Here is a 279,738-nt window from a genome sequence, read left to right as displayed (position 1 = left end):
CTGGGACAAGCGCGGCCGCTCAAGGGCCATGCAAGATGGCAGCATACACTTGAGTCTATACACAGCATGCAACACGGGGCCAGCATCACGGCACAGCTGGCTAAGCTACCACCTGCAGCACCAGAATCCAATATGAGCACCGGTCCGAGTCCTAGCTGCTCCACTTCTGACCCAGAGCCGTGCACATGGTCTGGGAAAGAAGCAGAAGACGGTAGCCATGTGGGAGACCTGGAAGGAGCTCCTGGCTCCTGGCTTCAGCCTGGCCTGGCCCTGGCAGTTGCAGTCATCTAGGGAGTGAACCAACACATGAAGATGTGTGTGCGTGTCTTCCTCTCTCTGCAGCACTCTGTCTTTCAAATATATCATATATGTATATAGCATGTGTGTTTGCATGTATATATGTGTATATGTAGTGCATGTGTGTGTGTTATATATATAACTCGTTGTCCCGTGTCAGTTTTAGATGGAGGAAGCGGTTCTATGCTGTGAGACCTGCGTCTGATTTTGTCTGCTCAGGTCACATTGCTGAAATGCAGGGTGATGCCCACGGATGTTTCGTCTCTTTCGACATCTCTGTGGTTTTATGTGTATGAATGCTGACATTTCTTGTGATTGCAAAATGCACATGAATATGTTTCCACCAGTATCCCTTTGTGCTTTTCTGGTTTTTTGTTTATTGTTTATTTTAATTTTTAATTCAGCTTTAACAGATTCAATGTGCCTTGCAGCTGTGATTCTAACAACATGACATTCACTCGCTCCCTCCCCATCTTCCTCCCTCCCCCATCTTCCTCCCTCCCCCTCCCTCTCTAGTCTCTCTCCCTGTCTCTCCTCCCTCCCCCATCTCCCACCCTACCCCCCGTCCCATGTTCCTCCCTCTCTCCCTCCCCCTCCCTCCCACCCTCCCCCCTCTCCCACCTTCCTCCATCTCCCACCCTACCCCCCGTCCCATGTTCCTCCCTCTCTCCCTCCCCCTGCCTCCCACCCTCCTCCATCTCCCACTCTCCCCCATCTCCCACCCTCCCCCATCTCCCACTCTCCCCCATCTCCCACTCTCCCCCACCTCCCACGCTCCCCCATCTCCCACCCTCCTCCATCTCCCACCCTCCCCCATCTCCCACCCTCTCTTGCTTCTCCCTTTCTTTCTGTCTTATTTTTTTTAAGGGGAGTTGAGATAGCAGGCTTAAAATTTATACCACAATCCTTCATTGGACTTAATCCTTCATTGAATAAGAAGTTTAACAAGGAAAAAAACAGAAAGATTCTAGTTCAGCCAGGAAATAGACAATGGGAATTGAAGAGCAAACAATAAAGGTCACTTCACCCACATACAGTAAGTTATAAAGTGATCACAGACGCTTGAAGCTGCAGTAGTGTAACCATTTTAACCACTGGTTTGACCAAGGGATAAACCACGGTCTTACAAAGTTCTATTTGCAGCAGTGCTGATCCGCAGAGCCCTGTTCAAAGTTTGGAGGCCTCGTCGGAGGGCGACCACATGGGGCTTGTCTTCCTCAGCGAGGTATCGTGTCATTGTGTCCACTTTGCTGCAGGTGGCAGCAGTCCGCCCTTCTTCACAGCCGAATAGTATTCCTCTGCGTGTGTGTGCACCAGTTTCTCCATTCGCCATCCGGCGAGAGACGCCCTGGGGGAGGCAGATGCTGGCCCACGGGCAGCGTTGCCGTGGGCGAGGTGCCATGGGCGAGGTGCCGTGGGCGAGGCGCCGTGGGCGAGGCACCGTGGGCAGCGCTGCCGTGGGCGAGGTGCCGTGGGCGAGGTGCCGTGGGCGAGGTGCCGTGAGCGAGGTGCTGTGGGCGAGGCGCCATGGGCAGCGCTGCCGTGGGCGAGGTGCCGTGGGCGAGGCGCCGTGGGCAGCGCTGCCATGGGCGAGGTGCCGTGGGCGAGGTGCCACAGCCTCTGGACACGCACACCTCGCAGTGGGTCACCGCGTCACTGGGTGTGCTTTCCTTCTTCTCTTTCTGTTTGTTTGAGTTTGTTTTTGCTGTCGTTGTTGTTTGAAGGAAGGAGTGCTTTATTTTCTTTATCCCTTCTATTTCATCAAACCATGCGGGGGATATTGTTTTTCTTCAGTCTCCTAAATGCGTGCTTGATCAACTTAAACTATGAGGACATCTGAACTCCATGAAGATCCTCCGCTGTTTCCCCTCATTGTTTTTCTAGAATTTCAGCTTACTTCTTTTACCTCAAATGGTAATTTTTTTGAAGATTTTATTCTTTGAAAGCCAGAGTTACAGAGAAAGACCAAGGTTTCCCAAATGCTGACCATTCCAGAGCTGGATAGCTGCGCAGCCAGGAGCCCGGAGGTTCTTCCAGTCCCACACGTGGGTGCAGGGTCCCCAGCACTCGGGCCGTCCTCCACTGCTTTCCCGGGCCCGTTCGTAGGAAGCTGGATGGGAAGCAGAGTAGCAAGACTGCAGGTGGGGACTTAGCCAGCTACGCCAAAATGTGATCTTTCAAACCCCGTTTCCAGTGTGGCTGTTCGGGATCTGCGTTGCTCAGCCTCCCCTGCCCTGCACCTGTGTGCTCTGTGCTCCGTGTCCTCCTGGAGCAGCATACTTCGGTCATCAGAGTGGCAGCTTTGCTCGCTCACTGTGCGTTTTTATTGTTCTCACCTCTGAGCAGCAGCTGAGTTGGGGTGCCTGCCTGGCGTGTGCGCTGTGACCCTCAGCACTTCGGAGGTGCCAGCAGTGTTGCTGACGTGACGTCTGAACGCTGCCCAGGTGGCCTGGCCCACGCCTCTTCTGCTTGCATTTGGAAACTTTTCTGGTTTGTATTTGAAGAAAGTTATTCAAACAGTGTAGAGAATATTCGTCTACCTTTTGCAAGTTCGTGTAATTCACCATTTGCACAGTTTGTTCTTGCTACAGAGACACACGCCTTTTTTGAAGTTACCATAGCCTGCTCTTTCTCCCCAAATATTTTGATGTACATGTGTGAGTGGAGACGTCTTCTAAAACTGAGTAGCGTTACTGGAGTCAGTAAACCCAACAACGACACATCGTTATTTGCGCTTCACTCTTACTCAGACTTTGAAATTGAGTTGGCTGTGTCCTTTGCTGTACCCTGTTCCCACAGCCCGGGCCACCGCCCAGCCTGGCTCTGGCATTGCACTGCCTGCTGAGTGTCCATCCATAGCAGTCACGCCCCCGAATCCTCCACCTGCCCCTCTGCGCCGCTGGCAGCTCTGGCACGGCCTGCCCGGTTGTGCATATGCGTCGTGTTCCCATGATGGGTGTGTCTGGGTCTCTGTTAGACCAGGTGCTGCGTTCCTGCTGTGCCAGTGCCTCCTGGTGTGAGCGCATGGCAGGCACACTTGGCAGGAGGAGCCAGTGTTCCCGGTCTCAGTGGATGCGTTAAACAGGAGTCCACTGTGTCTTTGTTTTGGTCTAGGTCTTGTTAGATTCTTGCCTCGTACTTAAAAGCATTGTGAGCACAGACACCAAGGCAGCATAAATAAGTGGTAATGTTTGTTTATTCGGAAGGTCAGAAACAGAAATTAACCATGTAACACAGAGTAAAAACGGGTGGGAGAGAGACTGATGCTTTGTGTCCTGAGGGAAGGAAATTGCTACCTTTTTCTGAGTCTGCCCTAGGAAGAGTGGGAGAAAGACATACCCAACCAAGTAGCCGAATGCCACAACCCAAAGGGCCAAACAGGAGAAGCCCTCTTCCCATGGGCTTGAGAGTGGAGTGACCAGTCAGTGCAGCCCTGCCCTTGCCCAGTCCTGTGGGTGAGTGAAAAATCTTACGGGGGAGGGGAGGGCAGCGTGACTTCCAGACTCATGGCCCTAAACTGCACACCTGCCTAGACCATATCATCTTCAACATCAAGTGTGTGGTTCAGATTTTGTTTCCCATAAGCTAAGGCGTGCCGGAAAAAGCAAGCTTAGTGTTTACCCTGGCTCCTTACAGGCCCTCAGAAGTCCCTTCCGCCCCCAGACTCCAGCTCAGACCGTCACCTGGTTCTTGTGTCACTTGGGTCTAGGCCGATGCCGTGGGATAGTAGGCCACGCCTCTGCCTGCCGGTTCCTGTCCCAGCTGCTCCACTTCCCATCCAGCTCCCTGCTTGTGGCCTGGGAAAGCAGTCGAGGACGGCCTGGGACCTTGGGCTCCTGCACCTGCGTGGGAGGCCCAGAAGCGGCTCCTGACCTCTGGTTTCAGACCAGCCCACCAGCTCCAGCCATTGTGCCATCTGGAGAGTGACCCAGTGGACGGAAACTCTCTTTGCCTCTTTCTCTCTGTAACTGTGATTTCCAAATACAAATAAAAATGTTTTTTTTTTTTTTAACTCAGACATTTGTTCACTCTTAAATTTCCTCCTCAACAGTTCAGAAAGTGGGTAACTGCCCAGCAGGGAGTTCACTTCCTGCCAGGGCCCCACCCACTGTTGCCCCCCGACAGGCGCTTTCATGCGCACCTCGCCGGAGCGCTGAGGTTCATTCTGTCTCCAACTACTTGGCCATCCAGCGATGTGTGTTGAAACCAACTCCATGTTACTTGCAATGTCCCAGTTGCTTTTTATGGAGACTTCAAATTCATATCATACTTAACTGACAAAAAAGCCAAGCCTTTAACTCACGCCGAGTTCCCAGGCAACAGGCTGGGAAAATGTGTCATCGACATTGTCCTGTTGTACAAATGAGAGGCTGCGAAACGAAGGTGGAAGTCGCCTGACCTCTGGAACCCCAGCTTTCTCAGCAATATGGTCATTTATTATAAAGATGGAGAGGAAGGGCCACTGGGGCCTGCCAGGACCATGGCATCCCTGCCCACTGCAGGTGAGCGCCCTGGCCCAGATGATCCCCAGGATGATCCAGCCTCAGGGCGCCACCTTCAGGAGACACGAGAGCATACAGGTGCATTTGCTTAAACCCACACTGCACTGGCCCAGTGTGGGATGCCTCTTACCCACGCTGCACGGGGCCCAGCGTGGGGTGTCTCTCAGAGCGTGTAGCTTCCAAGCATCCTTGCCGTGGTGGTAACTTAGTTTCAAGCCGAGGACCTTGGGACAGTGGACACTGGCGCCCCATTGTCTCCTCCGTGTTCACAGAAGTCACATGAGCCTGTATTCATCACAGCGTTGCTCTCGTCTGGAGAATCAACAAACTGTGCAACACCACACAGCAGCCACATTCAACACGTTCCAGTTTTTAACTTAAAAACTTATATCACAAAAATAACATGATACCATTTATATAAAGACAAAAACATGTCAAAATGCTGATTCAGACTCATCCTAAAGCTACATCCAAATGTGCTCAGAAGCATCAAGCGTGGTGGAAATGATGCCAGCTGATCTCAGGCTAAGTGACTGCCTGAGAAGAGGTAGCCCACAAGCCAGGGGGAGTGGACACTCGTGGAGACACCCAGCAGGCCAGGGGGAGTGGACACTCGTGGAGACACCCAGCAGGCCAGGGGGAGTGGACACTCCTGGGGACACCCAGCAGGCCAGGGGGAGTGGACACTCCTGGGGACACCCAGCAGGCCAGGGGGAGTGGACACTCCTGGGGACACCCAGCAGGCCAGGGGGAGTGGACACTCCTGAGGACACCCAGCAGGCCAGGGGGAGTGGACACTCCTGGGGACACCCAGCAGGCGAGGGGGAGTGGACACTCGTGGAGACACCCAGCAGGCCAGGGGGAGTGGACACTCCTGGGGACACCCAGCAGGCCAGGGGGAGTGGACACTCCTGGGGACACCCAGCAGGCCAGGGGGAGTGGACACTCCTGGGGACACCCAGCAGGCCAGGGGGAGTGGACACTCCTGGGGACACCCAGCAGGCCAGGGGGAGTGGACACTCCTGGGGACACCCAGCAGGCCAGGGGGAGTGGACACTCGTGGAGACACCCAGCAGGCCAGGGGGAGTGGACACTCCTGGGGACACCCAGCAGGCCAGGGGGAGTGGACACTCCTGAGGACACCCAGCAGGCCAGGGGGAGTGGACGCGCCTGTGTCTTCCACCCAGTCCTTCTCTCTTCTCCCTCTGGAGTCCCACTGCACACATATTCAACCATTTGATATTGTTTTTGGAGTTGTTTTGGTGCCCTGGAGTTTTCCCTCTCATTTGGTTCCCCCTCGTATTTTGCTTTGCATAACTTCTATCCATCTGTCTCGGCTGCATTTGTTGTCCGTCAGCAATATGAAGTGTCTCTGAATGCCCATCAACAGAATTCTTAGTCTCTGCTGTCCTGGTTTTGTGTGTTGCTATTTCTAGGGGTGCCACTCAACTATGTTACATTTTCCAGGTTGCCACTGAAATTCTCATGACTTCCACCTGCTGTGAGTATGCTCCGTGGGAGGTTGGAGCAGACAGAGGGTAGCTATTTCACATTTTCTGATACAATCCAGGGCTGTGGTGCCATCATCCCGTATGGACAACAGTTCATGTCCTGACTGCTCCACTTCTGAGCCAACTCCCTGCCTATGCCATGGGAAAGTAGCGGAAGATGGTCCAGGTCCTTGAGCCCTGCTCCCGTACGGAGACCCATAAGGAGCTCCTGGCTACTGACTTCAGACCTGCTCAGCTCCAATTGTTGGAGCCATCTGGGGAGTGAAGCAATGGATGGGAAATTTCTCTCTCTCTCCTTTCTATAACTCTGCCTTTCAAATAAAAATAAAATGAATCTTTTCGCTCATGTTTTGTGTTCCTTCTCCTTGTACACACCTCTTGTAATTTTTGTTTGGAGACTAGACCATGTGCACAGGAAGGTGAAGGTCGGGACCTTGTGCTGAGACCGAAGGTGCCCCCTCTCGGGGTCCTTGCGGGGAGGACTGAGTCAGTCTGGCCAGGCGCTGAGTTCTGTGGCTGCCATGGCCACCTTCAGTGAAACAGTAGCTCTAAAACCTCTGGGCGAGCCTGTGGTTGGCGTGGAGGTGAGCACGGAAGGGCTTTACTCAGCTGTCTGACCCACCGCACCCCTGGCACAGGCGGACGTGGCACTCGTGTTCTTGTTCCTCCCCCGCTGGCTTTCCTGCTGCTCAGCACTGCCGGGCTGGGGGAGGGAAAGGAAATCCAGAGGGACTGTCACAGTCCTAGAAGGCCCGAGTGCCCGTGGCTCAGTGTCATTGCCGAGGCAAAGGCTCACCTTCTATAGTCACCAAACCTGGCACAAACGGCTAATCTTGGGGGCAAAAGTTATTTTCTGTTCGTTTCAATTATTTTTTTTTTACAAACCATAATTTAAACAGAGGGAAATTTCATATAGAACAAAAATATCAATAATATGAAAACATGCATTGAAGAAGAGAGACATTTAGAGATGGCAGCCTGGGTTTCAAGGCGGGGGTGGGTTCTGTGTCCACGCCTGTTCCAAGGTCCTCACACTCAGCATTGCTCACTGCGGTGTGGCTTCTCCCAACTGCTGACCTCATGCAGACCTCTGTGGCATCTGCTACTCCGAAAGAGAGAGAGAGACACAGAGAGAGATCTTCCATCTGCAAGTCCACCCCCAACTGATTGGAACTGAGCTTAGCTGAGCCAGGAACTCCGTTTGAGTCTCCCGTGCGGGAGCAGGGCCCGAACACCCTCCTCCGCTGCCCCAGGCATGTTAGCAGGGAATGGACCAGAAGCCGAACAGCTGGGACTTTAACCAGCACCCCTAGAAGATGCCAGCACCAGAGGCTTACCCCACTGGGCCGCAATGCCAGCCTGGCGGTATTCATCTTGCTCTGTGGTTCCCCCCTGAGTACGTATAGACCCAATCCAAGAGCAGAATTGTTGATCAACAGAGACCTGACCCTGCATGTCTCCTCTCCCGGCAGCTTCTTGCTCACATTAGCCAGGGTAGAAACTCCCGCCCACCTGGGTTCCTTTCCGTGGGTCCGTGGGTCCGTGGGTCGGCGCTGCCCTCCCCGCAGAGGGCTGAAGGTGAGCCCTGGTGGCCACAGGCACAGCAGCCGTGGCTCTCAGAGGCCCAGCTGTCTGCTTGCACCCTGCAGTCTGCAGCACTCTTCATCTCCCTCTTAGGACGGTGAAGTTCACTGGCCTGGGCGTTAGTGACCGGACACTCAGCCAGCTAACAGTTTGCTGGAATCCAGACGTCATCCAGCAGGGTGCAGTGGGCCGGAGGACAGCCGCTGCAGTCAGCCGCTCCTCACAGACTCACACTGAGCCGGTCACACGCCACCCTCAGGTCTTTGCTGGGGAGAGGGCTGAGTGCGCTCTCCACAGCGGCTGCTCCCTCAAAGCACACAGGCCAGAAGGTGAGAGAGCTGTTCCCAGCAAGGCTGAACCACAGCCTCGTCAGCCAGCCAGGACCTGGCATCCCGTTAGCCTGGTCACGGTGACTCACGACAAGACCGTCACTAGGTCTGGGAGAGGAGCTTACACAAGAGGGTACATGCTAGGAGCCGGGAAGAACTGGAATCTTCCAGAAGGCTGCCTACACAGCGATGCCATGAGGTCGCCCTTCAGGACTGCATCTGGAAGTCGTCTTCGGCGTTTCCCAGGAGGCCTCAGAGGACCGCGGGCAAGCTGGACTCCTCCAGGCGGCCCCCTCTGCTTGCCCTGGCTCTGAAGGCGGCCGCCCAGACACATCGAGGCCTGTCTCCCTCAGCAGTTGTGTCCTCTGCTTGTCAGGCAGTCGGCGCAGCTTGGGTTTTCAGAGGAGAAAAATGCACAGCGGATGAAAAGACCGATGTGAAGTGGCAGACAGTCAGGGCACAGCCAACTGTCGGAAGAAAAGTCTGCCTGGAGAGCAATCAAACCTTCGCTCTGAGAGTCCAGTGCGCTGGACCCAGGGCCCCCCAGGATGCTCCTTCCTGGGCCCCAGAGCCTGAACAGCCAGCAACAGGCCTTGGTTCTTTATTAGAGACCAGTGAGTCATAGCAGTCTGGGTTTCCCACCAGTGCAAGCAGTTCCATGAATCGCCTCCATAAAACCCTGCCCTTCTGGCCTGCGCTGTGTTCTCAATGCCAGAACCTTCCATTCAAGAGCTTTACGGCCCAGCCTTGCACTCAGAAATGTCGCTGCGCATAAGAGGGCCTTTGATCTCCAGCCATCGGGCTGCAGCCGAGCGTGGTTTGATAACCATCTGAAGAGCAAAGCGCTTGGGTTTCCTCCCATCTATTTCTACTCCACTTTTAATAAGCTGATTAGCTGCAGGCACCTGCCCTTCGCCCTCCCAGCCCCCCTCCAGCCAGCGGCTGGACAGACCCGGGCTGTGTGTGCTGGGACAGCTTGCTGCATGACCCTGCAGCCAGCCCAGCCCATCCGGAGCCCACGCCCTGCAGAGTGAGGTTTCCATAGACAGAGTGCAGTGGTCGAGGGCAGGCCCAGAGCTGGCAGCAGGTGGTGTGTCCTACCTCACACCCTGGCACATGCCAGCAGGGAACGCTGCCCGCCAGGAAGGGAGCTGGGTCAGCGGGCAGAGTGGGGTACCTCAGAAACCAAAGAACTCTTTGTCTCCTCAAGCACAAGCTGGCAATGGAAAAGGGACCAGGCAAGCTTGTGACGCAAACCGAACACACCGGGAGCTGGCGCTGGCAGGTGCAATTGGTCCGAAGGTCCTTGGGAGCAGGCGGGAGCCCCGGACGCTTGGGACATGTGTCCCTGCACACAGCGGAAACATGGAGGGATGACACTGTCCCCACCACGCTGGAGGAGCTTTCCCTAACTCATCTGAGTTGCAAACTCTACGCTTTCAAACTCTAGGTTTTTATTAGCGTGGAAATTTATAAAATTAGTTATGTAAAAGACACAGTTTCTAAATTCAACTTTGGAGTCTATCATTTCAAACACCATTGCTTTCAAAAACTTGTTATTCAAAACAAGCCTTTTTTATAAAAGCAATAGACAGCTTGGTTACCTAGCCAATCTTTTTCAATACTTAGTTATTTATTTGAAAGGCAGACAGCAATGGGATGAAAAAGAGGCCTCTTCCGACTGCTGGTCCACTCTCCAATGGCCACAAAGCTGGAGCTGCGCCAACGCAAAGCTGGAGCCAGGAGCTTCTTAGGGGTCTCCCACACGAGTGCAGGGCCCCAGGGACTCAGCCCAACGTGCGCCTTCCCAAATGTATTAGCAGGGAACTGGATCAGAAGTGGGGTAACCAGAACTCAAATCAACACCCACATGGGATGCTGGTGCTCAGACGGTAGCTTCACGTGCTATGCCACGGCCCATCTAGATAAGCTGTTATATGCAAATGGCATGATAATCTTCCCTGCCCAGCTCACATGGTAGACCCCAACCCTCACTGCAGAAACGGGGGGTGGACGTGTATGTCTGGGGGGCAGGTTGAGGACCCTTGATCACCACAGGGGTGCTCACACAGCACCAGCCCCCTGCTTTTGCCAGAATTATGTAAGAAAAGCTTCTTTTTCTAATAGTGTTACTAGCAAGGCCAGGAAGGAGCCTGTAGTTGCTGCAGGCCACAAGCAGCTGTCAAGGACAAAGCCGAAGGGGCACCGCTGGGGCTCTGCGGGGTGCTGGACCCAGCTGTGCCTGAAGCCCTCCAGCACCTCTGAGACTTCCATGTGCAGTGTGTGGCCGCGGCTGCTGAGCTATTCAGAAGAGTAAGCCAGCCCTGGGGCAGGTGCAGACACCGCAGACGGCAGGGGGCAGTGTGAGGTGACCCCAAGAGCTGCTGTCGGGGCCACACCTACACGCAGCTCTGCACACAGGCGAAGCTGACGAGCCTCAGGAAGGCCGAGCCTGTGGCTAACAGTCACAGAATGCATGCCTGTGCGTGCAAACCCACACGCGCCACTAGAAAGCCATGCCTCATGCATTCTTCCACAACACGTGGGGTCTGTACGGCGGGCAAACCCAGCGTGAGTCAGTAACCAACTAGGACCAGGGGCTTTCCTCGGTTACGACTGGCCAGAGACAGCGAGCACAGAGCAGCTGGCAGCAGGCCAAGAGCAGGCCCCCTCGCCATGACTCAGCCCACAGGACAGGCTCCGGCAGGTCAGGAAAGAGCTGCTGGGAGGACTTGGGAAGTTCCAGCCCTTATAGACCAAAACCACCTTGCTGGGGCCTGCCCGCAGAGCATGGTACCCACACCGCGACGGTGGCTCCTACCCAGCCCCTGTAGCCCAGAACCACGTCTCTGGGGTAGGCCTACGGAGCATGGCACCTCCGCCCCAGGGGGAACCCCTACCTGCCCAGCAGCTGCAGTGTACCCCGCCCCAGCATTTCAAACACTGTGTGTAACGAAGAAGAGTGTGTGAAACACACACACAGGTCAAGGAGGTCACTGGGGTTCAAAAAAGCTTCGAAGCCTAGTGTCTGTGTTGTATTGAAAACTGCGACAACTTGGGGTGGGCATTAGCTTGGGGTAAAGATGTCATTTGGGATGCCCCCACTTGAGTCTCTGCTCCACTCCTGAGCCTGGCTTCCCGCCAGCGCACACCTCAGGAGGCAGAAAGTGGAGGCCCGAGTCTGGGAGACCCAGGTGGAGTCCTGGCCGCAGCCTGGCCCAGCCCTGGCAGCTAAGTGGAAGAGGTCTTCCTCTCTGCTCTGCATCACTCCAGTGCAATTTAGGGGCTGCTACTGTGGCATCGTAAAGCTGGACCTTTGCCTGCCTGTGGGGCCAGCATCCCACGAAGCACTCGCTTGAGTCCCAGTGGCTCCACTTCCAATCCAGCTAATGGCCTATGAAAGCAGGGGAGGATGGTCCAAGTCCTTGGGAGACCTGGAGGAGGCTCCTGGCTTCTGGCTTCGGATTGGCCCAGGTTTGGCCCTTGGGGTCATTTAGAGAGGGAACCAAGAAATGAAAGATCTTTCTCTCTCTTCCTCCACTCTTGTGGCTCTGTCTTTAAAAATAAATAAATCTTTTTTAAAATGCTTTTTTAAAAAATGTCTCAACATTCATGAAAACTGAGTGTAATGAAAACCTATGCATACACTTAAAAATATTTTGTGCACAAAAGCTTATCTTTAGATATTATATAATTGGATATCCCCATGAACCTTTTGAAATAGCCTAATGTAGGAACACTTTAAAACCAGTGGCTGTGCAACCACAATGTGCCCCACCTCACCTGAGAAGGTGCAAGGCCACCTCAGAGTCCCACAGGGCCCCGTGTCACCAACACGTGTGCCCCACGTCATGGAGAAATGACTGACCACCATCCTGATGCCTTTGGAGATGTGTGCCTTGACTTGAAAGGCAGAGCGACAGCGGGAGGGGGAGACCTGTATCTGCGGGGCTGCCCCTGGCCTGCAGCCGGGCGGCCGCGATGAAGCTGCATCTGGCCCCCACCCCAGCGACCCCCTCGGGGCCTGGGCAGGCAGCACTCTCCTTAGCGGATGGCCCCTCCCCGAGCACCCGCTCGGGTCATCTCCTCCTTCCCGGCCCCCGTGGATACCTCACTCTGAGATGCCACTCCTACAAGCATCCCCCGGAAATGGGACAAGCAGGGAGGGGCCACTAAAGCCAGACGCCCAGTTGAACCCACACATCGCCTGCCCCCCACCTGCTGCAGCCGGGGCTCCTGGGAAAACGCTGCACAAGACCAAGCTGGAGTTTTCTTGTGCCTGATGACACAGGCAACAGTGACACGTGGGACAGAGATTTCTGGGATACAAACTGCTCTGCTGTGGAGACCTCGCTCTGCGACCTTCTCTCCATCCCTGTGCCTCTGGAAATGCCCAAACCAGCGTGTTCCCAGTGTGTTCCCAGTGTGTTCCCAGCGTGTTCCCAGTGTGTTCCCAGTGTTCCCAGTATGTTCCCAGGGTGTTTGTTCCCAGCGTGTTCCCAGTGTGTTTCCAGTGTTGTCCCAGTGTTCCCAGCGTGTTCCCAGTATGTTCTTAGGGTGTTCCCAGTGTGTTCCCAGGGTGTTTGTTCCCAGCGTGTTCCCAGTGTGTTCCCAGTGTTTCCAGTGTTGTCCCAGTGTTCCCAGTGTGTTCCCAGCGTGTTCCCAGTGTTTCCAGTTTTGTCCCAGTGTTCCCAGCGTGTTCCAAGGGTTTTCCTAGTGTGTTCCCAGTTGTAGGCGTTGATCTCCACGTCCCGCTGGGGAGCATTTCCTTTATTCTGTAGCAAGTGCCCTCCTGGGAGTCAGCCTTTGCCCCAGGCAGGGGGTCACCGTGGACCCCGCCCCAGTGACACCTGCCCTGCTGCTCAGGGAAATCTGTGACTCACCCTGGGCCTGCCTCCTGCATGCAGCTCTCTGCAAACTCGAACGTCCCAGCACTGGACCTCAGGACCGAGCCCATCACTTTGGTGTTCCTAGCTCGACTTCCATGTCTGCATTTTCTGATCTCCATTCTGAGTGCTCCCTGTTTCCTCTGCGGAGCCCTGAGCCTGCAGATACACAGCTTGGTCCTCTGAGCCTGTGGTCATCACAGCAGCGTGTACCCTCCTCGGGGAAATGTCCTGTCCCTCCCTCTGGGGACGCTCACAGCGGGCTCCTTCCTGTCTCACTCTGCCTTCTCTTGGCTGTTAGACTTGTCTCGGCTGTGTCCTGCCAGCACAGGTCAAGGACAGCGGGAAGGGACAGGGTGAGTGGGGGAAGGAGTGGGGCTCACTCAGCTGTGGCCTGGCTGGGTTTCTTCACAAGCCCAGGTTCTTCTGTTGTCCGGCACAGCCGCACACTACCAACCCTTTCTCCTGCTGGACTCCAGCACGTCCTAGCTGAGCTGTGGGCAGTCCTGGGAGTGTGCCGTGCCGCCTGCAGTGGCTGTGTGCAGGGGCAGAAGGGCGGCCACTCAGGGTGGGGCCAGGTGTTCATACACGTGTGTTCCCTCCCGAGCCCGGGAGCCAGGACAGGCGGATGCCGTAGCATCATTGTGATCCTATCACAGAAGGGGAGCAAGGGATGGGAGATGGGATCCCACATGACAAGGCCGGTCCAAGACCCCAATCCTTGGGCCCACCTCAAGGCCATCTTCCCTTAGGAGGCACCCATTTCACAGGCCAGACGGCAAGAGAAGCCCCATCCTCATGGCAGGCACAAATGGGGTGGCAGCTGAGTCCTGAGTCCTGTGTTCTATCCCCCCTCCACTTCTGATGCAGCAAGGACGGCTCAAGGGCTTGGCTCCCTACAGCCCATGTGGGAGACCTAGCACCCACCTTTGGCCTGATAGGTGCTGCAGGCTTGTAGAGAAATGGCCTAGAGGGTGGGAAATACCCTCCACCAGCCCCTACCGCTGGCCTTTCTAATAACATGCACGCATGGGGCATTCCCCATAGGGAGACATTCCTGTGCTTGTCTAAATGACTAAATGATGACATCCTGAGGCTGCTCACACGGGTCTGCGGACGGAGCAGGCGGTTCCATCACCACCTCAGGCTGCTAATTCTGAGCACTTGGGCTGCTCCTGCAGCGAGACTCCATGCTGACGCGTGAAGCAGCCACAGGCCACCAGGCCTCTCCCGTGTGCAGCTCTGCCAGCCCCTCGGTCTGCAGGGGCGCCCTCCAGACAGGCATTAAGGACGCCAGTCATGGGAGTGCTGCCAGAGGCCCAGGTGCGTGGCTCCCACACAGGTAGCATCAGCCTCTACAGTGTTCTAAACCTGTAACAGCTCGCTTCCCTGTGTGGCAGAGGGTGAGACGGACCAGGGCAGGGTCCGGGTGGCACTGACGTTGCTGGGCCGGGGACCACATTTAGAAAGCTCAGTGCGGCTCCCTCCTAAGTCATCGCCACAGAGAGCCAGGCCCTGGTGGCAGGACTTTCCTGGGAGTTTAAAGGCTGGAGTGCCCTTAGCACCCCATCATCCCAGACTACGACCAGTACCTAGAGGGAGCTGTAGGCGAATTCTGCACTACAGGGAGACACTACGGTGCAGAATCAGGTGAGCCAGCGAGGCTGCCCTAGCCACACGGCTTTCACCTTCTCCAAAGAAGAAAAGACAGCAGGGCTGGGGCGGCGTGGTAGCACATCCGGTTAAGCCACCACCGCAGAACTGGCCTTGCCCCAGAGAAGGGGGCACAACCTGGGGTGCTTACAACCGACACCCTCAGCCCCAGGCTTAGGGCTAGTGTGTTCCTACAGCCCCATGGGGTGAGTACAGACACCCACGCCTGCCTGGATGCATGTGTTGGACCTGTGAGATGTGGCAGAGGGACAAGGTGGCATGGTGCTGGCTCTACATGGTGACCGCTCCCAAGCTCAGGAAGGAGCACAGCCAAGCGACTGCCTCCCAGGGACCCCCACGTTCCTCAGCCCTGCCTCCCGTCCCTGGCCACCCACACGAGGAATGCTCACCTCTCTCACTGCACAGCTGTAGCATTTTTCTGTGCGTGCCCACACACACTCCCGCCCTTTGCACACGAAGCACAGTTCACACCAGACGGGCACTCGTTGGGCCGGGCTGGCCTCCTTCACACCTCTCCACACGTGGCCGATGAGTGCTTCCTCGCGTTCTCCCTTTCCCGGCCTTTGGTTGGACGCCGGTGACCTGCTCCAGCTGAGACCCGTCGGTGGCTGTGGGGCATTTCCCACCCACGGCACCCACGGCACTATTCCAGCACTCTGGGAGGATGAGCTGGATGGACAAAGTGGGGGTTTCCACACTGCCTGCACCCTGAGCTCTCCTGCCCCTGGTCTGGCCCCACTCCCCTGGGCAGCCGCAGGGCGACACTGTGCCAGCACTGGCAGATACGTCCCCTCTCTCTCAGCCCCGCACACCCCTGTCTGCCACGGCGCCACAGGTTCTGGAACCCAGTCCTTCCACTTTTATCTCTTCCTGGGGTTGCTGCTCCTCGTTCTTCACATAGCAGGCCTGGAACTGGCTGGTGGAGCTGGATCCGCAGCTGCCGGTCAGCTGCCAGCAGGGCGCATAGCTTCACCCTGCTCCGCACCCCTCCAAGTGCCAAGGGAGCTCGAAGCCTGCCCTCCCCCAGCAGCCTGCTGCAGGCCTGGCACAGACAAGGCTGAGCCGAGGCAGCCCCAAGGGAAGCCCACCTCACCGAACCCTCCCCTCTTGCCATCAGAGGCTCTCCTGTCCGTTTTCAATGTTCAGACTCGCTTCCAAAGCAGGACTGGACAACTAGAGAAAATGAAGAGGGAAGAAGGGCAGTGGCTTGTGGGCGTGTGTCCCTGGCTGTCCCGTGGGGCTGAGTCCCGGCTGTCTTAGCCTGGGAGTGTGTTGCACGAGTCCTTTTGGCCGTTTGCTGTGCAGACAAAAGGTGCTGTGGCTCTTGGGTAACAAAGCATGCCCAGGACTGCCTCAGCTTGAAGGGGCTGGAGGCATGAGAGGGGCTGGCGCTTCAGGGGGCATTCTCCCGGGATGCAGAAGTGAGTCAGCTCTGGGAGTGAGCAGAGGGTGCTCGCACAGCAAAGGCCCAGGCAGGGAGACTGCATGGAAGCCACGACCCAGGTGTCACTCAGTCCAGCAGCCAGCCTGCCACACAGCTGCCTGGGGAGATGGAGATGAATCTGGATCCAGTTCCACTGCCCTCAGGCACTGCCCGTCCCTCTGAGCACACCTTCAGGAAGAGCCTCCATCCAGCATTGCAGAGCCAGGGTCCCAGCAGCCCTTGCCCTTGTCTCTGGCCCGGCTGGGTCTCCACAGGTCATGCCACAGCCTGGGCCACGCTAACTGGTACAGCTCCCAGCTGCTGAAGGCGAAAGAGCAAGCGTGCACCTTCTGAGCACCCTTGACGAGCTGGACAGCAAACACGTGTGAGGACTTGGACGTGACAGTGGCAGGCCAGGGTCACCTGAGTGATGGCTGCCATGGTATCCTGGGCACTGGCCAATGCGGCTGGCATGCTGGGGTAATTAGTGGCAGCTACCTGCGGTCTTCCTGCCGCATCACCTGCCATGGACTGGACACCCCCTACACCCCAACACTGCAGCCACCTCCTCTGATCTCCAGTTTTTTCTGAAAGTCTGCCATTTTGGCTAGTTGAGATTCCAGTGTCCTGGGGGCCAAATCCAGCTGTGCCCCTTGACCATGGGACAAGCCCAACCAGGCCTGATGCCAACGGAAGCATCAGAAGCATCATGGGACACAGCAGTTCACAAGCAGTTGGAGCTACCACCCCCCAGGCGGCTGACACTTCTATTCTAATTCTATTATCAAGTTACTTAAGACGGAAGCAAGTGGGTGACACCATTCCTCCCCCTAACAGGGAAATCTACAGCTGCTCTCTGCTCTGGTCTCTGCTCCTCAAGTAGGCTCTGACTGTGTTCCCAAGTACCCAGGGAAGGGGGTGCTTGCTAACCTGGCTCACTCAGAGCTCCATGCCCTCCCCCCACCCTGCTGAACTCATCTGGAAAGAAGGGAGGCGCCCTGAGCTGCGTCCAATTTTAGCTGCAGGTGCGAGGTCATGTGGAAGTGGAGGATGTGTGAGGCACATGGCCAGGTCCTGTTATAGCTCAGAAGAGAGCAGATGAAACACTTGGCCCGGGTGAGAGCTCAGCGATGAAGCCAGCCCTGCCAAGGGTGGGAGGGCCTCACACTGGGGGCTGAGCATGACCCCGGGGTGCCCTGTGCTGGGACTGCACACACCTCTACTCTGCCAGCCTGTGAAACAAAGGGGTCACAGCTTCACAACCTCCTCTGGGCCCAGAAGCCCCCAGTTCAGCCCAGCCACCCAGGCACTCCTCACTCCTCCCACCTACCCCCAGCCCTGGCCGACCCCCCACACCCCCTCCCACTGCCCACGTACCCCCCCCCCCAGCTCATCCCAGCCCTCATGGTGCCCTCAGAGCACATCCTGGTAAAATGCTAAACAACCAACATGTCAACACTGCTTTGTGCTATTAAAAAAAAAAAGATGTATTTGTTTTTATTGGAAAGGCAAATTTACAAAGAGAAGGAGAGACACAGATTTTCCATCTGCTGATTCACTCTCCAAATTGCTGCAACAACCAGAGCTGGGCTGGTCCAAAGGCAGGAGCCAGGAGCTTCTTCTAGGTCTCCTATGTGGGTGCAGGGTCCAAGGACTTGAGCCATTGTCCGCTGCTTTCCCAGGGGACAAGCAGGGAGCTGGATCAGGAGCAACCAGGACACAAACCAGTGCCCATAGGAGATGGGAGGCTTAGCCTACTGCATCATGGCACCAGCCCCATATTAGCCCATTTTGTACTCACACATAACACATGTCAGTCTAGCCATTGGTCAGGAAACGTCTAGAATAGTCTTCTCTCAGTGTCAGTCCTGACCACTTTCCTCTCCCTGTTCCTTATGTAAGCTTTCCACCCAGTTGCCAAAGTCAAGGCCAGGCTACCTCTAAAGGAATGAGGGTCCAGCAGGAAGCAGGACAGAAACTGGGAGTCCCAAGTCCAGGATGCGGAGGCCAGAGCCAGCCCCAGGAGGGTTGAGCAGCTTCGGCCCCGAGGAACTGGGCTCTGTCCCTTGAGTCCGGTGGGGCTGGCCCCGGGGGTTGGCCTGGACTGTCCTGGTGGCCAGACTTGACCCTGCCCCTCCACAGTCTGAGGGGTGCTGAATGAGGAGGCCTCGCCCTTGCTGACCGGTCCTCCCTGCCCCAGGGCGGAGGCTCCCTGGCCAGCCGAGGAATCCTGCAGCGTGTGGACAGGCCAGGAGATGAGCGCAGGCAGGGTGGGCGCTTCCCGTGGGCCTGCCGGGGCCACCCCCAGCTGGCCGGCTCCACTGCCAGCTTTGCCCTGTCACGGGGTGCACCCTGCCCACCGCCTGCCAGGGCCGTGTGCTCACACCCTTCTCTACGGCGCTGCCGCACGCTCGGCTCCCCTTCACACTGCCCTCTTCCCCCTCTGCAGCCCTTGCTTCCGGTCCCACCTTGCACTAACACGCCTGTGGCCAGCTGCTGTGGCTAAATCCATCCAGAGAGTCCTGAGCTTGTGCTCTCCTGGCCCGCTGGACCATGCAGTGGTTACTCATGTTCTTCGCACCCCATGCCCCGGCCTGCGTAGACACTTGCGCCAGGCAGGCCCCCACAGGGTGGATGGCTCCAGCTCTGGCGAGGCTCTCCCAGCTGCTGTCACCCCTGTCTCGGGCCCCCGTCTGGCGAGGCTCTCCCAGCTGTTGGGCTGAGGGCTGGGTTCCAGGGACTCCAGCAGTGAGAGGACAGGGTCCCTGCCAGGTGACGGGGTTTACCAGGGGCCCTTCCTTGGGTCCAGGCAAGCAGGCCCACACAGCACAGCAGAGAGGTCTGGGCACTGGTTAGAGCCAGGGGAGAAGTTTTGTGTGTCAGGGGTCAGTCACGGGCTAGCAGGCTGCAGGTGCATGGCTTGTGTCAGCATCACTGGTGCCAGGCAGAGCCCCAGGCTGTGCGCTTGGAACACACTGAGGACATGGCAGAGCAGCTGGGGTACACAGGGAACACGCCCATTGTTCACCCCACCCTCCTTCCCACGTGGGTCTGTTAGCCCTCCACTGCAGGCTATAAAGTGGCCACTCCCTCTCTGTGGCCAGGGGGCCTGGCTTCCATTCCTGCCTCTGCCGCTCACCAGCTTGTGGCCTCCCGGCAGCCGTTAGACCCCTCTGGCCGTGGTCTCACTGTCCTCAACAGTGTCTTCACATGGCTTCCTGCGGTGCTCAGTCTGTCCTGAGATGGGGAGGTGGTCTAGTGGTGATGAAGGAGCAGTAGATCTCATCAGTGCTTCACGATGGCTCCGCCTGCCCTGGCTCCGCCTGCCCTGGGCACTGCCTGCCCTGGCTCCGCCTGCCCTGGCTCCGCCTGCCCTGGGCACTGCCTGCCCTGGCTATGCCTGCCCTGGGCTCTGCCTGCCCTGGCTCCGCCTGCCCTGGCTCCGCCTGCCCTGGGCACTGCCTGCCCTGGCTCCGCCTGCCCTGGCTCCGCCTGCCCTGGGCACTGCCTGCCCTGGCTCTGCCTGCCCTGGGCACTGCCTGCCCTGGGCACTGCTGGTGGTGCAGCTCACAGCAGCTGGGGCTTCGGCCTCGCAGCTGGGGACGGGCAGGGCCTTGGTGGGGCGCTCTCCCACCGCCTTCACCTGCTTTCACTTGGAGCAGAAAAACAAAAAGCAAACAAAACAACAAAACTCGGGCTCCTCTGGGACGCCGACGTCAGAGCTGCCGAGCCTCTTATCTGTCTGATTTCGGTCCCAGCAGCCAGGGGTGTCAGGAAAATGACTAAACCACCATAAAAATGATACTGGCAAACAGTCCCGGCCCATGAGTCATGAGAGCCACGACCAGGAGCGAGTCACACAGCTCCTCCTGCCTGTGGGGGTGTGGGTTGCATCTAGCTTCCGGTGCTGTGGTATCAATGCTGAGAGCAGTGGACTTGGGGTCAAGGTCCCAGGCTCACTCTCTCTATGCTACGTGACTTCAGGCAAAATTTCGTCTGCCTGGACTTCACTTTCCTCCTCTGTCGAGTGGGCAGCTCGGGGAGCTGCTGCAAGGCCAGCCTGGTCCGTGGCCGAGCAGGGGGATGCCTGGTCACGCTCCGCAGGGCTTCTCTGAGAAGTGACCTTCCACGTGCGCCCCCTCCCAGCAGCAGTCCGTGGGGAGTTTCAGACGCAGCTGCATTTGGGGAGTTTGGCCAAGGGGGTAAGCTTTGTTCCAGAGAGAGTGGCCCTAGGGGGACCTGAACGAGGTACACTGGTGAGATCTCATGCCTTCGTCATGACGTGCCTGGCCAGCAGTGGTGGGAGGGCGAGGACCGCCTGGGAGCAGGGTGGAGTGAAGGGCAGGGCGGGGAGGAGGCAGTGGCCGCCCGGACCAGGCTTGGTAGAGCCCGCCCTGCCTTCCAGAGAGCCAGAAGAACTCAGCGGTCAATGAGGGGACGCATTCCAGCCTGGCTCTGTGAAGACACCCAGATGCCGGAGCTTGGAGAGGGTTTAGAGAGATCCTGGCGACCCCACGGGAAGCGGAGACCCGGAGGTGAGGTCACTGCTTGTGGGCTGCAGTGGGCGGGGCTGGCACCCAGGCATCTCCCTGCCAGCCCGACTCTGCCCCACCCCTCTCAAGCAGCAGACCTGGAGAGTCTGCATGGCTCCTTTATCAGCCTGCAGGTAGGAAGCAGGCAGCTGCAAGGCGGAAGCCACCTGTTTAGAAACCTCCTATCCTGACAGGTGCACAGCAGGTGTCACCTGCCCACAGTCAGGTTGACTCATGTTGACTGCAGCTGCATCCGGAAATAAAAGTGTTTGCCCAGCCAGGTCCCTTCCCATCGAGGTCTCCCCCATCAGCAGCCTTTTTCATAACCTCGAATTGTTTCCAGACTTCCTCAGAAAGCAAGAGCTGGACCTGAACCCACTGTGAGCCAGCACGATCCGCTCAGCACCTGTGCAGGTGTCACACAAACCTCAGGCCCCTGTGGAGGCTTTTGGTTCCCAGTGGCATCTGCTCTGGCATGCTGAAAGTGAACATGGATGCCAGGGTGCATCAGTATGGGTCAGCTGCCCGCAGGGCAGGTGCATGGGTGGCTCATTGCTAAGCCATACCTGGGCAGGAATGGCAGCATGAATACCATTTTCCAGTCAGCACACACTGGCCTTCATCTTACCATGTCCTTCCTAGCAGTGCGCTTCCAAGCGTTCCAAAGCCCTGGAAGGTAGACCAGGTGGACAATTCCTCGGCCCACCAGCCTGGAATCGCACAGGGCTGTAGTCTGAGCTCTGTTCCTTGCTGGACCACGGCAGTCAACCCTTCGTACAGCAGACTTCAAACTGACTGGGGAACTGAAAGCCACGTTCCACAGTGACTGCCAGACGCTCTGCCGAGCCCTCATGTTAGCTGCCTTACAGCAACTGTGAGTCCATGATGGTGATTCGAAGTGTCCCCAGCTGAGGCCAGATGAGTTCCACAGGGCAAGTAAGATGTCAAGCCAGGCCATAGCCACCAGGCCCTCAAGTCAGCCAGCTGCACACAGAGTTCCTGACCCCAAGGCAGCCTGGGCATGAACAGCCACGGACCGGAGTCCAGACACAGGGCCATGATCCTTGGCACCCTCGGCCTTGGGGGCAGAGGTGGCAGAGTGGAGGTGAGGGGACTGGAACCCCACGAGAGGTGACTTCCTCAGTGCTGAGCCAGGGCACCCAGCAATGTCAGCCTTACTGTGATCAAGGGCTGGTCCCACCTTGTGGGGGTGACTGGGGTGGTTGTGTCACCAAGTGCTAGCCATAGCTTGCACTACACCACACTCAATTGTTCCAAAGCTTCCTGTCCACTTCTCTCACTGTCCACACGCTATGCCTTGGTGGTGTGTACACGGCTGCCTGCTGCAGCCCTGGGCCTCCGAGGGGCCTTCCTCTCCCTCCGTAGCCCCTCCGGCCACTCCTGCAGGTCCAGCTCGGAGGCTTCTGCAGGAACAGGGCTCATCTCTGCCTTGGTGCCCTCCCCCTCCACAGCCAGCAGGTGCACACCGACATCAGTGCGCCTGTGCGTCCACAACCCAGGGTAGGCACAGCGAGCCAGGCGGGAGGAGGCAGAGCCTGCCTTCTGCCCTTGAGGAGAAGACGTGATTCTCTCCGCGCCTCCAGAACGTGTCCCTCAGTCACTGGAGAGCCTCCTGACAAGTCACTGTGTGCTCACAGGGCACACAGTGGGACTGCTCTCACACTGAGGTTGGAAGCACTCCGGACATTAGGAGCCAGTCCCAGGCACTTCCCTCCAGCTCAGCTGGCAGGGCCTGGACTCAGGGGCCAGCCCAGTTCCTGGCTGCCTCTCGGCTCCCTGGCCCTTCCCTGTCATTGCCTCTCCTTTCATCTGACGGGTTTATCTGCAAGTTGCATAACTGGGACTCCAGGGAAGCCTGATAGTGGCCTCCTGGAACAAAGGAGCTGGGAAGGAGGCGGGCAAGCCGGAGTCTCAGGGCTCCAGCCGCTGGGCGCGTGCCAGGCTGACTGGCTCCTTTAAGAGCCCTCACTGACCTCACTGTGCTAACCAGCACCCCCACGCCCCAAGCAGTGAGGTAATGGCATCTAAAGCCTTCACCCAACGCACACTGTCCTAAGACTAGAAAGAGGCCGGAGTTTGGGACTGAGTGCCCAGGATGTGGCCGGGAGGAAGCAAGACTCACGCTGTGAACTTCCGGCCCCGGGCAGCAGGCACCTGCTCTGATGTGGCTCTCGGAAGCACGAGGTCAAATCACATAGCCAGCCTTCCTCGAGGGCCTGGGGGGCCAAGTGGGAGCCGCTCACGTGTCCTCAGGGTGAGGAAGACCCCCAAAACCTCCAGCCTGTAGTTCCAGGAAAGCTCTGTGCGGGACAGTCTTGAGCGCAGAGCACACTGGGCCATGCTGTGCCCTACCCAAGATGGATTTGAGATCAGAGATGTTGGGGCACTCGCCACCCTCCCTGCCGCTGCTCTCAGGCTTTCCCTGTCTCACGGCCCCGCCCACTGGCGCCCTCTCCAGGGTCAGCAGGTGACTGGAGCAGGACAGTCAGAGCAGTGTGTTTCCCATGGGATGTCGGCCTGCGTGGCTGCTGCAGCGTAGATCTCCACAGGGACCAGTGGAGGCACCACGTGAGGCGGACCTCATCTCAGTAAACTCAAGTTGATCTGGACTTGCCAATTCCCTGACTCTACTGGTGAGGGAACTGCTTAGGAAGAAAGCAGGCTGATTGTCGCGTAGTCCCTTGCTGTGGGCCCTCCCAAACTTCACAGCATCCCCACTGTAACACTGGGGTCGAACCCACAGCACACAGCACCCGGGGGACACCTGTGACCCGTGAGGCAACAGGGCCTAAGGTGCTCCTGCCTTTTGCTAACACCAAATTGACTCTGTGTGTGTGTGTGTGTGTGAAAAGATTTATTTACTTGAAAGGCAGAGTTACAGAGAGACAGGGAGAGACAAGAAGAGGATATATCTCTCTGCTGATTCATTCCCAAGACACCTACAGTGGCCTGTGCCAGGCCCTGCACCGTGGGAGCCCGGAGCTTCATCCAGGTCTCCCCCAGTGCAGGGCCCCCAGCACTGTCCCAGGTACGTTAGCAGGGAGCTGGATCCTAAGTGGAGCAGCTGGGAGCGCAGCCGGTACTCATGGGCAATGCAGGTGTTGCAGGCGGCTTAGCCTGCATTACCTCGGTGTCCCCGCTTCTGGATCGCTTGCTCAGACCCAGCACCTGGAGACAGTAGCTTCCAGGGGTTTTGCCCGGAGCCTGGGAATGAGCTGGGAGTGAATAAACACTGGAACAGCAGCACAGGAGAAGGCACCAGGGGTATCTAGCCTCCCCAGAACCTTTGCCTTCAGGGTGGCCCCTCTGCCGCTTGCCTGCATGCCACTTAGTCTTGCCTCTTCGCTCCATTGCCTGAACGCAGGGTGTCTCCTGCAGAGTTACTGGAAGACAGGGTGAGATTGTATCAGCATGCAGACTTGGCCTGATCACAGACAGTGACTAACCAGGGCAACACCAGGAAGGCCTGCTGCTCTCCAGTGGCCTGGGAATAGCCCAGGGGGAAGGTGCAGCTGTGGGCGAGGGGTGGGGTCTCCAATCTCTGGCTAGCAGACTCCCGAGACGAAGATGTTTGCTTGCTGGCAGGGAGTGGCTGGCCAGCCACCTGTCCCTCTAAGCTCTGCCCCTCTCGTTCACATGTTGGTGTGATGGTGTTTGGAAGTGGTTAGGGCTGGATGAGATCATAGGGCAGCAAAGTCACATGGGGTCCCTGAAGGGCACCACCTCCAAACATCAGCCATCTTCAGGTCAGGGGACAACCCCTTTTCGTCTGAACCCAACCTCGGGCTTCCAACTCCTGCTGTTAAGCCACTCCACAACAGTGTTTCACCCTGGTAACCCAAGCCAAGTAAGACTGCTAGGAAGGCGAGACTGCATCGTGAACCAGCTGATTGTCAGAGGTGTGGAGAGCAGGAAGAGCAAGGGGTCCCCGGGGAGCTCAGTGTCCCAGGGTGGCTGGAGCTGAGAATTCAGCTGCCAGGTACCAGCTGGCAGAAAGAGCAAGAGAGAGAAACAGAGAGAGAGAGGGATTGATTACAGGTCAGCAAAGACAGACGGTCATTGGCGCCACGTTTAGGAGCTGAGAAACTCCTGGGGTTCAGCACCACACAGCTGTGACTCTCCGACTGCCTCAGTGTGTGACTGGCAGCTTAGTGAAGGAGCCCAGGTACTTGGTGCGGGTACTGTGCATCCAGCGACCCGGAGCTGTCAGCTGGCCTCCTCGTGCTACGGGCAGCTTCGTTACCATGGAACCATGTCGCAGCCCGAGAGAGAGGTCCTGTAAGTGGGGTGCCCTGTGAACTACACCTCCACTGGGCCCTGAGACTTGGAGTCACTCACTCGTAGGCTCCCAGCACCCAGCAGCCTGCGTCCTTCCCATTGCATACCTGCAGGCGCAGAGCCCAGGTTGGCCCAGAGGAAAGGGCAACCCCACTGAAGGAGGAGGGGAAGGGCTTCCCCTCTGAGAGGGCAGGGTCAGTGAAGTCCTGTGGAATCCGGCAGGACAGCAGCAGGTGGCAGAGCCCGTCACAGCTGCACCCTCGGTGCCACAGCTAACATAAGGGTTTGCCTTCTGCAGGTCATCAGCACGAGAGATCTGGGGCTCATGCTGTGCCTGCCAGAGGCCCTCATGAGGGCAGGACCTTCCCTGGCTGTCCTTGGGCCTCGAGCCACAGCCTGCTGCAGGGTCTTGCTGGGTGCAACCCAGGTGACTGTAGTTGCAGCAGGTCTGCCCTATGTGGAACTTCTCCGAGGAAGCTGGCCTGGAATGGAGCTTTCACACTGCATTCTGGCACCAGCCCTGGGAGCTAGACCCCACAGCCTTCCACTGGTCTCCTGGTTGATGGTGGATGGCACCCAGCATGCCTAATCCTTGTTTCCACTGGGGTTGACAAACACTGGCACCTCACCACCTGCAGATAATCTGAAACCAAAAGGAAGGTCGCAGCCTACCCGGTGTCACCCTTCTGGAAACTTCGGCTGTTTACTGTTTGCATGGTGCCCTGGCCCAGAGTCCCGGCTTGGGTCTGCACCGTCATGGCTGCATCTGCTGCTTCTGTTGCAGCTCCGCCTCGCTGCTGATCCCTGTAACAAATGTTTCTATGGCGCCGGCCATATGACAGGCGGTGTGTGGATGCTTTCTGTGCGTCATCTCGCGTTTGCTGCTCCTAACATGTGTGTGGCAGGTGCAGATAAAGAAGCTCTTGTTACAGAGTTTTCACAGAAGACAAAGCAAGGCAGCCAGCGGCGAGGTTCTGCAGGAAAGCTGTCGAGCTCCAGAACCTTCTTCACACTATACTTGAGTCTGACAGATTTCTGCTTGTCTCTCTTAACATCTGCAAGCTTTTTCTCTTTTTAAATATTTATTTATTGGGCCCGGCGCGGTGGCGCAAGTGGTTAAGGTCCTCGCTTTGCACGCCCGGGATCCCATATGGGCGCCGGTTCTAATCCCCGCAGCCCTGCTTCCCTTCCAGCTCCCTGCCTGTGGCCTGGGAAAGCAGTCGAGGACGGCCCAAAGCTTTGGGACCCTGCACCTGCGCGGGAGACCCGGAAGAGGCTCCTGGCTTCGGATCAGCATAGCATCGACCGTTGCGCTCACTTGGGGAGTGAATCATCGGATGAAGATCTTCCTCTCTGTCTCTCCTCTCTGTATATCCGCCTTTCCAATGAAAAAATAATAAAAATAAATCTTTAAATATTTATTTATTTATTTAAATTTTTATTTGAAAGGCAGAGTTACAGAGAGAAGGAGAGAGAAGCTAGGAGCCAGGAGCTTCTTCAGGGTCTTCCACATGGGTACAGGATCCCAGGGGCTTGGGGCCGTTCCTTGCTGCTTTCCCAGGCCATTGGCAGGGAGCTGGATTGGAAGTAGAGCAGCTGGGACTTGAAGGAGTGACCCTTTGGGACGCCACTGCCACAGTGGAGGCCTTAGCCCACTGTGACATGACACTGGCCCCAAGACTTCTTCTTTTTGCCTAAGCCCTAGCTGTACTTGCACCACACACTTGCACGTGTGCTCTCTACCCCTGGAAGACCTGGAGAAACAGGTGTGAGAACAAGGCCAGTGACCCGTGTGAGTAAGCAGCAGGGCTGCCGGCCACCAGGCTAAGGTGAGTGACAGGCACAGAGGAGAGCTCCCCTGCTCGGTCCCCTCCCTACATGCCTGCAGCAGCTTGCGCTAGCCCAGATCAGAGCAGGGCAAAGGCTCTCTCCTTGAGCCAGTCTCCCCAGCGGGAAGCTGAGTCGAGAGCCTGGTGTGGGCTGCTGGCATCTTTCCCACCAGGCCCACCGCCAGCCAATCACAACGAGCCTCTCTCTCCTTTCCTCAGGATGTGACTTCTGCTCCTTGCCTGGTTGCCACCTGTGCCGGGTGCCTTGCTCCCAGCTGTGCTGGGCACACTAGGTATTGTCACAGCCTGAGGCAGTCCCTGCACCCAACACTATTCCCCACTTAACAGGGCGAACGGGACAGTCTGCCAGAAGGTGGGGGATGCGATGCAAGCCTGTAGTCTCCCTGTCGCAAAAGGCCTCCTGATAGCACTTGCTCCCACAGTCATACCGGCTCCAGTGCACCAGGCGCCTGCTCTGTGCTATTCTCAAGTCTGCAAGGTGCATAGGGACTGCTGTTTGCACACACAGCAAGGCTCGTGATCCACCCTTCAGAACCACACCCAGCTTCTTCCCACGGGGCAGCACACAGCGGGTGGGGAAGGGCGGGCTCCGGCAGGAAGCACAGAAAGTTCCTTCTTTGTCCTTTCCTCTCTGCCTGCCTCCTCGTCATCAATGTAGGGAAACGCCACAGTTAACAAGGCTGGCAGAAGCCCTGGACTTGGCCTGCTGTCAGTTAAAAGCTCTGGTCCCAGCCCTACACGGTGAACACTGTTGACCATGAAATCCCAGCCTAGCGTGAATCAGCACAGAGCAAAAGCGGGAGAGGCTGGGGCTGGGTGCTCAGTGAGCTCAGAGAGGTCCCAGCTCGGCCTTGCAGTGCAGCTCACCCCAGGCCAGCCCCCGCCGGAGCAGCCGCTTTCACAGACAGCAATGGACGGGAGTGGGCTGCCTGAGGAAGTCGGGGATCACACCCCATGGGTGTCACCATAGCAAAGAGGCCCCGTCCCCCGTGGAAGGGTATCTGTGATCCTGCTCTTCGCTGTGCTCAGGGATTCAGGAAAGGTGTGGGCAGGGCACCCACAGGGGCCGTGCACCTCTACTCCAATGACTCAGGGAGACCTGCTTTATGAGCCAGCCAAAAATAAAACACCAGTAAAGTATTTAGTGCATGCTGTTCTAAAAACAGCGACAGAAGTTGGGGGGTAGAGGCATAAACAGGAAGAAAGGGTTTGTCCCAAGTTCGTGCTTGGCCCAGGCCCTTCCCATCACCCACGAGAGCACAAGAGAATGTCTTTCTCTGAATCTGAACGTCAGGAGGCCGTTTGGGGCCAGGGGTGTGGGTCCCCCTGTGTTCCTGTGGGTTTCCGGCATCTGCAGGGCATTTGGGGATCCCATGTTCCAGAATGAAAAAAAATAATTTGATTAGTTTTTATTTGGTTAAAAAAAGAAGAAGAAAAATTTTTTGAAGATTTACTTATTTATTTGAATATCAAAATTACAGAGAGAGGAAGAGGGAGGGATAGCCACCATGGCCAGCACTGGGCCACATTGAAGTCAGGAGCCAGGAGCTTGCTCCATGTCTCACGCATGGGTGACAGTGGTCCAAGCGGTGGACCTGTTATGGCCAGCATCAGCCTGGGAGAAGTTATCAAGCACTTACTCTGTGATGCAGAGTGTGCGAGGAGCTGAGGGTTAAAGCCTAGGCACCACAGGAGCTTGTCAGCGTGAGCAGGTGCTGAGCATGGCCTGGAAGTGCAGGGTCATGGGACTCGGGATGCTCAAGGAGGGTGTGCATGTGTGTGTGTTTATGCATGCTGGCCCCAGGGTCATGGGGTCACAGCAGGTAGACAGGAAGTGAGGGAGCTGCAGGTGCTGAGCCTGGAGAGTGACTTCCCCAGGTCACAGGGTGTTCACGCATGAAGAGACCTGGCAGCACTTCAAGCACAAAGAGGGTGCAAGATCAGACCTGTTTTTACATGAAGTTGCTACGTGTGTGTGTGTGTCTCTGTAACTGACTTTCAAAATAAATAAATCTTAAAGAAAGAAAGAAAGAAAGAAAGAAAGAAAGAAAGAAAGAAAGAAAGAAAGAAAGGAAGGAAGGAAGGAAGGTTGCCATGTTTCCTCTCGTGCTGTATGAGATTTGGGTTTTGTCTTTGGTAGAGATGGGGTGCTGGGGAAACTGGACTTGAACAGGAATGCTGGGTCTGAGGTTGAGTCACATGAACTTGCGTGCCTGCAGGGCCAACACTACAATTCCCATAACTGAGCACCAATCCTGGTGTGAGAGAGATCTTCCATCTGTGGACTCACTCTCCAAATGGCCACAACAGCCAGGGCTGGGCCAGGCAGAAGCCAGGGGCTTCGTCTGGGTTTCCCATGTGGGTGGCCAGGGCCCAAGTTCACATTCTCTTTCCTGAATATATTCACAGGGACCTAGACATGAAGTGGAGCAGCAGGGACTTGAACCTTTGCCCTCAGAGAATGCTGGTGTAGACAATGAATTATGCCACTACACTACAACATCAGCCCCAAATCTTGAGATTCCTGCCAAGTCTACAGACTGCGATCATCAAGTATCTTTCTTTGCACTGTTTTGTGTCCTGGTAGTTCCACTTCCTGCCCTGCTCCTTGCATATGACAATGGGAAAGCAGCAGAGAATGGCTCAAGTGCTTGGGTCCCTGCACCAATGTGGGAGACCCAGAAGAAGTTCCTGGCTTCAACCTGGTCCAGCACTGGCCACTGTGGTCATTTGGGGAGTTAAATAGAGGATCTCTCTCTTTATCTGTTTCCCTCTATGTCTGTAACTCTGGCTTCCAAATGAATAAATATTTTTAAAAATAATATATCCCCCTTAATTAAAAAGAAAAATGCCATGATAGAAATCCACAGCCACACCTGGAAGCCTCAGGAATGTGGCTTTGGTAGCTGGACTACATCTGTAAATATTTTAATCAGTGTCTTTCTTTGAATCAAATGTGCTGTCAGGGTCTGCACTTCCAGGGCAGCTTGTCCTGTGTGGGAGGATCAGTTCCGTGAACAGCACACCACATACCCGCCTAGAGGAACCCACCCACCGCTGGCGACAGGCAGGCTTGAGAGGCGTCACGCGGTAGCAGCTCAAGGGCGAAGCCCTAGCTTCACTGCCCTGTTGCTGTTGTTCACGGGAGGCTTTTCTAGCGGGACATTTGTCTTGGCAGAAAAAGTGTCGCATTCTGAGCAGGCGATAAGTGGCATAACTCTGAGGACACAGCTGGGGCGGCCAGCCAGCAACACCGACGGCCACAGGTTGGAACGCAGATCCCTGAGTCTGGGAGGGACAAGTCCAGCGACTTCCTGCTGCTGACCTCGGGCCAGTGTGGCTCCTGCTGACATCCGTCTCGCTGTCAGTATGTGTGTGCGCCTCTGCAGGTGTGTTTCTCAGGGCTTTTTTTTTTTGCCTCTGAAGACTTAAAGCAGAAATCAGGAGGCAAACGACAGAAACCTTCAGGGGGAAAACGAAGGGAAGGTATGTGGGTTTTCCCAGGTGTACCCGCTCTTCCCATTAAGAGAACTGCTGAGCTTGCCCTAGCAGCAGGGTCTGTCACGGGCTTGGCCCTACTGTGGGCAGCGCCGTGTCCTCCCCGCCCCGCGTCACGGCACCCGAGTGTGCGCAGGTCAGCACTGATGCACATTGACAGCTGACACCAAGTCATGTGGAAAGAGCAGAACCATTCAGCTCTCCCGGTGTCGGTGTCCTTTCACGAGCCAAGATACAGACTTGAGCATCGTAGAATGTTCTCTTGATGCCTTCCTCCTGCTGGAGCAGGCTCTGCATTCAGGCCGTGGAGGCGTCCGCCAGGTGTTTGCTTCACGGGCAGGGAAACGGATGAATCAGAGTGGAGCCTAGCAGAATCTGCCTGGGGGACGGTGATAAACTTGGTCTCTCCTAATAAATCGACAGTGGCCTTCAGGGAGGTGGAGTGCCAGGGTTGCGCTGTAAGGAGTAAGGACTCAACCAGGCACAGGTGCAGCAGGAGACCACCATGTCAACAGGGGCCTTGTAAGACAAAACCAGACTGTGCGTTCTGGGTGTGCAAGGCTGCCGAGTCAGAGCAGAGGAAGGTGTTGGAAGGACGGGCTACGGGAAGAGAGGTGAAATGGGAGGGGCAGGTGATTACGGTGGACGTCTGCTGGCTTTGCCTTTGGAGTGTCCCCCACCTGTAGCCACACTACATCACCTTTCTCGGGCAGTTGGCCCTCCTCACACTCCCTGTTCACCTGGTAGAGGTGTGGCTGATGTTTTGGTCTCCGTGGGTGGACACTGACCAAGCTGACTAATCACTTCCCAGGCCGACAGGACCAACTCCAAGATTTGCACATACGGAGGGAAGAAGCTATGCTGGCATGAGATTTGTGTAAAATCAGGAATCATTTGGAAGGATCGGAGGATGAGATGCATCGTGTGGAGGCTGGAACACCTTCAGCGACCTCCCCAGCATGCTGTGACGCCACCACACGGGATCAAAGCCCAGCCGATGGGAGAAGAAGCTGAGGCTTTTGATCAAAGCATTGGGTTTCAGAAGCTCCGGTTCCCCCTTGGGATGCAATGGGGGCCTGTGCTTTGGGGAGTCGCCTGTGTGGGACAGCGTGCGAGGGACAGAGGGTGCCAGAGATGAGTTCCTAACAGCATCACTGGTTCACTGGAAAACCGGATGTGCTTCACCTCAAGTTTTCCTTTTCTCTGGGATCGTGAACCAAGAGTCTGATGAAACAGAGGTACTGACTCTGACATAAAAAGCTCCCAGGAGTCACTGGGGCAGCTGGACAAAAAATAGAACATTCTAAAACCCTATCAAGTATCCCGAGCACGGGGAGAAAGGTCTGGGTGTCACTCATGGTCCTGACAGCTGCTGTGCTTTGTCCGTGTGCCGGATTCTATTCTGAGGGGTTCGCCATGTTCTCTTGGCACACCTCCCAGCCGTCATGTGAGGTCAAAGCTATCATTGTTGGTACTTGACAGGTGGACACGGCAGAGGGTTAGCACAGCGCCTAGCTCCAGGCCGAGCCCAGTGAAACCTACTCCCTGGTATTCATGCTCACGTTTTGTCCACTTCCCCGGGTGTGAGCTGGACCGGCAGCTTCCTTGAGATGGGCACAAGGGCAGAGACATTCGTGTGGGATTTGCAGGCTCTGTCACAGGTGCCGCGTGGCTTCTGTTTGTCACCCTCTCTACTCATTCTGGGGAAACCTTGCTGTCACCAGCCGGAATGCAAAGACAGCGAGCTCCGGTCAATGGCCACAGGAGATGATGACTTCTGCCAAGGGTTTCCTTGGAAGCTCATCAGAGAGATTCAGAGCCTGCCAAGCCACTGTGACTTCCAGTCTCAGAAACTGTGAGATGTAAGGCTTGGTAAACTTGCCGGCAGCTACTACACAGCAGTAGATAACTTATACAGAGTGTGGGGCCGGCGGTGGGAGGTTGATGCAATAAAGCGCTAAAATGTTGTGATTTCCTTGGAAGCAAGAGGTGAGTGGGAGCTGGAGAAGCTGTCAGGCTTTTCTAGAATGTTTGTGAAAGCTGAACGTGATTTGAACACACTGTTAGAACAATTTCGGACTTGAAGGAAGCTGCCAGGGAGGGCTGAGAGCAAGGGAAGGAACACTGGGAGCTGGCTAAAAGAGGATTTCGGTTATGCAATGGAGAGTTCGGTAACACCGCTGCTGTGGGTGGTAGGAATGCACCTGCTGACCTGCTGATCAGATTACAGAAGTTTCTGTCTTCCCCTGGGCTTTGCTGTCCTTCCTTGATCCTTTCTCAGAAACCCCTTCCCTCTTAGTGGCAAGGTGACCTCTTCAAGCCTTGGGTCCCCTCTCCACTGGCGATGAGTGTCCAGGGCATCAGTTTCCCATGTCCAAAGGTATCCCAAGTCTCAGGGCTGCCATGGACTCAGCTTTGCTCAGCGTTCATTTCTGAGGGGGCTGCCTGCTTGGTTTTGGCTGCTTGTGGCACAGGCTGAAGAAGAGGGGTGAACTAACGCCATGATTGTTGAACTGAGCTTTTCTATTCATTAGAACTTAGGGAAGACTTCTGAGAACAAATCAAGTGCAGGGTATGGCCACGAAAACCTGGTCCAATGATAAAACTAAAATCTTTGTAAAATCTTTGGAAAGTTTGCAGATGGTGCCTTGCTGTATTAATCAGTAAAGCAAAAAGCCCTGTAAAGACAAGGCAGGCTGGTAAGTGGATCCTCTTTGAGGATGCTGTGTCTTCGAAGCACAAAGCAAGAAAAGTACTTCCGCCCAAGAGACAAGCACATGTGGCTTCAATCAAATGGAGCACTATGAGATTCACAGGAGACCCACAAAAGACGGAAATAATTCAGCAACGGCATCTCCATTGTGGGCTGAAAGACAGAGGTGAATCAAAGCTCTAGGATGCATGAGGAGACACCCTGTTTCAAACATGAGCAGAGGGACTCAGCATGAGAACTGAGTCCCAACCAAAGGACCCACAGTGTCCCTCACCATGGATGGGGGACCCTGAGGGCCAGCGACGCCTCCGTCCTCTCCTCTTCCTTCCTGAACAGGGACGTCTGCAGCCTGTTCCCACGTTGTGCCCTGACAAGGTGCTGTGTGAGGCAGTAATCTGTCTTTGAAGAAGGGCCTTGCCTGACCAGCCATGAGAACACTCACCCCAATCCCTTCTAGACCGTGAGGGTTGGCAGAGGTTTAGAGGGCCTTGAGAGAGGTTTCCATGCAGGAAGGACATGGACGGATGGGGGACAGAGAATGGGACGTTACAGCACGCCTCCAGAACAGAGGCTCCTGTGCTCCTGCCCATGAACTCAGTTCTGTGTCCATTTCCTCTTCTCCACGGTGCCCTGGACTGAGTGGCTTGTGCCCAACGGCAGGAGTAAGTCACAAGTGTTGGCCAGTGGCTCGCAAGCTATGCCAGAAATGCAGACCGCTCCTGCTCTCACTCTGTCCGTCTCAGTTCCTTACGTCACTCATGCTGTGAGAATCGAAACTCCGTCCTCCCAGCCCCAGACCAGAGACGTGGTCCCTAAGCTTCCCCTTAGGCCTCCTGGGGGACAGGAAGCACACGTCCACGAGGGAGGTTCACAGATTCCTAACTCTCGGAAACTCTGGATGAGAATAACATGTGCTGTCCTAGAGTTGGGAGCAGTCTGCCACCAGCAGCAAACAACACCTTGACCGAGGCATACCCCAGAGCTTCTGAGAAAGCGCTGGTAGGACAAGTCTTAGGTGCGGTGATGGGAAAAGAGGAGTGGCCAGCTGGGAGCTGACTGCGCAGGGAGCATGGCCCTTCTGGAGGCGACACTGGAGATGCTCCATGGTTCAGCTGCGTGGAGGCCGTCGTTGCATTGCACCTTCAAATCACTGCCTCTACTGACTGTGCGCTCCCATCTTGGGAAGAAGGTGGGTGGTGTGCAGATGCAGACATGCTAAAACAGGCACTGGTGAGGCCAGAGGGGTATGCGGCTGTGTGCTCAGAATGCGCTGTGGTCACGCGTTTTTATCTCATTTCTTAGGACAGACTTGAAAACTTGTAGGCAGAGGATAAAGACTAGAGGCATGCAGCAGAAAGCAGCATTAGAAGATAAAATTCTAGTAGAGTCTGCAATAAATTTCATCTACTGGGAGGACCAAGCAGTGAAGTCCTTCTTGGAGAACAGTCTGGAGGAGATTTTAGGCACCCGAGTTCTCTGTCCTCCGTAAGGGGGGCGGGATATTCACAGGCCCGGGTCGGCCTCTGAACAGGGGCGTGGGCTTGCGGGAGATGCTTGCAGCTTTGGGAGGGTTGACACTGCACGGCAGTTACTGTGGGATTCTCTGCTAAGGTGTTTCCCAAGATCCGTGAGCCACGGGAGCCACAGAGAGTACTTGGGCTGGGGGGCTAAGTCCCCTTGCTGCAGAGACAAGGGCTAGCTGGTGGGATCAGAGGCCAGGCCAGCAGGAAGGCTATCGCACGTGGTTCACAGAGGGCGGAGGGAGCCAGGAGGCCTGTGGCGGGAGGAAAGGCAGAGGGTTGGACCCGAGAAAAGAGGGAGGGAGAAGGCTTGGGAGAAGCACCTTGCTGGGAGCTGAGCTGAGGCCCGGGAACTCTCCAGGTGAAGAGGTGGGCATGCAGTGGGGGCAGGGGGCAGTTGGTGCCATTATGGGACTGACCTGCCCACTCATCCCAAGGCTCCGGCTCTCAACACTGTGCCCCGGAGCTTTGGCCTTCCTGCCTCCTAGGAGGCACAGGCCCCACAGTGGGTGATGTGTGAATGATGCTTCGGATCCAGGTGCATGCTCTTCCTGGGGACGGGTGGGGCGGGGGCTTCTCAGAATGTGTCTTAATATGAGACGATAAACTAATGGGCTTTCCCAGCATGGTTCATTTCATGGTCTGCTAACTGAAAAAAAAACAGAATTAAACAAAGAAGCACTTTAGAAAGCTGGGTGAAGCTATGCAGAAACTGCAGTTGCTGCTGATAGTCGCAGGCAAGCATGTATTCCTTTAACAGGGCTAACTCCAACTAGTTATAAAAAAAAAAAAAAAAGGAAACAAATTTGAAAGGAATTTTGCCTAAGAAACCCTGAGTGCAGGCCTCACACGAGCTCCTGGAGCCCGCATTCATGAAGCAGAGTTTCTCTAAACGCAGCCTCAGAAACCGGCCATCCCGCATAACTGGGACTAATTACGGGAGCAGCTGATCCCCTGGGGAAGGCTGGGCACGCGAGAACAGTACCACGCGAGAACAGCACCAGCGGCACGCGAGAACAGCACCAGCAGCACGTGAGAACAACACCAGCGGCACGCGAGAACAGCACCAGTACCACGCGAGAACAGCACCAGCACGCGAGAACAGCACCAGCACCACGCGAGAACAGCACCAGTACCACGCGAGAACAGCACCACGCGAGAACAGCACCAGCAGCACGTGAGAACAGCACACGAGAACAGCACTAGCAGCATGCAAGAACAGCACGGGAGAACAGCACCACGCGAGAACAGCACCAGTACCACGCAAGAACAGCACGGGAGAACAGCACACGAGAACAGCACCACGTGAGAACAGCACCAGTATCAACGCGAGAACAGCACCACGCAAGAACAGCACCAGCACCACGCGAGAACAGCACCAGTACCACGCGAGAACAGCACCAGCACCACGCGAGAACAGCACCAGTACCACGCGAGAACAGCACCAGCACCACGGGAGAACAGCACGGGAGAACAGCACCAGCACACGAGAACAGCACCAGCACCACGCGAGAACAGCACGGGAGAACAGCACCAGCATGCGGGAACAGCAGCACGCGAGAACAGCACCAGTACCACGCGAGAACAGCACCAGTACCACGCGAGAACAGTACCAGCATGCGAGAACAGCACCAGCACGCGAGAACAGCACCAGGGGGCTCCCTGAGCAGAGTCCCCTTCCCCGTGGAACTTGCACTTAGAGCCATACTGAGCCAACCCTCCCCGAATCAAAACAGTGATTCCCCAAAATGTGACTGCTCACTTACACCCCAGTTTTTAGGAGTTAATCTTGCTTATGTCCTTGCAACTAACTTTAAGTCCCATTGACCCCAGGCTGAGAATTCTGGCAATAACCTGGAGGCGAGGCTAGGGCAGTGTCAGTCCTGAGGCATTCCTGCCCACCCAGCAGCCCCCACGCCTGCCACCATTGCAGATTCAATGACTTTCCAAGCTTGCATTGACCCCAAGGTCAGCCTGCAGGCAAACCTGGTGCTGGAAGAGTCACTGGAGGGAATGGAAAAGGGGCAGGAGCCCGGGGGCCACCTCACCTCCTGGGTCAGTAAGTCAGTAAGTGACCATCCACACTCTCTGTTCTAGTTGTGGCACTGCATGTTTCCAAGCATTTCCCTAATTCCACACTCCAGGGGTTTTGTCATCTTGTCTCTAAAGGGGAAGAGGGAGTCACCTGGCCACGCAGCCCACGGGGGTCAGGACAGAATCACCATATGGCTGGCACGTGGGAAGTGAGCCTTTCACAGACACTCCGCCCAGCCCTGACTGCTTCCGAGCCCTGGCTTTCCAACTCGTACAAGAAGAACTTGGAGGAGAGAGGGTGGGCACGGCACGCCTTCCCGGCGGGCAGTGGGTGTGCCTCAGTGATTTTAACCTGTCTCAGGCAGCCATGATGTAACCACCACTCGTTACACACTGACTGCAACTAGCATTAGACTCTTTTTTGGTTTGTGTTTTTGTCTGCAGATTTCTGACGCGTATTTAGGAATGTATGCTGAACAGTGGTCTTTTGCTTAGACTGCTTCCCAGGGCCCTGGGCATTCACAGTTCCAAGTGGAACACAGGTGAGCTTGGAAGAAGGCAGCCTGGGTGAGGGGGCCCACTCAAGGCACTAGTCTAATGGAATCTAGCAACTTTCCCCTGGTTTTCAATTCTTGGAAGATAAACCGTGCCAATCAGTAGCTGTGGGATTTGGAGCATGTTACTTAATCTCACCAAGCCTGCATTGCCTTAGATTAAGGGAAAAGAGTGAGCTGGCGTTGCCACAAAGACTAAACAAGACGGTGCCAACTGAAGCAGCGTAGCGCTGGAGGCACCACTGACAGCAGTCAGCTGACCCGAGTGCCCAGCACGCGGGCCCTCCACCCCACAGGGCTCTGGACTGTCTGCCCTGTGGCTGGCACTGCAGCATTTAAAGATCCAGTGCAATGCACAGAATGTAAAAGACCACGCTAATGTTTTCATGTGGATTATTTTTTGAAAATTTTGCCAAGTATTATTAAAAAACTAATTTCACACGTTTCTTTTTTCCCTCTCAAGAATGTTCTATTTATATATTCATTTATTTATTTAAAAGAGAGAGAGAGAGGCATCTTCCAGCAACTGGCTCACCCCCAGCTGGGAAGTGCAGCAGCCAGGACTCAAGCCAGCTCCCCGCAGCCCTGACACCTGCCCGGGAGATCCACCTGGAGCTTTGAGCTGCTGGCTTCAGACTGGGCCAGCCCTGGATGTTGCAAGCATTTGGGGAGTGAACCAGTGGATGGAAGAGTTCTTCCTGTCAAGTAAGTGAAAGATAAGCACTTAATAGTTAAAAAATAAGGAAGAAATGTTGACATCTGTATGTGTCATGTGTAACAAACAGGGTTGGCTTTGGCATTGAGGAAGGATGGTGCCCCTCGCCCTAGAGAAGGGACCACTCAGCTCTGGACTGCAGGACTGCCCCCTGGACCTGGGTTTCTCCTAGCGTCCTCCCTGCCCCTCCCTCCCCACCCTCCTCCCACTGAGACCCCCTCAGTGCACAGCTGGAAGCTCCTCTTCCCTAGAGGAAAGTCTGCACCTGTGGTTGTGGTGTTGCTTAAAGTCTTCTGAGGGTTCCTACTGGCTTCCCCTGCACCCCGACCCCAGCCTCTACTGCCCCCCTTGCCCCTTCCCCCTCCAGGCTCCTCTCTGTGCTGTTCCCAACACCTCTCTGCGACCCTGCTGGCAGCTTTTCTGGGAAGGCTTGCCTGCTGCTCCGCACCACCCCTGCCAGCCCCACACTGCTCACGTACCGCCCTCTTCCAGGGCCTGGCTCACCTGCCTCACTGCTTCAGCGCCTTCTGGGGACTTTCACCTTGCCTCTGGCCCTTCAAAGGCAAGCTTGCTTCCTGCAGCTCTGCCTGTACCCAGGACCCCAGGCCTCCCCACGCTCTCCACTACTCACAGAGCTGCCTGCTGGTGGAGCTAACAGGGCCAGGCAGCTGGTCAGGGGTCCCCGGCTCTCAGGTGGCAGACCCAGGCCCCTGTGATGGCAAGGGGCAGGACCTCCCCTGTGCCTGGCTGCACGGTTTAAGGGCAGGAGGGCTGACACGGTACTTAGCTTCAGTATCGCTAGGTTCAGCAGTCCAGCTGGCAACCCCAAGACTCGGCTTTTCTTCACCTCACTGACCTCACCAAGGTGCCAGATGGCAGAGAAACGAGTCCTCCCGGGCTCACCACGGAGATGCCACTCCTCCGTTCCCCTCAAGGGGCTCTTTTGGGGCTACATGTCCATCCCCGCAGCAACACTGCCTGCTATCTGGGGGTAGGGTGCAGTGCTTGGCTCAGGTCTGGGCTGCACAACAGCTCACAGCTGTGAGGCTGTGCAGGCGTGGCATTACACTGACAAGAGGGTAAAACTGGCAGTTTCCTCAAAGCCACGTCAGAGTGCCACAAAACACTCCCAGGGTATCACGAAACACCCCCAGGGCGCCACAAAACACCACCAGGGTACCACAAAATGCCAACCAGGGCACCACAAAACACCAACCGAGGTGCCACAAAATGCCAACCAGGGTACCACAAAACACCAACCGAGGTGCCACAAAATGCCTACCAGGGTGCCACAAAACACCCTCAGCGTGCCACAAAACGCCCACCAGGGTGCCACAAAACGCCCATCAGGCTACTGTGAAGTCTTAAAAATTCCACTGTTGTAGAAGCTGAGCCCAGGGCAGAGTTCATTCCTGTGCTTCTTTACACAAAAATCGAATTTTAAAAGTTTGAAAGGTAGGGCCCGACATGCTGGCTAAATCCTTGCCTTGCATTCACAAGACTCCCATATGGGTGCTGCTTGATGTCCTGCCTGCTCCACTTCCCATCCAGCTCCCTGCTTGTGGCCTGGCAGGAGAGTGGTGGACAGTCCAAAGCCTTGGGACCCTGCAGCCACGTGGGAGACCCAGAAGCAGCATCTGGCTCCTGGTTTTAGATCGGCTTAGCTCTGATCATTGCAGCCACTTGGAGAGTGAATCAGTAGGTGGAAGCTCTTTCTTTCTGTATCTCCACTCTGTAAATCTGTCTTTCCAATAAAAATAAATGAAAATTAAAATAACAATGGAAAGGCAGAGTTACAAAGGAGAGGGAGAGAGAGAGAATCTTCCTTTTGTTGGTTCACTCCTCAAACGGCTCAATGGCCAGGGCTGGGAGCTTCTTCCATGTCTCCTGCCTGTGCACAGGGGCCCAAGCATTTGGGACATCCTCCACTGTTTTCCCAAGCGCATTAGCAAGGAGCTAGATCAGAAATGGAGCAGTTGGGACTTGATCCAGTGCCCATATGGGACACCAGTACTGCAGGTGCTGACTTTACCTGCTATGCCAAATGCCAGCCCCGAAAGTGGAAGTTTCAGGAACTTAACAGACATTCATGTTCATTGTATCAGTTGCTTTTTCTTTGGTCTCGAATGCCAGGGACTCTCCATAAAATGAGGCTTATTCTTGTTATAGCTTAGGTAGAATGAACTGTGCAGATCAGTTACAGAGATATGTATCAACTGGAAAGACACAGAAGGCTACTGTTGCTGGAGGGGAGTTGGGCTGTCTGCTGGCTCCAGAACCTCCTGGGGGAAGGTTAGGCCCGACCTTTCTGTGCCCTGAGACGCACCATCCGCACCAGGGGTCACCATCTCAGAGCTGCTCTTTCTGTACAAATTCATTCATGCAAAAAACTTGCACTGCCAGGCACTATCTCGGTACAGGAGAGGGGGTGGGCCCGACCAGCTGTGGGGAGCACGTGTTCTGGTGGGGGACACAGTGCACATGCGTGCACGGTCGGGGGTGCTGCCTGGCCGAGGCAGCTTCTCTGGGGAACAGCTCCTGAGCTGGCGTGCCTGATGACTAGCTCAGCAGGGAAGGGCTCAGGACTGCCCAGGGGGGCTGGAGGCAAGGCTGCTCCTCCAAGTAGGGTCCCCTATCAGTGTCGGTGGCTGGCCGACTTAGGACCCACATTTACCTAAGTCTCTTTGGAGCCTTGCCAACAGCACACCAGGGACAGTTATTTGCATTTTTGCTTTTTGTTTTTGATTGCCAAATCCTGTATCAGAATTTTTTTTTTTTTTGGAAGATTTATTTACTCGCAAGGCAGAGTTGCAGAGAAAGTAGGAGAGATGCGGAACCTTCCATCTGCCGATTCACCCCACAAATGGCTGGAACCGCCAGGGCCACGCATGAGCGAAGTCAGGAGCCTCGTTTGGTTTCCTCCACGGGTGGCACGGGCTCAGCCATTTGGTCATTTTCTGCTTTCCAAGGCATGCTAGCAAGGAGGTGAACTGGAAGTGGAGAGCTGGGACTCAAACTGACTGATGTCACAGGCAGCGACTTAAGATGCTGCCCCACAACGCTGGCCCCTATATGAACACTTTTTAACTTTGCATTAAAAAATGTCAAGTGTTCAGATTTTAAACGAGCAAGGTGCACAGCTGGGGAATTCTCATGGGTGTGGCTCAGCCCTTGTTACTCACAACCCAGACTTTCCCACCTCCTCCTGCCCAGTTAATCACCACCCTGGGAGACTGTGGCTCCAACTTTAGTCACCATCAACCCATCTGAAAGTTCTGGAACTCCACCCCCATCCAACATTCTGCTTCCAGCCGTTGTATACATATATTTTTAACAACTTTCACTCTAACAGGGGTTTGATGTGACCAGCATTCCTCACATGGAAATAAACCTGCAACTATCCAAGTAGATAGGATTCTTCATGTCCAGGCCAATGCCGGCCGCTGGGCCACGGCTGGTCCCGTCCAGGCCAATGCAGGCCGCTGGGCCACGGCTGGTCCCGTCCAGGCCAATGCCGGCCGCTGGGCCACGGCTGGTCCCGTCCAGGCCAATGCAGGCCGCTGGGCCACGGCTGGTCCCGTCCAGGCCAATGCCGGCCGCTGGGCCACGGCTGGTCCCGTCCAGGCCAATGCCAGCCGCTGGGCCACGGCTGGTCCCGTCCAGGCCCACACCGGTTGCTGGTCCAAGACCAGACTTAGATCAGCTGCTGGATACATCTGGTTCACGGCCACCTGCTGCTTCTCGGAGGCCATGGACCATGTCTGCGGTGACCACGGAGCCAAAGTCACAATCTGCCCGGTTTCCATCTGGACACCTTACAGCGCCACCCCACCCACTTGCTGTCCTCTTCCCCCGCCCCCATTCACCTGTCCACCTGCCCAGCCAACACTCGCCGGACAGCCAACACTCGCCGGACAGCCAACACTTGCCAGCAACAGTTGTCCGGCACACTGGGCGCAGCGCACCCTCACTCCCCGGTGTGAACGTGTGTGGCCAGTGCCGGGGTTCAGGTAATGACGGGGCCGGGCGGAGGCGAGGAGGCCGTCTGGCCACCTGGCTCCCATCGCGCCAGCGCAGCCCAGGAACCAGGTCCACCTCCTCCTCTGCCCCAGCAACCGGAGCGCCCCGCCCCGGGGCCTCGCCATTGGCCCGCGGCGGCTGACGGACGGCTCGGCCGTGCAGTCGCGGCCCGCGCTGCCTCCCGGGCGGGCTCGGCGCGCGGCCTGGGGGCGGGGCGCCGGGCGGCGCATGCGCGGCGGGGGCCGGAGCGGGGCCGCGCGCGCTGAGGAGCCCGAGCCGCCGCGGGAAGCGCCCTGACCGCCGCGCCCTCGCCCGCCCGCCCGGCCGCCCGCCGCGCGTCCTCTCGGCCCAGGTGCGGAGCTGCTCCGGCTCGGCCCGCGGGGGAGCCCCGGGAGCCGCACGGTGAGAGCCCAACTTAGTTGGGAAGTTGTGGGTTTTGTTTTTGGAGGCGAGTCGGGCGCGGCGCGCGTGAGGGGCGGGGGGCCGGTCCGGCGCCGCCCCCTGCCCGCGCATTGTCCGCCGGGCCGCGGCCCGCTCCCCTGACCTGGGCCCCGGGCCGGCCTGGACCCCGGGCAGGCCGAGGTCGGGTCCCGCCGGGGGCCCTGGCGCCGGGGCAGTTTGGAGAAGGCCCCGGGAGGGCCGCCGGCGAGCACCTGGGGGTCCGCACGAGCGCGGGCAGGCGGGCCTTGCTGTCCCTGGACAGGCCGTGTCCTCATTGTGCGTGTCCCACCGAGCTCCGGGGCTCACGTGGGCCGGGGTGGGCACCCCCCGCCCGGCCGTGTCTGGGGTTTGGAACCCACGAAGTGGCTCAGGGGCGCTCTCTGCACCCCACCGACCCCTGGCCCCCCAGCGCTTGGATTGCCCGGGTCAGCAGGGATGCTGCCATGCTGGACAAAGTCCTCCCCTTCCCGCTGCGCTCCGTGGAGCTGGTCGTGCTGCCCTGCGTGGTCCCTGGCCGTGTGGTCCAGTTGCAGGGTACTTGGGGCGGGGCCACCTCCTTGGGCTCTCTGGGCCTCTGCCCACATTCCCCAGATGCCGCGCACTGCAGTGTGACATCGGAGTAGCCCCGTGGCCAGCGGACCACTCAGCGCTGGTGTCAGCCGCGTCCCGTGGCCAGCACAGCAGTGTGTGGCCTGGGTTGGTGCCACGCCCCCACGGGTGGACGGGCGAGGTGGACAAGCCTTCCTGGGTTTCTCTAGGAGCCGAGACAGTTTCCTAAGGTGAGGTGGTGGTCCTGGGCAGATGGGGACAGGAGGTTGGGAGGAACCACTTCAGCTCCTTCTCTTGGGAACCGGCGGCTCCTTGCGAGCTCTCGGGGCGCAGCGCGGGCGGCCGGGCTAATTGCAGTGTAGGCGGCTGGGTGCCGGGAGGTGCTGCGACTGGTTAGTGGGACTGCCTTCCGACACCCACAGACTCCGGGCACTTGTCCAGAACAATTGGCTTGCGTGTCTGTCATGAAGTGCAGTTTATCTTGAAAGAATTTCTAACCCTTCTGTTGATCTGTGGATTGCTGTGAAAAAGGGGTATGGCTTCAGTCTGCAGTGGATTTCAAAACCGTGTGATGGATGCCTGCCCCCTCTGGTGATGCTCTCCGTCCCCACGTGGGCGGCGGGGCGCAGCTGTCTGAGCCCACAGCTGCTGTCCCCGAGGGCCGCACTGGGTGTTAGCGAGGCCCACCCGTGGAAGTAACACAGTTGGAACTGCCTACAGTGACCTCAGATCCTCCTGTGCATCCGCCACGCGTGGAGGCGCTGGGCCGCACCGTTTCAGGCTTTGTGGCACGCCCTGTAGGACTTGGTGACTGAGGGACGCAGCACAGGCCCCGATGGCTGAAGACATACTGTCCATGCATTTTTACCTGACTTAAAGACTCGGGCGGGAGTTGTGGGGGAGCAGGCTGAGCTGTCACCTGCATCCCACGCATCCCGTGTCAGGCTGGTGGGAGTCCTGGCTGCCCTGCTTCGGATCCGGCTTCCTGCTGGTGTGCCTGGGGAAGTGCAGAGGGCGCAGTGCTGGGCCCCTGCGCCCGTTAGAGACCTCCGTGAAGTTCCTGGCTGTTGTGACTGGGGAGTGAACCAGAGGGTGGGAGCTCTTGTCTCTCCCACTTCTCTGCTGGTAACTGCCTTCAGGTGGACTCTTTCTTTTTTTTTAAGATGTATTTATTTTTATTGGACAAGCAGATATACAGAGAGGAGAAGAGACAGAGAGGAAGATCTTCTGCAGCAATGGCTGTAGTTGAGCCGATCCGAAGCCAGGAGCCAGGAGCTTCTTTTTGGTCTCCCACGTGGGTGCAGGGTCCTAAGGGCCCGGGCCATCCTCTGCTGCTTTCCCAGGCCACAAGCAAGGAGCTGGATGGGAAGTGGGGCTGCCGGGATTAGAACTGGTGCCCATAGGGGATCCCAATGCGTGTAAGGTGAGGACTTTAGCCACTAGGCTATTGTGCCAGGCCCACAGAATCTTTTTTTCTTTTAAAGTGTTCTTAACTGGGGTGTTTCCAAATACAGAGGAGGGAATCCTGAGATTCCCAGTGTGGTGTGTTTTACAAGTGTGGCTTGCGGAGGGGGGGGGCTGATGGACAGCTGGTCTCCTGCTGGGCCTCCCTGCAGTGGGCCCCGGGCTGGGTGGGGTGGACGCCACGCGTGGTCAGCATGGCAGTTGTTGTGGTGGACCTTCTGATCCCCTCATTTCATTGCAGACTTGCGCTAAGGTAGGTGTGGGTTGCTGGGCCGGGTGTCAGCGCAGTGCCTGTGCCGTGTGGGCGCCCGAGGGTCACACTTGGCAAGGTGTCGCCTTGGACAGTAGTCACAACAGCTCGGTCCACGGTGCTTGTAGTACCAGATACAGAAGGTAAATTCTGGAGCTTCTGCTGAGAGGATGCTTCTGTGTGACGTGCTACCTTTCTGTGGAGTTTTCTTGCAAAGACAACAGAGTGAAGCTCAGAACCCCTAGCCGACCTGTGAAAAACTTGGTCTTTGGCTGTTTTTTTTTTTTTTTTTTTTTTAGTTTTATTTATTCAAAAGGTGGAGTGAGAGAGAGAGCCAGCTCTTTTGCGTGTTGGGTCACTCACTAGCCGGGCCAGGCTGAGCCAGGAGTCTGGAATTCCGTCCGGGTTTCCCTCGTGGGTGGTGAGGACCTGGGTGTGTCGAGTGTGTTTGTGGAAGCCAAGCTGAGCTGGGGCTGGGCTCTCGGCCACTGGGTGTGCCCAGCAGGTCCCACACTCCCTTTGGAAGTTGACCTTGAGGTACCCTTGTGCTTACCTGCTGGTCTGCCTTTGTGGATGTGGGGACGGGCTCCTCTCCTGCTGAGCCGTGTTGACAGTGGGGGCTGGCAGCTGTCCGTTCTGCTGCCCAAGGCAAGTTGCTTTCCCACTGTCCTCTGGAAGAGAAGGAAGTGGCTCATTCTGTCCGTGCTTGCTGGGCTGAACCTCAGATCTGGCACTGAAATGCTGATTGCATGAAGATGCAGGGCCAAGACGTGTTTCCCGTGTGCGCGTAGGGAGAGTGTCTGTGTCAGGGTGTGGACACTGGAGTGGGAGGGGAGCACAGGTGCAGGTCCTTGGGGGTTCCTCTCATGGGAGTCAGCGCCCGAGAACTTTCCTTGGCATTGACACCGTCAGCCTGTGGATGGCTGTGCAGTTCGCGACTGCTGACTGCTGAGGCCTAGGAGTGAATTAACTCCACACTACGGGTACGTTTGATCCTGTTACGTTTTGATCCGAAGTTGGTAAGGTAGGGAGAGGTCCCCCAGGCGGAGTTCAGAGTTGATTTGCTAATGGTGGTCACTAATGCCAGTGTACGATCCCACCTTATGCCGTGTTGCCGTTTGTTGGCTCTGTGAGGGTGGGCAAGCAAGCTGGCTCAGACCCAATACCCTGGCTGAAGAAACAGCACCCTTTGTGTTCCTCTCACCCTGTCTGTGCCATACTGTCGTTAAGCCACAGTTGTGCAGAGGTGTAATTTCAATGGTTGGCTAAACTTCAAACTTCAGATCTAAACATTTAACTGTGCTAATTTGGTTTTCTTCATGGCTTGGGGAAACTGGTGTTTTTGTTTTACTTTGGCTCTTCTGATATTCCATTTACATCAGGTTTGCCGCAGAGCATCTTCTGCTCTGAAGGAATTTCAGTGTTTGGTGCTTGCCGTGTGCTACGGATTGCTGTGAGCTCCCGGGGCTGACGTGGGTGTGTCAGGTCGGGTGGACACACAGGAGCCGGGACAGAGACCATCAGAGGACGTCAGGACGATGGGCCAGCGGGGACAGAGACCATCAGAGGACGTCAGGACGACGGGCCAGCAGGGATAGAGACTGGCTAGTGGGGACAGAAACCATCAGGGGACTTCAGGGACGACTGTCCAGCGGGGACAGAGACCATCAGAGGACTTCAGGGACTACCGGTCAACAGGATCGCTGCTGCATTTACTATTATCTGCTTATGGAAAAATTGGTTTACTCAGATCTTAGAGTGTGCTTCTTACATAACGGATGTAGAGTTGTGTCTTATGTGCCTATTCCACCTAAGAGACACTTGTGAGGTAGAAATGAGTAAGCTGCTTTGGGATTAGAAAAGTGAGCTCCACAGATGGCTTGGTGGTGGCCCGGATGAGCCAGGTGCCGGCTTCAGACGCGTGCTGGTTGGAACATGGCTGCCAACACTTGACAGGAGCAGGTTGTCTGAGCTGTGTGTGTCCCACAGTGTAGCGCTGTGGGGGAGCTCGACGTGCTTGGGCCGAGTGTCTGCAGGTTGCTCAGCAGCACCGTCAGGGCGTAGAAGGGTTCAGGTTCCTGAGTCAGGTGCTTCCCAGTGCCCTGCAACCTTTGCCCATGGCCTCCCGACAGTGGGTGAGCCACGGGGCCCTTTGCTTGTTGCCCTAGTTCAGCTTTGTCTTGCAGGAAGTAGATTGCTGTCTGTGTTGTCTGTGTTGTCTGCCTGGCTTTGTGGGGAAGTGTCTGTACCCCATGGTCTGGCTGCTTTGCCAGGCTGTGGTGGGGGGGTGGCACAGTTTCCGCCCAGAGTTTCCACTCGTTGGCATCTCCCAGGAAGTTTGTTGACCCTTGTTCTGTGTAACCAGGTGCAGTCTTCTGCAGTGTCCCTCAGAGGTGATGTTTTCAATGCCGGGCCAGGGCAAAATCAAGGCTCACTCGCTACATTGTCATGTTTCTTTTCCTTAGCCTCTTGTTTTGTTTTCTACATTTGTGAGTGGGTAGTTCATTCATTGTCGCTCACATTTTTTTAAAAATAATTTTTCAAAAATTATTATTTTGTTTTCATTAGGAAGGCAGATCTACAGAGAGAGACAAAGATTTTTCCATCCACTGGTTCGCTCCCAAAGTGGCCACAACAGCTGGAGATGAGCTGATAGGAAGCCAAGAGCCAGGAGCTTCCTCTGGGTCTCCCACGCGGGTGCAGGGTCCCAAGGCTTTGGGCTGTCTTCTGCTGCTTTCCCAGGCCACAAGCAGGGAGCTGGACGGGAAGTGGAGCAGCCAGGATGTGCACAGGCACCCTTATGGGATCCTGGAGTGTGGAAGGTGAGGATTTAGCTACTGAGCCATCGCACCAGGCACACATCTTGTGTTTTGACAGATAGGTGTGTGCTTACAACCACAGCCTCCCTAGAACAGGTTCTTCCTCCCTCAGGTGCTCCAGGCTCTTGGCAGCCTGGGAGGGTGCTGGTGTGTTCTGTCTCGCTGGCTTGCACGTGTTCAGCAGTCTGTGTAAGAAATTACATAACCTGCCCTTTGCGGAGTTTACCTCTTGGCTCGCGTGGTCACTGGCCACCTTGGTGATGTGTCTGACAATGTCACAATGTCTTTTTTTTTTTTTTTTTAAAGATTTAGTTTATTTTCATTGGAAAGTCAGATATATAGAAAGGAGAGACAGGGAGGAGGATATTCTGTTCGTTGAATTGCTCCCCAAGAAGCTGCGCCAATTTGAAGCCAGGAGCCAGGAACTTCCTCCAGGTCTCCCACACGGGTGCAGGGTCCCAAGGCTTTGGGCTGTTCTCGACTCTTTCCCAGGCCACAGGCAGGGAGCTGGATGGGAAGCAGGGCTGCAAGGACACGAAGTGGCGCCCTGTGGGATCCTGGTGTGTGTGAAGTGAGGACATCAGCCGCCAGGCCATGCCGCCGTGTTCCCGACAACATCTTTCCAAGTTGGATATGTGGTTATGACTTAAATGTCCTCTCCCAGTCTCTTCATTTTCCTTTGACGTTAAAGATTGTGGCTTTGATGACACCCTTTTTGTTTAGTGAGTTGTGCTTTTGGTGTAATAGCTCAAAGACTCCCCTGTGTTTTCTCCTGAAGGTTTGCAGTTTTACAAGCTGTTAGGTTCATGTCCTCCTTGGAGTTCACTGTCCTGAGTGATGGGAGGTGTGGCCTGAGGTCAGGCTGAAGGTTAATGGTTTGGTTGTGGGTGTCCAGTTGCCGCCCAGAGCTGGATTTCTCTCTAGAGTTAGCACGACACCTTTGCTGGAAGTTGACTGATGATATATGCAGGAGCCTCAAAAATTCATGGAAAATGGAATGAAAAGATAACTTTTGATGTTAACATTTTTGAAAAGTGTGCTGCATTTTAAAAAGCCCTCTAAGCTCAGCTTGTGTGAGGGTCTGTCTGGGGGCCCCCTCCTCTTTCTGTCTTTTTTCACTACTACACTCTTGGGTTCTGCAGCTTTATAGTGAGTTTGAAACCTAGAACTACGAGATACTTAGCAGAACGTACTCACCTGTTAGAATTGTCCTGTTCTCTTGCTACGCTTAGGAAGACACAGTCTCTGTAGAGTCAGGACTGCTCGCTGTTGCAGGTGTCCCCTGGGGACCCACCCTGTCAGGGTTAGTTAGGGGTTCTCCTGTGAGCCCGAGGGACGATGCTGTCGGTGAATCGTGTGTGTACCTGGTCTGGGCATGCAGCCCTGCTCTGTGCCGCGCTGGCTTTCACACACAGGTGCCAGCCGGGGGCAGCTGGCAGAAGCCACTGCAGAGGATGCAGTCGTAGGGTACGACGTGTTTTCAGGCTGATTTTTTTGGTATGTACACATGTGTATTTGCTGTTATTTTTAGAATGGGAGGTATTTTTGGAGGGCTTACTCTGCCGTGAGATTTTAAGGGGCTCAGCTGCTTGATTTGTGGTTGCTCGTGCTACTTGTTCCCATAGGCTGGACCTCTGATGGAGTGCGGCGTCCTGGATGGAAATCAGATGAACGAGCGCCTGGCTGGTTTGTAGGGTCGCTGCCAGCCCCCGTTGGCTCTCTGCCCACCAGGCTCCTGGGACAGCATTCAGCTCAGAGGGATTCTGGGTGGTGCTGTGGAGGGCAGCTCTCAGAGCAGTGGAACTAAGCATCAAGTTCTTGTTTTCAGTTCTTAATTAACACCATCAGTATTAACTCTGGTTTTGGAAGTATTTATTTCCCAGATGGCAGGGTGCCATAGGCAGAGGGTGCGATGGGCTGTTTTCACATTTGACAGTTTCTTGTAATTTTTTTTAAAAAATTTATTTATTTATTTATTTATTTATTTATTTATTTTATTGGAAAGGCAGATATACAGAGAGGAGGAGAGACAGAGAGGAAGAGCTTCCGTTCGATGATTCACTCTCCAAGTGGCCACAATGGCTGGAGCTGAGCTGATCTGAAGCCAGGAGCCTAGAACTTTTTCTGGGTCTCCCATGTGGATGCAGGGTCCCAAAGCCTTGGGCCGTCCTCAACTGCTTTCCCAGGCCACAAGCAGGGAGCTGGATGGGAAGTGGAGCTACCGGGATTAGAACTGGCGCCCATATGGGATCCTGGTGCGTTCAAGGCGAGGACTTTAGCCGCTAGGCCACCACGCTGGGAGTTTCTGTAATTCTTAAAGCGTTTCTGCACATGCGCTCTTTGTGATGTGTGTGGTGTCTGTAAACCAACACCCTGCCTCCTGTCTTCGCTAGCTGAGCTGTGAGCAGTCTGCAGCTGCCTCTGCATTGCTGCCTTTGACAAGCTGTGGAGGAGTGGCTGAGCTCAGAGGAGAGGAACCCAACACGAGACAAGAGGTGGAAGCAGAGTTGGGGTGCTCTTGGGGTCCTGTGAAGCCTCAGGCCTGGCTGAGGTGCATGGCAGGAAGGGCCAAAGCTTTTCCCTGAGCCCTCCTGCCAAGATCCATGGGTGTGCTGGGAGCTGTGGGCGTTCCCAGTCCGGACGCTGAGAGCCTGGGCCTGCCTGTGCTGGGTGTTCACCCTGCGCTGATGGGGTAAAGTCTTGCTGCTGTCCTCCCCTCCTGTTTGATGAAAACCAAGTTTCAGAGACTTTAGTTTGCTGCTTCGCGCCAGTGAGCCAGGCCTTCTTCGGGGACTTTGTAACACACACTGTGTCGTATGTGCCATTTAGGTCACGTTGCTTTTTCACTGTGATATAATTATATCTCAAACTTGTTCCCCACGGACAGTCGTTGTGGTCTGCTCTTCAGGGTTTCCTAGAATTCTTAAAAACATGCTTGGCTTGTATGTTCATGCCTTGAGAGGGCCAGCGGCTCACACTGGAGCTGTGTTTTCTGTCTTTGCAGGGGTTTTGGCGGTGGAAATTAATCATTAACGTTACACACCCATTCACATCTCCAAAGTGTTTTACAAACACTTCATTAGTTCATGTTTAACCAATATTGGAGGTTGAAAAGCCAGTTTTATAGGTTCATTTTAGCAGAACTGAAATATTAGGGAGGAAGTGGATTCTGGAGTGAGACAAGTGCAGGGCATTCAGTGCAAGCTTGGTGGTCCCCTCGGCCCCGGCTCTCAGGCCTGGTGGTCTCCTCGGCCCCGGCTCTCAGGCCTGGTGGTCTCCTCGGCCCCAGCTCTCAGGGCTGGTGGTCTCCTCGGCCCCGGCTCTCAGGCCTGGTGGTCCCCTTGCCCCCGGCTCTCAGGCCTGGTGGTCCCCTTGCCCCCGGCTCTCCGGCCTGGTGGTCCCCTCGGCCCCGGCTCTCAGGGCCTGGTGGTCCCCTCGGCCCCGGCTCTCAGGCCTGGTGGTCCCCTTGCCTCCGGCTCTCCGGCCTGGTGGTCCCCTCGGCCCTGGCTCTCAGGCCTGGTGGTCCCCTCGCCCCTGGCTCTCCGGCCTGGTGGTCTCCTTGGCCCCAGCTCTCAGGGCTGGTGGTCCCCTCGGCCCCGGCTCTCAGGCCTGGTGGTCCCCTTACCCCTGGCTCTCCGGCCTGGTGGTCTCCTCGCCCCCGGCTCTCAGGGCTGGTGGTCCCCTCGGCCCTGGCTTTCAGGCTTGGTGGTCTCCTCGGCCCCGGCTCTCAGGCCTGGTGGTCCCCTTGGCCCTGGCTCTCCGACTTGAAGTTGCCCTTGGGCCCCAGACTGCCCGGCTCAGCTCTGTGTTGGGTGTGTCCCTGGTGCCATGCGAGGCAGAGGATTGAGTAGACTGCATACAGCGGAGTGAGTGGGATGCGGGGAAGTGCCTGAGGAGTCACAGAGCGGTGAGACTGTCTCCTGCGCCTGCGTGAGTCACAGAGCAGCGAGACCATCTCCAGCCATTGCTCCCCAGGTGCACTGTCCCTCTGCATTCCTGGGAGCAGAGACTGTGACACGTGCTGAATGCTGGGAATGTGTTTCATTCCTGGTTCTGTAATTGGATACTCTGCTAGTGTGTACTGCTGCCTGTCACCTGATCCCCTCTGCTCCCCTGGCAACCCCAGGAAAATGGGTTTGGCTTGGCAGGGTTGTGGTGGGAGGCCGTGTGCCCTTGAGAGGCCAGGGGAGTCCTGTTGTGACTGCCCTGTGCCTGGTCCTCCTGGGGACCTCGCTCCTGGGGCTGAGTTGCAGCGGGCACGCTCACTCAGGGTTTCCCAGGGTCACTGGCTTCTTTTCTGCTTTGCTCTCAGTATTTAACTCTTTTTCTGACCCTTTTCTTTAAAAAATTAAGATTTATTTTTATTGGAAAGTCAGATATACAGACAGGAGGAGAGACAGTGAGAAAGATCTTCTGTCCGATGATTCACTCCCCAAGTGAGCACAACGGCCGATGCTATGCCGATCCGAAGCCAGGATCCAGGAGCTTCCTCTGGGTCTCACATGTGGGTGCAGGGTCCCAAGGCTTTGGGCTGTCCTCGACTGCCTTCCCAGGCCACAAGCAGGGAGCTGGATGGGAAGTGGAGCTGCCGGGATTAGAACCGGCGCCCATATGGGATCCTGGTGCTTTCAAGGCGAGGACTTTAGCCGCTAGGCCACACCACCAGACCCATTTTCTGACCATTGTTAAACTTCTTTTACTGTGTGTTACAATGGAACCACTTGATAAATGTGTCTGGGCAGTTTCCTAAGGTGGTTTTGGCCCGCAGCCTCAGCTTGCTGACTGTGGACGACTGCCTGTGGTGGTGCAAAGGAGAGAAATTCCGAGTCTGCACATAGGATTAGTTACATTTTCATTATGAACAGAAATCTCTTGAAATGGGGCCGGGTAAGATGGCCCTGAACTTCTCCCTGGACAGGCAGTGATGTTTCTGTCTTTTTTATTCTACTGAAACATGAAAATTGAGTGAGATGAGCCGGCAGTCTGTTGGAGCAGTGACATTAAGCTCCCTGGGGTCCAGCTGCCCGTGCTTCCACGGGGGCCTAGGTGGAGCTGTGGGCAGCGGAGATCACCTTGTTAAACGCTTGAGAGCAGCGTGGGCCTTTGGACCAGGGTAGGTTACACATAGGAGTAGTTAAGTTCATGGAAAACGGGTTTCAAATGAGAAGTGTATCTTGGTGCGTAACATTTTTGAAATGTGTAGGTTATGTTCATGAACTTTCTGAAGAACCTATATATTCCTGGACTTCAAATTTTCTTTTTTCCCAAAATAAAACATCTGTAAAGTCCATTTCTGGGAACTTTCTGGACTTTACTTCTGCACCCTGACAGGCCGACGCGTGGGGACTGCCGCTGGCAGAGCAGTACCGTGAGCAACAGAGCTGAGTGCAATTCCTTTGAGTCCGAGCAGCTAGGGTCAGTAATTGTTTCTCCTGTTTAGGTTAGGACTTGCACTGTACTCTTTCTTAATTTTTTTTTTTTTTTTAAAGAAGAAGTCAGGGAAGAAGACAGACCGACTGAGTGTGCCCGGGCTCCTGACTGCCCGCCGGCCATTGCCCGCCTGGTGGCAGGCAGTCAGTCATGTGAGTTGTCAGTGACCCTGTGCGTCTTTGCTTCCTTTTCCATTTGAGCTCATCGAACTGCGCGCTGATGTGACTTACCTGACGTGGTCCTGTGACCTGATTTCCCGCCCTCTCCCCCTCCTGCTTCTCTTTCTCCTTTTAAAGTTTCCTGCCACCTAGAAAGAGAGGCCCGAGGCCACCTGTCCCGGGGCTTGCTGTCCTGGCTGCAGTTCCTGTGCTGCTGTCCTTGCCCCTGACCCCGAGCCACTGTCCTGCCCTCCTGCCTGCTGTCCTCTCTAAGCGGACACTGCCCAGCACTGGCTCTGATGCGGTGCTGTCACTGCCTGCCGGAATCTGCGTTAGCAGGAACCAGAGCCGAGGCTTGAACCCAGGCACCCTGATAAGGCATGTTGTCTTAACCTCTAGGCCGAAGGCCTGCCCCGTTCTCCTCTGTGACTTTTCCTGTATTGTCTTTGGTACTACTTGCTTCTTCTGGTTGAGGTGGTGGGATTCGTTTGCCAAGTGCTCACAGAGTGGAGCGGGAGATGGGGGCAAGTATTTGTCCTGCCTGGGGTGTAGATGTTTCCTGCTTTGTCCATTGCTGTGGACTCAGCACCTGCGGTGTGCTTGCTGTCCATGGCATCTTGTATTGATGTAATGAATTGAGTTTTAACAAAGTTGTATGTCTTAGTATCTCTATTATTATTATTATTATTTAAAAATATACTTATCTTATTGGAAAGGCAGATTTACAACAAGGAGGAGAGACAGAAATGTCTTCCATCTGCTGAATCACTCCCCAAATGGCCTCAGTGGTCGGAGCTGAGCCGATCGGCGAAGCCAGGAGCCAGGAGCCCCCTCCTCCAGGTCTCCCACGTGAGTGCAGGTTTCCAAGGCTTTGGACCATTCTCTACTGCTTTCCCAGGCCACAGGCAGGAAGAAGGATGCAAAGTGGACTGCTCATGGGGCATCTTGGTGTGTGTGAGCTGAAGGCTTAGCCACTGAGCTATCGGCCAGGCCCAGTATCTGTATACTGTTAAACTCAACCAAAATCTGTGCTGAATGTATTAAGGTTTTCATTGCTCACATCAGGTTGTAGTTTTATTTTGTGAATTCTAAACACCCCCTGCAAGAAGAGCAGATACCATGTTACATGGAAGTTAATCGATGTTAGCCAAGCCCACTGGTAAAATTTCTGCAACTATACTCAGCTGTGGGCAACTGCTTAGATTGCGTTGCACCCAGGTAAGTTTTAAACTGCTGGGAGAAAAGCAGCTAATAGCTGGAGGGCATCCTGGGCTTGGTTAATGCCAAATTTGTGTTAACTGTACCAGTGTGCTAGCATAGTTGCCTATTCTATTTTTTTTTTTTTTAAGATATATCGGGAGCAGATGCCAGGATGCTAGTAGACAGGGCTTGGGGACCCGTGTGCAAGCATATGTGGGTCCTGGGTAGGCAGGCAGGGCCCCAGGCTGGCATGGCACACCACTGTCAGAGAACTGGGCTTGAGAATCTGTGGCCGTGGGGGCTGTGGGTTGCCCTGGGAAGCGGGTTTGGTGTGGGGGGCTGTGGGTTGCCCTGGGAAGCGGGTTTGGTGTGGGGGGCTGTGGGTTGCCCTGGGAAGCGGGTTTGGTGTGGGGGGCTGTGGGTTGCCCTGGGAAGCGGGTTTGATGTGGGGGGCTGTGGGTTGCCCTGGGAAGCGGGTTTGATGTGGGGGGCTGTGGGTTGCCCTGGGAAGCTGGTTTGATGTGTGAAGGGAGGACTGCTGAGGGAGAATGTGACAGGCAAGGAGTGACTTCTGGGGACTTTGGCCAATCAGGCTGCTGCACTGGCAGGTGAGTGAGGGGGCTGAGACCGGGATATTGGGAGGAGGACCTTTTGGGGCCAAACCAATACACCTACCCGTATGGGAGACCTGAGCTACCCATATGGGAGACCACTGCCTACATTGCAGGCTGTAGCACCTGCAGGCACACCTAAGAATTGAGTGTCGGTGGGCCAGGCCAAAGCATCCACCAGCACACACAAAGGCCAACACTGGGGGGTCAGACTGTGACAGGTAAGGGGCTAGCACCTGCTGGCACACACGAGATCTGGGTCTGCAGTGGGCTTGGTAGGGGAACTGGAGCTCCCCTGGCTGGCTGTCACCGCTGCTGGTGAGCATCTGAGTCAGACTGGGTGTTGGTCAGGCCGGGTGGGACTGCTTCACTTGTCAGCAGGTGTGTGAGTTGGCTCTGTGGGACGGTAGTGGCGGGGTGAACTGTGCAGGGTTGGGCCAAACTTTAGCACACTGGCGTGTGCTGGAGCCAAGATGGGATATGGGCCATGACAGGCTAGGCAAGGCTCTCATACCTATCCGTTTGCATGAAAGCCAGGAATGGGGTCAGGCTGGGTAGGGCTAGCTGTAGCACCCGCTAATGGGAGTTGGGACTGTGGGTGGGCCAGGCCAGGCCAGGCTGTGGCATCTGATGGGAAAAGCCAAGCTGGGTGATAGTTTATGCTGGCTGGGTCCACTGTCATGCTGAGGATCTGTGGCTGGGAGCGAGCCTGGTCAGGGAGCTAAAGGGGCATTCCTCCTGGGCTGAGGTTCCACTGGTGAATGCAAGAGCTGGAATGGGGGTGGTGAACTGGTTGGACATGGTTTCCATATCCCTGCTCATGAGTGTGGACTGGGTCTGAGGAGACTGGGTTAGGCTGCAGTAACCGTGGTGCTCACAAGAGCCAGAGTGGGTGTAGGACAGGCTGGGCTAGGGCTCTGTACGTGCTGAACCATGTGAACTGGGTCTGGGGAAGGACCAGGTGTGGCTGGGTTATAACACTCAACAGAAGAGCCAGAATGGGTGTGGGCTGGTTAACAAGGCTGCTGTACCTGCCAGGATTGGAGGTGGGCCATGTCAGGCTGGTGTGTGTGCGATCTGTGACTGGGAGGTGACCTGATATAGGAGCTTGAGGAACTCCTGTTGGGGTGCAGACCCTCAGGTGAGTGCAAGAACCAAGGCTGGAGCAGCCCAGAACAAATCAATTTACAATACCTGCTGGCATACATGTGGGTCAAGTCTGGGGGTGTGCTGGGCTGGGCAAGTTCATAGCGCCCACTGGCAGATGCGAAAACCAGGACGGGATGCATGACAAGCCAGGTTGGACTGCAGCACCAGCCAGTTCTCATTAGGGCCAAGATTAGGGGTAGTCCAGGCTGAGCTAGGCTGCAGCACTGCTTGTGAATGCCTTGGGTGAGGCGGGCATACCAGTCTGGGCCACAAGGCCCACCAACACACGTACGTAAGACTTGCAGCGGGGGGTGAACCCAGTGGGCGAGTTGCAGGGGCTCCCCTCTGGGTCATTGCTCTGGCTAGTGAGCGTGAGCATGAGAGCTGGGACTGGGATAAGACCAGGCTGGGCAGGGCTACAAAGCCCATTGGCCTGCATGAGTGGGGTAGGGAGAAAGCCAAGCTAGGCTAAGTGACCGTATCTACTGGTTCATGCATCAGTCAGTAAGTTAGGCTAGTTGGGTTTTGTTGCAGCATCAGCTTGTAGGTGCTGGGACTGGGGCAAAACCTGTCAGGCTAGACCATAGAACCACCTTGAAAGTGCAAGATCCAGGGCTGAGTGTGGGCCTGGTAGGGAAATTGTGGGCACCTCTAGTGCACTGCAGCGCCCCCTGGTGAGCATGAGAACCAGGGCTGGGGCAGGCTTGGCTGGACAGATGGTAGCACCTGCCAGCACTGAGTATGGGCTGGGTATTGAGGTTGATTGGGCTGAGCTAGGCTTCAGCAACCATTTGTGTGTATGAAAGCTGAATAGGATGTGGGGTGGACTGGAGCAGTCAGCTGCACATACTGGAATGTGCAGGAACTGTGACTGGGGCCTGTGTGGGTTTGCATATGAGATGGGCCTGGGGACGGAATTGACCTGGTGACTGGATCACCATTGTGTGCAGACTGATGTGGATGGTGGCCTGAGCTGGAGCCCACACTGGCTGCACCCACAGGAAGGAGTCGGGTCTGCGGTGGCTTCTGTTGGAAGGTTTATTTGGAGACATTCCAAGTGGATCATTGGACTCAGAACTCCAGCCACAGTGAAAATCACAAGATCTGGGGTCTGGCTGCAGTACATGTGCCTGGACTGGATCTCCATGGTTACTGAGGTCTGTGCAGTGGATGGCATGCCCAGCTGCTCACAGGGGGCAGGACAGCAGTTGGTTGAGGCCTGCAGAGAACATCTAGTGCCATGAAGGATAGAGCAAATTGGACAGCTCTCCTGGACAAGCTTTGACAGCAAGTATCTGGGCGAATGAAGAGTCTAAAGTAGGCTGTGTTAGCAGATGGACCTTGGAAGCCATGAGGTCAGTAGCATCCCGGAGCTGTCGAAACCTCTTAAGCAGTGCCCTCAGAACATGCTCCATATTGGAGGGCTTGGGATGACATCGGGTGGTCTTCCCCCATCCCTGGGCACTGCTGCGGTTGGGCTGCTGGGTGCGGCCCTCTCCCATTCTAATTTCCCAGAAACCAGAAGAAAAAGGGAGATTGAGGCAGTTTTCCTATCTCCTTTTGTCCATTCCTCGACCCTCCCCATCCTTATTGGTGGTCCACATGTGCGTGCATCCCTCTCAACTATGTAAACATCATCAAAAATAAAATGGATTTATTACTAACAAAATATTTTTGCAAATCTTGCTCATTTCTTTTGCGTGTGTGTGCCTGGTTAGGGAAGTGCTCTTTACGTTGTAACGTGTCCCGTTCATTATTGAAATGGGTATTCTGCTGGGGATGAGGTGTAGGCTTCCTGTCTAATTAAAACAAATAATTTAAAACATATTTACAATAGAACAGTAGGGTATGCATGATGGCTCAGTAACTAAATTCTTGCCTTGCAAGCACTGGGATCCCATATAGATATTGGTTCGTGTTCCAGCTGCTCCACTTCCCATCCAGCTCCCTGCTTGTGGCCTGGCAGGAGAGCGGTGGACAGTCCAAAGCTTTGGGACCCTGCACTTGCAGGGGAGACCTGGGAGAGGCTCCTGGCTCCTGACTTTGAATTGGCGCAGCTCTGGTTGGGGGGGAACCAGTGAATGGAAGATCTCTCTCAGTCTCGCCTTCTTGTTGTAGATATGCCTTTCCAGTGAGAAAAGTGTCTGTTTTTTAAAAGACAGTAGAATTGAGCCCTGAGTATTCACTGTTTGGATTCTAGACAGCTGGTGAGGTGTTGCTCTTTGCATGTTTTTTTTTTTTCAAAGATGAATTTATTTTTTGGAAGGCAGAGCTGCAGAGAGAGGGGTCTTCCAGCAGCTGGTTCGCTCTGAATGACCACAGCAACGAGGGCCAAGCAAACGCAACCCAGGAGCGTCATCCGAGTCTTATAAGTGTGTGGGGCTGAGCCCCGGGGCCATGCTCTGCTGCTTTCCCAGGTGTGAGAGCTGGAGCTGAGTGGAAGTGGAGCAGCTGTGAGGTGAACACACACTTGGCCTCGTGCATCACTTCTAGCGTTCCAGGAAGTGAAGGTAAATTGTAGTATGCGTCTCTACTTCTGAGTAAGAGATGAACTTCCAATGAAACTTACATATATCTCGACAATAGATGCTGGACTTCCTTCCTCTGTCTGTACCTACAGTGTCAGGATACACTTAAATAGCAGAATGATGGACACTGTTGGAAGTGAGTGGAGGAGGGAACGTGGAGAGGGTGGGTGGGGAAGTTTCCTAAGCCTGTGGAACTGTATCATACAAAAGAAAAATGAAAAACAAAGGATCTGGAAAAATCTGCAGGTAGTGTATATAAGCCTTGTGCCATAAAGTTCACCATCTCTCATTTTCGTGCATTCATTCTTGTCTTCCAAGTCACTGCCGTCTGTTCCCGGCTTGGTGACTTTGAAGGCTGGCTTGCCTTAGCGTCTGTCGGAAGCAGCAGTGTGCACTCAGGGCCCACGGGCGGGCCCACAGCCCTGCTGGTGAGCGCTGTGCTAGAGCAGGCTGTTAAACCCGCAGCACTTGCTCATCTGTGCGGTGCTTGAGTTGTCTGGATTTTTCTTTTCCCCTTTCAGGTGATTGTTTGCTCTTAGACCGAGCACAAAAATGTTAAGATTTATATGAAGTTATTTTTGGTTTTTTTGTCATTGTTTTTATCTTTCCAAAGAATTTATGATTTTTCCCCTGCAGGACCTGCTTTTCTTTCCTTTTTTTCCTGTATTAGAAGTTACTTACTTAAAAGAGCCACAGAGGTCTTTCATCTGCTGGTTACTCCTCAGCTGGCCACAGTGGCCATCTCGGGTGGGCCGACGCCAGGAGCCGAGAGCTTGGTTCGGGTGTCGCTTGAGGTGGCAGGGCCCCAAGCATTCGAGCTGCATCCGCTGCCGTGTTTCCCCTGAGCATTAGCAGCGAACTGAATCTGAAGTGGAGCAGCTGGGCTTGAACTGGCACCCTGTGGGATGGTGGCATTGCAGGCACTGGCTTTACCCACTGTGCCCTGACAATGACGAACTTCTTCCTAAGATGCAGTTCCCCTTTTGTTTTTGTAAAGGCGGTACTCCTTAGGTCATTGGACATCTTAAAGCACTCTGTACCTTCGGAGTGATTGTGTTGGCAGTGTTTGTGTAGTACTGGTTTTCCTCCTTTCCTTGTTCCGACTGTCATCTTGCGGTCTCTGACTTGGTGAAGCTGTCTGAACAGTGACACACTGCTGCTTCTCCCCGACTTTGTGTGTGTCATGTCCTAGGCTCCTGGGTTCTGCAAAATCCCACACTTTCCTCTGTATGGCTGCTTTGCCAGAAGTGCTGTGGCAAAGCCTTCGTAGTAAGCTCTGCAGGGTGGAGAGCTTAAATGGAGAATTTTGTTGTCTGAGTCCACATAAAAGTGTTGGCTCATCTGTAAGGTAGCTCAGGACTCAGACACCATTTCAGAAGGACCATGTCTGCTGTCCCTCCACGCTGGCCTGCCTGAGGAGACCCCGGTGGCCACGGCTGCTCCTCCCAGGGAAGACCCCTTCTCGCCTCTTGGCAGAGAATGTCACTGAGGCCTGACCAGGCTTGTCTCTTTAGCTGCCCCTTGTTAGATCGGGTGCCTGCTGTATGCCAGTGCCTAGGCGTAAGCAGGAGAGGCCACCCTGCAGGTGTTCCTGCCTTTTCCCTTGATTGGCACTTGTGAAGAACAGCGGTAATATGATCAGTGGCTCCTGCTGAGTGCTCAGAGCCTTGGTGCTCTGGAGAGCTGGGGCTGTTCTCCCTCCTGTAGATGGGTGTGCTCCCATCTGGGCCTGGGGCTCCAGAGCCCAAAGTCTTCCTGTGTGCCTTGGCCCAGCCAGCGTGTAAGTGCGCAAGAGACCCCATCATGAGCTGTGGCTTTGGTAGAACTTTATAGTTTGGGTCGGTAGAATTGTGCTATGGTTAACTTTCAGCAGAAGTCTTGTTTTTATTATAGCAATAATGTGGACTCTGGGAATTCAAGGATTGTGTGTACTTCCCTGCCCCACACAGGCACATGCGTATATGGACACGTGGTGCTACCTCAGCGAAGGCTCGAGCTTGGAAATTTGTAGAGCGTATTACATATGAATATGCCGGAGCCCTCTGGGAGGTACTTGATACACTCTGATAGCTAACACCCTTCCGTGACCACGGCTTCCTGTGACACCAAGTAACGTGCAGTCACCGTAGAGGCCGTGTTCCCTTCGGCTTCCCGGCGCCCCTGCCGTCCCCCCGTTGAGCTGGGCTCTTCCCTGTCTGTCGGGCAGCTGTGATGAACCACAGTCTGTGTCTCCTTCCAGCAGGGAGACACTGCCAGGGAAGGGCCTGCCTGAGCACGGGCTCTGTCAGCGACCCTCCCACTCTGTAACCTGCAGAGGCTTCCCGGGGCCCCAGCAGAGTTCCTGAGTTGCTGGCCGTCAGCAGGAATTGAAAGAATGAAAAGAGACTCCCGAAGTAGTCAGCGCTGTCACAGGAAGAAGCCTAGGTCAGTTATCAGCATTCGCAGAAACAACTGGAGCTTGGGAATATAGTGGGTCACTTGTCAGCTGAGGGGCCTGCAGCAGGGGCTCTGGGACAGCGCCGTGATGGGCACAGGGCCACGCACAGCCCGGCCCAGCCGCGTTACACTGTAGCTTGCTCCTGTGATGTCCTGGACCACGGGATGAATGGCACGCTGCCCGAGCGGAGCATCAAACTGTGCGTTAACTTTAACATTGCAGACCTGTCTGTGCACAAAAGGTGAGTTTCCCGGCTGCGCTGGCAGTGTCTCCATCAGATGATGCGTCAGGATTTTCTGTGTGTCTGTGGGCAGCCGTTGCATCAGAGGTTGGGACAGGAGGCTGCCTGCCCGAGGCTGTCTGCCACTGGTGATGGGCCAGTGTCTGGCGGTCCTGTTGGGCATCGGAGGGGTGTGATTTGGCTGGTCTCCAGTCTGGTTCTGATTATAAAGAAAGAACTGATCAAATTCAATGTAGTGAATAAATATTATGACTAGAAGTAAATTGACTTTTGATAGTTGTATAATGTGCTGGGATATGTAAATTGGTTATTCAGTTATGGTTTTCCTGGAGCCTTGTTATTATTAATATTTTTTGAAGATTTAGTTATTTAAGGGCAGAGTGACATACACACTCAGCAGTTTCCATCTGAGCATTCGTTCCCCAAAAGACGCAGTAGGCAGCGTAGCAGGAGCCAGGCACTGCTCTCGGGCCTGCCACAGGCTGCCAGCCGCTCGGGCCTGCCACAGGCTGCCAGCCGCTTGGGCCGCCTGCTGCTTCGCTGGGTCAGAAATGGGCCAGCGCTACACTGTGGGCTCCCGGCTGCACGAGGGCATGCTGGGCGCTGTGCCGCAGGGCCGTTCTTGGAAGTGGCCCTGGTTTTAATGTGATAATGACCGGTGCATGTGTTGGGCATTCTTGAGTTCTGAACTGTTTACCACAGAGGCTGGTCATTGTGTTGGCGTTTCTCTTGACAAACTGCCCTTTGGGTGTGAAGGAAGTGGAGTCATGACATTGAGCGGGTCAGCGAGTGACAGGGCCTTGACGGTGACATTTCCCGGTTCCTTGGTGTCCAGTGACGTTGTTTCTTCCTTTTGGGTCCGGGATAAACATGGTAGGCTTCGCAGACTGTTGCTGGAAGTTTAGTGTTTCTCTGTAGTTCTGGACCGTTTATCAGCGTGGAACAGAATAATACATAGTGTGAGTGGTAAGAGGATAGAGTAACAGGAAACCAAGCGTGCCACATTAAACACGGGAGGGTCACGCTCGCCAACATGACAAAAAGGATGAATTCTGGAAGGCGGTAGCTGAGGAGCCAAGGAACGTGGTCTTGTTAGTGGAGAGTTTGATTCTTGTTTGTCCCTCAAAAAGTGATCCTTGGAGTTACCCCAGGAGCTGGGATGGGACGGGGGACGGCAGAGGAAGAGGAAGGTGTGCCACTAGGTGCTTACGGACACCTGTCCGGGGTGTCCTCTGTCCTTGGCATCATTCTGTCGGGTTAGGGGACAGAGCAGGCAGTTGGGAGGTTTGGCTGGCTGCTAGACCCTCATGTGAAGTGCATGTGAGGTATACCGCAACTAAAAGGTTAGGGGCTAAAGCAGTTTTAATCACCTGTTAGAAATAGCCTGATAAAAATGATAGCAGATGTTATTCCTTTCTTAGGAAAAATGCGTCTGTACTAGCAGTCAGTTTTGGGGTGTTTTCCTATAAGAAGCTAGCTCCTTCCAGCTGTGAGCTGCCAGGGCTCTGAGCTGGGTGGAGTGGAAGAGTGGGCCCAGCCAGGCAGTGTGGTCCTAAAACACGTGCCTTCTTGTCCTGCCTAACTCTCCTAACCTTGTAGCTCACATAAACTAGTAATAGCAAGACCGTTAGATTCCTTGTTAATACAGTGTGCTAACACAAGGATTTGCAGCCACCTATTTTGCAGCAATTTTTATGCCAGGAACTCTGAACAGGGCAGAAATGATTTGATCAGACTGTATATATTACTCCTTAGAAAACAATGGGACAGAAAGAGAAACAACAAAAAGGAAAACCCAGTGATGTCTGAAGCAGATGTTGCTGAATTTGTTACTGAACTTGTAGAGAATAGATTGGCTCCTGGTCGGTGCGAGATGCCTGATGTTTAAGACTACACAGGGAATTTGGTGGGCGCTCTGATGTCCTAACAAGTGTACTAGGATAGTGGCTAATGCAGAGACTGTTGCTGGATGTGGTGAAGCCCAAGCCTGGGCGGGGATTTCTGGCTCTCGTTTTCGGGGTGTGTCTCATTTTTGGGGGTGTGGAAGTTGGCATTTCCCAGTCTGTCAAGCTGGTGCTTGGCTGACTTCTCCGCAATAATGCAGGAATTTCCTGTTTTAAAGTGTCTGGTGTGAAGGGACTGGCACCGAGGTTCTCTCGCTTTGTATGGTTTCTGCATTGGGGTTCAGGTGTTTTGACAACGAGCTTTTTTGGGCTGCAGCTGCTGGTGTGTGAGCTGCAAAGAATACCTGTGTTCTGCACGCTTGCTGCTGTGGGGCACTTGGCACACATATGTTTTTCATCTGCAGTGGTGGCTGTAGTTGCGATGATATTTTTTCCTGTGGTGTAGATGATCACAGGGTCAGACCCTGCACGGGTGGGAGGACAGGCGCTGGCCTGAGGTCTTGGCTGAGTTGGGATGTTTGTGTGTTCCTATTTGAGGAGATGCAATACGGATTCATAGATAACTCGGGAGGAAAAGCTTGTGTGAGTGGTTACTTGGGGCAGGCTTGTCTTGGAATTGTTTCCAGCAGGCTTCTGAAATAGCGTGCTTGGACTGGACTCTGAAGGAACTGGAGGAGAGTCCTGTTCAGTCCTGAGGGCAGAGTGATTCTAAGGGACTGACTCACGCGTCAGAACCACATGTGTGCAAATGTAAGAAAGGGGGGCTGAGCCCACCGGAGAGGGTGAGAGCCTGGGCACCAGCCGCTGGGGCGCAGGATGAGGTGCGGGTGTTGGGAGAGGTGGAAATGAGCGGTGTGACAGGTGGAAAGCCACTTGGGGTGCAGAGCGAGGGGAAGGGGAGTGATGCTTGTATGGATCTTAAAGTGTGACTAGTAGGTTGCCAGGCAGGGGCTGGGAAGACAAGGGACTTTGGACATGAAGAACCTGTGTGACTGCCCTGTACAGTGAGGGGTTGTTGGTTTATTTGTTGTGGGTCACATGTGGCCACAGGGTTGGACTAGAAGTTGGGGTGGATTGGACAGACATGGTGGTGGCGTGCTAGGGAATTTAGTGCCAAAGAGAAGTAGTGTTTCGGGGAGTTTATCTGGGGAGCTGTATGGATGATGACGAGACAGGGAGTGGGGACCCTGTTTTTGAGACATCTGAGAGGAGTCTTTTAGGGAGGTTTAGGATGGAGTTCATGGGGCCCAGCGTGGTGAGGAGTCACCAAAGCTGCTGAGCACGTGGGAGGGCCGCTGCATGAAATGTGGGGAGTAGGTGGTGGGGAGGAAGGGTGTTCATTGCCTGGGCTTACCGCAGGTTTCCGGCACACATTGCTGGGTGGGAGACTGCTCTGAGAGCATGGTTATCCTGGTGGGCATGGGCCAGCTCCCTGGAGCGGCTAGCATTGGAGTTCAGGTTACACTGTCTGTTGCAGAATAATTCTTTTTCTTGTCTGTAATCTGTTTTACTGTTTTTAGGTTCCATTTGGTTTACCTTTTGTTGACCGCACTAGAAGGCATTAGCTGTGTGGTGTTCCATTCGTCAGTGTTGTAGAGGTCTTAGTTGTGAGGACACAGTGCAATGGTTGTAAGTACACTCACGTTGTCCTGCGGCCTTCACCTGTCCTCCCTGTTGGCTTCCGCTGGCAAGCTGCTGCTGTCCCCATCCGTAAGAGCGTGCTCTGCTCACAGCTCCGGCCAACACTGTCCTGCTGCTGTCCCCGTCCGTAAGAGCGTGCTCTGCTCACAGCTCCGGCCAGCGCTGTCCTGCTGCTGTTCCTCTGAATCTGGCTAGCACGCCCCTGCTCTCCTTGGAATGGGTCATTCAGGTTTGTGATTGGCTTATTTCACTTCAGCCTGTTGTTCTCAAGAGTTCATCCAAGTTGTGGCACGTGTTAGTTTCTTTTCTTTTCTTCTTCTTCTTTTTTTTTTTTTTTTTTTTTAAGGATTTAGTTATTTTTATTGCAAAGTAAGATATACAAAGAGGAAGATCTTCTGTCCAATGGTTCACTCCCCAAATGACCACAATGGTGGGAGCTGTGCTGATCTGAAGTCAGGAGCCAGGAGCATCCTCTGGGTCTCCCAAGCAGGTGCAGGGTCCCAAGGCTTTGGGGTCTTCCTCAACTGCTTTCCCAGGCCACAAGCAGGGAGCTGGATGGGAAGTGGGGCTGCTGGGGTTAGAACCAGTGCCCATATGGGATCTTGGTGCGTTTAAGGCAAGGACTTTAGCTGCTAGGCCACGCCACCAGGCCCTAGAGTTTCTTTATTAATGCAGAAATAAAATTCAGATGTGTGGCTAGACTGTATTTATCCACCCATGATTGATGGATATTAGTGTTTCTTCCACTTGCTGGCTGTTGTAACATAAACGTGAGGGTTCAAATACTGCCGAGTCCCTGCTCCCAGTTCTCGGTAGGCACGGCAGTCACTCCAGGCATGTGCCTTGCAGTGGAAGAGGGGTACCAGTTTTGCTGAATGCTCTTGATGAAGTAGTAGCTATTGTTTTCATGAAATCTCAGCCTTTACTATATATACAAATCCTTAAAAACTATTAATTTGAAAGGCAGGGAGGAGAGAAGGAATTGCTCTTTCATCTCCTGGGTCCCTGCATGCCCACAGCAGCGGGGCTCAGCAGAAGCCAGGAGCCTGAAATGTGTCCAGACCTTCCGCCTTGGAGTCGGGGACACAGGCCCGTGAGCCGTCTCCGGCTGCGGACGGGATGCGCGCTGGCAGCACGCCGGAATGGGAAATGGCGGTGGCTGAGAGCCCGGCAGGCGTTCCGATGGGGTGACTAACTGCTGTCCTGGCTGCACCCCCAGGTACGTGCTTTTAGTGTCTGATGAAAAAGAGGGGCTCACAGGGCTTCTGCATGTGGAAATGTTATCCCTGGGGAAAACGAATTGCTTTTTGTGATTCCCATTAAAAAAAATATTTGCAAAGCAGAGAGAGATGCAGACTTTCCATTTACTAATTGTCCAAAAGCTGGGGGCCCAGGAATTCAACCCTGGCTTCCTTGGGTGCAGGAAGCCCACTGCTCGGACCATTGCCTGCCGCCATTCTGTTTGTTAGTAGGGAGTAGAAATTGGGGGCAGGCCTAGGATTCGATCCCAGATACTCCAGGGTGGGATGTGGCTCTCCTGGAACACTCACCCTCTTTTTTTTTTTTTTTTTTTTTTTTTTAATGAACTCAGTCTGTGCTTGGCGGGAACACTGATAAAGTGTAGTTATTTAAAAGTTGAGAATTTGGCATTTATATTCCTGAAAATAAAGCAGGCCTGTTATTTAAAGGTCAGTAAAGGGCAGTGTGTACCAGCGGGAAAAATCTGAGTTTTCAAGTGAAAAAAAAAAAAAGAATTTTGGAATACTTGTATATCTCATCACGAGCTTGATAACTTTTAGAGTCTTTTCATGAGTTTTGTTGTAACAGACAGCTGTGGGCGTTTGATTTGAGATGCCGTGGTATGTATTGGTAAGATTGACACTCATTCACAGTGGACCCAGCGACTGCTGAGGAGGGATGTGCTGGCTGCACAGTTCACAGCGTAGCTTACCCTGAAAACATTAATGCTTGTCATGTTTTAGTGTAATATTAAACACGACTATTAATAATTACCTGAAAAGACTGTGCAGCTGTGTATGTAGAATAGACGGATTTTTTTTTCATATACTTCAAAAACGGGAGCAGTTTCAGTTGAGAGGCTACATACAGTCTTCTGTGAAGCCGGACCGTAAGGAAGTTTGCAGAACTGTAAAGAATGCCACTTGGTTACATTTCTGCTGTATCTTGGAAAATATTATTTTACATGTGAAGTAAGATATAGTTTTTAAATTATTTTAATTTGTAATGGGTTCCCTGTTATTTTAAAATGAGTTAATAAAATTTTTATGATTTTTAATTCCTGATTACGTGTTAGTAAATACAACCCACATAATAGATTTTTGTTGGGATCTTTAATTTTTAAAAGTGAAATGGTGTGTCAGAAGGCGGAGATGTTTGAAAGCACTGGTTATAGCGTGTAGTGAGTCGAGAGATGGGAATAAGCACCTGAGGAAATACTCTCCTGTTTGGCTCACGTGAAAGCCTTTTAGAAACAGCAGAGTCAAGGGCGGCAGTGTGCGTCTAGCTGTTGGTGGGACACTGAGCTGTCGGGTGCTTACTGTGAGCCCGACGTTGCCGTAAATGAGCCACCGGGCCGTTTTCCCCACCTGCCTTCAGCATCGGTGTGTGTGACGTGTGTATGCATTCCGTGGCCACATGGATCCTCTACCGTTTCCCGTGAGGTGGGAGTGAAGGCACAGAGGTCCAGAGGTGGACAGTGGCACCGGGCCTAGGCCACAGCCCCACCCCAAGCGGGCCCATCGGAGGGCCGTTGGAAGCAGTGGCTGGGGGTCCTGCCTTGGCCAGAGTCTGGGCCCATTTTGTAGAACTGCTGCTCAAGAAGGCAGACCTCAGGTGGTGTGTGAGTGGCTCCTCGTGGACTCCCTGTGGCCGGGCGTGGGCCTGCCTGGGACGCTGACCACAGTGACCGTGGCTGCAGCTCTGAGCACGCTGCTCCAGTGTTATTTGGAACTGGCAAGGAATTTTCCCAGTGGGAGCAAGGAAGTGGGGGTGGAGGTGAGGTCAGGTGCTGAGGAGGAGCATTGCCCGTGACCCGAGCAGGAGGGAGCAGGGGACTCCCCCGAGGACCCCTGGCCTGCAGCGGGCATTGCCCTGGCTTCCTTGGCCATTCCACTTGGTGGACTTGGGGTGCTGCATGTCGGGGTGGCTGAGCGGCTCCCCTGCGGCTGCTTGCGGCCTTGTGGGTTAGGTTCCTGACGTGCTTCTGTCCTTGTCACCAGCTCGGTCGGTGGAAGCGGGGCAGGAGTTCTGTGTTTTGTCTTGATGCTGAAGAGCCCTGCCTGTCTTCCTCTGCTTCGTGCTGGGTCCTGCATCCGGTACCTCCGTTGCCCAGTGCTGCTGTGGCCAAGCCTAACTGTGAGATTTATGTTATGCAGCTGCAGGAGTTAAGCCTTGTCACTTCAACTGTGTTTTGTGATAGAATTGAATTGCTAATTGTGTAAGGAGTTAAAAAGTACCTCAGGAGTACTCTCCCTGGAGCGGAAGGGCTGTGAGGAGTTGACAGGGAAGGTTCTGGTCAGAGCACTGGGCGCATAGCAGTGGATGTGGGTAACACTGAGTGAAGGGGGCGAGCCCTGTTAGACAAATGGCTTGCGCACGCAGGGTTCCTTGACGTGTGTAATCGGAGAGGAGGCAGGGAAGCAAGTTGGCAGACCGTGTTTTGGCAGTTCTTATGTCAGAATGCCTTCTTTTGGTGTGGATGCATTCTAGGATGAATGGCTAATTTGTTCTCATTTCTTTTTCAAAGTTCCTTTGAGCAGATGAAAATTTGAGAAAATATTCTAGCCTCCCAGGCGCCGGGGGCCTGTTCTTGCCTTTGGCTTCTGCTTGTGCTTGAGAGTCCCCTTCCCCGGCCCCTTTCCATTTGATTTGGGAGGCAGAGAGGTGGAGAGGAATCTCCCCTTCAAAAGTGGGGTGACAGGGGCTGGGCCAGGCTGAAGCTGGGAGCCACAGTGAGTCCAGGGGCCTGGCGTGGCCAGCAGGGAAGCAGCTGGTGATGTGAGTCGAATGGTCTGGAAAGGGGCCGAGGGGATTGCTGCTTGCAGGCACGAATGTCCTCGGATGGGGCTTCCTGTGTGCGGGAGTGCTTGTGGAACTTTGCTGGCTGTCCTCTCTTGTTCCTCAGGCTTGAGAGTTCGGTGAAGTTGCCCTAGAGATGGGGAATTGTCCTCCGGTGAAGAGGAGGAATTTCAGAGAACACAGACTTGTGCTGTGAGACATGCCACATTGCTGGCTTCACAAGGTGCCAAGAGGGGGGCCGTGAGTGAGGGCTGCGCTGAAAGCTGGACAGGTCAGTGTGTCTGGCCCTTTCCCTGAGCTTTGAAGGTGTGGGGTGTGTCATCAGAACAAGTTGAACCCAAAGGGACAGAAGAGTTGGGGTGCCAGGGAGGAAGCAGGGTGTTCCTAAGCCCTGGAGAACAGGGAGGAGTGGGGGTGTGGACACACTGCTGAGTTCATCGCACCGCGCTCTGAGTGGACCCTGGAGAATCAGCGTCACTGTGCGTCGCTGCGTGGGGCTGTGTAAGGTCTGGGCCTACTTTTCTTGGACAATTCGGAACTGACCTGTGGCAGGGAGGTTCAGACAGCGTGTGTGCTTCGGTCAAGTTGCTTTCTTTACTGACTCCTGCTGCTAACCACTTAGCATGTCTTCCACCATTGGTGTCCAGTCAGCCCTGTAACTCCTCCAGGAGCATTGATGACACTGCTGGGAGCTCCAGTGATGCTGGGACCACAGTTGTCAATGAATGTGTCTGAGGGGAGAGGAAGAAGGAAATTTGAGAAAAGTTGAGTCATTTATCCTGGATTTGTGGGATGTGTGTCAATCCTCAAATATCAGGTGATGGGAATTTTGTTGTGTGCTTGAAAAACAGAGATAGTATCCAAGTTGTGTTGCTGGAAATTGACCGTATGGATGCTTGTGTGTGTACCATGCTCACTGCCGTCCGTGTGGGCGCCATGTACCGTGTTCACTCCTGGCTGGGTTCCCGTGTGCCTTGCTCACTGCCGACTCAGCTGGGTGCCCATGTGCCGTGCTCACTGCCGACTCAGCTGGGTGCCCGTGTGCTGTGCTCACTCCTGACCGTGTGGGCACCGTGTGCCGTGTGCCATGTTCACTCCTGGCTGGGTGCCCGTGTGCCGTGCTCACTGCCAACCGTGTGGACGCCGTGTGCTGTGCTCACTCTTGCACAGTGCAGGGCAAGTTTTCCTGTGTTCTTTTTCACTCCTCTTGTTCCTCATCCCTTAGGAGATGGTAAATTTTTTTTTAAACATTTATTTATTTATTGGAAAGACAGATATACAGAGAGGAGGAGAGACAGTGAGAAAGATCTTCTGTCCGATGATTCACTCCCCAAGTGAGCACAATAGCCGATGCTATGACGGTCCGAAGCCAGGATCCAGGAACTTCCTCTGGGTCTCACATGTGGGTGCAGAGTCCCAAGGCTTTGGGCCGTCCTCCACTGCTTTCCCAGGCCACAAACAGGGAGCTGGATGGGAAGTGGAACTGCTGGGATTAGAACTGGCGCCCATATGGGATCCTGGTGCGTTCAAAGTGAGGACTTTAGCTGCTAGGCCATGCCGCTGGGCCCAGGAGATGGTAATTTTTCCTACGTCCTTCACCTTTGATCCCTTACAAACTGCGCTATTTCACCTAAGAAGGTCTGAGCACAAGCGGCCTATGGAACGGAGGTGTATTGTTGGGGTAAGTTGGTTATGTCAGAATCAGTAGAAACCCGTTATGTTTCAAAATGAAGTGTGGAATTTTATTCAGTACTTTGTCTTTGTCCATTTTCCTTAAATGAAATAGTTAACAAATAAGTTAATGCTTAATTTGAGCAAACAGTTTTTGCAGTAAATTTCCTTATAAGCATGTCAATCTAAGGAATGAAAAGGTCACTTTTTCCTTTGTGTTGTTTGCTGATTGTTCTAGAATGATGTTGGCCACGTTAGCCTGTTTTTCCTACACAAGGGCCAGGTGAGCTTCCAGCAGCTGTTTTGTTTTGGGATTTTGGAGCTGGGTCGGTTTCTGACTTGAGTGTAAGATTACTGTGTATGGACAGGTGCTTGGTGCCTAGTTCAAGTCCAGTGCTTCTGCTGCCTGCTGCTGCACACCAGAGTTCACGGCAGATGCTGGTGGTTCAGGCACCTGCTGCCCACGTCACAGACCCTGATGGAGTTTCAGCCCTGGCTGGAGCAGGTGGATATTCAGGGACTAAACCACTAGGTTGGATGTTACTGTCTGTCTGCCTCTCCCTGCCTTTCAAGTAAAGAGAAAAATTAGTAAATGAAAATGAAAAGTGTCTTATAAAATTACTGTATATGAATGATGAAAGGAATCCTTCTGATATTCATTAATCCTTTTTGGTGGAATTAAACAATTTGGGAACAGGCCTTTGAATTAGAAAATTTCAATTTGTGTACAAGTCAGAATGTGGTATTGGTATGTTGGCCAAGGTTGTTGAGTCTAGCCAATCAGTATGCACAGTGTTACAGCATAAAGGTGCACTGCTGAGGGACTGGTCCACAGCCATTTGAGGGACCCCGTCCTTGAGAGACCCTCTCCTTGAGGGACCCCGTCCTTGAGAGACCCTCTCCTTGAGGGACCCTGTCCTTGAGGGACCCCGTCCTTGAGAGACTCTCTCCTTGAGGGACCCTGTCCTTGAGGGACCCTGTCCTTGAGGGACCCTGTCCTTGAGAGACCCTCTCCTTGAGGGACCCTGTCCTTGAGAGACTCTCTCCTTGAGGGACCCCGTCCTTGAGGGACCCTCTCCTTGAGGGACCCCGTCCTTGAGGGACCCTCTCCTTGAGGGACCCTCTCCTTGAGGGACCCTCTCCTTGAGAGACCCTCTCCCTGAGGGACCCCGTCCTTGAGGGACCCTGTCCTTGAGAGACCCTCTCCTTGAGGGACCCTGTCCTTGAGGGACCCCGTCCTTGAGGGACCCTGTCCTTGAGGGACCCTCTCCTTGAGGGACCCTCTCCTTGAGGGACCCTGTCCTTGAGGGACCCTCTCCTTGAGGGACCCCGTCCTTGAGAGACCCTCTCCCTGAGGGACCCTCTCCTTGAGAGACCCTCTCCCTGAGGGACCCCGTCCTTGAGGGACCCTGTCCTTGAGAGACCCTCTCCTTGAGGGACCCTGTCCTTGAGGGACCCCGTCCTTGAGAGACCCTCTCCTTGAGGGACCCCGTCCTTGAGAGACCCCGTCCTTGAGGGACCCCGTCCTTGAGAGACCCCGTCCTTGAGGGACCCTGTCCTTGAGGGACCCTGTCCTTGAGGGACCCTGTCCTTGAGAGACCCTCTCCTTGAGGGACCCCGTCCTTGAGAGACTCTCTCCTTGAGGGACCCTGTCCTTGAGAGACCCTCTCCCTGAGGGACCCTCTCCTTGAGGGACCCTCTCCTTGAGGGTCCCTCTCCTTGAGAGACCCTCTCCTTGAGGGACCCCGTCCTTGAGGGACCCTCTCCTTGAGGGACCCTGTCCTTGAGAGACTCTCTCCTTGAGGGACCCCGTCCTTGAGGGACCCTCTCCTTGAGGGACCCTGTCCTTGAGGGACCCTCTCCTTGAGGGACCCCGTCCTTGAGAGACTCTCTCCTTGAGGGACCCTGTCCTTGAGAGACCCTCTCCCTGAGGGACCCTGTCCTTGAGGGACCCTGTCCTTGAGGGACCCTGTCCTTGAGAGACCCTCTCCTTGAGGGACCCCGTCCTTGAGGGACCCTCTCCTTGAGGGACCCCGTCCTTGAGGGACCCTCTCCTTGAGGGACCCCGTCCTTGAGGGACCCTCTCCTTGAGGGACCCTGTCCTTGAGGGACCCTCTCCTTGAGGGACCCTGTCCTTGAGGGACCCTCTCCCTGAGGGACCCTGTCCTTGAGGGACCCTGTCCTTGAGGGACCCTGTCCTTGAGAGACTCTCTCCTTGAGGGACCCCGTCCTTGAGGGACCCTGTCCTTGAGGGACCCTGTCCTTGAGAGACCCTGTCCTTGAGGGACCCTGTCCTTGAGGGACCCCGTCCTTGAGAGACCCTCTCCCTGAGGGACCCTCTCCTTGAGGGACCCTGTCCTTGAGGGACCCTGTCCTTGAGGGACCCTGTCCTTGAGGGACCCCGTCCTTGAGGGACCCTGTCCTTGAGGGACCCCGTCCTTGAGAGACCCTCTCCCTGAGGGACCCTCTCCTTGAGGGTTGCTGTTGGAGAGCAGTGGCATCCTTGGCGGAGTCTGGCATGGCTGCCGTGCATGGAGTTTACTAGATTCTCTCATGGTGTCCTCACGGTGACCCAGTGAAGACAGTGAGGTGACTGTGGTTTTATTCATGGAGAAATGGAGGCCAAATGTTATGTAGCTGTTCAAGTGGCACAAAGCCAGGCAAGTTACTGCTACTGGGAATTGAACCCAAGTTTGTCTGTCTAATCCAGTGCTGGTAGAAATATAGTATGAATGACACAGGTATATTAAACATTTTTGCAGTAGCCACATTAGCAAAGTAAAAAGAAGCAAAGTAAACTTTGTGCTTTGTGCTTTCTTTAATTTGTGTGTGTCTAAGAAGACCACTTCAACAACCCATGCGTGCATGGGTTTAAGGTAGATAATTGGACAATCTTCGGTTCTTCTCTTCCGCTTTTTCTTTTGAAGAGACATGTGTTTGACAGAAGGAAGAGTTCTTTCTTCCCTAGTTCATTCTTGCAGTGACAGACAGGGCAGAGCCAGCCCTACACCGGGACCCAGCAACGTCCCCCAGGCTGTCCTATGGTGTGCTGCTGACCCAGGCCATCTGCACAGTGCTGGGTGGGAAGTGGAGCAGCCGGGACTTGAACCGGCATCGGCGTAGCAGGTGACAGCCTGATCTGCTCTGCCATGCGCTGGCTCCCGCAGTTTCCTTCCCATGCCCTGGGGTGTCTGGCATTGTTTGTCCGTTAAACAAGTGGTGGAAGCTGTGCTCAGGAATCTTACCCTCACGGGTGTAATTAGAAAAATCAGTGCCAGAATGTTTTGAGTTTTGGTTTGATATGGTTGGTGGGAAGATGATAATTTTGTGTGTGTTTTTGACAATGAAGACAGTGTCTGCCTTGGAGCTTTTGCCCCCTAGTGTCTGTCCTGGGATCGGCAAAGAAGTTGAGTATTCTTTGCAAGTGCTTTGTCAATATCTCTGTGTTTTGAAAACACATAACATGGCACTGATAGAATTGGGTTTGCACAGCCCCCAGGGCCGCTCTGTAAAGTCTTATTTTGACAATCTTGTGGCTGGCCAGTTCATTGGCACATTAAAATTGCATAATATTTGAAGACAGACAGAGATGTTTCATTTGCTGATTCATTCTCTGTAGTCCACACACGGCAGGGGCTCAGTCTGGCCGCACCCAGGAACCAGGAATTCAGAGACCCTGGAGGTAGGAATGCCACCACTCCGGGAGCGCTGTGTGGGATGAGGGTATCTGACAGCGTCTGTAGACACTGCACCGAGCAGCCGCCCCGTGCCCCTGGTCTCTTCCTGAGGAAGACTGGTTACTCACCCGGATGAATGTGATCTGTGTTTCTGACAAGCTTTTGAAACAAGTCGTGTGATTCTGAGTGCACCCCAGCATTTCAGTCTGGGGGTGTGAAAGCATGGCTGTGTTGTAAGATGGATAGAAGTGTAATTGCCTAGTCATGTTAGAGGGTAAAAAGACTGACAGGGTGGTTTATTTGCATTGGGAGGGGAGAGTGAAATTTTTGCTAGTTTAGTGATTATTTTGTTGGGGAGAAGTGATTAATTAACCAGTGTTTATTTTTCTGTTGTAAAAGTTGAAAGTGCCTGCAGGTGGCGTTTGAATTGAGCATCTGTTTTGTTAGTTGTTGCTGCCCAAGGGTGATCTGGATCCCCAGACGATTCATGGTGCACCTCACTTTGTCTGTGGGGTGTGGTCACGAGGCTGAGAGACAGGGCTCAGCTTTCACACTCCTGTTGTTTGTGGATGGTGGAGTGTGTCTGACCCTTGAAAGCAGATCCCAGAAGCTTTGGGATGCAGGCTTGTCACTTGGTTTTCCTGATGCTATGCACAGCTTCTTGGACAGTTGGCCCAGGCCTCGGCCTGCCCCTGGTTCCCTCCCGGCTGTTCTCATCCTGGGCTTGAGGGATCCATTCCTGCTTGAATGGCCGGTTAAGGCCCCTGAGAGACCCTGTGAGGAGACTGTGGCCCTGAGAGACCCTGTGAGGAGACTGTGGGCCCTGAGAGATGCTGTGAGGAGACTGGTCCCTGAGAGACCCTGTGAGGAGACTGTGGGCCCTGAGAGACCCTGTGAGGAGACTGCAAGCCGTTAGGTCCTCTCCTTCCTTGCTGTATTATGGAGGTGGCTTCCCAGTTATTTGTAAAGCAGTTAGTCAGCTCCAGCTTGAGAGAGTCACATTCCTGAGCACTTTCAACTAATTGAGCTTTGGGTGAGAAGTACGTTGTGTGATTTGCTGGAAAGCAGTGATGCCAGAAGTTTTGAGATAGACATTTTGTGTTAACTTGTGATACTTGTTTATTTTTGTGAGGTCTGCTGAAATATCTTTTAAAGGAGGTCAGGAGCTAGCTATTTATGTGAGAAATTTTCTGAATGGCGGGGAAGTGTAAAGAAAGAATAGTTAATATATATAAAAATTGCTTCTACTCTTTTCTTCAATGGGAGGTTATTTATTTGCCTATTTTATTTGTGGGGTCAAGGGGAATGGTAAGTCTCTCACACTGGTTTGTTTCCCGGCTGCCTGCGACAGCATGGGATGGGGCAGGCTGGAGGCGGAAGGCAGGAATGCAGTCTGGGTTTTGCATGTGGCTAGACAGGCCCATCACTTGGGCCGTTACTGTGCCACCTGGTGTCGCCATTCCCAGGAAGCTGGAGTGATTGGTCACGTGCCTGTGCAGATAGTACTTCTTCATTGGAAAACAAAAATTGGAAAGAACTAGGCTTAAACTAGGTAGAATACTAAGTGCAAAGAAGCTGTGGCCTACTCCTGCTGCTGTAGTTCAGGAAACCTGAGTTATGCAAGTTTGAGAACTGTTTCCAGGCCGTCATATGCTGCAGAGTGGAAGCACAGAAGGGTGGTAGCTTGGAAGCTCAGGCAGTGGCTTAATTTAAAAGTGATTTTTTGTTTTAAAAATGATGGCAGGGAGTCCAGGTAAATCTGTTCAGAGGTGCAGGTGTTAATTTCCCAGCTGTGTGGCTGTGGCTGGGGGAACCTTGCTGAGTCAGGCTTTCTGCTGGGGATCTTAGCTGCCAGGTGGTGGGTGAATCCTGGGCTTATGGGCAGCCGGAGTGACAACAGAGCTGGGCTTCACTTGCTGGCCTCCCCGTGGCAAGCTCTGGGTTTTGGGGGTCTGGAATTACTTTCTAAGGACATCCATGGATAAGGTGTGTGGGCCTTTAAGGGTGTGGGGTGGGCTGGGCCACAACATTCACCAGCTTGTACTAGGCCAGTATGGAGGAGTGCTATGCTGGCAAGGGTCTAGCACTTGGTGGCATGTGTGAAGTATCATTCTGGGAGTGGGCTGAGTGGGCAAACTTGGGAAACTCCCCTAGTGATTCATAGCTCCCACTGGTGAGCACATGGTCCAGGCCTGGGAGTCAGGCAGGGTGGGCAGGGTAGCTCCAACTGTTAGCAAATATGTGGGTTGGTTTTGGAAGGGGTGGACCGGGTAGGGCCAAGCAAACCTTAGCTCATTGGCAAGTGCAGAAACCAGGCTGGAGCACCAGTCATGCTGGGCTAGGCTGTCATACCTACCGGTTTGCATGATCCAGGGATGGGAGCAGACTGAGCAGGGCCAGGTTCCAGCACCCACCAGTGAGAGTTGGAACTGGTGGCAGGCCAGGTCAGGCCAGGCTACAGCATCCAAGGCAAAGGCCAAGACAGGTGAGGGGCTATACTAAGCTGGGTCAGAGCAACCACTGGCACATGTGAGATTTGTGGCTGGGAACATATCTGGCTGGGGAGCAAAGGGGAGCCCTGGCTGGGCTGCGGTTCCCACTGGTGAATGAGAAGACCAGAGTGGGGGCTGCTGTCTAGTCTGGGCATGGCTGCAGTGTTCCTCAGCACATGTGTGGGCTGGGCTGGGGTGTGCCAGGCTGGGCTAGACTTCAGCATCCACTGGTTCTTGTGAAAAACACAGTAGGTGTAGGATGGGCTGGACTAGGTCTCTGCCCCTGCTTAGCCATGTGTGAGCTGTGTCTGGCTGTGACCAGGCTTGGCTGGGCTGTAACACCCAACAGTAAAAACCGGAATGGGTGAAGGCCAGTCAGGAAAGGCCTCTGTTCCTGCCAGGACAGGAGGTGGACTAAGGGGGGCTGGGTCATGGACCCACCCATGTGCACGAGATCTGGCACTGAGAGAGGTTCTGATGGAGAGCACCTCCTCTGTCAGGGCACAGTCCCTGCAGGTGAGCACAAGAACCACGATAGGGAGCAGTCCAAACCAGGCCACTTACTGGTACCCGCCAGCGTACATTTGGTGCAGGTGCAGGCTGGACCAGTTCATATCACCCATTGGTGAATCTGAGCACCGGAGTAGAGTTTGGGTTGGGCCAGGTTGGGTCACAACACAGCCAGTTTACCTGAGGGTCAGGACTGGGGGCCGGCTCTGCTGGGCTAGGCTGTAGCCCACATCAGCATGAATTAGAATTGGGGGCTAGGCCAGGCCCAGCTAGGCTGTAGCACCCACTGGCAAATGTTGAGGAGAGGCGGGCCATGCCAGACTGGGCTGCAGCACCCAACCAGCACATGTGAGACCTGGGGAACAGGGGTGGAGCTGGCAGAGGGGATGTGGAGGGCTCCCCTCCTGGACCACCACTCCCACTGGAGAGCGTGAGTCGAGATGGGGGCAGACCAGGCAGGCAGGACTGCAATACCTGTTGGCCTCATGTGGGCTGAATCAGGAGAAAGTCAGGCTGGGTTGACTGTTCCTACTGGTACATGCCATAAGTCAGAGTCAATGTGGGTTGGTTGGGCTTTACCACAGCATCAGCTGGCAAATGCTGGCACAGGGGGCACATTCTGTCAAGTTAAACTACAGAACCACTTGGAGAGTGCAAGATCTGGGAGTGGGAGTGTACCCAGTAGGGAAACAGTGGGCATCTCCCTCTTGTGTTACCACTCTGACTGGGGAGCATGAGAACCAGGACTGGGGCCGGCATGACTAGGCAGAGAGTGACACCCGTTGGCAGGTGTGTGGGCTGGATAGTGGGGCCTGTTGGGTTGAATTAGGCTTCAATGCCCATTGATATGTACGAAAACTGAATGGGATGTAGGACAGACTGGATCAGACTGCTGTACATACTGGGAAGCACAGGAACCAGGGCAGAGGGTGGGACTGGTGGAGGTTACTGTGGGTTGCTCCGACGAGGCTTCAGCTCCCAGTAGTGTCTGTGAAGGCTGAGTATGTGGTGGGTAGGATTAGGCTGAGCTGCAATACCCAGTGGTTTGTGTAAAAGACCTGGAGACAGAACTGACCCAGCAGTTGCAACCATCAGCATGTGCATAAGCTGACTGGGGCGACCGACTGTTCTGGACCCTGTATTGTGAAGCACACACAAGATTCAGGTCTGGGATCATTTCAGATGAAGTTTCTATGGAGAATCCCTCAGCTGAATTGCTGGACTCAGAAGCCCAGACATGGAGAGAATTGCAGGTTCTGTGGTCTGACCATGGAGTGCATGTGTCCGAGCTAGGCCTCTTAAGTGGCTCAGACGGAGCAGTGGACAGTATTCAGGTTCACATGGAGGATATGGCAATACATTGGAGCCTGCAGAGGGTACCTGGTACCACAACAGAGAATGGAGGACAGGGCAAATTGATCAACTACCCCAGCCAAGTGTTGGCAGTGAATAACTGGGCAAACGGAGACTTTCAGGTGGACTGTGTGTCAACTAGTGGAGAGATTTCATCATGCTTGGAGTGACGAGATCGGCAGTATTTCAGAACTGTTGAAATATCGAAACCTCGTGAGCAGGACCCTCAGAGCATGCCCTACATTGGGAACCCTGGGGTGGCATACCTCCATCCCGAGGTGCAGAGTCATTTGGGAGGCTGGGTGTGGCTTCTCTCCTTCCACCAGATGCAGGAAGGAAAAAAGGAAAATGTGGAAATGATGATCTCACCACCTTCCGGTAGCCTTTGACTCTAATCACTAATCAATTATGTAAAAATTAACAAAATAAAAATAATTAATAATTTAAAATCTACATAACACCCTATTTTCAGGGGATGTTAGAGCATAAGACACTGATGCCAGAGGCATGTGAAATTCCAAAACTGAAAACTTACATCATAGAGAAATGAAAAAGAAAATTCTCTGAAGATTAGCAAAAAAAAAAAATGGTGACAGTTTCAGGAAATATAGTATTGAGTGGTATATGTAGGTATCTAGTAGTTTGAGGGGTGAATCAAGGTTGCATTTGAACTCTTGGAGTGTGCTAGTGGTACTTAAAAGAGCGGGCACAGAGAATCAAGATGGCGGAACAGGGTAAGGACACATTTAAAAAGATGGAGAACTATTAGCCCGTGTGAAGCAGAGCGAGCACATTCCAGAAATGAGAGGACAGAACAATAGCAGAGGGGCACCTGGAAACTGATAGACACAGGAAAGCTGTGGACACAACTGTGTGGTATTGCAGTGACTGATAACTCCAGTGGCATTCAATGAGCTGTGATCTAAACTCCATGGCCAGCAGGAACTGCACCAGAACAAGGTGGGAAGCAGCGTTCACTGGGAGCTCAGGAGGTGAATCCAGACAAAGAACTGCCCATCCTGCTGGCCTGTTTGACTTGACCAGGAGCAGAGCCAGAGTGGCAGGTCCCAGGTGGGCGGTGTGGGAACAGGCTGGATTTCACAGCCCAGTCCACCCTCTAGAGCCAAGTTGGGTGCCATTTTGTATAGGGAAGCGAAGGCTATGGACAATACTGTGCTTGCACTGAGCTGGGAGTGAATTCATTTCTTGCTTGGGGAACTGCAACAACGTGGCATCCTGCAGGTTCCACCCAAGATAGATCCCAGTAACCCCCAGACCTGACAGCCAGAAGATCAAGAACTCTAGGAGTGGAATATCAGGCGCCATTTTGTATAGTGTAGAGAAACTTTAAGACTTCAGGGACAGCAGTGAGCTGCACATGCACTGAGCTCGTGAGAACTCACTGAGCTCATTGCATTGTACTGGTCCCACAGGAAAATAGTACCAACTATGGCATTGTATGGGTCAAAATAGGTTCGTGTGGCACCCAGACCTAATGTCCCACAGGTTCTGACAAGATCAGCGCCACCAACAACCCAGTTATATAGGATACCTGGTGTCTCCCTAATCCTTGGAACTGCTCGAACCAGAAGTGGAAAAAAGGTTGTACAGACAGTGGTGCAGCCTTAGCATGGGATCACAGGAGGTGAGACTGGTGAGCCAGGAGCTGGGGCTGTGAAGACCACAGTGGAAATCTAGCATAAGAACCTAGACCTGGAACTCGCTAGAAGGAGTGGCACAAGTGGCTGCAAACAAAGAGCTGTGTACCAACTGCAATAAGTAAAATCAAACTATAGCCTTGTGTGAGTGACACAGCTTAGAAACCTGCCCCAAGGAGAAGAATCTGCTAACCAAAAGTACAATGACCAAGAGCAAAAGAGGAGACAGAGGCACAATGAATATTACTGAATACTCCCCTGTAAAGGAGCAAAATCGTTTGTCAACTTCAGAGTACACTGAGGAAGACATCGAGACAACGGGGGATACAGAATCCATAAGACTCATTTTAAAGATGCTGATAAAAAATGAGAAGCTCGGGCCTGGCGCGGTGGCGCAAGTGGTTAAAGGTCCTCGCCTTGCACGCCCGGGATCCCATATGGGCGCCGGTTCTAATCCCGGCAGCCCCGCTTCCCATCCAGCTCCCTGCCTGTGGCCTGGGAAAGCAGTCGAGGACAGCCCAAAGCTTTGGGAACCTGCACCCGCGTGGGAGACCCTGAAGAGTCTCCTGGCTTCGGACTGGCATAGTATCAACCCGTTGCGCTCACTTGGGGAGTGAATCATCGGACGGAAGATCTTCCTCTCTGTCTCTCCTCTCTGTATATCTGCCTTTCCAATAAAAAAATAATAAAAATAAATCTTTAAAAAAAATGAGAAGCTCATGCAAGAGTTCAAAGAATTTAAGGAAGCAGTAAAGCAAATCAAGGCTGATATATCAGAAATTAAGAACACAGTAGAGCAAATTAAAAGTACAGTGGAGAGTCTCTAAAATAGAACGAAGCAAGCAGAAGAAAGAATCTCAGAATTGAAACATATTTCCTGTCACTATGGGGAAGCAAACAAAAAGCTGGAAGCAGAGCTGAATCAGGCCAAAAAAAGTATCTAAGAGTTAAGAGACAGCATTAAAAGGCCAAATATAAGAGGTATGGGAGTCCCAGAAGGTGCAGAAAGCGAAGCTGGGTTTAAGGCTGCATTCAATGAAATAATAAATGAAAATCCCCTAATCTAGAGAAAGAATTGGGAAACAAGATCCAGGAGGGGCACAGAACTCCCAACAGGGTTGATCAAAAGCGATCTTCACCAAGACATATGTTCATGCAGTTCTCTTCAGTTGATCGTAAGGAAAAGATCCTTCAGTGTGCACGTGAGAAAAGTCAAGTGACATATAAAGGAATGCCAGTTAAACTCACAGGAGACCTCAAACAGGAAACTCAACAGGCAAGAAGAGAATGGAGTGACATATTCCAGAGTATAAAAGTAAGAAATTTTCGGCCTAGGATAACATATCCAGCAAAACTTTCCTTTGTCTTTGAAAATGCAATAAAATTCTTCCACGGTAAAGAAAAGTTACAAGAATTTGCTTCTTCCAAACCTGCCCTACAAATGATACTTTAAGATGTTCTCTTGACAGAGAAGTGGAATAGCACCAAACAAAACCAAAGGCAAATGTGAAGAACATCCCAGTAAAATGACAACAGAAGACTAAACCAATGAACAACCCATTCCTAAAATGAGAGGACCAAAGTACCACCCATACATATTAAATTCTGAATGTAAATGGCTTAAGCTCAATCAAACGTCATAGATTAGTAGACTGGATTAAAAACAAAACTCATCTGTGTATTGTCTGGAGGAGACAAACTTCATCAACAAAAATCAGCGGAAACTATATCGCATAGGTTTTGCTGTTTTCTGTTAATTTCATCTCTTCAAAATACTTTCTTCTGATTAAATCATTCAGTGACTCATAGATCATACAGTAGCATCATTTTCTTCAAGTAGGTTCTTGATTTTCATTTCCTCAGCTACACATTAGTCATTTAGTAGTATGTTCTTTAACTTCATGGTGTTGTTAATTTCTTTTTTCTTCCTGTTGTTGATTTTATTTTGTGGCTTTTCATTTAAGGGGATGTATAGTAGCTGTGAAATGGAGACTGTCATATCTAGCAACATGTCATTTAACTTCATGACATTGTAAATTTCTATTTTTCTTCCTATTGTTGATCTTGTATTATGACTTTTCATTTAAGGGGATGTACAGTAGCTGTGAAATGGAGACTACCATCCAGATGTGAGGATACAATGTAGTATGCATTTCTACTTCCAGACAAAGATGGACTTACAATGAAACTATTTATATTATATCTTGACAATAGGATGCTGGACTCTCTGCCATTGTCCATGCCCACAATGATGGACATATGACTGCATATGAAGAACTATATGTTAGTAATGATTATAGAGGAACTAGGTTGTGGGGGATTGGGGCTGGGATAAGGGAAATACCAGCAGCCTATGAAACTGTATCATAAAATGATAATAATAATAATAATAAAATGTGAAAAACATAACCAAAAAAAAAAGAAATGTAGAGAAATTGTTTGTAATCATTGGTGTTCAGTTACACCCTTTGGTGGATGAGCCATTAATATTTTTTGCCAATTTTTGGAGAGGATTACTGACTTGTAAGAGTTCTTCATACATCGAATACATGTCTGTCATCTAGACACGTTTAACAAATCATTTCACCCCATTTCCCCATCATTCTAATTTTGCCTTTTGAAAGAGCAAAAGTTCCTAAATGTGAGGTACTTGTTTAAATTAATCTGTTTAGGTTTGTGTGTGTGTGTGTGTGTGTGTGTGTGTGTGTGTGTGTGTGTGTGTGTGTGCCTTCTGTGTCTTGTATAAGAAAATCAGGAAAGCTAGTGTAGCAAACTTTCCTTTGATATTTTCTTTGAGAGGCTTTCTTTCTTAAATTTAGGTTTGTGATTGGTTTGTGTTAACTTTTGTGGGCGGAACAAGGTATGGCCTGAGGGGCTTGTTTGCTGCTTTGAACAGCACAGTTAGAAAGGGAGGGGGAGAAGGAGGGGCCTTGCATCCACTGGTTCACTCCTCAAATGGTCAGGCCAGGCTGAACCCAGGAGCTGGGAGCTTCCTACAGGATCTTCCGCGTGGGTCCAGGCCCCAAGGATTGGGCTGTCCTCTGCGCCCTTTCCAGGCCACAAGCAGGGAGCTGGATGGGAAGTGAAGCACCCAGGACTTGGACCCGTGCCCATATGAGATGCCTGTGTAGCAAGGCAGATGTTTAGCCTGTTAAGCTACCGTGTCAGCCCCCTGAGTGGTTTTTGTTTGTTTTGTTTTTTCTTTTTAAAATTTCTTTTTATTAGAAAGGCAGATTAGATTTATAGAGACAAAGATCTTCCATCCGCTGCTTAACTCCCCAAATGGCTGCAGCTGCTGGAGCCAGGAGCCTCTTCAGGGTCTCCTATGTGGCCGCAGGCTCCCAAGGCTCTGGGTGGTCCTCTGCTGCCTTCCCAGGCTGCAAGCAGGGAACTGGATGGGAAGTGGAGCAGCTAGGATGTCAACCAGTGCCCATATGGATTCTGGTGCATCCAAGAGGAGGATTTAGCCGTTGTGCCATTGAGCCATTGTTCCAGGCCCAAAGTTCTTTTTTAAAATAACACTGTTGTCATCTTACTTAAGGAGCAGGTCTCCCACCGACTGCTTCACTACCCAAATTGCCTCAACCAGGCTGGGCCAGGCTGAAGTTAGGACACCAGAACTCCACCCAGCTGTCTTTGTGGGCCGCACCCTATCTGTATGTCCTTGACACCCACATAGATAAGCCATCTCGTGCTGCCTGCAGGAATCAGGACCCATAGCCCACTCTGAGTGTCTGAGTGGTGACTGCAGCTGCTGTACCAAGCTCTCAGTACTTGCTGCTCAGGTCCACTTTTCTTCACCTTGTCCAGGCCCATTTAATGAAGGAAAAGCAAAAACTTTAGGCTGGCCTTGTGCAGTGGGTTAAGCTGCTGCCTGGGACACTGGTCAATTCCCGACCCTGCTTCCTGCTCCTGTGTCTGGAGAAACAGTGGGCTCCTGCCATGCACGTGGGAGACGTGCATGGGGACCCACGCTCCTGGCAGGCCGTTGTAGTCCCCCTTTCTTTACTGATCGCTTTCACCACTTGTGTAAAAATGCAGGGACCATGTGGCGTCAGTCTGCCCCGAACTCTCCTGTGCTTACCCCACGTAGGCCTCCCTCGGTTGTCTGTCTGGATGCAGACACTGATATAGCCAACAACCAAGTGAGTACGCTGGTGTCTCTGGCTTCCCAGTAGATGTGAAGTTTGTGTTTCCACTGTGCCATGAGCGGTGGTGTGTACAGTAGCAGTCTGTGTGAAACATGGCTGTGTCTGAACTTGTCTTCACTACTGGAAAATGACACCATCAACTTGTGAAAGAAAAGCCAAGTCGTAGCGTGGAAGTGCAGGCCGCGTCGTGCTGTGGCGCCGTGAGCCTGAGGCAGTGCCGCCTGCACCAGCGCACGCGTGTGGGGATCTGAATTCTGCCTGGTAATTCAGCTCTCTTTTTTTCCACACCTGGTTGGATTGCTTGTGTACATTTTCACGTGCGTTTTTGAATCAGCTTACTAATCTTAAGAAAGCCTATGGAATTTTATTAGAAATGCATTAAAGATGCAATTTCGGGGCGGACCTGATAGCTTAGTGTCTAAATCCTTGCTTTGCCTGTACTAGGATCCTATGTTGCTGCTGATTCATGTCTGGCTGCTCCACTTCCCGTCCAGCTCCCTGCCTGTGGCCTGGGGAAGCATTGGAGAATGGCCCAAAGCCTTGGGACCCTGCGCCTGTGTGGGAGAGCCAAAGGTGGCTCCTGGCTTCAGACCAGCTCAGCTCCGGGCATTGCAGCCATTGGGGGAGTAAACCAGCAGGTGGATCTTTCTGTATCTTTTTCTCTCTGTAAGTCTGCCTTTCCAATAAAAAAATAAAATGAATCTTTTTTAAAAAAAGTAGATTAATTGGGGGGAGTTGATATCTGTTTCTAAAAAAAATTGTTTTAAAAGTAAGTTTTATAGTTATCAATATATGAGCCTTTTACATATTTAATAAAATTGAGTATTTGAAATGTCAGCCCCCAAGTGTGTGTTATAGCACCTGTCTATCTGAACACACATATATTCTATTTCTCCTGGTTATACATTGGTAGTGCTTTGTTAGAGTTTTTGTTTTTGTGTCTACCTTTATAAGGGACTTAATTTGTATTAGAATTTTTTTGTCTGATTTTGATATCAGGTTGGATGGTTGGTTGGCATAAGCCATCTTTTGTTTCTAGTCCTGTTCTGACCATGGCCTCAGAAGTACGGGGACTGTAGCTCATGCTGCCTGGGGTTTTAGTTGTATTTGTTTCTTTTAAAAAATCTTTTAAAAAAAATATTTATTTTTATTTTATTTGGAAGGCAAAGAGACAGAGACAGGCAGATCCCCCATTCACTAGTCCCTGTCCCATGTAGCCGTAAGAGCAGTCAGGAATCTGAAATCCTGTCCATGTCTCCTGTGTGGGTGGCTGGGAGCTGAGGGCAGGCAGTTCCTCTTCTCTCCAGGGTGTGCATTCGTAAGGAGCTGGGGTCCGGGCAGGACAGGTGCCCAGGCACTGTGGTGCGGCGCTGCAGGCAGGACAGGTGCGCAGGCAGTGTGGTGTGGCGCTGCAGGCAGGACAGGTGCCCAGGCACTGTGGTGCAGCGCTGCAGGCAGGACAGGTGCCCGGGCCCTGTGGTGTGGCGCTGCAGCCAGGACAGGTGCGCAGGCAGTGTGGTGCGGCGCTGCAGCCAGGACAGGTGCCCGGGCCCTGTGGTGTGGCGCTGCAGCCAGGACAGGTGCCCGGGCCCTGTGGTGTGGCGCTGCAGCTAGGACAGGTGCCCGGGCCCTGTGGTGTGGCGCTGCAGCCAGGACAGGTGCCCGGGCCCTGTGGTGTGGTGCTGCAGCCAGGACAGGTACCCGGGCACTGTGGTGCAGTGCTGCAGCCAGGACAGGTGCGCAGGCAGTGTGGTGCGGCGCTGCAGCCAGGACAGGTGCCCGGGCCCTGTGGTGTGGCGCTGCAGCCAGGACAGGTGCCCGGGCCCTGTGGTGTGGCGCTGCAGCTAGGACAGGTGCCCGGGCCCTGTGGTGTGGCGCTGCAGCCAGGACAGGTGCCCGGGCCCTGTGGTGTGGCGCAGCAGCCAGGACAGGTGCCCGGGCCCTGTGGTGTGGTGCTGCAGCCAGGACAGGTACCCGGGCACTGTGGTGCAGTGCTGCAGCCAGGACAGGTGCGCAGGCAGTGTGGTGCGGCGCTGCAGCCAGGACAGGTGCCCGGGCCCTGTGGTGTGGCGCTGCAGCCAGGACAGGTGCCCGGGCCCTGTGGTGCGGTGCTGCAGCCAGGACAGGTGCCCGGGCACTGTGGTGCGGCGCTGCAGCCAGGACAGGTGCCCGGGCACTGTGGTGCAGCGCTGTCCTTGCATGCGGGCTGCGCTGGGGTGCTGCAGCTCCTGCAACTCTCCCCACTCTGAAAAGTCCCTCTGTCCTGCGAGGCAGCTGTGTCTGCACCGAGCCCCCCCTGCCCGCGGGGTTTGTTTGCAAGACTGCCAGTGCCTGTGTGCCAGGCCCAAGAGGTGTACTGTGTTTTCTCCTGTACTTACTACATACCTGTGGCAAATTTATAAACTAGGCACAGTAAGAGATTCAGCAATAACAAGTAATAAAATAGAGCAATTATAATAAAACAAGCATACCTCAAAAAGTTTGTGGAAAATGAAATCCATGAATAAATATTTTCATTATGCATTTTCCACCAACTTTTTGAACAGCCCACCTGTATTGTAATATCTGCATTAATGTGGGATTTGCTTCTCTTAGAATTCCTTACTGTACTTGTACTGTTTCACTTACAGAAAGCAAATCAGTGGCTTTTCGGCTCACGTCACTGCTCCTGCACTTGGGCCGCTTGAGCCCACGATTCGCTCTGGCAGCTGACCAGGTGCCTTGCTGAAGGGCTGGTGGGCTGATTCCAGGTGCAATGGAGCAGGGCCCTGCAAGATTCTGTCATAAGAAGATTTGCGTTTCGGAATTTTTCATTCAGTGTTTTGGAGTATTTCTAGCTGTAGGTGGTGAGACCATGGGAAGGGAAAGTGTGGGTCAGGAGGGACCGCGAGGGTCAGGAGGAGGCCGCGAGGGTCAGGAGGGACTGCGTGGGTCAGGAGGGACTGCGTGGGTCAGGAGGGACTGCGTGGGTCAGGAGGGACTGCGTGGGTCAGGAGGGACTGCGTGGGTCAGGAGGAGGCCGCGAGGGTCAGGAGGAGGCCGCGTGGGTCAGGAGGGACCGCGTGGGTCAGGAGGGACTGCGTGGGTCAGGAGGGACCGCGTGGGTCAGGAGGGACTGCGTGGGTCAGGAGGGACTGCGTGGGTCAGGAGGGACTGCGTGGGTCAGGAGGAGGCCGCGAGGGTCAGGAGGGACTGCGTGGGTCAGGAGGGACTGCGTGGGTCAGGAGGAGGCCGCGAGGGTCAGGAGAAGGCCGCGTGGGTCAGGAGGGACTGCGTGGGTCAGGAGGGACTGCGTGGGTCAGGAAGAGGCCGCGTGGGTCATGAGGGACTGCGTGGGTCAGGAGGGACCGCGAGGGTCAGGAGGAGGCCGCGTGGGTCAGGAGGAGGCCGCGTGGGTCAGGAGGGACTGCGTGGGTCAGGAGGGACTGCGTGGGTCAGGAGGGACTGCGTGGGTCAGGAGGAGGCCGCGTGGGTCAGGAGGGACTGCGTGGGTCAGGAGGGACTGCGTGGGTCAGGAGGGACTGCGTGGGTCAGGAGGAGGCCGCGAGGGTCAGGAGGGACTGCGTGGGTCAGGAGGGACTGCGTGGGTCAGGAGGAGGCCGCGAGGGTCAGGAGGAGGCCGCGTGGGTCAGGAGGGACCGCGTGGGTCAGGAGGAGGCCGCGAGGGTCAGGAGGGACTGCGTGGGTCAGGAGGAGGCCGTGTGGGTCAGGAGGAGGCCGCGTGGGTCAGGAGGGACTGCGTGGGTCAGGAGGGACCGCGTGGGTCAGGAGGGACTGCGTGGGTCAGGAGGGACTGCGTGGGTCAGGAGGGGACTGCGTGGGTCAGGAGGAGGCCGCGTGGGTCAGGAGGAGGCCGCGTGGGTCAGGAGGGACTGCGTGGGTCAGGAGGGACTGCGTGGGTCAGGAGGGACTGCGTGGGTCAGGAGGGACTGCGTGGGTCAGGAGGGACTGTGTGGGTCAGGAGGAGGCCACGAGGGTCAGGAGGAGGCCGCGTGGGTCAGGAGGGACTGCGTGGGTCAGGAGGAGGCCGCGTGGGTCAGGAGGAGGCCGCGTGGGTCAGGAGGGACTGCGTGGGTCAGGAGGAGGCCACGAGGGTCAGGAGGAGGCCACGTGGGTCAGGAGGGACTGCGTGGGTCAGGAGGAGGCCACGAGGGTCAGGAGGAGGCCGCGTGGGTCAGGAGGGACTGCGTGGGTCAGGAGGAGGCCATGTGGGTCAGGAGGAGGCCGCGTGGGTCAGGAGGGACTGCGTGGGTCAGGAGGAGGCCGCGTGGGTCAGGAGGGACTGCGTGGGTCAGGAGGGACTGCGTGGGTCAGGAGGAGGCCACGAGGGTCAGGAGGAGGCCGCGTGGGTCAGGAGGGACTGCGTGGGTCAGGAGGAGGCCGCGTGGGTCAGGAGGAGGCCGCGTGGGTCAGGAGGGACTGCGTGGGTCAGGAGGAGGCCACGAGGGTCAGGAGGAGGCCGCGTGGGTCAGGAGGGACTGCGTGGGTCAGGAGGAGGCCACGAGGGTCAGGAGGAGGCCGCGTGGGTCAGGAGGGACTGCGTGGGTCAGGAGGGGCCTGCGTGGGTCAGGAGGGACCGCGAGGGTCAGGAGGGACTGCGTGGGTCAGGAGGAGGCCGTGTGGGTCAGGAGGAGGCCGCGTGGGTCAGGAGGGACTGCGTGGGCCAGGAGGGACTGCGTGGGTCAGGAGGGACTGTGTGGGTCAGGAGGAGGCCGCGTGGGTCAGGAGGAGGCCGCGTGGGTCAGGAGGAGGCCGCGTGGGTCAGGAGGGACTGCGTGGGCCAGGAGGGACTGCGTGGGTCAGGAGGAGACCGCGAGGGTCAGGAGGAGGCTGCGTGGGTCAGGAGGGACCGCGTGGGTCAGGAGGGACTGCGTGGGTCAGGAGGGACTGCGTGGGTCAGGAGGGGACCGTGAGGGTCAGGAGGAGGCCGCGTGGGTCAGGAGGAGGCCGCGTGGGTCAGGAGGAGGCCGCGTGGGTCAGGAGGGACTGCGTGGGTCAGGAGGGGACCGTGAGGGTCAGGAGGGGACCGCGAGGGTCAGGAGGGACTGCGTGGGTCAGGAGGGGACTGCGTGGGTCAGGAGGGACTGCGTGGGTCAGGAGGAGGCCGCGTGGGTCAGGAGGAGGCCGCGTGGGTCAGGAGGGACTGCGTGGGTCAGGAGGGACTGCGAGGATCAGGAGAGGAACGCGAGGGTCAGGAGGAGGCCGCGTGGGTCAGGAGGAGGCCGCGTGGGTCAGGAAGAGGCCGCGTGGGTCAGGAGGGACTGCGTGGGTCAGGAGGGACTGCGTGGGTCAGGAGGGACTGCGTGGGTCAGGAGGAGGCCGCGTGGGTCAGGAGGGACTGCGTGGGTCAGGAGGAGGCCGCGTGGGTCAGGAGGGGACCGCGAGGGTCAGGAGGAGGCCGCGTGGGTCAGGAGGAGGCCGCGTGGGTCAGGAAGAGGCCGCGTGGGTCAGGAGGGACTGCGTGGGTCAGGAGGGACTGCGTGGGTCAGGAGGGACTGCGTGGGTCAGGAGGAGGCCGCGTGGGTCAGGAGGGACTGCGTGGGTCAGGAGGAGGCCGCGTGGGTCAGGAGGGGACCGCGAGGGTCAGGAGGAGGCCGCGTGGGTCAGGAGGGGACCGCGAGGGTCAGGAGGGACTGCGTGGGTCAGGAGGGACTGCGTGGGTCAGGAGGGACTGCGTGGGTCAGGAGGAGGCCGCGTGGGTCAGGAGGGACCGCGTGGGTCAGGAGGGACTGCGTGGGTCAGGAGGGACTGCGTGGGTCAGGAGGGGACTGCGTGGGTCAGGAGGGGGCTATCGTTGCTGTGGTCTGGGCAGAAATCAAGGTGTGTAATACAGGGTAAGGTCCATGTCTGTGGTCTGGCCATCTTGTTGTGTTCCTGCATCTTTTTGTTTGTCTGTTGAGCTTAGTAGCACCTTTCAGGGCCAGTGTGCTTTTCAGTGTGTGCCAAGAAATGGTAGGATGTCGGGTTGCTCGCTCTGGGTGTCCGGCGCGTGTGCAGTGGGGAGAGTGCGCACTCAAACACTGCCAGCAGCTTTCCCTGAGGTTGAAATGGAAGGCTTCCTGTGCATTCACTCAACTCGGGGTCAGTTCGGAAGCTTGACTATTTTTCATCATATTTTAAAGGTTTATTTATTTGAAAGAGTGATAGAGGAAGAGCTGGAGAGATCCTGTCTGAGCTGATTGCCTCCCCACATAGCCTCATGATCAGGGCTGGAATCTAGAATTCCATCCAGTCTCCCCTGTGGGTGGCAGAGGCCCAAGGCTGTGGACCATCCTCTGCTGCTTTCCCGAGGCCCGTTAGCCGGGAGCTGGGGGAGAAGAGGCTTGGCGCTAGTGGACAGCGACCTGTCCGTCACATGGCTGTGGAGCTGGAGGGCCGCATCCTGAGCCGTCTCCTTTGCTCCTGTGACATCAGCAGGTCAGCTGGTGGCAGTGAGCCTCCATGTGAGTGGGAACATGCTGGTTCGTCAATGATGCAGCCGCCTTTCTGTCCTCTGTACGCCACTGCTGGGCAGGAGTGCCCCTGTGAATATGTCTGTCCTTGCCTTTGCCCTCCCGTGTTCACGTTGGTGAAGTGCCTCTTTCTGTTCCTCCTCACCCCACTGGTGACCGCCCAGCTTGCCGAGAGTGGCCGCCCCGTCCCAGGGTGTTCTTAGTGTTTTTGCTTGTGGGTCACGGTGGGCTAGAGTGTAGAGGCTGTACACCTAGATGGGAATCGCTTCTGGGTTCAGATTCTAGCTGCCACGGATTCACTGCTGCCTGACCACTTCTGGGTTCCTTGGTTTTAACCCTGAATCTTTTCAGTTGTAAAACGGAGTAATGCCACAGCAGCAGAGAGCACACCTGGTCGCCGAGGGCTCGATGCTGAAACACCTGCATCTTCACAGTTGGTGCCTATGGGGCATGTCTCAGCTCCTGTTGAGCTGAGACATGTAAGGAGCTCTGCGCAGCAGATGTGTGCACGCGTGGTCGCTGTGTGTGTGTGTGTGTGTGAGTGCGTGTGTTCGTCCCTGGATGTGTTTCTTCGCCGGAGAGAGGGAATGACGAAGGCAGGATTATTTTTAAACATGCTGGTGGTTGAGCTTCAGACGTGGACGTAGCTGCTGGTGGGGAGCAGCCTCTGATGGGATGCGGAGAGCACTTGTTATCATTGGAGCTGCTGGATAATCCTAGTGCCCTCTGCTCTCCCACACCGGCAGTGCTCCTATTTCTGGACACACACATGAGCCAGACAATGTCCCGCCCGCGTGGGCGCCTGGCTGGCAAGCTGGGGAGGGAGAGCAAGGGCTGTCCTTGAGGCCCCACTGGACCGTTATAGAATGCAGCTCTTGGGGAAGGAACAAAGGGAAGAATGGCTAATAGGATTTGTAAAAACACTGGGGAGGAGCTGAGTGTGTGGTTTTGGCTGTAGCTGCTGTGCTGGAGCGGAGCCTCCGAAGCAAGCCTTCTCCGGAAACCATTTTTCAGCATAAGTCACCTAAAGAAGTTTTAAGTTGGAGCTTTTCCAGCTCATCCTGTTTTTCAGGAGCAGGTAAGGGTGAGCACTTTATTCCCCAAATGTGGGCCTTGAGGTTGTCCCAGAGCAGGTGTACCTTCTGCTGGATCCCCTGCCCTGGGCACTCTTGCACATGGATGCCTGTCTGGGTTGTACACAGGGGAGGTGGGTACTAGCTAATGGGGGCTGGGCTTCTGCCGCCTCCTCTCCCAGACCCTTCTCCCAGGCCCTAAGCCAGCCAGCCAGCCTGTAGCCGGCATGAGATTTTTAACTGGGTGTGGCGTTTGGGTCACCTTAGTTGCTCAGGCTTTCAGATCAGTGTGGATTCTGGCTGCCGTCTAACTGTGCCGCTGTGGCGTTGCAGCTGGTGCATTGTCCTTCGGGCTGGTCCTCCCTGGTGGTCTGAAGTCTCTGCCTTTAGGTGCTGTGGCTTCATGCTCGCCGTCTCCTCTGTGCCTGCTGCCCAGCTCCGTCACTTTTCTTCAGTGGTGGAGACACGGCCTGGCCGATGGCAAGTGCCGGAATCCCACATGCATGCTGGTTGGTGCCTGGCTGTTCCACTTGCCATCCAGTGCCCTGCTTGTGGCCTGGGAAAGCAGTGAAGGACGACCCCAAGCCTGCACTTGTGTGGGAGACCTGGAAGAAACCCCTCTCCAGATCAGCCCAATCCCAGCAGTTGAGGCCATTTGGGGATTGATCCAGCAGATGCAAGATCTTTCTCTCTATGCCTCCTTCTCTCTGCCTTCCCAATAGAAAATGAATAATATTTAAAGAACATAAAACAGAGAAAAGAGGGATCTTTGATCTCCTGGGTTGCTTCCTGGGTTCCTGTAATGGCCAGTCCTGAGCCCAGAACCCAGCCTTGGACTCCCATGTGGGCATGCAGGGACCCGTGCAGTGGGGCCGCCCACCATGTGCCTGCCCGGATGCGCACTTGCACAGAGCTGCACATGGGAGAGGAACAAGGGCTCAAGGTCTTGGCTCTGGGCTGTGGCGTCCCCGGCAGCGCCTTCACAGCGAGCTGTCCCTGCGTGCTGTCTGCTAGTCGAGTCCCTGAGAAGAATGTCGGCTGTGTGTCACAGTTCTGTGTTGACGTGGCATCTCGTCTGTTAAATGTGGGTGTGCTGATCTTTTTTTTTTGCTTCTTAAATTGACTGTTCCTAGTTGTTTTCCACCTTAAATTGACTTATTTTTAAGTTATTTCTGCTCGTTGTATGTTCTGTAGAACAGAATGAATCTACAAGGGCTTGCACAAACCAAGGATGTTTTATGACTAGAAATTGCCAGTTAGAACTACCGGTTTTCATCTAAGCAATAAATCAACATTTATCAAAGTCTTTGGTAGGAGATCGGTGTATTAGAGTTTCCTTGTCTTTAGCATTGACACTTGCATCCCTGTGGTAGAGATTTTAAATGTAGAAATTTAAAATTTCTTTCTAGTTACGATGTACACAGATTTATTTATAGAATGTTTTTTCCCGTGTTGAGTTCAACATCCCGTTGCCTCTCCTGTTTTCTGACGTCCATCCTTGGTATGCTGCCGGGAGGACCTCGCGCCGTGGAGTCTGTCCGTCCCGAGGCGTCACAGCCGTTTTCACACCTGCTCCTCTGGCTGCCTCATGGGAGCCCTGTGCTCTGTGCTCGTGGACTGTCCCAGAAGTGTCTCGGAGTAGCCCCTGAGGCACTGGGCGTGTCGGGGTGAGACCCTGTGGTTGCAGGGTGCGCCGTGCTGGAGTCCCTGCAGCATTAGGTCTTGCTCTGGCGACAGCTGGAGGGACTGGGGGCAGTCTCGTCTCCGGATATCTATTTTCACTCCTGAAGAAGTTAATTTACATAAATCCCAGCTGTGTGTGAACTTTTCTAAATTTAAAATTTATTCCTACCACAGGGATGCGAGTGTCAGTGCTCAGAGAATTTATGGTCATGCTGCGCTGTGTCTGGAGCTCCTGGGGGGTGTAGTTCCACTTCCTTTGGCTAACAGGATGCAGCTGGCTCAGAGTCCTCACCTGTGGAATGGCTGCTGCAAGTTTTCTTCTCTGTACACAGCTCTGCAGAGCAGCAACAACCATTTTTACCGGAAACCACAAGGCCATGTCAAACACTAAAAAAAGAAAGCCTGCTCTGTGTTGTCCTCCCCCCTGGGCTCCGCCCTGCCTTTCCTGAAGCTGCGGGGGTTCTGCCTTCCCTGCCCGTGGGCTTCACTTCCCCATGTTAAGCACTTTGCCTTTTACACCTGCTTGGCTTGACCTGTGACACAGCCCAGACCATCTTTAATGAGCTGCCACTCGCTTGAGCTGTGGATACTGTGCCACCAAACAAGCAGTGCTGCTATCAGTGTCCCCATAGTGTGTGCTGGCCAGGGCTGAGGGGGGCACATGCTGTCACGCTGAGAAGGCAGGTGCAGGAGGAGGCGGGAGCTCGGAGCAGAGCTGACCGACTGCTGGCCGTGTGGCTCAGATGGTCGGATTCTGCGAGGGGGGAGGACGGCAGCACCAGTAGAGACTCATGAGCAAGGTATGTGTGGGCCGGGGCTGTGCCCACCATGGCACATGTGGGTCAGGGGCACTGCCCAACCTGGCATGTATGGGCTGGGACAGTGCCCAACAAGGTATGTGTGGGCTGGGGTGTGTCCAACATGGCGCATGTGGGTCAGGGGCACTGCCCAACCTGGCATGTGTGCGCTGGGAGCAGTGCCCAACAAGGTATGTGTGGGCCGGGGCTGTGCCCACCATGGCACTGTGGGTCAGGGGCACTGCCCAACCTGGCATGTATGGGCTGGGGCAGTGCCCAACAAGGTATGTGTGGGCTGGGGTGTGTCCAACATGGCGCATGTGGGTCAGGGGCACTGCCCAACCTGGCATGTGTGGTCTGGGAGCAGTGCCCTACTTGGCAAGTATGGGCCTGGGGCAGTGCCCAACAAGGACCCACAGGTGGCAGAGAGGCAGAGCAGGGCCCTGGGAGTAGTGTGGGAGCCTGTGAACCTCACCAGTGAGATGTGTCACAGTGGCCAGGGGGCCCTGCAAGGCCCTTGGCCATGCTGTTTACTTAGAATTGGGTGTCAGGGAAGTGAGTGTGTTAGTGTGGGAGACGTGGAGTTTGGAAGTGACTGTGATCACCCCTGAGCTGGCTGCTAGGCAGGTCTGACCAGGCCATTAAAACAGGCCATTAAAAAAGCTTTCTATCCACTGCTTCCTTCTGCTTAGCAGTGCCTAGGTGTTACACACATGTCTTTTGTTCTCACTTACCCTATTTACAATCCTAGAAAATAAAGCATGACACTTAGGTAACTTTCCCAAGAAAGCAGAGCCAGAGCTGGGCCTCAGACCCAAGCTGTTTGTGTACATTTGAAATGTACCACTGTTCATTGATGCGCTACCTGTTCCTTAGGAGTTGTTTCAGAATTCGTACGTGCTGGAAGGAAGCTTGGTGCTCTGTGAGGCCTCTGTCGTGCCTGCAGCTGCAGGGCTGCGCTGGGACTGTGGGGCAAGTGTTTCCAGTGACTTGTGTTTTTCCTGCCTTGATTTGCCAGCGGGCAACTCCCTAAGGATCTTTGCACTTGAAAAGACCCCACCAGAAGCAATCTCCGGTGTTTCCATGTGGTGGTTCCGTGTGGCAGCTGCATTCCCACGCGATCTTTCCCAACTGGTATGAATGCCGCATGCCCAACCTTGACTGTCCTGTGGGTGGTGTCTGCTTGGCGGCCTATGCAGGAAGAAGCGAGCACAGGCTGTAGCGCAGTGGGCACTGGCTGGCCGTGGTTGGACTTGAGGGGTGTTTGTTTCTCTGGGTGATAGTTGCCTTACACTTGGGCGAGGCTTGCTTTGGCATTAGTGTACTGCTTTAGTACAATGGTAGCTGGCCACATGGTTGTTTTCATTTAGCATTGTAAAGCAAAAAGTGTGGCTAGCAAAAGTAATCAACCTGAGAATCAGGGTGGCAGAATAGGGTAGGGACATGTTTAAACGGACAGAGAACCTTTAGCCAGGGTGAAGCAGAGAGGGCACATTCCAGAACATAGGAGAGGACAAACCGAAGGAAGTGAGGCGCCTGAAGACTGATGGACGTGGGAAGCAGTGGAGACAATGGTGTGGTGTTGCAAGGACCAAATACCCAGCAGTGTCAGCAAGTGGCAAACTGAGCCCCACCATTGGTTGGAGCGGCACAGGCAGCCAGGTGGGAAGGGGAGTTCGCTGGGAGCTCAGGAGGTGAACCCAGGCAAAGAACTGCCCATCCTGATCATTTATTTGATTGGACCAGGAGCAGAGACACAACAGCAGATCCCAAACAGGTGGTGCAGGAACAGGGTGGATCTCACAGTCCAGACTCCCACCAGGGTCTCATTGGGTGCCATTTGGGTAGGGAGGGAGGCAGAGGCTTACTAACAGGACTGCGTATGCACTGAGGTAGGAACAAACTCATTTATGGCTGAGTGCATTGCATTGACATGACAAACTATGGGTTCCACTCAAAATAGGTCTGGATAGCCCCCAGACCTAACAGCCAGGAGAGCCAAAATTCCACCAGTGGCACATTAGGTGCCATTTGGTACAGAGTGGCAAAGGCTGTACACAAGTACTGAGCTGAGAGTGGACTCACATCAAGCTCCGTGTATGGCACTGGTCCCACAGGGAAAGTAACAATTTTGACATCCTACGGGTCAGAATAGGACCATGTGGTCCTCAGATGTAATGGCCAGCAGGTTCCGGCAAGATCCGCACCACCAACAATCTAGTTATATAGAACACCTGGTGTCTCCCTAATCTTTGGAATTGAACTGCTTGAACTAGAAGTAGGAGAATGGTTGTACCAACAGCAGTGCAGCCACAGCATGGGATCATAGGAGGTGAGACTGGTGAGCCAGGAGCTGGGGCTACAGAGACCACGGTGTAAGTCCAACATAAACCCCAGATCTGGAACTCGCTGGAGGGAGTGGCACAACTGACTGCAAACAAAGAGCTGTGTACCAACTGCTGTAAGTAAAATCAAACTATAGCCTTGTGGGTGACACAGCTTAGAAACCTGCCCCGGGCCCAGCACTGTGGCGCAAGTGGTTGAAGTCCTCGCCTTGCATGCCCGGGATCCCATGTGGGTGCTGGTTCTATCCCGGCAGCCCCGCTTCCCTTCCGGCTTCCTGCCTGTGGCCCGGGAAAGCAGTCGAGGACGGCCCAAAGCTTTGGGACCCTGCACCCGCGTGGGAGACCCGGAAGAGGCTCCTGGCTTCAGACTGGCATAGCATCGGCCGTTGTGCTCACTTGGGGAGTGAATCGTCGGATGGAAGATCTTCCTCTCTGTCTCTCCTCTCTGTATATCTGCCTTTCCAATAAAAATAAAATCTTAAAAAAAAAAAAAAAAAGTAACCTGCCCCAAGGAGAAGAATCTGCTAACCAAAAGTACAATGACCAAGAGCAAAAGAAGAGACAGAGGCACAATGAATATTACTGAATACTCTCCTGTAAAGGAGCAAAATCGTTTGTCAACTTCAGAGTACACTGAGGAAGACATCGAGAAAACAGGGGATACAGAATTCAAAACATTTGTTATAAAGCTTCTTATCAACGATGAGAAGCATGTGAAGCAGGTGTTCAAGGAATTTAAGGAATATGTCCCACAGGAAATGAATCAAATGAAAGCTGATATATCAGAAAATAAGATTACAGTGGAACAAATTAAAGTACAGTGGAGAGTCTCCAGAATAGAATGAAGGAAGCAGAAGAATCTCAGAATTGGAAGATATTTCTTGTCACTATGGGGAAGCAATTAAAAAGCTGAAGGCAGAGCTGGGTCAAGCTAAAAAAAGTATCCAAGAGTTAAGAGACAGCATTAAAAGGCCAAATATAAGAGGTATGGGAGTCCCAGAAGGTGCAGAAAGCGAAGCTGGGTTTAAGGCTGCATTCAATGAAATAATAAATGAAAATCCCCTAATCTAGAGAAAGAATTGGGAAACAAGATCCAGGAGGGGCACAGAACTCCCAACAGGGTTGATCAAAAGCGATCTTCACCAAGACATATGATCATGAAGCTCTCTTCAGTTGATCATAAGGAAAAGATCCTTCAGTGTGCACGTGAGAAAAGTCAAGTGACATATAAAGGAATGCCAGTTAAACTCACAGGAGACCTCAAACAGGAAACTCAACAGGCAAGAAGAGAATGGAGTGACATATTCCAGAGTATAAAAGTAAGAAATTTTCGGCCTAGGATAACGTACCCAAGAAAGCTTTCCTTTGTCTTTGAAAGTGAAATCAAATTCTTCCACGGTAAAGACCTGCCTTACAAATGATACTTCAAGATGGTCTCTTGACAGAGAAGGAGCATAGAACCCACCACAACCAAAGGAGAGAGCTTGGAAGTCTAACCAGGACTGGAGTGCCACAGGCAGGCAGCGAGCTCAGAGTCAGGAACTGGAAGGTGTGTCCCTCTGGCCCTATGTAGTAGCCTCTTCCACAGCACGGTGGAAGTCTCTAGCAGGGGACTGGAGTGCCACAGGCAGGCAGCGAGCTCAGAGTCAGGAACTGGAAGGCGTGCCTCAGCGGCAGGGTGTTCTCCCCTCACTGGGGAGGCTCCAGGAAGCCAGGCAGTGGGGAGGAGCTCCCTGTCTTCCCTGGCACAAGATGCAACTGGAAGTGCCTTCCGCCTTCCTATTGCCCACAGTATCTCTGAATGTGGTCCATGTGTGCCTGGGGTTTCTTTACCCGTTACATAAACTGTAGCCAAAAAAAAAAAAAAAAAATAGCTTTCAGTCCTTTTTCCCAGGCAGGTCTGAACAGGACCTGCAGAGCTTGACTGAAGTGCCAGGTAGCGTGGAGAGTTAATTTTATTATTTATTTATTTTAAAAAAGATTTATTTATTTATTGGAAAATCAGATATATAGAGAGGAGGAGAGACAGAGAGGAAGATCTTCTGTCTGATGATTCACTCCCCAAGTGACCACAATGGCCGGTGCTGTACAGATCCGAAGCCAGGAGCCAGGAACTTCTTCCGGGTCTCCCACACGGGTGCAGGGTTCCAAAGCCTTGGGCCGTCCTCGACTGCTTTCCCAGGCCACAAGCAGGGAGCTGGATGGGAAGTGGAGCTGCCAGGATTAGAACTGGTGCCCATATGGGATCCCAGCGCGTTCAAGGCGAGGACTTTAGCCGCTAGGCCATGCTGCTGGGCCCGGGGAGTTAATTTTAAAAGGAGAGGTTTTAGCACAGTGAGGAGGTAATGAAGCTTGTGTCCTTTCAGTGTTGTAATCCTTGCTTCCTGCTTCAGTCTGAAGGGCTTGGCATCCTGAAGAGTGTTTGTTATTGCTGCAGTTCTCAGGCTCGTTTCTGGTACCTTGTGGCTCCTCAAGCCGCCAAAGTCGTAGGGTGAAGGCAGGTGGAAGGAAATGGCAGATAGTGTGGGGTGGTGAGTCCAAGGGAGTCTGGAGGACAGTGTGGAGGTGGCTCAGTGGCCCTGGGATCTGCCCGCCTGACTGGTGGATCCCGGCTGGTTGGGTTGGGGGGCCCTCTGCCCTGAGTGTGGTAACTGCCTTCTGAGCTGGCCTTGTCGGGGGCTTCCCAGTGCTGGGGGGCTTCAGTAGGGCTGTGGCTGTCGGCAGCCCCAGGTTGTGCTGTGGGTTTCCTATACGCTCCATGCTCTGTGCCCGTGCTGCCCCCGCTGCAGTTCCCGGCTTGGTAGAGACTGCCCAGAGTAGGGGTGCAGGCAGTCGCTGGCCTGCTGCTGCCCCAGGAGGGCTGCTGCTGGAGCTCTGCATAGGTGTGGGTGTTAGGCGGGGGCTGGCATTTGGCAGGTCCTGGGTGGAATCCAACACGGTCGCCCGGCCCAGTTACTGCAGAACATGCTCTTCGGCAAGTCTTGGAGCTGCGGGTTTGAGACTCATGGCTAGAAAGTACTTTTAGCTGAGGGCAGGGTGATGTCTCCTGGTTTCCGGGCAGGCTGTGGCCTCTGTGGGCAAGGGTGGCCTATCCCTTAGTGAGCAGAGTTCATCCCCGGGGCAGCAGCGTTGTGCGCATGTGGGACTAGGTTAGGGTTCCCGTAGGGTGCCACAGTGGCTTTGCTTTGGTGGCTGAGGAGCCTTCTGAGTGTGAAACCTTTAGTCTTTTACTGCCTGCACTTTGCTCCCAGCCCCTAGGAGTGGCGCCCGGTGCCCAAGAACGCCTACCACCCCGCCCGTAGCCCGCCTTTGCTCCCCAAGCTCCCCGGAAGCTGGGCGTTGGGTTGTTCCTATGGAGCCATGCTTCACATCTAGGACCTTGGTGGGGTGTGTGTGTTTTGGTGACAACTTTGATTTTAATTCTGATTTATTTTTTATGCTTCTGTTTCAGTGTCCCGGGTCATGAAACTGAATCCACAACAGGCTCCATTATATGTGAGTAAATGCTGAGGCTGCGTTTCAGTTTGTACTTACCAGCATTGCTAGTTACAGTCCGCTTGGTTTGTGGTAGGGATCATCAGAACGTTTTACCCATGTACGTGTGGCTTGTGGATGAGATTTACTTCAGAAATGAAGGCTGACTTAGTAGGCTCTAAGTGATGCCAGTCAGAACCCCTGGCCCCCAGCAGGAAACTGGAGGCCCTGGAGGCGGATCCCCTCGCTCCCACTAGGTGGCGCCTGCTGCTGGCCTGGGGTGGCTGGACAGGGCTCCCTGAGGGGGCAGAAGGAATGGGACCCCATGGTTTGGAGAAGTCAGTGGCCCAGAGAGGGTGGACAGGGCTCTGAAAAATAAGGAACAGGGCTGTCGTGGTGCAGCCGACTATTCCTCCACCTGTGGTATCCGCATCCTGTATGGGCACGAGTTTGAATCCCAGCTGCTCCACTTCCTCCCTGCTGCTGGCCTGGAAAAGCGGTGGCTGGCCCAAGTCCTTGGGTCCCTGCACCCACGTGGATGCCCTGAGGGGGTTTTAGGCTCCCAGCTTCAGATCGGCTCAGCTCTGGCCAGCGTGGCCATTTGCGGAGTGGACCAGTGGATGGAAGATCTCTCTCTCTCTAATTTTCTGTCTGTTGTCCTCCCCCATCCTAACTTTGACGTTCAGGTTAAATAACTGTTTATAAAATCAGGCAAGTGTGGTTGGGGTCCCGTCCCTGGGACTGGTGCAGGATGGCAGACACATGGGCAGCAGTGGCTGTGGCGAAGCGGGGTGACCCTGCCTGCTGAGCGTGGGGAGCTGCACCCGGGCTTCTCCCTGGGCCCCTGGGTGTGTTTTGCTCCTCCAGAGCCTGGTCCAGCTGCCCATCTCTTAAGTGGATTACCTGCCTCAGCCTTAAGAGTGCAAGCTGACTGTGAGGCCTCAGCCTTTTGTGGGCTGGGGACCGCTCAGCTGCAGGAAAGAACTGTATTTACATAATGACACTTTGTCACGTGTTTTTTGGTCTAACTTTGAATCAAGAATTTGTTTCCTTCTGTTGGGCTTTCCAGTTTTCAGAAACTTTCTTTGAAGTTCCCGCCCTTATGTGTGGTAGTTGTATTTTTGTATTTTTCCTGAATATTTTCAGAAAAAAGGAGCATAGGATACACACTTTTCAGGACATTGCCTACACGATGCTTTCCAAGACACTGGATGGATTCCAAGCTTTCAGATAACAGTGAGGGATTCATGTCTCCATTTGGTACATGGAGGAAGCCTTGCTGTCAGTGTCAGAGCAAATGTCAAGTTCATTCAGGCCAGTGTGTCCTCTGGTCTGGATGCACAAATTTCTTTCGGTGCTGACTGGCTCAGAGTCCCAGGGTAACTGACAAAAGAAAGGGTGCAGAGGTGTCCACCTGGGTGGGCGTGGACAGGCCCTGCCCTGCTGGGTGGGCGTGGAGATGGAGGCCCTGCCTTCCCAGGTGGACATGGAGAGACATAGAGGCCCTGCCCTGCTGGGTGGGCGTGGAGACAGAGGTCCTGCCTTCTCGGGTGGGTGTGGAGATGGAGGCCCTGCCTTCTCGGGTGGGTGTGGAGACGGAGGCCCTGCCCTGCTGGGTGGGCATGGAGAGGTGGAGCTGCAGAGTGTGAAGGACCATGGTCTCTGAAGCAAGTTGGGACATGGCCCTGTGTGCAGTGTGGCACTTGCTGGCCTGGCAGGAATGGACACTTTGTTCCTATGGAGGTGGGGTGGGGTCCCTGGAGATGAGATTGTAGATGGTCTGTGTGCTATGGTGGTCCCTGAGGGCTGTGTAAGCTAAGCTGCTTTGCCTCTTAGAACAGGCAGCAGTGTTTTTCAGGAAGTACCTTGATTAAGGGGTTAGCACCTGGCATTAGTCTTACTGTACTTTACAGTATAAGCTTTTTCAAGACTGAATGACTAATTTGAATGGCAGAGTGAAAGGTGGGGTGCTTTTCCTTCAGCTGCATAACTCACCGGATGTCACGGTTGGAGTGGGGTTGAGAGTGGGCCACAATGAAAGTAGGAGCCTAGACTTTGATCCAGGTGTGCGCCTGCACAGCATGGACCCGAGTCCTCGAGCCGTCTTGGCTGCTTTCCCTGGCACCTTAGCTGGAGCCAGATGGAGGTGGGGCAGCCAGGACTACAGTCCTCGTGAGGTGCCAGCATCGCAGGCGGTGGCTTCACACACTAGCCCCGGTTCTAATGAGCTCCTGTGTATCTGGCTAGTGAAGGCAGATCTGCTTCGCAGGCAGGGCAGAGCAGGCCCTGGTGCAGGCGAGCCGCTCGGGCCCGGTGGGTTTGACAGGAGACTGTGGACAAGGTGCGGACAGTGATTCTTGCGCAGTTAAGTAGGAGCGCTCTTGCAGAGTTTGCATTTGGGGGTTTGGAAGTTCCTCCTGGCACACTCCCTGCGGAGTCAGTGGTGCTACAGGTTAACCATTGCCAGCTGAACTGCAGCTTTCCTCTGCCACACCCCTGGCACATCTCCCCACCGGCCTCATGCTTAGCATGACAGCCCCACTCATCTTTGTGGATTTGCTTGCAGGCACTGGTCTCCCAGCACCCTTGGCCTGTGGCTGGCTGTGCGGTCCAGCCCTCGCTCCGCCCCTCCTTCCATCCTAGGTGCTGGCTCCTTTGGCCTCTCGGTGTGAGTGGCTGATGTGCACCCAGGTGGAGCTTGGGGTTTCCTTGGGGCAGTTTGAATGTGTGGTTACCAAAGAGAGGGCCTACTTCTGGTGAACGTTTGTGAGTCTTGGGTCCAGTGTGGTAGCCTCGTGGTTAAAATCTTTGCCTTATGTGTGCTGGGATCCTAAATGGGCACTGGTTCATATTCCAGATGTTCCAGTTCCCATCCAGTTCTCTGCTTGTGGTCTGGGAAAGCAGCAGAGGACAGCCTAAAGCCTTAGGACCCTGAACGCGCGTGGGAGATGTGAGAAGCTCCAGGCTCCTGGCTTTGAATCAGCTCAGCTCTGGCCATTGTGGCCACTTGGGGAGTGAACCAGTGAATGGAAGAGCTTTCTGTCTGTCTTCCTATACCTATGCCTCTCCAATAAAAAATAAATTTCAAAAGAAAAAGATTTGTGGCTCAAGGGAAGGCACTGACTGAACCTTGCATCCTGAGTGTTGGCCACCAGGAGTATCCTCTGGTGAGCATGGGCCCGGGAGTGTCCTCCGGTGAGCATGGGCCCGGGAGTGTCCTCCGGTGAGCATGGGCCTGGGAGTGTCCTCCGGTGAGCATGGGCCCGGGAGTGCCCTCCGGTGAGCATGGGCCCGGGAGTGTCCTCTGGTAAGCATGGGCCCGGGAGTGCCCTCCGGTGAGCATGGGCCCGGGAGTGTCCTCCGGTAAGCATGGGCCCGGGAGTGTCCTCCGGTGAGCATGGGCCCAGGAGTGTCCTCTGGTGAGCATGGGATCAGGAGTGTCCTCCGGTGAGCATGGGCCCGGGAGTGTCCTCCGGTGAGCATGGGCCTGGGAGTGTCCTCTGGTGAGCATGGGCCCGGGAGTGTCCTCTGGTGAGCATGGGCCCGGGAGTGTCCTCTGGTGAGCATGGCTCAGGGAGTGTCCTCTGGTGAGCATGGGCCCGGGAGCGTCCTCTGGTGAGCATGGGCCCGGGAGTGTCCTCCGGTGAGCATGGGCCCGGGAGTATCCTCCAGTGAGCATGGGATCGGGAGTGTCCTCCGGTGGCCTGACAGGTCAGCAAGGCTCATGGCTGTGGCGTCCCAGCCCTGCACATTTCTCATCTGTATTCGGGGTTCCGTTCAGATCCTGTAGTGTATGCATGCCTGAACCATGGAGAATCACGTGCACTTTCAAATTTTTATTTACCTAATTTTTAAAAAAAGATTTGTTTCTTGAGAGTGAGCGAGCGAGCGAGCCTGGGCTCCTATCTGCATCTCCCATGTAGTGTCAGCACTTGGCTGTCCTTGGTTGTCTCCCAGGCCCCTCTGCAGGGAGCTCAGTCAGAAGTAGAGCCGCTGGCCACACATGGGCGTTCCTCCAGGATGTCCCACCGTGCTGCCCTCAGCACCACAGCACTGGTCCTGGTGTATAGGTGGGAAAGGCCCTTGTGCGTTTCCAGTGTGGTAGAGCTTGCCTTGGGTGACCGCTGAGTCTGGCTTGCGCCGAGTGACCGGCAGGGGGCGTGGATTCTCAGCGAACACTTGCTTCATGGGACAGGTTGCATGTTCCCCTTTTGGCCCATGGAACCCTCTTTCCTACCATTTCTCATTTCTTTGAGATTGGGTAATGTATTTTGTGTTTATTCTAGGCACTTGGCATACCTTGATAAAATACTAGCACTTTATATATTCTTGAGGAATTAGTCATTTTAATCTGCGTGATACGGTTAAAGCCGTGTTGACCCATCGTAAGCATCTGGCACGTTAGGCGTGTGGCTGTGGAAAGGATTGCCCTTCCTCTCTGAGGGACGGCCTGGTGTGGGAGGTGTTGCTGTGGGAGCTGCTGATGCTTGGGGACACTGGCCAGTGCCAAGGACAGGTGCCGCGGCCATGTTGTTCCCCGCCCCCCACCAAGCAGAGCTTCCTGTCCTGGATAAAGCTGGTGTCGAGGCACTTGCTGACTCTGAATCACTTTTTTCTGTGGTCTTGTAGTGTGCTGCACCCCATGTTAGGAGTGCCCTCTTTAGGACTGGCTGTCGCCTGGCCTGATGGGCTCAGAGACCGGAGAGGGGCTGCGATCTGCCTGTGGACGGGACAGAAGACGGGCTTTGCGTCTGCAGGAACGCCATGATGTGTTGTCCTCAGCCTCTGGCCACGTCACCTGCTCTCAGTGAAGGCACTGTGCCGTCGGGCCAGCCAGCCCAGGCCGAGCATGCTGAAGGATGCCCCTGGAGCATAGCATCTCCCGTGGGGCCTGTCCCACAATCGCAGGGACCGCTGGGGGAGACTCCTGGTTCCCCTGGAGCCTGCAGACCCAGCTCCAGGAAGGCAGTGAGCGACAGAGTTCAATTGTCTAAGGACAGCCTGTCCTGCTCCCTTATCCCGCAGGGTCACATGCCCCGTGGGAAAGGGGCGGTCGGGGGAGAAGCCCCTTGCCTGTGGGGCCAGAGAAGTGTGTTATCTATCTTAGTAGGTGTTATCTAATCACTCCCCACTCCTTTTTTAATAAGATTTTGATTAAGCATTGATCAAGAACTAATAAAAATCTTCTGTCCTCGTGCAGTTTTAAAGAAAGCATTATTAACCTGTTGGAAAGACCAGGAGAGCCCGTCCCATCTGCCGGACCCTGTGGGCCCGCCTCAGGCCTGGCAGCTGAGGGCATCTGCTGGTTTTCCCAGTGTGTGAGCACATAGCAGCAGGGTCCAGCACCGGCGCTCGGAGGGCATGCTGGTACTACCATGCCACAGTGCTAACCCAGTCCTCTCTACATTTTGACCAAGTCACTGGTCCTTCAAGTGGTTTGTTTGTGGGATGCATTCCAGAGGGTTGTGGAACCTCGGGGAGGGGCCAGGAGTGTGTGTGCACCTTCTGGCCAGTTGAGCTGTGCAGAGCACGGGGCCAAGGATGGATGGAGACATGGAATGGAAAGATGAAGAGCCTACCTGTGTGCCGTGTGTAATAAGTGTTTCAAAGCCGCTCTCTCATTATCGTGAAGTGACTCCAGCTTGTCCTTCAGCTTCTGCCACAGTTCTCTGGGAGGGAACCACAGACGAGCGCCATCTGCTGGCCTAGTTCCTGTGGGTCAAGAAGTGGTCCAGTGAGATGTAGTTTCCCGGATTGCTTGCCCTGGCCACCTCCCCTGGCCCACGCAGGATGGAGAAAGCTAGCTCTTCTGTGGCCACCTGAGGTCTAGACTGTGAAGGCCCGAATCCCTGGTTTTCCTGTGTCCTGTCTCTGGGCTGCAGCCCTGGCGTACCACATGGTGCACCTGCTGAGTTGGTTCACACTCTGGGCCCTGAAAACCTTCTTCGGTTTAGCGCCTCTGGGATGCTCTCTTCTGCTACATCTTAGTATTTTTACAGTGTTAATAGCATTCCCTGGAGTGCTACAGCTATGGTTGGCACAGGTTCACCCTCCTGGGCTAGGCCTTCCATACCCTTTTGTTGATATACTATGATGGGGGCAGTATACAAGTAGGGGTAATGAATTCAAACAGATGTGTATACGTGGAGGTTTGTGTGGACAGGTGTCTATGGGGGGAGGTGTGTGTATGAGTTTAGATAGGTGTGTGTATGGGGATGTCCGTGTGTGGGGGAAATTTATGTGGGGTGTGTGTGTAGGGGTGTGGGGGGATGTGTGTGGGGAGGTGTGTGTGTGTGTGGAGTTGTGGGGGGGACATGTGTGTGGAGAGGTGTGGGGGGGGAGGTGTGTGTGAAGTTTATGTGGGGGATGTGTATAGGGAGGTGTGTGTGGGGGGGTGTGTATGTGGAGGTGTGTGTGGGAGGGATGTGTGTGTCTGGAGAGCTGTGTGTGTGTGAAGTTTATTTAGGGGATGTGTGTGGGGAGGTGTGTGTGGGGGGGAGGTGTGTATGTGGAGGTGTGTGTGAGAGGAATGTGTGTGTCTGGAGAGTGTGTGTGTGTGAAGTTTATGTGGGGGATGTGTGTGGGGAGGTGTGTGTGTGTGGAGGTATGTGTGGGAGGGAGGTGTGTGGGGGAGGTGTCTGGGGGGGAACATGTGTGGAGAGGTGTGTGTTGAGGTTTATGTGAGGGATGTGTGTAGGGAGGTGTGTGTGTGGGAGGGATGTGTGTGTCTGGAGAGCTGTGTGTGAGGTTTTTGTGGGGAGGTGTGTGTGTGTGTGTGTGGAGTTGTGTGTGAGGTTTATGTGAGGGAGGTTGTGTGTGTGTGGAGGTGTATGTGAGGTTTATGTGGGGGAGGTGTGTGTGTGTGTGTGTGTGAGGGAGGTGTGTGTGTGTGGAGGTGTCTGTGAAGGGAGGTGTGTATGTGGAGGTGTGTGTGTGAGGTTTATGTGTGGGTGTGTGTGTGGAGGTGTGTGTGAGGTTTATATGGGGTAGGTGTGTGTGTGGAGGTGTATGTGAGGTTTATGTGGGGGATGTGTGTGTGTGTGTGTGTGAGGGAGGTGTGTGTGTGTGGAGGTGTGTGAGGGAGGTGTGTGTGTGGAGGTGTGTGTGAGGTTTATGTGGGGGATGTGTGTGTGTGTGGAGGTGTGTATGTGTGTGGATGGAGGTGTGTATGTGTGGAGGTGTGTGTGAGGGAGGTGTGTGTGTGTGGAGGTGTGTGTGAGGTTTATGTGGGGGATGTGTGTGTGTGTGGAGGTGTGTATGTGTGTGGATGGAGGTGTGTATGTGTGTGAGGGAGGTGTGTATGTGTGGAGGTGTGTGTGTGGAGGTGTGTATGTGTGTGGATGGAGGTGTGTATGTGTGGAGGTGTGTGTGAGGGAGGTGTGTGTGTGTGGAGGTGTGTGTGAGGTTTATGTGGGGGATGTGTGTGTGTGGAGGTGTGTATGTGTGTGTGTGGAGGTGTGTATGTGTGTGAGGGAGGTGTGTATGTGTGTGAGGGAGGTGTGTGTGTGTGGAGGTGTGTGTGAGGTTTATGTGGGGGATGTGTGTGTGTGTGGAGGTGTGTATGTGTGTGGATGGAGGTGTGTATGTGTGTGAGGGAGGTGTGTATGTGTGGGGTGTGTGTGTGGAGGTGTGTATGTGTGTGGTGGGGGTGTGTGTGTGTGGGGGTGTGTGTGAGGTGGTGTGTGTGTGTGGGGTGTGTGTGGGTTTTGTGGGGGATGTGTGTGTGTGGAGGTGTGTATGTGTGTGTGTGGAGGTGTGTATGTGTGTGAGGGGGTGTGTATGTGTGTGAGGGAGGTGTGTGTGTGTGGGGTGTGTGTGGGTGTTGTGGGGGTGTGTGTGTGTGTGGAGGTGTGTGTGGGTTGTGTGGGGGTGTGTGTGTGTGTGGGGTGTGTGTGTGTGTGGTGGAGGTGTGTTGTGTGGAGGTGTGTGTGGGGTGGTGTGTGTGTGGTGGTGTGTGTGGGGAGGTGTGTGTGGGGTGTGTGTGGGTTTTGTGGGGGTGTGTGTGTGTGTGTGGGGTGTGTGTGTGGGGTGTGTTGTGTGTGGTGGGGTGTGTGTGTGGGGTGTGTGGGTGTTGTGGGGGTGTGTGTGTGTGTGTGGGTGTGTGTGTGGTGGTGTGTGTGTGTGGTGGGGTGTGTGTGTGGGGTGTGTGTGGGTTTGTGTGGGGTGTGTGTGTGTGTGTGTGGTGGTGTGTGTGTGGTGGTGTGTGTGTGTGTGGGGGTGTGTGTGTGGGGTGTGTGTGTGGTGGGGTGTGTTGTGTGTGGGGGGTGTGTGTGAGGTTTGTGGGGGTGTGTGTGTGTGTGTGGTGGTGTGTGTGGGGTGTGTTGTGTGTGGGGTGGTGTGTGTGTGTGGAGGTGTGTGGTGGGTGTGTGTGTGGTGGTGTGTGTGGGTGTTGTGGGGTGTGTGTGTGTGTGGAGGTGTGTGTGAGGTTTATGTGGGGGGTGTGTGTGTGTGTGGAGGTGTGTGTGTGTGTGTGGTGGTGTGTTGTGTGGGGTGTGTGTGGGGTGGTGTGTGTGTGGTGGTGTGTGTGAGGGTGGTGTGTGTGGGGTGTGTGTGGGTTGTGTGGGGGTGTGTGTGTGTGTGTGGGGTGTTGTGTGTGGTGGAGGTGTGTGTGTGTGGTGGGGTGTGTGTGTGTGGGGTGTATGTGGGTGTTGTGGGGGATGTGTGTGTGTGTGTGGAGGTGTGTGTGTGGAGGTGTGTATGTGTGTGGATGGAGGTGTGTGTGTGGAGGTGTGTGTGAGGTTTATGTGGGGGATGTGTGTGTGTGTGGAGGTGTGTGTGTGGAGGTGTGTATGTGTGTGGATGGAGGTGTGTGTGTGGAGGTGTGTGAGGTTTATGTGGGGGATGTGTGTGTGTGTGTGGAGGTGTGTGTGTGGAGGTGTGTATGTGTGTGGATGGAGGTGTGTGTGTGGAGGTGTGTGTGAGGTTTATGTGAGGGAGGTATGTGTGTGTGGAGGTGTGTGTGTGGAGGTGTGTATGTGTGTGGATGGAGGTGTGTGTGTGTGTGTGAGGGAGGTGTGTGTGTGTGGAGGTGTGTATGTGTGTGTGTGGAGGTGTGTATGTGTGTGGATGTGTGTGTGTGTGAGGGAGGTGTGTGTGGTGGGGTGTTGTGGGTGTTTGTGGGGGATGTGTGTGTGTGTGTGAGGGAGGTGTGTGTGTGTGGAGGTGTGTATGTGTGTGGATGGAGGTGTGTATGTGTGTGGATGTGTATGTGTGTGAGGGAGGTGTGTGTGGATGGAGGTGTATGTGAGGTTTATGTGGGGGATGTGTGTGTGTGTGTGGAGGTGTGTGTGTGGAGGTGTGTGTGTGTGAGGGAGGTGTGTGTGAGGTTTATGTGGGGGATGTGTGTGTGTGTGTGGAGGTGTGTATGTGTGTGTGTGGAGGTGTGTGTGTGTGTGGAGGTGTGTGTGTGGATGGAGGTGTGTGTGTGTGAGGGAGGTGTGTGTGAGGTTTATGTGGGGGATGTGTGTATGTGTGTGGAGGTGTGTGTGTGTATGTGGAGGTGTGTGTGTGTGTGGATGTGTGTGTGTGTGTGTGGAGGTGTGTATGTGTGTGGATGTGTGTGTGTGTGGAGGTGTGTATGTGTGTGGAGGTGTGTGTGTGGAGGTGTGTATGTGTGTGGATGTGTGTGTGTGTGTGTGGAGGTGTGTGTGAAGGGAGATGTGCGTGTCTGGGGGAGAGATGTCCATATTTGGTGGTGGTGTGTTTGTGTACATGTATGGGGTGGTGTGCATGTGTTTGTGTTGGTGTGTACACGTGTGTGGGGAGGAGCAGTGGTGTGCACTGGTGTGTGTGTATTGGGATTCATTTCTTTCTAGAGCGAGGGGCCCTGGTTTTCGTCAGATGATTAAGGTCATAATAGTTGAATGAATTTCGATTAAAATAAAGCCAGTCCCGATTTGCTGGCCTTTTCTCTTGGATGTCTTTCCTGAGCTTCCTGTTTGGAGAGTTGTTGAAGCACCGCTGTGTTGCTCCTCAGCCTTCTGGCTGGGCTGCAGTGTAAAGGCCTTTGTTTGAAAGCCCAGGGCCTCGGGGCCTCTCTCAGGTCTCTGCCGTGTCCCTCTCGTGGCCTTTCCGGCCGGGCCGTCCCTGCAGGTGCACCGCTGCTTCCTAGTGCTCCGGTTGCCGTGGGGAGCTCAGCACGGCCACCTCCTGCCTGCTGGACGGCACTGCCTGCCTGAGCCCCTCCGCGCCCACGGCCGTGTCAGTCTGGTAGATCTTTACTTGTTAAGGTCGTGTTGCTGTGTGGGAGCAGCTCTTTGCTTCCTGAAGGTTGCTTTTCCCCTCCTGCGGCCACGGCCGTGTCCTCCCTCCCGCTGGCCGTGCCGTGTCCTCCCTCCCACTGGCCGTGCCGTGTCCTCCCTCCCGCTGGCCGTGCCGTGTCCTCCCTCCCGCTGGCCGTGCCGTGTCCTTCTCCCGCTGGCCGTGCCGTGTCCTCCCTCCCGCTGGCTGTGCCGTGTCCTTCCTCCCGCTGGCCGTGCCATGTCCTTCTCCCGCTAGCCGTGCCATGTCCTTCTCCCACTGGCTGTGCCGTGTCCTTCTCCCGCTGGCCGTGCCGTGTCCTTCTCCTGCTGGCCGTGCCGTGTCCTTCTCCTGCTGGCCGTGCCATGTCCTTCTCCCACTGGCCGTGCCGTGTCCTCCCTCCCACTGGCTGTGCCATGTCCTTCTCCCGCTGGCCGTGCCGTGTCCTTCTCCCGCTGGCCGTGCCGTGTCCTCCCTCCCACTGGCTGTGCCATGTCCTTCTCCCGCTGGCCGTGCCGTGTCCTTCTCCCGCTGGCCGTGCCGTGTCCTCCCTCCCGCTGGCCGTGCCATGTCCTTCTCCCGCTGGCCGTGCCGTGTCCTCCCTCCCGCTGGCTGTGCCGTGTCCTTCCTCCCGCTGGCCGTGCCATGTCCTTCTCCCGCTAGCCGTGCCATGTCCTTCTCCCACTGGCTGTGCCGTGTCCTTCTCCCGCTGGCCGTGCTGTGTCCTTCTCCTGCTGGCCGTGCCGTGTCCTTCTCCCGCTGGCCGTGCCATGTCCTTCTCCCACTGGCCGTGCCGTGTCCTCCCTCCCACTGGCTGTGCCATGTCCTTCTCCCGCTGGCCGTGCCGTGTCCTTCTCCCGCTGGCCGTGCCGTGTCCTTCTCCCACTGGCCGTGCCGTGTCCTCCCTCCCACTGGCTGTGCCATGTCCTTCTCCCGCTGGCCGTGCCATGTCCTTCTCCCGCTGGCCGTGCCATGTCCTTCTCCCGCTGGCCGTGCCGTGTCCTGCCTGGGAGGTCCTGCAGGTGGGTTGGTGTCTGCCCATCCCTTCCTCAGGCAGCAGCGGCTCTGCCAGGGAGGACAGGCTCTGGCCTTTACCAGAGTTGTTTTCTGTAGAAATTCCTGTTGATGGCAGAGCTGTGTTAACATCCGCACCCACAGTGAGTCCTACACATTAGCCTAAAATTCCTTAAAGCCTTTTGTATTATCATAATCATTAATTTTATTGTTTAAACCTTTTATTTGGAAATAGCTTTGGAAGTATTTATTAATAATTTTGAACATTTTCTAAAATAGTGGAAGATCACTATGTACCCTTTGCAGAGAATACCCCGAGTGGATGACAGCTTACTGCCCTGTGTCCACTCTGTCCCTTCAGCGTCCATCAGTCATACGTCTAAGTGACAGATGGCCTGGGTGCTCTTGAACGTGGCCACAGGCACGTCCCCCATTCTGGGCGGTTTTGCAGGTGGCAATGTCCCTCCCCTCTTGTTATGTGGAATGTTCTCGTCTGAAGACCCCTCGCTGTTAGGAAGGCTGACCACATGGGACCCTGGTGGCCGATGGGGCGGGCAGCACTCGGCTGCCTGCTGAGGCTGGGTGCAATGCCAGAGGGCACACGGTGACAAAGGTCTGCAGAATTCCTGAAGATCTGACAGTGTCATGAGCCTGTGTGAGCCAGCCCTGGCACGCACTGCCACCTTCTTGCCGCCTGGCCCCATCTCTAAGCCTTGTGGCCGGGGTCCCTTTCCTTTCCTACCCACTGCAGGCATTTCCTGACTGCCTGGGCTTGCATGTGATTTGCCTCCTGAACTCATGCGAGACTTGAAGTCCCAACATTTTCAGTTGATGGCCGGAGAGGATGCAGGCTTCATCCTTGTGCGGTTTCAGAGGTAGCCTGGGGGACAGGCCTGTTGAAGGGAATTCTTGCCAGAGAACTGTTAGAGAAGCCTTGGGCAGGCCCAGCCTCTCCCACAGACTGCTTCCTGGCTGGCTGTGTGGTCCTTCCGCTTTGTGCCATGGCCCCTCTCAGAGCCAGGGTGGGTGCCTCTGACTGTGAGCTACCCCCGTCACTTGGTAAGAGAGCTGCCTCCGTCCCCCTCCTGTGAGCTAGCCTCGACTCAGGTAGGAGAGCTGCCTCTGTCCCCCTCCTGACTCCTGTGGCTGTGAGCTAGCCTCGTCCAAGGTAGGATAGCTGCCTCTGTTCCCCTCCTGTGAGCTAGCCTCGACCCAGGTAGGAGAGCTGCTTCCGTCCCCCTCCTGTGGATGAGAGCTAGCCTCGACCCAGGTAGGAGAGCTGCTTCCATCCCCCTCCTGTGGATGAGAGCTGGGCCTGACCCAGGTAGGAGAGCTGCTTCCATCCCCCTCCTGTGGATGAGAGCTAGCCTCGACCCAGGTAGGAGAGCTCCCAGCCTGTCTGGCCTCAGTGACTTGCTTCTTGCTGTGTCCCTTGGACACCTCCTCCCGTTGTTACCTCGCCTGCTGCTTTTCCCAGTTAAAGGAACTCCTCAGCTGGTGCCAGCATCTCATGGGAAGGCAGGCAGGCTGGGTCTTGTGTGGGGAGGAAAGTTTGAGTCCAACATGGTTTGACTGTAATTATGGAAAGGTTGGTCCTGTGCTGTTCAACCATGTGAGTTGATGGGGTGGGCGGGACTAAGACCGCGTCCACCACTGGAACTCTTTTTATCTTTATAATCCTTTTATAAAAACCTCTTTTCTCAGGAAAGAAGTGATTAGTAGTAAGCTTGTGTTACTTTAACCCAGGCTGGAGGAGGCGGTGTGGATTTTGAATCTCAGTGCTCAGGCAGGGCCGAGTCAGTGTAGTGTTTCTGTTGTGCTGGTGTCATCTGTCAGAGGTGGTCCCGCTCAAGGTCAGGGGTGCTTCCGCTCTGGGTGCAGACATGGGAAGTGTCTGAGCAGCCGGTCTGCTGAGCTCCTGTTGCTACAGAAGGGGCCGTGGGAAGCACTGGGTGGGGTGCGCTGCCCTGAGATCATCTCCCAGTGTGTACTGAGAACCACCCCAGAGGGGGGTCATGTGCTCCTGCAGACAGCGGGTGGTTTCCTGGGCGTCCCTCCAGCAGGCTTGGGGTAAGGCAGGTACCCCGGCAGCATGCCTGATTTGAGATCTGGCTGTCATTTCTTCCTGGCCCTCCTCGGTTGATCTTTCAAGGTCATCCTAAGTAGTGGTGGGTGGAGACACACTTGTCTGGTCATGGCTTTGTCAGCCCAGAGAGCCCTTCTTCCAGGAAACAGAGACTTGGATTCCAAGGCCTGTGGGATCCACATCCCAAGATGCTTTGAAGTGATTGAGGCCTCTGCATTCTTTTCTTTCATATTTTGAGCATAAGGCAGTATGACTCAACACTAAAAAACCACAGAGATATGAACGCAGTTTTAAGCTTCCTTACTTCTGTTGGGGAGTGGGAGAGAGGCTGTTTGGAGAGCCTTGGTGTGGCAGTCCTGGCCACCTGTGTGGCTAGCCGTCCTGTCCCCGGGGCCCAGGGGACATTAGGTTGGCTTTCAAACGGAAGGATAATTCTGATCTGGAAAAGACAGACTGGTTCTTAGACTTTCAGGTGGGAAATGACAAAAGTGGTTTCTGTAAAGGTTTCTCAGTAGTAAGTGGTAGTGGCTGCCACCCGGTGGTCTTGGCCCTCTGTGAAGGCCGCCTAGTTGTTGTGGTCCTGGTGATGCCAGCTGGCCACTGGCCATGTGGAATCAGATGGCTGTGACTGGCTTCCCAGTTTATTTGTGGACACTAAATTTCATATAATGCTCATGTTAAAAGATCTTTTTTGGGGGTTGGTGCTATTGTTCAACTGGCTAATGCTCTGCTTTGCAAAGCTGGCATCCCATATGGATAAAAATGCTGGTCTGTGTCCCAGCTGCTCCACTTCCCATGGAAAGCAGTGGAGGACGGCTCAAAGCCTTGGGACCCTGTACCCTCATGGGAGACTCAGAAGAGGCTCCTGGCTTCGGCTCTGGTTGTTGTAGGCATTTGAGGAGTGAACCAGTGGATGGAAGATCTTTCTCTGTCTCTCTATAAATCTGCCTTGATAATGAAAATGAATAAATCTTTAAAAAATGTTTTTTGACAATTAAAACGTGAGGAAGATGTTGTGGCCCCTGCAGAAACCAGGGGGTGAAAGGGACTATTCCATCCCTACCCCCTCCTGCCTTCCAGCCTGTGTCATCGAGGATGGCACTTTGGGGCTTTTGCTTGTGTTTGCAGGTTGCAGTGCTTGTCTCAGTACCTAGAGAAGTTCTCTTGCACGTGCTGGTCGCGTCATGCCAAAGGCGGTCAGTATGGGTCAGTCTAAGCGCCTCGGAGCCATTCAGAGAGGGGCTGCTTGCGTAGTGACGTGCCTTCTGAGCGGCGACGGAGCCTGCCGTGACAGCCTGTGTGGGCTGACAGCTGATTCTGACCTTTTCGTGTTGCATCGAGCAGGTCTGAGTACTGAGTGCACAGGTGCGCTTTGCAAGGTGGGATCGTGAAAGAAGTCACAGAACCCGCGGACTGTTCCAGAATCGGCCCTTGGCAGTGCTGCTGCTCACACACCTGGTCCAGGTCTGGCCTCACAAAAATGGAAAGAGAACTAAGGAAACTTCCGTCCCCCAGCTTTTGTAGTAAGCTGATTTTCCACTGATGTGTTAAGATCACTCAGTGTGTATGTTTGTTTATACGTTATGGTTAAAGCAGGAGTTGTATGTTTTATAAATTGAGAATGTAATTCAAATTTTTGTTTCATACACTGAGTTAACCACTGATATCCGTTTGTAAAGACTACGAGGAGCTTAAGGACAAAGATGCCTCCCCCTCTCCATGGATGTATGGGAGGGGGAGCGGACAGCTCAAGAAGGGCAGGGCGTGTGAGGCATGCGCTGTCCTGGGTGAAGCTGGCTGTGTCTGGCTGTGTGCTCACGTGTAACCGGCCTGTCCCCAGCTGAGTGGGGAGGAGCGGTGCAGCTCAGGTGAGGCGTGCTCTTGGTCTCTCCGCCACTGATTCCAGAACCTCTGCAGAGGCCCCACCTGTGTGCCGCAGGGGTGGGCTTGCAGCACGGTGGGAGGGGCGTTAGGGATGTAGCTGCAGCTGGACCCCTGATGCCAAGGCACACTGAGCACGGAGACTAGGAAGGAGAGCCAGCCATGGAACATGCCACCCACCACCTTTCTCCTCCCCCACCTCTCCCTCCTCTCCCCTCCTTCCCTCCCTCCCTCCCTGCCTTCCTCCCTGCCTCCCTGCTTCCCTGCTTCCCTGCCTGCCTTCCTCCCTCCCTCCTTCCCTCCCTCCCTCCCTCTCTCACTCCCTCTCTCCCTCCCTGCCTCCCTGCTTTCTTCCCTCCCTCCCTCCCTGCTTTCTTCCCTCCCTCCCTCCCTGCTTTCTTCCCTCCCTGCCTCCCTGCTTTCTTCCCTCCCTCCCTCCCTGCTTTCTTCCCTCCCTCCCTCCCTCCTTGCCTCCCTCCCTCCCTCCGTGCCTCCCGGCTTCCCTGCTTCCCTCCGTGCCTCCCGGCTTCCCTGCTTCCCTCCGTGCCTCCCTGCTTCCCTGCCTCCCTCTCTCCCTCCCTGCCTCCCTGCTTTCTTCCCTCCCTCCCTCCATCCCTCCCTCCCTGCCTCCCTGCCTCCCTGCCTTCTTTCTTTCCTTCCTGCATTTTACAGAAAGGGAGAGACAGAGAAGGTGGTCCTTCACCCACCACCTCACGCCCCTCAGTGGTTGCACCTGCCAGATCTGGGCCAGGGTGAAGCCTGGAGCTTCTTCCTGGTCTCCCACTCGGGCTGCAGGGCCCAAACAGCAGGACCATCTTCTTGCTGCCTTCCCAGGTGCGTTAGCAGGGGTTGGATCAGAGGTGGAGCAGCTGGGACACAGACTGGTGCAAGTATAGGAGGCTGGTGTTGCAGGTGGTGGCTCACTGGCTGCGCCACTCTAGCCCCATAGACGCTTACCTCCGCTTACTCACTCACCTTGCTGCTTGAAGGCTTCGGGAAGAGGACAGTTGTTACTTTCAGGCCGTTCCCAGTGCCTGGAATCCGCACATGCAAGTACTCAGGCAGTTCACTTGGGTGCAGCCCTACTGAGTGCTCAGGCAGTTCACTTGGGTGCGGCCCTACTGAGTGCTCAGGCAGTTCACTTGGGTGCGGCCCTACTGAGTGCTCAGGCAGTTCACTTGGGTGCGGCCCTACTGAGTGCTCAGGCAGTTCACTTGGGTGCGGCCCTACTGAGTGCTCAGGCAGTTCACTTGGGTGCGGCCCTACTGAGTGCTCACTTGGGAGTAGCCTTACTGATAGCACAGGTGATGTGTGTGACCTCCCTCAGCGGTGTCAGTAACGTGGAGTGCTCTCTCCCCTCCAGGGCGACTGTGTCGTCACCGTCCTGCTGGCCGAGGAGGACAGAGTGGAAGAGGATGTCGTGTTTTACTTAGTGTTTTCGGGTTCTGCCCTCCATCACTGTGCGAGCACTCGGAAGGTCAGCTCTGACACGTTGGAGACCATCGCTCCTGGTAAGTACTTGGACTCTGGTGTGTTCCTAGGCAGTGACTGGGAAAGCGAGTTGGGATGTTGGTACTGTAGGCAGATCTCTACATCCGTGCTGTTACACAGTCTGGAGCTGCCTCTCAAGTGAAGTCATGCCTTGGGTCAGCGGCACTGCTGCTCAGTTGGCGTGCTGGGATCTTCAGGAAGGCCAGGGCACCTGTGGGTGAGGTGAGGTGATGTCACGGTGAGGTGACGTGATGTCATGGTGAGGTGAGGTGATGTCACGGTGAGGTGACGTGATGTCATGGTGAGGTGAGGTGATGTCACGGTGAGGTGACGTGATGTCATGGTGAGGTGAGGTGATGTCACGGTGAGGTGACGTGATGTCATGGTGAGGTGAGGTGATGTCACGGTGAGGTGACGTGATGTCATGGTGAGGTGAGGTGACGGTGAGGTGACATGATGTCACGCCATGGGTCAGCAGCACTGCTGCTCTGTTGGCATGCTGGGATCTTCAGAAAGCCTGGTGTGTCCTTGTGGCCCCCGAGGCAGTGGTGAGCTGTGCAGCCCTCCTGGGGGCTCCCTTGAGCTCTGTAGGGATCTGATGAGCTGGCGTGGCGCCTGCCAGGCGTGCATCTCCATCTTGTGTTCTGTGCTCCAGTGAGTCTGGGCGTTCCTCGCTTGGTGCACAAGGAAGCTGAGGCGGAGCGCCTGGGCTCCCTGCCCGAGGCCTTCTGGCTCCGCAGCTGGTTCTCCCTCTTCTGTGAGCATCTTGCCCAGTCCTGCAGGTGTTTTGTGTTCCTCTTACGTATTAACTGAACCTGGTTGGGACAGTTTGCAAGACGGAGTTAATGTTTAGTTCATGTTTCTTCAATCTGTCTCTTCCTTAATCACCCTCCCCCCTCCTAAATTCTTTGGGGTAGATCTCTAAAGACATTCAGAAACTTTCCCGACTTCCTGTTGGAACTAAAAGAAAAAGCCTGGGATTCTTTCTTACTTTCTTGTAAGCAGGAAATGGGAACTGGCTGCAGGTGTTGGCTCTCTCCGACCTGCTGCAGCTGCTGGATGTGACTGTGTGTCTCCGCAGTGTGTGGGCAGGATGGGTCCCTGCGTTCCGTGTCTGCCAAGGCTGTCCTTGCAGCTCTGCTCTATAGGTATTGGAGGAATGATGCATTTTTGCACAAAGCCTGATTTTGTTACTGGGTCTGTGTCACCTAACCTGTGGTGAAATGCCCGCTGTGCCAGCTGTGTCACTTCTGGAGCCCACGCTGTAGGGAAGAGGCTGCCAGGCTCGTGTGGGTGTGCCTGGGCGGGTGCTGGGCTCCTCGTCAGTAGCAATGCTTGGTTTACTCTGTGTGTTTCCTGAAGGCCCATGCTGCGAACCCTGGTCCTGCCCTGGTGGGGAGACTCAGGTGGCCTGGTGATCTTGGAGGTGCAACTTGGGAGCGGTAGTGGCTGCAGGGCAGTATCAGGCTCCTGGCCACTCGTGCTGTGGCCACTGCCTTCCTGACAGTGGGTTTCAGTTCTCCGCAAATCTCCCACCCGCTGCTAGGGAACACTTGTGCCCAGCAGCCCTGCTCTTCTGGGCTCTCCCCGTGTTTCCCCCACCCGTTCTGCTCCGTTTGGCATCAGCTTTGCAGTGCTGTTGGTTCTTGCACGCATCCTTCATGTTGCGATGTTGGCGGAGGTGCTGTCACTGCCCGGCGGCCTTCTGCCGCGTGTGCAGGAGCCAGGCTGCTTCCGTGGAAGATGCTCCCTTCTCCTGACACCGTCCGGGGCAGGCGGACCGGAGAGGAGGAAGCGTAGGTCTGGGGCATGTCTCTTTGAGGCATAGCAAAGCTGCACTGTGAAGGCAGGTTTCAGTCTGGATGTCAGACATTTACATCGTCCTGTGTGAAGTTGTGATGTCAGCCTTTGCTCAGTGGACTGAGAGCTGCTTAGGGCTGTCGGGAACTGGTGGCTGCTTCTAAATGAACGGGGTGGGTTGCAGTTACCGATCAGGTCTGTGGACCACAGCAATTCTTCTCTTTAACATTCGGTTGAAGTACATATTATTACTTCTGTGTGTCTTTGTAATTTGTTCGGAAGTGAAGTGAGGCTGTGTGTGCTGTTTTGGGTGACATTGTTCAAGGGCCCGTCTGCGTCCCACGGCTCCTAACTTACGGGCCGGCGGACAGTGTCACGGGGAAGATTTTCTTTCTGAAGTGGCCTTCTCAGATCTTCGTGACTCTCCCCTTCTCTTCTGGGGCTCCTGCCCCTGGCAGCAGGGAGCAGGGTGGAGACACCCTGAGTTGTCTCTTGCAAAGCACTGGTTATGAGTCATGTCTGGCACCCAGTGAATATTACCTAAGTGCCTGTTAGCTGGGAGGGGCAGCAAGGGGGCAGGCACAGTAGAAGCAGCTGACCTGCAGGGCCCTTCCTGCTCCTCCCCTTGAACCCTCCCCTTGGTGGACGCCACAGCTACTTGCAGTTGGCTGTCTCCCCAGGGACCATGAGCCCTTGGCGGGCTAGGAGGGTTCCTCATGTGTCTCCACCCCCGGCCAGTGCCCCGTGGCAGTGGGCTTCCAGCTGTCTGGCCGACAGAACTGAGAGAGGTTGTAGCGCTGTGGGCAGGAAGTGCTCTTCTGTGCTGGCTGCTGTGGGTGTGTCATCAGGCTGCTGCCCTGCAAAGAAAGCCCATTTGTTTTCTAACTTTATCTCATGTATTTAAGAAGGCTACGATTTAGTTTTGACTTGTTATTGGCTTGGTGTTGTGTTTCTTTTCTTCCTAATTGATTTATTGTTTGAGTGAGCAGAGCAGGCGCATGGGCCTCAGCACTGCCACCTGCTGGTGCACTTCCAAACGCCACAACAGTCCTGGCTGGGGCAGGCTGGTGCTGGGAACCAGAAACTCAGTCCCCACCCATCCACCGCCCACATGCTGGCAGGAACCCAGTACTTGAGCCATCACTGCTGTCCCCTAGGGTGTGGACTGGCAGGGAACAAGCCAGGAGCCAGAGCTGGGTGTGAAACAAGAGCGTCCTAAGCCCTGAGCTAAGTGCCTCCATGGTCGCTGGCAGGGCGCTGTGTCCAGTGTGTGCACATGGCACTGCCCTGCCCCCACCCACCCGTGGAAGATGCTCCCTTCTCCTACAGCCTCCTAGAGGCCTTCCGGTGGAGGCAGGGCCCGGGTCACATGTCTGTGCAGATATCCCTTGGGGGCCTGAGGCTTTGAGCTGGGCGCCCCAGTCCCACTGGCCTGTCTCTCCAAGGGTCTGCCCACGAGGCCCACCGGCCTCGAGTCCTTGGCTGTCCGCCTGCAGCCTGACTCACGGCTGTGGTGTCTGAGGAGCTCTGTGACCTGGGCAAGCTACTTGTTGAAGTTTTAGTTTTCTTGTCTGTGACAGGGGACAGTGCTTACCTTATAAAATGGCTGTGCAGAGGAAATGAGCTGTGTGGTGCGTGGCCTGGGGCGGGCGGTTGGTGAGTGAGTAGCTGGTAGCAGCCTAGAATCACAGCTGTGGGAGAGTCCTTTCCTCACCGGGCTCAAGGACTTGAGGCTCCACGGGGCCAAGAGGAGTGACAGTCAGCTTCCTTGTCTTCCTGATTGGCCACGTGGGAATGACAGGAGGCGTGCTCAGCCTGGGTCCTGGCCTCCCAGGTCTGCAGCTGCCGAGAGAAAAGTGCCTGTGGCCAGTTAGGTGGCGCACGAGGAGGCGTAAGCAGCGCAAACATTGACACAGCTCTCCTTTCTTCTCGTCAGAGGACATTTTCTAGGAGAAGGGAGATGGTGGTAGAACAGTGTTCTGGCTTGTTGAGGTCAGCATTTGACAGTGAAGAGAAGCAGTGGCTGTTTTGTTGAATACATTCTGCTTAGTAGAAGCCTGGAAGAACTCGTGAGTCTCAAGAACTGCCTGCCCGCAGACCTGTAGAGTGGCTGAGCCCGCAGGGGGCATGCGGGGTGCGCCTGCCTGTGGGGCTGTGCCTGACGGTGGGCGGTTCACTGCTGTCTTTGCATTCCTGGTTTGGGTGGGTGGTTGTGAGGCCGGAGATTGCTGGCAACAGTGAGGCAGAACCGTGTCATTGTGCAGCTCAGAATGCTTCCTGGTCAGCCTGTTGGGCTGGGGACGAGGCGAGGGGTGAGAGCCGAGTCCGCTCAGTAAGCCTGTGAGTGGATAGGGTTCGCCTGCGACTCAGCCACCCTTGGGCCTGGAGCTGCAGCGTGGTGGGATGCCAGGCTGATGGCTCTTGAGGCTCATTGACATCTGCAAATGGAAAAGCTGCTGGTGCTCAGAGAAGGATGGGTGACGCTGGGCATCGGCAGGGACGCTCACGCTGTTTGCTTCTTCTGTCAGGTCATGACTGCTGTGAGACCGTGAAGGTGCTGCTGTGCGCCTCCAGAGGCGGCCTGCCCGTCTCTGTGGTGGCCGAGGAAGACTTCCGCTTCATCAAGGATGAGGCATATGACGCAGCCCAGTTCCTGGCGACCAGCGCTGGCAACCAGCAGGCTCTAAACTTCACCCGCTTCCTGGACCGGTCAGGGCCGCCAGCCGGGGACGTGAATTCCCTGGACGAGAAGGTTGCGCTGGCATTCCGACACCTGAAGCTGCCGGCCGAGTGGAACGTGCTGGGGACTGATGCGGCTCTGCACGGTAAGGGTCTTGTGGTCCAGAGGCAGGCGTGAACTAGTTTGGAGTACTTCTGTCTCCGTGGGCTGCTGATGTGATCTCTGTCCAAGCCTCGGGGAGAGGCTGAGTGCATGATAAACAGGTCTGCCCCGTGCTGCTCAGCTTCCTGGATTGCCAGCGTGATCTTTTGAGCATATCAGGTAGCTTTTGGGGTTCAGCTTTCAAAGACAGGGTGCTCATTATTGTGTCCTGAAGTTCCCAGGAGACAGTCTGGAGTTGGAGTAGAAAGTCGGGGTGCGGGGCGTGTGGAGGAAGCGGTCTGCTTCTTCAGCCTGTGCAGTTTCACGGCCTCCATGTGAGGATGCACCCTCTTGGACAACACTGGGACCCCAGCTGGGGCAGCTGCATGGTACCCCTCTGCCCAGGCAAGTAGCCAGCAGCTAGCGGGCATTCTGAGCCTGATGAATGGCACCCCAGGCCCCCTCTCGGCAGGGGAAGGGGACAGCTGCAATCTGCCCAGAGAAGGGGGTCTGGGGATGGATCAGAGTAGGAACAGCTTACTGAATGGGAAGACTGTTTTGTGGGGTCTTCCAGGGACCAGGCCACTGCACTCACAGGGCTTTGAGGGGGAAACTGGAGGGCATGTCTGGGCTAGGCTAAGGCACCCGCCCATGTGTGAGACCTGGACTGGGCTAAATAGCATCACCTACCACTTGCTGGCACTTGCAGAAGCTGGGGCTGGGAGCGTGCCTGGCTGAGCTGGACCGCAGTACCTCCCTGCAAGTCCCAGAGCAGGGGTAGGATTAGGCTGGACCACTGCACTCACCAGAATATAAGAGAATTGGATCTTTGCTAGTGGGCTTGGCTCTGAGAGACTATAGTACCTGCTGGTTTGTGCTGAGAGCTGGGGGTGGTGACAGGCAAAGCCAGGCTAGACTACAGAACTCACCTGGCACTTGTGGGAGCTGGGGCTGGGAGGAGGCTGGGTTGGACCAGGCTGCAGCACCTGGCAGCACATGCACAGGCAAGGACTGAGGGTACACCATGCCCAAGAGGGCCACAGCACCTGCTGGCACATGTGGGTTCTGGGGCTGGGAGCCGTCCTGGTAGGGGAACTTGGGGAACTCCCCTGCTAGGTTGCAGCTCCTGCTGTGAGCGCAGGAGCCTGAGCTGGGGGGCAGGTCAGGCTAGGCTAGGCTGCCAGCACCTCTCAGCATGTGAGCTAGGTCTCGGTCAGTCAACAGCACACACTGGCGTGAGAGACAGCCAGGGTAGGGTGTGGGTCACTCCTGGCTGAACTAAGCTGCAGTATCCACCAGGGAGAGCTAAGACTATGGGTGGCCTATGCCAGGCTGGTTTATTGTACAAGGCCTGGGGCTGGGAACGGACCAGGTAGGGGAACTTTGGGGAATCCCCTCTCCCCTGCTAAGGTGCAGCTCCCACTGGTGAGTTCAGGAGATGGGACTGTGCGTTGACTGAGCTGGGTAAGGCTCCAGCATCCATCGGCATATGTGTGGGCTGGGTCTGAAGGCATGCCATACAAGGCTAAGCTCCAGCAGCTGCTGCTTTGAGTGAAAGCCAAGTCTTGAGGTGGGCCAGGCTGGGCTAGGATGCTGCACCCATCAGCAAGAGCTAGGATGGACGTGGGCCAGTTAGGCTAGGCTGTAGTGCCTGCTGGTTAGTTCCAGGATTGCAAGCCAGCCATGTCAGGGCTGCAGCACATGCAAAATCAGAGCTGGGAGTGGGCCTGCTAGGGGAACCTGGGCCACTCTTCATCCCCTGCTAGGCTGTATGTAGCTCCCACTGGTGAGTATGAGAGCCTGAGCTGGGGGCAGGGTAGGCCAGGCCAGAGATGGCTGGACTGCAGCATCTATTGGTATATGTGAGAGCTAGGTCTGGGGATGTGTCAGGCTCGATTCAGTCTATAGCCCACATTGTCATGAGCGAGAGTTATGACCAGGTACAGGCTGGGCCGGGTTGGACCACAACATCCACCAATTGGGCTGGGGGTGGGCCAGGCTGGGCTAGGCTGCTGCACCCGGTGATATAAGCTGGGACTGGTGGTGGCTTGGTCTGAGCCAGGCTGTAGCACCTGCCAGCAAATGCCAAGATTGTGAGTGTTCAAACTGACTGGGCCACGGCACACTGGCATGCACATGCATTGGGCACTTCCTTGCTGGATTAATGTTTCCATTGTTGACTGTGAGAGCTGGGACTGGGGGTTTGCCGGTCTCGGGATGGGCCAGACTGGGCACGAGGCAGCCAGGCTAGGCTACAGCATTTGCTTGCAAGTTCCGGAATTGGGTGTGAGTCTTGTCAGGCTGGACTGCAGTACTCCCTGTAAGATTTGGGGCTGGGAGCAGTCCTGATGGTAAACTGGGCACTCCCCTACTGTGCTGCAGCTCGCATTAGTGAGCCTGAGAGCCAGGGTTGGTGGGGGCGGACCAGGCTGGTCAGGGCAGCAGCACCCCTTGGCTTATGTATGGACCAGGACTAGGGGTGGGGCGGGCTGAGCTAAATGGCAGCACCCATGGGAGTGTTATAAAAGCCAGATGGAATGCAGAACGGACCAGGCTAGGCCTCAGCGTATGCCAGCACATGCCAAATCTGGGGCTGGGAGGACCTGGTTTAGGTTTTTGCAAGTCTCCCTGACTGGGCTACAGGACCCGCTGGTGTTTGTGAAGATCGCCTGTGACAGGCTGTACTGGGCGTGGCTGTAGCACCCATCAGTTTGCATGAGAGAAGAGGCTGGGGTGGAGTGACCAGGTAACTGCATTCCGTGCCATGTGCATTGGCTCAGGTGATGGACTGAACCCGACCCTGCACTGGCTGGTGTGTGCTAGAGTCAATTGTGAGGTCACCCCAGGCAAGTTTTCTTAGGTGGTTATACTCAAACCCTGACTACAGGGTCTGACCCTGGAGTGTGCGTGTCAGGACTGGGCCTCTTCTGTGCTGATGGCTGTGCAGTGGACAGCATGCCCAGATGTACACAGGAGACACAGCCAGCTGAGCTAGGCCAGTAGAGGATGTCGACTACCTCATCAGAGATGGTGAGCAGGACAGGTTGGACAGCTGTCCTGGCCAAGCTTTGCAGCGTGTTCCTGGGCCTGTGGGTGCACTGAGGTGGACTTGGTCAGATAGTAGGTCTTGGAAAAATTTTCTTAACCCTGGAGCAGTGAAACTGACATCTCAGCGCTGTTGAAACCAGTCAAATAACATTTTCCGTTTGGGGCTCTAGGGTATCATCAAGAGACCCCCATTTCTGAGTGCTGTAGTTTGACAGCAAGGAGCCGCCCTCTCCCCTTCCTCCCCTGCGTCACACCTGCCTTCCTCCGTGCCTTCGCGGGATGTCTGCTGTCAGCTGTGTAAACCACATCCAAAGGAGAACCTTGGGCACTAAGTACCTGCACGGGCATTTTCCCTTTTCTTTGTGGTGCAGTCCACCTGGGTGTCATGATGTTCTGTCATCACATGGCTGCGTACCGTTGCATAATGCAGGGGGCCTGGGCCTGCCTCTCAGAACGGATCCTCCTGCCGTCCTGCACCCTGACCCGTGTGGGAGACTGAGGATTCCCACCGGCGGCCCCCGAGCCACCAGCCACTTTTTCAGTCCCCGCCCCCAAGCATAACAGTTTGAGAGACAGAACCCCCTGCGTGTCTGCCACTTCACAGCAGCCAGGGCTGCGTCAGGCTGAAGCAGAGACGGGATCTCCCTGCATGTTTGCCACAGGGTGCCAGGAACCCAGGGAGAAGGGGAAGGATGGATCAGATGTGTGAGGCAGACCCTCGGAAACGGGATGCAGGTGTCTCAGTGGCTCTGGAACTCGCTGTGCCACAGTACCTGCCCCTAACAGGTGTACTTGTGCGGTGCGCATGTGGTCCAGGGGTTAGGATGCTGCCTCCCGCATTGGTGATGCTCCTGGGTTTGAGTCTGTCAGCACTTTTCATTCCCGCCTCCTGCTGATGTGGCTCCTGGAAAGCAGCAGGTGGTGGCACAGTAGTCAGGTTCCTGCCGTCCACATGGGGGCCTGGGCGGAGCTACTGGGTCATACTTCAGCCTGGCCCAAACCTGGCTCTTGTGGGCATTTGCAGAGTGAATGAATCAGTAGTGAGAGACTGGTATTTTTGAAACATTAGCTTGTTTTCAAGATGAGACTATTTGAAAGTGCCAGGGAGGCTCCAAGAGAGAAAGAGACCCTCTGTGTGCTGGTTCACTCCCTGGTGGCTTCAGTGGCCAGGCCAGAGCCTGCAACTCCATCCCATCAGTCAGACGCTCGGGCCATCTCCGCTGCTGGCCTGGACGCATTGGCAGGGAGCTGAGTCTGGGACAGAGGAAGCAGGAACTTGGCCTCCCAGGTGGGGTGTATGCTCTGTATGCTCGTAAAGCGGCAGCTGAGCCGTGCTGAGCCGTGCTGAGCCATGCTGAGCCCCAGGGTGTTTCCTCATGACTGAGGAGAGTTAGCTTAGAAGGCTGTATTGGAGCCCTGTGGGCAGGATCTGCTTCTGCGGGGCTGGTCAGTTTCAGCCATCCCTCAGAGGGCTCCCAGATGTGACAGCTGTGCTACCTGGGTGAGCAGACTGGGGAGGATGCCCAGGACGCTGAACCAGGGGTTCAGTTCCTGCTCCTCCATGCCCGTCAGCTTAGTGTGTGTAAGTCCCTCCTGTGGATTCTCCCACCGAGTTGTGATCAGTAGCATCATCCTTGCAGGGGCTCGTTCCCGAGACCACACCAGGGCAGGAGCTGTGAGCGGTGGAAGGCTGAGAGCGAAGCCAGCTCCAGAACAGCTCTAACACTCAGGACACCTGGAGAAGGAGGAGTTGACGTGATGGAGGGTAGTAATGGATCTGGCAGCTGCCAGTCCAGCCATTTCTGTTCTGTTATTGGAGTAAGTTTTCTAGCTGGCTGTTATAATCGATATCAAGATAGAACAAGATTGGTTATTTGTGGGGGCTTACAGTGTTTTATGGTTATGTTTGGCTTGCTTCGAGCAGGCCTACAAGTTGTGTGGTTGGTTCAAGTTACAGTAACTTCAGGGAACCGCTAGAGGCCTCCCCTGGGGCTCCTGAACCTTGTCTTTAGAGGGAGAGAACCAGCTGGCTTCACCATGTTGGGCACTCCGTTTTCTCTAAGTTTTTCTTGCATAGAGTTGCTCAAAGAGTTCTAGCAAAAGTTAAACCTAATCCAGATACTTGAATTGAACCCACTGCACACCTACCAGTAAGGCTCAGGTGAAGCAGACCGAATGTGGACAGGGCTGCAGTGCAGCATCTCCTTGCGGTGGCCCCATGGGGCTCACGGGAAGGCCGAGTGCTAGCACCGCTCGAGGAGAGCCAGCTCTCTGACTTTAAATGCATGTTTGCTGTGTGCCCAGCCACCCTCCGTGGGCATGTGTGCCAGACCGAAAACTTAGTTCCACCAGTGTCCGTGCACAGAGATGCATACTGTAGCAACAGGCATCACCCAGACCTGAAACTCAGCCACTTTACACAGTGTTGGGGTGCACCCGAGGCTCGGCCACCTCGCACAATGTTGGGGTGCACCCGAGGCTCGGTCACCTCACACAGTGTTGGGGTGCACTCGAGGCTCGGCCACCTCGCACAGTGTTGGGGTGCACCCGAGGCCTGGCCACGTCGCACAGTGTTGGGGTGCACCCGAGGCTCGGCCACCTCACACAGTGTTGGGGTGCACCCGAGGCTCGGCCACGTCGCACAGTGTTGGGGTGCACCCGAGGCTCGGCCACGTCGCACAGTGTTGGGGTGCACCCGAGGCTCGGCCACGTCGCACAGTGTTGGGGTGCACCCGAGGCTCGGCCACGTCGCACAGTGTTGGGGTGCACCCGAGGCCTGGCCACGTCGCACAGTGTTGGGGTGCACCTGAGGCTCGGCCACGTCGCACAGTGTTGGGGTGCACCTGAGGCCTGGCCACGTCGCACAGTGTTGGGTGCACCCGAAGCTCGGTCACCTCACACAGTGTTGGGGTGCACCCGAGGCTCGGCCACGTCGCACAGTGTTGGGGTGCACCCAAGGCTTGGCCACCTCGCACAGTGTTGGGGTGCACCCGAGGCTCGGCCACCTCGCACAGTGTTGGGGTGCACCTGAGGCTCGGTCACCTCACACAGTGTTGGGGTGCACCCGAGGCTTGGCCACGTCGCACAGTGTTGGGGTGCACCCGAGGCTCGGCCACCTCGCACAGTGTTGGGGTGCACCCGAGGCTCGGCCACCTTGCACAGTGTTGGGGTGCACCCGAGGCTCGGCCACGTCGCACAGTGTTGGGGTGCACCTGAGGCTCGGCCACCTTGCACAGTGTTGGGGTGCACCCGAGGCTCGGCCACGTCGCACAGTGTTGGGGTGCACCCGAGGCTCAGCCACGTCGCACAGTGTTGGGGTGCACCCGAGGCTCGGCCACGTCGCACAGTGTTGGGGTGCTGCTGGGACTTGTCCTCATGGAGAGAGCCTCGTGTTGCTGTGGACAGAGGGTGCGTTCTCTGTGGCATCGTTTCTATGACAACCTCTAAGAGGCAAAGTGGCAGCGAGCCACAGATTAGCAGTTGCCGGAGGCTGGGAGTGGGGGAGAGGTCAGCGGTGTTGGGGCAGTCATTGCTGTGAGAATTTGGCGTTTGTTAACATTCGTAGGTCTGGCTGTCCTTCACAAGTCAGTGTTGCTGGGCACATGTGCTGATGGAGCAGAGACTGAACGTGCAGCTGTATGGTGATTTCACGGTGAAGTTGTTGTGAGGGACATGATGAGCACACAGGGCTGCTCTGCAGGAATCTGCTGTGTGCACTGTTGGTGTGGGCTGGTGGCTGGAGCACGGCACGGGCAGGGCTGAGCTGGGGCGCTGAGCTGACTCTTCCTGCCATGCTTGCATCTCACACCTGCTCCAGAGTTCTGGAATGACACAGGGTACTGTTACCCGGCAGGAACCCCTGCCGTTGAGAGCGGGGGTGGGGGGGGGTGTTTGCAGGTTCCCAGCCTGAACTGGCAGAGGCGTCAGAAGACCAAGGGCCAGCCCCGCTTCTGTGTTTACATTCCGGGCTACTGGCCGTTTTTCAGGTCGGTGGCTCGGCCTCCCCCTCAGGAGGACAGTGTGTGATGATGCCCGCCTGCATGTTCTTGCAGCAGATCTGGTGATCGGCCTGCCCCTCGGGTGTGAACCTCAGTGGGACACTTGGTTGTACAATGTCAAGTGGGAAAGGCCTGGGCAGTGGGGCCGCTCTCAGCCCCTCCCCTGTCAAGTAACGTCCTTGTATTGTGTTTGTGTGACTGGCTTCCAGTATCTTCTCCATATGCTGAGCCCAACGTCCAGTAGCCTCAGGCACAGAACTGATGCTTCCAACGGGGCAGGTAAGGTGGACAGCACCGAGGGAGACCCAGCACAGCAGCAGGTGCCTTGCATTGGGAGCCCTAGCTTTGGACTTGAGCACGAGGGTGTGGCCTGTCTCAGAGTCCCCACCCGTGGTTATGTAGGAAAGAGCATGCCCGGCACTTGTTGCCACATCCTGTCTTCAGTGCAGGGAGCAGGGTGGGGCGCTCGTGGGCTCCTGCTGTGGGTTTTTTGAGTCTCACTTTGTGGGCCCACTCCTGCCTCCCAAGGGTGGGGACAGTGGTGAATCAGAGACAGTCTTCCCCTGGAATACCCTCGTGCAGTAGTGCTCAGCGTAACTCGCAGAGAGCAAGGAGAAGCTTCTTGGAGGACAGCTCCGTTCCTTCTTGGTCATAATAACCAAGCGAGAGCTCCTACCCAAGGGCACAGAGAAGCCACTGGTCTAAGTGCCCTGCCATGACACTGTGCCCCTGGACTCCCTGGCCCCTCAGCTGTGTGGAGGTGAGTGCCCTGTCTGGAAAAGGGTCTCCTGAGCCGTTCCCTGGCCCCTCAGCTGTCATCACTACCATGAAGGAAGAGACTGCTACAGATTTTTTTTCCTGGCCAAGAACTGACAGCCATCTTGTGCTGGACAGGAAGGGACTGTAGTGGCAGGACATAGGTGCTGGGAGGCTCTGCTATGTCTCAGATCCTGGAGCTGTGCAAAGAGGAAAGTCTGAGTTTCCCTGTTTTCTCTCAGTGTGGCCTGCTGCGTGCTGTCCTTCCCTGGGCGGGGCTGTGTGAGGCCTTGCGTGTGGGGGAAACCAGTAGAGGACGGGCCAAAGCCTCGGGACCCTGTGCCCACATGAGAGACCTGGAGGAAGCTCCAGTCTCCTGGCTTCAGATTGGCTCAGCTCTGGCCACTGAGGCCATTTGGAGAGTGAACCAGCAGATCTTTCTGCAAATCTCATCTGCCTTTTTAATAAAAATAAATGACTTTTTAAAAGAAACCAAAGAAAGACTGAGAAGGTATTTTCCATTTGGTTTTTAAATGATTGAAGGAATCAGGTCTGTTGGGAGAGCAGAGGGGAAGCAGGCAGGGGAGAATAGGTTGAAGAGTGGCATTGGTCAGGGTGCATCCGGCAAGCGGAGCAGTAGGCACTGCCTGGTCAGGTCGTCTCATTGTGGGGATGAGCCAGGCAAGATCCCAGATTACAGGGCCGGAGCTGGAGCATTGACGGGCCGGAACTGTTGGCCTCAGACAGCCGGGCAGGCTCCTTGGTGGCAGAGGCTGTTCAGGGTGACTGCTTCCCAAGCCCTCAGTCAGCCAGACCAAGGAGGCCGTCAGCAGTGCTGGACCCGCACGGGGCACCCCTGGGGACAGTGCAGGACATGCAGTAAGGTCTGAAACTCCCAGAACAAGCACGGAAGCGAGACCAGCACAGGTGTGGAATGTCAAGAGCGGAGACTGATCCTAAGTCCTGGAGCTTTTGGCGTGGACCACGAGACAAGGATCAGAAGTAGTCAGAGTATGGGTAGGTGAAAATGTTCATATGCTTGAAGCAGCATGGACTGGGAGAGTCTGTTTATATGTCCATGTTGTCCTTCTGCAGCCGGGCTTCTCAGATGCAGTCTCTGGCATCTGTGAAGGTCAGCACAGATGTGGCAAAAGCACAGGAGGCGTGCAGTGGGCTGGCTGTGTGCAGTGGGTCCACACCCCAGTGTAGTGGGCTAGCTGTGTGCAGTAGGTCCCACACCCCCATGCAGTGGGCTGTGTGCAGTGAGCTGGCTGTGTGCAGTGGGTCCTACACTCCCATGCAGTGGACTATGTGCAGTGGGCTGGCTGCGTGTAGTGGGTCCTACACCCCCATGCAGTGGGGTAACTGTGTGCAGTGGGCTGGCTGTGTGCAGTGGGTCCACACCCCAGTGTAGTGGGCTAGCTGTGTGTTGTAGTAGGTCCCACACCCCCATGCAGTGGGCTGTGCACAGTGGGCTAACTGTGTGCAGTGGGTCCCACACCTCCATGCAGTGGGCTGGCTGCGTGCAGTAGGTTCCGCACTCCTGTGCAGTGGGTTGGCGGTGTGCAGTGAGTCCCACACCCCCATGCAGTGGGCTAGCTGTGTGCAGTGGGTCCACACCCCAGTGCAGTGGGTTGGCTGTGTGCAGTAGGTTCCACACCGCTGTGCAGTGGGCTACATACATGCAGTGGGTCCCACACCTCCATGCAGTGGACTAGCTGTGTGCAGTGGACTAGCTGCATGCGGTGGGTCCACACCCCAGGGCAGTCCGAAGGGAAGCATGTGGCTCACATAGCTTGAGTCTTGTGCTAGAAGAGGATCCTTACGCAGGAGAATGTTTTGTGTTAGTCTGTGTGTTTGTCTGTGTGTTAGTCTGTGTGTTAGTCCTAGAGTGCAGGAGCCAGGCTGCAGCCAAGTCATCAAGATGGAAGACCAGAAGAGGCAGGAGCCTGAGGAGGGCAGGCTCCAGGGTGGGTCCGCCCTCGTCTGCAGAGGCCCAGTTCTCAGTCAGTCAATGCATTCTTGGCCCTCTGGGATTTGGTGGGGTGGGCCTGTGCTTGGGAGCAGCTGTGGGCACCAGCAGATGGTACTGCTTGGTTTTCAGAGGTGCTCATGGTTACAGTTATACCTATAGTTGTGATTGTCTTCCAGCCATGTGCCTCTGTGTGAACATTCTGAAGTGGGAGTGTGTGATTTATAATTATATAGGGAAAATGAAAAATAGGAAACATTTTCCTACCAAGGAATTTACTTTGGTAGCAAGAATGGAGTGGCACACAAGTGACAGGACAAGGCAGTGTAGACTCCCAGGTTCATGGTAGCCCAGGTTCATGGTGAGCCCAGGTTCATGGTGAGCCCAGGTTCATGGTAAGCCCAGGTTCATGGTAAGCCCAGGTTCATAGTGAGGGCGGCTCACGGAGGCACTGAAGGTGGCAGAGTAAGAAGACCCAGGCCACGAAGCTGCCCCTGAGGGAAGCCCGCCAGGATGAGCGACGATGCAGGCTGAGAGGAGGCCAGGTGGGTCTCAGGGTGGGCATGAGTGCCTGGGAGGCTCAGGGCACAGCTTGGCCTGGTGGGCATGGATCAGCCAAGAGATCGAGACAGAGAAGTGTTGATAGTGAAGACCAAGAGGACAGAGCAGGGAGAGGGAGGGGGCCCGTTAGTGGGAGCCCCTCTCGCCGGTCGCTATGCTAGCCTTCCAGCGGCCTCTTCGCCTTGGGTGGCAGTGCTGTGAGGGAGGGGTGGCTTGGTGCCCGCGGGGATGGAGAAGGTGATGCCGAGAGGGGTCAGGACACTCCTCCTGCCACACGGTGCCAATCCTGGTTCCACAGCCCTTTCTGCGTTCCACATGAAGGATGCCCAAGTCATGTTTTCCTTTGTCAAATCAGTGCATTGCCTTAGTTTTTCTCTTTCTTCCTGCAGTGACTTTTTTTGTTTGTTTAAACTTTGGGATATATTTACAGGACGTTGCCAGAAAAAGATGCAGATGGGATGGAAGGCTGGTCTCTACCCTACGTCCAGTTTCTCCTGTAGCTGAGCAACACTGAGGCTTTAGTTTCAAGTGGCTTGTGTTAGGCGGTCAGGTTTCTTTAGTTTTGCCTACTGATGCCCTCCCAGGATTCTGTGCGGGACACTGTTGGGCAGGTAGCTGTCAGGACTCCTGGGGCTCCTGCTGGCTCTGACACTTCATCAGACTCGGTCTGATGCCTTAATAGCTGTGGGATCCTGGCCTAGCATGTTGTAAAATGTCCTCAATTGGGATTTGAAAAACATTAAAAAAAATTCCTTTGGAAGGCAGAGATAGAGGGAGATCTGCCATGTTGGTCATTCCCCAAATGCCTGCCACAGTCGGGACTGGCCAGGACAAAGCCAGGCTCCTGTGTCAGTGGCAGGGATCCAGCTGCTTGCAGGGTGTGTGTCTGCAGGACGTTGGAGCAGGCCAGGACGTACACCCAGGCAGTCGGATATGGGCTGTGCACACCTTAAGCTGTCCCCCCGCTTTTTTTCAGTTTTAATTATTTTTAATGAATTGAATATGATTTATAAATAAAATTCTAGGAACATAATGATAGTCTCTTCCTTTCCTCTGCCTTCCTCCTGTCTGCTTGTTTCCTTTGTCCCTCCCTCTCTCCCTCTCTCACTCACTCACTCTCTCTCTCACTCTCACTCTGTCTCACTCTTTCCGTCTGTCACTCTCCCTCTCTCATTCTCTCTCCCTCTCTGTCTCTCACTCTCCCCCTCTCTCTCTCACACACACACATACTCTCTCTCTCCCTTTTTCATTCTCTCCCTTTCTCCCTTCCTCCTTTTTTAGCTTTTGAGGCAACACATTTTAAATTTGTGTTACAGTAAAAAGGCTTAAAACTGCCCCTTCTTGCTGTCATTGAGCACACGAAGAAGCTGGCCGTCACAGCACTGTGCTGTTGCCTGTGTGTGGTGTGCCCAGCCAGCCTCCGGCTCCTCTTGCTCCTGAGTGCACGCCCATCAAGGTGCTGGCAGCTGCTCCTCTGGATCCCCTTGTTGTGGGGAGAAGTGTGTGAGGGGTCTCCCAGAGACTTCCTGGTGACCCTGTCTGAAGCAGGGTGCTTTCCTGGTAGGGGGCTGCCTCCGTGCTGTCTCCAGAGAGTCTGGGTGAGCCTGAGTCTGGGTGAGTCTGGCCTTTGCTGCTCTTCTTAGCCAATGAACCTTGTTGCATCCTCCCCACTGCAGATGCCGGCCCCCGCGAGACCTTGATGCATTTTGCTGTGCGCCGGGGACTGCTGAGGTTGACGTGGTTCCTGTTACAGAAGCCGGGTGGCCGCGGAGCTCTCAGCATCCACAACCAGGAAGGGGCGACGCCTGTGAGCCTGGCTCTGGAGCGAGGCCACCACAAGCTGCACCAGCTGCTCACCCAGTGAGTGTCCCCTCCCTAGGTCCAGGCCCGCTGCGGCTCGGCCTGCTGCTGTCAAAGGGGTGTTGCCCAAGGGACACCGCAGGTCCTCCACCTGCCGCCTCTCCCAGCTTCCTGATCTGTTCCTCTCGTGTTTCTCTGAGCATGGAGCCTGAGTCTTGTCTGTAACATTGCTGGTTGAACACCAGAGGGAACTTCCTGTACCATACGTGCTCTCTCGGTCTCCTGGATGTGAATGAATGAATGAGAGACCCGTGTGTCCACATTTTCCTTCTCCATGGGAAATCTGCAGGTGACTGAGTTTTGGTTTGAGTGTGTTTCTGTGACTGGAGGAGGGTGGAGGTCTCCTGGCATGGATACAGTAAAGGGAGCTGGCCAGTAGGGGTCCTGTCTGGTAGGGGCCCCGTGGGCCTCTGCTGACTCCCGGACGGATCATGGGGAAGAAGACTTCCAGGCCTCAGTAAGTGAAGTGAAGGGAGTAAAACAGCCACCAGTTTTGACTGCAGTGTTTATGAAGGCCGTCATTTCAGGAATAGCTTCTCACTTGGCTGCAATGTTTACTGGTTTTGTGGTTATCATCTTCCCAGCAAATGACCTGAGCAAGAACAAGCCCCACTGGACCTGTGTGATTTACCAGTGGAAGGACCATTGTGAGTTGAGTTCATGTCTCCAACCTCTTAGGAACGTGCTCCTGCCAGGCTTGATTTGGTCGTGTTTAGCTTTTCCATTTCTGGCTGTGTGTGAGGTGATAGGGACGGAGCAGGGAGAGCTCTTGGGGTGCCGTGCCACTGGGCAGGCAGTTCTCTCCTGCAGCGCCTGCCATGATGCCTCTCGGAGCCTGGGTGAGAGCATTGTGAAGGTGACTCGGGCGCAGCTTGAGGGAAACGAGTGTGTGTGCTCTTGGGATCTCTGCATGCTTCCAAGCACCTCTCTGTCACATGTCATTTGCCTGCTGGTGGAGAGAGCTGGACAAGGGGAACCCAGCTGAGAAGCCATCCGATCGCACTTTGCTGGTGCCTGCGCTCTGGCGGCAGAGCCGGCCCTGCTGGGACCTTCTGCACTGTCCTGGCTGGAGGCCCAGTCCAGGCTGAGTCCACCAAGGCCCTGGGTCCTCAGGTGGTACTCTAGGCTGGGTGGGAATTCCAGCCAGAACGGGTTGTGTGACTCAGTGACCTGTCTAGGTGTGCATTCGCCACACTCTGTGCCCATTCCATGGTCCATTTCCAGAGCCTTGTCATTGTCCTGTCAGGAAACTTGACCCACCCCTGCAGGACCGACTCCCAGTGCAGCCTCTTCATGGCAGCCCCCGCCGCCTCTGCTCTCTGTGCCCCTCGGCCCCTTGTCCTGCTTAGGGCTGCCTTCTCAGCCTTCAGCCATGTTGTCATGTGTGCCAGGGTAGTGCTGGATTTTATATTGAACGTTGCAAAAGGGTAGACTGCAGACACTCGGTTGTGACAGGTTTGGAGTGAGGGAACAGGTTGGTTGATTATCTAATTGACTTTCTTTTTTTTTCATAAATTTTTAAAAAATATTTTGACAATCTTTACATAGTTAATTAGGGTAATTGCCTTTCTATAATGAATACACATGTTAAAGTCACATTTTACTCCATACTGTAATTCCTGTTTACTTGAAGAGAGGCTGTGTGGTGAGAGCCTGAGAGCCATGTTCTTGCTTGGTGGCCTGTGTGTCCTGGAGCAGGGGCCTTCCCAGCCCGGGTCCACACCTGAGCTCTGCGGTACCTCCATGGTAGAGCTGTTGGGACCAGCCAGAGACTGTGCGAGTCAGTTCTCTCCCATAGCAGTGCCGTTGGTGATGTCAGACGTCACACGGCTTGCAACAGAGTGTCGCCTAGCAAAGAGGACTGTGAGGTGGCTGGTGGGGAGCCCAGGGCGTCGGAGGAGCTGTGGAATCGGGGCCTCAGGTGAGCTGGCAAAGGTCTGTGCTTGTTTGCGTGTGGCAGGAGCCAGGGAAGCTTTGAGGTGCAGATGAACCCGTGGCTCAGGTCTGACCTGAACCGATGCCCGAGCTAGCTCTACCTGCACTCGGGGCCTGAGGGAAATGTGACCAGAATCCAGCCACCGCGCAGGATCTGGTGTCCCGGGTGGGCTCTGGGGCGTGCTGGCAGCCAGAGGTAGCCAGGACTTGAGACCAGACGGGGGCATTCGCTGCTAGCCCCCTCCTCAGTTTCTCTGAAGAGCTGACACAGAAATGCCAGGATGTTTTTGTTTCACTGACAGCTGTTGTTAAGGAATTTGCTGTCATGAAGTTTATCTGCTTTTAGCATCTGTTCAGTGAGTCTTTGTCAGCTGCCTACACTACACTGGAAACCATGGTTGGCTGCGTTGCGGGTGTTGGGGCAGCCTTTCTGAGATGTATGTTTTCTGCCTCGTGGGAGAGGTGCAGGCTGCCAAGGCAGGGCGGAAAGCCACAGCGCTGCTCCTGGCACACGTTTCGGTTCCTCTCTTAGAACTTGCTGAAAACCTGGCTTCCAAGTTGCCTCAGTGAGCAGCTCTTCAAATGTGCACGCTCACAGTAGAACCAAGTGCCTTTGAGCAAGATGTTCTGGAAGCACGTGGTTGCATTTCCAAGTCCTCGCAAAGGCTTCAGCGCACAGGTGTTAATAAGCTCGGAGCCTTTTCTTTGGCTTGTGAGAACGCGGGGCAGACATAAGCTTCTCCCAAGTAGTAGCTGCCTGTCCCTCACCCGCGCGCCTTGTCCCGCTCACCTTGGTGGCTGTGTGGTGTGGGAAGGCGCGGTGACGGCAGGAGGCTGCCATTCCTGAGTGTGAGCAGCTGCTTTGTGTTTGCGTGGCACTACCCAGCTTCTTCTGACGGCTCTGTGTGGGAGCCTCAGCTGCCCTGTCAGGGGATACCCCCAAGAGGCTGAGCAGCCCCCCGAGGCTGGGCCGTCCTCCAGGTGTCTCCGGCCTGCAGCAGAGGGCTTGGGCGAGGAGCCATGGCAGCACCGGCAGGCTTGTAGCCAGGCTGATTCGATTATGTGATACAGAGGGTTAGTTTAGGCGCCTTCCCCTCCCCACCCTTGGGCAGATGTTCAACTCAGGGAGTCTGAGGATTCTGTGGTTTTGCAACATGGAAGCCCTTCGCTGGCAGTGCCAGTACAGTGACCTGCTAGTCTGTTGGACAATGTGCAGTGAGCTTGCTGAGGAAGTGCTGGTTGTGGAAAAGCAGTGCCCGAGTGTGGGCTTGCTGTGCTCGTTGGGCTAGGCGTTGTGCATCCAGGGCCATGTGTCTGGGCACCTGAGGAGGCAGGAGCCGCTCCAGGGCCGTGTGTCTGGGCACCTGAGGAGGCAGGAGCCGCTCCAGGGCCGTGTGTCTGGGCACCTGAGGAGGCAGGAGCCGCTCCAGGGCCGTGTGTCTGGGCACCTGAGGAGGCAGGAGCCGCTCCAGGGCCGTGTGTCTGGGCACCTGAGGAGGCAGGAGCCGCTCCAGGGCCGTGTGTCTGGGCACCTGAGGAGGCAGGAGCCGCTCCAGGGCCGTGTGTCTGGGCACCTGAGGAGGCAGGAGCCGCTCCAGGGCCGTGTGTCTGGGCACCTGAGGAGGCAGGAGCCGCTCCAGGGCCGTGTGTCTGGGCACCTGAGGAGGCAGGCTGGGCGGTGGGTGTGGTCTGTGGCCCGGGCGTGGGGAAGCTTTTCTCCAGAGTTGTGAAATTGCACAGCCCTGTCTGTGGTAATAGTCTCCATGGCAACAGCATGTGCTTTGAAAACAGCTGATCTCTGAGCTCACTGTAGGCATAAGTGGGACACGCTGCTGCTGTGGGTAAGAGAGAGATTGGGTTGGCATCTTCCATTTTCTTAAAAAAAAATTCAAATCTTTAGACACCACTGCATGTAGTGTTTAAATTAAAGATATAAGAATAGGAAGTATGACTTGGAAATGCTGTCGAGTCTGTTAGTAGCATAAATAGAAGTGATCCTTAGACAAGGATAAAAAGTAGGCGTGTTAAATAAATATTTTGGCTAAAATCAATATTTGAGTGAAGCTGAATAGCACCAGCATAGAGTGAGGCTGTATGGCACAAGAATAATTATGAGACAGCATGAACTAGAACTGCGTTGTTGTGTGTGTTAGAATGTGGTTGCTCTGAGAACTCTGCCTTCTGGCAGAGCGCAGAGTTCCCAGCATTGCTGGGTCACTGGGCAGCAGGCACACCAACGGGCCACTCAGTCACAGCACGAGTTTGAGTGACTTGTGTTCTAGAAGGGGTTTAGTGAAGTGCAGGACTCCTTCAGTGCCAGGATCGCCTGCTGCTGAACACGGCTGTTTGGACAAGCTGCGTCTGTGTGTTGATGAGAGACGTCAGCTAAATGTGTATGGGCTAAAGATTTAGATTCTTCGGGCCCGGCACGATAACATAATGGTTAAGGTCCTTGCCTTGAACGTGCCGGGATCCCATATGGGCGCCGGTTCTAATCCCGGCAGCTTTACTTCCCATCCAGCTCCCTGCTTGTGGCCTGGGAAAGCAGTCAAGGATGGCCCAAACCCTTGGGACCCTGCACCCATGTGGGAGACCCAGAAAGAAGTTCCTGGATCCTGGCTTTGGATCGGTGCAGCACCGGCTGTTGAGGCTCCCTGGGGAGTGAATCATCGGACGGAAACTCTTCCTCTCTGTCTCTCCTCCTCTCTGTACCTTTCCAATGAAATAAATAAATCTTTATTTAAAAAAACATTTAGATTCTTCAAGTGATTCTGTGCTCACATCTATTAATGAAAACCAAATATATTGGAAATCTCCACTTCCTCCATGCCCCCAGCCCGGCTCCCGGCTAGCTGCAGTCAGGGCAGTCTTTCAGAATGGTAGCACTGCTTGTTAAAATAACAGGACATTGAGCACCATTTTGAGGTGTAAATAGTGATGGGTGATGCAAAGGCAGCTGCCTGGCAGTCCCCAAGCGAGGGGCTTTCGTTCCTCTCCTTTTCCTGCCAGCACTGAGTGTTTCGGTTGCCGTGGTCCCACAGCACGCCGTGCCACGTGGCCCCACAGCACACCGTGCCACGTGGCCCCACAGCACGCCGTGCCACGAAATCACTGTTCCCAGCGCAGCCCTGTGCTCGTGCTTCGTGTAGCGCGGGCGGCATTCCCACGTCAGGAAATGGTGTGCGGGGAGGCTGGTGGAATGAGTGCAAGACGCCCCCGAGGAAACCACTTGTGTTCTAACCACTGCCCTGTGCAGCTTTCTGTCTTCAATTATGCGTAAAGCACACAATTTGGAACAAAGTGGCAATGTTGAGGACAGGGTGACGTTTCTGAGCAGTCACCCCTAAAGGGAGTGAGGGAGAAGAAAATTAGGCATGCCAGGGCTGACATCTGCAGTGCCTCGGTGCGGGAATGCACGTGTGAGTCTCCGTGAGGCTGCCAGGCCGGCGGGCAGCAGGCCAGCTGTTGCCCGGCCCTCCCCTCTGGCGCTGGCCTGTCCAGTCCCATCTCCGGGGCATTGTGGTTTGTTTTTACAGGACTCATGGAGCTCTCTCCTCCATGGAATTATTTTTGCTTGAAAGAGAGCAAGAGCCCTACCCCACAGCTGTTGGGCACCATGTGGGCAGCAGAGACCCAGGTGCACTGCATGGGCAGCAAACTGGAGCCAGAAGCCATCAGAATGCCAGGGCTACATGCCCACTCCAGGGCTCCTGAAGTTGGTGCTGTTGTGTGGACGTGCTTTTATGGAGCTGTTGCAATGGTCCCCTAAGGAGGAAGGAGGCGTCACAGTTCCTGTCCGAGCTGACTGGGCGCACTGCAGGCCGTAGGGCGGGCACAGCTGCCTGCTGTCGCTGTAAAGTCGTGTGCTGAGTCCAGCGCTGGAGTAGCATGGGCCTGCGACACTCGGGGTGCACGGGCTCCTCTGTGTGAGTACTGTCTCGGGGCTCTCGGGCTGCTGCTCGCTCGGTTGTCCGTGCTGGCTCTCGGGCCTTGGCTTCAGCTCTCTGCGGACGTCCCCTGGGGTCTTGTGGTCTCAGGGCCTGAGCAGGGCTTTTTTTTTTTTTTTTTTTTAACAGTTAATTTGAATGGGCCTCAATTGCTTAATATCCAGGCCTGAATTTTGTTGAGTTGCAACATACAAAGCTAGGCAAGAAGGTGGAGTAGATCAGTTCTCAGTTGTGAAATAGCAAGTGGGATGCTGGGAAATGAAGTCTTGTTATACCACCTGTGTAAACTTTGGGATTTGGGCCAATGTATCTCAGAGGAGTCTCTGATTTGTGTTAACACTACAGTGGAAGGACTTGGTTGCGGCTCCTAGGAGATTCTTGCTGGAGGCTTCTGGATTGAATTGCTGGATTAGATGGTCACTGTTAGAACAGAAGTGTGCTTTGGTGTGATTAGAATTTAGTCGTAGGCCTGTCGGTGGGCGGTGGCAGGTCTGCAGGGTGGGAAGGGGCCTGGCCACACCGGCCGGCCGGCCGGCTTACTGGCTGTTGTTCTGGAAGCCCCAGCTCCCTCTCCTGCAAGACAGAGAGGCACCGAGGCCTGCCTCAGGTGCGGAGGGTGAGCGGGAGACTGCAGTTCTCGGACAGCAGTTTGAGCAGGTAATATGGTAAGCTTTCTTTTTGAAAAGTGAAAAAATTTATTTGAAAGGTGTCGTGACAGAGAGAGAAAGGGAAGGGCAGACCTTCCCTCCGCTGGCTCGCTGCCCAGGTGGTTCCGACGCGGCTCTTCGTCCTTGTCTGCCCTCCTCCTCCTAAGGCTTCCCTATGCCGCTGAAGGGGAACCCTGCCCTGGTGCGGGACGCGTGCTCCGTGCTCCGCACCCTCCGCGCCTCAGTGTCGGCCGGCCTGCTTCCTGCTGCTTGGATCTTTGCAGTCGCCTGACTTCTGACCTTCTCACCCCTCTTGTGTCGTCTTTTTCGTGTTGTTAAGGACAAGGGTCAGGTCACCTTCTTGCAGAGCTTTCCTTGAGCACCTGTCTGCAGAAGCAGCTGTCCCTCCTGCAGGACATTTTCTGCCACTTGGCTTATCTGTCCAAAATGAAATTCCTCTGAAATGCCAGTTCCATTTAGTGTGGACCTTGGCTGTCTCATTTCTCCTGGCAGTCTGTTTTCAGGCTCTCAAATCATGAGTTGATGCGGGAATGTCTGCTGAGTCTTTGGATAGGTGTGTGGCCAGGACCTTCTTCTGCACCTGTGTCACTCGGAGTGCTTGAAATGTGAGCAGAGGAACCATGTGGGGATGACTGGCTTCCAGGGGAAGGTCCTGGGGGCGCCGTCGGGTGGGGCCCTCCAAATAGGCCCCTGGGGACCCAGAGAATGCTGATGTGACTTCGCTTGGTGCTTGCTGCGTTGGCACTTACCAAGAGCCAGGACTTTTGTAACTGCTTTGTTCCCTCATTTCGTAAGATCTGTGTGTGTTTTAGACGTCATGCTGAATAGGTCAGAGTCCCATTGCGCTCGGGTCCGTGTGCGCACTTGGAATGTTTGTTTTTCAAGACAGCTCTGCTGCTTCAGCTCGGAGCGGCCGTGGAGCGCCTGGCCGGGTCAGCCTCGGGCTCTCCCCCTAACCCGAGAGCTGCGCTTGCAGTTGCTGCGGAAGCAGCGCTTGGTTGGAAGGAACGCTCTGTGTTTGTCTCCTTGTTCAGTGCGTGGGTGATTGACCTAGGTACACTACTGCTCTGCTGGCGCCGTGGGCCTCTCCGTGGGGAGAGTGGGCGTCCCTGGGGAGCGCGCTGCAGCCCCAGCGTCTGCCTTGCCGTGGCTGTCAGCGTGTGCTGTGGTTTCTCGTGGGATGGCACACTGGACGCCGCTCTTAGCTTACAGGTTCTCCTGCTGTGTGTGGGATGCTTCCCTGAGAAAGCCCAGTTGCCAGTGAACTGCCCTCAAGTACTGGGCAGCCATCCCTGGCACTGCCCGTGACTAGGTGAATTCCGTCTGACTGGGCTCTGCTTTCTGTCTGTAGATCCCAGGTTTCATTTTTCTGGTAGTTCATGTTTAGAATTTCTGCTGCGGTGACGCACCGAATGTTTACAAAACAAACTGTTCGTGTTCCTAAGCCAGTTGAGTAGCTGTGCCCTGACACACTGAGGTGCTGGCTGCTGTGCGGGGGCTCCGTCAGGGCGAGGTGCTGCTGTGCGGGGGCTCCGTCAGAGCGAGGTGCTGGCTGCTGTGCGGGGGCTCCGTCAGGGTGAGGTGCTGCTGTGCGGGGGCTCCGTCAGGGCGAGGTGCTGCTGTGCGGGGGCTCCGTCAGGGCGAGGTGCTGCTGTGCGGGGGCTCCGTCAGGGCGAGGTGCTGCTGTGCGGGGGCTCCGTCAGGGCGAGGTGCTGCTGTGCGGGGGCTCCGTCAGAGCGAGGTGCTGCTGTGCGGGGGCTCCGTCAGAGCGAGGTGCTGGCTGCTGTGCGGGGGCTCCGTCAGGGTGAGGTGCTGCTGTGCGGGGGCTCCGTCAGGGTGAGGTGCTGCTGTGCGGGGGCTCCGTCAGGGCGAGGTGCTGGCTGCTGTGCGGGGGGCTCCGTCAGGGCGAGGTGCTGGCTGCTGTGCGGGGGCTCCGTCAGGGCGAGGTGCTGCTGTGCGGGGGCTCCGTCAGGGCAAGGTGCTGCTGTGCGGGGGCTCCGTCAGGGCGAGGTGCTGCTGTGCGGGGGCTCCGTCAGGGCGAGGTGCTGGCTGCTGTGCGGGGGCTCCGTCAGGGCGAGGTGCTGCTGTGCGGGGGCTCCGTCAGGGCGAGGTGCTGCTGTGCGGGGGCTCCGTCAGGGCGAGGTGCTGCTGCACAGCAACACACTGTTGGTGAGATGCAAATGTGACATTGCCTTCTCATTGAGAATGTTTATTGTTCTTGCTGTTTCTTGGTAAGATTGGTCTCTTTTTGCTGTCAGTGTGGTTAGAGTACTTGGTAAAACATACACCCATTTCGTGGAAGCTTCTTGGGCGCCAGGTGTGGTGCGTGCCTTGCGCTTTGCTGACAGTTACTTGAATGTTGCCACGTGAGCCTGAGGTGGTGCTCCTGGCCAGGCCAGCGAGCAAGCAGGAGTGCTTCTTGTTCCTGAGCTGCAGAAGCCGATCTGCAGCACGATGGCTTCCTTGTGACCGACCTTGCGGATTTCTGTCAGCACACGGAGCTGAGGCATTGCTGCATGGCACTGCCCGCCTCGGGCTTAGTGGGCACCTTTTCTCCAGAGCGCTTCAGTCTTCAGACCAGAAATGTTGAATAATTTTGTAGTGTTGAGATGGGGGAACTGGACCTGTGTGCTTTCTGCTGTGGTCAGGTGAGACTGCAGGTGTAAGGCTATCACTTGTCTTGTGTTTTGACTATATGGAAAAGCTGAAGAAACTTCTGACATTTTAAAATACCGTTATGTTCTTAAAATGGTATATATGAGGGGCCAGTGCAGTGGCATAGTGAGCCAATCTTCTGCCTGTAGTGCTGGCATCTAGTATGGATACTGGTTCGAGTCCCAGCTGCTTCGCTTCCTGTCTGGCCCCCGGCTGCTAGCCTGGGAAAGTAGTGTGAGATGGTCAAGCTTGGCGCTCCTGTACCGTGTGGGAGAGCTGGAGAAGCTCCTGGCTCGCAGCTCGGTCTAGTGTCAGCTGCTATAGCCTTTCAGACAGTAAACCAACAGATGGAAGATCTCTTTCTTTCCCTCCGTCTATCTCTGTATCTCTAACTTTTCAAGTAAAATATTTCTTTTTTTTAAAGATTTATTTTTATTTATTGGAAAGTCAGATATACAGAGAGGAGGAGAGACAGAGAAGAAGATCTTCCATCCAATGATTTACTTCCCAAGCAGCCGCAATGGCTGGAGCTGTGCCAATCCAAAGCCAGGAATCAGGAACTTCTTCCAGGTATCCCACGCGGGTGCAGGGTCCCAAGGCTTTGGGCCGTCCTTGACTGCTTTCCCAGGCCACAAGCAGGGAGCCGGATGGGAAGTGGAGCTGTTGGGATTAGAACCGGTGCCCATATGGGATCCCGGGGAGTTCAAGGCAAGGACTTTAGCCGCTAGGCCCTAAAATATTTCTTTTTAAAAAAGAGTATTTATGAAATACATGCAATTTGTGGCCTTTATCTAAAAATAAATAACGTCCCTCTTCCTGCTTCCCCCCTCCTATAATTTTGGACTGTCGCTTCTGCTGAACTGGCGTCCAGTGGAGTGCAGCTTTTCTGTTCCCTCACAGCCGACAGCTGCTCTGGGTCTAGCATGGTAACGGCTTTACTTGTGGGGCACTTTTTTGTTTTTAAAGATTTTTAAATTTTTATTGCCAAGCCAGATCTACAGAAAGGAGACAGGGAGGAAGATTTTCTGTCCATTGACTCACTCCCCAGGTGCTGCCATGGCTGGAGCTGAGCCAATCCAAAGCTGGGACCTTTCTAGGTCTCCCACACGGGTGCAGGGTCCCAAGGCTTTGGGCCGTCCTCGTCCTCAACTGCTTTCCCAGACCACAAGCAGGGAGCTGGATGGGAAGCGGGACTGGCGGGATTAGAACCAGCGCCCATATGGGATCCCGGCCCTTGCAAGGTGAGGACTTTAGCTACTAGGCTACTGTGCTGGGCCCGTGGGGCACTTTTTGAGGACCTATGTTCTCTGCTGTCATTCGGTAGCACGGCCTCTGGGTGTGCACCCATGACTGTGGGCACAGGTGCTGGCAGCGGTAGCCTGACTTGTGGGCCATTGCCTGTCTCGGACCACCAGCTGCACAGCCTCTGTCTATGCAGAGAGTCCTGTAGTTGGCGCAGGGTCGTCTGTGGATGGGGGTAGGACGCTGCTTCTGAGGTTCTGGGGCTGCTGGTCTGGAATTACAAGGCCTGCACAAGGCCTGTCGTTGCCTGAGTGCTAACTTGACTTGCAGCAGGGCAGTATTCTTTCTCATCAAGGTCTCTTGGACCCATCAGCAGGTGCTGGAGTGGACATCGCTGTGCCCCATGGAGAGGCTTCTCCCGCCTCTCTCCCACCTTCAGGTGGTCTGACTGCTCCGTGCTGTGCTTCCGCCACGCGGTCTGCCTGCGAGGGAGCCTCTTCCATCGGAGCTGATGGGAGGACCCGGTTCTGGAGGCTGTGCAGCCTGGTCCCAAATCCCTGCTGAAGTCCTGCATCTGGCCAGCTGTGCCTGCTGTGTGCCAGGCCAGGGGCAGGTTGGGTCCTTATCCTCATCCGTTGCCACCACAGTTTTGCATAGAGACTATTGCTATATATTTTTTAATAGTCCATTCTCAGAGAGCTTAATAGTCCATTCTTAGGTTTTCACATCTTATATATAAAAAAATTTGATTTGGCTCGTGTGTGGGAAACCTCCAGCTAAGGAGTCATTGAGTGTCCTTAACCGTGACACAGGGCTGTGCTGGCCGCCTGTGCAGCCTCCATCAGGGTGCTGCTGTGGCGTGCAGAGGCAAGGGCCCTTCATTTCTTCAGAGTTGGGAGATGGGAAGAGAAGGCTGCCGAGATCTCCGCAGACCATCTGTGCTGGTCCCCCGCCTTCATGCACGCTCGCGGGCTCCCAGCTTACTGGCCTTGGAAAGCCCGGCTGCTGCCTGTCGGTTCCCAGCTGTGAGTCAGCCAGGCATTCTGGTGTGTTTGTAGCTGTGCTTTGCTTTTCTGCCGCACTTGACTTGGTTATAGTAAAATCTCTGCATGCATTTCCCAAGCGATTGTTGGTTCCTAGGCAGAAACACAGCTTTATTACTTAACTGCAGGCTCTAGTCCACAGCCCACTGGACCAGGGGGTCTGACATGGGGCCGTGCTGGCGTCCAGAAGCAAGTCCTGTCCAAGGGGAGTTGTGAACCTTCGGGGAGCATCTGGGAGCACCACGGAGAGCACCACGAAGGGCCTGGCTTGGCTCTCCCTCTCCCGTCCCACTCAGAGAGCAGATTCCGTTCTCTGGAAAGGCACACAGCTGTGCCAAGGCTGAGAGCTGGGGGTCGGGGAGGAAGGCTTGGGGGGCTGGGCAGCCTTTGCAGCGCTGCTCTGCAGGCTTGTGCTGCAGGGGTTGAGAGCACAGGCGCTGGGTGTGAGCCTGGGAAGGCCTCTGCTCCCGGAGCTGTCGGCCTGCCGGACGGGCCTTGGGTTGTGTTTCATTTAGTCCTTAAAAGAGACACCATGGCCGTCCTTGTAACCCAGCATCTTGTTCAAGGTCCTTTACAGGTGATGAGTGCTCCATTGAATGATCTTTGATGTCACCGTGTGAAGGCAGACCGTGAAGGCAAAATTGAAATTAGGAGTAATTATGGAGAAAAAAAAGAGAGAGAGAGAAGGTGACTCACTTAGTTCCAGAGATATTGCTGGGTTGTACAGAGAGAAAGTGATGGTGCGAATCAGTTGTGAGCAGGCTGTGGAAGTGTGTAAGAGGTGGGCAGGGGCACCGGGGTGGCCGGAGTTAGAGCTGCACCAGGAGGTGGGCATGGGCACCGGGGTGGCCGGAGTTAGAGCTGCACCAGGAGGTGGGCAGGGACACCGGGTGGCCTGAGTTAGAGCTGCACCAGGAGGTGGGCAGGGACACCGGGTGGCCGGAGTTAGAACTGCACCAGGAGGTGGGCATGGGCACCGGGGTGGCCGGAGTTAGAGCTGCACCAGGAGGTGGGCAGGGACACTGGGGTGGCCGGAGTTAGACAAGAGAGCACACTGCACATTTGTCTACTGGGGAAGTGGATGGTTGGGAACAGGACAATTTGCTGTGTTTTCAAAGTCAACTTGTGACCTGTCGTCATTCTCCTCATGCTCCTTTCAGCGTGCCTGCTAAGCTCTGCCTCTGTGGCCCTGTTAGAGCTGTGTCTGATGGAACACAACTTGAAAATGCTGGCCTAGAGACCTGGAAGTGACGGTTCATTGCAGTACCTGTTGCTACCTCTTCAATAAAATGAGGTCTGCCAGTGAAGTATCTAAGTATACATTTACAGTGTGACAGTAGATTTAGTATGCATACCTTTGCCTGTATCTACCACGGCATGATATATTTAAATAGAGAAAGTTAAACTTGTAACTGTTAAGGAACTATACCACGTGATCATTTGGGGGAAATGTTGGGAAAAGTCAGCAGGGAGGGAGGAAGGCGAGCGGGTGGCAAGAACGCCTGTGCCTACAAAACTCTATCATGAAAAATAATTTTAAAATGCTAGACTAGGATTTCATTTGTTAGTGGTAGAGAAGTTTCCTGTGCTCTTCTTTTTTTTTTTTTTTTGCTGTTATGTAATGTATTAGGCCTTTGACCCTCAGCAAATTGAGTAAACAGCGACTCACAGCCAAGTAACTTGTGTTGTGTTTAGAGGATAAGCCGGTTGTTACATGGTCCAAAGAGGTGGTTTTTCCTGTGCCACCAGAGTGGCAGTGTCCAGGCCTGTGTGCCGGGAGGAGGTGAGCCTGAGCCTTTAGGAAGCAGGGGGGCGAGGGAGAGGCTCTGGTGGCCCCCGTGAGATGTGCTTTGGGAGTGGGGTCTTGCAGTTTGACTGCAGAATGGCATTCAAAGGAGTGTGGGGGTGGGGGTTCAGGGTAACCAGCTTTCCGCCAGTGTGGCTGCCGGCTTCCAGGCCCACAGAGCATCCAAGCTGGAGCAGAGGCTGTGGGAGTTAAAGTAAAGGGGTTGGTGGAGAAGTGTTGCCTACACAAAACAGTGGGAAGGTGTGCCAAGGAAGAAGAGTGGAGGCCTGGGCTCAGGAAGCTGGCATGCCAGGGACAGTGTGTGTGCACAGGGTGACATCGGGCTGACATGGGGTCAGCCGCACTGGAAGATCCAATCCAACCCGAAAGTTCTGCAGTGTTTCTCACGGGATGGAGAGGGGCGCTTGGACCCTGCGTCAGACAGGTTGGAGAGAGTGGGAGCCAAGGGGCAGTGTGGGGAGGGCTGGAAGGAACGTGGTGACTTCTGGACGCCAGACAAGGCCGAGGCTAGAGGGCATGACAGCCCTCGGCCCTGCATGGTCCACACAAGGGGCTGGCCACTTTGTTGTGTGTGTTGGGCCAGGGAGATCGTTGTGACAGCCAAGATGTCTCTAGGCCTCTGTGAGAGCTGCCAGTCTGGAGCTTGAAGGTGACTGCGGCGGCCTCTCCCCTCTTCACAGCACCACTGCTTCTGCAAGACCGTTGGGTCTCATGCTCGTGGGAGAAGCCGGGAAACTGCAGGCACCCCGGGCTGGAGGCCTCTTTAAATAGTTGACCATTGCTTGAACTCATGTTAGTTTGCCTCAAGCAAAAAGCTCACCTGAGAATGAGGTCACCAAGGCTCCTGTTGTTTTAGGAAATTATAGAAAGTTTGACCCCTGTGGGGAAGGGTTAGGAATAGACAAGTCAGTGACTCATTCCTAAGCAGGGCCCAGTTCAGTGGAGATGGGAAAGCACCTTAGGCACATATTTTAGTGCCTAGCCTCTGCATTTTGCCTCTCTCATTGAGTGCTGTTGATTTGAGTATCCCTGAATGATCAAGGCAAGGCCATCCTTTAACTCACCAGGTGGTGCTCAGGTTACTGACTGATTCAGTTGTTTTCAGTTGCTCTGCCTTATCCCATAGAGGCAGAGGGGTGCAGAGACAGAGCTCAACCCCTGGTTGGTCGCCCAGGGCTGAGCTGGGGCCAAAACTGAGAGTCAAAAACTCAGTCCCTCACCTGGGTCCAAGACCCAGACCCAGGAGCCTGCACCCCTGCCTCGCAGAGGAGCTGGGGCCGTGACTGGACCAGGCCTTGAGCCCGGGCTCCCTTTGGTGCCCTCGTTGCTTCCCCTCCTTGCCCTTGTGTGCGCGCTCCTGACGCTCACTCGGCAGGCTCCGTGTTAATCTGGTCACAGTGTGGCATCACTGTCACCTTCCGTGTGGGACTTTCCAGTTCCAGCTTTCCACTGGAGCGTGATTCTGGCTTGTTGAAAAGACAGGGGAGAACAGGGAAAGGGAGATGGCTTCCATCTGGTGGTTCCATGTGGCCAAGCAGCCTTGGGCGGCTCCGTTGGAGTGAGGAGTGCGGCGGTCCAGTCGGGTGCCTGTAGGGGTGAGCCGCCATCATCTCTCTTCCCCGGTGGTTCCATGTGGCCAAGCAGCCTTGGGCGGCTCCGTTGGAGTGAGGAGTGTGGCGGTCCAGTCGGGTGCCTGTCGGGGTGAGCCGCCATCATCTCTCTTCCCCGATGCTAGGTTAGAGAGCGGCTGGGACTAGACGCAGGCGCCCTTAGCACTGCACAAGCGCTGCTTCTGCCTCTCCACTCAGAGCTCTAGTTCCTCTTTGGTAAATTGTTCATGGCAAACTGTGTGATTTACTAAAAACTTGGGAAAACCAGTTGGAGTAATCTTTTTTTTTTTTCATTATTGATTACATTTCATTTTGTTACACAGTTTTACAGGCTCTGGGATTCCCCAACCCCTCCTCTGCCCTCCCCCATGGTGGATTGCTCCACCTTGTTGCTGTATTACATTTCAAATTCAGTCGAGATTCTTTCATTGTAGGCATATACCAGGCATAGAGTCCAGCATCTTACTGTCCAGATCAATTCAACGATTTCTTGGGGAAACCATCTCTGGTCTGTAGGCAGAGCTGGCACAATATCATCCTGACTATTTAAAAGCCCCAAAACAACATCAGCAACAATTTACAACATTATGGAATTAATTGACATGGTATTGAGTAACCAATATGCTAAAAAATGCAGGTTCCTAACCACATCCTGCGACTACTTCATTGACATTTCAATTTTAGTTCATACACAACCGGCTGCTATACACCTTAAAATGGCTATAGGGTACTATTCAGCTGTCTTGTGTCTATTTTCATTTTAGTATTTAGCAGTTTATAGTGTTGAGGCATAATTTTTATTGAACTTGGCAGATTTTAGGATAGTCTAAACTGGCTTCTAACTCTAACAAGGCATATGTCAACAGTTGAGGTACAGAACAGTTTTAGGAGGGGTGTGCAGAGAAATCTTCAATGCCTTCGTGGGGAGTAACTAATCTTTGTGTCCTACCTAGTAAGGTATGTGTGAGTCCACGCTGTTTCTTGTCTAGTTCTAAGCTTTCCTTTTTGTTCTCTATCTGTTCTAATTTATTACTGTTATTATTGTTATTTTGTTTTTATTTTAGGGGGCTCCAGAGCAACCCTGATGGTTATTACAGGAGAGGGTGGAATCCAAGTTTTAGCTAAGTGAGGACCAGAGAGCTCTTCTCTCAAGACCTGAAGAAAGTTGACAGTTTTTCTGTTTCTGCGGGCCGCTCAGGGCTCGTGGCTGTTGTTCTGATGACCTTGGATCCTGCCAGGAAGGATTTGGGCTTCTTCTATGCCATGTAGGAGATCCACACGGGAGTGGATGACCTCAGAGTTCTCGGCCTCCGACGGCACTCAGTTGAAATAATCTTACATACTTTGTATGTGATTTGTCAGTGTATAGCATATCTTATTCCTTAATTCTTTAATTTCTTCAGTCTCGGATATAATAATGAACTCAAATACAACCTCATTCCTGCCTCCCAGAAACCTTGGCAATCTGCTTTTTCCCTATAGGAAAATACTAAAGTATAATGATTGATTGTTTATTTGCATAAGCTGTATTGAAAGAAAACAGCCCGCCTGTTTAGATGAGGCTGAGCAAGTTGACGGCAGCAGAACCTGCCTCTGTGCCTGGTCCGCAGCACTGGGGATTATTCTCACAGGTTGCAAATGTCAGAGGAAATGAGATTTTCTGATAAAAGTGGAAAAGCTCAGAGCAAGAAGGGAAGGAATTGTTTTTGGACAAGTCAGAGCAGGGATGACTGAGTGTGGCTTTCCGTGGGAAAGGGCCGGTGTCGCTGTGGTGATCACCCTGCTGTGGGTGTAGCATTCTGTTGACAGGCTATGAGAGCAGGCCCAGGGAAGTTAAGAAATTTAACACTACATAGCTAGGAAATAAAGTACAAGGATTTGTGCCTTGAAATTGAAGCTATTATATCATGTGCCAGGCTAGCAGGGACATGGGGAGTAGTGCTTCAGCGATGCTGCTGGTGTCAAATGCAGGAGAGAGAGTGCGACCTGACGCGCCCCCATAGCGACTACTTGTTGTCTTATGTGTTCATAAAGATCGGCATTGAGCAAAGTTGGTTTTCATTTTTTTTTTTTTTTGAAAAAAGGATATAGTTCTTGGAACCAGATGCTTGTTTCAAAATACTTGACAATTGTATTGACAAGTGCAGCGGGGCGATTGGACAGAGGGTGTGTCGTGTCCTGCGCCTGTTGTGAAGCGGCAGTGCTGTGTGTGACTGCAGGCAAGTGGCCCTGTGTCAGAGCATGCAGCTGGCAGCTGGCGGAACTGGCTTTCGCAAGCAACTCTTAGCGAGTGCTGGTGCTCTGCAAGCCTAGCTGAACGCGCCGGCACCTGCTTCCTCGGGCCTCGCTTGTTAGCTGACCAGGTTAAGATTCCAGCGTGTGGGCATCCTCAGGGAGGACTCCTGCAGTCTGCACGGAACCTGTCACGGAGCACCTGGGGGCGGAGGGCTGGCCGCTGTGGGAGCACCCCGGGCAGGGCCCGGCCTTGTCGGGAGGCATGGCGCGCTCTTCCTAACGGGCCTTCTTCTCTCAGGGAGGATGCTGGGGAGCCCGACTCCTGGAGCAGCCTGTCGTACGAGATCCCTTGCGGAGAGTGCTCCGTGAGGCACCACCGGGGGCTGGGCGTTTACACGCTGACCTCGGGGGCTGAGGCGCGGCGGGAGTCCCCGGCTGCTGAAGAGAGCTGCACGGGACAGATTTTTAAACTGATGAACATCCAACAGCAGCTAATGGTAAGGAAGAATGTTTGCATTTTCTGGTGCCTGTGCACTTCGGGTGTGCCCCTCCACAGGGAACCTGCGTCATTCAAACAGAAGCCCCGAGGGCTGTGCGCAGGCCACACTGCGTGCTCGAGGGTCAGAGAGGCGGCAGTTGGCAGAGTCCCCTGGCCGAAAGCGGATGTGCGATTTGTGTCCATTTCATCAAAGTTGGTGGGCAGAACCATTCCTGGGATCGCTGCTAAGAGCCGCAGCGGGGTTTGCATAGCTAGTGTAGTGACATTGGCCTTGCTGCTGCGCCTAAGTCAGTAGCTGTCCGGTTAGCAGGTCACTAAAGCGCTGAATTTCCGACTGCACTGAAACCTTGGGAATGGAGCTGCCAGTCGTGCAGCATTACTGGGCCCCCTGCAGTGTCACCAGGGGAAGCAGCAACATCCCAGCCCGTAACATCTCATTGGCTAAGTTCAGATACATTTTTTTGCCTTGTTTATTCCAGAACTGATTTAATTTGGAAACAGCTTGACCACCATTTCATTTGAGGTCATCTGAGGTCATCTTGGTGCCGGAGGTTTCCTGGGAAGCAGGCTGCACTTTGATGGGCTGCCTCGAGCGCTCACAACCATGCTGCTTCCTGGCACTCAGGTTTTCCCTTAGGACTCCATGCTGGGTGAGCAGTGCTCCCCTTGGCTCAGACTGTGGCTGCCAGCCCTGCCAGGGAGGGCGTGGTGGGCAGAACAGCACGAGCATCAGGGCACAGTGGCAGAGCCCAGGAGCCTTGCCCAAGCTTTCTGGCACATCGCACACTCACACAGGACAGCTCTGTGGTGGGCAGGGCCAGTGTGATGAGGGCACCCGCATGCTTAGGGTTTGCTGGGTGAAGGGGTGAGTGAGGGCCCAGGCAACAGTGGACTCTGCACCAGGTCTCCCATCCAAGTACTAACCAGGCCCGACCCTGCTTAGCTTCCGAGATCAGACGAGGTCGGGCGCGTACAGGGCGGTATGGCCGCAGATGGCTCATTGTTACAGGATTTCTGCACATGTTGATAGGTATGTTTATTAAAGATCCTCCTGGTTGCTTTTCTCTGCTTTCTTAGGCCCTGTATGCATCCATGTGAAATAATGTCTCCAATTACAACTGTGCATTAATTGTCGATTTTTCCTTTTTTCCACATTGTATTGTTGAACATTTCTTCCATTTGCACAGTGGTCTTCAGGGTGACTGTTGAACAGCGTGTCGCTGTCTGTGGGGTTGGTCCACTCTGTTTACAGTGCCTGCCCTGTCCTGCTGGACCAGACGGTGGCCACCGCCCCAGGCAGCCTGGGCCCTTTGTCAGAAGCTCCAAGAAGAGTGGTGGCCTTGGCTAGGGCGCTCGCGTCCCGTTGGGCACCTAGCTCTGGCTTGGGACTGCAGCCTCCTGCCAGGATGCACCTTGGGTTCTATGGCGGGACTCCAGTAATGGGGTTCCTGCCCCCACTCGGAGATCAGCTTGTGCTCTGTCTCCTGGCCCCGCTCTTGGTCTAACCCAGCAGCCGTGGGCTCTAGCGGAGTGAGTCAGTGGATGCTTATCTGTTTGCGTCAAAGAACAACTACCATTCTATCTTGCCACTGTTGCTGCAAGCAGTTAATTTGGATGGGAGATGGTGTTTTGGGGACAAGACCCTTCGTGACCCCCGTAAGAGGCACCTGGCTGCACCTTGGCATTCAAAGCAGTTTTTGCCTCTGGGCTTGGAAGTTTGTTTTGACCCCCCCCCCCCCGAGAGGTGTTGTGGTATAGCAAATTAAGCTACCACCTGTAGTGCCAGCATCCTATAGGGGCCCTGGTTCTAATTCCAGCTGTTCCACTTCTGATCCATCTCCCTGTGAATGTGCTGGGAGAGCAGCAGAGGATGGCCCAGGTGGCTGGCCCCCGTCTCCCCTCCCAACCCCATGGAAGACCCACAGGAGGGATGGCCCAGGTGGCTGGCCCCCGTCTCCCCTCCCAACCCCATGGAAGACCCACAGGAGGGATGGCCCAGGTGGCTGGCCCCATATTTCCCCCACCCCCCACATTGAAGACCCAGAAGGAATTCCTGGCCCCTCACTTCTCCCTACTCTGACCTGGCCACTCCTGAGCCATTGCATCCACTTGGGAGAGTGAACCGGGGGTGGGAGACCTCTGTCTCCCTGTGTGACTCTGCCTTTTACTATATAAAATACATTTTTTAAAAAAAAGATTTATTTATTTTTGTTGCAAAGTCAGGTATACAAAGAGGAGGAGGAGAAACAGAGAGGAAGCGCCTCTGTTGATTCACTCCCCAAGAGGCCGCAACAGCCAATGCTGAGCTGATCTGAAGCCAGGTGCCTGGAGCCTCGTTTGGGTCTCCCACATGGGTGCAGGAACTCAAAACTTTGGGCTGTCCTCAGTCAGCACCAACCAGGCCACAGGCGAGGAGCCGGGTATGAAGTGGGGCCGCTGGAGTCAGAACTGATGCCCATATGGGATCCTGGCGCATGCCAGGCATGAATTCTAGCCACTATGCTACTGCACCAGGCCCTAAAATCTGCTTTCGTAGGTGGAGGATTAGTGGACTATACTACGTCTGCTTTCTTGTTTCTAGTTTTTTTTTTTTAAAGATTTATTTATTTATTGGAAAGTCAGATATACAGAGAGGAAAGACAGAGAGGAAGATCTTCTGTCCGATGATTCACTCCCCAAGTGACCGCACTGGCCGGTGCTGTGCCGATCCGAAGCCAGGAACCAGGAACCTCTTCCAGGTCTCCCACACGGGTGCAGGGTCCCAAGGCTTTGAGCCGTCCTTGACTGCTTTCCCAGGCCACAAGCAGTGAGCTGGATGGGAAGTGGAGCTGCCGGGATTAGAACCGGCACCCATATGGGATCCCTGTGTGTTCAAGGCGAGGACTTTAGCCACTTGGCCATGCTGCCGGGCCCCTTGTTTCTAGTTTTTTAAAGGTTCATTTTATTGTTATCAGAAAGGCAGATTTACAGAGAGATGCAGAGGCTCAGAGAAACATCTTCCATCCACTGGTTGACTCCCCAAATGGCTGCAGTGGCCAGAGCTTAGCCAATCTGCAGCCAGGAGCCAGGAGCTTCTTCCAAGCCTACTGTGGGTACAGGATCCCAAGGACGTGGGGATCCCCCGCTGCTTATTCCAGGCTGAAAGCAGAAAATTGGATTAGAAGTGGAGCAGCTGGGACACAGACTGGCTCCCCTGTGGGAGCCTGGCGCTTGGAGCTGGAGGGTTAGCCAGTTGAGCCGTCATGACGGTCCCCGTCATCTACGTGCAAGTTTAAACTAGAGAAAACACTCATTTCCTGCTCGCATTTTAGGCCATTTTTAATATCCAGGTGGATGTAGATATGACCAAAATTGTTTGGAAGGAGATAAAATTCTTTTGCACCCGTTGAAATCAACCCTTGTCTGACCTGGAAGGTCTGAAGCGGTGGGCACCTCAGCCCAGTAGGTTCCTTTCTTGTAGATGCGGAGTTCCTTTCCCCTTGGCCGGTTTTTAAAGTATCTTTCATTTCCTCCTAGAAAACAAACCTCGGGCAGATGGACAACCACTTGCCCTTGATGGTGACAGCACAGGACCCCGGCAGTGCACCCCGCACCCCAAAGACAGATGGCTGCTTCCTGCCGGGTGCACCGCAGCCCTGGGGCAGCCAACAGCTTCCTCTTTGCCAGCCCCAGCGGGCTGCACGCTGCCAAGGAGGCCCCACTGGACAGAGTGACCGTGCCTGTGCCCCACTGAGCCTGGCTGAGGGAGAGCGCCCGGACCAGCCCTGCAGGCGGGAGGAAGGCGTGGCCGCAGAAGGGGAAGAGGCGGAGCCAGCGTGTGCCCTGGACTGCAGAGCTGTGTCTGGGCAGGACAGCTGCCTTCCCCGTGAGCCTCGCTGTGAGGTGGAGGGCGCAGAGGGCTCCCCGTGCTCTGGAGACAGTCAGGGAGAGCATGGAAGAAAGCCTGGAACCCTGAAGAGTGGAAGTAGTGTGCCCCCAGGGGGCACGGTCATGGAGCCAGGCCTAGCCTGGTGTCTCCCTGGGGGCGTGCTGGCAGCTGGGGTGGCCACAGGTGCAGCCGAGCAGGAATTGGAGGCCCTGGCTGCTGCCACGCAGGAACAGGTTCCTCAAGGAAGGGAGAAGAATGCAGCGGGGGGATTCGGAACCTCAGATGCCGGCACAGCTGGAGCTGCTTCCCTGGGAGGAGGCAGGCCTGCTGCTTCTGCGCTCCGTGTCAGTCATGGAGGAAGTTCTGTTGAGAAGGCTGCAGGAACGGAAGCTCCTGGAACAGGACCCGTGCAGAAAGCTGATGTCCCAGTGGGTCATGGCTGCCTGAGCCCTGCGGATGCTCTGGACAAGATTCCAGGTGGATTAGAACCTGGCACCGCCCTGGCAGCAGGCCTGGGTAAGGCCGTGCCCTCCTTGGATGAGGATTCCACACGGGACCAGCGGTCAGAAGTAAATTCCTGCACTGATGGGAGTTGGCAGGGCGCCCACTGTGCCGGTGTGCAGTGCACAGCGCCTCCTAGTGGCGAGTCTGGGGCACAGCACCCCAGGGACGAAGACCCGCCCAGCATGCCAGGTGCTTCCCCTGCTGTGGGCTGTGCAGACCCACAGTGCCCTGTGCCCTCCCAGCCTGTGGGCGAGACCCACGAGCCGGAGGATGACTATCCTTTTGGAGTTTTGCATGAAGTGGGCCAGAGGAAAGAGTTGAAGCCAGATACATTTTCAGTAAATGCACTTGCGGTTGTCTCACCTCCACACGAAGTTGTCTCTGAAACTGCAGAGGCAGTGGTGCCAGGCCAGGCGGTGACATCAGACAGCACTGTCTCTCTGGCAGGCGGTCCCGGCTGTGAATCAGGAACCAGAGATGACGCGCTTTGTCCTGTCCCCTCCCACAAAAAGGGGACGGCAGCTCCTCAGCTGCACGCAGCCGCAGAAGGCCTGGAGCGCCGGGCCGGGGAGCCCGGCAGGCCTGGTGAGACGGGGCCATCTGCCTCGTGTCCTACTGCCGCCCTTGAGCCTGGCATGGGGAATACCAGCCCCGCAGGACTTGGTGGGCAGCTGGAGGGGCCTGGCCCGTCGGCACACCCTGAGCCAGTGACCGCCGAGGGTGGCCCCGAAGCTGCCCTGCAGGGCGTGGGGCCGGCTGCCCCAGAGAGCCCTGTGGCTCCGAGACAGGGCGATAGGGCGGAGGCGGCGACTGGACCTTCCACCGAGGAAGGCACACTTCCCTCAGGGGCGCTGCGAGCTGAGCAGCCGGCTCCTGGCCTTGAGCCCTGGGCATGCTCTGAGAACCCCAGCCCGGCTGCCCATGGCGAGGACCAGGCGCTGCAGCCCTGCCACTCGCCGGGCACACCCTCTGCCTGGCTGAAGATGGAGACGGTGTGTGATCCGGAAGTGGCCCTGCAGGGCTCTCTGCTGTCTGAGGGTGGGGCTGCAGGGGGCCTGGGGGTACCAGGAGCAGGCCCGGCCACAGAGCAGAAGCGCTCCCCTCTGTCGCCACAGGTGCGACCAGAGGACTCCGAGGCTCCGAGCTGCGAGCTGCCCTTGGTGCAGGGTGTTGGCACGAAGACCTCTCCCTCCCAGGAGAACGCGGATCCCCACGGGGTGAGGAGAGATGAGGCGGTGGGCACTGCTGCCGCTGGTCCTCAAGGCCCCTCCAGGCCCGGGAGCAAGGACTTTTCTCACGACTCCCTGGATATCCCATTGCCCGAAGTTGTGCTCGGGATGGAGAACAGTGTGACCTTGGGCCTGCCGGAACCAGCACTGGGCGGCGTCCTGATGGACGTGCCTGCGGCTGCGGCCCCAGAGATGCCCCCTGCTGACTGCCAGGAAGATCGGCTGGAGGGTACAGACCACAGCTGTGCTGGGTGCGGCGCCACCGACACTGCAATGGATGGTAAATCCCAGTGGCCTGTCCTCCAGGCGCGGCTCCCGGAGGATGAGGCCCCAGCTGGTGGGCTGCCGTGCAGGGCAGCCTTGCCCACAGGCGGGGACAAGAGTGCTTGCCCTCTGCCTCCCGGGCTCTCTGCCCACAGGCAGCCTCTACCCCAAGGAGCCCACTCGATCGAGGCAGCTGCCAACCACATCGTGGAGGCGGTCATGGAATGGGTCAGGGCCTCGGGAGCCCTGATGCCCCAGGGAGCACATGCCCATCCCGAGAGCGTCTCTGCGGAGGAAGGGGGCGCCCGGCCCCCCGAGGTGGCCTTGCAGGAGTCGGAGGAGAGGAGCCTGCCTGTCCGAGGACCCGCAGCAGCTGCAGGTGAGTGGGGCTGGCATGGCAAGTGGCCTCACGCGTATCTGTGCCCGTGCCCACGAGGTGCTGAAGTCTCCGGGCAGAGCAGCTTTTGATTCCTGTGGAGTCGACCCTGTGGGCCCTGATGGGGTTGTCTGTGAGCACCCCACCTGTTACCCTGAGGCAGCCGCCCCCAGTCCGTGCTGTCACAGGTGTGCTAAGGTGCTGAAGGAGTCAGGATACCGTCTGATCCCCGCTGAGCTCCTTGTGTTGAACAGGTGTTTTCTGGTCACGCCTGTGCCCTGGTCTGCCTTGGGAGCAGGGCCATGTGAGGGCGGTGGCAGGAACAGCTGCTAGCAGCCCTCCAGGCAGAGGGCCCGGCCTCCAGCATGGGGCTGTTAGGTCATTGGCTTGGCTTGGGTGTGGTGGGGGTGGCGGGGGTGGAGGGGCGGTGTTCCTTCCCTTGCTGGCCAGTGGAGCCATTCCATTGCCTGTTGCTTTGGGGCAGCAGGCCTGGAGCCCAGGGCCCTGCGGGGCACGGGGTAGGATGCAGGATTTCCGTCTGCTGGGCTGCTGTTGTGGGCAGACCTCGCATCTGCTTATCTCTGTGAAGCAGCTGCCCCAGCACACTGCTCAGCGGCCTGGTCCCAGGTCAGCGGTGAGCCGGTGAGCCGAGGGGGCTGGAGCGTCAGAGGTGAGCTCGCTGAGGGCTCAGACTGAAGCTGAAACTTGAGTCCGATTTGCTCAGGACTCTTGAAGTGCTTAAAGGTCAGTTGGGACACCCGCTTTCATCCTGCCACCTGTTGCCAGCTGGGGCCAGCAGCTTCCTCTGGGCTCACCCCCAGGCTTCTGAGGGTGAGGCCTCCAGAGATTGTTTTTGCCTCTCTCTAATTTTTTACAATCCTCTTAAGCACAGTAGGTGTTAAGGGCGTGGGGAGAAACGATCTATACTGAAGAACAGGACTGGCCTGGGAGCAGAGCGGCTTGGCCGTGGCCCTCGGCTTCCCTGGTGGAGGCCCTCCGGCTGCAGCCCCTCTGTGCCGGGTTGAGGTTTCTGCTTTAATTGAGCTTTGCGTGTGGACGGCAGGAGCTTGCCGGTTGCTGGGCCCCCGGGCAGGTTGCTGTTTCAGGGAATGGGAGTGGCTGTAAGCTGACGCCAGCTCTGTTCCTTCCCCTGTGCTGTGTGCCTAGCCTCACCCAGGGAGGGCTGTCTCTTCCTGGCTCCTTGCTTGGATTTTAACCCAAGCCAGTGTGGGAGTCCCGGGGTTAGGGCCACCAGGAAGTGTTGGGCGGTGCTGAGGAATGCCGTGTAAGGTTTCAGCTAGGAGGGAAGTGTCGCTGGGCTGTGGGTTGGCGTGCTTGGTGTGGGCTCGGGACTTGTTCTGCTCTCGGAGTCACAGTCCGCTCTGGGCTCATGGTCGCAAAGTGTGGAACAGAGTGGCCTGTGATCAAGTTGGTGCTTTCTTCAGAAAATAGCACAAGCTTGGGCAAGTCCCTGGTCACATTGCCTTGGAACAGAGAGCATGTGACTGTGGCCTCAGGACCCAGGGCATTTCCAGCGAGTTGAGGTTCACTCGTGGACCGGCCCTCGTGCTGCTGGCTGAGGTTAAGGTGTTGGTCACGGCGCTGAGGACAGGTGCAGGACAGTGAGGCTGTGGCTCGGATCACTTCTCCGGGGGAACTAGGGGGAGAGCCTCCCACAGCTCCCCCGACGGCTGCACTGCGGCTGCTCCAGGAGTCCCGAGTCACGTTTCACCAAACGCAAGGTTTTGGTTCTCTGGGCAAGGAAACTTGTTTGCTGGTTTTAAAACTAGCTGCTAGTGAGATTGTATGATTAGGGCAAAGAAGGAAGAAGAAAGGTTTGTAAATGTTTGTTTATAGAAATCATAACTTTCCTAAATCTGAACGAGGGCTTGTGCTGGTCGCAAGCGCTGCTAGGAGAAACCCGAGTGGCATCTTTCACTCCTCGGGGGGGAGACTGCTCTGCCTGTCCTGGGCCCAGCGTGCTTTTGTGCCAGGGCAGCGGCACCAGTGGGTTCATGGTGACCGCAGGGAGCCTTCTGTGCGAAATGAAGCTGGTTCTGTTTGTGTTTGCATTGCCAAGGTGAACTGTGACTGTCCCACCACAAGTCCCGTAAAGCCAGGCAGGCGCCTGAATTAGCCCCTGACCTCATCCTGATCACTTCCTTCCTGTGTTGATGGGCCAGTGACAGAAGCCGCCAGGCTCGGGTCTGGCAGGCGTGGCCAACTGAAGGACAGCTGTGTGTTTGCGAGAAAGTACACAAAGACCTTTTCCCTAAGATAAGAAATGGCTAGTTTGTGATTTTATTTTGGCTTCGGAAGAAATACAAATCAAAAGTTAGTTTACTGGAACTGTTACTGTGAGGGCTGGATCAGGGTTTATGGTTTCTTTTATGAGACAGCCTGGTCTCGGCCTGGCCTCACTCTTGGGCCTGTTGCACTTGACCTTCTGTAAGTCACTTGGTGAGCATTCCAGGTGGGACCACCCAGCTTGAGCCATTGCCCCTAACTTGCAGACTGACTTGCCCATGGTCAGTCCGAGCTGGGCATGGACGTTGTCTATACTGCCTCCAAAGCCACATGGACAGGGCAGCCCACAGGAGTGTGTACTGAGCCCAGGTCCTTCTCCAGCTAGTGGCAAAACCTGAACTAGGAACCTGGTACTCGGTGAGGGGCGGGGAGCGAGCGCACGGGGTGGGGGGCGAGGCACAGGCCCCAGTGTTTTCAGCATGCTCTCTCCCTCCTGTTCTCTTCAGAAATGCCAGATACGAAAGCTGAAGATGAAGTGGATTTTGTGGGAAATGGCAGTGTGATTTCGGTTTCTGAAGACCCGGCAGTGGGCAGTGGCGCTCCTGCAGCCGAGACGGGACGAGGCCCGAAGAGCCAGGCGGTGAGTGCCATGGCCTGCTGGCCTGCCGCGGGCCTGGGTTGCGGGTGGCAGAGGGACCTGGTGCTTCACCTCCTCCTGCTGTGTTGTTGCGCTGATCCCTGGTGAATGGGCACCTGCATAGTGGGCACAGAAATGAGTTTGCCTATCTTTAAATGCCTGAGTAAATCAGCATGTGATAGGGCAAAGGGAGAGGGAGTCTCCTGTGGGAATCCCTTGGAGTTGTTGTGAAAAACTTTCTCGCTGACCTCGAGACTGCGACACTTGTCACAAAGCATCCCACAACGATGGTCACCGCCCAGATGGCTCTCGGGCCTCCCCTCCCCGACGCTCCGCGTACAGTGGTGGCATAGGTACGATTGTACCTCCCAGCTCAGTGGTCACTGCTGGAGTACAGAATGCGTCACAGTGAGGACAGCGGCTTGGTGTGTCTCTGTGACAGATGTACGGGATACAGGTCACACCCTGAGAAATCTGCCTATTCAAGTAAGGGGCACCGCTGAGTGGTTTTAATATAGCTAGGTTTGTGGAGGGACTTAAGCTGATATTCTGATTTTAGGAAAGGACTGTCACCCACCCCCCCAAACAAGCCCCGCTGTTAATCTGCTGCTCCCAGCCTGTCCCAGCTGCTTGCCATCTTGAATCCACTTCTTATTGTCACGGGTTTACCCTTTGTGGGACTTCACATCAATGGATGATGTTTTGTGACTGCCTTTCCCTCGGTGTGTTTTCAGGACACGCGTGTTGTAGCGTGTGGCAGCGTGTTCCTTGGCAGGTGCGTGCTCCATGCTGCGTCTGTTGCGGGCTGTGTGTGGGTCTGCAGGCAAGGGCACCTTGCAGAGCAAATTCACCTTAAAATTTTATTTTCCATAAATTTATGTGAAGTCTCCTCATTTATTTTCTTGAGGACCTAGTTTTTTTTTTCTTGTTAAAATACAGGAACACTCTTTATATTTTATTTTTTTATTTGAAGTTACAGAGAGAATGCTTCATCTGCCCAAAGCAGCAGCCTGGTGCTGCGGCCTGGCACGCGCGACTGCCTGAGTGTCTCCCAGGCTCGCCAGCAGGCAGCCAGACTCTTATGGAATCCTGCGTTGCGACGTTGGCTTCACCTGGTGTGCCATGCCACTGGCCCCAACAAGGCAGTCTTGTTGAAAGGAACCGATTCCGTGGCATCCAGAAACCCTTACAAAGCAGCCATCAGTGTGATGTCATTATCTTGTTTTGAATTGTTCTCTAGACATTTAAGAATGAAATATGAAATCCCCTGTTAAGGTTTTGCTGTTGTGAACAAACAGTTCACTAGAAGGAGTGTGTGAATTCCTGGCCAGAAGCATGTTAGTGCTCCTAAAGAAGACAGGCGGGTAGACTAGGCCTGCCTGCCTCCCTCCCTCAGTCCCTCCCTCCCTCCCTCCCTCCCTCCCTCCCTCCCTCCCTCCCTCCCTCTGTCCCTCCGTCTCTGCCTCCCTCCATCCCTGCCTCCCTCCCTCCCTCCCTCCCTCCCTCCCTCCTTCCTTCCCTCCTTCCCTTTCTCAGTCCCTGCCTGCCTGCCTCCCTCCCTCCCTCCCTCCCTCTGTCCCTCCATCCCTGTCTCCCTCTGTCCCTCCGTCCCTCCCTCCCTCCCTCCCTCCCTCAGTCCCTGCCTCCCTCCCTCAGTCCCTGCCTGCCAGCCTCCCCTCCCTCCCTCTGTCCCTCCGTCCCTGTCTCCCTCTGTCCCTCCGTCTCTGCCTCCCTCCATCCCTGCCTCCCTCCATCCCTGCCTCCCTCCCTCCCTCCCTCCCTCCCTCCCTCCTTCCTTCCCTCCTTCCCTTTCTCAGTCCCTGCCTGCCTGCCTCCCTCCCTCCCTCCCTCCCTCTGTCCCTCCGTCCCTGTCTCCCTCTGTCCCTCCGTCTCTGCCTCCCTCCATCCCTGCCTCCCTCCATCCCTGCCTCCCTCAGTCCCTGCCTCCCTCCCTCCCTCTATCCCTCCATCCCTGTCTCCCTCTGTCCCTCCGTCCCTGTCTCCCTCTGTCCCTCCATCCCTGTCTCCCTCTGTCCCTCCATCCCTGTCTCCCTCTGTCCCTCCATCCCTGTCTCCCTCTGTCCCTCCATCCCTGCCTCCCTCCCTCCTTCCCTGCCTCCCTCCCTCCCTCTGTCCCTCCATCCCTGTCTCCCTCTGTCCCTCCATCCCTGTCTCCCTCTGTCCCTCCATCCCTGTCTCCCTCTGTCCCTCCGTCCCTGCCTCCCTCCCTCCCTCCCTCTGTCCCTCCATCCCTGTCTCCCTCTGTCCCTCCGTCCCTGCCTCCCTCCCTCCCTCCTTTCCTGCCTCCCTCAGTCCCTCCCTCCCTCCCTCCCTCCCTTTCTCAGTCCCTGCCTGCCTCCCTCCCTTCCTCTGTCCATCCGTTCCTCGCTCTGTCCCTCCCGTTCTCCCTTCCTTCATGTATTTTGTGGTGAATCTCTGTCACAAGTTAAGTCAGGGCTGGGTTCTAGTTCTGTCTCTCATCAGCTGGCTTTAACTTGACCTTCCTGGACGGCTGTGTGCTAATTTTTTCATCTCTTGCCAACACCCGCACATCTGGTTGTGCTGTCTGCAAAGGGCTAGTTGGGTCAGGACTGTGATTGAGGTGGAGTGTCATTTGCTTAATACTAGTTAATCCAGTCCTCCTGGCTCATGCCTAGTCCGTGGGGTGGCCTTGAAAACAGTCATTGCTTCATTGAATTGTTGTTTCATTCATTCATCATTATCCAGAAGTAAAATTTGTGTGTTGTGGGGCCCAACATGGTGGCCTGGCGGCGTAAGTCCTCACCCTGAATGTGCTGGGATCCCATATAGGTGCCGGTTCTAATCTTGGCAGCCCCGCTTCCCATCCAGCTCCCTGCTTGTGGCCCGGGAAAGCAGTCGAGGACGGCCCAGGGCCTTGGGACTCTGCACCCACATGGGAGACCCGGAAGATGCTCCTGGCTTTGGATTGGTGCAGCTCTGGCCGTTGCAGTCACTTGGGGAGTGAATTATTATACAGAAGGTCTTCCTCTCTGTCTCTCCTCCTCTCTGTATATCCATCTTTCCAATAAAAATAAATAAATCTTTAATTAAATCTTTAAGATTCTTTAAAAAAATTGTATATTATATGCCTAAAAATTTGGAGTGGTAAATTTGTGGCCATGGCCTAGTAAATGTAAGTGGAGAATTCATTTGAGTCACCGTCTGAATCTGTGGCTGCCAGGGCATAGGACTCTCTGTTGAGTGGCACCACAAGTGTTTAGTGCACATGGCTACAGTCCTGGTCTCGTGTGTGCAGTACGGCACCTGTCATAAACCTGCTCTGCCTAACACATGTGCTGCAGAACAAGCCTCGGTTTCATAAAAGGAATTATGGGAACAAATAAAGGCATTTTGGGGTTAGCAGGTTCAGGGTTTCTTCGTCTTTCTCCACGTGATTGAAGGTTGTTCACCATGCAGGAGGCCAGGTCGTTTATCTGCGCCCACAGAGTGCGTCCCAGTCAACTGCCTGATGGCTCGATCGTGGTTTGTTGTTGGCTGTTACCGAAATCCTCCCGGGCGTCATCCCGTGGGTTTGGCCTCCCTTCTCATGTACCCCATGGTTTCAAGGTTCCCCCTGTACCTTTGGTTACTTTCTTTCCTCCTCGATGACTGTCTGTGGAATACACATAGCAAATGCTTAGAGCATAACCTGTTATACACTGCTTTATGACCTATTTTAAAGATTAGTTTTTTATTTGAAAGGCAGATTTAGAGAGAGAGAGAGAAAGAGATCTTTTGATGTGCTGGTTCATTCCCCAGGTGGTGGCAGTGGCCGAAGCTGAATGGAGCTTCTTCCTGCTCTCCTGCATGGGTGCAGGTACTCCAGGACTTAAGCCATTCTCTGCCTTCCCAGGCCATTAGCAGAGAGCTGGATCAGAAGTAGAGCAGCAGGACTCAAACCAACGCCCAAATGGGATGCTGGTGGTACAGGTGGAGGCTCAGTGTGCTACGCCACACCGGTCCTGAAATGTCTACTGGTTCGCTCCCTCAGCTGTTTAGCAGGTAGGCCAGGCAGCAGCCAGAAGCCAGAGACCCCATCCTGTCTCGCACTTGCTGGCCTCGTGTGCTTGGACTGTCCCCCACTGCCTTCCCAGCAGCCAAACACCCGAGGGCAAGTATGGTTAAGGAGAACTCCAAAACCAGTCTGTGGAGTGTTTGGTCTCGGGGAAAGTTGGCTCTGCACTTCACCCTGGTCGTCGAGAAGGTTCTCAGCTGGAAGCAGGATTCCTGTTGTGTAATTATACAGCCCCAACCAGTCAGCTGGATTTCCATCTTTCTCAAGAAGCATTAGTGTTCGGTTTCTAGCAAACTGCTCATTGCCGTGTCAGTCTTAGCTTATCTCCTGTTCCTTTTGCGTGCCTTTTGTGTCCTGTTGTTATTTCTAGTGGTGCACTGTTACATTGTTCTCTTTCTCTTGCATTTCCAGGAATTTAGTTCAAACAGTTTGTCTTGTGTGGGTGTTTATGGTTTCTGTACCCAGCTGTTGTTGGCAGCTACCAAGTGGTTAGGGAAGGAGACAGATGACCAGTCATGTCAGACCTGTGGGGCACTTACTCACATTTCCATGTCACTAAAAATGATGTGATGGTGTCCACAGAACGTCCTTGGAGCTCTGTGCTTGACCTCGGGAAGTAGGTGTGTGGTCGATATAACTGCTGAGCCAACACACGCAATTCAGTCCGGCATGAGGAGTCTGGATGGCGGGCTGCTGCCGCTCATGTCAGCATCGGTGTGGGAGCAGCTGAAGTCTCTGTCAGGCTGTCCTCAGAGAACCCATCTTGTTCTGACACTGCAGTATGAAATGCAGTAGTGTGTGGTGCCGCGGAAGCATGGGCTAGGGTGTGGCAGTTACTTCTGCCAGTGCGCATGCTTGGAAAATGTGATCCTTGGCTCTGGGTTAAGGTTACTGATGCAAGCTTGACTCAGAACCACTTAAATTTGATTTGAAAAGAACAAGCTTACAGGGTAGAAAACCTGAAGAAGAGTGTCGTGTAGTCTCCTGCTTGCAGAGTACAGGCCTTCCCTGGGCTGTGAGCGTGGAAGGCCAGGCTGCGCTGTGCAGGCCTTCCCTGGGCTGTGAGCGTGGAAGGCCCTGGCTGCACTGTGCAGTCCTTTCCTGGGCTGTGAGCGTGGAAGGCCCAGGCTGCGCTGTGCAGGCCTTCCCTGGGCTGTGAGCGTGGAAGGCCCTGGCTGCGCTGTGCAGGCCTTCCCTGGGCTGTGAGCGTGGAAGGCCCTGGCTGCGCTGTGCAGGCCTTCCCTGGGCTGTGAGCGTGGAAGGCCCTGGCTGCGCTGTGCAGGCCTTCCCTGGGCTGTGAGCGTGCCTAGTGGTGGGCACCACAGAAACAAGGGGCACATTGCAGGGGAGCAGTTCCCTTGTTGCAGGGACAGCCTCAGGCCGCTCAGTTCTTTGGCATGGCCTGTAACTGAGACGTTATTCAGCTAGTATTAAGTGAATGCCTTCCTGGGCTGAGGCAGAACATCGTGTGTGTGTGTGTGTGTGTGTGTGTGTGTGTGTGTGTGTGTGTGTGTGAGTGTGAGTGTGTGTGTGTGTGTGTGTGAGTGTGTGAAGATATATGTGCACACTCTAAGGACACGATGTGTGACAGAGATCTTTCCTCTGGTTCACTCTCCAGATGGACACAGCAGCCAGGGTGTGAGCAGGCCGGTGTCAGGAGCCAGGAACTGCATCCAGGTCTCCCACATATTAGCATGGGGCTAGGTTGAAAGACGGAAGCTTAACCACTGTGCCACAGAGCCAGCCCCATGAAAGCGTTTTCAAAAGTTAGGTATTTAGAATTCAGCTAACTGTAGCAAGCAGCATGTGTAGTTGGAATCACATTGTGTGACTCAGTGCATGGGCACAGGTCTTGGCCAATGGTGGTCTGCCTTGGGGGCTTTCGTGTGACCCCCGCAGCGGGGCACAAGTGAGTGGGCAGTGCAGTGGGAAGGACCCGCTTTGGGGTAGGAGTATCTTTTTGTCCTAGTGTCCTTTCTTAACTTTGACTGAACCCTCCAATGAGCATGAATCTGCTGCAGAAGTCTCAAATATCCTGGCTTGCAACCACTCTGGCAGTAATACAGATTTTTAAAGATTTACTTTATTTTTATTAGAAAGTCAGAGATACAGAGAGAAGGAGAGACAGAGAGGAAGATCTTCCGTCATTTGATCCACTTCCCAGGTGCCACCATGACTGGAGCTGAGCCAGTCTGAATCCAGTAGCATCTTCTGGGTCTCCCATGTGGGCGCAGAGTTCCAAGGCCCTGGGTTGCCCTTGATTGCTTTCCCAGGCCACAAGCAGGGAGCTGGATGGGAAGCATGGCCACCAGGATTAGAACCGGTGCCTGTATGGGATCCTGGTGCATGCAAGGCGAGGACTTTACCTGCTAGGCTACTGCACTGGGTCCTAATACATTTTTTAAAAATACAGCCAGCAAAGGTAGCATTAACCCCAGAGCTCTGGAGACTGAGCCCACTGGGTAGTGTGTGGACCATGTTGGGGCCTCTCTTGAGCTGGCTGCCTCCAGCTGGCAGGAGTCTCTGGTTGTTCTGGCCTCATAGCTCCACGCAGTGGCACAAGTGTTTCTGGGAACTTACCTGGCCCCACTCCCCAAGGACTCAGTTTGGTGATGCCATCATGAGAGACTTGTTGAAGAACCGTGTGGTCAGTGAGACCCACAGAGCGCACTGAAAGCATCTTGAACTTGGACCTGACTGCAGGTCCCTTTGCTCTTGCCTGTCTGTGCCTGTCCTTGGTCCTGACCTAGTCAAGCCTCAAGGCTCATCCCTCTGGGACTGGAGGGGTGTGAGGGTGGGGGTGGCGGGGCAGAGCCTGTGTTCCCCTGAAGATAATTGCAAAAGATTTCAGAAGCTGCAGTTATTAGAGGAATAATTGGAAACCGGGATCTTGTGGGAATGCTGCATGTGCAGCTTTCCGGAATGTGAGGCGTGTGGGCCAGGCTGGTTATCCCTGCTTGGGCTGCATGGAAAATGCCCAAGGCTTTGGCTCGGCCCAGTGGCGCAAGTGTTCAGGGGGGACATTGGGAACTTCTGTTGCTTGAACTCTCACTGGGGAGAGCTGGGCCCGAGGAGGAATGCACCTGACTCGGAGGGGATTCTCCTCGGTTTTGTTTGTAGAAGGTGAGCGAGGTGAGCAGAAGGATGCCCGCGTGAGGCTCAAGAGCAAGAGCGGAAGTTGCAGCAGCTCTTGGTGCCGGCCCTGATGGAATCAGAGCAGCCAGGATACAAACTGGTGCCCAGTTGTGATTCCATCGCATGCTAGGAGAGGACTTTATCCACTAGCCTGCTGTGCCGGGCCCCACATTGCTGTTTTTAACTTAAGACTATTGATCTAACAGCAGTCATGTGACAGGCAACGTGAAGGTAGCTCGGTATAACAAGTGGCTTCGAGCCATCTCTCCCTCTAAGGGTGGTTTGTTCCATGTGAATATGGGAAGATGGCAGAGAGCCTCACTGTGGGGCTGGGAAGCAAAGTTAGGATGAAACCTGGGCCTTTCCCAGACCCCGTGAGTTCTTTCTGTGGAAACGGTGACTCAGGCCATCCAGGTCTGGTGGCAGTTGTTTCTAGAACAACTAACTCAAGAGTTCATCACCTCAGCACGGAGTGAGGAAGATGGTAGTGGACGGTTCTGGGTTGTTTGTTTGTTTGGTGGTGGGTTTTTTTTTTGTTTGTTTGTTTTTTTGATGGTTGGAGTGAGTGGGCTAGGTGTTTGGTGCAGCAGGTGCAGCTGCCTATGAGTCCTGGAGCCAGCTTCCTGCCAGCTGCAGCCCTGGCGAGGCAGTGTTGAGGGCTCCAGCTCTCGGCTGCCTCCACCCTTGGCACTGAGCTCCAGCTCCTGGCCCCAGCTTCCTGCCAGCTGCAGCCCTGGCGAGGCAGTAGCGAGGGCTCTAGTGCTCGGCTGCCTCCATCCTTGGCACTGAGCTCCAGCTCCTGGCCCCACCCTAACTGCTGCATCTTAGGGGAAGTGAGCCAGGAGGTGGGAACTTGGTCTTGATGTGTTTTGAATAAATAAGTAGACAGATACAATTAGGAAAAAATTAAAAACCTTTACAGAAGAAAGAAGAGAGGACTAGGTCAGTCTCCTCCCTCCCAAAAGGATTGCATCCTGTGATCAGCCAGTCCAGTCCGGCAGAGGGGAGGAGCTGCCTGTGTGTGTACCCGCAGATCTCATATTTAGAAACGTGCACTCACTCAGGGACTTGTTCACGCTGGGGCTGTCTTGAGTGCAGTGGACAGGACTTCAAATATTGGCATTCATTTTCACAAAATAAAAATTTATTTGGGAAAAGCCTTTTAAAATAAAGAAATAATAGTTAAAGCATTTTACAGATGTTTATCATTAACTTTAAGCTTTAAAAGGAGGCCTCTTATCCTTGAGGCACCTGTGTTGTGATGATCATGAGAAATTGCTGAGTTGAGTAACCACTCGGCTGGCACATGCTCAGCGGGTGGACAGTGCTTCTGCCTGCCATGCCTTGGGGGGGGGGTGGGCTGTGTGTGGGTGTGTGTGTGTGTGGCCTCCTCACAGCCCTGCCTTCCCCAGCAGTGCAGACGGTCCTGGTACTCACTGCGCATGTCTGCTCTGGGGACTTTGGACAGTGACGGAAGAGGTGGGATCTCAGCAGCTTCTCTCCCCTCAAGGGTTTTTTCAGTTTTGATTTTTTTTTTTGCTTGCGGGGCTGGAGTATATGTTTAAAATAGCTGTGCGTTTGGCAGGCTTTGCCGAATTGTGTTCTTTCTGGCTCTGTCATTAGGGCTGTCATCAACAGAGTCCTTAGGACCCTGCTCCCTCTTGGGGACTTGGGCTCCTAAAATAATAATTTAAAAAAATTTTAACATGTTAATTTGAGAGATGAAGAGGTAAGGGAGAAAGGTAACATTTGCTGACTCAGGGCGTGGGCCAGGACCAAAGTGCAGGACCAAGAAGTCCTCTGTGCCTCCCCTGCCGGTGACAGGAGCCCAAGTACAGCAGCCTTCACACTTCCCCAGCCGGTGACAGGAAACCGGGTACAGGAGCCTTCACACCTCCCCTGCCGGTGACAGGAGCCCAAGTACAGCAGCCTTCACACCTCCCCTGCCGGTGACAGGAAACCGGGTACAGGAGCCTTCATACTTCCCCTGCTGCTGACAGGAAACCGGGTACAGGAGCCTTCACACCTCCCCTGCTGCTGACAGGAAACCGGGTACAGGAGCCTTCACACCTCCCCTGCTGCTGACAGGAAGCCGGGTACAGGAGCCTTCACACCTCCCCTGCTGCTGACAGGAAACCGGGTACAGGAGCCTTCATACTTCCCCTGCTGCTGACAGGAAACCGGGTACAGGAGCCTTCATACTTTCCCTGCTGGTGACAGGAGCCTTCACACTTGTTCCCAGGTCTGCACTGCTGAGGGGCTGCAGGCAGGGGCTGTATCCAGGACTGGGGTGCCAGGGCCTGCAGTGGGGGACAAAGCTGTCTAAACTCCGGGTGAAATGCTTGCTCTCCCAAGCCTTGTTTTCTTTGCAGTAACTATCAGGTTTAACTTAAGCACTCATACCCCTGTGCTGTCTCCTGGAATTCTTGCTTCTTTGTACCTGGGTTCTTGCATCCATGTGGCTCCTGCATCCACGTGGCTCCTGGGCTCCTGGACGCACGTGGCTCCTGGGCTCCTGGACGCACGTGGCTTCTGGATGCACCTGGCTCCTGGACGCACGTGGCTCCTGGACACACATGGCTCCTGTACCCACGTGGCTCCTGGACGCACCTGGCTCCTGTACCCACGTGGCTCCTGGACGCACATGGCACCTGTACCCACGTGGCTCCTGCACCCACCTGGCTGCTGCACCCACGTAGCTCCAGGGCTCTTGTACCCACCTAGCTGCTGCACCCACATGGCTCCTGCACCCACATGACTCCTGGGCTCCTGCACCCACGTGACTCCTGTACTCATGTAACTCCTGGGCTCCTGCACTCACATGGCTCCTGCACCCACGTGACTCCTGGGCTCCTGCACCCACATGGCTCCTGCACCCACGTGACTCCTGGGCTCCTGCACCCACATGGCTTCTGCACCCACATGACTCCTGGGCTCCTGCACCCACATAGCTCCTGCACCCACATGGCTCCTGGGCTCCTACACCCACGTGGCTCCTCGGCTCCTGGGCACACATGGCTTCTGCACCCACGGAGCTCCTGGGTTCAGCCTTGTCCAGCCACAGCCACTAGGCAGTGAACCAGTGAGTGTAAGTTCTCTGTCTTCCCCCACCACCACACTCTTTAAAAAAAAAATACAGTGAATCTTTAAAAATATAGTTTTAGGTCTCCTCTTATCACCCAGCCTACTGTAGTGTTGGTTTTGTTTCTGTTGAGGTATATAAGCCTTAGTCTGACTTAGGTATACATTTCTGTGTTCGGTCTGCTATAGGGAGGGCTGTTGTTTGCTTGAAGTACATAAAGAAAATTAGCCTGGGTTAGGTAGATGCTTGAAAAAAAAAGACTTTACTAATGTTCCTCTAGTATTCTTATTTGATACTAGATCAAAATTGACAGGTGTTAAGTTCCTGAATGTCTGTGGTGTGGAGCTGAAGTGACAGTGTGAACTCTTTGTGCTCTGCTGCGTGAGTGTCCTGGCCTGCTGTGGGCTCTGGGAGCTTTTACTCAAGGATGCTCTTGTGGTAACGTCGTGGTTTAGTCATTTGAAAGATGCTAGTTTACTGAGTAATACGACTCTCGCAAATGTTGAACGTTTTGTTCTGCACCACCAAACATCACATGTGTAGCTCTAAGGACTGAGGACCTGCCAAGTGTTCTAAAATCCGTGCGTTCGTACGGAGCTCTCACTGTCGTGAGCAGCAGTAACCCCTGCCCCTGTTGGCATTTGAGGCAGCTCTGCCGGGTCACTCCTAAGAACGCCCTAGGTTCTGCTTAACTGTTGCCTTCAGTTCCTCTTTCAGGTCAGAGTGTTTTGAGGAAAATGCTGCTAGTTCAGCTTGTGGACAATGCACTAATGATTTTGCTTCAGACCGCCCTGCTCCCATGGGCAGCAGTGTTGCAGGGCAGCAGGCCTTGGGGCGTTCAGAAGGTGGAGGTATTGTCACTGGAACTGGGGCTCATAGCTCCAGCATGGGGGACATTCTTTTTTTTTTTTTTTTAAAAAAAAAGATTTATTTTTGTTTGGAAGGCTGAGTTACAGAGGGAAAGACAGAGTGATCTTTGATCTGTTGGTTCACTCTCCAAATGGCCATAGTAGCCAGGGCTGGGCCACGTAAAGCCAGCAGCTTCTGAAGCACGGACATGGGTGTAGGGCCCACGCATTTGGGGCATCCTTTTGCTTTTCTGGGCCACCCTTGGAGCTGCATAGGAAGTGATGCCCAGTGTTGCAGAGAGCATAGGCCTCTGTGCCGGGCACTGACCCCTGGCAAGGACTTGGGAGAGGGGCAGTGGACAGCAGGATGAGTGCAGTGCCCCTTGCCTGCTGCTGCCCTGATGTGTGCTGTGGCTTGACCACTGAGATGCCAGGGTGACACAAAGAGCAAGTGGCATGTTGGTGTGACTGTGCAGCCATGTCTGACTGACCTCCCTGTGGCCTGGGAAGTGTGCGGTTCTCACAGCATTCTCAGACACTTTGAGCACTAGATGAAAGGACTCCTTTGTTTCATCTTTGTGAGCTGAGGTCGCTAGTGCAGGTGCCCCCTTGTCTGTGACGGCCACTCCAGATGCGTCCAGCTATGCTTGTCCGTCAGGGCTTGCTCACTGGCGCCTCTGCTTGAGCTGGGCCCTCGGAGTCCTTCTCAGGCTGCTGCTCAGCCCCCCAGTGCGGTCAGCGGTGCACGCTGCCTCCTGTTGATGCCTGCTGTGCCACTCAGAGTGCCCATTGTCCAGTTGGTAGATGCAGAGTGCACTGCTCACAGAGCAGCACAGGCAGAACCCGAGCCCGGTGTCCTCCGGTCACTTCCGCCGTGTGTGCTTCGGGCAGCGGGACTCCGTTTCTCTCCTAAGTAGTTCCCACTCTTGAAATCCTGTGTCCTGTTTCCATAGCAGTTGTTTTGGAAGCTGTAAGTGTAGTTGAAGTAACTGATGAATCACCATGGTGGACGTTGCTGTTGGAAATCGGGTGCAGAGTGACGCTCCCGTCTTCTCATCGGCAGACGCTAGTGTGTGCGTTTAGGCTTGAGTAGCGGCCAGTGTGACGACTCAAATGGCTAGTCCTCTGTGCCTGCAAGTGCCAACAGCCCACCTGAGCATCGGTTTGTGTCCCAGCAGCCCCACTTCCCGTGCAGCTCCCTGCTTGCGGCCTGGGAAAGCAGCCGAGGATTGAGTGAAGAAGGGTCCTTAACCCTCTTGACGTACGTGTAGAAGTCAGGCAACGGTGTTTGCAGTCAAATGGAACACGTAAAGCTGTGTGCGTTGGAGGCAAAGTCCTTGGAATTCTGACTCGGGAAAGCTCCGCTGATCTGTTACAGACGCTTTGCTTGTTCGGAGCACACCTGTGTCCGTTGCTGTAGCATCCACAGGAGGCTGAGGAGGGGTGGCCTGGGGAGCTGCAGAGCAAGAGCTTGGTCTTGACTTTTCAATCAAAATAAAATAAGTTAAAAAAAATAGAAATACTGTAGCTACTAACCCTGTAGGGTACTTGTGCCCTAAGCGTTAGGCACATATTTTATCTGTGGATTCATCCATTCCCCACAGCGGGTTTGTTACTGTTTGTCATGATTTGGGCCCGCATTTAGCAGGTGTAGCACTCAGAAAGGCCACAGGCTTACTCCGGACAGGTGGGCGGAAGCCAGTGAGCCCTGGACCCTCCCGCCACTCCTCGTGTGCCTGTGCTCCGAGCAGGGCTGAGGACGAGCACACCTCTGCTCTGTGCCACGTGCCGTGGTCACCCTTCCCAGACGCACGCCCACAAGCTCGTCTTCAGTGCAGTTACAGTGAATCGCCAGAACCTTACCACACGCATTCGGCCTGAACAAAGCGAGCAAGACAGAAGTGCACGCTTGTTCTTGGCTCGGTGCTGTAATTGCCAAGGTTAGCCTTCCTCCAGTATGGAAAGTGCCTTTGCATGTGGAGTGTTGCTCCTCCGCCTTCATCGGCGAGTGTTTTGGGAAGCATGACTGTCTCGGGGCGTCAGCCTGGAGGATGTGCCGGTCTCCCTTGGGAAGTTGAGTCATCCCAGGCTCTTCTGAGTGGCTCTGCTGCAGGCTTTTGCCCCGCCTAGAAAAATAAGTCACATCATTTCCTAAAGCAAAACTGGCTCCTTTTATGTGCGAGTCACACTTGTTCTGTGGTTAGGTTATTTTGAACAAACGTGTTCATGACTTGCCAGGAACTTCAGATGCCATGCCCTGTGTATGTGAAGTTGCATTTGGAAAGGCTGCTTCCACTGGCCTTGGTTACCCCAGAGCTGCCTCCGGAGCTGCCCCCAGTGCTGCCCCCAGAGCTGCCCCAGTGCTGCCCCCAGAGCTGCCCACTGCTGCCCCCAGAGCTGCCCCCGGTGCTGCCCCTGGTGCTGCCCCCGGTGCTGCCCCCAGAGCTGCCCCCGGTGCTGCCCCAGAGCTACCCACTGCTGCCCCCAGAGCTGCCCACTGCTGCCCCAGAGCTACCCACTGCTGCCCCCAGAGCTGCCCACTGCTGCCCCCAGAGCTGCCCCCGGTGCTGCCCCCCCAGAGCTGCCCACTGCTGCCCCCAGAGCTACCTACTGCTGCCCCCAGAGCTGCCTCCGGAGCTGCCCCCAGAGCTACCCACTGCTGCCCCCAGTGCTGCCCCCAGAGCTGCCCCCGGAACTGCCCCAGTGCTGCCCCCGGTGCTGCCCCCCCAGAGCTGCCCCCAGAGCTGCCCCCGGTGCTGCCCCCGGAGCTGCCCACTGCTGCCCCCAGAGCTACCCACTGCTGCCCCCAGAGCTGCCTCCAGAGCTGCCCCCAGAGCTACCCACTGCTGCCCCCAGTGCTGCCCCCAGAGCTGCCCCCGGAGCTGCCCCAGTGCTGCCCCCAGTGCTGCCCCCAGAGCTGCCCCCAGAGCTGCCCCCGGAGCTGCCCCTGGTGCTGCCCCCGGAGCTGCCCACTGCTGCCCCCAGAGCTACCCACTGCTGCCCCCAGAGCTGCCTCCGGAGCTGCCCCTAGTGCTGCCCCTGGAGCTGCCCCCGGAGCTGCCCACTGCTGCCCCCAGAGCTGCCCCCGGTGCTGCCCCCAGAGTTGCCTGCTGCTGCCCCAGAGCTGCCCCCGGTGCTGCCCCTGGAGCTGCCCACTGCTGCCCCCAGAGCTGCCCCCGGAGCTGCCCCCAGAGCTACCCACTGCTGCCCCCAGAGCTGCCCTCGGTGCTGCCCCAGAGCTGCCCCCAGAGCTGCCCCTGGTGCTGCCCCCAGAGCTGTCCCCGGAGTTGCCCGCTGTTGCCTCGTGCTCATGTCGAGCTGGTTGCCTTAAGAGCCCAGAATGTTTCATCAATTTTTTCCCTTTCCTGATACCATATAGATCAACTGTCAGGTACCCAGATGTTTGTTGTGTTGAGGAATAAATTAGCTCCTGTGTCCTGGTTTGCTGCCAGCTGACCACCCTGTGTTGCTGGTGCGGACAGAATCCCTTCAGGAAATTCTGGCAGGCGAGAGCCGGTCTTGTTCTTGCCCTGCTGGCCCCGCTTGCCAGGGGGCAGTTGTCCTGATGTCCTTAGATGGTCATCTGGAAGGAAGTTTCTTCTGTGTTCTTGCTGTCCTTCCCCATTCATTGCCAAGATGTACTTCACTTACCCACCCCCCTTTTCTCAGGATCCCCTATCCCCCACACTGGACACTGGACACAGGGCCCAAGTTCCTCTGGTCTGTGGCTGGGTCTCTTGGGCACACTTGACTGTGTGAAAGGACAGTCCTGCTGGTGGCTAGTGGCTCATGTCAAGTTCATGGCTCTTGTTTCCTGCTGTATTTCTCAGGTTGCCGTCCTGCAGCACCCGTGACACGTAGGTACTCTGTCCACAGGAAAAGTGGCTTGGGGGAAAACCAGACAGTTGAGTATACACTTTCTGAAAGACGGGATGTCACTTTTCTGGGACCACTCGCAGGTCATGCCCCTGAGAGAGTAGCAGAAGGTGGTTCAGAAGTTTGGACCCCTGCCCTCTGTGGGCTCCTGTCTCCTGCCTGGCCCAGCTGTTGTGGTCCCTTGGCCTAAATTAGCAGACGGGAGATCATTTTGTCTTTTGCCTCTTTCGCTCTGCCTTTCAAATAAGTAAAATGATGGAATCCTTAAATCCAGCTTTTTGGTGCATCACAGCTGTCCCCAAGTTGTCCTCTCCAAGACCTACCGGACGTGTGTCTCCTTGAGGCTGACGGCGTTTGCCGCTGTTTATCTCCCTGCAGTGCGTTGTGCTTCCCACCCCGATCCACATCCGTGCCTTGGTCCAGCTCTGGCCTTGTGCTGCTCCCCGTGGCTCCCACGGCCCAGGGTCCCTGTGCACTCTGTTGCACCTGCTGGGACACCGGCTGCCTCCCTGCCATCCTCCAGTGCCTGGTGTCTGGCCCAGCTGCTGGGGCATTTTGGGAGAAGTCTGTAGTTGGTTCCCATGAGCACAGGGCATGAACTCGTACGGCTTTGGTATTTCACGGTGGAGTTACGTGGAGAGAGCATGTCCTCGGCATCCATGTCTTTGGGAACAAAGCACAGTGCTCGTGTGGAAAGCTCCTTTACTCAGAACTTTACAGGTGTGGGCTTTGCACGTTAGCAAGATTTGAACACATGAGAAGCAGTTCTGGCTCTTCGGGTTGCTTCCTGTCCAGTTGGAGTGTACGTACATTCTCTTCCCCTTCTCGGAGCCTCCGTGTGTGTCAGCGTGGGGGCGGCACAGCCATGCTAAATCCTGAGCCTGGAGAAAGCCCCGCGGGAGTGATGCTCTGCTGTGGCTGTCTCTCCTCGCAGAACCATGCCTACAGGTGTCTTGTTTGAAGCAGAGAGGCGTCGCTCTCAGTGCCAGCAAAATGCCTCAGCTACGTTCTACTAGGCTCTGGCCCTGATTAAATAGGTCTCGGGATGACTAGGAAAATTCCTGAGACCACCACTGCATGGAAAGGGCTGGCGGAGGAAGCCTTTCCCATCGCCATCCTGTGTCTGGAGTCAGGTGGGAACTGGCATGTGAGTGCTGTGCCCTGCGCAGGTGTTGAGAGGGTGTGTCTGCCAGTGCTTTCCTCTGCTCACCCCATCGAGGTCCTCCAGCTGCCAGCAGGTGCTAGAGACCACACAGAGGTGGAGCCCGGCCGCTGGGAGAGCCCTGTGTTTTTCCTGTTGTGGGAGGGTGAGTCCAGAGATTCAGAGTAGTTCCTGGTCACTTGCTCAGAACGGCCCCCGTTTTCACACTGGTCCCAGCATGTCACTGGGGCAGTAACATGAGGAGCAGTAGACGGCACTGCGTCCCAGGTCTTTGTCATCCGTCTGAGCCGCAGGCAGGGTCCTGCTCAGGGCCGGTGGGGCCTCTGTGGCTGCTGTGACCCCGTGCTCCGTACTGGGAAGCCAAACTGTGTGGCTGTTGGGCCTCGTCCTTCAGCCGGGAAAAGGGTTACTTCACTGTGTAGAAAGCTCCTGGAGCCTGTAGGATGCCCCAGCCGACGTTGGCTTTTGTGCAACAGGAGCTGCTTGCATCTCAGGGAGGAGGAGGCAGAGGACGTGAAAGGGTGGTCCAGGGGTCCTGCAGATAACCGTTGCCAGGAGTGATGGTGACCCCAAACTAAAGGAAAGGGAGGTGACCCAGACCTGCTTTCTCGCCCCACCTCTACTTTGACAGGAAGTGCTTGGTCGCTGTGTTTCAAAATCGTAGCACCTGTGACTGCAGATGGTTTTGATAAAAATTTGGAATTGTCACCTCAGCAGCAAACACGCAGGCCTGCCAATTCTGCTTGCCCTTGGCTGGGGGAGCTGAGCAGATCCCGAGACTGCCCTCCAGCTCTGCATCATCCAGCGCAAGGGCTGGGCAGCCAGCTTGCAGCACAGCAGCAGAGGCAGGAGAGTGGTCAATCCATATGTCTCAAATAGTGATGTGGCTGTTGCCGAAAATCAGATTATTCTAGAACAGGTTTCCCTCTAATTTTATAATCTTCCTGAGGGCAGAGGCCTTGTTATTTGTTTCCTGCCCTGCAGGGTCCAGTGTCTGCTCAATTGATATAGATGAGCTTTGTGGAAGCTGGGATGAGGGGCCCTGTCCCTGTGGAGAAGCCAGGTCCCCTGGGGCAGGGGCCTTGTTAGATCCCATTAGAAGGTGGGAGTGGTGGAGGCAAGGGTCCTGTTAGATCCCAGTTAGAAGGTGGGCTTGGGGCCCCTGGGCCAGGGGCCTTGTTAGATCCTGTTAGAAGGTGGGCCAGGTGGAGCAGACCCCTCTGAGCACAATGCTGTGTCCAGGGGGAAGGAGAGAGACCCCTGAGTTATCATCAGGCACCCATTCTTATACTGGAGCCTACAGGGTCTTCTGCGGTGCACCCTGGCTGCAGAGTCTGAAAATGTTTGTAACTCCCCGGCTGGATTCCCACATCGGGAAGCCGGAATAAGACTTCTATTTACAACTTGCCATCTCTGTTTGTCCTGCTCTCCAGCCTCCTCACCCTGAAAGCCACATCTGCCTCCCTCTGCACACTGGTGACGTCACAGTTGGGGCTCACTGGCTGCTGGAGGGAGGGCATCACACCCCCTCCCGGCCATGCTGGGGCTAACTGGCACAGCACGGCATCGGGAGGTGCAGAGTGGGCTGTGGCTGAGGCTGGGGGGCTGGTAGGTCAGCAGGCCGTGCCGGCCACCTGGCCCTTGTCCCTGGCCTGGCTGTCACCTGCGTTTGCAGGCAGCAGGACCGTCTTCCTCCATGCCGCTGGGGCAAACCCCCATGTGCACATGCTCCTGGGCTCATAGGATTAACCCTGGGCAACTTGTAGAAAGAGAAAAATCATTTTTAACCCTTCCTTTTGAGCCTTTACCCACTGCTATGGCTTTGTGCTTCCCTCAGTCCCTCTTCTTCCCCTCCCCTCATGCCTGAAGTGAGAGCATGTCTTCTGTGGTCTGCGGTGGGGGCTGGAGGGGCCACGCGCCTGCACAGAACCGCACCAGCCCGGCCCAGCCAGCCCAGTGACTCACAGCGCTGTGTCGTGCACACACGCTCCTCTCGTCTTTGCAGTCCTGCTGGCCTCCCCACTTGGATTCCCTGGTGGACACTTTTTTTTCTTAAAGATTTATTTATTTTTCTAGGAAAGTCAGATATACAGAGAGGAAAGACAGAGAGGAAGATCTTCCGTCCGATGCTTCACTCCCCATGTGAGCGCACCGGCCGGTACTGTGCTGAGCCGATTCAAAGCCAGGAGTTCTTCCAGGTCTCCCACACGGGTGCAGGATCCCAAGGCTTTGGGCCGTCCTCGACTGCTTTCCCAGGCCACAGGCAGGGAGCCGGATGGGAAGCAGGGCCGCTGGGATTAGAACTGGCGCCTATGTGGGATCCCGGTGCATTCAAGGCGAGGACTTTTTGTAACTTCTTCCGGGAAGGTCAGGGCATAGCCCTGCAGTAGCTGGCGGCATTTTCCTATTGGTAAGCCCGTGGCTTGGTGTGACGGAGAAGCAGGATTTCTGTGTGCACAAGTAGAGGATGTGCTGCACTCTGTGCTGTGGGGTCACACCCTCTGGCTCTGTTGGCCACTGCGCTGGGCCCTGTGGCTCGTCGGCCAGCCTCTTCCCAGGGGCTGTGCGAGCAGGAGGGGCAGGAGGCGGCTGGCGAGGGAAGCCTTGTTTTCCTCCCATCCCTCTGTGAATCATGGTCCCACCACTGCAGTTGCGTCTCAGCCCTCCGAGGCTGCGGCCAAGCAGCGAGGGCGAGTCGCTGACGTTGCTCCAGAGGGAGAAGGGGGGCTGCTGGGCGGGCTGGCCGGGCGCTCCACGAGCCGGAGTTGTCCTCCCTTCTGCTGGGCGGGCTGGCCGGGCGCTCCACGAGCCGGAGTTGTCTTCCCTTCTGCTCTACTGTCCTTGGATATTTGCGGCTTCAGTCGAAGCCCAGCTGCTGGACTCCAGGACTCCACCTTGCAGGACATCAACAGCCTCTCCCCAGCCTCTTTACAATTCTGGAAGGAAAAATTGGCTTTCTTGCCCTTTGTTTTCCCCCAAGTAAGAGAACCCAGCACATTTTTTCTTGGGATTTCTTTGAAGTAGAGTCGTCTTTCTCCTCTTGCTGCCAAGTGCAGAGTGGAGGCGGCTGCTGCCTTGGGTTTCTCCCCCGTGTGTGTCGGCCGTTGTGCGTGGCCAGTTTGTTCTTTGCTTCTCGACGGGGTTTGTTGCCAGCCATGGGAGTGGTGTGCACCGCCCGCGCTCTCAGGATCTGCGCAGGGTGTAGCGTCTGTGGACACGGGTTTTTTCCACGGGGGTTGCAAGTCTCTCGTCTTGCACCCTGAAGCTGCCAGAAAGCTCTCATTCAAGGGATTGGATCCTGCTTGGTCTCTGCTGCTGAGGTTGTGACCCCAAAAGGTTGTTCACACAGGGAAGTCTGGAAGGCAGAAGCCCCTGCTTGCTGTGAGAACTGCCCTGACAGGTCCCGGTGGTGCCCGCCCTGTGTTTTGTCTCCTGGCCTCTGCTTCTGGGCAGCATGTACGAGCGGCACAAGAGGCGCTACAGCCTGTGCGACATCTCCAGAGTAGACAGGACTGTGGCCGTGGTGCTGCTGAAGGTAAGGCCGTGCCTCAGCCTGCTGGCGTGCCGGCTGCTTGCCTTTGTGGGCTCCAGGGGCCTCAGCTTCCTGGTCAGGAGTGGATGAATCTGCAGCTGCCGGCTGGAGCTGTGAGGGGAGACACGGAGTCTGAGCAGAGACTGGGAGGAGGGAGGCCCGCTTTCTGTTGGACTGTGGGCTCGGGTTCAGGTGGCCACCATGTCCGCAAGGTGCCCGAGAGCCCTCCCCATGGCTGCCTTTCCTGGGAAGGGTCCTGTCTCAGTCCTCCCCTACTCCTCCAGCTCTGGCTTCCCTGCTGGCCTCCGCCTTTTGTCTGGGTGTGCTGTGGCTGTTTCTCCACTCTCCTGGGGTAATGCGGGCCCCTGGGGAGGCCCTCTGGCCACCCTGATGACTACAGGGCAGAGCTGCCCTTGGGCTGGCTTGTGCTGGCTTCCCACTGGGGCCTCTTGCTGGGAGCTGATGTGTCCCCCTCACTCAGTGTGCTCTGAGTGTCTGAGTGGGCTGGGGCCTCTGGGAAGCTAATTGCTCGCAGGCGGCATGTCGGGATCCAGAACTGGGAAGGAGCCGCCAGCCACGCAGATGAAGCCTGGGAATGTTAGACAGCACTTCTGAAAGTGCAGCAAGCTGCTGGCCGAGGCGGGAGCTGGGCGGAGTGCATCCTGCTGCCAGGAGCCTCAGCCTCTGAGTCAGGGCGGAGGAGCAAAGTGGGAGGGTCCTGCCTTCCTGGAGGACCCAGTGGGGCTGTGGGATTGATTACACTCACTTGAGCTTTCCTTAGGGTGAGTGAGGCTAAGCACGGGCTCAGAAGCCAGCCATGGGCAGGGCAGTGGGTTGGAGAGCGTTGCTGACACTTGCTGGCCTAGCCTGATTGCAGTTGGTAACTTGGGGTTTTGTGCTTATTCCAAGATAACCCGTGATTCCTCCCTGAAATTACGGTGCTGTCCTCATGGGATGGGCACTACAGAGCTTGGCTGTTAAGACGTGGGTTTACAGGGTGATGAAGAGCAAAGCTGACTCTGTGTATCACTTGGCACTTTCGAGCCCTCGCCCCTGGCTAGGCACAGGTGGCCCTTGGTGTGCGGCCTGTCCTGCACCATGATGAGGAGTAAGAGTAACCCTCGTGAGAACAGTCTGGGCTTTCCCCCACAAGGCTGCTGCTAATAAAGATACCTGGTTGTTTTCTTGGTCTGTTTTCCTGCCCACTACATGGTGGGAGGTTTTCCATACAGAAAACCTCGCTGCTGGAACATGGTCGTTCATTGCAGTGAGCACTGGGTGTTCTGAAGACCCTCCTTGCTGTGTGAATTGAGAGGGAAGGCCTGTACCTTCAGTTGGTGCCAGGTGTGGTGCTGGGACCCAGGCATGCCTCAGCAGCGCAGCGGTCAACAGAGGAGGGGGAGCTGTGTGGGGAGGAACAGGAAGCAGTATTCAGAGGAGAGCTCAGAGGCACCTCTGGGTTGATGATCTTCAAGAAGGCCTTGCAGAAACTAGGACAGAGGCTTGGGGCTCTGTGGTGATGGGCAGACAGGGGCAGGCTGCGGGCAGGCTGGGGCCTGAGTGGTTTCCAGCTGCGTGGTACCCGTGCAGATGCCTTACCTCCGGTGGTGGACCAGACTTGGGCAGAGGGTGGTGTGAGCCACGAGCACTGAATGTCCACAGTCCTCCTCCAGTCTCTCTCCTGACTGCCAGCATCTTCCCTCCTCCCGTGTGATGGACGAGGAGGCAGCCCTGGGCTGGACTGAGTTCCAATACAGCACGTGGTCCTGCCCTCTGGCTGCCTCTGTTTTGAACTCTGATTGGCATGTACAGCTGTATTTTTTCCCAGTGCGAACTGTTGATGCTAGCAAGTAGCCTAGAAGTTTCCTTTCCCATGCAGGAGTTCTGCCGTGATGTTCTCTACAGATAAGAGACCTTGGCTGCTTGTGGAGAAGGCCGATTGTGAATAACTGTACACGTTTCTCAGAAACGCTCTACTAAAGTGATCTGAGCTTCACTTCTGCTTTTTAGACATTATTTTTTATTTATTTGCAAATCAGAGTGAGAGGAAGAGAGAGGTTTTTCTCTTCCATGTGCTGGTTCACCCCCAACAGGCTGCAGTGGCTGAGACGGACCAGGCTATATCCAGGAGCTTCTTCTGGGTCTCCCACGTGGGCGCAGGGCCTGAGCGCTCGGACCTCCGGCAGCACCCATCCAAGGCACGAGTCCACACGGGCAGGGAGCCGGAGCATGCACGAGCGGCAGGCTCCTAAACTCGTGTCCACACAGAGTGCTGCTTCGAGTTGGCGGCTGGGCCGGTAGTGGATCAACACTGGCCCCTCGCTGTTTTCCCTGCACACTTTGTGCAAACTCCTTGTACATGAGGCATGTGCATCTATCAGATGGTTTTTAGCCATTTTATGCACACTTTTTTTTAATTAAAAAATTATTCTGTAGTGTTCCCTAGCGATTTTTATTTTGAATTTCAGTAATTTTGTTTTTTAAGATTTTAGCGATTTTTATTTGAAAGGTAGTTTTACAGAGAGAAGGACACACACACACACACACACACACACACACACGGCCCTTCCATTCACTGGTTCACTCCCCAGATGGCATCTGTCGTGGCTCAGCCGATCTGGAAGCAGGAGCTCTCTGGTCTCCCACTGGCATGCAGCGTCCTGAGACTTTAGGGCATCCTCTGCTGCTGTCCTTGGAACTGGGTCACAAGTGGCGCAGTCAGGACATGAACTGGATCGCATGTGAGATGCCCGTACTGCAGGCAGGAGACTAACCTTGAAAGCCACCATGCCAGCCTTGAATTTCAGTATTTTCTGGTTTGGTTTTGTTTGTTTTAAATAGCTATGTTGAGTGTGTATGCCACTTAAATTCTCAAGTGATCCATCCGTGTTCTCCTTCACCCATGCCTACCGCCTTTGCTGTTTTATATAGAAGAGTCTGCTTTCATCAGCTCCTTAATTAACTCAGGCACTCAGACCACTAGCGCTGATTCCTTCGAAGAACTCTTTATCGACTTCAAGCTTTGGATCATACCCAACATGTTATATGAATTGTGTTTAATGCGCTGATTAAAAAAAGATTTATGTGTTATTTATTTGAAAGAGTTCAGAGAGGAGGGGAGAAGGAGAATCTTCCACTCTCTGGTTCACTCCCCAAATGGCCACAATGGCCAGGGCTGGGCCAGGTGGAAGCCAGGAGCCCAGAGCTGTTTCCTGTGTGAGTACTAGGAAGATGGGCCCCGTCCCTTCTGTGCTGCGTTAGTGGCTACTTGCCCACACTGCCAAAGCGCACTTTAGTGCCTTTCACGGCCTCTGGTGTTCTGTAAAAGCTTGTGTGCTGTAAGGAACGTGCCCCTTGTCACCTGAGAGTCAGTAGGCTGAGGATGGAACTGCGTGGTTCCTGTCTCCTGCAGAGCCTTGCCTAGGCGCTGGCTTCCTGAGAAGGAGGCAGAGCAAGGATGGGCCGTGGCTGGGACGGAAGGCTGGGCCACGAGCTGCGCCTTCAGGATGTGGAAGCCCAGCCAGCTCCCTCCCCGAAAGTGTGGGAAAGATCATGGGTGTGTTGGGCTCATCCCAAGAGGTCCCTCTGGGCTTCATGGCAGGAAGGGAAGTGCCACCCAGCAGGTCTTCACTCGGAGGGCTTGGGAGGCGTGTGCTGTGCGCACTTGGGGGCCCTGCGCACGTTGTCATGGAGACACCGTGATGAAAGAAAAGCAGTGGCCAGGTCTGCTTTTCAGCTAAAGAGTCATAAATGTGATTAGGGCCAAAACCAGTTTTTGGTGACTTACCTCTCTCAGAAATGATGATATTTAATGGCAGAATCTGCTTTTCACATTCCTGTTTGCCCAGTAAAACTCCTGAATTCTCTTGAACTTTGCACTGATCTATGCAGTCAGTTGCTTGTATTTTGGCGTTGAGAGATAAGGTGTAACCGGATCTTCCATTTCCTCTGAAACTCTCCTGCTGCTGTGGCTGCCCGGCTCAGGACTGCCGAGAAGGGCGCGCACAGCTCCTGAGGCCACGTGCTGGGGCCCTGACGTCACAGCAGCGGTGTCCCCACTTCGGGAACATGGGTAGGTGCTGGCCTCCACACACTGGATCCACGTGTGGCCAGCTCTGTGGGAAAGTCTGTGACCAGGGCGCAGATGTATCGCTTTGGTTTTTTTTTTTTAAAAGATTTATTTTTATTATTTTTTCATTGGAAAGGCGGATATACAGAGAGAGGAGAGACAGAGAGGAAGATCTTCCATCCGATGATTCACTCCCCAAGTGAGCGCAACGGCCGATACTATGCCGATCTGAAGCCAGGAGCCTCTTCCGGGTCTCCCACGCGGGTGCAGGGTCCCAAAGCTTTGGGCCGTCCTCGACTGCTTTCCCGGGCCACAGGCAGGGAGCTGGAAGGGAAGCGGGGCTGCCGGGATTAGAACCGGCGCCCATATGGGATCCCGGGCGTGCAAGGCGAGGACCTTTAACCACTTGCGCCACCGCGCCAGGCCCTCGCTTTGGTTTTGTGAGTGAGACAGAAGTGTTGGAGCTGTTGCTGAGTAGAAGCCAAACGAGGGCAAGCTTACCTTCTGTGTCCCTGATTCTCAAGTGGAGTAGGAGGCGGGGAGAGCTTTGACCCGGTTTCTGTCCGTAAGCACAGATGAAGGTCATCTGTCTGGTGTTCGGACAGGATGTGGCTGAAAACGCTGCTGCGGGTTTGCCATTCTCTCCACACTCAGTGTTGTGGGGTTTGTTCCCTGGTTTGAAGCACTGCCCATGGTGGGGATCGTCTGGCCCAGCTTGCTGGCTTTGCCAGGCTACCTTTCTCTGAACAAGCTTGCATAGTTGGTACCCGCTGCATACACACTTAAAAAGTGTAGTAAAGCCTGCAGGGTGCATCATTGCCCACTGGTGTCCTTCTCAGACGTAGGTTCATGTTGGTAAACCATCACGAGAACTTTGTCATTGTCCTCAGCCGAGAAGTCTGTACATGTGGTAAACCCTGACTGCCCACCTGCCCCGTCTCCCTGTGGGCCTGGATCCAGCACGGGGTCACACTTCAGGGACTCACTGAGTCAGACTTGCTTGGTGCCGTGTCCTCAAAATTCTTACATGCTGTTGTGGATATCAGCTTCCGAGGAACATCCTGCGTGTGTCTCTGTCTACAGCTATGTTATCTGTCACCTTCCAGTGACCACTCACCCTCTCCATGGACATTCGGGACAGAGTCCATTGTCTGGCCATTGGGTGTGATACTGCTCTGGACCCAGACGAGCACATCTTTCCTTTCTTTCTGGTAATATGCCCAGATGTGAAACTGCTGAGTCATTGGGTGATCTGAGTGTGTGTTTATTTTTACATCTTCTTGAGGAAGTGTCGTAGTGTTTTTAAGCTGGCTGCACCATCTTTCATTCACAGCAGCATTACACCGTGAGTGCCAGTTTGTCTACGCGCCCTGTCCTCACTGACGGTTAAGGCTTTTCTTCCTTTTTGAGATGATAGCCGTCCTAAGGGGCACGGGCTGGTAGCTCACTGCGCTTCTGATATGTGTGTGTGTGTCTTGTGCCATAAGTCAATGGCAGGAGAGCCAGCCCGGCTGCAGCACGTCTTCTGTGCGTGCTCGAGATGCAAGGCCAGCCCGTCCTTCCCTTAAGCTTTCCTGACTGTGGCTAGCCTTTCTCGGGACATGTTGCTGTATCAGGTTCTGGTGGGTAGAGATGCCTGTGGGTTTTCTGGATCTGTCACTTGGGGTCTTCTTTCCTCATTTCTCTAGATGCTGCCATTTCACCAGCATCTTGACTGATGGGTCCTTTTGCCTGTGTCTCAAAGTATATCCCCGGAGTTGAGGTTTCCACTGTTTCTAGACTAGCCAGGAGCAGCCTCATCCTGCCTGATACTGCGTGTTCCTGTCTCTCCCCAATCCCGTTCCATCTCTGCCTTCCTGTAGAGTTGCTTTCCAGGTGAGTCCTGATCCTTTCATTCCTTGTTGATGCGCTTGGAGAGCCTGCTGGACCAGGAGAGGACAGCTGGCATTCCCTGGAGCTCTTTTTCCTGTTCTTGGCGGTTCTGAACATGTCAGCCCCTTGGTGCTCCTGACAGGCCTGCAAGGGGCGGGTGAGGCAGGTGGGGCGGGTGGGGCGGCCGGGGCGGCCAGGGTGCACAGCTGTGTCCCCTCAGATGCTCGAAGGCTGCAGTGTGCGCTGCACATTGCTTCGTGTACGTTCCCTTTCACAGCCTTGACACCTGCACCCACTTCCCCCATACACTATTCTCTTATCCTCTTTTAGATTCACCTTTGTTGAGTTTTTTCCGAATTGATGAACCACAAGTAATTATTTTTGTGCTCAGGCTTTCTTACTGTTGTTGATTGTGATTGTTTGTGTACCTGTTGTATTTTGCAAATTAACTATATTTCTCTGACCTTTGACACAAGGTGTCTGACAATCTAGACGTTGGACCCTGCCCACGTGGTCACCCTGAGAGGTGGAGGCTGTGCAGCCTGAGACTGCATGAACACGGGTCCTCATCCACGGGGTTTGCCAGTTATAATCCGCTTCCTCTCTTGTTCAGCTGCGCCTTAGCATAGCCTCTTGCGGGAAGCGTGCGCCGTCCCCCAGGCCTGCCTGTGGAGTCCTGAGTTACCTGCAATCTCTCTGCTTGGCAGTGCAGATTTCACTTTCCATACTTGTAAATGAACGGCTGAATTGTGCATCATGTCAGATATTTTATGAAGAAGAGGGTTTTTTGTTTTGTTTCTATTCTACTTGCAATGCTTGACATAATATCTGATTCATCAAGTATCTAACATTCTTTTCAATAATAAGAAAAAGAGCTGATGATGTGTCTTCAAAAAAAAGTGTGATGAGTGTCTTCAGTGTCTGTATTTCTATGAAGTTGGTGATGCATCAAAGCAAACCATTCCTTTTGAAACCAGGCTCGGTGGGTGAAGGCACTCCCCACAACCTTGCCTTCCGTCTTGGAGTGCTGCTGGCAGCACAGCTGCTTCGTTTCTGATGGAGCTTCCTGCTTCTGTGCCTGGGACGGCCTGAGTATGTGGGGGCCCACCATCCCTGTAGGTCTGGGTGAGTCCTTGGCCCCTGGCCTTTAGTTCATCCCAGCCCCAGTTGGGGGCTGCTTGGGGAGTACACCAGTAGATGAAAGATCTATTTTTATTGCCCCCCCTTGCTTTGCCTTTGAAATACAAGAATAAAGAAATCAATACATACATGTTTTTTGAAAATAAATTTTAAAAAACCACATACTTGGGGTGAACTAGCACACATTGCCCCCACAGTGAGAGCTGTAACCAGCAAGTCAGACGAGAATGAAGAGATGTTGGCAGGACATGGGAAGATTGTCCAATTGTGTGGCCACCCTGTGATGCGTGGGCAGTTCCTAAAGACATGGAGCAGTTACCCTGTGTGGTCCACAGGTGCGCTCTGAGCTGCCTCTCCAGTGGACATGAGCGCGTGTGTTCACACGGCCAGAGAGGAGAAGCGGCCAGGTCTCTGTCTGCAGGACAGTAGCCGCGCAGGCTGTGTGCTGTTCATGTGTGGGGTGTTCCCTGCAGTGAAAGGAAAGGGAGAGCGGTTCTGATGTACACTGAGGCATGGGTTAACTTGGAAACAGCTTGTGAAGTGCCAGTCATAAAATACCGTAAACTGTGTGATTCCTTTAAGATGTCTGGCACGGGCCTGTTTAGAGATGGAAGACAGCGGGTGGGTGGTGGTCTAGAGGTGGGGAGGGGGTGGAGCTCTAGTTCTGGTGGTCTAGAGGTGGGGAGGGGTGGGGTTAGAGTTCTGAGTCTGAGTGGATTTTATGGAGTAGCTTACTTTCCGTTTTTCGTTTGTGCTGCTGCCAGGTACAGTTTTTGTAAGATGCTCCCTTGCATTTTCCTCACCCCACCTAGCACGTGTTTGTCAGCACAGCAGCTTACTATCCTCAGCAAGTCCAGTCCCTGAAAGTCCTTCTCTGGACACCTGCCCCAGGGGCGAGTGCCTTTCCTTCCCCTTGGCGTGATGCTCTTGGAGTTTTGTCCACGCGTCCCTCCGTTCATTAGCACTTGACGACACTTAGTCTGGGTGCTGGGCACTTTGGAGCTGACTGACGTTCTGTTGAGGTTTCTGAGGAGAGGGGTGGCACGTTGTTTGTGGTTGTCGGAGCTGTGCGCTGCTGCTTGCATGGCTGTGCCCTTTGGACGTGCGTCTCCCCATGTCCGCGTGCCCGGGCTGCCTTCTCTGTGAGCACTTGGTGCTGCCAGTCTCCGACCAGCTGTCCTGGTGGTTGTGTGTGCACTGTGGTCATAGCTAACTTCCACCTGTTATTTGTCAAATCCTTTGTGGTGAAATGCTTGTTCTTGCCTGTCGTAAAAGCCTGGTAGTAACAGCTGTATGCTAGGAGTTTTGTTTTGGTCTAAAACACCCTGGATACAGTCCTACAGCACCTAGTGCTTTTAAAAAAATTTTTTTTTCCTCTCTGTGGGTTATCTTTGCAGTTGCCTAATAGCACCTTCTGAGGTGTAGTTGAATATTTCTGATTTTTCATGCTGTTTTATGGGTAGTATCTATTCAATTTTTGCCTAACTCAAAGTCACAGAAAAGAATTCACCCCCTTTTTTTTTTTTTTTTGAAATTTCATGGTTACAGTTTGACCATTTATCTAGCTAAATGATTTATTTTTATAAGTGGTAGTTTTACTGGTTTCAGTTAAAGGAAGGTCCGTTGTTCATAGGCCCCTCTCCCCCTTGCTGTATTTGGCTTCTGTGTTCAGTCAGTGGGCCAGGGATGCTGAAGACATGGAGTAGACATGTGCCACCACCTGTGACGTTCAAGTCCCGGCTGCTGCTGCACTTCCAGTCTGACTCTCTGTTAATGTGGCAGATGGCTGAAATCCTTGGCCCCTGTATCCACATGGAAGACCCCAGTGGGGACCCAGGCTTCTGGCTTTGACCTGGCCCAGTCCTGACCAGTGTGGCCACGGGGGAAGTGACCTAGCAGGTGGAGGATGAGTCACCCTGCAATGTGAAGGGTGTGTCTGCAAGGCTCTCTTTGTAGATTCTGTTCCAATTTCATGTCTGTACTGCACCATCTTGACCTGGTCTGTAAACCATGGAATAATGCTGTTGCATTTACTTTTACTTAAATGTCTAATTATTGACTGCTAGCATATGGAACTAGCATTGTGTCTGAGGGGGAGTATCAGCTTTGTCTGTGACAGTCTTGCTGAATCATGGTCATCCTTTATCCTGGGAGTTTTGTGCCTCTCCTCCTGAGGCGTGTTGGGTGAAGCCGAGGAGGGGAGGTGGTCTGGGGCAGTGCCCTCAAGCTGCAGGCTGAATCCTGGCGCCTGTTGCAGAGCTGCTCACTGCACTTCTCCCAGAGCTTCCTGCTGAAGGTCCCTGAGCCCGTGCCACCCGTGTGGCTTCCACCTCACGCAGCCTGCCTCGGCTGTCCCAGGTGTTTTGGGATAAAAGATAGCAGGGTGCTCCTCTCTGTGCCTGCCTGGCTGCCTTTGCCTCTGCCTTCAAGCAGATATAAAACTCAGACCAAAACCACAGCAACAAGACCACCGTTGAAACCGCAGTGGTGGGCGGGCCCTCTGACTTGTTCCTGCTCTGGGTGGAAGTGTGTCGGCTCCTGCAGGGCTGCCTGGGTGCCCTTCAGGCTGAGGCAGTTCTGTTCTGCCCCTAGCTCTTGCTGGAGTTTTAGCATAAACAGAAGTTAAATTTTGCAAACTTCTTTCTTTTCACCTAGTGATAATCATTGAAGTGCCAGCTTTGTTGTTGCAGTACTGACCTGACTCGGTCCTCCTCTCAGCACCCATGTTCCTGGCGTGGCACCCCTGCAGTCCTGCCGCCCGGCTTGGCTGTCGGGCCCCTGGTGGCCTGAGAGACTCTTGGCTGCCCTCAGAGCTGGTGCAAAGCTGGTTGGCTGCTGAAGCCTGGATGTGGGGTGCTTGTTGAGGGGAACCTTAAATGATGAATTTAGAGCTTTTAGCAGAAAATACCAGGCTTTTTAGGTTAGGTGTGTGTCCTTGAGTCGGAGTGGTCTGTGAAGCTTCATGGAGTGTTGTGCTTCCTGTCGCTGGCAAGGTTTGTTTCCCTGTGCTGTCTGAAGGGTTTGTCACGTGTCACCTGCCATGTCTCTTGGAGTTCCGTCCAGCTCAAGTCGTGTTGGAATCACTGCCTTCTCAGGGCTCTGCCTTTGGTTTTTGTCGGTGAGTTTCCTGTTTTCTGCCTCACGCTTCTTCCTGTCGTGCTTCGGTCTCACTTGCTCTTCCCTTTGTGGCGAGCCTGCAGCCTGGCTGACCCAGGGCTTTCTGTTCTAGTAGCTATTACTGCTGCGTGTCCTGCTCCAAGCACTGCCCTAGTTGCATCCCCCCAAAATGTTTGTTTGTGGTATTTTAATTTTTATTAAATTCCAAATAGTTTCTTTTTTTTTCCTAATAGTTCTTATTTGATTCATGGGTTATATTTTTAAAATCTTTGGGGTTTTTCCACAGATCTTTTGTTCTTGGCCTCAGTTACTCTTGTGGTCAGAGAGCATACTTTCTGTGATTTCAGTTCTCCTAAACTTGAGATCTGTTTTAGGCTGCAATTTGTAAATCTTAGGATGGGTTTTGTTGTTGCCTCAGAATGTGGCACCCCACGTGTGTACAAGAAAAGCATGCTGTCTCTTCTTGTATGTTTGCTGGCTTTCTGAGAGCAGAGTGCTACCTTGAGTGGTGCTGTAAGAATTGCATTATTTCACAGCTAAAGTGGAGTGTCACCATTTTTAGATGATTGGGCATTGGGCGGTGCCATGGTGTAGCAGGCAGAGCCTCAGTCTGCGGTGCCCCACACCACATGGGTGCCAGTTTGTGTCCCCGCTTCTCCACTTCTGACCCAGATCCCTGTGAATGGCCTGAGGAAGCAGCAGAGGACGGTTCAAGTGCTGGGGCCCTTGCACCATGTAGGAGAGCTTGAAGAAGTTCCTGGGTCCAGCTCATCTCTGACCATTGCATTGGGGAGCAAGCCAGCGGATGGATTCAGAATCTCTCTCACGCGCGTGATGTGTACTCCAGTGGCCCTCTCTGCAACCCGTTTCTTCTTCAGGGTGCTGTGCTAATGCAGTGTGAGAACAACACATCAGATGTCAGACTCTGAGCAGGGGGTTCCTATGATATGGGATTCTGAATTTTTTTTTTTTTGAATTTTGTTTTCCTTTATTTGAAAGGCAGAGTTAGGAGGAAGGGAAGAGATAGAGCAAGAGTGAGCAGTGAGCGAGTAGTGGCGTAGTTTACTCCGCACATGGCAGCAACATGCAGTCCCGCCCAGACCTCTCTGGGGTTCTCTGGTGGGCGGCCGGAGCCAGGACACGGGCCGCGCTTCTGTTGCTTTCCAAGGAGCGTTGGCAGCTGGATCTGAGGCTGAGGAGCTGAGGCTTGAACTGGCACTCCATACAGGATGTCAGAAGCACCGGTGAGGCTGTGACAAGCTGCATGGGGTCAGCACTGTGGCATAGCGGTAAAATAGCATCCCGTGTGGGTGCTAATTCAAGACCCATCTGCTCCACTTGGAATCCAACTCCCTGCCCAGTGCTCCTGGGAAAACAGATGAAGATGGCCCGAGCGCTGGCGCCCAGCTGCCACGTGGGAGACCCAGAGCTCCTGATCCCAGCTTGGGCTGTTGTCCTCGTTTGGGAAGCGAAGCAGCAGATGAAGGTTCTCTCTGTTCCTACTTTCCATCTCCCCATTCCTTGACCCGCTCCTCCTCTTCATTCCTGCCTGTCCCTCTCTCAATTCTACATTTCAAACAAAGAACTCTTTAACAGCCAATAAAAGCCTACAAACTAGAACATCAGATAGGTATTTCAGTATCTGCGCATGTGGTTTTGTTTCACCTTTGACATGCACCGTGAGGCTCTGTTGGAGCATCTTCTGCTGTCTTGTCTTTTGTTGTCCATCCTGTCAGAGCCCGGAGTAGGGTTGTACTATGAAGTGCTTTTTGTTCTCAGCATAATTTTATTTACTCTATAAGGCATTAATGAAGAAGATAGACAAGTTTGTACGCTAGTAACTTCAAGCAGTTGTAAAATTATTGCAAGGCACTTCACTGCCTGAACTCCCTGCGTTTCTTTTCTTCCAGATAAACCGAGGAAGCTGGTGCACCCTCGAGCCGTGTCCTGATGCAGCGGCTCTGTTGGCTTCTGAGCGAGGTGGAGGTAAGCTGAGTTCTCCCGTGTCTACAGATTCTGCTTTCTGCTCACGGCGCGTTTGATTTGGGCATCCGTCGGCCCTCTGCATGGGGAGCACTAACCCGAGGAAGGGGAGCCTGGCCTGCGATTTGGGGCATTGTTGTCACAGTGTCAGAGGAGCCTCTGCAAGTCATGGGGCTGGGGGCTCGCTGACTCGTGCAGTGTCTGTGCAGACGTGCAAGCGATGGGTTCCTAATCTGTGCCCTCAGTTGAGGCTTGAAGCCAAGCTCTCCGTCATGGCTGCACATTGGGGTTACCTGAGACCAGCTGCGTTCTGCCCTGGCATTCTGATTCCCGGGGTGGGCTGCATCCTGGCATCAACCGAGTTCTTGTTTGGACATCCTCCTGTACGGTGGGAGTGGAGAGCCGTAGCATGAAGGGAGTGTTGTCAGGACCCAGGCCTCTCTAGGCACATCAGGAGGATTAGCGATGGCCACTGGCTGCCATGGGCTGTGTCCCGCCTGTGAATGTGAGCCGAGTCCAGGTGCCGGTTCCTACAGCTGCCAGGGCAATACTGGAGATTGTCCTTCGGGTATTTTCCGTATGCTTAACTCAGCAAATGCTCGCCGTCCCCGTGTCCCTGGGCCTTTAGCATAGCCTTATGAAGGTGCTCAGTGCAGCGTGTTAAGGCCACATGGCTGTTGACACTCCCTGAGAGGCGTCTTACACTCGGCTTTCCGAGGGCCGTTAGAAACGGTCTTGCTGCTGTGTGTTTGGGTCTTGACGTTTCATAAGGCTGACCCTCTTCTCAGTTTAGCTGCCACCTCTGCCATCCAGGCTCCTGGCGAGCCTTGTACTTAAGAGTACCAGCGTTTGCGTGGTTTTGATTGTTGGGCAGCTTGAGCATCCCTTCCAGCCGCTCCAGCAGACAGGTCTGCCGAGAAGGAGTTAAATGAAATTGCCTCACAATTTTGAATATTCAAAAAAAGAAAGAATCCTGACCCATTCTTGTTTAATGTTCTTGAAATCACTGAACGTTTTTCCTGGAGTATAATCTCGAATGGGTTTTTTTTTTTAAAGATTTATTTATTTATTGGAAAGTGAGATATACAGAGAGGAGGAGAAACAGAGAGGAAGATCTTCCATCCGATGATTCACTCCCCAAGTGAGCGCAACGGCCGGTACTGTGCTGATCCGAAGCCGGGAACCAGGAACTTCTTCCAGGTCTCCCACATGGGTGCAGGGTCCCAAGACTTTGGGCTGTCCTCGACTGCTTTCCCAGGCCACAAGCAGGGAGCTGGATGGGAAGTGGAGCTGCCGGGATTAGAACCAGCGCCCATATGGGATCCGGGGCGTTCAAGGCGAGGACTTTAGCCACTAGGCCACGCCACCGGGTCCTAATCTTGAATGTTTTAGGCCCCTTCCACACTCTAGTCCCAAGCATAAACAATTTAGTCTTTTACACTGGTTTTCAAATTTGAGTTTTGTGGAATTCAGCAACTGGATCCTGCGTCCGAACTTGCAGCCCGCAGTTCCAGCTCCAGGCAGACTGTGAATCCTCCAGTATTTTCCACATTTGCTTTTCTTCCTTAAGAGAGAACAATGAATTAGACCAAGTGAGATGAGTGTCTCTCTAAATCACTGTTTTCTGCCTTAGTACTGGATAAACACAAGATGGAATTGTGTCTAACATGATTAAGCAAAGTCCAAGAGATGTTGCTAAAAGGTTTTTGCCAAAGAGGAATTTATTTTTTAACATATGTGTGCGTGTGTTAATTTATTTGAAAGCAGGGAGATGTAGGGCCAGTGCGGCAACCCACAGGCGAACCCTCCCCCTGCTGACAGTGGCATCCCATATGGGCGCCACTTCATGTCCTGGCCGCTTCAGTTCTGATCTAGCTCCCTGCTTGCAGCCTGGGAAAGCAGCAGAGGCTCATTTGTACTCATTTGAGGAGTGAACCAGAGTATGTATGGACGAGTTTCTTTCTCTCTCTCCCTTTTTCTCTCAGTAATCCTGCCTTTCAAATAAGAATAAATTAACCTTAAAGAAAAATAAAATCAAGGTGGGAGATGGAGCATGAGAGCTCTGGTTCGCGCATGCATGAGTTGCGTCTGACTGCCTCTGTATCTCCTTTGCTGGGAGGGTTTTCCCCTGCTCTGTGTGAAATGGGCGGAGTAGGCTAGCCTACTAGCCTGAGCACTTCCTCTAATAGTAAGGCCTCAGGCCCAGAGGTAGGCCAGGTGGATCTGAGCGCCTCTGGACCCAGCACCCTTTTCACTGGCTCTTACTGTGGAATGCTGGAAGAATGCCACAGCCAGACACCTGGGACCGCTTTGCCCCGGAGGATGGCTGCAGGCCATTTTCCCTCCTCCCCAGCCTGCAGGCATCGTTCTCTCACCCTGTGAATTTTCAGCGCCTCTTGGACTGTGGTCCCTTACAGTGCTGCAGTGAATGCTCCTGCTGAGCGAAACCCAGATCTGCTTTGAGTTTTTCCGTTAGAATGGCTTCAGCTGGTTTTGTTTCAGTCTGTAGTTTGGATGTGGTCGGTTGGACTGCCAGCTGGACAGCAAGCCGCTGGGCATGGGTGCTGTGACAGCCCTTTCTCTTTTTGGCCAGTCCCGCTGTTTTCCCCACAACCACAGAATGGAGTGTCTGATTTTCCTATGGGTGGATGGGGAAGGAGCAGAGAGATCAGGACTCTACCAGCACTGTCTGAGTTACCGCATCTTCCATGAAATGCAGAGAAAGCCTCCAGAACGCCCGTTGTTTCCAGGCTTGGCAAAAACAGAGCTGTTCCCATCGAGCTGACGCCCTGAAATACTGGAACCAAGACCGAAATGGGCCGAGATCGTGTTCAACGGAAATATTTTTAGATTAGTCCCTTGCTTTCTATTTTGTATTTTTGTAATTTTGTGTTGACACTGTCTAATAGGTTTGTCTCTGCCAGAAAAAACTAGCGATGCCAGTGCCCCCACCTCCCCCCACAGTTTCTCTTTGGATACTTCGCACTACATCCAGTTGTCCAACAGAAAAGCCGATGCTGACCAGTGAGCCGGGAGCTTGGTGGAGGCCGCTCCTCCCCGTCCTCCAGCAACGGGGCTGACTCATGGCAAATAATTTATTGCTTATCAGTTATTAACTGATAATAACTGCAGTCAGGGTAGAGCAGTTTCTTTCCACACTTCCTCCACACGCAGTTGAAAGAGTGGGAGTGTATACCTAGTCCTTGCCTTCTTTCAGTATGGAAATGAGGAACAAGTTGGGGAAATGCAAAATGAAAGTGCTTTGTTTTGTTGGTTTGTTTTTTTGTTTTTAGTTTTAAAGCAAGATTTATTAGAAAAGCTGAGAAGAGAGACTCTGTCCTAGTGATGGGAGGGGGCTCCAAGACCGCATGGTGGCAGAGAGAAAACCCAAGCCTCCTGCCTTGGGGGAGCGGGGGAGGACGGAAAACAGCAAAACAACAACAACAACAGGCCTCCTGCCACGTGGGGGGAAGGATGGAAACAAAACAAAACAACAACAACAGGCCTCCTGCCACAGGGGCGAAGGGAAAGAACGGGAAAAAACAAAACAAAACAAAACAACAACAAAAACAAAAAAGCCCCCTGACCTCCTGCCATAGTGGCAGGAAGTAAAAAGAAAGAAAAACCCAAATTAATGGTGGGGATCTTGTCTTTTAAAATGAGAGTACTTTATAAGTGAGCAAGAGCACAAAGCTAAGGGTGAGAGCATGACCGCACAGCTCTGCAGGAGTGGACCCCGGAGCTTGATGTGTGTTAGGGTGCTGGGTGCCCAATCTTCATGGAGTGAACCGTGGAGCTCAAGTGTGTTAGGGTGCTGGGTGCCCAGTCTCCATGGAGTGAACCCCGGAGCTTGATGTGTGTTAGAGTGCTGGGTGCCCAGTCTCCATGGAGTGGACCCCGGAGCTTGATGTGTGTTAGGGTGCTGGGTGCCCAGTCTTCATGGAGTGGACCCCGGAGCTCAAGTGTGGTACGGTGCTGGGTGCCCAGTCTCCATGGAGTGGACCCCGGAGCTTGATGTGTGTTAGGGTGCTGGGTGCCCAGTCTTCATGGAGTAGACCCTGGAGCTCAAGTGTGATAGGGTGCTGGGTGCCCAGTCTCCATGGAGTGGACCCCTGAGCTTGATGTGTGTTAGGGTGCTGGGTGCCCAGTCTCCATGGAGTGGACCCCGGAGCTCAAGTGTGGTAGGGTGCTGGGTGCCCAGTCTCTCTCCATGGAGTAGACCCCTGAGCTTGATGTGTGTTAGGGTGCTGGGTGCCCAGTCTCCAGGGGTCATCTAACTTCCCTTTTATCTACATCATCAGAATCAGAGGAGGAGCTGGAGGCACCCAGCCAGTCACAAGCATTTCCTGAGTGCAGAGGGGGGCATGATAGGTCCATCTTGGTCGTCATGCAGAATGTGGGAGGAGGGTGAAGTTGACCGGTTTCCTAGAACACGTCTGTTCCTGCCTTCAGTCTGAGAATCCAGGCCTGCTGGGAGTTAGCTGGGTGAATCTGCACTTTCCCTCGGTCTTGTTGTCCGTCTCTGCTCCAGCCCTTCTGATGATGTGGACGCACAGCCCGTTGGGCCAGAGCGCTGTGGTCAGGCATGGCAGCTTCACGTGGTAGGCGCCGCACTGCTCTCCACGGAAGAGGGACTCTACGGCTGACCCATGGCTCTGCTGTGGATGTGGCCTCGAGGCCCTCTGCACACTGGCCCACCCCCGCTGCTGGTCCTGTGGTGACCTGGTTTCCTGGCAGCAGATAGAGGCCTGGGAGGGCTAAGTTGGGTAGCTCATGGTGGTAGCACTACCTCCGTGTTAAACTCTGGCACATGTCTGGTAATGGAGACTTCAATTATCAGTGACTTTTTGTTTACTTTGCCATTGTCTCATAATGTCAGCTGTACTTGAATTTGCCCGCCTCCAGCCAGGGCTTCTGTGAAGTTGGTGGCCACCCGCCACGTCTCTGATCTGCCAGGTCACAACTCCTGCTGTCAGAGAATAGGCTAACGTCTTGCAGATTTCATGAGATGAAGTTCTGGGGCTCCCCCAGTGTTACCCCAGGTATTTGTGTCTGCTGGCACTCAGCCGAGCCCCATCCCACTGTCCTGAACTGCAGACTGGCTCTGCAGAGAGGTTTCCTTTGCTCACACATTGGTTCGCCTTGGAAGACCTTTAATAAGATAGGAACCTTATGTTCTTACTCAGTGGACCCCCCTTTGTGTTTTATTGATAAAGTCTCAAGTTTCCAGATAGAAATGTTCCTATTTTGTAACAGAACTTTTCATACTGTTACGCTTGCATGCTGACACCAGCAGGTTCACCTCTGTCGGAAGACTGTAACCTCCTGACCCGCTGTTTCTCAGACTCTGCCCCGCCACACAGCCGCATGCCTGTGTTGTTGAGGCAGCAGAAGTGGCTACAATTCCCATCACGTGGTCATTCCTAGAGGCGGACTTTAGATTTTGGTAGCCAAAAACAAACAAAAAAATCCCCTAATTACCTGGGGGTGGTTCCTCAATAGGTCCATTCCACTTACATACGTAAATATGGGCAAAATATGCCATGCCTGTATGATTCCTAATGTTTAATCAAGTGAAAGAAAAAGAAATATTGATGGGTGCATGGAGGGAGAAGGGGAAGGAGCGGAAGAAAGATATAAAGAGCTAGCTGTTGGGATGAAGAGAGAGTGGATTTTCCTTTTTAAGTATTGTTTGAATAATTCTCTTCCAGAGTGTGAGGACTTCCTGGATGTGGGGCTGGGCAGCGTGTGGGCATCCGGGAGCGACTCCGAGCTTGTGCCCCCCCGCAGGAACAGCGTGCACAGCGTCCTTGTGTCACAGGTACTGGCGGGGCGTCCCTGGGTGCTCCTGTCCCCTCCGGCCTTCCCTAGAGGTATGGACAGCGTCCTCATGCTGCAGGCACTGGTGGGGTCTGCCCTGCGGTGTGCCCTCGCCTTTGCTGCCTCGTTCCTCTGACGAGTGCTGGTTCAGCTCTGTGTCCCTCCCCCAAGGAGCTGGGAGCCAGCCAGCTCGGTGGGCTCCTCTCATCCCGAGAGGGTTATAAACCTTTCCTTTGGAGAGGAACTCAAACTGCCAAGACTTGGAAAAAGCAGTAGCCACATTTATCTTCTGCAAGGCCATGCTGCTTATTTGCGTCTTTTTGAAACTCACACAGAAGTCTAAATGAAGCAGGGCTCCTTTGGGATGAATTCAGTCAGGTGTCAGTGGGCCGACGTGCTGTCATGGTGTTCACATGGAACCGTTTCTGGTTAATGTGCTCAGGCCTGAAGCCTGTTGCAGAGTGGTGATAATCACCCCTATCATCTTCCTAATTGGAACTTTCTAGACCTCTGCTTGCAAGCCACATTTATCCCTAGTGAAAGCCTGTTGGTGCGTCTGCATGCAGCTGCAGGAGGGCTAAGAGAGGGTCAGTGGGACTGGCTGCTTGCTTTTTCTTGAGTTTCTGCCCGTAGCAAATTGCTTTGACCCCGAAGACTAGAGGGCTTTCCTGTGTGCAGCGCAGCTGGTATGTTCAGTGGACATGGTGCAGGACTGCTGCAGCTGCTTGAGCAAGGCTGAAGGCTCATCCCTGAGCTTACGGTGGCGTGGCAACAGGCTGCAAGCATCTGTGTTCGCTGGTTAAGTCAGTGCTGGGGGCTCACGGTACAGCAGTGCTGCTGGATTCTGGAAGTGTGTTCTAGAAGCTGCTGGAGCCTGCGTGCATGTGGCTGGCCGTTTGCCCACTGGGGTCCAGGTTGCAGCTCGGGTCTCCCCTCCATTGGTTGACCCTGTGCGGTTTGTAATCCTCTTGGGCACACTGCCTTCGTAGGCACTGTGCAGAGATCTGTGCTGTGACTTGGGGTTTCTGCACCTGTTCCCTATAGAGCTGGCTCTCTGGGGGGTCTGTGAAAACACCTCACATTGCGAAGGTCTCCTCTTCTCTAGAACTGTTGAAGAAAGCCAAAGCTAGTATTTTTAAATGAAATCGAATTTCAGTGATTATTATTGTGATGGTGAAGTTTTAAATGTAGTTTTCTGTTCCCACTAAAGGGGATGCTATTCTGAAGATATTGGGCCTCAAAAGCATACGGTTTGTTTGTTTGTTTTTGTTTTGGTGGGGGAAATCAAGAGATCGGAGATTTTCTCTAAATTCCAAGTTTAAAATAGAATCATTGATAGTTACTGAAATGGGATCACAGATAGTGGAATTCTGTTAGATATTTATGTATGTTTGAAAATTGAAATGGCAACAACTTCCTCAAAAATGAAGGTAGCACCTTCCCAAGAAACGTTGCTGCCTCCTGGCCCTGCAGAGCCTGTTGGCACCTGAGTGCCTATTACTGCGGGCATTGAGGGCGCCTGCACAGGTGTCTGGGAAGACTGGCCAGGCACAGCCGGCGAGCTGCAGGACACTCCTCAGAGAAGATGGGTCTCCATTTCCTGCTGGAGGGCCGAGGGTGAGGCAGAAAGGCGAGATGCTCTTTGACCTCTGCGGGGGGGCACGAGGACATTGGCCTTCCAGGCTCGAGCTCCGGAGACGCCTGGCAGTCAGGCTTTCTGCAACATTTTCACAGAACCTGGGCTCCCTTGTGAAAGGAGCAGGAGGAAGAGGCCCAAGGCTGGCGTGCGTTTCCAGGCAGCAGGCCCTGAACCAAGTCTGTGTACACGCTGGCAGACAGTAACTCCTAGGCCCTCAGCGACGGAGGAGGAGAACTGAGCTTGGTAACTGGGCCCGGCTCTTAGGAGAACTGAGCTTGGGAACCTCAGCCTTGAAAAATCTAATATTTGGTGGTTTGTCTAGTGATCTGGTGCTGGCCAGCAGGCTGTCAGTTACTTCCGAAGCCATCGATACCTCAGTGGTCATCCCCACGACGTGTGGGGCGAGTGTTAGAATGCCCTCAGCTTCTCCCCCAGGCTCTAACCTTCTTCTTGTCTAAAAAACCGTCTGGAGCCAAGGCATGACAACATCGTTTCCTGTGCACTGAGTGGTGCATGACGTCACTTCCTGTGGCCTTGCTGAGGTCTGCTGGGCAGCCAGGAGTGCTGGTCCTGACCTTTCCCAGGGCGCCTCCTCAGGGCTGAACTCTGAGGCTGTTCTCACCATGTTAGCTAGCTTTTTGTTTCTTTAGCCAAAATTCCGGAGAGCAGGTTCTGAAAAAGAAAGTGTTATTTGGTCTTAGAATTTGGAGCCTTTCAGCTCAGAAGCAGGCAGCCTTCCGGGTGACCCTGGCAGAGTAGCTGTGGAGGATGACACAAGGTTCCAGGAAGCACCCCGAAAAGCTGGGCCGGACTCAGCTTGAGGACCACCCCCCATGACAGGAACCGCCTTCCAAGGGCACCGCCAGCCACTCACCCCTCCAGACACTGTGGTTAGAGGAAGTGAGTTTGGGGAGCCACACTGTCTTCTATTTGTAACACTTATGACAATTTCTGGTTCCTGAGGCCTTTAAAGATTAACAGCTTAAAATTTAGATTTTGTTTTGAAAATGAGGTTTGGTTCTGAGATCCTTTTGGCAGGTATGATTATAAAATACAGATGATCTAGGCCATTCTTCTCTGCAAAAGAATATTTGACATGTACAGAAACTGTTGCTATAAGGGCCAGCAGCGTGGCCTGCCTGGGAAAGCTGCCTGCTGTGAGGCCAGGATCCCATATGGGTGCCTCTTCATGTCCCATCCAGCTTCCTGCTAATGGCCTGAGAAACCAGCAGAAGATGGCCCAAGGTCTTGAGTCTCTGTACCCATCTGGAAAACCCAGAAAAGGCTCTTGGCTCATGGCTTTGGACCTGCCCAGCTCTGGCCACTGCAGCTGCTTGGAGAGTGAGCCAACAGCAGACAGATGACATCCTGCACTCCACCAGCCCTGCAGTAATGCCCTGCCCGCCCACGTAAAGCTGGGATGGAGAGAACACCTGGCTGGCCTCGGTGGCAGTACCTACTGTGAGTGTCATAGCTGGGGGTGAGTCACAACACCTGCCAGAACCCAAAGAACAGGATCGGGAGGCACCTCATGTGGGTGACTTGTGGGCTCATCTCTTGGACTGGAGGGCCTGCAGGTTTAGATGAGAGCTGGAGTAGTGACAGGCTGACAGAACTCAGCTGACACTCATGGAAATAGGGTTAGGAGGAGGCGTGGCAGGGCCAGGCTGCAGCACACACCAGCACGGGCACAGGCCAGGCCCGTGGGGAGACCATGCCAGGCAGGGCTGCTGCACCCACTAGCATCCATGGGATACTGGCCTGGGAGCAGGCCTGGTAGGAGAACTTAGGGAACTCTCCTGCTAGACTCAGTTCCCACTGTGGAGCATTAGGAGTTGGAGCTGGGGGCAGGCCAGGCCAGACAAAGCTGTAGCACTTCTCAGTATTTGTAAGGGCCAGGTCTAGGGGCAGGCCAGGCTGAACTAGGCTTCAACACCCACCGGAGAGAGCTGATAACTTGAGTGGGCCATACCAGGTTTGTTTGAAGCACCTGCTAGTATGCATGAGACGTGGGTTGGGAACAGACCTTGAAGGGAAGCTCTGGGGACTCTCTTGCTGGGCTTTGCTCCCGTTGGTGAGTGAGAGATTTGGGACTGCGAATGGACCAGGCTGGGCAAGGCTGTAGCACCTGTTAGTGTGGGTATGGGCTGAGTCTTGGAGGTGTACCAGTGTAGGTTAGGTTCCAGCAACCACTGGCACTCGAAAAAACCAGAATGGATGCAGGACAGGCTGGGCTAGGCTTCAGCACCCCCAGGTCACATGAGAACCATGTTGGGGGTGGGCCAGGTTGAGCTAGGATGCTGTGCTCACTGGCAAGAGCTGGAAGGGGATGGGCTGGGCTGAGCCAGACTGGCATCTGTTGCTGATTGTCAGAACTGGGGATGAGACATTTTGGACTGGGCCCACCCACATGTGTAAGACTTGGCTGGGAGCAGACCTGGTAGGGAATTTTGGGGACTCCCTTGCTGGCCGCTACTTCCACTGGTAAGCATGAAAGCTGGGACTAGGGGTAGGCCAGGTTGGGCTAAGCTGCCAGTACCCCCTGGCATCGAGAAAGAGCCAGGACGGGTATGGGCCAGCTGGGCTAGACCACGGCACCAATGGCAAGTCATGTCAGGCTGGACTGCAATATCCCCTAGTAGGTGCAAGTCCCATGGCTGGGAGCATGCCATACAGGGGAACTGTGCACATCCCCTGCTAGATTGTACCTACTGGGGAGTGTGAGAACCAGGGATGGGGGCAGGCCCAGCTGAGCTAGGCTGCAGCCCCCACAGGTGTGCACAAGAACCAGACGGAATGCAGGCCGGACTGGGCTAAGCTGAAGCAAAGGCTGGTATGTGTGAGAACCAGGGCTGAATGGGCTGGGGATGGGGTGGATCTGTTGGGGGTTGTTGGTTGTCACCCTGATTAGGCCATGGCATCAGCTGGGTCTGCAGTGATCAGGCTGGGCCGGCACAGAACTGACTGGACTGCTTGCATCCACCGTTACATGTCAGCTGTTGGGAGTGACAGGCTGAAACTGAAGCTGACCTGGCTTGTGTCAGGTCTGAGGTCACCCCAGGTCAGGTTTCTCGGGGATTCCCCAGCTAGACCACTGGACTCAGCCCAGCCTCTGATCATAGGACTTATAGTGTGACACTCGGTTGATTGCCTGTGTCGGGACTGGGCCGCTCAGTTGTTGTTGGCTCTGTAATGGACAGCTTGTCTGGATGCACTTGGGGGACATGATGGCCAGCTCATGTGGACCAACAGGGAATGGCAACAGAACAGGTTGCCTCATCGTAGGATGGCAACAGAACAGGTTGGACAATTCTCCCGGCCAAATTTTGCAGCATGTTCCTGAGTGTGTGGATGCACTGAGGTGGACTCTGTCCACTAATGGACCCTGGAAGATTTTCTCTAGCCTGGAGCAACAAAAGCATCAACTTTTCAGACTATCAAACCGCTCAGGTCACACCCTCCAAGCACGCTTCCCCACATCAGGGTCTCTGAAGTGTCATCCGACAACCATCCCCCTTCTCCGGGTGCTCATTTAGTGTGACAGAAAGGAGCAGCTGTCCCCTCCTCTACCCCTGTGGATACAGGGAGGAAAAACAGAAAGCCAAAACCCACCTAACTTCCCGTCCCACCCTAGTCGGGGCTCCAGGATCTCAGCTGGGTAGACAGTGTTGAAAAAAGAATAGCAAATTTTAAAGGAAATTACCTTTAAAACCGCATTAAGATTAGACACACTTTAGGGGTCGGCGTTGTGTGACTGCTGAGCTGCGTGGAAGCTTGGCTGCTCCCTGCCTGTGGTCTGGAAAAGCAGTCGAGGACAGCCCAAAGCCTCGGGACCCTGCACCCGCGTGGGGGACCTCAGAAAGTCCATGGCTCCTGGCTTCAGATCAGCTTAACTCTGGCAATTGCAACTACTTGAGAAATGAGCCAGTAAATGGAAGATCTTTCTTTTTTTCTAATTTTGTTTTTGATGATGTTTTACATAGTTGATTAGGGTGGGAAGGGTCCAGGACCAGGGGAAAATGGGTGAGACCTTTGTGTCCATGTTTTCTTTTCCTTCTTGTATCTGGGTGAAAGGGAGAGAAGAGGCAAGAAACCGCACCCAGCCTCCCCGCTGCCTCAGCACCTGGGGATGGGGACAGCCGCCCGATGTCATCCCAGGGTCCCCATGTGGAGCATGCCTCGGGATCTGCTCCAGTGGTTTTGATAGCTCTGAAATGCTGTCGATCCTGCAGATGCAAGGATCGGGTTCCTGGCTCTTGGGTTGGCCTGGCCCAGCCTCAACTGGTGCAGGAATCTGAAGACTCAGTCAGTGGACGGCTGTCTGCCTTTATGCGTTTCAAGTAAAATGAAACAGGTTTAAAAACGAAGTGTGCATTAGCAGGTCACCAGGTGTTTTCTCATTCTGATAGCATCTTGCAACAGGTGGATGTTTGGTGAGTGTGTGTGTCATGTCCCAGGGCAGCAAGCCAAGTGTGTTTTGCAGGCAGTGCCCTGCCGGGACTGGAGACCAGAGTCGAGAGGTGCCTTTTTGTCAGGAAGCAGTTCTGAGCTGCAGAGAGCGCGGTAGGTGAGAGAGACACGTGACCGTCCCAGCTGGGGCTGCGTCGGTGACTTGCCTGCCTGGCGTGTTTTCGAGTAGTCTTGCCGCAAGTTTTCTCTGTCGCTGCTTATTCTGCTCGTCAGTGGGGTTGTTGTGAGAGAAAGTGAGGTAGCTAAGGGTTCATGTCTGAAGGCTGCTGGAGGAAGTTAGCACCAATACGTGGTGGCGTTTATCTTCCTGTAGTGTGGGAGATGGGAGAGTCTGGGATTCACAGCTGGGCTCTGTGCTCCATGCCTGCCTTGGAGTCCTGGGGGAGTAGGAGTGCCTTGGCAGGGGCTCCATGCCTGCCTTGGAGTCCTGGGGGAGTAGGAGTGCCTTGGCAGGGGCTCCATGCCTGCCTTGGAGTCCTGGGGGAGTAGGAGTGCCTTGGCAGGGGCTCCATGCCTGCCTTGGAGCCCTGGGGGAGTAGGAGTGCCTTGGCAGGGGCGTTCCATTCCCCCATCGCTGCCTCTGCCTTCCTGGGACTGTCTTCCCAGGTGTCGCCCCTATTCTCCTAAAGAGACCACCTGCAGTGGATGTCAGAGCAAGGCCTCTCCCTCTTGGCCCATGCACACTCCGGCGTACACGGTCAGAGGGGACCCAGCAACAGGAGCGCTGGCGTCGAGGTCTTGCTCTTCCCAGGCGACTGAATGACATGGCCATGCAGTTCAAGTGGAGGTCAACCCCAAGTTAATGCCCAATTGTGTGGAATGGACTGTCTGCGCCTCACTTCCTAATCTCCCTTCCCCTCCAGCCTCTGTTTACACATTGTCTCATAAGCAGTTAATCTAGGAACCAGATTCCATGGAGTGGGGAAAAATAGCCAGGGAGATTCAGCTCCAGAGGGGCAACCAGCAGAAGCGTCAGTTAACCGTTTGAAATGGCTGCTCCAAAACTGAGAGTGTTAGCTCTCATGGATTAGCTTGATTTTCTATAAAGTATCATCATTTTTTCACTTTTTAAAGAGGTTTGTTATTTCAAAAGAATTAGAGAAAGGAGGTAAGGGGAGAGGAAGAGTGGGGAAGCAGGAGGTCGCCGCCGTCTCTTCATCACAGTGGCTGGGACTGAGCCGGGCTGAAGCCAGGAGCTTCGTCCAGTTCCCATGTGAATGCAGGGACACAAGTGATTGGGCCATCTTCCACGGCTTTTCTCAGGCTACTGGAAGGGAGCTAGACAGGAAGTAGAGCAGCTGGGACACACACCGGTGCCCATATGGGCAGAGACAGTGTGTCCCATTGCTGTACCACAACACCAGTGTTGGATTTCATCACCCTTGACCTTGAGTCAGCTGCCTAATCAGGGCATTACAAAAACACTGTGAAAAAATTACAGAAGCACCTTTCTTTCCCCATTCCTGGTCCTGTGAGGGAGCATGGGGAAGGCACTAAGACAGTGCCCGCGTTGCAAGGGGCTGTGCCCCCTCCCTGCCTCGGCCCTCCATCTGAGACTCTGGTGTCTGAGCAGGAGTGGAGCACACGAAGCTACTCTGACCAGGGACAACCAGGGGACAGAGGAGTGGCACTTTGTTGAGGATTCAAGACTGACAGTTGTATGTGACGGACCTCACGGCCCTTAGCCCGTCCTCAGTGCCATGAGGGATAACTTCCTGCTAGCTTAGCCTGGGAGCCATCCTGCGGTCGTGTGAAGCTGTTCTGCGTGTCTGCAGGGCCCTGCAGAGCAGTTGCACAGTGTTGAACATGGATTTCCCCACCTTGCGGCCGGCCGTCTGCTTTGTTCTCAGCGAAGGTCATGGAGATACTGGCCCTGACACAGTGCTGCTTTGCAGTTCTTTTATTGTAGCAGCACAGAGGCTTGTAATTCAGCTCAGGGCTGGACCTCCCAAGTCGCCTGTCTGTCTTCTGTGTGTGAAAACCCAGTATGGTGGGAGTAGTTCTAGTGGTGGTGTTGTTGGAAGAGGGTGGGAGGAGGGGACCTTGACTCCTCCATCCCTGAAGGTCAGGTGCACGCACATCCAGCTGCAATTTGTTTTCTAAGAACATCCTTGTTGGTGTGGCTGTGTGCCCTACCACTTAAGCCACTGACCAGGACATGCATGTTGAGTGTCCAAGCTGAGTGCTGCCTGCCACCCTGGCTTCCTGTCAGTGCAGAGGCTGTGACAGCACAAGGAAACCCGGGCTCCTGGGTCCGGCATGAAACAGCCCATCCACCACAGGTGTGTGGGGAGTGAAGCAGCAGAATGGCAGCAGAATGAAGTTCTGTCCTTTTCTGCCTCTTGAATAAATTCCTTTGTGAAAATCAATGTTTGAAGCCAGTTCCGTTGCTGCTGTTTGGGGCTCTACTGGGAAGCCATTTGCGTGGCCTTAAGTAACTGGGCTTACCTGCTTGGTCCTTCTTGTTAGCACCAACCATGTTTCTGTCTGTGGCAGCCTGCAGGAAAACAGTCAGCCAGCGATGTCCTGGGACCCAGTGCTTCAGCCGAGGACACCGCTTCCCAGGATCGGCATTCTTGTCCGGGCGGTGATGTGTCTGCCCCCTCGACTGCAGAACTGAACAGGCCCAGAGAAGAGCTGGGTGCTGCTGGCCTCAACCCGCTTGGACTAGGAGCAGAGGGCTGCGCAAGGGACAAGGAGCCTAGCGGTCGTGGTGAGGTGGAAGAGGAAGAGGAGCTGGACAGCATCACCGACGTGCCTGCCGGCCACTCGCTGCTGAGGGGCTCTGTGCGTCCACTCTCCCCCTTCCGGAGGCATAGCTGGGGCCCCGGGAAGAACACAACCAGTGACGCAGAGATGAACCAGCGGAGGTGAGCCGGGAGGCCCAGGGCTCAGGGACGTGAGCTGGAAGACTCAGGGCTTGGGGAGGTGAAATGAGGGGCCCAGGGCTTGGGGAGGTGAGCTGAGAGGCCCAGGGCACAGGGAGGTGAGCCGGGAGGCCCAGGGTTCAGGGATGTGAGATGAGGGGCCCAGGGCTCAGGGAGGTGAGCCAGGAGGCCCAGGGTTTGGGGAGGTGAGCCAGGAGGCCCAGGGCTTGGGGACGTGAGCTGGGAGGTCCAGGGCTTGGGGAGGTAAGATGAGGGGCCCAGGGCTTGGGGAGGTAAGCTGGGAGGCCCAGGGCTTGGGGAGGTGATCCGGGGCCCCAAGGCTTGGGGAGGTGAGATGAGGGGCCCAGGGCTTGGGGAGGTGAGCTGGGAGACCCAGAGCTCGGGGAGGTGAGATGAGGGACCCAGGGCTCGGTGTCAGGAAGATGCCTGTCCCCATTCCAGCTCTGTGACTTCTTTGGATGGACCCTTGGACTAATCGCTCCACTTTGATTTTCTCATCCATAAAATGAAGTGTTTTTCTTTTTTGCTTATTTGTAATGGTTAAATGCTTCTAATAGACACTCCTTAGTGACAATGTTTGCCAGCCTTGTTCATGAAATCGGTGCTCAGAAAACATTGCAAAGAATAGGTTTCTGTTCATTTTGAATTAAATAATTAAGTTGTAGAGTCTTAACAAGTCTTCATTTTTTAAAAGACTTCCCAAGAATTGTAGCCATCTGTTGGTACAGCAGAATGCTTTAAGCAGACATGGTCTTCCTTTAATGCTTAAGGGAGCGTAAAACACATTACACATTGTTAAATTGTTATAAACAGTCTCAAGTATCCAGAGTATTACTACTCTGTGTGACCCAGTCCTCCTCCCTCTAGGAAACTTGGACCCTGGCCACCACTGTGCACAGGGGCAGGTGGCTTTCTCCTTGAGTGCATTCCAGAGCTGCTGCTCAGGGCAGGATGGCATCTGCGGGAGGGGCCGGCCCAGCTCAGAGGAGCACTTGGTTCTGCTCCCCAGGTAGAGCTGCAGAGAGGAGGTGGAGTTCTGAGCCCACACGGCTGGTGGGGCTCCAGCACACAGGCCCTCTGCCCTCTTTTCCCTGGGTTGGAAGTGGAGCAGCTGGGACTCGAAGCAGTGGGGTGCTGGCACTGCAGGGAGCAACTTCCTGTGCTGTGCCGTGACATCAGACCTCTTTGCTCGCATCCTAAAAACATCCTGGCTGTCCTCTGTGTCAGCTAGTCCCAAGTATTCGCTCACTCTCCCGCTCTTGTTCAGCTGTCCCACACTGGGTGTCCACTGTGTATCCTGGAGAGGCAGAGGTCATGAGGCCCCAAGGCACCTTCCCTTTACAGGCAGTTATCCTTGACCCTGTGCCTTCTGGCTTTGTGGCCCAGGACACTGTGGCTACATGATGACACGAGCAGGAGTGCAGTGTGGTTGGCCCGCTGCTCTGTGCCATGTCCGCCAGTGTCCTGAATATCTAAACACTTGGCTTCCCAGTTTGATTCATACTGCAGTTTTTGTCTTTGTGTTAAAACATTCACAACAGAAAATCAGCGGTCGTGGGGAATGACCTTTGTAGCTAGAATCTTGTGAGGCAAGGGTGACCTGCTGCCCGGGTGCCCTTCCTTGTCTTAGGTGAGCAGGGTGTCAGGCAGGAGGGTCCTGGGTTGCAGGGTCCAGGGTGACCTGCTGCCCGGGTGCCCTTCCTTGTCTTAGGTGAGCAGGGTGTCAGGCAGGCGGGTCCTGGGTTGCAGGGTCCAGGGTGACCTGCTGCCCGGGTGCCCTTCCTTGTCTTAGGTGAGCAGGGTGTCAGGCAGGAGGGTCCTGGGTTGCAGGGTCCCTTTTCTCTATGAGCGCCTTTCGGACCCTTTGTGCAGATGGCTGTCAGAGGTGCATTTTACTCCTGTGTGCATGATGGCCAGGGTTGTGTGATACTCTGCAGAGGGAAGTGACAGCAGAACTTTGAGGCTCTGGGTCATTTCACTGTCTCGTGACATAGGTTTTCATGAGTATGACTTAAACCTCATCATATATAATATTGCCTGGGTTTTCAAGTTGTAAGAAAATCCTTTTCTAGTTTTGAATAATATTCTTTTTTCTGATCTTTGTGCTTTTATAATGTAATAAACTCACTGATGTGTCTCCTGGTTGGCCTCTTGGGGCGAAGGGGCATTGAGGCTGTCCCCACGGACGGTGCTGGACACTTGGACCTGGATGTTTTTCCACTGTGTGTGACCTAAGCACTGACCTGTTGCACTGTTCATTTTCAGTTCAATGCGAGCTCTTGGGGATGTTGTCAGGAGACCTCCCATCCATAGGAGAAGGTACAGACCTCGCTGACCTGGTGGACTAACCCTCTGCTCGGAGCGCAAACTAACAGGCCTTTCATTGCTCACACCACTACACAGCCTTTTCTGATTTTTCTTTTCTTTTCTTTTCTTGCATCTGATTTGAGCAAATGAAATTGAGGTACTTAGCACTGATGTCCACACTGTGTGAACTGGTTCCGCTGATGGTTTTTTTCGGCAAGCATTTTGCCGGCTGCCCCCCCTCGTGTTCAGATGCCTCTGATAGGATCTCACCCATCTGGGGAGGTGGAACTGTCCATGCTGTACTGCTCTAATGTCTCAGGGAGCTACTTTGTTCCCATTCTGGAAAGCACAGACACCTGTGTGCTCAGGCACGGGCCCTGAACTGCTTTCAACACTTTGTTTCATGGTGTGATGAAAGCCTTGGTGATGGGCCACTTGGCAGCTTCCCTTTCTTTGGTGTAAAAACAAGAGTCATGAGTCAAACTTCCAACCTCTGGATTCTCTATTAAGGTGAAGTTTTGAAGCTAAAATTATATGATTAGTAATCTTGGAGTTGTTAGTCAACTTTTCTAAATGTTAAGTTTCATTTATGTTTATTATTCATAAATCATTAATGACTTTATTTGGAAAAAATGTTTAAAAATGCAGAAATTAGCTTCTCATGTTAGGGCTGGATGGCCCTTGTCATAGGGACTGTGGTGAAAACGTGTTGTTCACTGTTGACTGAGCTTGTCTGTTGGGAGGCAAGCAAGTAGTGACCTGTCCAGCTTGAACTTTTCCAAGGAGATGCTTTGTTTACTGCTGGAGTGTAGACCAAAAATGTGTGTGTGTGAGAAAGCCAGTGCTTAAAATCAGATAGTCTCAGGAATTTTGATCATTGTGAATGTCCTATTGTTATAAATGCCATTTCTGGTAGCAGGTGTATAAACCTTTGCAGGTCTTTCACATGCCTTTGCTAAAAGCATTCGTGTGCTACAGACAGAGGTTAGACAAGTTGCCGGACAGAGTCAAGGCAGCATTGAGAAGTAACCGTTAGCACTTGTAGTTATGGTTGCACTCACAGTGTTGCTATTTTTTGTAGGAAGAATATAAAGTATAATTTTCAGTTTTGTAGAGGGAGACATGTTTCTCTTTAATGTAAGACTTCCTGAATTTCAAAAACAGACGCTCACAGCCAGTGAACCATTAGATGTTCTCTCCACTCTGGAGTAACTGAGAAAGCCAGCATGCTCTGTGAAGGGCTCAGCCTTCTGGAAGATGTTTGCTGATACACGGAGGGCACACACTGGGTGGGCTGCAGCGGGACTGCCAAGTCCACCCCCCATGCCCTGTGCTTCACCCCCCATGCCCTGTGTTTCATCCTGGTCCTGGTCCTGGGCCGAGAGCAGGGCGTGCTGCTGAGCTCTGCACCAGGAGCATCTGTTACCATGTTCTGTTTTTAGTATGCAGTTAGATATTTGGGCATAATGTGCTTGCTTATTAGCATATTGGTGATTTAAGAAATAAGTTAATAATTGGAAAGAAGGGGCTGTGACGTTTTGTGTGTGAGCTCTGTTGTTGCTCACACATCACACGAGAGTGTTGCTGGCCAGTCCCGTCCCAGTTGCTCATTTATTCCCACTAGCTGCTTCCACACATAGGAGCTTTGTATGATTCTTTCAATTGATTTAATACTGCTAAAATCAGTTTTAAGTGGCAGCTTCAGGCTTTCCTTGTACCGGACAGCCCTGCAGAGCAATTGTCCTCCTTTGTCCCATTGGCCCACCCTCCTGTGTCTTGGAGCCACTCCCTCCCTGTGCACAGGGCTGCGGAGGAGCACAAGGGCTTGCCTTGGATTGAGTTCTGTTCACCAACCCCCTGCTGAAACACAAGCATTTGAAGGCCCACATGGTAACAGTAACATTTTTAAAAAGTTACTGGCTTTTGGTTAGTCAGTAGCATTGTCGTGTCATGGAGCACTTGAGTCTTTGAATAAATTATCCAACCCCAGATTTTCCATTCTTGTTGCTTTAGAACTCGTAGCAGTGGGTCAGGCCAGTGATCAAATGGCCTTGGTTTGTTTTGTGGGAAAAATGGGTAGACACCAAACATGTAAAAGATGTATTTCCAACTCAACATGAAGAAAGATTCTCTGCATTATTTAAAAGTAAGGGATGGAGGGAGGGGGCTCACACGGCGGGACAGGGCTCACACGGCAGGTCTCTACAGGGCTAAGGGCTCGGGAGCCCCAGGGCAGAATTAGAGAGTGTGACTAGGGTGTGCTGGGTGTGCTGGGGGCTGCCCTCAGTGGGTGAAGCTCCCTGGGATCTGTAGAGGGAAGGGCAGGATGCGTTTTGGGGTTCCAGAGGGAGCCATTCCCCAAAGCGGTAGTTAGACAGTAACGAAATAATTTTATGTTTCATGTCTTACTTTAGCCTTTTTCTCAATTCTAAATGTTACATTCCTAAATGTTGCGATGATTAAGTCTTTCTCTAACTGTGCTTTTTTTTTTTAAACCTAATAACCCCATCCTTGTTTCCCTCTTTCTTCCTCTTCCCGTTTTTCCCCGGATGTCATCCCCAGTATGAGCTGGTGCCCCTCTGGTGCACAGCACTCGACAGGCCTGAGTGCTGACTGTAATTACAGAAGGTATGGTATCCTGACCTGGCAGCCACCTGCCAGCACTGTTGGCTGTCGCGTCGGGACCGGGGCTTGGAGCTGGCTTCTCTGTGCCTGCTGTGTGTTGGGGCTGGTCTGTCTGAGCCCCTTGTTGCCTCCGCTGCAGGAACTGCTGATGAGGAGGGGGTAGGAGTGGCCCTGTGTGAGGCCAACGCCCTAAGCGCCTGGTTTGTCTCGGTGACCTGCCTTTGTGGGGTAGTGTGCCATGTCGGCTCTCTGCGGAGTCCCAGGCCCAGGAATTGCCATCCCGGGGTTAGAGCAGCCAGAAAGGGCCCATGGTTCTACTTTGCTCTCAGAACACCCGACTGTTGGGATTCAAAATTCACACTCCTCTTTCAGGATCCCTTTTGCAAATTCCATGGCTAACACATTCTAAAGGCTGAGTTTGGGGGTGAGGTAGATCTGATTTCCTTGGGCTTTTGCAATAAATCTCCCCTTACCTGTGCAGTTGGGAATAAATGTTGCAAAGATGTTTGCCTGTAGTCAGCTGTGATTCTGTTGTCTCATTTGTTTTGTTTACCTACTGGAGGAAATAGGGGCCTGTGGCTTCCGTTCAGGAGTAATTTGTGGAGATTATTTAAACAAAACAAAAGAGCAGCATCCCGGGTGAGGGAGGTAGCAGCCCACAGCGCTGTTTCCCTGAGCTCCTGGTCCCCCAGGTAGGATGCCAGGAACCGTGGAGGTGGTCCACTGCAGCTGTGTCTTGAGGTCTGATTATCTTAAGCAAATCCCATTGCACTTGTAACTGCTGTGGACCCAAGGAACGAGCCCTCCCCCCCCCCCCCCCAGTGGCTTCCTGCTTACTGACTGTGCCCTGGCACTCTGCAAACAACTAATGCCTTATCTGTGGAGTTTTGGATACATTCTAAACCCTGCTTGCTCTTCTGCCCTTTCCTAATATCATGATAAAAAAAACAAAACCACTTGGACTTATGGAAGCTTTCACCATTTGCTCTGAGTGCTGCAGCCAGCCCCTTTCGCCAGCAGTGTCTGGTCAGGTGTGTTCACCTGGAAACATGGGTTTTCTGGGGCTGGACACTCCACCTGTGCGGCTGTGCGGTCGGGTAGAAGGTGGCGGAGTGTGGAGTTGTAACGGGTCACTCCACTGACAGAAGGCATGCTACCCAGTTTGCTTTGCTCACATTTTCTCTGTGATGTGTTGTTGTTTGGCATTGCGCTGTTAGATCTTGGCACAGTTAAGTAGTATCAGAAGATGGGTAGGATAAGCAGGGCATGTTCCTGTGATTTGTTGAAAGAACCCTGGGGAATGGAGCTTTGCTGGTTCATGGTTGAAGCAAGGCGTCACCATGAGCAAGCACTGGCAGCGTTCTTTCTCAGCTCCCTCGGTCCAAGCAGGAAGAGCACACGGAGGCAGCTCGCTCAGGGACCGTCTCACCTGCTGACCTAGAGTGAGGCTATGGCTTGTGGGGCCCTGTGCCTGCCACCCCGATCCGTAGAGCGAGGCTGTGGCTTGTGGGGCCCTGTGCCTGCCACCCCGATCCGTAGAGCGAGGCTGTGGCTTGTGGGGCCCTGTGCCTGCCACCCCGATCCGCGGCACTGGCATGTACTGATTCGCCTCCCCTGTGCTCAGTTTCAGTCTGGAAGGCTTGGCAGGCGGAGCTGTCGCGGGCAGCCAGCCGTCCTCATCTCTGGAAGGAAGTCCTGCACGCAGCGAGCTGAGGCAGCCTCTGGGCCGAGAGCAGCGGGGAGGTTCACTGCTCTCGCTTTCGGAGGAGGAGCTCGGGGCTCTGCAGCAGGAGCATGGGATGTTCGATCAGCAGGTAAGACCAAGACACGCATGTCTTCCAAAAAGGGCCTTAATTACGAACGTGGAAGGCATGACTCACTAAGTGTAGGGTCCATGATGTCTTACCCATTGTAGAAAACACTCAGTCTGCCGGTTAAAATTCCTTCCACACAGGTGTGAGTGTTCCACATAAGCTAACTTTCTAGAATTGAGAAAATAGAACATGGGAGTTTTTGTTACATAAAGCCTTATGTATCACTTGCCAGAGGTAAAGCAAGGACAGTGTGTTCCTGTCCTTGTTACACTTGCCAAGGTTTCTGGAGAGTCTGCTTGCTGTCCCGGCCTAGTGAGAACTCCTTTAGGTCTACGCCATCTTGCTCGGCCCCATCAGCTCGTTTCCACGTTGGCTCTCCTGACAACGCCTCTTTAGAAGTCCGGGTCTTATCAGTCAAGACATTTCCTTGGTTCTCTTGCTCGATCACTGGCTTATGAGCTGAGAATTGGAACTGCCCGCTGCTGTCATATCCCGCTTGTACCTTGTCCTGTGTTCTTGTGTTGGGTTCCATCTGAATTCCCTCAAGGAGACATTTCTAGTTGACCAAAGTGTGGAGCACGTGTCTGGGGCGTGACGGGGGTTTGAATGAATTCTAGTTCTGGAATGTTTACTGGTCCGTAGCGATGGCCGAAGACAAACTTGACGCCAAAGGGCTCCCTGATGGTGTCACTCACGTTCGGGAATCGCACTGAAGGCCTGGAAGGCTTTGGCTGCCAGGATTTTGCCTCCGTTTCTGCAAAGGTTGGAAGCAGTCAGGAGGAGGAGCATATTGAAGCAGCTGATTCAGAGGTGTGTGTCCCAACAGTGACCAGGAGAGGCCGGAACAATAGGACCTGGTAGTCTTTGTTAGCTGCTCTGTGCACCTTTGGTGCGAGCAAAGAAGCCAGCACGAAATCTGAGAAGAAACTGCATTTCTAGTTTAGGGCATCATTTGTAGGACCCGATAAGACAGTAGAAGCATGTGTTTGTGAATGCACTGTTCTCTTAGAGGGTAACTACTCTCTCTTCAGCTTAAGCTCTCCAGCCCCTCTGCTGGACTTAGCCCAGGCCTGGTCCACTGGGCGCAGAGTCCCTTGTCCACCTAGACTTAGCCCAGGCCTGGTCCACTGGGCGCAGAGTCCCTTGTACACCTAGACTTAGCCCAGGCCTGGTCCATGGGGCTCAGAGTCCCTCATCTGCCCTGAGTTGGTCCATTTGGTTCAGAGTTCCTCATCAGCTCTGAGTTAGCCCAGGCCTGGTCCATTGGGTTCAGAGTTCCTCATCAGCCCTGAGTTAGCCCAGGCCTGGTCCATGGGGCTCAGAGTCCCTCATCTGCCCTGAGTTAGCTCAGGCCTGGTCCATGGGGTTCAGAGTCCCTCATCAGTCCTGAGTTAGCCCAGGCCTGGTCCATGGGGCTCAGAGTCCCTCATCAGCCCTGAGTTAGCCCAGGCCTGGTCCATGGGGCTCAGAGTCCCTCATCTGCCCTGAGTTAGTCCAGGTCTGGTCCATGGGGCACAGAGTCTCTCATCTGCCCTGAGTTAGCCCAGGCCTGGTCCATGGGGCTCAGAGTCCCTCGTCCTCCACCTCCCTGTTTGCGGGCGTTGGATGAGCATGCAGAGCACTTGCCATTTTGTTAGTGCTGTATATGGAGTGTCTTTCCTGAGACTGACACTTCCAGGAATTTGGCCGTGAGTGATGTTATCGCCTCTCATGTTCGTCTGAAACGCACTTCTGTTTAGCCTCTTGATGAGGTCAGCATTGTGGTGCCTGGTTCTGCTCAGCCTCCGGGTCTCCTTCCAGGCCCCCAGCCCCTCTGCAGCCTGAGAGCAGCTCCTTGGAACCGCTAGTGTTTCTCTGGCAACAACTTCCTGTTGAAGGCCGTGCCTCTCGCTGAGGTCATTTCTCAGACCTCACAGCTGTATCTGAAAAACAGCTCAGACGCCATGGTTACTCATGACCAAGTCTAAATAACTCAAGCCTGTGACCCAGCTGAATCAAGTTCTTACAAGTAATGAGTTCCTTTGCTTCCCTTTCACCATGTGTGAGTCATGGTTCTGTTCCAGTGCGAAGGGAAAGGGCGAATGGTAATTAGAATTGATTTGATTGGTCTCCCTCACAACCAGAGGGGAGGTGCCCATCCTTGCTGGGCCGTGTGCTCCGGGTGCCGCCTGCTGAGGCCGCCACGCGCAGTGTCCAGTGGCCGTGAGCCCTTGCTGGGCCGTGTGCTCCGGGTGCCGCCTGCTGAGGCCGCCACGCGCAGTGTCCAGTGGCCGTGAGCCCTTGCTGGGCCGTGTGCTCCGGGTGCCACCTCCTGAGGCCGCCACGCGCAGTGTCCAGTGGCCGTGAGCCCTTGCTGGGCCGTGTGCTCTGGGTGCCGCCTCCTGAGGCCGCCACGCGCAGTGTCCTGTGGCTGTGAGCCCTTGCCTGGGCCGGAGGAGGAAGGGACAGAGTTTACCTGTTTGCTGTGGTCCTGAAGCCCTTTACACTGGCACCTCAGTTGCCAGCGTGGCCTGCTGGACTTGCCCTCACATCCCTAGGGGAGGCTAAGGGGTGCTTTCATTCTCAAAAAAACAAGTGCTATTTATAGCTTCATCTAGGCACAAGTTATTTTTGCCTGATTATGCATTCGGCAGATGTCCATTAAACCCCCACCAGGTTGGAGGCGTGTCCAGGGGCTGTGGGCCTGCGGGAGGACCTCTGTCCGAGGTCCACGCTCTGCTTCTCCACCATCGTGATCTGCTCACCACCCGTCCGTGTCCTGTGCCTCAGGGGACCGTAGTGGGTGCCCCCAGAGGGTCGACGGCCAGCTCAGAGCCCCTCTTCACTTTGTTCTTCACAGATGTGTCACAGATCCAGGCAGCAGGGGTTTAACTACTGTACGACAGCCATCGCCTCTCCGCTCACGAAATCCGTCTCATTGATGACCATCAGCCACTCAGGCCTGGACAGTGAGTATTCTGGGCATGTGCTGTCTGCCTCGCCTGAAGCCCTCCCCGTGTGGCCTGCCTCTCCTTTGCAAGAAGGCCCAGTGCCCCATGGGAACAGCGCTAGGCTCTGGGCCTGCCTCAGGCTGCCCGTGACCCTTGGCCTGTTCAGTGCCTGCTCCATTTGTGTACCACCCTGCACATTACCTCCTAAGTTTCTTAGTTCAAAGTGATTTTAGTTTTGAAAAATAGTTGCCATTGAGCCTTGTTGGCAAAAAGCTAGTTGGAGAAGTGAAACCAAGCATCCATCAGGTTCTTCACTTGATGTCTCATGCATTGGCAAGCCTTTGCCCGTGTTTCCTTGCCCTGGTGTGGACGTCAGGAACACATTCTGCCTCATCTAAGTCCTTCAACATGTCTTTCCCAAGAATACCTTTGTATGGCCCTAGAGCAAGGGCCTAAACCAGGAAGCCAGTGTTGATCCAGTGTGGTGTTTAACATGTCCAGTTCTGCAGACCAGTGTCAGAGAATGCCCCGGTTAGACAGTCTTGTCTCCTGGCTCTAGAAGTGTTGCTCATCTGGGCTGGGTCTTCCATGAGCTGCCGCCCTGGGAAATGCCACACAGCAAAGGCCCATTGGTCTAGCAAGGGTCAAAGGTTCGTGTCCGAAGCAGCTGGGGGCCAGGCCACGTGCCTGGGAAGGTCATGTGGTGACGTGACAGCGTGTAACTGGGCACTGAGAATTAGATGCTCTGAAACATGTTTGCCACAGATGAGCAGGTTGTTGTTTGAGAAGAAGGATGTGTTCTTTGCTCAAACACTGTCTTCTGAAGCTTCTGGGATCCCAGCCTGGTGTGCCCTGACCTGTGTTTCTTTTCAACCCCCAGATGTTCCTTAGTGTGACAGAGCTGCCCTGCACCCCTGCCACGATCTGCCTCGCCACACTCGCCGCTCCCCTGCGCATGGCGCTTCAGTCAGTGGGTGATGCTGTTTAATCGGCCCTCCTTTGCATTTTAAATAGGGCTGTACCTCAGGAGGACTTTCCACATGAAGTTACAGGAAGCCCTGAGACAGGAAAGCACTCTCTGATCTCCTTCGTTGCGCTTCCCATAGATTTGGCCTTGGCTTCAAGGTTTTGCTGGTACTGGATAGAAATGATGGGTTGTTTCTAAAGGATTTTGTGAACCAAAGCCACTTGCTGCCCTGCACCTTCCATCTGCAGCCAGTGGACACATGGTCCCAGGAGTCTGCCTTAGCATCCAAGTGTCCCGGCACCAGGAGGGTGTGCCCCACAGGCCTCTCCTGGGGCATAAAGCAACTGGTTACCTCTGCTCCAAAGAGCAAGGTAATGTCAGCTGTTTCTTGGTGCTTCACAAACACCATAAATAGTACACCTGACTCCAAAAACTAGTCTGTGGTTCTGGCACATCCAGCTCTTCCTTCTTTTGCTGAGAAGTGTGCCACTCAGCCCAGTGGGGTCTGACCTCAGGACCAGCCTAGACCTGTGGGCAGCACGTCCTGCTGCGTGCTGTCTTGGCACACCAGCCATAAGTCAGTGCACGCTAGGATTTGCAGACAAACCCAGCCCACCATCCCTAACCCCTCTGCCCCATGCACTTGATCCAGTTTCTCAACTGTGTTTCTTATTATTTGGACACATGGCAAGTCCTGTTGGACATTAAATGCTGACTGTTGAAGGGAAGACTAGAGCTGCTCTCTGTCTGTGTGCTGTGCCTGCCCCCAGGGTAGCTGTGTTTCTCACTTTGCCCCAGACTCCAAGGCACGGGATTCTCTGTGTGAGTCATCTTTGGCTGGTGTCTTCCTAGCTTAAAATGTCATCATTCAAATATTGGTACGCTTGGATTTCCCAACTGGTGTTTTGTTGTAACCATTCTAGCTATAGGACTTTGTTCTTGCTGTAAATTCTGCCTCAAGGCTTCAGCCATGAAGGAGGGTGACGGGGTGACCTGCTGGGAATGCTTCGTACCATGTCCTGAGCCAGTGTGGTCATCACAGTGGAGGACTGTTGTTCATGGCCAGCAGAATCCTGTGAGCACAGGTGAAGCGCTGTCACAGGAACAGGCATGTTGTTCCTGGGGGTCTTGGAAGAAGCCATGCCTTCTGTAGGTGCTGCCCTAGGAACACAGAGCTGCCTGCCTTTGCCCTCCTCACCACGCCAGCTTCCACCTGTGACCTGTCATCCTCCCTCTAACGGGCTTACAGCCACTGTGACCATCTTTCACAACTGTTAATCTGGGGTACATCCATCCATGGAACTGTGTGTCAGTAGTGTCTTGTTGGGCCATTTGCTAGATTCGAAAAGCAGACAAGTGCCGTTGGTTCTGAGCTGAGTATTTAAAGATCTGTTCGTTCCGGGGAGGTACTGGATTGGGAAGTGGCCAGGCAGCAGCCAACGTAGGGTGGGTGACATGTTTCAGCCCCCATGTGTCACCCACTTGTTTCTGAGGGAATCCGAGGAGCTGAGGCCTCACCTGGAAGTCCCCCCCAGGCAGAAGCAGCTCTAGAAAATGTGATCACAGCATTTCTGTGTTTTGCTTTGGAGAATTTGGTGTGAGATCTTGATCTCCCAAACAGTTGGGAAACAGAAATCTGTGGTTTCCTGATGGGAGCTGAGAATCAGCTTAGTGTTTGTAGACTGTAGTTATCCTGCGTTTGAAACTCTTTGTTGTACCCTTCTGGGAAGTGCTCCACGCAGCAGAGGGTGCTGGTTTGCCCTCAAGTCCCTTAGCACAGTGGTGATCCCTCTCAGATGTTTTCATCTCCCTGTGTTTCGTTTTCTCCTTGATCTTGCTCGTTGGTGTTCTCAGTGACACCTGCCCTGGAGCCGTTCCCGCCTTCACTCAGGCGTGTCTTGACCAGTGGACAGCATGTCCATTCTCAGTCCAGGTTCTCGTCTCCCACAGAAATGGTAAGCAGACATGAGTGCTGTGTGCAGCTCGTAACTGCCCTGGGTTGAGGTGAGCATGTGTTCGCCCGTGAGTGCAGACCACCCGAACAGAGAAGTCCACAGAGTGATCCAGAGAGTTGCCCTGAAACTAGAAAGAAGGAGCAGTGATTGGGATGGGCCGTCCAAGAATGGAGGGTGTGAGAGCACAAGGGCTGTGTCTGAGCACCAGAGGGACAGGTGCAGGACCTCTGAGTGGTCCATGGCACACAGCAGTGCTCCCTGCCTCCCACTGTTACCTCACACATAGCCAGGCCCTGGCTGAAGTGTGCATCATGGAAGCAGGCACTGAGACAGCTAGCAGCATATAGCACGTGGTCGGGGGAGCAGTGGTAGCTGTGACTTCCAGCCCCGCAGACCTAACTGGCTGCTGGCCTATTTTGTGTCATCCTCTCCCTACCAACCCCCAGAATGGTCCTAACCATTTATCATAAAGGTCCAATTTTCTGTGTTTGCCTCCTCCTGGCTAGCAGGTCTGCTCCCTGCCTGTGCAAAGTTTTGAAACTCCAACCTGTCTCATGTCCTGATGGCTTCATTTCAGGTGCCAGAGGATCCCCTCCGTCACTTGCAGGGGTTGTAGCCCATGGTCGTTGTCCTTCTGAGGACTTGCTGGCTTGTGCAGCAGTTCATGCGCCAGGTTGACCCACTGCTAGATTCTGTAGAATCCATCTGCACGAGGCAGCCAGGGGGCCGGGACACACATCTGTGTAATACCTCGTTCCACAAACCTGCTGCTGTTAGAGTCGATGTGGCAGATTACACTCCTCATTGTGGACTTTCCTGCCTGTCCACCAGTCCACTGGCCACGGCCGAGTGCCCACAGACTCCAGTACCTGCTCACAAAGCTGACCTGCAGTGTAGGCTGTGTTGCTGCAAGGAGTCGACGGATTTGTGAAAACCATCCTGAAGTGGAGCACAGTCTTATGTTAGGATGAAGGAAGAACTGGAAAACTCACTAAGGAATTTTCTTCCAATTTCCGATTCCTGAGTAAATCAGGATGAGAGATGAGTGAGCCATGATTTCTCTCAAGGGCAGGAATTGATACGACAGAGGCGAAGAGTGGACATCTTGTTTTGGGCTTTAGGAGCCGTTGGAGATGCTCAGTGGTCCTCCCAGGAGTAGGCACACTGGTGTGTACATGCGTCTGTTAGAGCTGATGGGGCAGGTTGGCAGGCCCTGGGACTGAGCTGCCCTAGGAGCGCTTCCACGAAGCGTTTCGAGTGGACTAAGCTTCCCAGCAGGTGCCATTCTCAGCCTGAAGGGCAGGGAAGAGGGTGGCACGTGGCCAGGAGTGTGAATTATTTTGGCCACGCCAGAATTTGAGGCTGTGATTCACATTTTCAGCCTCACCTGCTGACGAGGGTCTGCAGTAAACAGAGCTGACGCAGCCCCTGGAGCAATTAGACCCCTCAGAGGCCGGTCTCCTGTCGCTCTGGAGTGAGTGTGGAAGGCCAAAATGGAGAATTATTTCCTTCAATAGGGCACAGAACATGGGTGCCTTTTCTGTTCATCCTGTGAGAATATAAACAAGGCAGGTGTGTAAGTGTGTCTGTCAGCCTTTACTTGGAACTGCCTCTTCCCTTTTACACAAAGCTGAGCAAAAGAGGCGGCCTGGTGTTTCCACCACAGTTGTTTTGCGAACAGGAGCCCGGAATGAGTGACTGCCTTACGTGACAGTATGCAGTCCTTTCTCTCCAGAGTCTAGACGCCACTGGCCCAGGGCTGTTCTTCCCAGATGGGCAGAGTCCTGTGTCTCCTCAGTAATTTGATGAGAAGCTACGGGAAGCCTGACCTTAAAGCCTGGTGCCCCTTGGCGTCTTGAAGCTGCTGTGTCTGAAGCTCAGTGCAGGGAGCGTCTGTTGTGCCCTTTGCAGGCTGACATGGCAGAGCAGTTTCCAGAACCTCCCATGTAGCAGCTCTTTGTGCTGCATTGCCTGCTAATGCATTCATTTCCTTTGCTAATATTGCAGGCCCTTTAATTTCTAGCATCCCCTGAAGTAAGTGCTGGCCACTTTCAGAGGCTCCAGCACAGCCTGAAGGAGAATTAATATTTTTTTCCATGTTCATTGGTAATGTTCTTTGCAGTTGGGAAGCCTCTTTCCAAACTGCTGCTCACACACCTGACACATGGAAAGTGCCTTTGGAATCGGTAAATATTAACTCCTTGGCCGTTCACTAATTGTAAGGCTCTAGTCAAAACAATTAGCCAAGTCTTTTGAGTTGAAGTGTTAGCTGGCTGAACTTTTATCATGTGTGTGAGATCCGCTGTGACCTACACACTTCCTTCATAAAGCAGCTGCCATCAGTAAGCCACTCGACACCTCGGGTGTCAGGTGTGTCAGAGCCTCCACACAGGAGGGAGTTCGTCCGGACTCTCCTGGCAGTGGAGTAGGTGGACTGAGTAGAGTACCTGCACACAGGAGGGAGTTCGTCCACTCTCCTGGCAGTGGAGTGGCTGGACTGAGTAGAGTACCTGCTCTCTGACCTCCACACAGGAGGGAGTTTGTCCGGACTCTCCTGGCAGTGGAGTAGCTGGACTGAGTAGAGTACCTGCTCTCTGACCTCCACCCAGAAGGGATCGTCCGGACTCTCCTGGCAGTGGAGTAGCTGGACTGAGTAGAGTACCTCCACCCAGAAGGGAGTTTGTCCGGACTCTCCTGGCAGTGGAGTGGCTGGACTGATTAGAGTACCTCCACCCAGAAGGGAGTTTGTCCGGACTCTCCTGGCAGTGGAGTGGCTGGACTGAGTAGAGTACCTGCTCTCTGACCTCCACCCAGAAGGGATCGTCCGGACTCTCCTGGCAGTGGAGTGGCTGGACTGAGTAGAGTACCTCCACCCAGAAGGGATCGTCCGGACTCTCCTGGCAGTGGAGTGGCTGGACTGAGTAGAGTACCTCCACCCAGAAGGGATCGTCCGGACTCTCCTGGCAGTGGAGTGGCTGGACTGAGTAGAGTACCTCCACCCAGAAGGGATCGTCCGGACTCTCCTGGCAGTGGAGTGGCTGGACTGAGTAGAGTACCTCCACCCAGAAGGGAGTTCGTCCGGACTCTCCTGGCAGTGGAGTGGCTGGACTGAGTAGAGTACCTCCACCCAGAAGGGAGTTCGTCCGGACTCTCCTGGCAGTGGAGTGGCTGGACTGAGGACTCCCACAGCTGGCTGAGTCCTGGGAGGAGCCTGAGACGCTGCAGTGTCCTTTCAGCTCTACGGCTCATTGCACCTGGCGTGGAGCTTGAACTTGGTGTTGTCCTCTACCAAGAGCACAGCAACAGCAGCGGCCCTTAAGCGTGCAGGCCAGACTGCAGCCCCAGAGTTGGGCTCTTGAGAAAAATGGGCCACTGGTCCTGACACCGGGCTGTCTCCTGGCTCTCTGCTGCAATAGTGAAGGCTTGTCCAAACTGGGGGTTCCTATCACTGGAATGTATGTTACCAGCTCTGTAATGCTTTGAAATACTGCCTCCTGCTTGTGTGTCCGGAAGCGTAGGTCTGTGGCAGGACATTTGTTAGCCCAGCCCCGGGATCCGTGCTCTATAAAGCCCTGCCGTTCCCTGGCGTACGCTCGGCTGCTGCAGCGTCTGTGGCGGCCCTCCCATGAAAGAGCATTCTTTGTGGGATCAGGATGCGCCCTAAGGAGTTGGACCTCTTAGAAGAGGGGGCGTTGTTGGGGGTGTCTCCTGTCCCGGTTCTCCTGCAGAGGTGCAGGCCTGGGTGGTTGTTGGATCTGAGCCTTGAGGTGCCTACCGAGCAGAGCATCGTTTCCCACCTGTAAGAGCTCCCTCTGAGTTGCACACTGAGTAGACCAAGCTCACGGGCAGAGAGCAGACCCTTCCAAGGAAAGGAGTTGGCATTCAGGCAGTGCCAAAACTGTAGGCAACAAGAACATCTGTGAGGCAAGCTAAAGGCTGAAGGTTGTCGGCTCTCCTGATACTGCATTTTGACAGAGGGGTCCTGCATGAAAGCTAGCCCATAGTGACTCCTACTGTCAGCTTGAGGAATTGACACCCGGCTGTCAGTGGTCTCCTGAGGCACGTGGGCTGTGGGAGCCCAGTGAGATCGCGGACCGCATCTGGACATTCAGATGAGCTCAGGAACCCAGTGGGAGTTCTCTGCTGCCTCCTGTGAGTGCATCTGGCACGGGGCACGGCTCAAGTGCTCGCCGCTGGAAGACACCCTGTGTACCGCTCTACTTACTTTCTACATCGGAAAGAATTTCCTGGACAGTGTAGCCAGACGGCCATGCCCTCAGGATGGTTGTGAGGTCACGGGGCGGTGCTTACAGCAGGTCCTGCCAGGGAGTCTGCTGTCCGCTCTGCTTCCCGCACTGGAGGCCCTGTCCTCCGTGGTATTTATACCATCTAGCACATGGGAATGTGGAACCATATCCTTCCAACCGAGTTCATAGGGCTGAATAGAGAAAAAAAATTGCGAGTGAAGAGTGTCCACAGAATCTAAGAACACAGATGTCCACAAGGCTCTCCCAGAGCCAGTAGTGCTTGTGGATGTGACATGAGGCTGGCATGGTGACACGCCAGCCCATAGACATCCTTCATGGGCTCCAGCCGGCGTCCATCTGCCCCACCTCCAATCCAGCGACATGATCTGGGAACGCGTTCTCCCCTGCAGGTTGAGTGAGTTATGGAGTGTTCTCCCACAGTGCCCCTTGAGCGGGCTCAGCCAGCATGTCTGGTAGCTGGTCGCTGGGAGGCACCGATGCCCAGCGTGTAAGGATGTGATCATGTGTGTGACTAAGCTTGGGGGCTATAACTCTGCTATTAGAGAGTTCACCCTCTGGGGGGCATTGTACCTCATGCCTGGACTCTAAGACCAGCTGTCAGAGTTCTCCATAAACCCTGAAACCTCAGGGGGCATGCACTTCTGGGCCTGGAGCCACCAGCCCCCTCCCCTGTCACTTAAGTGCCCTGCCTGGGGTCTGCGCTGCAGCGTAGTACCAGGTTCGGCATCTTCCAAAGGTGGCCGCTGCAGGGAGCGGGCCTTGGTGGTAAATTTATTACTAATAGTTTACAGTCCGCAGATAGGAATACCCAGTGGACTTGATTGGCACTGGGAGAATAAACCTACCCTCATCCTTGAGTGGGGTTGCCCTGCACAAGAAACACGCCGTGTGAGTGGGCCAAGCAGCAGCCAGTGCCCTGGGAAGCAGCAGGAACCCGGGAGTGGGGCCTGTGCAGGTGCAGGCTGAGGACCAACATGCTGGAGGGCAAGGCTCCGTCCTGGGGCTGCGGAGTGGGGGCCCCAGTGGAGAATCAGGGGTGTCCCACCTTGTACCTCACACATACCCGGGTCCCAGATGCTTTGATTGACAAGTGGGTGTGTGCCCGACCAGACCTGACTAGTTGCCTGCCTATCTCATGGATCTAAGTCTGTTTTGAGAGCCCAACTGTGGCGATGTGATATAATTTGTACCAGATCTGAAGAGATAAAGTAGGCATGCGACCCCCTGGAGAGGCAGGCATCGGTGCTAAGAATATTTTATACTTGTTTACTTTAAAAAAATGTTTTTTTATTTGGAAGCTCTAGTGACGGAAGGAGAGATGGGTGCAGGTGGGCAGCACAGTGGATGTGGCTCACTGCCCAGGTGGCTGCACTCACTGTGGGGGCTGGGCTAGGTGGAGAGCAGCAGAAAGCAGGTGGCTCTGACTTCCCACCTGGCCGCAGGGACCCCCACGGCCCTGGGCTGCTTTCCGCGGCCTTTGCAGGTGACAGGCAGAGAGCCAGCATGTCAAGACTCCGCGGTCTCTTTCACGTTCCGTCCCCAGTGTCCCTTGCGTACAGTGGAATGGGAACAGGCTGAAACATGCACATTTTCTTAGCATAGTTCTGTTTGCAGAACATGGCATTGTGCCAGCACAAAAATTTAGGCAAATTTAGGCTGACCTCTGGGGTGAAGAGGGTGGGTGGAGAGCCCCGTGGGCATTCACAGCACACATGCTCCTCCGAGCTGATGAGCTTAAGGCCGAATCCTGTGGGGCACCTCGGGCTTTCTGTGTCAGGGTTATGCTTATGCAAATAAAGGTTGGTTTTGATGATCTGTGGTTTTGTGACCCCGAAGGGGATGGTTTCATCGTCAGGAATCATTTACTTCACCAGGGAGGGGGCTTGGCACAGCCAGGACGGTGGTGTCTTTCTGGAAGAGTCCCTGAAGCCATGTGTGCAAGCTAGCGAGTTGTAGTCTGTACCATTTGAGTGGAGCTCACTCAGCGTGTCCCTGGGGTATAGTGGCTTTAGCGTGCACTCCATTTGACGCATTGAGATTCCTGAAAGCCTGACAGAGGAGTATTTATTTACTAATTTGTCTGCCCAATAAATATTTTCAGAACCTGCTCTTTGCTATGTGCCTTGACCTGGAAAAACATACATAGGTTGCAGACCAGAGGGAGACCTGACAGGACATGTTGAGTAAAGCAGTAGAAATGGTCGTTGAAGTTCTGTGAATGTCTCTGACTCCCAGGAGATGAGCCGAGTCTCCCCGGAGAAGTCGTAGGAAGGGCAGGCTGGCAGGAAACTAGAGTGGGCCCACGATGGGGATACTGTGGAACTGGGCTTTACCACGCTTGTGGCTTCACTAAAAGTGACCGAATTAATCACTGAAACTTGAGGCTGTCCTCACTGCAAACGTGTTGGGGGCTGGGAGGAGGTTAGAGGCTGTGCAGGACTCCACTGACACCAGGCCAGGGCGGCAGCTTACTGAATGGAGAGTCAGGACAAGGCCTGGCCATGCGTACTGTGCGGGGAGGAACAGGCTGCGGAGAGGCCCCGATTGGACGGCTGTGGACCCATGCCCAGCAGGCGGTGGTCTGGAGCACAAGACCAGGTCCGGCCTGACAGTAAAATGTGCGGCACACACATAGGGTCAGTGGGGGCCGGCGTGCAGGGACGTGGGGTGCATCCCAGGAGCACACCCCACATGTTTGCAGAAACTGCAGCTGCGGGCGGTGTCCACTGGAGACAGTTCATGTCTTGTTTCATAACAAATACGCACTGGCTGGATGAATTCTTCGGCGCAGTCTTTGAACTGTGCGTGTTCATAAATGAAGGTGAAAGCATTAAGGCTGCTGACGCTGCGTGTTTCTCCCCGGAGGGAAGAGGTGTGTGAGCTCTGACTCCTTGTGTCGCCCGCTGGCAGTTCAGCAGCACGTGCAGCTGGCGAGGCACGTCTCTTTCTCCATCGGCATCTCTCCACTCCTGAGGTCTAAAAGGCTGGATTCCAGTGAGGAGGAGGAGCTGCATAGTAAGTAAGCAACTTCCGAGTCCACTGCGGTGCGGCCCCTGGCTCGGGAGGTGCTGCGGCCTGGGCACCCACCGTCCTCGCCCCTGTGCATGCCAGCCTTGAGTTGTGCTTCTGCGCTTGGCTCTGCACGCCTCTACGGTCAGTGGCCGCCCACTTCCGGCTACCTCGAGGCCTAGGCAGTGTGTCCCATCCCGCGTTGTCCCCCTGCAATACTGAACAGTTCTACCAAACTTTCCTCTTGGCCATGCCTATTTTATTTTCCTGTGTCATGGGAAAGATTAATAGATGCCAAACCGAGGCATTAGAAAGCTTACGTTGTGTTTTTTAAAGATTTATTTTATTTTTGTTTGAAAGGCATACTACAGAAACAAGGAGAGAGGGAGAGACATCTTCCATCTGCTGGTTCATTTCCCAAGTGGCTGCAGCGGAGCAAGCAGCTGCTTCGGGCTCTTCTGCGTGAGTGCCCACGGCCAAGGACTTGAGCCACCCTCTGCTGCTTAACTGGGCCATTTCTCCTTCCACAGACAGAACCTGGATCAGAAACAGAACAGCCAGGACACGAGCTGAGATGCAGCCTTAGCCTGCTGCGCCCTGGCACTGGCCCAGCACAGGTTATCCTCAGCACTTCTCTCCCAGTGCAGGCATTGGGCCTGGCGATGACGTGTCTGTGTGCAGCTTCCTGCCGACGAGGGCCCGGAGAGGAGGGAGCAGTAGAGGTGCAAGGACATGGAGACTTCGTCCACCCCATGTGTTTTGGGCATGGGAGGCATGAAGCTTAGATGGAACTTTTCTCTTTCTCTCTCTTTATCAGTAACTAAATAGAGAGATGTGTCCTTTGCGCTAATGCCCTGCGAACAAGGATTTGGGGGTTAATACATTTTTTTTTCTCCTTTGAACTCTGTTTTAAACTTTCAGCTTTTTGGTAAACTGTTTCAGATAAATACATACTTACTTTGTAATACCTAACTTAGAAAGAGTGCTCCCTTAGCCAGGAGGACATGGGGTGTGCAGAGCGTGCGACACGCGTGAGACCTGTGCTCAGGGTAGGTGTGCGGGCTGCGGTTAAGTGGGAAGAGCGGCAAATGTCACCGTCAGGAGAGTCGCTGTCCTTGCTTGTGTGCTGTTTGCGTCATAGTCTGTGTTTCTGTTTCAATGGGAAAACCTTTTCTTAAGAAAATGATTTGTTTATTTGAAAGCCAAAGAGATAGCGAGGGAGAGAGCTTTTCCATCTGTTGGTACAAGCCCTAGATTACTGCAGGGGTCAATCAGGAATGGGCCAGGCCACGCCCAGGAGCCAGGTGTGTCACCCAGGTTTCCCACAGAACTTGAGATGGCCCAAACACTTAGAAAATCTTTCCAGTGCTTTTCCCAGGCTGTTAGCGGGAGTTGGAACTGGGGTAACCAGGGTATGAGCTTGTGCCCGTGTGGGATGCTGCTGGCACAAGCAGCACTTTTGCCTGCCATGTTACAATGCTGGCCCCAGGAAAACCTTTTCCTAATATTGAATAATAAACTGCTTTTATGTCATGCATCTGGTTTTATGAGTGAAGCATATGAAAATTCTTATGCTTGGAGCAGACATTGTGGTACCGCATTTTAAACCACATTTTAATGTCATCACCCAGTGTGAGTGCTGGTTTGAGTCACTGCTGCTCCCTTTTCGATCCAACTCCCTACTAATGGACTTGGGAAAGCCGTGACAAATGACTCAAGCCCTTTGCCCCGCCGCTCTGTGGTAGGTCCAGACCCCAGTTCTTGACTTGAGCCTTGCCCTGGCTCTGCCTGGGTCTGCTTGGGAGGAGCCAGCAGGTGGAAGATCTCCGTCTGTCTCTGCCTTTCAAGTAAATAGATAAATCTTAACAGCCATAAAATATTCCGACGAGTGAGCCCCTAGTTGTTTAGCACTTCCTGACTGTTGATGTGTCGCTTGGGCCACTGGGTTCACCTGGAGGGGAAGTCCCTTACGTGCGGTCACACAGAGTTCAGTTGACTTAGTTTTAAATGGAAGTATTTACCAGGGTTCAGTATATTGTTTCCTCTTAATACTTACCTGAAAAATAGATATTAATGCTATGCCCATTTTGAAGGGAGGAGAGTTGTCAAAATCCATGGGAACTTGGGGTGTTCAGGGAACTCAAGGACGTTTCACCCCAGTGTCTGTGATGCGTCGAGAAGTAGCTGGCCGGATATTCACAGGAACTACCACAGGGTCACCTGGAGCTACATTTAATGCTCACGGGCACTGCCACCTCATACCACCAGGCTGGCATGGTGGAACCCTGAAGGAGAAGCTTGAAGAAACTCCTCATTGAGATATTGGATGTTTTTTTTAAATGTGTTCCTTAAACTCGTAAGTCTCAGTGAGGATTCTCTGCACTGAAAAAGCGAAGAAACGGCAGGAGGGGTGCAGCATGTAGCCACATGATTGCAGAGGACCTGGAGCGCCTTGCTGTGCTGACCTGTGTTTTCTGGAAGCCTCGGTGTGGAGACTGTGCCTACAGCAGCTGGTGGAGCCAGGTTGCATGGGGACAACTTGATGTGACCTTGTCCATCTGTTGATCCCAAGTCAACTGCCTGCGCGTGGGGCCCACAGGAATGCGTGTGACCTCGAGCGTAGTGATTTTGTAGTGGAAGTAACAGTACTGGTTTCATATTCCTAGATGCTCTGAAAACCTGGCGACAGTTTAGGAATTTCACGGGGAGGAATTGCGGATTAATTGCTGTTTTTGGAGCCACATCTAATGGGTCAAAGGCTCTAAATGAAATCTCAGTAGTGAGAAAGCGGAAGTTCTCATAGGAGTCACAGAATCTCCCAGTTCCCAACAATATTTTGCTTTTTAATTTTTGGTCATTCCCCAGAAACCTGCTGTTTGGTTACTCTTGGTGATCTTTTGTGTTGGTTTGGGTTTTTCTGCTTTATACATTTTTTATTCATATTTCTGTAGTGGTAAATTGCTAGTCAACTGCTAAATGCATATTAGTATTTGACAGCTTGAGAGAGTTTACTACTGTGTTTGTCATTAAGGCTGTGTTTCCATTTAAAGCCACCAACATAAATGAATCTAAGTTTTTAAAGAATACACTAAGGTTGGGCAGTGTTGTGGTGCAGTGAAGGAAGCTACTGCCTGCAGTGTTGGCATGCCACATGGTTGCCTGTTCAAGTCCTGGATTAACCAGTATATGCATGGTTTCTCCCTCTGGGTTCCCTCCTCTCCCTCTCTTCCTGCTTCCCTCTCTCCCTCCCTCTGTCTCCCCTCCCTCTCTCCCCTTCCCTCTCCCTCTTTCACTTTCTCCCTCTCTTCCTCTCTCTCCCCCTCTCTTTCCCCTTCTTTCTCCCTCCCTTTCCCTCCCTCTCTCTCTCCCTCCCTCTTTCTCCTTCTTTCTCCCTCCCTTTCCCTCCCTCTCTCTCTCCCTTCCTCTCTCTCTCTCTCCCTCTCTCTCCCTCCCTCTCTCTCTCTCCCCCTCCCTCTCTCTCTCCCTTCCTCTCTCTCTCTCTCCCTCTTTCTCCCTCCCTCTCTCTCTCTCTCCCTCTCTCTCCCTCCCTCTCTTTCTCTCCCTCCCCCTCTCTCTCTCCCTCCCCCTCTCTCTCTTTTTCTCTCCCCCTTTCTCCCTTTCCATCTCTTTCTCCTTTTCTCCCTCCACTTTTTTCCCTCTTCTATTTCATTTTGGATTTCACAGTACAATTCCATGGGCTCTGGGCTTTCACCTAACCCCTCCCCAAATTCCCTCCCTCAACTGGTTTCCTCCATATTATTATAATAGTATAGTACTTGCTCAGCAGTCGTAGGTCCATCCTTCTGTTATTTAAATGTGTCCCGATACAGGCAATGACAGACAATCCTGCATCCTATTGTCAAGATACATTTAACAGTTTTATTGGGAGTCCATTTTTAGTCAGGAAGTAGAAATGCATACTGCATTGTATCTTTACAACTGGATATGATAGTCTTTATACATTTGCTTAAATGAGAAGCTATGGAACAAAATCAATAGTAGGAGTAAAGAAAAAGGATTTACAACACCGTGGAGTTAAGTAACGTGCTACTGAATAGCAAATGTACTAATGAAGAGTTGAAAAAGAAAACGCAGAATGCTACTGTGTGATCTGTGAGTCAGTGAAGGACTTAGTAAGAGAAAAGCAACTGTTTTGAAGAAATGAAATTCAAAATAATATCAAAACCCATGGGTTGCAGCAAAAGCGGTATTGAAAGGGCTGTTGATCTTACAATTTGCGTTAAGGTTGCCTTATATCAGAGAGGACATATGGCTGTTCAATATAGTATTGGAAGTCTTTGCCAGACTATTAGGCAAGAAAAAGAAATTAAAGGAATTCAAATTGGAAATGAGGAATTGAAATTATCTCTATTTACAGATGACAACGATTCTCTACTTAGGAGAACCCAAAGACTCAGTCAAGAGACTGTTGGAACTCATAAGAGACTTTGGCAGAGTAGCAGGATACAAAATTAGTGAACGCAAATTGATGGCACTAGTGTACACAAATAATTCCAAGGCTGACAAAGATTGTAAATACAGCCCCCTTTAAAATAGAGGAGAGGAATCTTAAATACGTAGGAATTAAGCTAACTAAATATGTGGAAGACCTCTATGATGAAAACTATAAAACATTAAAAAAGAAAGAAAGAAAGAAATAGAAGACATTAAAAGATGGAGAACCTTACCATGTTCCTGGATCGGCAGGGTCAACATAATCAAAATGACCATATTATAAAAAGTAATATACAGATTCAGTGCAATCCCAATCAAAATCCCAACGGCATTCTTAGAAAAGAAGGTACAAAAGTTCATCTGGAAACACAAGAGACCACAAATTGCTCAAACTATCCTGAAGAATAAAAATCAAGCTGGAGGAATCACAATTCCAGACTTAAAGACGTACTACAGAGCAGTGGTCATCAAAACAGTCTGGTACAGGTACAGAAACAGAGAAGAAGATCAACACAACAGAATAGAAACACCAGAAGGAGCCCACGCATGTATAGTCAACTAATCTTCAACAAGAGAACTGGAAACAATGCAGGGAAAAGCCTGGGCCCTTCCACAAATGCTCCTGGGACAACTGGATAGCAGCCTGCAGAGGGGAGAGACAAGGCCTCCCTCCTGTCACCTCATATAAAAATCATCTCTAAACGGATCAAAGACCTAAATCTGCACCCAGAAGCCATCAAACTATTAAAGGCAAACATTGGAAGTTCTCTGCAAGATATAGGAATGAGGAAAGAGTTCTTGAAAAAGATGCCAAAAGCACAGGCAGGCAACGCCAACATAAACAAATGGACTACATAAGAAGCCTCTGTATGGCAAAGGAAACAACAAAGCGAAGAAGAAACCAAGAGTAGGACAAAATCATTACACACTACTCATCCAATAGAGTAATCCAGAATGCAGGGAAACCCAGAAACCCAGGGACAGTAAAGACAAACAAAAACTGAAGAGGAGGGCAAAGGAAATGAACAGATGTTTTTCAGAATAATTCAAATGGTTACCAAACATATGAAAAGATGCTCAGGCTCCCTAGCTGTTAGGGAATATAAATGAAAACAACATTGAGCTTCTGCCTAACTTCAAGGAGGTTGGCCTACATTCAGAACTCTACTCACAACACCTGCTGGTGTGGAGGTGGAGGGAAGGTACCTTTCTTCGCTGCTGGTGGCAGTGTAGGCTTGAACAACCACTGTGGAAATCAGCACGAAGAGTGCTTCGAGAACTCCAAATAAACCTGTCATATGACCCAGCTATGCTCCTCCTAGGAACATATCCAAAGAAAATGAAAACTGCATGTGAGAAAGGCATCCGTAATCCTATCTTTACAGCAGCACAATCTATAATAGCAAAGACATGGAAACAACCCAGATGCCCATCCAAAAAGGAGTGGTTAAAGAAAGTGTGGTACATCTCCTCCATGGAATAGTGCTTGGCTGTTAAAAAAGAGTGAAATTATTCAATTTGCAGCCAAATAGTCCCAACCATTAAAGTGTTTCCTCTGAAATAAGTCAATCCCCAAAGGACGAATTTTCCTCCCTTCTTATAACTCTTATAGTAAATACAGTCTTTTAAAAATAAGTACACTAGGGTTGAAACGCTGCTAGTTCCGACACCTGAGACATGCAGAGGTGGGAGCTCGGCTGAGGCACCCTGCCCCTGATTTGCGGCTTTTTGCCTCGCAGCTGCTGTCAGCGTTTAGTGGTGAGGTACGTGCTGAGGAGCAGCAGGCTTCGGAAGACTTGGGATTTGTTTTTGTGTTTGCTGGGAGTTATACCCACCTGCTGGTTATTTAAACGTATTTTTCTGCAGCTTGGAACCTTTGGGGAGTGAGTGGGTCAGGTGCTGAGGGGCTGAGCGTGCACTGTGGTGCCGGCTGTCACAGGGCACGCTGCTGTGTGAGCGGTGCTGTTTACTTTCCTGCATGTCCACGCACACGTGCTTTGTGAAATCGGTGGGTTGTGACTTAACTCCTGGGTGACTCAGACCTCACTGACGTGTTCCCTGGTGTTTGTGCTTCGTGACGTGCTATCTGACTTGCCTTGGGGTCTCTAGCAGCCTGCGTCCGCAGTTACAAAGATGCATCTGTGCGTGTTTTCTCATCTTCACCTGGAAGACGCGCTGTCCCTGCCTCTCACTTCCCAGACTAGGAGCTGAAACCCTGCATTGTGACCCATAACTGGTGATGGCGCCAACATGTAAAGCCAGCTCTAATGCTTTCTTCTTCGGTAGACTGTTTCTGGGAATTCTCAAGAGAGTGCAAGTGACTCACTAGCCAGATGCCTAGCATAGCGGCCTGAGAGCAGGACCAGCAGTGGCCAGTGGGAGCTTGCCTGCCTGAGAGCAGGATCAGCAGTGACCAGTGGGAGCTTGCCTGCCTGAGAGCAGGACCAGCAGTGGCCAGTGGAAGCTTGCCTGCCTGAGAGCAGGACCAGCAGTGGCCAGTGGAAGCTTGCCTGCCTGAGAGCAGGACCAGCAGTGGCCGACGGGAGCTTGCCTGCCTGAGAGCAGGACCAGCAGTGGCCGACGGGAGCTTGCCTGCCTGTGTTCTTAGGGTCAGGCCTGGATGGCGCAGACATTGAGCAGCACCTGCACGTACGTGTGCATGTGTAAGCACTTGCAAGAAAATGGATCCGGAGGTTTTCAGCTACTTGAATCCAAGATTAAGTTTATTTTTTTATAAGGAATTCATTCCCTTCTTACTGATCTAAAGGGTTCAGGTTAATCTTTAGAAGGCGGCGGCAGCGTGCATGGCCTTGGCGACTCTGTGTCCGATGCGGCCGTGTCGTTGGGTGTAGAAGGCATCTGACTGTGCCAGGATGAGGCCCCGATGTTGACACATCCTATGCCTCTTGTCTTCCAGGCTCACACTCCTTCCCCCACCCCAGCGCTCGTGTGACTGAGAGGTAAGTACGCACACCTGGGCACTCCTTTTTCCCAGAATGGAAGGATGGAAGCCGCGTGGCTCGGGGCCCCTGAGGAAGTGCGCTGAGCTGGGCTCCGCGGGGCCCTGAGTTCTTGAGGGTAAGTCTGCAGGAATGACTAGACCGAATCATTGCCTTGGGCATTCTCAGTCATTCCTGCTGCTGCAGCAGGATTTTACAGAACTTGGTGCATTTGGGGATAATCCAGACTTATAACTCTTGCAAGCCATGTATTAATCATTGAAGAGTAGAACAGTCCTAGGCGGGTGAGCAGAGAAACCCTCCATAACTTAGCAAATGAACTCTCCCACATCCTACCTGGTGAGGTCTAGGAAATGCCACGTCGGGGCCTGACCGGAAAGGTCCAGGCTGAGCTAGGACAGGCCAGCTGACTTCTTCCTGTCTGTCCAAAGCTTTCTATATTAGTCTGTCTTTCTGAGCTAATGTGGAGGCTCCTGAGTGACCCCTGATAGCCAGTGCAAGAGAGAATGGGGGGAGGCAAAGTTAGAACTAAGTAAGGACCAGAGAAAGCTCCTCTCCTGGGTCCAGAAGGAAATTTATAACTCTTTTATCTCTGAGGACCACCCGGGGCTCCTGGCTGTTCCAGTGTGACCCTCTGAGGAGGGTTCTGGGCTGCTCCAATCCTGTGTGGGAGATCCAGTAGGAAGTGCCTGACCTCAGAGTTCTCAGCCTATGAGAGCACTCCCCTGTGATCCCGTGGAAGTCTCCCCTGTTTTCATGATGAAGGTTCATGTGGGGCACACATATACATGTTACTCTGAGTTTGTACATGCTTTGCTTCTGCTGATTTCAAATTTCTGGGTTTAACAATTTCTGTGGTAATGTGTAAATATTAGGCTGCTTCAAAAAGTTCATAGCATACACATTTGAAAGGTGTTGATTTGGGTGCAGAATTGTTTAAATTTGGGCATAGTTTTTTTCCGTAATGCACGTAGCACACAGCTACCTGAAGGTCCCTGTATCTGTGGATTGCAGAATTTTTGCCCCCCCCCCCAAAAAAAATCTATCTTGTGTCTCTGAAAGAGCTTGTGAAGTGCTCTGTGTCTGCATTGTACGGTGCTGCCTTGGTCCTCGCTACTCAGAGTGAGGCTGTTCTGTGCCAGTGTGTGCAGTGCAGTGCCCTCCTCATGCCGGTGAGCAGGGCTCCCCACGGCAGGAACTCGCTGCTGCCTTTTGCTGCTTGTGGGGTCCAGGACCCCAACTGCAGTGTCTCGCAGCTTCTGGGAGCTGGGCTGTGATGCGCTCTTTCCAAGTCTGCCTTTTCACACAACAGCACCAACTGGGAGTCCAGGCCATCCCCATGCTGCTGCCTTTCGGCCACATCCCCCAAACCCAGTCCTGGAAGGGGATTTCCTGTCCATATAGCAGCCTGCTCTGGCTCACACCCAGACCTCTGCAGGCAGAGGGGCTCCGTGAGTGTTCCAAGTATCAAAGCTGACTCAGCATGGATGCTGTTGCACTGCGTGGAACCAGGCAGCCTGGATCTTTACAGCTCTCTGTGCATATGCTCTGCCTCCAGTTGGCCTGCTGCATGCCCTGTGTATGCTCTCCTCAGACAGCAGGGCTGCAGGACCACCCCCAGCCCCCTGTTTGGTGTCCAAGTCCTGGAAGGCATGGGAGACCTCTAGTGGTGAGGAACTAGGTGCTTGGTCAGCGGGGAGCCTTCCTGGGTTGGTGGCTGGTGACAGGGACTGCATCCGTCCTTGCTGAGTGGGATTTTCTTTTCCTGTTTGTTAGACTGAGTACTGTTTTAGATTAAGAAGTCTCAGGTGAAATAATTAATGAGTAACTGACAGGATCTTTTTAGCATGTGATCCATAATTGCAGCATGAAGGAAGATTGATAGAAGAGAACTCAGCAGGGTCTTGGCAGTGGGCTGCAGGGGATGTGGCCCTCGCTGTCCTCAGATATTGCATGAAATCCAAGCCAGTTTCCAGTCTCCATCCACTTCTGGCCATTCAACTTCTCCAATCCCTAAAAACAGGTTTCTCTTCTTATTTTGTTTAGCATAATAGAAGAAAGCTACCCTCCCAAGAAAGATGTTGAATGGAAGAGTGGAACGAAGGTCAGTCGTACGTTCAGCTACATCAAGAATAAAATGTCCAGCAGCGGTAAGAAGAGCAAAGTAAGTATCCCTGAGAGCTCTGCCCTGTGACGGTCAGCCTTCCTTGGACCACCCCGTCACAGCCTGTGCGCCCCCAGAGCTTAGTAAGGGGGACCCCAATAGAAATAAGCTCATGGGAACGGGTCAAAGAACCCTGACCTTGGGTGAAAAGCCACACTAAGTAGACACAAGAGGTGCCACCCTTGGTGAGCTTGTCCTGTGTGTGCTGAGAACTTTCCTTGAGCCCTTAGCTTCCAGCACCCTCATCACACACACACAGGTAGTCCATGCACCCAGGGAGAGCTCCCCACGTGTGGAGAGGATGTTGACATAGGGTCCCCTGCTTGCACCCGCAGCACTTACAGCAGTGACAGGTATGTGATGTCGCAGCACAGATCAATGCTTGGCATAAACTCCAGGTGGTGCTGGGGATGCCACATCCTGTGTGGGGAAGTCTGGTAGGAACCCTGACCCGGGCCCTGCTGAGGCAGCTTCCTCTGCTGTTTGTGGTGGGTGACAGCCTGTGAGGGTGGGTCACGTGTCAGAGTCCCTGTCCCCTGAGTAGAAGCCCGGTGAACACAGCCTCACTCAGCCCTGTTGTCGTGTCACTTGGAGAATGAATCAATGCATGGAAAATCTCTCCGTCTCTCTGCCTCTTTGAAGCAAAACGAAAAATAAATAGGCAGAATGTTTTTGCTTTCAGATGTCATAGAAGGGGGGCACTGGGTGTTTCTTGTAGCGGTTGGGAAACCCACATCCCGCCTGGCTCCACTCCCTGCTGATGCGCTCCTTTGGAGCCAGCTGGCCGTGGCACGCATGGATCACTGCCACCCACAGACGTGTGCATCACGTTCCTGACTCCTGGCTACGCACTGGCCGAGTCCCTGCCCGCTAGGAATTGACGGCAGAAAACACGAGGAAGGCAGATGACCCCTCAGAAAAGAAGAAGAAATTTGAAGATCAAGTTAGTTTTAATTGCTAGATCTGTTTCTAGTTAGGAACAGAATGTAGCCTCCAGTGGTTGATGTTGACGGCGGCAGTTTTACGTGCTCATTTTAGCTCTTCCAGATATAAGGAAAATAATCTGTTGAAAGAACCACAGAGAGAGGTAATTCTGTTTTGACTAATGTATTCTTACTTTTCTAAAGAAGTCTATTTTAATGGGAAAAAAATGAAGTTAGTTTTCTTATACTGATTCTCAATTTTAAACCAAAGTGGATTACATCTCAAATCAGAAGCAAAAGCCTTCTGCCTCCAACTTTGCCTATATTTCGTTCCCTGCTGACACACCCTTCAATAAAATACAGTAAATAAGGACAAATTTGAAACCCTTAAATGGAGGCTCTTGCAAGGAATCACTGTTTGTACATTTGTGTACACATGTGAACACATGCTCATGTATTTACAAACAGGGTTCAAGATGAGGGAATAAGGCCAGCACAACAGCTCAGTGACTAAATACAAGTGCTGGGATTGCACATGGGTGCCAGTTCGAGTCCTGGCTGCTCCACTTCCCATTCAGCTCCTTGCTTGTGGCCTGGGAAATTACTAGAGGATAGTCCAAAGCCTTGGGACTCTGTAACCGCATGGGAAACCTGGAAGAGGCCCCTGGCTCCTGGCTTCAGATCAACTCAGCTTTGGCCATTGCGGCCACTTGGGGAGTGAACCAGTGGATGGAGGATCTTTCTCTGTGTATCTCCCTTTTTTATGTCTTTCCAATAAAAATAAATCTTAAAAAATAAAAAGAAGGAACTAAACACAAATGCAGGGACTGCTCCGTTCTCCCCAGTTCTATAGACTTCAAAGAACAACAGTGTACTTGCTCATCCTCTGCCAGCCAGGACAGAGCAAAGTGGCAACCAGGGAGACGCACAGTCCAGCGAGCCCTGCCTGGCCCAGGCACGGTGAAATATTAGTACATATTTGGCCTTGGTTTGTAATTGTTTTCCAAAAAATTAAGGTCAAGGAGTTTAGAATGCTCACTGGTAGTCCACATATTGGCAGCGAAGCTTCGAATGCGGCTTTCCCTGTCTCTCTTGTCCTTGTGGGGTCAGTGGAGGAAATCCCCCCGGCAGATTGCTACAAGCAAAGTATTGCCGAGAGCCTCCTGCCTGTATGCTCCCAAGTACCTAAGAGCTCGTCATCTTGACTTTGAAACATTTATGATTGATTTTGAATGAGTTCAGGATGTGTTTGGTTTTTGTTTTGTTTTAAACTATCAGTAAATAATGGAGTCCCTTTGTGTCCTTCCCCCAGTGGCACAATGCGTGGCTCGTGAGTAATCTTGGTGCTGAGGTGACACCCACACCAAGAGCCCCTCCTTCAGGAAGGTCTGGTCTTGACTTCTGTATCTTCAAGCAAAGCTTGGAGAAGTGAGCCTTAGGTCGCAGGGCTGGCCCAGGGCAAGGAGGGCTCCTGGCATGTAGTGCCCAACTTTCCTGCTTGCTCTCAAGTCTGTTTCTGAATGCTTTATGCTTTTCTCTTCATCCTCCTTTAAGCATTTGTAATTTCACGGACTGCTGTTTGCCAGGAGAAGGAGATAGATAGCAGAAGTGGCCTGTGTCGGGTCTCTCATCACTGCAGCAGCAGCTGACCTGCCAGCTGACTTCTCCCCGCCCCGTTCCTCCAGGTTCGTCCTCCTTCCTTCACACGTGGCTTGGAGGTTTGGTCTCCGAGAGCTCTGCAGCCTAGAGGCGGTGTGCTTCCCACGAGCAGGTCCTCGGAGTGCCCCAGCAGCCAACTAGCTAAAGAAGTTACCGTTTTTTGTTTTTTTTTTCAAGATGTGTTTATTCATTAGAGAGACTGGGTTAGATGTAGGACAGAGCTCTGCTGTCCATTAGCTTACTCCGCCCTGGCCACAGCAGGCCGGGAGCCAGGCGCTTCCCAGTCCCCCAGCATGCACGTGCGTTGCAGCGTATTAACCTGTCTGTCACCGTAGTTAACTTTTAAATCGGATCGTTACCAAACCTGTAAGACAAACTGGCTTTTTTCTGTTTAAGGTAAGAATGAAAATGTGAGAGTTTAAACTTTATTTTAAACATTTACAAAGAAAAAAAATGTTCCATCTGCTAGTTGACTCCCCAGATTGTTGCAACATCTGGACCTGGGCCAGGCTGAAGCAAGGAGCCAGGTACTTCATCCAGGTTTCCCACATGGATCCAGGGGCCCAGGGGCTGGGACCATCTTCCACTGCTCTTCCAGGCACCTTCGTGGGGAGCTGGACTGGATGTGGAGCAGCCAGCACCCAGATGAGGTGCTGGTGCACAGACAGTGGGTTAACCTGTCTACACCCCAGCACTGGCCCAGAGATAAGGTGGTTTTGTGTTGTGGTCAGTGTCCTCCCCTGGTGTGCCATGCACCTGCATCGGACAGCAGCACAGAGACAGGAGCGCTGCTTGGCGGGGTGACCCCGACGAGTCTGTATGGAATCATAGAATTTCTCTGTACTGGTAAAAATTGAAGGTGTTGCTAAAGATGTTAAGACTGAATTTTCTGTGAGACTGATGTCTTGCTGTGACAGACCATGTAATCCATTTTACAAATAATGTAACCTGTGTCCTTTTCAAGGAAAAATTTAAGCATTTGCTGCATGTTAATGTGGCAGTTGTGATTCTGAGTTGTGTTACCATTGGTTTGGAAATGTCAGCTTCCTTAAAGTATCATAGATAGGTTTATGTGAAAATAGCATATAGTGACCAGCCCAGTTGCATTGCACGTAGCTTGGTAAACGGTGGCCGGAGGTGGACAGTCTTGACGGTGTTCACCTGCCTGACGAGGCTTGCATCTCCAGGAGTGTTTGGCCTGCTCTCCCCTCCCCCTCCTTTTTAAAGACATTGTTTAAGGGATTTTGATCACGATCATTAGTGGGATTCTTTGACTTTTTTTAAGGGGTTGGGGAGGGACCCTCAACAGGACATGTAACAGGAAGGGTTGCTGTTCCGCTGTGAGCTTTCTTGCTAGGGAGTGTTTAGGGCCTCACGTACGCAGTGACTGAACTCATGCAGCAAGTGGAGCATCCCTTCAGACCTGGCTCCCTACGTGCTGCCAAGCTGCTGCCTTGGAAGCACTAGGCTGGTTGGAAGTGTTTGAGATGCACTTGGCTGGCAGTGGGAGCTCCCTGCTTCCACGTGCCCTGGCAGACCACTGCCCAGCTGCTGCCCTGTACTGCCCGCTTTCTCTCACTGAGCCCGTCAGGCTCCCAAGGTACCCCGCAGAGGAGTTGGGGGCTGGTGGGAGCTCAAGTCCCTGTCAGCACATTTCCTCTCCATTCTCCCTCTGGGCAAGGATCTGCATTGTGGCAGTTTAATCACGCCATGTTGCCACAGTTGTCTAGAATGTTCTGGTTGCTAAATTGCAATTATTAAAGGAGGCAGGTCCAGAACACGGCGCTGCACGATTCTGCTTTCATAGCATCCAGTTGGAGCGTGGAAGAGGTGACTTCCAGACCAGCCAGTCACCACGGGAGCACCAGCAACGGCAGTGAGGCTGTGTTATCTGACTCTGTCCTTCCCGGCAGATCGGAGTCCAGCCTGCTGCCACAGTCCCCCTGCTGCAGCATGAGCTGTGCCTGCTTGCACTGGTGGTGCAGTTCACTTCCTGTGTCCCTCAGCCCCACTAGTGTTCTCGTAGTTAAGACTGTCGTGAGGAGACAGGCCGCCTCCGCCCGCCCTCCTTCCGTTTCTCAACTGGTCTCCGGCTTCCTCTTGGGGTGTCTTCTGCAGAGGGCAGCGACAACTGCTGAGCTGTGCCTGGTGGGCATGAGCCCTCCTCTTGGGAGAGTGTTTCCTGGCATGGGGGCCAAACCATGTCGGGAAAATGGGGTCGATTTCCTGAGGTGCCCCTGATAACAGTGAGATTCTTAGGACCCAAACCTGGGGAGGTAAGAGCCTGGCTTCCTTTTAAGCACTAAACTCTAACAAACACTGGAGGAGACAGCACGGTTTGTTTTGCTTTTATCCTTGAAGAACTACTTTGGATTTTTGCAAAAGATGAAAAATGACTTATGATCTATTGAGATTCGGAGAGCATTATGAGACTTGAGAGAGCGTGGCAGCACTGCAAGTGTTGGGGAGCGGGGCTTTGGCGTTCTCCGGTTTGATGGTTGTTATGTGGAAAAGCCCTCGGCCAGTGCAGCTGAGTGCCAGCACTCATCTTTAAGACTGCAGGGTTTGGGTTTGTTTTTTTCTCGTTTTGGGGATAGAGTGTATGTTCCTCCGTTTTTATTAGACATCTGCAGACTTCAGCAGTTACTAATTTTTGCTTAGTGCAGCTTCCTGTTTTGTAAGTGAAGAAGTTTGTTTTTCTTCCTTCCGCTGCCCGCATTTCTTACACTTTAAACACGGTGGTTGAACTCTTAGGTTTTTGTCATGCACATTATGCTAATAGAGGGCTTCCTGTGAACCATAAATGTTTTCATTCTAGACTACCAAGTGGGCTTGAAACAGAAAGAGACCTGGGCTCTGGTTCTGTCCCTGCTGGTGATCCCCAGGGCTGGGTCTCCCAGGCTTGGCCATCACCTGCTGTGTGTCTCAAGTGTATTGTTAGACACTGCATCTCTTAGATGGAAAACGGAGTGCAGAGTGTGGGTCATTTGTGAGGAACACATGCAGTTGCCTGTCGCAGTGCTTGGCATGAAGGAACTGTCCAGAACTTCCCTGGCAGTTGTGAAGTGGGTGCTTGTGCCCAGCCCACACACTTGTGCCACAGGAGCAGGGAGCATTGTGACGTGGTGCTGGTGGTGGTGGTGGTGGTTGGGGAGCGCAGCCATCTGCCCGGAAGCCACACTGCTCCTTTGTTGAGCGGCAGTGAAGTCCACTGTGCGTGTTCAGCTGGCAGGTGCTGTGCCCAGCAATGCCTCTGCAGAGCCCAGAGTCCACTCGCCAGCCCTGCCTCCCAGGGACATTGGGTGCCAAGGATGGCCCTGGCTGCTTTAGATATATTCTTTTCAAGCCCCAGCAGTCATCACTGTTCCTCCAGCTCTCCAAGGGTTACGTTTCTTCCCATCCCTGCTTGTGACTGTGGGAGCTTTGTCAAGTTCTCTTAGGGTGGGGCAGGTCTAAGTCATTTTTCATGTTCCTGCCCTCCTTGTGGCCTCTGCCCCTCAGAGCTGCTGCTTCCCCCGCTGGGCCTCTTCTGCCTGACTGCGTCGTCCTCCCAGCGTGAGCACTGGTGTAGGTTTGTAGGTCTTGGTATGCTGACCAGCAAAGACTGGAGCTGTGGGGGGTGGAGAAGCTTTGCAGTGTGGCAGAGCAAAGGAGGAAGGTTCAGTGTGGGTGTGTAGAGCAGCTTGAGCCCTCCTTCCTCTGCACACATGCCCGCTGCCTGAAGCTGGCCCTGAGCTCTGCCCCTGTGTGCACGCCTTGGGGCCCTGCAGGCGGTGCCGGAAGCCTCTCTTGAGCTGATTGTTGGATGTGGCATCTCTTGGTGGCAGTAGCCCTAAGGGGCTCTGGCAGACTGCCCAGTATTCCTCGGGCTTTGTACGACAGTCCTCTGGTTCACCACTTGATTTCGTTTTGCCCGGTTCCTCATCTAGCCTAGACCATTCCCTGACTGCTGCTGCCCACCTGCTGTCTGGGGGCGTGGTTATGGAAGAGACTTTCCTGTGTTCTCTGAACTGTTGATGTTTTTCTTTGACAGGAAAAGGAAAAAGAGAAAGAGAAAAATAAAGAGAAGGAGAAAGACAGTAAGGAGAAGGAGAAAGATAAGAAACCTATCAACGGACACTCGTTTAGTCCCATCCCCGTCGTGGGCCCCATCAGCTGCAGCCAGTGTGCGAAGCCGTTCATCAACAAAGAAGCCTTCACCTGTGCCAGTAAGAATCGCGGCCACGTGTGGGGCAGGGCCGCACTCGCGGGTGGCCCTGGCTTCCTGTCAGCTCCATCCCCTGTCTGTTGCCGTTGCTGGGACAGTAATCCCAATCATGTCCTCACAGGAAAGAGAGTCCCGGATGTATGAGGCAGCCGTGTTGTCTTCCCTGTCCTCTGATTCTGAGACTTCCTGCTCCCCGAGTCTGTCAGCACCAGGCCCAGCCTCTGCCCAGCAGCCTGCTGCAGGCTCACAGACACTCCTCTCTGCTAGGCCTCTGCCCTGGGTCTGCCCTGGCCATTGGCCACCTGGCCTTGGGTGGCCACAGACAAGTGCCCTCAGAGCCCCCCACTAGGAAGCGCCTGTGCTGACAAGCCTGGGTTTGCGTAAGTGCTTTCAGACAAACGTCGCACATTGTCTTTCCTGGACTGGACACTACTCAAGCCCTGGTCCTGCCACTGGACTCCACAGGGCGTGTGGCCAGGTGCCTCTAAAACAGTAGTGTCTTAAGACCGTTACGTGTTGCATAGTATCTGTCTTTTTCATTTTTTCACAAAATCTCAAATGTAAAAATCATTCATGGTCCTATGAGTTACCCCAGTTGGCCACCAAGTCATCACTTTTGATTCTCTGCTCTTAGTCCGTGTTTCTGGAAATCTGGTTGTTACACACAGAGTGATGTGTGTGTTTATACAGAGAGGGTTCTTGCAGTCAGAGGTGGCTGGGGGAGATACACGCAGCCCAGCCCACTGAATGAAGACTAAGGTAACAGTATCTGATAATTCAAATGCCGAGGGGCAGCCTGGGGTCTTGACCTTGGGATGTGTGACTGCTGGGGAAGGCGGCAGGCATGTCTAACCAGGGAGCTGTCCCTGGCTGGGGACTCCACAGCTGATGCTGGGGCGTGTGACTGCTGGGGAAGGTGGCAGGCGTATCTGACCAGGGAGCTGTCCCTGGCTGGAGACTCCACAGCTGATGCTGGGGTGTGTGACTGCTGGGGAAGGTGGCAGGCATGTCTGACCAGGGAGCTGTCCCTGGCTGAGGACTCCACAGCTGATGCTGGGGCGTGTGACTGCTGGGGAAGGTGGCAGGCATGTCTGACCAGGGAGCTGTCCCTGGCTGGGGACTCCACAGCTGATGCTGGGGCGTGTGACTGCTGGGGAAGGTGGCAGGCGTGTCGTGACAATGCTGACTGTGCCAGGCTGATGGTGGCTTTGCAGTGGCTCTTTCCTCTTGCTGCAAGTGACTGGCCTGGAGGAGGCTTGATGGAGTCTTCAGAGGTTGGGCTTGCTGACACTCATGTTTAGGGGTCTTTCTGGGTGTTCTCTTTCTTTTCAACAGCTACACTATCGAGGCTGTTGCTGATTTATTCTCTGATGACGGCTTCAGAGTCCTTTTGTGGTAGGAGGTTCCTCTTGATTAAGCAGATAGACCAGTTGGACCAGCTGCAACCTAAGAGGAAGACTTGAAGCGTGTGTGTGGTGGGTTAGGTGTTGTTTTGGGTTTCTTGCTAGTTTTCTGGCTTTGGACTCTATCTCTTCCCTAGATAGTGAAGCATCTGGACTTGAAGGAGGGGTTTGCTATGTGAGAGCAGGGCCGAACAGTGCACTGCTCTCTGTTGGGTGTGACATTGTGTCACAGGGAGAACTGCACACGACAACACACTGTTTTTCATTTCTTGGCGGGGTTGAACTGATAGGAGCAAGTTGCTCTTTTCACTCAGCTCCTGACAGAGTTGCTGTGCAGAAGGCACATGTGTGGCTGTTAGTGCCAAGGAGTAAGCTGAGCTGTGCCAGTAAAACTCACCCAACAAGAGCAGTGTGCTGTTTGCATCCTGCACTCACATGGCAAACCCCTGGCACATGCAAAGCCCAGCATGAGTGACATGCTTGTGGTAGGCCTGGCGTAAGCAGCCCTGCAGGAATGACCTTCGCACTGTTCTGACTGCCCCCTCATCTCTCCATTAAGCCTGTTTCTTTAAGCTAATCCCTTTAATGGTTTGCTTAATTTTTTGCTGAAAGAGGAGGAGAAGCACTGCCTGGTATAGAACAGTTCATCCCAGACTTACAGCAAGTGTAACAGGACTTGTTAAAACCGTGTGCTGTTCAGTTGTCAGGTTTTCCCTACTGCATGAGAAGGTCATGTGGGTTGTGCCTTTGTGCTGTCGTATTTCCTTTGAAGGCTGTGCCCTTCCTTGCCCTTTTATGCATTTGTTGGTTTAAAACTTGGATTTTAAATCCTATCTAGTTTAAGTAGAAAGGAGGGGCAGCACTGAAGCAGGAAGGAGGAGGATTGGGGTTCAAGAGAGTGCATTTGGGGAGACAGCAGCCAGCAGGGGGTCACAAAAGAGGAAAGAGGAGGCAGAGAGTGTGAGGGCTGGATGGGGGAGAGGTGGGGCGTGAGGAGAGAGGCTGGGCAGTAGACACGTTGGGTGTTACCAAGAAAGTGGAGGCGTTCTACCCAATTCCAGGTTTTGCCTTTTGCTGCGGGTCCTGCAGCCTCTGCCCTCCTGCCTGCGGCTGGAGAAATGCACTTCCTGTTTCATCTGCTGCATGGGACCCTGAGCCCTCTGCAGCAGAGCTTAAGCCAGAACACAGGTGCAGGGCATGCTCCTGTGTCAGGCCCCTTTGGTTCCTCCCCTGGCTCCATGTCTTGGCACAAAGAGTGCTGATTGCACGTTCCTTGTCCGGCACAGGGAGCTGTGACCCTTAGCAGAGGCCAGGGTATCAGAAATCACCATGACGGCTTACAGTCCTGTTTCTGTTTTTATGCCAGTGTCATTCTGCTTTTTTTGTAGTAGCTCTGAAACCTGGCAGAGTGATGCCTCATACTTTGTCTTTATTGCTGTTCAAGATTGCATTTGGATTGTAGGTGGTTGTTTCTCATTCTGTGTCAAGAATGCCTCTGGTATTGATGGAGTTCGCTGTGGTGAATTTGTTACACATTGCTGTGACTGCGATGGATGTGTTGATAGCATAATTCTTTCAATCTGTAGACTTGGGAAACTTCTGCTTTTTTATGTACAGATGTCATTTTTTTTTTAAAAGAGCTTTTATTTATTTGAAAGGTGGAGTTACAGAGAGAGGGAGAGACAAGAGAGCAATCTTTTTTCTTAAAAAAAAAAGGATTTATTTATTTTTTACTGCAGAGTCACATATACAGAGAGGAGGAGAGACAGAGAGGAAGATCTTCCATCCAGTGATTCACTCTCTAAGTGACCACAATGGCTGGAGCTGTGCCGATTAGCAACCAGAAGTTTCTTCCGGGTCCCCCATGCAGGTGCAGGGTCCCAAGGCTTTGCGTCATCCTCAACTGCTTTCCCAGGCCACAGCAGGGAGCTGGATGGGAAGTGGAGCTGCCAGGATTAGAACTGGTGCCCATGTGGGATCCCAGCAAATTCAAGGCGAGGACTTTAGCTGTTAGGCCACCGCACCAGGCCCAGGAGTGATCTTCTATGCCTCCAAATCAAGGCATAGACAAGGCAGAAGCCAGAAGCCTAGAGCTCCTTGCTGGGCTTCTCCATACGTGGCAGAGACGCAGGCACTTGGACTGTAGGGAGCCAGGCTGGTGCTGGAGCAGCAGCTCAAACGGGATCCTGGCATCATGCGGCAGCTTGGCCCATGGCACCACAGTGCCAGTCTCATAGTTTTCTCAGTGTTTTCAGGGCTCAGCTCCTTTGGCGTCTTGGTTGACCTCGTCCCGAGGCACTCGGTACGTATTTTGGTTTGGGGAGTTGTTGCGAATGTTCTTGGTGGTGCATTTTCAGCCAGGCGAGTGTTGCTGATGAACCTGGTTTTTGCGAGTTGGTTTTCTAGCCTGCAGCTTTCTGGATTCTCTAGTCAGTCTGTAATAGTCCCTTGGGGTCGGGTCCTTTGGTTCCCCAAGGAGAGAACCGTGGCGTCTGCAAACAGGAGGGATTGCCTTCCTGCCTTCCAAGCTGCACAGCCTCTGTTCCTTTCTCCTGCCCACTGGCTCTGGCTGCAGCTCCCAGGACTGTGCTGAGCAACGGTGGGCAGAGTGGGCACCTTGGGAGGTGCAGACGTGGGTGGGACGGCGTCCAGCCCTTCCCGTTCAGGGTCAGGGCTTGTCACGCACGGCATTTGCTGGGTTGAGCTGGGCTGCTTATTTCCCTAGTTTGCCCAAGGTTTTCCTCATGAAAGAATGCGTTGTATCAGGTGTTTTTTTTTTAAAAAGATTTATTTATTTTTATTGCAAAGTCAGATATACAGAAAGGAGGACAGGAAGATCTTCCATCCAATGATTCACTCTCCAAGTGACTGCAATGGCCAGAGATGAACCAGTCTGAAGCCAGGAGTCAGGAACTTCCTCCAGGTCTCCCACATGGGTGTAGGGTCAAGGCTTTGGGCTGTCTTTGACTGCTTTCCCAGGCCACAAGCAGGGAGCTGGATGGGAAGTAGAACTGCCACGATTAGAACCGGTGCCCATATGGGATCCCTGTGTGTTCAAGGTGAGGACTTTAGCCGTTAGGCCAGTGCACCGGTCCCTGGTGGTTTTTGTGCACCAATTGAGATACTCATGGATTTTTATCCTTCGTTCTGTTGGTATGATTTATCGTGTTCATTGGTTTGCTAGCTTCTGGGAAGGTGTAAGGAAATGCTTGCACTGCTGTGCTTACTGTCAACCAGCTTACCACAACAAAGATATGGAATCAAACTGATCCTCATCTGCTGTTGGCTGGATAAAGGAAGTGGAATGTCACACAATAGAATATTACTCAACATGCAACAGGAATGGGATTTTTATATTTGCGACAAAGTGCATGGAATAAGCCAAACATAGAAAGACAAAATATATGGACTATATAATTTGTGTAAATTTCATATTCTTGTTATATATGTGTATATGTGATTGTATATATATGTGTGTGTCTGAATTATGCCCGCTGCATAATTGCATAACCTTTCTTGAGTCCCGTGTTATATTCATTTCATTACTTTCAAGAATGTATGCATGTGTAGGTATATAATATTTATTTCTAAAGCAAAAAAGTTTGAATGCATGGAAAAAGAGTGTGTTCCTTGTGGACTCCCATCTGTGCCTGGCCTTTGAGGACGTCCCCGCCTCTGGTGACCGGGCTGTGAGAGTGTGTGGAGCTCTGCTGACCATGCGTGGAGCGTCTGCCTCAGCTGGGAAGGCCAGGGGTCAGTCAGGTCACAGGTAGAAGGGCAGTGAGCAGGTGCAGTGGCCAGGCTCCAGTTTGGCACGTCCCACCACCCATTGAGTCGGGAGATTGTGTAAGTCCTTCGTTGAGGCTTAGATGTCCCTATCGATGATGGCTTTTCTGTGATGTTCCAGTATAGCAGCGGTTACTCCCCCTGTCTCTCTGCAGGTGGTACTCCCCCCCACCCCAGCTTCTGAAGGGATGGTGCTCCCTTGGCTGCCCCTTGTTTCCAGCAGTGGAGACTCAGTGTCCAGATCTGGCTGCTGCTCGTGTGACCAAGCTGGACATTGCTCTTTTTCAGGCTGTGGTGCTTTTGTTCACAAGGGCTGCAGAGAAAGTCTGGCCTCCTGTGCCAAGGTCAAGATGAAGGTAAGATGCAGTCGGACCTCGGTCTGCACCAGGAGCCCCAGCTCCACGTTCTGGCAGTCTTCCCTGCTCTTCCTTGTCAGGTCATGCTGTATTTCTCACCGACTGCCTGTAGCATCTTGTTGTTCTTAAAGTGATCTTCTTAATGGTGTCTACAGGACACTGCCTGTTCCCACACGTGGCTTCCTCTCTCAGGACCAGGAGGGAGGGCAGCCGGTCGAAGCCATTTCTTTGATCTGCTGGCGGTTGGGGCTGCTCTGATGAGGTGGCTCTGACTACCCAATAAAGAATGAAAGGCTTTGTCCTGTGTGGTGCCTGCTCTGAGCACACAGGGAATGGGCGCACCTGTCAGGCTGAGTGCTGCATCTCTGGGAGCGGGTTCCCTTCCTGTCAGGAGGCGGCTCTGCAGCTCACGGGTACACGGCTCAGAGGACTGCCTGCCCCCCCAGGGCACATGGGTACACGGCTCAGAGGACTGCCTGCCCCCCCAGGGCACATGGGTACACGGCTCAGAGGACTGCCTGCCCACCCCCAGGGGCACATGGGTACACGGCTCAGAGGACTGCCTGCCCACCCTCCCAGGGGCGCACTGCTCTGCTCATGGCAGGCTTCCGTCTGGAGTGCCCTGTTCCCCTGGCACCCAGGCATTTCCCCATTGACACGGGGGATCCAGGACTCTGGTCTGAGCAGCCCTGGACTTGGGGCAGGGGTCAAGTCTCTACCCTCAAGGCTGACTCAGCAGAGGTTTTGTTAGTCTCACACAGTATGTTTTTTTAAATTTGGTTTAATGTCATTTGTTTTCATGTTGAAGTTTTTGTTTATCATGGAGATAGCTCCGATCCACTGGTTTGTTCCCCCAGATACCTACATCTTGGCGTGGCCGACCTGAAGTCGCCCTGGGTCTCCCACATGAGGGCAAAGACTCAGCTAACACCCAGCGGCATGTTCATGGCAGGTGGATCTGAGAGCCCAGTGGGGCCTGGGAGCCACATACTGTGATTCGGGCACAGGCGGCCCAGCCACTGAGCCGGACACATGCCCTGTGCGTCATTCTCAAAGGTCACCTGGTTAAGTCATTTTAGATTTCTTCTTTCTCCTGGAAGGTCTCTCAGCCCAGGCCCAGTGTCTGCTGCCCAGTTCTTGCACTGCTCCTTTCTGACTTTTTCCACAGAACTGTCACAGTCTCTAGGATAGTTGACTTTAGTAACCTGTAACTCCCTCCCTCTGGGACATAAGCTCCAGGTGGCCCGCAGCCTGTAGCAGTAAGTGGTGGCATGTTAGAGTGTGGCCTCCTGGGACAGGGGCCAGGTGCGAGGGAGGGCGACGATGGCCCCCAGCTGGAGTGAGAGGCCGCGCTGAATCTCAGGCAGAAAGGGGACGCAGGTGGTCTCTGCTCACTCCTAGTGCTACTGCAGGGCAGTGAGGATGCAGCCAGGAAGAGGGGTTCCTCCTGGAATCCCAAGTGGCCCATCTCTGTGGTGTGACTGCAGTGTAGCTGTGTCCATGTGTACCATCTCAAGGTGCTTTTTTGCATGCTACCGCAAAAACTGCAACGCATAGAGTTTTGTTAGCTTGTAAGTGCTAGTTGCTGGAGAAACAGAAGTTACTGGAAACAGGCAGTTACTGGAGGGACAGTGCTGTGCCAGTGGCCTCCCCAGGAGGAGCCAAGTGAAGCCGGAGCCCTGCTGCAGGAGAGGCAGCCCGGAGCGCACTCAGCAGCGGCCTGGGACTCGGGCCATGCCTTCCAGGGGAGCTTCCTGAAAGCGGACTTGGCGCCCATCGCCAGTGCAGTCCTCAGGGGTGTCTCCTTGTTCTTCAGCAACCCAGGGGGAGTCTCCAGGCGCACGACACGTCCTCGCTACCCACAGTCATCATGAGAGCCAAACGTAAGTATTTGTAGAGTCCTGACGAGGCTCCTCCCTGGCTGTGTGGCTCTGGGCGTACGAAGCCAGCTGGCGTGTTGCTTCCTTACTTCGTCACGGCTGCGATGCCTGGCATGTGGTCGGAGCTGCCAGCCAGTGGCATGGCCCTGCAGAGCCAGCTGCCGGGGCACCACAGCCTGTGTCTGGGCAGGTGCCATACTCTACTCTGCTTCGCTTGTAGTGCGAAACTGAAACGGTTGCTTTTAAATGGCTCGCGCTCCCCCGTTGTGTAGCTCAGGAAGACCTTGTTTGCTAAGCTACTGTGTAACTTGAGAGTGGCTCAGTGTTCAGGGGCCATGGCTGCTGTCCAGGATTGAGTCCTTCAGTCACCCTTTCTCCCCAGACTGAACCCTGACCCTCCTCCTGAGGCTGCACTTGACGGCACATGCTGGCCCCCCTGCATCCTCGTTTCCTGTCTGCTTCTTGCTTCCCTCCTACTAGTCTGCCTTTGTGCTGGGGCTTGCCCGCAGCTTTGTCCTGGGCCTCTCAAGACTTCTGTGTGCTGGCGCAAGCTGCATGGTGGTGTCCCTCTGAGCCTGTGGCACGTTTTCCTTCTCTGCTCCCCCGTAGATGGGCTGTTTACATATCCCCCAGCTTCTACCATAAGCAGCTCAGGAATCAGCAGATGTCTTCCTGGCTGGCTCTTCCGGGAGACTGCCGACAGACACTGTCTTTCCAAGAGCAGTTCTGGATCTGATAGGAGGGCCCATCGCTGGTCCTGCGCTGGAGTCAGACCCCAGCTGGCACTGCACTGCCTGCACCATGATGGATGCCCGCAGGGGCACTGCTGCCCACTCCAACCTGGGGACACTGCGCCTTGTGACTCCTGAGTGCTGTCTGCCCGCAGCTCCAGAGTGGCTGTACTGCCTGCACCTCTTCTCAGGGCACTGAAGGCATTGTGGGATGACGAGAAGGGAAAGTTGCCAGCCTGGTGCACATTTGGACCTGTCATCTGGCCACTCTACACACCTGTTAGGAGTCTGGTCTTCCAGGGCTCTGCTGTGATGTTAGCCCATATGTCAGACGCCTGCTTTCTGTCCCATGAAACAGTGTCTGCCTTACAAGAAGTCTCTGATATGTAGGTTCCTTCTGGGAATGGCCTCTGACCCACACAAATGTCCTGAGTCTCATTTTATCCCACATCAGCCATAATGTGTTTTAGAGGAAGCAGTGTGGATTTCACATCATGTGCACTTGGGTCCCAGCATCCCTGCTGGATGGTCCTGTAGCCTAGAATGTTCCTGCGTCTCTTGCGCAGTGAGGTGTCATGGCGTCTGAGTGCTTGTGGCTGTGCAGTGAGAACTCCTGTCAGGCCCTTCCTGGCAGGTGCTCCCTGGAGGAGCTGTGCTTGTAGCCATGCTCTCAGCAAGGCCTCTGAGCTCTGAGATGCTCAAATAAGGAAAAGTTCCTTCTAGGCTGCCTTTTCCATACAAGGTGCTGTTGGTGCCTTGGGCTTTGCCTGGTGCCTGGGGGCTTTGCTTGGTGGGGGCTCTGTCTGGTGGGCGCCCTGCCTGCCAGCCTATCCCTCTGCTGCCTCCTACATCCTGTTGACTCAGCCTGCAAAGCTGTTCTGCCTTCCCGCTAGTGGTTCTCGTTTCCATGTCCCTCTCCCTCTGCCCTGCTCGCATCTGTACCGTGCTATAAGAACAGGCGTTCTGTCTCAGCTGACCGCGTGTGCTCTCTGTTCTCCCCTCAGACACACGTGGGGCATGCGCATTCCCCTGCTGTGGGGCCTGGCCACGCGTCATAGTTCTGGTGTCTGATGCCGATCTTCCTGAAGCACTGAACCTGTAACAGCCTCTCCTCCCCCAGTCTTACTTCCTGCAGCCTGTGAGCAAGATCACCCGAGGGGCCTGTGAGGCAAGCCCTCCAGTCCCAGCACACAGAGGGCTGCAGAGTGCTGGCAGGGCCAGGAGGGAGATCACCCAAGGGGCCTGTCAGGCAGGCCCCCAGTCCCAGCACACAGAGTGCTGCAGAGTGCTGGCAGGGCCAGGAGCGAGATCACCCAAGGGGCCTGTGAGGCAGGCCCCCAGTCCCATCACACGGAGGGTTACAGAGTGCTGGCAGGGCCAGGAGCGAGATCACCCAAGGGGCCTGTGAGGCAGGCCCCCAGTCCCAGCACACAGAGGGCTGCAGAGTGCTATCTGACGGGCCTTTGCGAGCTCTGCTGTTGGCCACTCCCGAACAGGGTGGCCCCAGTTCCTCTGAGGTTCCTGTTGGCACCTGCTCCCAACCTTGACTGCATGATTCCCATCTCGCCTCCCCGGCTGCCCCTCTTGTTAGTCTCCTGCTTGCCTTCCCAGATACATGGTGCCAGCTTGTCCTGTGCGTGAAGGACAGCTGTCGTGCCGAAGCGGAGTCGCTCAGCCCAGGGGGTGTCCTCCTTTCTAGTTTGTCCATGCTGGTTTTGCTTGTTACCGACAATGTGACATGGAGTAATTCAGGACCTGCATCTGATATCAGACCCATACTAGCGTAGCCTGCAGAACAGCAGTGCCAGCCTGTTGCAGAGGTTTTCTCCCAGTTTCCCCTCAGAGAAAATCTGTGTGACAGCACCTGCCAAGTGGACACAGGTATGTGGTGTTCCAGTTGGATGCTGTCTTCCCCTGCAGCCTCGCAGCCCAAGGAACGCCCTCGATCCGCAGTGCTCGCCGAGGAGGCCACTGCTGCCCCGGCATTCACCAGCAGACGCTCCCAGCAGGGCGTCTCACTCTCCAAGAGCGTCTCCATACAGAACATCACAGGGTAGGTGGCTGGCGAGTCCTCGCCCGGATCGGGAATCGTGTGTGGAGTACTGTCTGTCATCAAGACGACCCCAGCAGGCTGAGCTGCATCATCCAGCCCTCCTTGTGAAAATCTTTCTAGATCAAAACAAGGAGAATAGAAAAAAACGATTTAAGCCTAAATTTGTCCTTTTGACTACTTCGATGTCAGGCTTTCCTGTCACTCAGAGGACCTGGGCTTGTTTCATGTCTCTTAACTGCTTGTGTCTAAAGTCACAGGTCAGTTTCTTAGAAGGCAATCCTGAGGCAGCCACTACGGTTGGGCTGCCAGGTCCCTCCGGGGCCTTACTGTTGACTTATACATCAGATATCAGCACAGCGCTGGCTGTGATGTCGCTGGCTATTTGGGGTCACATGCCTACCCCCCATCAAATGAATAACTCATTGCAAACGTGGGATTCAGTGCATCTCTTGCATGTCTCTGAACCTTGGCCGGGAGTTCCAGCAAAAGGACACAGTCTCCTTTTGTCTCTGTCCCCTAGCCTCTGTGTCCTCTAACCTCTGTGTGCTCTAACCTCTGTGTCCCCTAACCTCTGTGTCCTCCAACCTCTGTGTCCCCTAACCGCTGTGTCCCCTAACCTCTGTGTCCCCTAACCTCTGTCCCCTAACCTCTGTGTCCCCTAACCGCTGTGTCCTCTAACCTCTGTGTCCCCTAACCTCTGTGTCCCCTAACCTCTGTGTCCTCCAACCTCTGTGTCCCCTAACCGCTGTGTCCCCTAACCTCTGTGTCCCCTAACCTCTGTGTCCCCTAACCTCTGTGTCCTCCAACCTCTGTGTCCCCTAACCGCTGTGTCCTCTAACCTCTGTGTCCCCTAACCTCTGTGTCCCCTAACCTCTGTGTCCTCTAACCTCTGTGTCCTCTAACCTCTGTGTCCCCTAACCTCTGTGTCCCCTAACCTCTGTGTCCTCTAACCTCTGTGTCCTCCAACCTCTGTGTCCCCTAACCGCTGTGTCCCCTAACCTCTGTGTCCTCCAACCTCTGTGTCCCCTAACCGCTGTGTCCCCTAACCTCTGTGTCCTCCAACCTCTGTGTCCTCTAACCTCTGTGTCCCCTAACCTCTGTGTCCTCCAACCTCTGTGTCCCCTAGCCTCTGTGTCCCCTAACCTCTGTGTCCTCTAACCTCTGTGTCCTCTAACCTCTGTGTCCTCTAACCTCTGTGTCCTCCAACCTCTGTGTCCTCTAACCGCTGTGTCCTCCAACCTCTGTGTCCTCCAACCTCTGTGTCCCCAGCCTCTGTGTCCCCTAACCTCTGTGTCCCCTAACCTCTGTGTCCTCCAACCTCTGTGTCCTCCAACCTCTGTGTCCTCTAACCTCTGTGTCCCCTAACCTCTGTGTCCTCCAACCTCTGTGTCCCCTAGCCTCTGTGTCCCCTAACCTCTGTGTCCTCTAACCGCTGTGTCCTCTAACCTCTGTGTCCTCTAACCTCTGTGTCCTCCAACCTCTGTGTCCTCTAACCGCTGTGTCCTCCAACCTCTGTGTCCTCCAACCTCTGTGTCCCCAGCCTCTGTGTCCCCTAACCTCTGTGTCCCCTAACCTCTGTGTCCTCTAACCTCTGTGTCCCCTAACCTCTGTGTCCCCTAACCTCTGTGTCCCCTAACCTCTGTGTCCCCTAACCTCTGTGTCCTCTAACCTCTGTGTCCCCTAACCTCTGTGTCCTCTAACCTCTGTGTCCCCTAACCTCTGTGTCCTCTAACCTCTGTGTCCCCTAACCTCTGTGTCCCCTAACCTCTGTGTCCCCTAACCTCTGTGTCCTCCAACCTCTGTGTCCTCCAACCTCTGTGTCCTCTAACCTCTGTGTCCCCTAACCTCTGTGTCCTCCAACCTCTGTGTCCTCCAACCTCTGTGTCCCCTAACCTCTGTGTCCTCTAACCTCTGTGTCCCCTAACCTCTGTGTCCCCTAACCTCTGTGTCCTCCAACCTCTGTGTCCCCTAACCTCTGTGTCCTCTAACCTCTGTGTCCCCTAACCTCTGTGTCCTCTAACCTCTGTGTCCTCTAACCTCTGTGTCCCCTAACCTCTGTGTCCCCAGCCTCTGTGTCCTCTAACCTCTGTGTCCTCTAACCTCTGTGTCCTCTAACCTCTGTGTCCCCTAGCCTCTGTGTTCCCAGCCTCTGTGTCCCCTAACCTCTGTGTCCCCTAGCCTCTGTGTCCTCTAACCTCTGTGTCCCCTAGCCTCTGTGTTCCCAGCCTCTGTGTCTGGCTAATGTCTCCCTCGGGTATATTTTCTTTGTATTTCCACTCTCTCCCAAAGCCCTCCTTTCAAAGTTGTACCATTATCAGAATTTATGTGTGTTATGGCATTGACGAGTTGGCCTTTGATAAAATGTAAAGTTGTAACTGGTTGGCCTTGTGTCTCATGACACTGATCTGATCGAGTGCTGCTGTGCTAGCAGTTGGGTTCAACTGAGAATGTCCAAACAGTTGCCCTTGTTTTCAGTTTGTGGTCTGCAGTGGAGAAAGTGCAGTAGTTAGGCAGCAAGTTTTAAATAAATGTCTTTTGGAATGGGCAGTGTTCTGAAGCCCAAAACTCTCCCTGCTGCTTGTCATTTTTTAAAATGCTCAGATGGTTTGGGTTTGCAGTGATCTTCAAGTTCCCATGTTGGTTGCCGCTTTGTGCTTGGCAGAAGGTGTCATAGGTGGCCAGTACCTCCGTGGTGTCCAGGTGCTCTGAGAACAAATGGCTTGCTGGATACATTTGGCTGTATTTACCGCTTCTTATCTCTAGAGTTGGTAATGATGAGACCATGTCCAACACGTGGAAATTCCTGTCACACTCAACGGACTCACTCAATAAAATCTGCAAGGTCAACGAGTCAACAGAATCGCTTACTGATGAGGGTAAGAGGAAGAGGGACCCACAGCACATTGCATGCTGAGCTGGCCGTCCTTGCCCCATTGTCAGCTGTGCACTGAAGGGTGCCGGCCTTTCTTCTGGCCACCCGTGTCTTCTGCCCCTGTGGCTGCCATGCCTTCCCCCTCCTGGACTCCTTGCACACATTTAGAACCAACATTCCTGGTGTGTCGTCCACCAGCTCTCTGCAACTTGGAGAGACCCTTCCGGTCCCAACTCCATATAGGAATCGGGTCTTTATATGCGATGCTTATCACTCCCAAGCAGAGTCTTGAATCGTGGGTCATGCCACTGGGGTGTGGACTCCTGCAGTTGTAGGAGGCGCTTCCCCTGCACAGCCATTGTAAGGGCAGGGTGTGTGTCCTGTGAAGCCACTGGCTGCTGAGGTCGGGCTTTGCCACAGTTGCAAACCCATGGTCTCTGACACTTTGAGGCGTAGGTACGGATATGAACGAGGGGCAGCTGATGGGAGACTTTGAGATCGACTCCAGACAGCTGGAGGCGGAGTCCTGGAGCCGGGTTGTTGACAGCAAGTTCCTGAAGCAGCAGAAGAAAGATGCAATCAAACGACAGGAAGTGATCTATGGTAAGACGCCGATGTGCGGTTGCATCGTCCAGTGTTTCTAAGCTGACAGCTTACTGCACTGAGAAAAGTTAGCTCTTTCACAAAAGACATGGGGAAATTTTCCTTTAAGAACTTGGGGTCGCAGGGTGTGAGCTTGAGAGTGTCCCTTTTTCCACTTCACCTCAGTATTTTCATTTTCCGAGCATTTGTGCGGCAGTTGACTCCCGTGGCTGTCTGCGAACCAGACAGGACACACGGTGTCCAGCAGCACAGTCTGCAGGGGTACTGAGTACAGTGGAGACTCATTTGAGATGGGTGGAGCCCAGGAAACCTGTCCTCAGAAGGCAGAGTTAGGTTATGAGCATACTCAGGGTTAGGGTGTGGTAGGAAGAAGCAGCTTCTGACCCCCGATGGAAGGTTCCAGTGGGGCTCTGGCTGCCTTGTGGTTGCCCGGGTGAGCCCCAGGAGGAGCCCTGGTCCCAGCCTTCCCGTGTCTCTGCCGTCCTCACAGAGCTAATGCAGACCGAATTCCACCACATCCGCACGCTCAAGATCATGGGCGACGTCTACGGCAGGGGCATGGTGACCGAGCTGCTGTTTGAGCAGCCGATGGTGGAAAAGCTGTTCCCCTGTCTGGACGAGCTCATCAGCATCCACAGCCAGTTCTTCCAGAAGATTCTGGAGCGGAAGAAGGAGTGTGCAGTGGATAAGAGTGATAACTTCCTCATCCGAAGGATAGGGGACGTGCTTGTCGGTCAGGTGAGGATGTTGGCACTGCTGCGGGCAGCTTGGCTCTGTGAGCCTCCGTGTGCTCTCCTGTCAGATGGAAAGCACAGTGGGTTTCTCCTAAAGCTGACGAGGAAGTTAGAGTGCGTTGTCTCCACAGAATCCCTCATTCGTATGTTAGCCGTCCTGCCTCCATCCAAAGCCCCGGGTGTGAGCCAAGGCGCCCTTGCTGGCAGCATGAGCTAACCCCTGTGCCTCACTGCTCAGCCAGCATCGTCAGCTTGGGCAGGAGCAGTGAGAACTGCCCTGACATACAGAGCGCCCCAGTAAGGCCGCCTCCCCGTGCGTGGGCACAGCTGGTTCTGACACACTCAACACTGCACAGCTTTCAAAATGCTCTTGTTGGGAAGGTTCATGCCTGCTCCCAGCACCTTGACAGGCAAAGGGTTGTGACTGGGATCGGGGACGTTTTCTGCTTCTGGGTGGAATTAAAGGCTACCTGCCAGTGATTGGACATTTGGCCTGTCGTCCTCTGCATGAACACAGTAGGACTTGCATTCTTTCTCTGGCTTCTGTCTGCAATGAAAAGAATGCAGAGTGCATGGCAGCATAATTCACAGCACACAGTGCTGTCAGAGGTCATCGCAACTGTAGGCTGTGTTACTCCGGGTGTGTGGGCATGCATGTTTATAGCTGTGTTACTCCGGGTGTGTGGCATGCGTGGTTTATAGCTGTGTTACTCTGGGTGTGTGGGCATGTGTGGTTTATAGCTGTGTTACTCGGGGTGTGTGGGCATGCGTGGTTTATAGCTGTGTTACTCTGGGTGTGTGGGCATGCGTGGTTTATAGCTGTGTTACTCGGGGTGTGTGGACATGCGTGGTTTATAGCTGTGTTACTCCGCGTGTGTGGACATGCATGGTTTATAGCTGTGTTACTCCGGGTGTGTGGCATGCATGTTTATAGCTGTGTTACTCTGGGTGTGTGGGCATGTGTGGTTTATAGCTGTGTTACTCGGGGTGTGTGGGCATGCATGTTTATAGCTGTGTTACTCTGGGTGTGTGGCATGCGTGGTTTATAGCTGTGTTACTCGGGGTGTGTGGGCATGCGTGTTTATAGCTGTGTTACTCTGGGTGTGTGGACATGCGTGTTTATAGCTGTGTTACTCGGGGTGTGTGGCATGCGTGGTTTATAGCTGTGTTACTCGGGGTGTGTGGGCATGCGTGGTTTATAGCTGTGTTACTCTGGGTGTGTGGCATGCGTGTTTATACATGTGTTACTCCAGGTGTGTGGGTATGCATGGTTTGTAGATATACTCACGCACTGGACATTTGGGAGATTTCCACTGCTGTGTACACCTGTGTGGGTGGACGTGTCTGGACGTGCTGGGCCCGCAGTGGTCGTGGAAGTTTGGAGGGACTGGGCGTCTGGTACAGGCTGCTGTGGCCTGTCGGGGCGTATTGCTGAACCGACACTCCAGGTTTGCAAAGTGCTCATTGGATGTTGCAACCTGGCTTGTGGAGTCAGTGCTGCTCTCTGTCCTGCAGTTTTCGGGTGAGAATGCAGAGCGTTTGAAGAAGATCTATGGCAAGTTCTGTGGGCAGCACAACCAGTCTGTGAACTACTTCAAGGACCTGTACACAAAGGACAAACGCTTTCAGGCCTTCGTGAAGGTACGGGGGTGGGCGATGCCAGTGCCCGTTAGCACCCCTGTCTCAGCTCGAGCCATCTGCCAGGAGCAGACCTCATAGTTCACCTGTTCTCTTGCAGAAGAAGATGAGCAGTCCCATCGTACGGAGGCTCGGGATCCCGGAGTGCATATTGCTGGTAACCCAGCGGATTACCAAGTACCCGGTCTTATTCCAGAGAATCTTGCAGTGCACCAAAGGTGAGTCTGCTTTTCCTCCCAAGCTGATTGGCCAGCTGTCTCCCCAGGCAGCAGCAACACCAGAGCGCCTGTGAGACGCTGCTTCCTGTTCACTGGGACTACAAGAGAACCAGCCCTGTGTTTGATCAAGAAAATGTTCTTCTTGAGTAAAAGCTTGGAATGTTCTAGTACCAGAGTAAGAGTGGGCTAACACCAGAGGGAAAGGAGCCACCTACTAGTTCCATCCAGACTCAAATGACTCACTCCTCCTCTGGGGGCTGCAGTGCTGCTGCTGCTGCTGCTGCTGCTGCTGAATCCACATCTCCTAACTGCTCCCTCCTCTCTCTCTCTCTCTCTCTCTCTCTCTCTCTCTCTCGCTCTCTCGCTCTCTCTCACTCTCTCTAGCTCTCTCCACCTCCTTCCCTCTCTCCCTCTCTTCCCCTTTCTCCCTCCCCTCCCTCTCCCCCTCTCTCTCCCTCCCTCTCTCTCTCTCTCTCTCTCTCTCTCTCTCTCTCGCCCTCCCTCTCTCTCCCTTTCCCCCCACCTCCCTCCCTCTCTCTTCCTCTCCCTCTGTCCCCCACTCCATCTCTCCTCCCTTCCTGCTTTCCCTCCCTCTTTTCTCCTCTCTCTCTTCCTCTCTTTTACTCTGTCCTTCCCCCTCTCTCACTACAACACCCTCCCTCTCTGTCTCTTTCATCCTATCTTGACTTATAGGCAGTTATATCAAAGATTTGGAAAGCAAAGACAAAGCCCCTACTTCTCTCCTCTGCCTCTTTCCCTCCCTGAATGCCTGTGGGGCCTTTGGAGTATAAACACGGCTCACACTCCCCATCTGTCCATGCCCTGGGCGTGTACACACGGCTCATACTCCCCTTCCGTCCATGTCTTAAGCATGTACACATGGCTCACACTCCCCATCTGTCCATGCCCTGGGCGTGTACACACGGCTCACACTCCCCATCTGTCCATGCCCTGGGCGTGTACACACGGCTCATACTCCCCTTCCGTCCATGTCTTAAGCATGTACACACGGCTCACACTCCCCATCTGTCCATGCCCTGGGCGTGTGCACACGGCTCACACTCCCCTTCCGTCCATGCCCTGGGCATGTACACACGGCTCACACTCCCCATCTGTCCATGCCCTGGGCATGTACACACAGCTCACACTCCCCATCTGTCCATGCCCTGGGCATGTACACACGGCTCACACTCCCCTTCTGTCCATGTCTTGCGTGTGTACACACGGCTCACACTCCCCATCTGTCCATGCCCTGGGCGTGTACACACGGCTCACACTCCCCATCTGTCCATGCCCTGGGCGTGTACACATGGCTCACACTCCCCATCTGTCCATGTCTTGCGTGTGTACACACAGCTCACACTCCCCATCTGTCCATGCCCTGGGCGTGTACACACGGCTCACACTCCCCATCTGTCCATGCCCTGGGCATGTACACACGGCTCACACTCCCCTTCTGTCCATGTCTTGGGCGTGTACACATGGCTCACACTCCCCTTCTGTCCATGTCTTGCGCGTGTACACACGGCTCACACTCCCCTTCTGTCCATGCCCTGGGTGTGTACACACGGCTCACACTCCCCTTCTGTCCATGTCCTGGGCATGTACACACGGCTCACACTCCCCATCTGTCCATGCCCTGGGCGTGTACACACGGCTCACACTCCCCATCTGTCCATGCCCTGGGCATGTACACACGGCTCACACTCCCCTTCTGTCCATGTCTTGGGCGTGTACACATGGCTCACACTCCCCTTCTGTCCATGTCTTGCGCGTGTACACACGGCTCACACTCCCCTTCTGTCCATGCCCTGGGTGTGTACACATGGCTCACACTCCCCTTCTGTCCATGTCCTGGGCATGTACACACGGCTCACACTCCCCATCTGTCCATGCCCTGGGTGTGTACACACGGCTCACACTCCCCATCTGTCCATGCCCTGGGCGTTTACACACAGCTCACACTCCCCATCTGTCCATGCCCTGGGCATGTACACGCAGTTCACACTCCCCTTCTGTCCATGCTCTGAGTGTGGGCTTTCTTTAGGCTTGCACTCAGGATAGCAGAAGTGCTAGGTACCTGGCCTCATGTTCAGTGCTTTTTCATGGTTTTGTGTGAGCGCAGAGGGAGTGGCAGGGAGCACAGGATGGGTGCTGGCTCTCCTGGGCCCTCTGCTGTGAGAGCTGCCCAGAACAGAGCTGTGCTTTTCTCCAAGACAATGAGGTGGAGCAGGAAGACCTCGCCCAGTGCCTGAGCCTTGTGAAGGATGTTATTGGGGCTGTGGACAGGAAAGTTGCGAGTTACGAGCGGAAAGCGCGTCTCCATGAGATTTACACCAGGACAGACAGCAAATCCATCATGCGCATGAAGAGCGGGCAGATGTTTGCCAAGGAGGATCTGAAGCGCAAGCAGCTGGTACGCGACGGGAGTGTGTTTCTCAAGAGCTCTACTGGCAGGCTGAAAGGTGAGGTGTCCTTGGGCCCCGGGGATTTGTGCTTCACCTGGCCGGACGCCACCTGGGAGCACCAGACCTTTCTTGGCTTCTAACCTGGCATTGAGGCAGACTGATTTGAAGTAGCAGCCAGAGTGATGGGAATGAGCTGACTTAGGCAGGCAGGGACAGTGGAGTTGAGGTAATGGAAAACCACAAAGGACAGCATGTTCTGGGCCGTGCCTGTGCCCAGGGGATGCCAGGGGATGCTAGGTTTGACAGTTGGTGTACTCAAGTCTTTTGTCCTCTATAAAGCAAAAAGCAAAAAAAAAAAGGCACTGCCTTCCGTTTGGTTTCCCTCAGACTGCCCACGTGGCTCGCCATATCCACCTAGAATACTAGGTCAGCTTTGTTCTCCGGTGTATCTCATTTTGGCCAGAGCAGTGGCTGCCCTCGAACATGCCAGCAGACTCTGTCATTACCACCTTGTGTGGGGAGATGGGCTCGGCATGGTGTGCCTGAGGCAGGGGCGCACGAGCAGGACAGCGGAGACACCCGTGAGTTTGGGCCAGCAGCGCTGCTCGGATGTGGACAGAAGGGCAGGAGATGTGCAGAGCAAAGGGCCTCCCTCCTGTCAGCACTGAGTGGGTGTTCACGATGCTGTGCAGAGTCCAGGTTCCCTCCCCTGACCCACGGACTCTGCTCTGTACAGGCCGTGTGCACTGCGCCCGGAGACCAACAGAGGCCCCACGCCTCTTGAGGGCCTCCGTGCTCAAGATATGCTGCAGCTTGGAGCCTGCGCTCTGCTCTTGCCTCTCCACAGCTTATTCCATCATTCCCAATAAAAACTGCTGGCCCCAGCTGTGGGGGTAAGGCTGTGGTCCAGCCGGGGGCTGGAACAGGAGGTGCTGTAGCCTGGAGTGCCTCTGCGGGAGACAGCAGTTGCTGTGGAGTCGTTTTCAAACCCAGGGGAACTCCAGGAGTAGCCAGACCTGTCAAGGCCCTGTGGTGAGGGACAGGGTGGATTTTCTTCAATCCCCTGGCACTGATCATACAGGTGTCAAGATCCAGGCAAGGCCAGTGGCCTCTCGGGGGCAGACCCCCTCACGTTGTCAGGGCTTTGCAGTGCGCTCCCCAGGAGAGGGGCTCCAGGAACCACAGGGTTGCAGGAAAGGCCAGTAGCGGCCCCGCCTCTGGGGGTGCTCCCTGACTCAGTCCTGCCCTTGCCCTCTGTCCTGTGCACTGGAGGGGAGTTCCTTCTGGACAGCCGGGGGCTCTGAGCAGATCCACTGACGGAAAACGTCATGACCTTCTATTGCCAAGCCAGCTCTCAGACTCAGAGGTGGTGGGCTCCTTTTATTTCATTTCTGTGTTCCTAGATCCAGCTAGAGATGTCTGTTTCCATGCAGAAAGCTGTTGTGTAGAGAGGGGCAGCATCAGGGCTGTGCACAGGCCGTCATCTTCTCCAGCGGGCGAGGCCCACATCTGGGGCTCCTTTGCCTTAGCTGTGTGCCTGCACCGCACCAAGGCAGCCTTCCTGTGCGATGTGTCCTCACAGGTTGCTGGTCACTTCATTTTGAAAAACTATTCTTAAAATATTGCCTTAAGGGATATGTCTTTCCAGGGCTGTGGTGACCTGCAGAGCCTGAAGACCCTGGCTGGGCCGGGCGGCCTGGGCTTTGCCCCAGGCGTGTTCTGCTGCCCGGGCTGTGGGGAAGCTGCTGAGTCCTCACTCTTCCCTCTTTGTTTCCACTTTGCAGAGGTTCAGGCGGTTCTACTCACTGATATTTTAGTTTTCTTGCAAGAGAAAGACCAGAAGTATGTCTTTGCCTCACTGGTAAGTGACACTGCTATGATCAGGCCGGGTGTGTTGCGGCGAGGCGGGCTGGACGGGTACGGCCTTGAAGCCCTGGCTGGCTGGAGAGCTTGTGAAAGAGTCCGCCCCATCACAGCATTGCCCTTGCTTTTGTCAAAGTGTCTGATCTTGCATTGCACCAAAGCCACCCTCCAGTGTTGTGTGGTGTGCAGTGGCCGTCTCTCTGCTCCTTGCAGGACCAGAAGTCCACAGTGATTTCTCTGAAGAAGCTCATTGTGAGGGAAGTGGCGCACGAGGAGAAGGGCCTGTTTCTCATTAGCATGGGGGTGAGGGACCCCGAGATGGTGGAGGTCCACGCCGGCTCCAAGGAGGAGAGGAACAGCTGGATGCAGACCATCCAGGACACCATCAGCACCCTGTGAGCACGCCCCCGGCCCAGGACCCCTGGCGCAGGCGGGCGGGAGCCTGGCAGCTGAGCAGCCTCTGCATTGTCTGTCTAGGAACAGAGATGAAGATGAAGGCATTCCGAGTGAGAATGAGGAGGAGAAGAAAATGTTGGACACCAAAGCTCGGGAGTTGAAAGGTCAGCTGGGTGGGCTGAGGGGTTTGGAGGCCGTCATGGGGCACAGGGGATACTGGTCGTCATGTCTGGGTGTCGGCAGCACAGCAGGGTCTTTGCCAAAATTCACAGTCAGTTGTCAAACTCGGACAAAAGGGAGAAAAGAACATGAGAATGGGAGATCTGGGGCATCTCTGTCACCTGCTGCCACCCCCTACTTTGTCGTTCACCTGTGTGTTCATCAGGGAGCAGGGGCCACCCGAGACTGACTTCCAGTTTGGACACTGGTTTTTGGGGCCTGCTGGCGTGGTGGCCTCGCTAGCATCCTGCTTTATAGAAGAGGACACGGAAGAGCAGTTCACAGCAGCAGGGCACGAGGCCTGGGCTCCCTGACATGCCAGCACCCCGCTGCAGGCCGCTCAGGGGAGCTGCGCGGGGAGAGCACTGCAGTGGGCTGCTGCAGGGAGCTGCCCGCGTCCTCCCAGCCTTGCTCTGGAGAAGGGGAGACAAGTCCGAGCCAGTCCACAGGTCGGGGGTTAGCCAGCCATCCACATGGGGTAGGCAGCAGCTGGCAGGGCACTGCATCTGCAGGGAGCTGACCACATGATAGGGTGGCACCAGGGCTGGAAAGGCAGAGCAGCCTTGATTTCTTTGGTTGACATCAACACAACTGGGAGGGTCGCCGAGGGCGTGGAGGGGCCGAAAGTGGGCAGGCCAGCAGGACGTCTGTGGAGCTGGGGAGAGGGACAGTGAGGTCGCCAAGCCTGGGGGAATTGCAGAAACTGCTCTGCTGTCACACAGATGCCAAGATCCAAGGAAGCAGAAACAGGACAGGCAGATGAACTGTTTAAACTTTAAAAAAATGAACTGTCTAAATAATCTAAACTTTAAACAACAAAATGAGTCATCCCTGGGGGCAGACCCCCTCGCGTTGTCGAAGGCTTCAGCACTCCCTGGGAGAGGGGCTCCAGGAACCACAGGGCTGCAGGAAAGGCCAGTAGCAGCCCCGCCTCCAGGGGGCGCTCCCTCAGTCCTGCCCTTGCTGGGCACACTCTCTGGGCAGCCCGGTAGCTCTGAGCTGAGCGGCAGTGCTGTGGCATAGTTAGTTGCTGCCTGCAGACCCTGCGTCTGCGTGGGCGTCAGTTCACCTTTTCACTGCTCCGCTTCTGCTCCAGCTCCCTGCTAACCTGTCTGGAAATCCAGTGGAAGATGCCTCCAGTCCTTGGGCCCCAGCCAGCCACCTGGGAGACCCAGATGAAGTCCCGAGCTCCTGACTGTAACAACCATTTGGGGAGTGAACCAGCAATTGGAAGATCACCGTGTGTCTGTCTGTCTCTGTCTCTCTCTGACTCTGCTTTTCAAATAAAATCAATCTTTTCAGAAGATTTCTAAAACATAATTTTTACAGATTAAAAAATAAAATAGGAGCTGGCATGGTAGGTTAAGCTTCTGCCTGCAGTGGCAGCATCCTGTATGAGTGTCAGCTCATGTCTTCACTGCTCTTCTGGTCCAGCTCCCCGCTGATGTGCCTGGGAAACCAGTGGACGGTGCCTCCAGAGCTTGGGCCCTGCCCAACCCATAGTAGCCGTTTGGGGAATTCACCGGGAATGCAAGACCTCTGTGCCTCTCTGCTTCTGCCTCTCTCTGGCTGCTTCTTGGATGGGGTGGAATAGGACAGGACAAGGGCAGGGTCAGAGCAGTGTTAAACAGCCTGTACATGGAAGGGGGGAGTGGTCCGTCTGGAGACGGCCTTTGCTAGTGGCACTCCCCATGGCAGGCAGTGTGAGGGTGCTCACCATCGTTGCCAGCCCACAGAGCGCCCCGTAAGGCAGGGACTGTCTGGGGTGGCTGGGGTGCTGCCCTGCAGAGAGCACAGCTGTGCAGAGAGGAGAGTGGAAGGGTCCTTGAAGGCACTGACTTGGGGTGAGTGGCTGCAGACTGCTGGCCATGACAGGAAGTGGGCAGTACAGCAGCAGGGGGCAAGAATGAGGTCCTGGCTCGCCAGGTTGGGCACTCCCATGTCAGCCGTGTTTGCTGAGAGCCGCTCTCCACGTCAGATAATTGTGGAGAAAACCGTGTGTCTCCCCCTTACCCACATGGCTAATTCTAGAAGCAAGGTGGTCTTGACAAATGTCCCAGAGAGGAAACTTGGTACTGGACACGGGCCCGTCCTGAGGACAGGGTTAGTGCTGTCCCTACTGCATGCTGCCACAAGGTGGCACTTGTGTCCTGGTCCTAACATGCCGCCCTGCCCCGTCTGCCCTACAGAGCAGCTCCAGCAGAAGGACCAGCAGATCCTGCTGCTCCTGGAGGAGAAGGAGGTGATTTTCCGGGACCTGACCGAGTGCAGCACGCCCTTACCCGAGGACTGCTCCTCAGCACACAGCCCGAGAGCTCTCTTCCGCTCCAGCACGCAGGAGGCCCTCAGAGGAGGCCCGCTGATGAAGAGCGCCATAAGCGAGGGTAAGTGGTGCTCGGCACACCCCGTGAGAGCTGCTGCTTTGTCCCGTGTCCAAGAGCCAGGGAGCTCCCGCCACTTTGATGGCTTCCAAATCCTGGAACTCAGGCCTCCTATGGGACCAGTGGGAGCCCCACCTCATGAGCCACCGGGGTGCTGGTGCCATCCCCGTTAGCGGAACACAGCCCCAGGCACTGCAGCATGGCATTGGAGGTCCCAAGCATTCGCCCAGTTTTTACTTTCCTTCTGAAGGACGGAGCTGTGACAGTGCCCTAGTTTAACACCCAGGCCTTGTGCGGTAGTGACTCACTGTCGGGGGGCCGGGGAGCAGGTGTGCACGCCCTGCTGGGGCCTGCTGCTGCTGCTTCTGCCACAGGCCAGTGCTGCCTCCGACCCCCTGCCCACCCCTGTCTCAGAGCCCCCTGTGCGCTGTGCTGGCAGTACTGCAGCACCCACTCTGAGAGCGGGTCCCTGGCTGCCTTCCTGGGTGGGTGGCATCTGCTCTCCTGCCCTGTGCTGTCCACCAGGCCAGGCAGGGGAGGGCCTCAGAGCTCAGTGGTCAGGTGTCCCAAGCAGTGCCATGGGACAGTGGGGACCATGGGCTTGCTCTGTGCATGAGGCCGTGTGTGCTGGGAAGTTGTTGGGTGGGCAAGGGGCCCGTGTTCCCTGTCCATGTCACCAGGTATACTGTAGCCTGGGCTGTCGCTAAGCAGACTCTGGCGAGGGTGGGTTCCCAAGACCCTGCTGCTTACCTGAGTCCCTGAGGCTGTCCCTAGGCGCAGGTGGCTGTGCCAGCATGGGCCTCGTTGCCTGGCATGGTGCGTCCCAGAAAAGCAGTATAGACCTGCTCTAGCTGGGGAGACCTGCCTGTCCCCAGGCCTGGGTCTGCACAGACAACAGTCACTCTGTCATCGGCATGTGTCTTCTTTTTCTTTTTCTTTTTTTTTAAGATTTATTATTTTTATTGGAAAGGCAGATTTACAGAGAGGAAAGACAGAAATATCACCCATCTGCTGCTTTACTCCCCAAGTGGCCACAATGGCCGAAACTGAGTGGATCTGGAGCCAGGAGCCTCCTCAAGGTCTCCCACGTGGGTGCAGGGTCCCAGGGAGCCAGATGGGAAGTGTAGCAGCGGGAACATGAGCCAGCGTGCATGTGGAATCCTGGCACTGCGGACAGGGTTAGCCTGTCCCCACACTGCCCTGGCCCTGCTGTGTGCATTTCTCATGTCCCCGTTTGGGTGTGCTTCCGCGTCCCCGCCTCCTTTGGCCGTTCTCTTCCTCTGGCTGCTTTAGCATGTAGATGCTGATTTGACCTCATTGGACCACCTGCTCTGCGTCCCTTCGCTCTTTGCCCACTCTGTCCCATAGGCCTGTCTTCCCGTGAGCTCTGTTCCCCAGGAGCTCAGGCGTCTGTCTGCTAACAAGGATTGGACTGGAGTGTTTTCACTTCTTCACTTTTATTTGCAATTAGCTTCTTACATTTTGAAATTCAGATAGCTTGCTCACTTGCCAGAACTTCCCCAGGTTGTTTCTGGGTTGTGTTCTTTCAGAGCCAGACAGCTGCTTTCCCGGGACTTGCTGGCCCTGGTCCCTGACCCCTGACACTTCTTTCCTAGTGTCTACTCTGCCTCAGCCTGGAGGATGGCTCCTGCCCTCATGTACCGTGGCAGAGTACTGGCCGGTCAGACGTGAAGTCATGTGCCCCTCGCTCCCACTCTGCGTGGAGGAGCCAGGAGCTGCCGTTTCCCTGGCTGTTCGAAGGCCAACCCCTCACTGGGACCAAGTGTCTTCGGGCTGCTTTGGGTGTGATCTGGCAGCCGTGTGTGCCCTGTCTGCTCGTCGTCCCTCCTCATGGTTTCCTGGGCCTCATGTAAATCAGCGTGGAGGTTTCACCTCTCAGGTTCTGGTAGAATCCCCCAGAGCCAGCGTGCACCTGAGCCCTCGTCTGAGCCCAGCGTCCTCGCATGACGTGCTCTGTGCAGCTGCGTCCCCTCATGTGCTGTTATCTCTTTCCCAGTGGAACTCCTGCAGGGCCTGGTGAGTGCAAGTCTGGGCGGCATGATGGGGCAAGTGGCCAGCAGCCCTGCCGAGCAGGAAGGCGCCGTGGGCCCTGTGTCCCTGCCGCGGCGAGCAGAGACCTTCGGCGGGTTTGACAGCCACCAGATGAACGCTGCGAAAGGTAGGGGCTTGGGCACACGCCTCCGACCCCCAGTTACACCCCCAGTTACAGCCACACTTACACCCACAGTTACACCCTCAGTTATACCCAGTTACACCCACACTTACACCCCCAGTTACACCTACAGTTACACCTACAGTTACACCTACAGTTATACCCCCAGTTACACCCCCAGTTACACCCCCAGTTACACCCTCAGTTACACCCACACTTACACCCACACTTACACCCGCAGTTACACCCACACTTACACCTACAGTTACACCCCCAGTTGCACCCTCAGTTACACCCAGTTACACCCACACGTACACCCTCAGTTACACCCCCAGTTACACCCACACTTACACCCGCAGTTACACCCACACTTACACCTACAGTTACACCCCCAGTTGCACCCTCAGTTACACCCACACTTACACCCTCAGTTACACCCCCAGTTACACCTACAGTTACACCCCCAGTTACACCCACAGTTACAGTTACACCCACAGTTACACCCGCAGTTACACCTACAGTTACACCCTCAGTTACACCCACAGTTACACCCCCAGTTACACCCTCAGTTACACCCACAGTTACACCTACAGTTACACCCAGTTACACCCACAATTACACCCTCAGTTACACCCACAGTTACACCCTCAGTTACACCCAGTTACACCCACACTTACACCTCAAGTTAATACCTAGTTACACCCACACTTACACTCACAGTTACACCCCCAGTTACACCCACACTTACACCTCCAGTTAATACCTAGTTACTTACACCCACAGTTACACCCAGTTATACCCACACTTACACCCACAGTTACACCCACCCTGCTCGGGCAGGATGGGCTCCGGAGGAGCTGCAGGGCAGCCAAGAAGCAGCAGCGTTTACCTTCCTCCTACTTCGTGGAGGCTGTCTCCACAGGGCACCTGGAGCGCTGTCTGCCTCAGGCCGGAGGCATGGCCCAACGCTCTGTGTGTCAGCCCCGAGGTGTGACCCCAATGCTGTGTGTGTCTTGTGTAGGAGGTGAGAAGGACGAGGGAGATGAAGGCCAGGACCTCAGGCGCACGGAGTCCGACAGTGGTCTAAAAAAGGTACCTGGTTCTCCATACCTGCTCAGCCCTCCCCTCGGGGCACAGCACCCTCGGAGCTTTTCTGTCTCCATCTTGGCTTAGAAGTCTCCCTTGGGCCTTCAAGAAAGTCCTGCATTGTTTCCAGGGTCACACCTTACTGCTGCTTGCCCTGCCTGGCCTGGCATTGTGCCTACCTGCACAGCAGGACCCTGCTAGGACTGGTGTCCCACACCGCGGGGCATCCGTCAGCTTCAGGAGCGCTGGCTATGCCCTCTCTGCCACCGGGGAGAGGCCGCACTGGCAGACTGAAGGCAGCCTTGCGCGGGAGGCTCACTTCTGAGGCATCTGTCTTGTTTTGTAGGGTGGGAATGCGAACTTGGTGTTCACACTGAAAAGGAACAGTGAGGTAAGGACCCTCCTCACCCCCCGCCGGGCTGGCGTTTCTGCCTGCTGCAAGGTGACTGTCCCCAACAAGGGGAGGCCCGGCTGCCCTCACTCTACAGATCGGGCCAGGGTCAGCTTCCTGTCCTCTTCTTGCTGCCCCACTCAGAGTGGCATCTTGGATTTGGCTTGTGGCCATGCCCTTGGCCTCTCAGTGCTGCTGTCCATCAGCCTTCTGTGAACATGGGCAGTGCACCCCCTCTGGAGTCCGAATGCATATGGCTTAGCCTTGTTCACACACCTGGATCTTGAAGCTTCAGGGCTCAGCCGCGGAGGCTTACTGGGAGTGATTGGCGGTGCCAGCTAGGCCTCTGTCCAGTGCCTGTGTACCTTCTGTGGGTGCTGCTTCTCAGGGCTGTGCCTGCCGAGGTACTGTGTGGGTCTACCTTCCATTCTGCTCCCCTTGGCTTATAAGGGCCCTGACGCAGCAGCAGTGCTGCTGGCCTTCACATGTGCCCTGGAGAGGCCTGGAGCCTGCTGCTAGGAGGGGCTGTGCCCTGGAGAGGCCTGGAGCCTGCTGCTAGGAGGGGCTGTGCCCTGGAGAGGCCTGGAGCCTGCTGCTAGGAGGGAAGAGTTAAGACTAGCCTTGCTCCTACTTCGAGGCCGTGCCACCCTTACTGCCTTAGGGCTCTGAGCTGCATTGGTTTGTTTATCTGAACGAGCTGGAGAGAAGGGGAGAGGTCTGTCTTGCATCTCCCTTACTGGCTGCAGAGGCCCGGAGTGGACCAGGCTGGAGCCACGAGTCAGCACCTTCCTCCGGCTTTCCCATGTGCGTGCAAGGGTCCTGGCACTTGGGTTGTTGTCCACTGCTTGCTCAGGCCAATAGCAGGGAGCTGGAAGGGAAGTGAAGCAGCTTGAGAGACAGATCTGTGCCCACAGGGGATGCCAGCCTTGCAGGTGATAAATTGACCCGCTGCGCCCTGCACCAGCCCTGAGCCTCACTGTTAACTGTGTCATCGTGGGGACAGGAGGCAGCTTTAAGGGAGGGGAGAGGGTGGAGAGAGCTTGGCGGGAGGGTGGTGGAGCGGCTTTGCATCTGGCACCTTGTGCTGTGAGCGATGAGGCAGGCTGTGTAGACCCAAGGGTGCTGATCCATGCCCCAGATGCTCAGCTGGACCTGCGGGCTGGGGGCCGAAAGACAAGGTGCGTGAGAGGATACGCGTGCTCTCCGGAGACCTGCGTGCTGTCATTAGCGTTGCATTCTGTTTGTCAGTGACGTTTTGGTATTATTCTGAAAATGCTGGTATCTCAGTAGTGCGCTTGACTCGCCAAACACAATCCCGCCCCAAGAGCTGCCTGCCCGGGGTGAGTGGGCTGTCTGCGAGTTACATGAGCGGCCCACTGCTTTCTCGCCTCACTGCAAGCATGGGGCTTCTTGCTGGTCTCCTCACAGCACTGGGCCAGGCTGCACCAAGCCCCGCTGCCTGCCTGGCCCAGTGGCTGTCAGCCAGGCCCCGCTAAGCGTCATTTTCCTCTCTTCTTGCAGCAAGTGGCAGAGAGCATCGTGCACCTCCACCAGCTCCTGAGCCGTCTGCAGGTAGGCGCCTTGCCCGCCCTCAGCCCTGCCCCACACAAGCATCCCTGGGGCCTTAAGGTTAGCTTGTTTTCCACTGGGGTCTCCCAGGTGCACCTGGGGATTTGCAGTGATCGCCTGGCGCCTGCTCGGGGTAGCCCACATCTGGGGCTGTCCACCCCAGCTTACTTCCTGTTCTGGAGCTGGACCTATCCCACTTGCACAGCACTACTGCCAGCTGCTCGGTGGCCGCTGCGGTCCTCACCCAGCTCTCCTCCCTTCTGCCTGCCCAGGGCGTGGTGCTCCAGCAGGACAGCTACATCGAGGACCAGAAGCTGGTGCTGAGTGAGAGGCTGGTGTCTCGGGGCCTGGCCCGTCCCAGTTCGCTCATCGAGCAGGAGAAGCAGCGCAGCCTGGAGAAGCAGCGTCAGGGCTTGGCCGACCTGCAGAAGCAGCAGGCCCAGCACGTGGAGGAACGGCGCAGGCGCGAGCGCGAGTGGGAAGCCCGTGAGCGGGAGCTGCAAGAGCGGGAGGCACGGCTGGCCGAGCGGGAGGAGCAGGTGCAGCAGGGGCGGCGCGAGCTGGAGAGGGAGCAGGAGGAGCTGCGGCAGAAGAAGGGAGCCTACCAGAGTGACCTGGAGCGGCTGCGTGCGGCCCAGAGGCAGCTGGAGAGAGAGCAGGAGCGGCTGCGGCAGGACACAGAGCGGCTGGGCCAGGGGCCTCTGGAGCGCGACCCCTGCCAGGTAACAGGCTCTGCAAAGCCAGGCCCAGGGGCAGCACCGGCAGCGGCCTTGCACTGAGAGGATGTGGGCCTGTCTCACGGAATCTCCTTTAGGCACACGCAGGGGCGGGACGGGGGTACTGCTGCTTCTGCTTTGGGCGTGTCCGAGAGACTGCAGTGACAGCAGTGTTGGACAGTGTGCCCAGGGACGGGAGGGCTGGGCTAACTCCCCGCCATCTTCAGCTCACGAGCAGCCCTCTCTTCTGTGCTGTGGTGGGTCCAGTGTTGTGCCCAGGATTAGCCCTGGCTGGCAGTGCCAGCACTAGGCTGGAGTGCCCGTTTGAGTCTCACCTGCTGTGCCCTTCATCCACCCTCTTTGCGCCCACAGGAGGTCCAGATGGCGGCCCAGGCTTCTGGCTTTGGCCTGGCCAGCCCTGGCTGTTGCTCGTATTTGGGGAGTAAACAAGTGAATGTGGAAGCAGTTGCTGCTTTTCCTCTCTGCCTTTCAAGCAAATAAAATAAGTAAATCTTAGAAAACGGGCGTATCTCCCACTTGAAGGCCTCAAAACTGGTGCTCTGGTGGGGAAAGCAAGGTTGCAGGAGGCCCGAGCCCGGGATGCCACGGTCAGGAAGTGGCCTGAGATGGCCGGGACCTCAGCCATCAGGCTCTGATAGAGCAGGTGGGTGGCAGCTGCCGGCCTGCCACACAGGTGCTGCCACAGGGTGCTCCTGGGAGGCCTTGGGAGGCCCACCTCTGTTCGCTGTGCTGGCTGCTCATGGGAGCGCCCAGGTGCTCAGCGCCCTGATTCTGTGTTGAAGTTGGTGCTGTCCCATGGTGATTCTAGCACGTGGGTATTCATGACAGGTGAAAAGCTGGGGTAGACACATGTCTGCCTGTCTTCAAACGCCCACCTGGTTGCCATGGTAGCCTTGAATGGTAAAAGACAAACGGGCATCTTCCAGAGGGGGTGGCCTTCATGCCCTGCACAGGTGCAGGATGCATGGCGAAGGGTTCCAGGTGGTTATGTGGCTTTGGCTGGGGCTACTCTCCCCCCAGGACAGCTGGCCTCCTACCACAGGGCACACCTGTGAGAGATCTCCTTTGTCTGGGCTGACCCCTCACTGGGAGCTTGGCCCTAGCAGGCATCTGAGCTCCTGGTGTGAACCAAGGCCCTCCATGCCTCAGCCTTGAGAATGGGGCTCTTGGTGTGTGTTGGTACAGGGCTCTGTGCTCCGGAATGCTGAACTCAGTGCAGGTGACACAGGTGCTGGTGGCCTCCACGTGCCATTGCTCAGGTGTTCCTGTCCTGAGCAGGGGCGGGGTGCAGCGGCCCTGAGGGCCACGGGGGAGTCTCCAGACAGCACAGTGGGTGACCTCAGTGGAGCTGGGAGCCGCCGGCAGCATGCTGACTCTCTTTGCTGTGCGCAGGTCTCCCGGCCGCATGGCAAGCTGATGAGGATCCCGTCCTTCCTTCCCAGCCCTGAGGAGCCGCCCCTGCCACCTGCACCATCCCTCGTCAAGTCTGGCTCCTTGGACTCGGAACTGTCCGTGTCCCCAAAAAGGAATAGCATGTCTCGGACCCAGAAAGACAAGGGGCCTTTTCACATGCTGACTTCAGCCAGCCAGACTCACAGGGGTCCAGAGGGGCCGGGCCTGCCCCCTGGCTGCTCCTCCTCCTCCTCCTCCACTTCCTCGTCCTCCTCCACAGCCTCCTCCCGCCTGTTTGGCTTAGCTAAGCCCAAGGAGAAGAAGGAGAAGAAGAAGAAGAACAGAGGTGGACGCGTCCAGCCAGGTGAGACGCCCTCCCCGTCTGTACTCAGCAAGAAATAACGTTTGCGCCGTGGAATTGTGAAAGCTGGGACAGCCCCACGGGCCCCTCCCCACACGGGAAGCGTGCCCTGACGACCAGGCCCCCTTCACCTGGAGGTGCTGGGCCTCGCAGGAGTGCTGGACAGCTGGGACTGTGATGCAGCCAGGAGGGGCCTCCGTGCCATCCTCCAGCAAGCCCTCTGGGCCCCCACATTAGGTGGGATGCTAAAAAGATGGCTGTGTTGGCAGCTGTTGTTCTTACATCCAAGTGTAGAGGGGTGTCGGGGTGAGGGAGGTCAGGGCAGCCTCCCACACTGAATCCCCCAGGAGATGCCATGTGCAGGAAGTGCAGCTGCCACGAGCCCCTTCCCTGTTGGGCTGGGAGGAGGTGAGAGAAGCTCCCTTCTGACCCTCCTCTTCCCTGCCTTCCATCTTGCAGAAGGCCCAGTGCCCGAAGCACCAGCCGAGGGGGAGGAGATCTTCTGCTGAGCCTCTGGCCCATGCTGAGGCAGCTGCTGCCCGCACTGCCTCCCGCTGTCCCGCCTGCATGCCCAAGTTCTTCGAGCACCAGACGCTTGTCCTCCCAGGCCGCCCCGGAGCAGCCTACCTCGCACTCAGGGCCTGGACTTTGCTCTGGCTGTCCCCTGTGAACACCCAGGCCTCCCAGGCAGGGCTCGCAGCAGCCAACTCCAGGGTGGGAATCCTGGCACGTCAGGGACCCTGAAGGCTGAGTGAGTGGCCGCTGAGCCTGAAGCTCCCTGCCTTTCATCTGAGGGAACAAGCAGAGGTGGGATTGTGTCTGTCCACTCGTAGGGACCAGCTGCAGCATGGTGCCGCAGCGTGAGCTGGGAGGCTGGCTCAGGGCATTCAGCTCCGCCCCAGAACCCTCAGGCTGCTTCCTCTCAGGGGAGAGCAGGCAGGGCACTGGAGCCGCCCGCCTGATCTCTGCGTTGGGCACTTAGGGAAATAAGATCTTGTTTTATCACCAAATCCAGAGGAGTATACTGGCTTTCCAAGGAGTCTGCCCTCCTGTTCTGGGGACAGATCAAAAGCCGCCTCACCAGCTCTCTGTGCAGTGTGACTTCCTGGCTGCCACTGAGCGGCCTCCCGCTAATGTCCTGAGGCTCTGGGGTGGCTGCTGGGGGTGCCTGGCAGACCACGCGTGGGGGGAACTGGGCCGGGAACTTCTCCATCTGCGTCAGGAGGCCATGGCCAAATTTGGTTTCCTGAAACATTGTTGGAGTCAGACGTGTCGGCGCGCAGCTGCCCAGGTACTGCCTGCTTTCTTTCTCTCCACTCCTGTTTGCGCTGTTGAGGTCTGTCTGCTGACTTCCCCATGGGCGTGTAGGGGACAGCTTTGTCACTGCTGCTTCCCCAGGGTCCCCGGAAGGGAGACCCTGGGCAGTTTAGTGCATCCCATGTGGCCTTTGACCCTGCGCTGTACCCTCAGTAGCACGGGGCCTGAGTGTACTCTGAGGAAATGCCAACGCCTGTGCCTTGGTGCTCGTTGGCGAGGTGCAAGCTGGCCTTGCAGCAGGGGTATTTATCTCAGCGTATTGAGAGATGAGGTGTTGATTGTGTAGCCTAGCCTTGTTTTATTTATTGTGTGTGCGTATGTGCGTGTGTGAGGGCGCGCTGCGCTGGCCGTGCGGGGCAGGAGGCAGCGTCTGGGCCACTCACACACGCGTCTTCCCGGGATCCTATGGGGACCTGGGGAAGCTCAGGCCCGGGCCTGCCCGCTGCAGCCTGGGCATTTGTCACAGTGTCGTCCTTGTCTGAGAAGCCCTGAGCAATCTCAGCTTGTTTGTAAGTCTGACGCCCTCTCGTTTTCCTGTTGGAGCCGTGAGGTCCCCTCTGAGATCATGAGTGGGAAGCTGTCCGGTGGCTTCACCCCAAACCCCAGCCAAGGCGTGCTGGTGTCCTGGCCTGTGACCAGGGGCCCCGTGGGCCTGAGTGGACACTGTCCACAGCCCGGATTCAACTTGCAGCTTCCCCTGCCCCCAGGCCGCGGTGTCAGGTCTGCTCTTGGGGTTTTGGTAGCCATGGTTTAGGTCTAGACCTCACCTCTGCCCACCCCACCAGTGTGAAGAGCTTGACAGGCCTGGGACCAGAGTCTCAGGTGTCCTGGAGTCCTTGTCAGGAGCATGTCCTGTGAGCCCAGTGCCCACTCAGCTGCCTAGGGTGGGGATGTCTCTGGCCCCTGCCCCCTGCCTTGCAGCTGGCCACAGGACATTGGTTGCTGCTGCGGCTGCTGGGCTTTGGCCGTGGCTTGAGAGTTTGGGTGTGCCCTGGATCAGGCGCCCGACCTGTCACTGTCCTGATGATGAACATTGTGTCCCCCAAAAGGTCCCCCCTTTGAACCAAGTGCCTGGTTGTGGGTGGCTTTGTGGAGGATGGGCTGTGGGTGACTGCCTTTGGTGGCCAGCTTCCTTCCACAGAGTCCCCCACGTGCCTGGCTCCTCTGGTGCCACCCCGGCCCCACGAGCTGTCTTCTGGAAAGGTACGAAGTCTGCCTTTGTCCTCATCCATGTCTCAGGGCGACAGCACCGGCCACCGTGCTGTCTTCTCCTCACCCGGGTCTCCCTGCGGCCCTGGGGCTGTGTCAGGTCCTTTGCACGTGGCTGGACTGACTGCACCCTTAGAGGGTAGCACCCTCACCCTTGGGGCTCTACTTGCAATTACTTCCTGTTCTTTGTCTCTGAAGCTCTTGCTCCTCAGCCAGTTCGTTCTTGCCCAGGATGCTGGATTTGCCCCGGAGCAGAGATGTACTCCAAGGACCTGTGGCCACTCGTGCTGCAGGACAGCCCGGCTTGTGGGTGGACTCTGTCCAGCATGGTGTCTGACCGTGTGCCCGGACACTGCCTGCCTTCAGTCAGCCCTGGCATTCCTGCCCACCCCGAGACTGAGGTCGGAGGGTCGCTTGCACTGGTTCTTGCCTTGGCTGTCGCGTGAGTTTGCTAAGTCCCCTTGAGCTTGGGTCGGCCACCTGCTGGCCAGGCTATAGAGTGGAGTGCGGTCACGCTGCCATGGCAGGGGGCAGGGGGCGATGGGAAGAGGCAGACACCTGCTTCTTCAGTTACTCTGACTTCCCCAGTAGTCAGCAGGCTCACGGGCTGGAGGGAATACTGCCCGCTACATGCCACTGTGCACAGGAGCCGGGTGGCCTGCCCTCCCCTCCCCTAGGGACCTCCAGGGCACTGAGGGGCCTGCCTCCTCCTTTACCTGTGGCTCAGGGTCAGCTGATGGTCTCCTGTGTGTCCCCCACTTGCGTGTTATGTGGGGGATAGCCGGCCGCCCAGCCCTGCTTTCTCTGTTCAGCTCCCAATGTCCCGCCAGCATTTCTGCGCTCAAACCATTGAGTGAGTCTGCTGGCACTGCGTGCTGTATATCGATCTGTAATTATGTACAGAGTGAGGCAGTTGTAAACTGCACCTTCTTCCTTCAGTGTGTTTTCTGGAATCTTGCCACAACATACTGGCTTTGTATTGTATTTATCTTCCTTCCGGAGTTACTGACTGCAGACTTGTAAAGTCCTCCCCTTCCCAAGCAATAAACTTCCTTTGAAGGAGTGATTGTCACCACTGACTCCAGGGGGAGGACCAGGGCCACCCCACGGTGCAGCCTGCTCTCTGCCCCAGCAGGGGAGCCTGTGGCATGAAGCCGCTGCTGCCACGTGACCCAAGGACCCCAGTCCTGACGTGAGCAAGATCCTCCGGTCCAGACACAGACACGGGGGAGTCAGAAAGACCTGGGGACAAATGGAGTGAAAACCAAGAATTGCAGACCCTTTCCCCACTGAACTGAGCATGCTGTGTCTGGCAGTCCCAGCGTACCATGCTGGCACAAGCCCTTACTGCTGGGAGGGGGACAGGGGACCCCTGAAGGCACAGAACCCCCGTGTGAGCGGGCACTGGGGCAAGGGGGCTGGGTCAGGGCCTCTGGAACGTGACCAGCAGCCGGCTCTTGAGTGGTCCCAGTCCACACACCTCGCAGGTTCCCTCAGAAGGCCTGCTGGTTTGCAGTTGCCCCAGGTGCCCGCGAGCAGGGTCCAGCAGAAGGCTGCCCAGAGTGGGTGCTGCTGTGGGCCTCTATTGGAGCCCAGGCCGCCCCGCCACACTTGGGGCCGCGTAGGCAGGGCTGGTCTGGCCCTTGCTCAGAGCTTCGCCCCTCCACTGCACGGCCTGGGGCTCCTTGCCATCCTGCCAGGCGCTGCTAGTCCTGCTCCCGTCTCGGCAGCAGCCGTGCTCTCAGAAGCCTCTTGTCACCGCCCGAGCCCGGGCATGCAGCCTGGAGCCCAGGATGGCAAGTGTGTTTCGGTGCCACAAGCCCCACCTGTAGCTCACCCAAGTACTTGCTTAGCGCACGTGTTCTGGACACAGCACTGAAGCCATCCCTGACTGGCTGCCAGCAGGACTCCCACAGGAGTCCCGTCGACTCTTCCCCCCCCCGAGGATGTTGGGGGGCTTTGCCTGGTAACGGCCAGCCCCTTGTGCTCCCCTCCATCCTTGGTGAGTCTCCTGGGCTTGGAGAACGCTGCCACTTGGGGAAGTGCCCAGCCTATGGGCAGCGCAGTCCCTCATGCTGGCACAAAGCCAGTTCCCGCCGGGGCCCACTGTCTTCCCTTTCCCAGGAGCAGGGCGCCCGCGGGCTTCCCAGGAGGCTCCCGTAGCCCTGGCAACAGGCTTCCCACACCCAGGTACTGGGTCCAGCTTAACTGTCACCATGGCTCCAGTGGTTCCCCCCCACCCACCCCCCCCCGCCGCCCACCAGGATGCCAGCAGCAGACTGTAATTCCCATGGCCTCCTGCTGGGCTACCAGCGGCTGGCACTGAGCCAGGGATGGGCTGCCCTGGGGAAACACATGCTGAGGTGACACCCCCACGAAGGCCATTTGCATGACAATGGAAGGTCCCTAGGTCACAGCAACACACTGCCCAGGCTTCAGAGATGGCCAGGAGGGGGCATGAGTGGGCACAGCTCCTGGCACATCGCTGGCAGGGCTCAGCCCTGGGGCCTGGCCACTGCTGCCCGAGGTCCAGCAGTCCCTCCCTCCCTCCCCCACTGCCAGCTGCAGAGCCTGCTGGCCAGTTGCCTAGACAACCATGGATTGTCCCCTGGTCCTTTGG

At 54.6% G+C, this 279,738-nt stretch overlaps 2 protein-coding genes across 2 annotated transcripts; both read left to right on the top strand.

Moving 5' to 3' along the window:
• Positions 1 to 61,046: 61,046 nt before the first annotated feature.
• Positions 61,047 to 161,290, top strand: LOC121149261 (A-kinase anchor protein 13-like). Its single transcript, XM_040969764.1, has 8 exons — positions 61,047 to 61,218; positions 100,115 to 100,158; positions 116,721 to 116,868; positions 121,177 to 121,473; positions 133,481 to 133,664; positions 151,105 to 151,303; positions 154,822 to 157,549; positions 160,300 to 161,290. The coding sequence occupies exons 1-8, from the start codon at positions 61,146 to 61,148 to the stop codon at positions 160,536 to 160,538; spliced, it is 3,912 nt and encodes a 1,303-aa protein (XP_040825698.1). The 5' UTR covers positions 61,047 to 61,145; the 3' UTR covers positions 160,539 to 161,290.
• Positions 161,291 to 178,855: 17,565 nt separating this feature from the next.
• AKAP13 (A-kinase anchoring protein 13) lies at positions 178,856 to 278,180 on the top strand. The gene is made up of 31 exons (XM_040969773.1): positions 178,856 to 180,104; positions 192,210 to 192,285; positions 197,994 to 198,103; positions 206,708 to 207,081; positions 213,656 to 213,845; positions 216,685 to 216,998; positions 219,693 to 219,697; positions 226,876 to 226,980; positions 234,347 to 234,389; positions 236,436 to 236,553; positions 243,169 to 243,343; positions 248,820 to 248,887; positions 250,704 to 250,770; positions 253,419 to 253,551; positions 256,315 to 256,427; positions 256,874 to 257,026; positions 257,517 to 257,764; positions 259,276 to 259,401; positions 259,499 to 259,616; positions 261,833 to 262,081; positions 263,809 to 263,885; positions 264,101 to 264,282; positions 264,365 to 264,447; positions 266,692 to 266,886; positions 268,901 to 269,062; positions 270,078 to 270,148; positions 270,489 to 270,533; positions 272,055 to 272,105; positions 272,375 to 272,824; positions 274,232 to 274,595; positions 275,052 to 278,180. The coding sequence occupies exons 1-31, from the start codon at positions 180,024 to 180,026 to the stop codon at positions 275,099 to 275,101; spliced, it is 4,596 nt and encodes a 1,531-aa protein (XP_040825707.1). The 5' UTR covers positions 178,856 to 180,023; the 3' UTR covers positions 275,102 to 278,180.
• Positions 278,181 to 279,738: the final 1,558 nt, after the last annotated feature.

This window comes from Ochotona curzoniae, unplaced genomic scaffold, assembly GCF_017591425.1.
Source record: "Ochotona curzoniae isolate NIBS_2020 unplaced genomic scaffold, NIBS_Ocur_1.0 scaffold_4701, whole genome shotgun sequence".
NCBI lineage: Eukaryota > Metazoa > Chordata > Mammalia > Lagomorpha > Ochotonidae > Ochotona > Ochotona curzoniae.
The sequence above is the reverse complement of the archived record's forward strand: the minus strand, read 5'-3'. Positions and strand labels throughout refer to the sequence as shown.

Excerpts from the sequence above, each read along its gene's own strand:
- LOC121149261 (XM_040969764.1), top strand. The coding sequence starts at position 61,146 with ATGGCACGCTGCCCGAGCGGAGCATCAAACTGTGCGTTAACTTTAACA. Across the intron at positions 121,474-133,480 it reads GACTGATGCGGCTCTGCACG|ATGCCGGCCCCCGCGAGACC; the intron begins GTAAGGGTCTTG and ends TCCCCACTGCAG. Across the intron at positions 133,665-151,104 it reads CTGCACCAGCTGCTCACCCA|GGAGGATGCTGGGGAGCCCG; the intron begins GTGAGTGTCCCC and ends TTCTTCTCTCAG.
- AKAP13 (XM_040969773.1), top strand. The coding sequence starts at position 180,024 with ATGTACGAGCGGCACAAGAGGCGCTACAGCCTGTGCGACATCTCCAGA. Across the intron at positions 253,552-256,314 it reads TCCATACAGAACATCACAGG|AGTTGGTAATGATGAGACCA; the intron begins GTAGGTGGCTGG and ends TCTTATCTCTAG. Across the intron at positions 257,765-259,275 it reads GGGACGTGCTTGTCGGTCAG|TTTTCGGGTGAGAATGCAGA; the intron begins GTGAGGATGTTG and ends TCTGTCCTGCAG.